At 41.1% G+C, this 224,290-nt stretch overlaps 5 protein-coding genes and 1 long non-coding RNA gene across 16 annotated transcripts; 3 read left to right on the forward strand and 3 right to left on the reverse strand.

Annotated features, from left to right (window-relative positions):
- The first annotated feature begins 5,144 nt into the window (after positions 1-5,144).
- SMPDL3B (sphingomyelin phosphodiesterase acid like 3B) lies at positions 5,145-28,693 on the forward strand. Its single transcript, XM_079131577.1, has 8 exons — positions 5,145-5,368; positions 13,928-14,141; positions 18,073-18,170; positions 22,079-22,222; positions 23,187-23,359; positions 24,436-24,616; positions 24,701-24,834; positions 27,595-28,693. Exons 1-8 carry the CDS (start codon positions 5,308-5,310, stop codon positions 27,958-27,960), a joined length of 1,371 nt encoding a protein of 456 aa, XP_078987703.1. The 5' UTR covers positions 5,145-5,307; the 3' UTR covers positions 27,961-28,693.
- Positions 28,694-28,700: 7 nt separating this feature from the next.
- XKR8 (XK related 8) lies at positions 28,701-36,073 on the forward strand. Its single transcript, XM_079131592.1, has 3 exons — positions 28,701-29,135; positions 31,666-31,862; positions 34,569-36,073. Exons 1-3 carry the CDS (start codon positions 28,843-28,845, stop codon positions 35,276-35,278), a joined length of 1,200 nt encoding a protein of 399 aa, XP_078987718.1. The 5' UTR covers positions 28,701-28,842; the 3' UTR covers positions 35,279-36,073.
- A 6,662-nt stretch (positions 36,074-42,735) lies between these two features.
- LOC306669968 (elongation factor Ts, mitochondrial) lies at positions 42,736-43,962 on the reverse strand. The gene has a single exon (XM_079154221.1). It carries the CDS (start codon positions 43,675-43,677, stop codon positions 42,850-42,852), a length of 828 nt encoding a protein of 275 aa, XP_079010347.1. The 5' UTR covers positions 43,678-43,962; the 3' UTR covers positions 42,736-42,849.
- A 3,247-nt stretch (positions 43,963-47,209) lies between these two features.
- Positions 47,210-145,370, reverse strand: EYA3 (EYA transcriptional coactivator and phosphatase 3). Its single transcript, XM_079114653.1, is given in 22 exon segments — positions 47,210-49,269; positions 49,336-50,688; positions 52,995-53,095; positions 61,274-61,395; positions 62,786-62,900; positions 65,835-65,995; positions 68,813-68,871; positions 70,981-71,070; positions 72,576-72,659; positions 78,938-79,077; positions 80,075-80,258; positions 83,016-83,101; positions 98,408-98,544; positions 101,512-101,578; positions 106,760-106,839; positions 110,723-110,763; positions 110,765-110,767; positions 117,902-118,002; positions 132,458-132,983; positions 133,072-133,201; positions 133,649-133,725; positions 145,234-145,370. Coding segments are annotated over 18 exon segments (1,707 nt in total). The 5' UTR covers positions 132,513-132,983; positions 133,072-133,201; positions 133,649-133,725; positions 145,234-145,370; the 3' UTR covers positions 47,210-49,269; positions 49,336-50,607.
- Positions 126,029-191,559, forward strand: LOC306646751. Its single transcript, XR_013759957.1, has 2 exons — positions 126,029-126,962; positions 189,661-191,559. It is a non-coding gene; the product is annotated as an uncharacterized lncRNA (long non-coding RNA).
- Positions 191,041-222,594, reverse strand: PTAFR (platelet activating factor receptor). 11 transcript variants are annotated; one of them, XM_079115053.1, is made up of 5 exons: positions 209,317-209,707; positions 208,082-208,138; positions 197,084-197,164; positions 196,513-196,587; positions 191,041-194,112 (listed from the first exon to the last, which is right to left on the reverse strand). In XM_079115053.1, exon 5 carries the CDS (start codon positions 194,064-194,066, stop codon positions 193,038-193,040), a length of 1,029 nt encoding a protein of 342 aa, XP_078971179.1. In that variant the 5' UTR covers positions 194,067-194,112; positions 196,513-196,587; positions 197,084-197,164; positions 208,082-208,138; positions 209,317-209,707; the 3' UTR covers positions 191,041-193,037. The 11 variants fall into 11 exon arrangements, with proteins under 11 accessions (XP_078971179.1, XP_078971175.1, XP_078971182.1 ...); XM_079115049.1 differs by lacking the exons at positions 197,084-197,164; positions 208,082-208,138 and adding an exon at positions 222,437-222,594 and having other exon boundaries at positions 209,317-209,580; XM_079115056.1 differs by lacking the exon at positions 208,082-208,138 and having other exon boundaries at positions 196,468-196,587; positions 209,317-209,709.
- Positions 222,595-224,290: the final 1,696 nt, after the last annotated feature.

Consider the following 224,290-nt stretch of genomic DNA (forward strand, 5'->3'; position numbering starts at 1 on the left):
TTACAATGGCAACCAAACTGGGTACCATCACAGTTATGGTTTTACATTCATCTGTATGAATCTACCTAGCCTCTTTCTCTCACTAAACTGTAAACTTCTTTGTTCGTGGTTTTTTCACCATCTCCTGGTTCAGTATCTGGCCGCTTAATAAACATTTGTTTGAAGAATGAGTAGATGGATGTATGAGGGCAAAAGAGCAACATGCCTTTGCTTTAGACTGCTTGAGCCCATGTCAGCCTTCGTAGAGTCTGTCCTGACCCCATTCCTGACCTTCTTGAACTAAGGTCTCTGTGAACTTGAACCCCATATCTACCAGAGCTGCAACCTGGTTTCCCAGAGGCTCTGAGGCCAGAAATGGACAAAGTTCATTGGCACCTGAGAGGTTCCCCCGCCCCACACACTCCTCTGAGGGTTTTGCCACCAGGGTGTGTGTTTTATGTACACTGTTGAGTTGACAGGATTGAAAGGGCTATACGAAAGTGAATGTGAAGAATGCTTGCCTCTTGTCAGTGGTATCTCGACACACATTTACCTTAGGTGATGGGAATTTTCTGGAAATTACAGTTGCCAAGAGTCAAATAAGTGCTTTGGGGTATTTGAAGAAGGGGATGCTTTGTACTTAAGAAAGCAAAGTCCAAATCATTAAGATTTCTCTATCTGTTTACTTTCCCAGCAAACCTAGCACAGGCTGGGCCAGCTGCCCACTACCATTTTGGTAACAGGCTCCCAGCAGAGGGCTAAGTGGGACAGAAACCGCCTCTGACTCCACTCTGTGCAGACTGTGTTCATCAGGGATAAGAGTATCTTTTCCTTTCCCTCCTCCCTGCCTTTCTTCTTTCCATTTTGTTTGCTTATGTTTTTATCTTTGTGGTGCTGGGGATCCAACCTGAGCCTCAGTCTAGGCAAGGGGCCTACCACTGAGAATCTTTTGCTAATTCACACAGAGGCCTAGAGGAGTGCTTTTTAAAACTTTCACAAAGATGTCTTATAGGTTAGTGGTGGTGATGCTGATGGGGCTAATGGGAATACTGACCAAAAAGCTGAGTGTTTAAAGGAAGCCCCTGCACCCAGCCAAAAGCAACTGGGATTCCAGTACCCCTCTGATGAGTTTATGAGAACCTCTTATGTCCCCTGTTCTCCCCGTCATTCCAATTTTGAGCCTCATTGCTGCCAATTCCCTGCTCAGCCCTGGAGAGGAGGTGGCAGTAGACTCCTCACCTGCCCTCCCCCACCAGTCCCATTGGTTACCTTCCAAGAGGACCTCAGGGTGCCCTAGAAGCCTTCCAGCAGTTGTGAATCAGGGCACAGATTTGCATAAAAGAAAATTCAAGCAACTTTATTTTTGTTAAATCAATAGTAATTGACCTCTGGATCCCCTGCACTCTGGACTGACTGGCAGAAAATTCAGTCTCTATGATTATTTTGATGGTTCCTTTCTGCTTGGGGTGACCCATGGCCCTGAAGAGGGACGGAGCTTTAGTTTTTAGTGGCTCATAGGCACTGCCGATATAGGCTGTGCTGTTCCTGGGGGGCCACGGTTCTGCTGCAGCTCTGTCCTGGCGGCGCTTTGTGGATTCATCGGTGTGGTGTCCATTCCTCTGCTGAACGCAAGCAGAACGAGGACAGAGGCTTTCATTACTCACCACAGTGTCTATGGGGCCTGGAGCCTAATCCACACTCAGTATTTACTATAAGGTCACACCCCCCCCCCCCTTAGGTGCCAACATGGTGCTGGCCAAGCTTCTCTTCCTGATTTTACTCCTCACAATTTCTTTCGCAGGCGTGAACTCGCACCCAATCGGTGCTTGACACCCCGCCCAGACCCCCAGCAACACGGCTCACCCAATCATCCATCGCCCTGCCCCCCAGCAACAAGGCTCTCCCAATCAACTCTCACCCCATTTCATGCCCCAACCAATCAGCCTCTTCCCAGCCCTATATAAGTGTGTGCATTTTTAAAATAAAACAGGACTTCTCCAGTGATTAGCTTTGGACTGTGGCCCCGTGCGCTTCTTTCATTTACTGAACCCAAGTAAATGTCCAAGGATCTGGATCTGCTTCTTCCTAGAGACAACCTGGACTCTTCTGTCTGCCACCCTGACTGGTTCCCCACCGCCCTACTTTCACTATCCTCTCTAAGAGATCAGAGAACAAAAGCCCGGAGCTGTCTATCTGCAAGGAGCTATGGCTTTCCACCCTGCCCTCTCCCCCTATCCCCCAAAAAGGATCTTGGCTACCTATTTGGAACAGTTTTAAAATACAGCTGTAGAACTGGGAATGTAGCTCAGTGGTAGACTGTAGCCTGCCCAGCGTATGTGAGTGTCCCGACCCGCAGGACTTCAATGGGAACCTGGAAGGGGGAGCGGGGATTGGGAGAGACAAGAGACAAGAGAAATGGAGACAAGACAAAAGCCTGATCAAGTCTCGTTTATTAGGGGAATAAACACAGTTAATATAAAGTACAAAAACCAATCAGGGGAAAGCGCGTGAAGGCAAGCCTAGTCCGCGCCCAGAACTCGAATAAGAGAGTGTAGTTGGCCAGTGGTGAAGCACCACACAATCTAGTCTGATGCACCTGGTATAGTCTGACAGTTGTGTGTGCAGGTAGAGGCACACCCCGCCAGGTGCCATCTTAGCTCAGCATGAGGCGAGGCAGGGGGCGTGACCTGCCGGCTCCGGACATGTGTGGCTCTGGGTTCAACCCCTAGCACTGGAGCAGGGGAGGTGAGAACACAAATTACCCAACTGATCATAGTCATAGATCATAGTCATAGTCTAGATAATTCCTCCCTACCAGTACTTATTAGTTTCTTAATGTAGACTCTCACCACTCTTCATGAGGATTTCTGCTATGGTTTGAATTTTTTTTTTTTTTTTTTAATTTTAGTTGTAGATGGACACAATACTTTTATTTATTTATTTTTATGTGGTGCAAAGGTCGAACCCAGCGCCTCACACATACTGGGCAAGTGCTCTACACTGAGCTGCAACTCCAGCCTGGTTTGAATGTTTGTCTGATCCAAAACTCATGTTGATCCAAGTGGCTCAGGAGGCTGAGGCAGAAGGATCGCAGGTTTGAAGTCAGCCTCAGTAACTTAGTGAGGCCCTAAGCAACCTAGAGAAACCCTGTCTTAAAATAAAAAGGGCTGAGAATGTTGCTCAGTGGTTAAGCACTCCTTGGTTCAATTCATGGTACCAAAACAAACCAAAACCAAAACCAAAAATCTCATGTTGAAATTTGGTTGCTATTGTGAAAGTTTTGAGAGGAGAAGTTAATATCCTTATTTATAAAAGAGCAAGTTTAACCTTTTGTCCCTTGGCCCTTTAGACTTCTGCCCTGTGAGGATCCCCTCAAGGATGGGTGTAGTGGATGTAGTGTTCAAAGTACCATCTTGGTGGACAGAATGGTCTCACTAGACACCAAACATGCCAGCACTTTGACCTGAGACTTCGTAGCTTCTAGGCCTGTGCACCAATAAGTTTCTGCTCTTCATAAATTATCCAGACTCAGGTGTTCTGTTATAGCAGCACAAAATGGACTAAGAATTTTTCTGCCTCAGGCTCTTTGCTGTTCTCCCCTAAAATCCATCTTCTACAGTCAGTCAATCTTTCTTAAATGCAAATTGGTTTGTGTCCTGTTCCTAATTAAGACTCGTCCATGGCTCCCATAGCTCTTAGCTCAAACAGCTGAGCATACCTGGTTCCTGCCTGCTTTCTCTTTCTCTTTCTCTTTCTCTTGCCCCAGGAGCCCAAGCCCAACAATATCCGATAGTACTCCCTGCAATGCTTCATTATCTCACTGCTTTTTTTTTTTTTTTTTTAATCTTTTTTCTTTTTCTTTTTCAGTACTGCACATACTAGGCTGGTGCTGCACTACTGAAGTACATGCCTAGCCATGGAAATTTTTTTTATGACAGAGACTCAATAAATTGCCCCAGGCCAACCTCAAACTTGTAATCCTCCTGCTCCAGTCTCTGAAGTAGCTGAGAGTACAGGCATAATCCTGTCTGGCTATATTGCTGCCTTACTAGATATAAGTATCAGAACTGGGAAAAAAAAAAAAAAAAAGGCAGAGTGCTGAAGCATCCCAGGGTGTGCTCATCTGTTTGGGCTCAGAGCTGGGGGAGACACAGAAGAGTCTCAGGATCTAGAAGTAACACAATTTGTGTTTTTGAAAAGTGGCTCCTTCTTCCTGGGTCACCCTCCTCGCTAGTTTTCCCCTTCTGCTAACTCCTGCTTGTGCATTAAGATTAAGCTGGTTGCTGGGCTGGGGTTTGGCTCAGTGGTAGAGTGCTTGCCTTGCACGGGTGAGGCACTGGGTTCAATCCTCAGCACCACTTAAAAAAATAAACAAATCAATAAAGATATTGAGTCCATCTACAACTAAATATATATATATATATTTAAATATATATATAATATGTATAATTATATATATATATATATAAAAGATTAAGCTGGTTGGGGTTGTTGGTGTAGCTCAGTAGTAGAGTGCTTGTCTAGCAAGAGTGAGGCCCTGGGTCTGATCCTCAGCGTGTGAACAACAACAAAGCAAAGGGATTAATCCTGTGTTACCTCCTCCCTGAAGACTCTCACCTTCCTCTGTCTGAGTCAGATCCCTCCGCTGGGCTTGTCATTTCACTTAACCTGCTGAGCTGTGATCCGGTGGTTTATGCGTGGCCTCTACAGGTCAGGTGCTAACCAGTCCCACCATTTCCTAACTACATGTTCCTGGCAGTGGATGGATGACAGTAAGCTTTGGTTCAATTGTGTTTGAGCATCTTCTATTAGCAGTTAAGTTCCTTTGATGGCCAAAGCCAGCCATTTCATACAGTTTTGTCAGTTCTACTGGGATGGGGTAATGTAACTCAGAAAGTAGATATTTGCATCCCAGTGACTGAGGTTAGGTGAATTTCCTGGAGATTGCAGTTGTGGGTTGGATTGAAACATCTCCAATCCTACTGCCTTATTTTAAAATTACAGAGATTATACACTCTTGCCCATAATACCTCCGTATATATCTCTAAAAGATATGGACCCTTTCTAACACGCATGACCTGGCAAGATACATTGCAAGAGTGCAAAGGCCGGCCCTTCTGCCCAGACCGGCACAGCTCCTCCGCCCAGCCCAGCTCACACCCTGCTGGGCAAAGGAGGAAAAGCAAGAGGACACTGCCGCCCTGGGTCACTTGGACACAGGTACAGGGCAGGCAGTTCGGCTCAGGCACATGGCCTGCGACACCTAGCTGGGAAGTCTGCCCGAGCAGTTCTGGAGGACCCACGGCTGCTGTGAGGGGGCTGCGGAGCATGAGGCTGCTCAGCTGGCTGATTTTCCTGGCCCCCTGGGGAGTTGCCAGGGCTGAACCAGGTAGGGCGTCAGGAATGCCTGTGATGTCTTTGTTTTGAACTTGGGTTCCAGCAGGTGCTGGAAGTTGCTCACAGGAAACAAAGTGCTGCTAAAAATAGCAAGGTAGGGAGGCGGGTGGAGAGTGGCAGAGCCAAGGAGGGTGCTATTCAAAGCCTGAAGGTTTTAAATGGGGCCAGGGATAGGACACTGACTTTGGTAATGGACCCTGTGTATAGGAACCGGTGGATTGGTAGAGTAGAAGGTGGCTGGAAAGATTCATGAACTCATTCAAAAAACCCTGGGGGAGGGCTGGGGACAGCTTAGTGATAGAGTGCTTGCCCAATGTGTGCAAGATCCTGGATTGGATTCCCAGCTCTGCCGAACAGAACAAAGCAATAAAAGCCTTGGTGGTGGGCCTGCTCTATGCCATCCATTATTCCAGGAGCCAGGATGAAGGCAGAGAGGAAGGCAAAGTCCTGGTTCTCCTGGATCAGTCCTTCACCTGGGAAGAATCAAACAGAAACCCAGATAAACAAATGCATAGTATTCCAGGAGATGATAAGCATTATGGAGAATAAGAAAATATAACAGGGAATGCAGGAAAGGGGAGCAGGTACAGAGTGATCAGAGAAGAGCTGTCTAAGTGACATTTGAGTAGATTCCTGAGACTGTGAGGGAGAGAGCCACGTGGATGTCAGGAGAACATTCCAGTAAGAGGCCAGAGGGTGCACAAGCCCCAAAGCAGATGCACAGGTGATGTGCACGAGGAGCAACAAGGAAGCCATTGTGGGTGGAGCAGAGTGGACAAAGGGATGACAGTGTGGAGCTGGGACCAGCTCATGGGTAACCTTGCAGACAATTTTAAGGACTAGGCCATTGCTCAAAGTGAAATGGAATTCATTCCAAGGTTTTAGGCATAGTATGAACTGACTTGGACTATTGTATTGAGAAGAGACTGTAAGGGGTCAGGGAGTGTAACTAACTTGTCCTGGTTCACCTGAGACTTTCCTCCTTAAAGTCCACTGCTTTGGGCACTTTCTTGGTCCTAGGCAAACTGAATGGTTGGTCTCCTGCTAAAGGAGAAGAGACAAGAGAGGGTGGAGCTGGGAGCAGGTGGTAGGAGCAGGGGTGGAGGGGAATGCTCCAATCTGGATAAGATTGGCTGTGGGATGCCTGATGGTGGCACATGCCTATAATCCCAGTGACTTGGAGGTTGAGGCAAGAGAATTGCAAGTTTGAGGCCAGCCTCAGCAATTTAGGGAGGCTCTGTCTCAAAATAAAAAATAAAAAGAGCTGGGGATGTGGCTCAGTGGTTAAGCACCCCTGGGTTAAACCCCAGTAAAAAAAAAAAAAAAAAAAAAAAGGAAGAGAGAAAGAAAAGAAAAAAAGAGGGAGAGAAGAAGGATCAAGGGTGAAGGGTGATACCAATGTTTTGGGTCTCAGCAAATGGAAGGATGTAACAGTCCCTTGTGAGGTGAGGACAACTGAGGTTCAGGACTCAGTTCTCCTTGGCTGGAGTCCAAAGGGTCAGTGTCTCCTAAGGAGCTCCTCTGGTCAGTTCACTTTCTTAGACACTACCTAAGAATAAAGGGGACTCTGCTAGTGTGGCCAGGCATCCCCAGAGGCCAGCAAGGAAGAACACCAGTGTTAGGTGCTCAGGAGTTCAGAGCAAAATGCCTGGGAAGGACTGACCTTCAGAAACTGAGACTCAAAGGTGGAAAGTACCTTTGGGAAAAGCCCTGAGAGGACTGGGTGGTTCCCTGCGAGGGCAGCCTGCTCAGGAGAAGGCTGAGAATGGCAGTCCTTCTTCTGCCCTGGAGACAGAGACCCAGACACCTCCCGGGCACTTGACACTGCAGTCCGACTTTGTGGTCTGGGAATGATAGGAAGAATCTTCCTCCCCTTCCCTCTTTCATTTTGAAATATTTTCTTAGAAGTCCAAATGCCAACGAGCACTTTCACCCCAGCCTAGGGAATCTCCTTCTCCCCCAAATGCACAAAGATGTTCATTGTGGCATTTTTTACAATAATAAAAAATTGTCAGCAAGAATGAAATAGCTGAGCCTAGCGCGGTGGCACACCCCTGTAATCCCAGCAGCTTGGGAGGCTGAGGCAGGAGGATCTCGATTCAAAGCCAGCCTCAGAAACAGGGAGGCGCTAAGCAACTCAGTGAGACCCTAACTCTAAATAAAATACAAAATAGGGCTGGGGATGTGGCTCAGTGGTCAAGTACCCCTGAGTTCAATCCTTGGTACCAAAAAAAAAAAAAAAAAAAACAGAGTAAAAAATGAAATAGCCAAATAGATCACGGTATAACCATCTGGTAGAAAGATTTCAAGACAACACAGCGAAACTAAAAATAATAAATAATATTTAGTAAGTACATATGTGCTAGTCACCATTAAAGTTTCTTCATATATTATTTTTCCATAATTCCCTCACGACAGCTTTGGGAAGTATTATCATTCCCATTTTATAGACAAGGAAACTGAACTTTAGAGAAAAAACTAGCCCAGGGTTATACATCTACTAAGTGTCTGAGTCTGGACATGAACCCAGGCTGTCCAATTACACTCTGTTTATAACATAATGCTATATAAATACAAACAAACCACTAAGGAAAATAGCAAGGTTTAACACTCAGGACTTACAATGGGGTCAGACTTGGTATTAGGCACTTGGTATATGCTGTCCTTTTGAAACTTATTTGAAAAATAAAAGAAAAAAACTTATTGATTAATTCTATTATTATTATTATTGAGTCAGGATTTCACTATATTGCCCAGGATGGCTTTGAACTCCTGGGGCTGAAGCAATCCTCCTGCTTTGGCCTCCTGAGGAGCTGGAATTCAGGTGCACACCACCCTGCCTAACTTCATTTGATTTGGATAGCCTCTGTAAAGTAGGTACTGTTATTTTTATTTTATTTTATTGTTTTCACAGTGCTGGGGATTGAACCCAGGGACTCATGCTTGTGAGGCAAGCACTCTACCAACTGAACTAATATCCCCAGCCCCAACTGTTACCCTTATAATCATTTTGCAGATAAGGAGTCCCGGGGGGACCGAGCACTTGCCTGAAATCATCCGTAGTAAGCTTTGTATCTGTGCACACATCCTTTTGGAATTTTTTTTTTTTTAAAGATGGGGGTCTTACTAAGTTGCCCAGGCTGGCCTGGAACTTGGCTATTCTCTTACCTCAGCCTCCAGAATAATTGGTATTAGAGGTGTGTGCCACCATACCTGGCTAGGATGGTAGGTTTTCTTCAAACTTGCAGGAATATACAATCTAATTTTTTTTTTTTTTTTAATGGTGGTGCAGGGGATTGAACCCAGGGCACCGTGCTTTCGAGGCAAGCACTCTACCAACTGAGCTATATCCCCAGCCCAGACACATCTAATTTTAAAACAAAAGTAATTTTAAAATAATTCCACGGCACCTGCCAGATTTTCTTTTTTTCCTTCAGATCCCATGTCTTCCTGAAGTCCAGGAGAACAGTGAGACACCCAATCAGAGAGCAGCCTTCCCTGCTTTGCATGAAGCCGAGGGGCTTCTACCTCTGCCTTCCTTGGCCAAGAGCTTGGGTAGGGGCCAACTGCTGGCTCCTTCTCCCCACCACAAACCTGACCTGTGCTTCAAATCACAGAGAAACAGAAAAGTTCTCCCAGGGCAAGTTAGCATGGTAGGAAAACAGCCTCTCAAGGCCAAGGGAGCAGGACCAGCCAGGCAAGGGCCCTGTATTTGGCGGAGCCTCTGCCTCCTTATCTAACTTGGGGAGCTGCGGTGAGGGGAGTAGTCCACGTAGATAGTGCAGGGACAACCAGTGTTGGCTTCAACAAAAGAACCCAGTGTGCCTTCTTTCACAGAGCACGAGTTACAATCCAAGTGCTTTGGGGTTATTGCTGAGCCTCAATAGCTGAGCACTGAAATAAGGATCAGGATCCTTTTGTGCTGTGGCTTATGATACAGTAACAGCCAAAAGTCACGGTATCACAGAGAGTTAGAACTGGGAGGGCCCACAGAGAACCTTGTTCAATGCTCTCCTCTCATGCAAGAGCTAGGAGGGACGGGGAGCGGGAAGGAGGAGGAGGAGGAGGAGAGAGAGAGAGAAGAGAAGCAAAGAGAAGTGAAGAGAAGAGAAAAGGAGAGAGGGGAAAGGGAGAGTGAGAGAGAAGATACTAAGGCCCAAAGGATAATTGGCCCAGGGAGTGTGCCCCAGCTAGCTTGCTCTCCATGGCCAGGTGCTCTATAGGAGATAACTCTCATCCACACGATCCACCTTTGCTGAGGGCATTCTCATTCTCATCTTCCAAATGAGGAAACTGAGGCTCAGCTAGGGAACTACCTGGCTCAGGTCACCATTGCCTATGTGGAGGAGGCAGGATTCAAAATAAGATTTCCCTGATAGCAAATTTCATGCATGCTCTTGCAAAAACAACCCACTGCCCCAAGCCAGTGGGTTGGATCCTGCTCTTGTCCTGCCTTGAATACCCATGTGATTTTGAGCCTCTCTTTTGCTGTCTGTAAAGGAGGGACAATAATGGAGGAGAGATTAAGTGTTATAGTTAAGTGAGATCATGCATGCGCATATGATAAACTGCTGTAAAAGTTTAAAGGACCACATATGCAGCGTTCCTAAAGATAGGTACAGATAGATATAGATGTAGGTAGGTATATAGACAGATACAGATATAAATATAGCTATCTCCAAGGTCACATTGACAGCTCATGGCAGAGGACAGTGCACTGTGATCATTTCTGTTCTTGAGAGGTTGAGGCAGGAGGATCACAGGTTTGAAGCCAGCCTGGGCAATTTAGCAAGACCCTCCCTCAAGATAAAAAATAAAAATACTTGAGGATGTAGCTCAGTGATAGAGTACCCTGGGTTCAATCCCCACTATTGCAAATAAAAATAAAAAAATAAAAACTCAGTATGTGAGTTTACTGTAAAAGATTCAAGCAGTACAAGTCTGTATAAAGCCTCCTCATTTTAACAAGATATCCAGGTGAGGCATCTTCAGAGTGAAGTTTGGGAAGCTCAGGTCTAAAAGGTAGTGCTAGAGTACAAAATTCCTTGTACCCTCCCAGCCTTGCTCCTGGGATGGTATGTTGGAATTTTTCTCTACAAGCTATTTCTTGTTCATTATTTTATTTGATGCTCTGGGAACAGGCCAGATGTCAACAACCTTGGGCTCAACAAAGCCAAATGGCTTGCCCAAAGTCCCTTGGGCAATACATGAAAGAGCTTGGATTAGAAACCAGATGAGCAGAACTCAGTGATAGAGCTTTGTTTAGCACACAAGGCCCGGGTTGGAACCCCAGCACCACAAAAACAAGCAAACAAAAGAACTTAAATACCAGAAAGAAACCAGTCGGCTCCCTCCTATCTGGGTGCTCCCACCCTGGGTCCTGAGGCCCAGAATTTCTCCAACACATGCTAATTAGGACTTCCTTCCTTTGGAGTAGGGCCTGAACCCTTAGCATCTGTGGACAATTCCAAAGAAATCCTTGGTTCCCATTCTCTTATGGATATGTGTATTGTGACAGCCTCCTTCTTCCCCCTGGCTCAAGTCAGCCAGCACAACCTCAGCCAAATGCAATGACATGCACCTGTAGTCCCAGCTGCTCAGGAGACTGAGGCAGAAGGATCACTTGAGCCTAGGAGTTGAAGGTCAGCCTGGGCAACATAGTGAGAACCCATCTCAAAAACAAAAAAAGGGGGGATGGGGATGGGGCTGAGTGTGAGGGCGTAGCTCCATGGAAAAGCACTTGTCTGGCAAGTGCAGGGCCCTGGGTTTGATCCCCAGCAACACACACACACACACACACACACAGGAAAAGAAAGAAGAAAAGAAGAAAATCCCCACCACACAAATAGTTGCAAGGATGCAGTGAGGCCAGGTGCCTAGCTAACGTTCTCCACATACTTCCTGTTGGAATCATCCCGCCCATGGTCTGAGTACATATTGGTACTGCTCTAGGTGCTCAGGACCCAGAAGGGAGCAAGACAGGCTCTGTGCTCTCATGAGCTGACACTGTGCCCTGGGAGAAGGGATGATGAGCAAGGCAGCCAGATAACTTCATACGTGAGAGCGCTCCAAAGAAACTAAAAGTGGGGGAGGCATAGCTAGGATTGTGTGGGGAGTGCAGCCTGGGCTGAGGTGGTCAGGGAAGACTTCTTTGAGGAGGTCACCTTTGGGTTGAGGCCTGACTGAGGAGGAACGAGCAACCACATGAGGACTGGGGAAGGCAAGGCGAGGCTGGGAAGCCAGGGAAGAGGCCCTGTGAGGAGCATGAGCCAGGACTGAGTGGACAGAGCCGGGCTTAGCAGCAGAGGAGGTCACTGAGATCCCTGCTTTCACAACGAGGTGACTGGAGCCCAAGAAGGCACTCTGCTATTCTTTCCACAGTCCTGGCTGCCTCTGAAGTCAGGCCTTGGGGGCTACGTGCACACACACATACCCAACAGTAGGGGGTGCCGTGGAGGCTGGAATAAGTTTTCGTTCTACACACTGACAACTGACATGAGTCTTTGTCATCAGACAGGAGTTTTGGGAGTGGGGAAATGTCCACTGTGGGTTGATGTCAAATGGGCCCCATTGCTCAATTTCTGTGGCTAATTGAGAAACAGGCTACTTGAAGCAGGTAGCTTCTGTCATGGTCAGGGAAGTGAGGGAGCCACGCCTCTGAGAGAAGGACCAGGACCTCTTGTTGCATCAGCCTGGCCAGCCTAACCTGAGACTTGGACGCCGGTGTGACCCACTCAGCTTACGTCCAGGGGCTTGGAAAGCTACCACCTGTGCCCACCTACTAATTAGAACGGGGCAGTTTGATGCTTTACTCTGGCTTGGGTTTTGCCCCCATAGGAATGATTTCAAATATATTAGAGATCACAGTATGTGTGAAAGGACTATCTTCCCCCCATGATAAACAACAACACAGTTTCAAAATGCAGACATACGTTGTCCACAAAAAAGCACATCTAAAATAAAACCACAGGGGGCTCCCCTGTGTGAGGCACTGGGTTCGATCCTCAGCACCACATAAAAATAAAGAAATAAAATAAAGGTATTGTGGTCCATCTACAACTAAAAAAATATATGAAATGGCAATATTTTTACTCCCTTAGCAATCACATCTCCCTGGGAGAGAATCTGAGCCATACGCACCTCCCCCACCATTGACCATAGGATCTCGGGCACGTTGGCCTCTGAGTCTTAGCTTCTCTATGTTTAAAATAGGATAATGATCAAAACCTCCCAGGGCGGTGGTGAAGATGACTGTGCAGTGCACAAGGGAGGGGTAATGACTTGCTTAATCAGTCATTTACACCTTAGTGTGAATAAGTTTCGGATCCTTTTCTGAGGCTAGGTTAGATCAGTAGAGTTGGGCAAGAGCTCAAGAGTATCCGGGAGGAAAATCAAGGAGTGAGAGTTAGGGACCTATCCTGGAGTCACACCAAATGTCCTGTGGCTTGGGTGAGGCCCTGACTGTCAAGCCCTGAAATCAATAGAAGCAGCACAGACTCAAAGGCCCAGGTTCAGCTTCCTGGGATGAGGGATGTTGACTGTGTGCTGTGAGAGACCAGGAAGTGGAGGAGGAAGGGACAGCAGTGGCGGAAAGTGAGGCTATTTCAGCCTTCGCCCTAATCTTAGCTAGAAACACAGGATTTAGGGGACAGGTCAGACCTGGTCAACCCTCCTTAAATAAGCAGTCGTTAAAGCTGCTTATGCCGGGTACACAGGAGAAACCCACTTTCTTTGGCCTGCTTCTTTGGATTCTTTTCTCCATATTTCCCCAAGAGGGTTTTGGCACTTCAGCTTCCCTTGGTTTGGAGCTGGGTGCAGTCAGCTGTCAGAGAAGGAATCACTCCCAGCTGCTTGAGTTGCCACCCTGAATCCAGGTTTACTGTGGGTTCGCCTGCACTAGAAACAGCCCACGCCGAAATCACCTTCCTCTTCTCTGATCTAGACTTAGACTGATCTTAGACTTAGATATGCTGTACATATCCCATGGGTTTTTTTTTTTTTTTTTTTTTTTTTTTTTTTTTTTTTTTTTTTTTTTTTTGCTGGTATTCATTAGTAAGATCTTCCAGTTCACTGGGGTTTAAGCCTTCTCCAGTTCAGATTTTTGTATATATTCCACTGGCAAATGACAGGATCTGGCCATAGCGATGGGCTCAGAGAGTGACCTTGCTAGCCTGGGAGTCACACAGTCCGTATGTGGCTCCAGAGCCTAAGCACTAACCTCTATTTTCTCTTGCTTTTGCTTGAAAACCAGCACCCTACTCTGAGCACCTTGAGGGTCATGTAGGCTGACCCCCCATACGGCCACTCTGGATGCTGGGGTGAGCAATAGAAAGGGTCTTGTCAAGGGGCACAGGTCAGGGAGGGAGCAAGCATGTTCTCTGCACCACTCAGTGCCATCCTGGGCAAAGCCAGGTTGTTGGGCCCTCTTTATCAAACCTGGGTACCCAGAGAAGGCCTCCATCCACCTCAGTCCAGGTTCCTCTGAACTTCTGTCCTGTTCAAGCTCAAATGTCCTGTTCAGCATTGAAGGAGGGTCTCTTTTCCCCTGCAGGAAAGTTCTGGCACATCTCTGACCTGCACCTTGACCCCAGCTACACGGTATCCGAAGACCCCCTCCAGGTGTGCCCATCAGCGGGCTCCCAGCCGGTGCCCAATGCAGGCCCCTGGGGTGACTACCTCTGTGATTCTCCTTGGGCCCTCATCAATTCCTCCATCTACGCCATGAAGGAGATAGAGCCGGAGCCAGACTTCATTCTCTGGACAGGGTAAGAATGGTCAGGACAGCAGCTCCCTTTCCTTGGGCCCCTGCCAACTGGGTCTCTTACCCACATTGGCTCCTTTAGTTCTCACATGGGTCCTGTTTCAAGACTTATGTAACTTGGCCAAGGGACCCTGGTTGATTCCAGACTGCCCTCAACCTCTGTATTCTGGCCCCAGTGGAACACAGTCTTCACTAGAGCCAGGGACATGAGGGTGGCCTGTCTGGGCACCCAAAGAACTCCCAGGTTTTAAGCTAGGGAGAGACACAAGAGCCATTCCCCTTGTGTTTTAGTGACTCTAAGCCTGAGAGATCCAAATCCAGGGAGGGAAGAGGAGACAAGAATTGAAAGTGGTCCAGCATTGGGGCCAAGTGTTTTGGTCAGCTGCATGCCACCCTGGGCTTCCCAGTGGCCCTACAGAGTACTCACAGGTCGGGGTACTGCTTGTTCTGGGGCAGCTTGAGGGGTGATTCCCCTCAGCCACAGAGACTCAATTCCTGCTCCTCCTGCAAGGATGCAGCTGCAAGACCTTCAGCTTCCCTGGGCACTTGTCTTCTCCTCACTCAAGGGTTGCTCATGCCCTCACCTGCTCCCTTGTTTGGTGGGTCAACCTGTCACATGACCTGGGGTAGACACTGGGGGTCGGGGATGACAAGCACAGATTTGCCTTCAAGGAGCTCACAGTCTTGCAGGCCATGCAGAAAAGCCCCCATTGACCATGGCATCTCAGGGAGGAGAGAGGGTCACCTGGGGCATATGGGAGCTTCACAGGACACTTGACCCATCTGGCAGGATTGGAGAGGACATCCTCCAACAAGTGGTGAACCAGAGGAGCTGGTGAGAAGGGCTGGAGGGAGCTCAGACTTGGTGTCCCTTTGCCAACTTCCATGGACACTTGTAGAAGGCAGGACGAAGCCCACAATGCCCCTAGCTCTCTCTCACTGTGACGTGGCAGTGACCAGGAATGACCCTCAGATGGACCCTGTAGTTGGCAGGGAGAAAGGAAAGGCTAGACATTCAAGAAATGTGGCAGTGCCAGGTACAGTGACTCAAGCACGCCTGTGGCTTCATCTACAGGAGAGGCCAAGGCAGGAGGTTCACAAGTTCAAGGCCAGCCTGGGCAACTTAGTGAGACCCTGTCTCAAAATAAAATATAGAAAGGGCTGGGGATGTAGCTCAGTGGTAGAGCGCCCTGAGTTCAGTCTCTAGTACCACAAGAATAAATAAATACATAAGTAAATAAGTAAGTAAATAAATAAGTAAGTAAGTAAGTAAATATTTTAAAAATGTGACGGTGGCTCAGGAGAGGCCTAGCTGCCTGGGCCCTGACTTCCTTGCCCTCAGGAATCAATCTAAATAGGAGTGAGCTTTAGTTCATGACCTTGGACACAGGGTCCCTTGAGGGGTCTTGCTAGAGGAGCTTCTGATTTTTCTGAAGAGGGGGCCTTTGGGGAAATGTATAACATTCTGAACCACTTGATTCCTCTAGAAAAGGTTTTGGGAAATTCATGATCTTTTCACAGAGGCACTTTTTTTTTTTTTCTTTTCTGGGAATCCTCTAGGACCTTGCAGAGGTAAGTGATGTGGCATGATAGAGATGACCCTTTAGAAATCCTTATTTATAAAGAAGTTTCCTTCTCTGAGAAAGTTGCAATCCCTTGCAGAATAGCCCATGGAAACTGGATTTGTTTTCTGTGAGACAAGTTAAATTCTCCAAACCAGAAAAAGAAAAAAAAAAGTGGAATTTTGATTCCATGTCTTTCCTGGCCTGTCCCCAAGGGTCTGTCAGGACTAAACAGCAACTTTTACTGTCTTAACAAGAGTATCAGAGACATGGTAGAATGTGAGCACAAGCCCTGGGGCCAGGATGACTGCATTAAAATCTTGACCCCTTCACTTTCTAATTTATCCATTTAGGTGCAATTTCTTACCTTTTTGTTCCATGTTTCTTTTTTTTTTTTTTTTTTGTGGTGCTGAGGATTGAACCCAGGGCCTCATCCTCATGCTTGCAAGACAAGCCACTCTACCAACTGAGCTATATCCCCAGCCCTGTTCTGTGTTTCTTTATCTGTCAAATGGGCCTAGCGATAGAACCTATGTTGTAGGGTTATTGTTAGTGGATACAGCTATTGTATTAGTCTGTTTTATGTCGCTGTAACAAAATACCTGAGACTTGGTACTTTATAATGAAAAAAAGTATATTTAGCTCACAGTTGTGAAGATTCAAGAGCATAATACTGGCATCTGCTCATCTCCGGTGAGGGCCTTCTGGCTGCAGTACAACACGGTGATGGCATCATGGTGGGAGCACAAAGAGGGGGTAATCACATGGCAAGGTAGGAAGCCAGAGAGACCAGAAGCCAAGCTCATCTTCTTTTTTTTTTTTTCCTGTTTGGGGAACTGAACCCAGGGCACTTATCACTGAGCTACATCCCCAGACCTTTTTATTCTGCATTTTGGGACAGGGTCTTGCTAAGTTGCTGAAGCTGGCCTCAAACTTGCAATTCTCCCTTGGTCTCCCCAGTTGATGAAATTCTAGGCATGAGCCACCAACTTGCAAGCTTGCTGTTTTTATAACAACCCACTTGGCAGGAACTAACTGGGGTCCTGTGACAACTACATTAATACTTCCTGAGGGCACACACACACCCACTAGGGCCCCCAACCTCTTAAAGGTTCTACTACCTCCCAACATTACCCCACTGGGGACCAAGCTTCCAGTGCATGAACCTCTGGGGGACACACTCAAACCATATCCAAACTAAGCACAAGCCTGGTATGGTAGAGCATTCTTATAATCCCAGTGCCTCAGAAGGCTGAGTCAGGAGGATCACAAGTTTGAGGCCAAGCTCAGCAACTTAGTGAGGCCCTGCATCAAAATAAAAACATAAGAAGGGTTGGGGATGTGGCTCAGTGGTTAAGTGCCCCTGGGGTCAATCTCCAGTACCAAAAAAAAGAGAGAGAGAGAAGAAAGGAAAGTATCCAGCACAAAATAAGCCAGCATGAGCTCTTAGTGGCAGCAGTAGCCCTAATAATTAGCATTAAGCTAATGAACTTCCCTGGGTGAGAACCTGGGCAGCCGCTGCCTCCCTCAGTCTGGTTGAGCAGAGGCCTTAGGACGTAGATTCTCTGGATGACCCCACCTGCTACTACCCTTCCAAACTCTGCCTGTCACCGTTCTCCTTCTCTCTCCCCATTTTTTAGGTGAACCCAAGAATTTAGGCCAGTTGAGTGGGGGACAAAATGGCCCTGGGCCTGCCCCAGAGAAGATCTGAACCTGGCGCTTGGAAGCCAGCTCCAGCTTCCTTAGAGCTCTTTAGGGAGAGGAACAGAATTCAGAGATGCCTCTCAACCCTGAGCTCCTGGGGCTTGTAGGTGGGACTGAAACTTCTGAGTTTTTGTCCTGAAATGATAATATAGAGATACAAACATGCTACTACAACAATGGGATTCAGCCAATGGAGGCCCTTGCCAGAACCTGCACCAGTTTGGACTGCCAGTCTCCAAAACTGTGAGCTAAATAAACCTCTTTTCTTTAGAAAGTAATAATGCTAATAACTAATATTAATGGCAACCTATCAGATGCTATTAATATATTATGTATATGTATGTGTGTGTATATATATATATATATATATGATTTTTCATCTCTATTGAAGTTCATCAATACTCTGAATTGGCACCTATTATCCCCTATTTTATAGATGAGCTAATAGAGGCTCAGAGAGGTTAAGAGCCAGGCCAGGGACCCACAGCAGGCAAATGGCAGAGCCCATGTTAGAACTCCTCTGTCTCTGCTCCAGCCTGACCATTCCCCTTCATGTGGACATCTGAGGCCCAGTTCCACAGCTTTCTTCTCATTGCAGAGTTGTCCCTTCCTCCTCTTGTGTCCCTGCCCCAGTTCCTGACCCCAAACTGGCTCCGTGGTGTTTTTCAGGGATGACACGCCTCACGTGCCCGATGAGAAGCTGGGAGAAGCAGCTGTGCTGGAAATCGTGGGGCGCCTGACCAGTCTCCTCAGGGAGGTCTTTCCAGGTAAGACCCTGCCATTGACTGGTCCCCACAGTGTCGTTTCTTGAGCCCCAGGTGGTGCCTGGCACAGGGCACAACAGCATGTGAGGCCTAAAGTAAATGCTTTTATCCTTTGACCATGATGGCTGCTGGCCAGGTCCTGTGCCAGGTGCTTTGTAGTGACCACTTCTTACCTTCTGCACAATCCTGCAAGGGACGTGGAAGGAGATGCCTGGCATTCACTCCTTCTGCTCCTTCTTGTTTGAACATTAGACTCACAATCCTTTCTCATTATGTCTACACTTAAATGATGCAGGTGTCTTGGGGAAGCGTCATGTGGGCTCACACACATGTCCTGCTGTGTCCCTGGAGTTGGCATCTGCTGTCCTCAAACCTCCAGGGTGCCAGTGCTTCTAGGAGAAGCTGATTTCTAGCCAAGGGACTGTCTCTGTGCTTTTGAGGCCTTGTGATCCTGGCAGAGCAGACAGGGATGGAGAGGGAATGAGGCAGTGGCCTTAGGGGATACAACAGGGAGAAGAGGGGCTGTGTGCCCCATCTCCGTTGCATATGTGTGTAAGCAGGCTCTGCCAAGTGCAAGGTCCTGAGGCCTGAATTGGGCCCACAGGCTGCCAGCTGGAGACTTGAGAGAGCTGCCCACTAGCTTCCAGCCCCCTCCTCCTTCAGTTCTGGTACTGCTGCTCCTTCTAAGGGTCTTAGTCATGGGTCTCCAGAACCCAGATGTGGAATAATGATAATAAGAATAAAAAACACCTGCATTAATAACTGAGGTAAGTGTCCACAATGAGAATTTCACATCTTAGCTCATTCATTGTCATGATGGTCCCAGAGAGGGAAGCTGTCACCTGCTTACCTTTACTGCTGGGGTCAAGTCCACTGGTCAAGGTCATGTGGCAAGGGTGAGGCCCCAAGTCCTCCCCTTAACATACAACAACCAGGTCAAGGAGATGCCTGATGCTTCCAGCTTATTTAACTCAACCCAGCATGCCCAACCCAGATGTGCTTGAGCTTGTTCATCCTCCAGCAGAGGTCACTACTCAGGGTCAAACCAGGAATCCCCCTCACCTGGCAATAGGTACTATGACTCCCAACACATACACAGGGAACTGTGACTGCAAGTCACTTTCTAGGGAAGGCTTCAAACTCAGATCCAACTTCGAGCCTCTTTCCTCTGCTCCACATGGAGCTTCTACGATGGAAGTGAAATAATGAATACGAAAATGTTTTACTGACTATAATTTAACACACAAATATAAATGGTAAGATTTTGTCTGTGTCACCCTGGCACATTTATTAAATGTCTTAATATCCAAGATGCCACTGACTATATGATGTGTCATTATTTTATGTTATGGCCAAGAAGACAATGCTGCCAGTTAAGAATGACACTGTGCTTTCTCATGGTCACCAGGGGAAGACACAACTCACCTTTAGAGATGTTAAAATGAGACCAAAATGGAAGAGAAAAAAAATGGGGCCTTATCTTATTGGAGAATTATAACAACACAGGCCAAGCGCCAAGCAGAACACCTCCCATTTTATAAATAAGTCAAGCAACTTGCTTGAGAGAAGTAAGGGTTCTGGGGCTGTAGCTCAGTGCTAAGGCACTTGCCTAGCATGCACCCAGCCCTGGGAGTGATCTCCAGCAGCACAAAAGAATTTTTAAAAATTAAAAAAAAGAGGAGGAAGGAACCCATCTTGAGATACTGTGTTCCACATCACATCATCTTCCAGACGTGTTCCATCTGCATTACCCACCAGTCACTGAGAACGCTGGTCCTGCAGCACACAGGGTTATAAAGTTAACAACAACAACAGAACGGGTGGCAGTTCTCACTGCCACATTCTGACTGACATTCTCATCTAGCCTCTGTTTTCTCCATGTGAAAAAAGGAGAACAATGGGGCCTGTCCCTGCCCCTGGGTTGTTATGAGGGTGAAATAAGGTAACCCATTCACTCATTTGGTCAATCAACAAATATTCATTGAGCATGTACTATGGGTGAAACACCCTTCTAGGGGCTGGGGATATGGCAGTAAACAGGATACCGGGTCATGCCTTGACGAAGCTGACCTGTCCACAGTCCAGTTGTGCCAGGGCAGTGGGGTAGGTTGCTAAAAGGCCAAACGAAGGGCCCAGAGGCCATGTACAAGACACATGGTTTGTTGGGGAAAGTTCCCAAGAGATCAGTGACCGTTCCAAGGGAGGGTCCAGTGTCCACATGCTGACAGCCTCTCCTCCCTCAGGGCCTCTGTCACCCAGTGCCTCCTCTCCCCAACGATGTTTGTCTAGTGTCAACTGACTGGCTGGATGATGCAGATCCTTCCCGTGGTGCTCTTGGTTCTGCACCTGTCCCCACGTAGAGGAGTTCTGTATGTTGGGCTGCAGAAGCAGAGACACTAGCTTCGTTCAGCACTAGCTTCCTTTGCTTGTCCTGGTGCATGTGCATGAAAGTAGCTTTCTACAGCTTTCTACGGACCACCCTAGTCCCTGGGGCGCATAAGTCCCTGGAGCTTCTGGCCCAGGCTTCCTGTCATGGTTCCCTTAACTTGGCTAGGTTCTTGGACACAGAAAGGGGCCATTCAGGGACATGATGTTTTACTGTTCCTCTTTTCTTTAGGGATGATACAGGAGCTTACATTTGCAGGGAGTCTGACACACAGCAGCAGTTAGAAAAAATTGGAGTGATTCCTTCCCTTCTAATCTGCTTCTGGGACTCTGGGGGTTTGTGCTTTTTCTTAAAATAATTCTTGCTTTTATTTTTCCTTCATTTTTTTTTTTTTTTGCAGAGTTGGGGATTGAATCCAGTGCCTTGTGCACAATAGGCAAAGGCTGTACCACTGAGCTACGCCCCCAGCCTTCCGAGGATTCTTAGTGGCTGTTGGCATGTACCTTTGAGAGGCACTTCCAGGCAGTTACAGTAAAGTTCTCAACAACCTCCTACTGAGGCAGAGCTCTGTGCGTTTCCAGATCCTGTAGGTTATACATGGCAAAGGGCTTTTCAGAGGTATTTCCCAGCCTGGAATTGGAGGCTGCTGCCTCTCATGGTTGTTCAGGATCACTCCCAGATTTGTATATGAGCAAGGCCTGTTTCTCTGAGCACAGGAGGGTTCCCCACCCCCACACTCAGGGTTTTTATTTATTATCAAATATTTGTTGTGCACCTACTATGTGTCAGACATAGAACCTAAAATAAAATAAAAGCTGTAATAATAAGGCTGTTAACAAGGAGGGAATACGTCTGCTGGGCTCCCCTATACCTCCTGTTCTTATTTATAGGCCACTTCCTCAGGGAGATGTCCCCTAACCCCCACTTCCAGCTCACTGTTATCACTCCTATATCAAGTGCCCCCCCTTTTCATTTAACAGCGCTCACACCTCTACTCAATATCTGGTAACTCACTGTGCTGTAGGTCCTCTGGGATGGGGTGTGGGAACCTGGTTCCCAGTTCTATCTTTTAACATATAGTAGGTGCTCAATAAAAAATCGTTGACTTCATGAATGAGGGAAACTCCTAAGGCCTCCCAGAGTGAATGAGGCTGCTTCCCTAAAAGTAAGACGGATCTGGAATTGACAAGAACAGGGAACACTAGGGTAGCAAGTGGCTGATGATGCTAATGAATCACTTAGACCCTGTAACTCTCCCCTTATCATCTGGGGCCTCCTTTCTGACCAGAAAATTTTCTGCTGGGAATGGGATTAGGATCAGGCAATTCATTGCTCTTCCTTCCCAGACCTGAGCAAAGTTCAGGCAGATTCTATCAAATGTGGTTTTCTACTGTTTATCTTTGTGGTTTCTTCATCCGTGTTATCACTTGTCCCCATCAGCTCTGATGGCTAGTGGTTGACTCAAAATGGCTAACTCCATCAAGTCTTTTGCATATTTTAAAAATATTTCTTCATTTCCTCCCAGACACTAAAGTCTACGCAGCTTTGGGAAATCATGACTTTCACCCTAAAAACCAGTTCCCGGCAGAGAGCAACAACATCTATGATCATGTAGCAGAATTATGGAGACCATGGCTTAGTAATGAATCCATAACTCTCTTCAAAGAAGGTATGAACGCCATTTGCTGCCACAAGGAGCACTTACTGTACGCTAGGACCTGATCTAATTTCATCTTCACAACAACTCCTTGAAATAGGTCCTGATTTTGTCCCTATTTTACAGATTAGGAGACTGAGGCCTGAAGATACCAAGTCACTTGGTTGAGGTCACGCAGCTTAGCAAAGGCAGGCTTGAGAGCAGAATCCAGGACAGACTCTAGAGTCTGTGCTCTTAACCTCACGGCATTACTAACGATCATAAGCCAAGATGTATTCAGCATTTACTGTTTGCCAGACTCTGTCTTTAGCATAGCTCTGGAATCTTTGCAGCAACCCTAGGAAAGAGCAGAGCCCTCCAGCTCAAGCTGCTATCATGGACATTGTGGGCTGGATACTTCTTTCTTATAGAGGGCCATCCTCTGTAAGAGAATTATAGGATGTTTAGCCTCAACCCTGGCTTCTATCCACTAGAGGCCACTAACACACCAGTTGTGACAACCAACAATGTCTCTGGACATTGTCAAATGTTCCCTGGGGTCAAAAATTTCCTGGTTGAGAACCACTGGTCTAGAGACCCAGCCGGCCCCAGGTGTGCCCGACCCTTCTCTTCCCTTTCCTCTGTCTCCTGCTGCTGGGACTCCCCACAGGTCAAAACCAAACAGAAGTCTGCAGCATAGACGCCCGTTGCTTTAGTCTGAACAGGTCCGCTCCTCGGACAGACAGCCGAGTGGAGGAGGGTGGACAGCAGATCTGGATGGGCAAGCACACATCACTGTTACTCCATATAATTGAGGAATTATGGCATAGACAGTGACGTAACTTCCTCAAGTTGCACAGCTAATGAGTGACAGAGCCTTTGCTCTTACTCCTCGATGCCCCCCCGCCCAGGGCAAAGGTGGGAAGGAGAGGGTGGGAGAGTGAGGTGGAGCTGGGCAGAAGCCCCCTTCAGGTTCTCCCTGGCTGTGACATCCTAGGTGCCTTCTATTCTGAGAAGTTGCCAGGTTGGAGCAGGGCAGGGCGAATCGTGGTCCTCAACACCAACCTGTACTATAGCAACAACAAGCAGACAGCCGGCCTGGCCGACCCGGGCCTGCAGTTCCAGTGGCTAGAAGACGTGCTGACCAACGCGTCCCGGGCTGGGGAGATGGTAAGGGCTCCTGCTTCTTCCTCTTTCCCCTCGGGGTTACTTCCTGAACACGCTTCCCGCTTGGCACAAACTCATCCGCCCACCCTGAGATGCTCACATCATGGAGGGGGCTGCTTCTACTCTCACGGCAGCCCTGTGGGCTAGGGTCCCGGAGCTGGTGCAGATGAAGACCCTGAGGCCCACAGGAGCAGCAATGATGCCAAGTCACACAGTAGGTGAGAGTAGGAGGTAGGACCCCAGTCTCCAGACCCCAAGTTCCAAGCTCTTTCCACTGCTGCCACACCACAGCGGCACCTGGACTGTGCACAAGATCTCAGGGGATGCCCCAGCCTTGAGCCGTGTCCATCTAATTGGCTGGGCTGGCCGCTCAAAGCCTGGCAGTGTCTCGTGTGCCTGAGTTCTGGCACTGTCCAGCATGTTCCAGGAGGGCATCTCGTCTGGTGCTTGTGGGCACTCATGATGCCAAGTTCAAGACTTTTAAAGGATGATCTCATTTCACTCTGAAAATTCCACCATTTTCCTGATGAGAAAGCTGAGACTCGGAGAGTGACACACTGCTGATGTCCAAGCAGCAGTTTGACTCCAAAGCTCATGTTCTTAATCCTGTCCCCTTTTCTATCTCCTGCAAAGGTGGCCAGGTGGCCAGGGACTATCAATCGAGCTACTCAGGGAGTGTAAGACGTGAGCAGACATGACCACATAGCATATGCTAGATAAGAACGCCCAAGCTCCCTGAGAAGACGGGTCTCGGAAGGATCCGAAAGGCTTCATGGAGGAGGCGGTCTTGGAGCAATGTTCGGAAGTAGGGGCAGGATTTATAGAACTGAAAACAAGAAGGGTCCTCCAGTTGGCAGGCAAGGCATGGACAAAGACACAGAGGTGGGAAGGCACGTGGCACACTTGTTTTGGGAGGTAGAGATAATGCCCGAACCTGCCCAGGAGAGGGAACGGGAGGAATGTCAGAGAGGAGATGCTTCTGAGCTGCCCACCTGCCTCTGGGGAGATGGGTGGTTGTAAGAGGCAGAACTGAGGATCTGGAGAGAACACCTCTGTCCCGGGGCACCCCTTCCTCACAGGTGTACATTATTGGCCATGTGCCCCCGGGCTTCTTTGAGAAGACACAGAACAAGGCCTGGTTCCGGGAGGCCTTCAACGAGCAGTACCTGAAGGTGGTCCGGAAGCACCATCGAGTCATAGCAGGGCAGTTTTTTGGGCACCACCACACCGACAGCTTCCGGATGTTCTATGATGATACAGGTACTCAGTCTGGAGGGCGGGTGCAGCATGCCCACCTCCTCCTCTCACCAACCTCTCTCAGTCCCACTTTCTCTCTCCTACAAGGTGCCCCCATAAGTGTCATGTTCCTCACACCTGGGGTCACCCCCTGGAAAACCACACTACCCGGAGTCGTCAACGGGGCCAACAATCCAGGCATCCGAGTGTTGGAGTACGACAGAGCCACCCTGAGCCTGCAGGTCAGGGGCTCTGGGACTGCTGGGGCCAGAGGAGGAGGGTGGGAGGGACTTCCCTAACTCTGAGCTAGCCAGCTTACCTGCTGCAGACCCGAGAGCTTCAGGAAGGTCGTTACTTCCACTCTTCTCCAACTCAGGTTCAGAACCCTGGAGCTGCCTGCCATTAAGGCAGGTCAATTCTTCCCCAAATCTCCCTTTGCCATAGCCTCCTTCTCTGTTTTCCTGCCTCCCACCCTGTCCTGTGATAAGCTACCCGCTACACACAAAGAAGGGATTCATCTTTCTAAAGCACCGCTTTCCTCTTGCTTCTCTCCTCAAAAACCTCCACATGAGTGGGATGCCTTGGCACCTGCCTGGCATCCAGCGACTTGGAGGGCTGAGAGAAGAGGATGGAAAATTCGAGGCCAGCCTTGGCAACTTAGTGAGGCCCTAAGCAACTTAGCAAGACCCTGTCTCAAAAATAAAAAGGGTTGGATGTAGCTCAGTGGTAAAGTACCTCTGGGTCCAAGTAATCCCAGTAAAAAAAAAAAGAAGAAAAGAAAAACAAGCAAACAAGAAACCCTCCAAATGTCACTCCAATGCCCTTGAGATAAAGTTGGATCTCCTTGGCTTGGTATTTGAGGCTTCCCACAGCCTGGCCTCAGCCCCATTGCCCACCTCTTCCCAAATACTGAGTAGGCTCCAGGCCCCAACTTGTCAAGCAAGCCCACCTCCCAAGATGTGTTGTGATTGTTGAAATGCCAGAGAAACACTAGTCCTTCATCTGTTCAGCCAAGTGTTGGACATGAAGCCTCTGCCACGTGCCCTGTTCTGGCTCAGGAGATGCATAGGAGAGCAAAACAAGCTCACTGCTCTCCTAGACCTGATGTTCTGACAGGAGAGGGACAATGAATGAATAGGTTAAAATCAAGTAGGAACAGAGAGAAGAACTAGGAAGAAAAAACAGGATGAGGAGAGGGTAGCGTTGGTTAAGGGGTTTGTGTGCTGTTAGAACAGGGAAAGCGTCACAGGCAAGGTGACATTTGGGTTCTGAGTCAATTGAGAGACTGAGCCAGGTGGGGATCTTGGGAAGGTGGAGGGAACAGTCAGTGAGAGACCCTGGCTGGGAACATGCTGGGGCATTAGGGGAAGAGCAAGGAGGCCAGAGTGGAAGGCAAAAGGGAAGAGTGGAAGGGGCAGGTCAGGTCTTGGGGGCCACAAAGAGGACTTGGAATTGGGAGGGTTTGGGACAGAGCATGAAATATTCTGACCTACAGTTTTATAGAATCACCGCGTGTGCTGTGCCAAGAACAGGTTCCCAGGGCCACGGGGAGAGGCAGAGGGGCAGTTAGGATGTGTGTGTCATAGAAACCAACTGCGAGATGATGGTGGCGTGGGCCAGGGTGGTGGCAGGGCGCTGGTGAGAAGGATCTGATCCCAGGGATATTCTAGAATAGAGTAGCTAGGATGTGCTAGTGGACTGGTGTGGGATATAGGGCATGACAGAGAAATGAAGGAGGATTCTGAGGCTTTTGGCCTGAGCATGGAAGGATGAGGTTGCTGGGTAGTGAGACAGGATGACTGCAGGAAGATGAGGTTTCAGAGAGAAGATCAGAGGGAAGATCCAGTTTGGCATCCGAGTAGAAATAGCCAGGGGGAAGCCAGGCATGGAGGCAACCACCTGTAATCCCAGCGATCTGGGAGGCTGAGGCAGGAGGATCACAGTTTGAGGCCAGATTGGGCAACTTGGTGAGACCCTGTCTCAAAAATAAAAAAAATAAAAAGGGTTGGGGAGGAACACAATGGTAGAATTGTGTTCAATTCCTCATACAAAAGAAGAAAGGAAAAAAAAAGAAAAAGAAGCCAGGAAGAGGTAAGTTGGAGAAGGGTATTTAAGGTCAGGGACAGGAAGAGATCATTTAGGTTCTTTTTTTTTTTTTTTTTTAAGATAATGTTTGCTTGCTTGTTGTATGTATGTATGTATGTATGTATGGTGCTGAGGATCAAACCCAGGGCCTCACACTTGCCAGGCAAGCACTCTACCACTGAGCCACAACCTCAACCCCTCAGATTCTTGGTTCTAGTGTAGAACAAGAAGCCTGAGGATTTTTAGAATGTGGCTTGGGGCTGAGGATGTGGCTTGGGGTAGAGCACTTCCTAGCATGGTGAGGCCCTGGGTTCCATCCCCAGCAGTGTAGCCTGGCCTCCACGTTGGCACTCAGCTGCTCCTTTTGTACATGCAAGTGATAATGTAATGTGCCCAGCGTGTCAGCACCCATCTGTACACGGCAGATCTTCATAACAATCTCCAGTGGTCATAAATGTAACCGGAAAGTGTTAGACCAATTAACCCTTCAGATACTAGACCTGAAGATGCTTCTGGGCCCTAGGGAGTCTTGCTTGTGTGTATTCTACATCCCCATCAACGACAGTTCTATAAGCTCTGTCAACTAGGTCCTCCCTCATGGAACTGAAAATACAGGCAGTGGGGCAAACAACCGGGGTCCCAATTCCACCCGTGCCACTGTACTCCCCTGCTCAAGTGAATTAACTTCTTCAGGCTTTCCGTTGCTTCATCAGTGAAATGGGGTAAAAAGCACGGTTACCTCATCAGACCCAATCAGAGGATGTCTGCCAAACATACTTGGTAGGTCCTTAAACGTGCACTAATAGCAGTTACTATTACGACTGTAAAGAATCCTATACTTTGCAAATGCAAAGTATAGGATTGGGGGTGCAAGTAAACAACTGCTCACGCTCACCTGAACCCGTACCCCTCTCCAGGACATGGTGACCTACTTCATGAACCTAAGCCAGGCCAACTTACAGGAGAGCCCACACTGGGAGCTGGAGTACCGGCTGACCGAGGCCTACGGCGTGCCAGATGCGGGCGCCGGCTCCATGCACACTGTGCTGACTGGCATCGCCACTGACCAGGGCACGTTGCAGCGTTACTACGTATACAACTCGGTCAGCTACGACTTGTCGGCCTGTGGTGAGGCTTGCCGGGCGGAGCACGTGTGTGCCATCCAACAGGTTGCCTTCGATGCCTACGCCACCTGCCTAAATGCTTTTGGCACTGCACTTACGCCCTTGCTGACGCTCCTGCTGGCGTCGTTTCTGGGCCTGCACGTGCTGTTAGCACAGTGACCTTGGTTGCCCCTTGCTGAGCTCATCTTCCTCCAGATAAATTGGAGCGGCCTCATCCACCGGAGACCTGAACTTCACCGCCATTTCCCCACATCCGAGGGGAGTAAACTAGAACGGGCCACCGGATCAGGAAATGAAGCCCCAAAGACTCCTCCAGAAGCACATTTCTTTCAAGTTTCATGTTTTATCCACGAAAGAATGCTCCTGGTTCATTTTATTCCGTACATTATTCCTCTTAGTACATAAATGTTTAAAGTGACTCACTTGCAGCTACTAAACATTCTTCCCATCTCGCACTCAAACACCTAATGAAATGAGCCACCATGAAGATGCGCCCTGTCGCTACTGTGCTGCTGATGGATCCCCCCTCGAGTCTAAACTGAGTACGCGTAGCTTGCAAAATCCCGCCTTTAGGGGTCAGAATGTGCCTTTGCTTCCTCATTTGGGTTTGCAGCAATGCAGGCGTGAAGGATCACAGCTGTAGCCTGGGCTCTAGGCTCTCGTTTTCCCGCCATTCTCTCCTTCTGGAGCCTTGAGGCTCCCGAAATGTAAAAGTAGGCAATTAGAAGCCCGCCGAGCCAGAGGCGTCGGTCTTCCAGGCTCTCGCGGCTCCACTGGGCTGGTCCGGGAAACCCCAAGGGCTGGCTACAGGACCAGATCCGGGGGCGCCGTTCGGGCTGCGGAAGGACTGGCCTGAGGGCCCGGGCACTCCACCGGCTTCGCTCCTCCCCGGACGGGGCGGGACAGGGAAGTCCCGCCCAATCGGCCCTGGCCCGGGGCCGCCCGTAGGGCTGCTCCCGCCTCCTTGCTGCGACTGCGACCCCGGGATCGAGCTTGGGTCCTAGGGGCCAAGGGAAGCGAGGGGGCGGAGGCAGGCGGGACATGCCCTGGTCGCCCCGCGCCGCTCTCCTCCGGGACCTGGTCTTGGGCGTGTTGGGCACCGCTGCCTTCCTGCTGGACCTGGGCGCGGACTTGTGGGCAGCCGGCCAGTATGCGCTCAGCGGCCGCTACCTGTGGGCCGCGCTGGTGCTGGCGCTGCTGGTCCTCGCCTCGGTGGCGCTGCAGCTCTTCAGCTGGATCTGGCTGCGCGCCGACCCCGCCGGCCTGCACGAGTCGCAGCCTCCGCGCCGCTGCCTGGCGCTGCTGCACTTCCTGCAGCTGGGCTACCTGTACAGGTGAGCGCCGCGCTCTCGGAAAGGGAAGGGAGATCGGTACTTCCTGCAGCTGGGCTACTAGGACAGGCGAGACCCCGACACCCTGAAGGGGGTGCAGGAGAGGATGGGCTCCCAGAAGAGGAACCAGACTCTGCACACCTCCTCAGCAGGTGAGCCTCCAGACCCCAGGAAGGAGAATCGGGACCGGGAGCCCCCAGAGCTCATCTAGCCCTACCCTTCAGGCGCAGGTGAAGAAACCGATGTTCAGAGAAGAGGGAAAGAGGGCTTGGCAGCCAGATTTCTCTGGGGTCCGTGACTGGCTGTGCCACCTGGGACCTTTCTGCGTTTCTCTGAGTCTCGGTTTTCTCCTCAAAGGAAAGTGTCAGTTGCGGAGAGAGGTCTGGCAGGCAGGTGAGTTGTGAGGAGTCAGTGGAAGAGAGTGGGAAGGTACCTGAGGCTGAGCTGGCGCTGTTCAGGACCAATGATCCCTTCAGCCCTGCAGGGCCATGGGCAGGTCACTGACCTTTCCAGGCCTGTTTACTCGTTGTTGCCGTGGGGATCGTAATAGTGTCCTCTTCTCTTTTGTGAGGATTAAATGAAATGACACCTGTAAATTGTCCTGGCACAGAGTAAGCATCCCACAAATGACTCAGCTAGCTTCATGAGTACCTCTGAGTTTCGGTAGCCCTGACCCCCTAGAGCATACCCATTCCTTCTCCCCCTCTCTCCCAGTTGTGTGGTGTCCCTCAACACTGGCTTCCCATCCCCAGACAGGCAGAGGTGCGCTGGGCGCCATGGTGAACTCCTATAATCCCAGTGACTCTGGAGGCTGAGGCAGAAATTTCAAAAGTTGAGGCCATCCTCAGCACCTAAGAGAGGCCTAAAGCAACTTAGTTAGACAGACAAACAAGAAAAGGACTGGGAATGTGGCTCAGGGGTAAAGTGCCTCTGATTCAATCCCCAGTACCATTAAAAAAAAAAAAAAAAAAAAAGGGAGAGATGATGCAGTTTGTCCCATCCAATGTCCCTGGAGCCAGCCAGGGCTGGGCACAGACAGGCTGGGTCTCAGAAAATATGTGCAGACTATGCTCCTTTTCAGAATTAGCAGTGCCCTGTAGGAAAGGGGAAACTGAAAACAAGGGTCGGAGCCGTGCCATGAAGTCAGGACTTCATTATGTGGTCTAGGTTAGAATGGCTGGAGGCGGAATTCGCCTTGGAGTGCAGTTTTCACGATTCTATTCAGATCTTGCCTTGACATAGCTCAGTCTCCAGAAGGAGAGAGCGGAACTTAGATGTTGCCGTTTTCCGGAGGGACTGCAGAGACGCCAGTAAAACCCAGGCGCTGGGGAGGGGCACTGTGTACAGTCTGGGAGGCCACCCGGGGCTTGCGTTCGTGAGTGCTTCGTGCATCTTGCCTTCTCCTGTTTCTGCTGAGCTTTGGCTTGAAAATGGGGTCTCTGTTCCTGCCTGACAAGGCTGAAGTGGGGGGTCCTGTTGAGGCATCGGAGGACCCAAGGCAGAAGCTCCTGTGAGGGAGAGCCTCAACAGAGTCCCGCCTGCCTGTTGCTCAGTGTGTTTCAGGTCTATACAGGCAAGTCACAGCGGTCGTCTGAAGGATGAATTTGCTCAGAGGGAGTGGGCTGTCTTCCCAGAGCCAAGGGAGATCAGTTCTGGGTGCAGAACTATTTCTCCCCTCGTGCCAGTTGCTCCCTGAGGCCTGTCTGCCCATCCTCGGGACATCTTAACTCTGTCTTGGTCTCTATCCCCACCCCACTGAGCCAGCCTCCCACCATTCCTCCCTGGGCTGTTCCAGCAGCCTTTTTTTTTTTTTGTACTAGGGTTGGAACCCAGGGCACTTTGTCATTGAGCTATATCCCCAGCCCTTTTTATTTTGAGACAGGGTCTTGCTAAGTTGCTTAGGGCCTCTCCAAGTTGTTGAGGCTGGCCTCAAACCTGGAATCCTCCTGTCTCAACCTCCCAAGTCACAAGGATTTTAGGTGCGTACCACTGTGCCTGGCTCCAGCAGCCTCTTAACTGGGATTCCTGCTCCACTGTAACCCTTCTAACCCTTCCCGCTCTCCCCAGCTATGTCTTTCTAAAGCACAGTCTGATCCCATCTTGCCCATGCTCAGAAGCTCTCCAGAGTCCCCTTTGCCCACAGGATCCAGGACATTCTTAGGCATAGTGAAATTGAGTCCTATGTCTTGGACAGTTTTACAGCATGCCTTTCAAATCCAAAAGTTTTGGGCCCAATTCTGATTCCCCCTCTATTAGCTTCTTGATACCATTTCCCCAAATGTAAAACGGGGCTTTTGTGAGGGTAAATAGGACAAGGTTTGTGATGTTCTGACCAGCAGGAGTAGAGGTTGTGTTTAATCCCAATTTACAGATGAGGTTCAGAGAAGTCAGGTAGCTTACCCAATTCCCCCTACCATGTAAGTGGACGAGCCAGGATTGGAGCCTGTCTGCATCCACCAGACGGGTAGAAGACCGAGGAATTCACAGGACACTGACCTGGCCCTGTGGGCATCTATGTGTGTGTGTTGCCTAGGTGTCTGCAGGGGCTGCGGCAGGGCCTGTCAGTGTGGCAGCAGGAGGTGCCCTCTGAGTTTGACCTGGCTTATGCCGACTTCCTGTCCTTGGACATCAGCATGCTGCGGCTCTTTGAGACCTTCCTGGAGACGACACCACAGCTCACACTGGTGTTGGCCATCATGCTGCAGAGTGGCCGGGCTGAATACTACCAGTGTGAGTGCCTGGCCAGCAGCTGGCCCCCCTTTTGTGGCTTAGCAGAATTTCCCTCCCATGTCAGCAGTATTTTCGCTTTTTTTAAATGACCGTTGAGAAAATAGGAGACCAAGCTTTAGACAGTGGATCTGGGTTCAAATCTAAAGTTAATCTTTAGCTGCATGAGTTTGAAAGAATGCACAACCTCTCCGAGTATCAATTTGTTCTGATACTCAGATGCAGTGGCCCCTGCCTGCAATCCCAGCTACTTAGGAGGCTGAGGCAGGAGGATTGCAAGTTCAAGACCAATCTTGGCAGCTTAGCAAGACCCTGTCTCAAAATGAAAAATAAAAATGGCTAGGGATATAACTCAGTGGTAAAGTGTCTCTGGGTTGATTCTGCAGTACCAAAAAAAAAAAAGAAAAAAGAAAAAAAAGTCCTACCTCATAGAGCTGATGAAAGGATTAAATGGGGTGCTACATGTAATGCTCAGTGCCTGGCATAGAATAAATCTTAATTATAATTTTTACTATTTTGATGATATTAGATAAAGCATGTATGGTGCCTGATACAAAATAAGCATCTTGATATTCAATTTATTGAGTACCTTTGTACATTCAAGTTTTTAGTGAGCATCTCTTCTGTACCCATAACTGCTGGAGACAGAGTAGTGAGTATGATTCATGGAGCCTCTGCCCTGCCAGGATGTGTGACTATAAAACAAGTAGTTACAATAAATGTGCTGAGTGACTGGAAGATGGAGAGGTGGGCTGGGCTTCATTAATCACTGGGAGAGTTTGTGCAGTAAGGAGCCTTGGGAGGGTTTCTCATAAAGGGGAAGTAACTTGCTCAAGGTCAAGGGTGGCCACGCTGGAGTCCACCTCACAGCTCATTCAGAGTCCAGGGCCTCCCCTTTGCCTTTGCCACCCCTGCAGATCTCAAAGACCCCTGCTAAAAATACCACCGCCTCCCAAGGAACCCAGTCTCCACCCTGCCATCAATTCAGTGTGACCCAGGAGAGGCTGTCTCCACTTTATATGAGAGGAAAGAGGTACAAAAAGGTGAAGTGCCAGCCTGGGCCAGTCAGCTCTCACTGGGCACATTTTTTTTTTTTCCTGTTTGAGGGTGTTAAACTATCTAGGACCAGAGCCAAGTGGAGACAGCCTATACCATATATTGGGTGGGGGAGACTGATCTTCTCAACTTTTTATTTAGCAAACATTTATTATCCCAAAGGAACAGATCTGCCTACCAGTCCTTTTTTCTTTTCTTTCTTTTTTTTTTTGGTACCAGGGATTAAACTCAGGGGCACTCAACCACTGAGCCACAGCCCCAACCCTATTTCGTATTTTATTTAGAGACAGGGTTTCACTGAGTTGCTTAGTACCTCACCATTGCTAAGGCTGGCTTTGAACTTGAGATCCTCCTGTCTCAGCCTCCGAGCCGCTGGGATTACAGGCATGTGCCACTGTGCATGGCCTGCCTGCCTTTGGCAGTTCTGGGGGTCAAACCCAGGACCTTACACCTGCTACACAAGTGCTTTACCACTGAGCTACATCTCCAGCACTTTTTATTTAATTTTGAGACAGGGTCTTGCTAAGTTGCCCAGGCTGGCCTTAAACTTTCAAGCCTCCTGTCCCAATCTCTCCAGTAGCTGGGATTATGGGTGTGAGCCCCTGTGGCCAGCCAGAAGGTTTTCTACCCTCCAGGAACTTAGAAATAAGGAAATAGATAGTTACTGTGTGATCAGACTCCAGGCAGAAGTGGGTGGGGTACAATAAGGACGTCTGACACACAGTGTGTGGGGTGGGGTTGAGATGGGTGACCCTAGTGGATATTTAGGCAGGGCTTGTAGGGTGAGGAGAGGGTCAAGGGACGTGGGGCATGTTCTTCTGGCTAACCTAATGACCTGGAAAAGCTTGTGAAGTCACAGACTGTGGCAGGCTGGAAAAACTGGCAAAACATCAGCTCTGCTCAGACCCAGGAGGTGGGTGGTTAGAGAGAGGGATGACCACAGATCTGATGGTAACAGTAGATTCCCAGTAAACATCAATTGATTGAATGAGGTGGATGGGCACCGGGGAAGAAGCATTCTAGATATTCCACTTCTTCCATCTCTGCTCAGAGGTCCTAGTGCTTCCAGTCCAGGTTGGGTAATTAGGATGTGGGATAAGACCCTCATTGCCAACTTGTTGATCTTGGGAAAGCAAGAACAGGGTGAGGCTGTGTGGAGGAGAGCAGAGGGGAATGAGAACTTCTGCCATGCAGCAGGGACATCTCTTGTAGCCTGAGGACAGCTGCAGGCAGAGGCCATGGAATATCCTGCCCCACTTTCTGACATGGAGAAATCAGCCCCTTTCTGATGGCCGATTTTCAGACCCAAGAAAAACTTAGGCTCTTCCAGGAAAGGGAGGGTTATGGGGTCCTAGAAGATGCCTTAGGGTGCAGCTGAGGCCCAAGGGTACCAAATGCTGGGTGTCTCTTTTTGAGTTTCATACCGTCTCGTCCTTGAAAGATGCCCCCAGGATAGCACCTAAAGTAAAGCCTCTGGCGAGCCCTGTGGTTGATCTGAGCCCTGGAATGATCTGGCCCTGCAGCTTCCCTGTCTGTAAGTGGGGGCATTCTAATACAGTTGCTAGGAGGGCATCCAGGGTACCTTTGTGCCAGGGGAGGGGGACGCCAGGCAGGCTGCCCACAGAACTCACCATCTCCTCTTGTTCTCTGTAGGGGTCAGCATCTGCACGTCCTTCTTGGGCATCTCGTGGGCACTGCTGGACTACCACCGGGCCTTGCGCACCTGCCTTCCCTCCAAGCCCCTCCTGAGCCTGGGCTCCTCTGTCATCTACTTCCTGTGGAACTTGCTGCTGCTGTGGCCCCGAGTCCTGGCCGTGGCCCTGTTCTCAGCCCTTTTCCCCGACTACGTGGCCCTGCACTTTCTGGGCTTGTGGCTGGTGCTGCTGCTCTGGATCTGGCTCCAGGGCACAGACTTTATGCCAGACCCTGTCTCCGAGTGGCTGTACCGAGCGACGGTGGCCACCATCTTGTATTTCTCCTGGTTCAATGTATCTGAGGGCCATACCCGCGGCCGGGCCACCATTCACCTGGCATTCCTCCTAAGTGACAGTGTTCTGCTGTCAGTCACTTGGGTGACTCATAGCACCTGGCTGCCAGGCGAGATCCCTCTGCAGATGTGGCTTCCTGTGGGAGGCGTCTGCTTACTTTTGGGTCTGGCTCTGCGCCTCATCTATTACCGCTGGCTCCACCCTAGCTGCCGCTGGGAGCCCGACCGGGTGGATGGGGCCCGAAGTCTATTTCCTTTGGCCCAGGGTCAGCTGCCTCAGAACAGGCGCATGACTCATTTGGCTCGGAACTTTTTCCCCAAGGCTAAGGATCAGGCTGCTCTGCCAAGGAAGGGAGAGGTGAATGGGGTCCTTTGAGGCAGGGTCAGACCAGCCACGGGAGAGTTCACAGTGTGATAAAAGGAGAAGGCCAAGGCCCTGGAAGGCCAAGGGTGCTAATCATTATGTACGAGACACTTTGGGAGGAAAGAAGGGGACTCCTTTTCTCCTTCTCCCCAACCAGTATAGCTGGTGTCGCCAGAGCTTCCCATTGCTGGTCTTCCAAGCACTTGGTGGAAGTGCAGGGCCAGCCTGGGTTTCCTGCTCTGCCCAGAAGCCCCCAGGACACCTGGGGGCCTGTTCTGTGGAAGTTTTCCCTGCACCACCCATTTGTTCAATTCATTCAGCACATGTTTACTGAGAGCACTTTATGTGCCGGGAACATTTTTCTAACTGTGGAACCAGCTGCTGCTCTTTAGCTTCACCCCTTCCTGCTCCAGCCAATCCTGGGTAGGAACTCAAAGGCTGGAGGCCAGGGAGGCCCAACTCTGCACGGCCCCTGCCAGCCCCTGCAGGGTCTTAGCGCAGCTGTTCCGGCCTCAGATGGGGCTGCCTTTCACTCAAGTGCCTTGTGGACCTGTGGTCTGGACCATGCACAGCCCGCGAAGTATTTTTATTTGTTAACCAGTGCACCTCCTACCTCAGAGTTGATGTGAGAGAAAGAGAATGTGTACATATGTTTTGCTGCCAGTGAGGAAACACGTGTTATTTTTGTTTAACAGTATTATTAGGTAATTATTAAAACCTCGTGAAATCCTCTAGTCTGTGTCATTAAACTAACGCCTCCTGGAAAAAAGGGATCAGGGATGTGAAATCCCTTAAAATTGGGACAGAGAAGCAGGCTGACTTGCTTTCTCTTACCATCGGCTCTGCTGCCGGGCCTGGCGGGAGCAGCTGGAAGCATCTTTAGGGTTAGGAAGTGAGTGTGAGAAGCCAGGTGCAGGAGGCTTTTTGTTGGGAACTCTTCAAGGTTAAGTGGGAAGATGGCTTTGGGAATATGGAGTTGAGCAATGGTCTCAGGAAGGTGAAACCTTTAGCTGCTCTGAGAAGTCTGGGTTGGAAAAATAAGGAACAGGAAGAGGACACTGGAGTCAGAAGAAAAATTTCATTACCACCATGATGGCATCGGGGATCGTTTAGTTCTGTTATTCATTTATTGTAGTGGAGACATAGTAAACAGGATTATTAAAACATTCAGTATTTGAGATAGTGTTAAGTGCTGAAAGAAACCAGAGCAGGGGGGAAGGTGAGAGGGAGCCTGTGTTCGTAGGTTGGGAATGGGAGTTAAAGCAGACGAGCCTGCTGCTTATAAGTGCGATCAGGAGCAGGACCTGGAGTCACTGCTGAGGAAGGAGTGTTGCAGATAGTTTCTGAGGACCACTCTCCCACTGGGTGAAGGAGTACTTGTGGTGGTGTTGGCCTGGAGCTGAGGATCACCCAGAGCTGAAGGCCTGGCGCCAGGAAGAGGATCCGGGAAGATGATACCTGTGACTTTTACTTACATACAATGCAGAAAGGATTCTGCAAATCCTCCAGTCCTCCAGATTTCTGAATTTCACAGACCAGTAAAAAGGCTAACATGAGAATGGGCATGGTGGTGCACATCTGCAATTCCAGTGACTAGGGAGACTGAGGCCAGAGAGTTCAAAGTTTGAGGCCAGCCTAGGCAAACACTAGGTCTCAAAATTAAAAATAAAGGGCTGGTCATACTATAGTGATGTGACCACATCAGTGTTCACAGCAGCTCAATTCACAATAGCTAAGCTATGGAACCAACCTAGGTGCCCTTCAACAGATGAATGGATAAAGAATATGTGGTACATGTATCCAATGGAATATTATTCAGCCATAAAGAATAAAATTATGGCATTTGCCAGTAAATGGATGGAACTGGAGACTCATGCTTAGTGAAATAAGCCAATTGCAAAAAACCAAAGGCCAAATATTCTCTCTGATATGCAGATGCTGACTCAATGGAGGGTGGGGAGGAGTGGAGGTTCACTGGATTGGATGGGGGAATGGGGGAATGGGAATAGGAAAGACTGAAGACTGAATGAGACGTAACTTTCCTATGTTCATATATGAATACCTGACCAGTGCAACTCCACATCACGAGAATGGGAAGTCATACACCATGTAGGTGTGACATATCAAAATACCTTCTACTGTCATGTATAACTAAAAGGAACAAACAAAAAATAAAGGGTGGAAATGTAGCTCAGGGGTAGAGTACTTGCTTAGAATGCACAAGGCCCTGGTTTTAGTCTCTAGCAACTTGTGTGGGCGCATGCACACACACAGGCAAAAAAAAAAAAAAAAAAAAAAAAAAGACTAACATGGTTGCCAATTTAACATCAGCAAAAAAGGGCATTAAAAACAAACCCCATCTTTTATCTTCATCATCTCATAAAGGACATAATCATTTCAAAAGGAATGGTCATTCTGTTAATTGAATACATCTAACCACACACACATAAATCACTCATTTTCTTTCAGTCATTCAAGGCTTAAGACCTAGAGAAGGCAGAGGCTTGGTCAAGGTTTAGTGCCCAACCTCACCCTAGAATAGGCTTTAGGAATTTCCACCAAAATAGTAAAATACTACTTTACTATTCTTTTCTTTCTTTCTTTAATTTATTAAAATTTTTTTTCTAATTGATTATTCATGACAGTGGAATGCATTTTCACACACTGTACACAAATGGAGCATAACTTCTCATTCCTCTGGCTGTACATGGTGCTTAGTCATACCAGTAGTGTAATCATACATGTAATAATGTCTGTCTGAAACCACCGTCCTTCCCATCCCCACTACCCTACCCCTCCCCTCATTCTCCTCTGCACGACCCAAAGTTCCTTCATTCTTCCCTATCCACCCACAACTATGGATCATCATCTGCTTATCAGAGAAAACATTTGGCCTTTGGTTTTTAGGGTTTGACTTATTTCACTTAGGTGTGATATTCTCTAGTTCCATCCATTTACCTGCAAATGCCATAATTTCATTCTTCTTTAAGACTGAGTAATATTCCATTGTGTATATGTACCACATTTTCTTTATCCATTCTTCTGTTGAAGGGCATCTATGTTGGTTCTATATTTTAGCTATAATGAATTGAGCTGCTGTAAACACTGATGTGGCTGCATCACTATAGTATGCTGATTTTAATTTTTTGGGGTATAAACTGAGGAGTGGGGTAGCTGGGTCAAATGGTGGTTCCATTCCAAGTTTTCTGAAGAATCTCCATACTGCTTTCTATAGTAGTTGCACCAATCTACAGTTCCACCAGCAGTGTATAAGTGTACCTTTTCCCCCACATCCTCGCCAACACTTATTATTGTTTGTATTCTTGATAACTGTCATTCTACCTGGAGTGAGATGAAATCTTGTAGCTTTAATTTTGCATTTCTCTAATTGCTAGAGATGATGAACATATTTTCATATGTTTGTTGATCGATTGTATTTCTTCTGTGAAGTGTCTGTTCAGTTCCTTAGCCCATTGATTGATTGGGTTATTTGTTTTTTGTGTGTGTTAAGTTTTTTAAGTTCTTTATCCTGGAGATTAGTGCTCTGTCTGAGGTGCATGTGGTAAAGATTTTCTCCCAATCTGTAGACTCCCCTTTCATATTATTGTTTCCTTTGCTGAGAAGATTTTTAGTTTGAATCTATCCCATTTATTGATTCTTAATTTTACTTCTTGCACTTTAGGAGTCTTGTTAAGGAAGTTAGGTCCTAAACTGATCTGATGAAAATATGGGCCTACTTTTTCTTTTATTAGGTGCAGGGTCTCTGTTCTAGTGCCTAAGTCTTTGATTCATTTTGAGTTGATTTTTGTTTTGTGCAGGGTGAGAGACAGAGGTTTAATTTCACTTTGTTATACATGGATTTCCAGTTTTCTCAACATCATTTGTTGAATAGTCTATCTTTTCTCCAATGTATGTTTATGGCACCTGTGTCTCATATGAGACAACTGTATTTATGTGGGTTTGTCTCTGTGTTTTCTATTTTGTACCATTGGTCTACATGTCTATTTTGGTGCCAGTACCATGCTTATTTTGATACTATAGCTCTGTAGTACAGTTTAAGGTCTAGTAGCATGATGCCTCTTGCTTCATTCTTCTTGCTAAGGATTGCCTTGGCTATTCTGGGATTCTTATTTTTCCAAATGAATTTCATGATTGCTCTTTCTAGTTGTATGAAGAATGTCATTGGGATTTTAATAGGAATTGCATTGAATCTGTATAACACTTTTGGTAGTACGGCCACTTTGACAATATTAATTCTGCCTATCCAAGAACAAGGGAGATCTTTCCATCTTCTAAGGTCTTCTTTAATTTCTTTAGAGTTCTGTAGTTTTCATTGTAGAGGTCTTTCACCTCTTTTGTTAGATTGATCCCCAAGTATTTTTTTTTTTTTGAGGCTATTGTGAATGGGGTAGTTTTCCTAATTTCTCTTGCAGTGGATTCATTGCTTATGTATAGAAATGCATTTGATTTATGGGTATTGATTTTATATCCTGCTACTTTACTGAATTCATTTATGAGTTCTACAAGTTTTCTGATGGATTTTTTTGATCTTCTAAATATAGAATCATGTCATCGGCAAATAGTGATAGTTTGAGTTCTTTTCCTATCCCTTTAATTTCTTTCATCTGTCTGATTGCTCTGGCTAGAGTTTCAAGAACAGTGTTGAATAGAAGTGGTGAAAGAGGGCATCCCCGTCTTGTTCCAATTTTTAAAGCGAATGCTTTCAATTTCTCTCCGTTTAGAATGATTTTGGCCATGGATTTAGCAAGATGGCTTTTAGAATGTTGTGGTTTGTTCCTACTATCCCTAGTTTTCTAGTGTTTTGAACATGAAGAGGTGCTGTATTTCATCAAGTGCTTTTTCTGCACCTACTGAGATAATCATATGATTCTTGTCTTTAAGTCTATTGATGTGATGAATTACATTTATTGATTTCCATATGTTGAACCAACCTTGCATTCCAGGGATAAACCCTACTTGATCGTGGTGCACTATCTTTTAAGTGTTTTTGTATGTGATTTGCTAGAATTTCATTGAGAATTTTTGCATCTGTATTCATCAGGGATATTGGTCTGAAGTTTTCTTTCCTTGATGTGTCTTTGTCCAGTTTTGGTATCAGGGTGATACTAGCCTCATAGAATGAGTTTGGAAGAGTGCCCTACTTTTCTATTTCCTGGAATAATTTGAGGAGTACTGGTGTTAATTCTTTCTTTGAAGGTGTTGTAGAACTCAGCTGAGAATCTGGTACTGGGCTTTTTTTTGGATTCATAGGCTTTTGATGGCATCTTCTATTTCACAGTTTGAAATTGGTCTGTTTAAATTGTTTATGTCCTCCTGCTTCAATTTTGGCAGATCATATGTTTCTAGAAATTTGTTGATGTCTTTGAGATTTTCTATTTTCTTTGAGTATAAATTTTCAAAATTGTTTCTCATTATCTTCTGTATTTCAGTAATGTCCATCATGATATTTCCTTTTTCAACATGAATTTTAGTAATTTGAATTTTCTCTCTTTATGTTTGTTAGTGTGGCTAAGGGTTTATCAATTTTATTTATTTTTTCAAAGAACCAACTTTTTGCTTTGTCAATTTTTTCTTTTGTTTCAATTTCACTGATTTCAGCTCTGATTTTAATTATTTCCTGTCTTCTGCTGGTTTTGGTGTTGATTTGTTCTTCTTTTTCTAGGATTTTGAGATGTAATGTTAGATCATTTTTTGTTCAATTTTTATTCTTTTAATGTATGAGCTCAATGCAATGAACTTTCCTCTTAGCACTGCCTTCTTGGTGTCCCAGAGATTTTGATATATCAAAATCAGTGTTCCCATTTACCTTTAAGTATTTTTTTATTTCCTCCCTGATTTCTTCTTTTATCCATTCATCATTCAATAGCATGCTATTTAGTCTCCAGGTGTTGGAGTAGCTTCTATTTTTTATTTTATCATTGATTTCTAGTTTCATTCCATTGTGATCTGATAGAATGCAGAGTAGTATTTTTATTTTTATTTTTTTTTGTATTTGCTAAGAGTTGCTTTGTGGCATAACATATGGTCTATTTTAGAGAAGGATCCATGTGTTGCTGAGAAGAAATTGTTTTCACTCAATGATGGATAAAATATTCTATATATGTCTGTTAACTATAAATAATTGATTGTATTATTTAATTCTATAGTTTGTTTAGTGTTTGTTTGGAAGATCTACCTAGTGGTGAGAGGTGTTAAAGTCTCCTCATATTATTGTGTTGTGGTCTATTTAATTCTTGAAATTGAGAAGGGTTTGTTTGATGTACGTAGATGCTCCATTGGTTGGGGCATATATATTTATGATTGTTATATCTTGTTGATGTATAATTCCCTTAAGCAGTGTAAAATGTCTTTCTTTGTCTCTTCTAACTTTGGTTTGAAGTCCACTTTGTCTGATATGAGAATGCTTGTTTATGCAGTCCACGTGAGTGATGTTTTTTCCCAACCTTTTACCTTTAGTCTGTGGATGTCCTTTCCAAGGAGGTGAGTCTCTTGAAGATAGCATATTGTTGGGTCTTTTTTAAAAAATCCACTCTATCAGTCTGTCTTTTGATTGATGAGTTTAGGCCATTAACATTCAATGTTATTATTGAGATGTGATTTGTTGTTCCAGGTCATTTTGGTTTATTTTTGGTTTTTAATTTGACTTAATTTCTCCTTTGATTGACCTTTCCTTTAGTGTAGTTCCTCCCTTTGCTGGTTTTCATTTTTTTTTTTTTTTTTCATATCCTCTTCATGGAATATTTTGCTGAGAATGTTCTATAGTGCAGGCTTCCTAGTTGTGAATTCTTTTGTTTATCATGGAAAGTTTTTATTTCATCTTCAAATCTGAAGCTTAATTTTGCTGGATACAAAATTCTCAGTTGAAATTCATTTTCTTTCAGAGCTTGATATATATTATTCCAGGACCTCCTGGTGTTGAGGGTCTGGGCTGAGAAATCATTAAATCCCAATTGGTTTCCCCCCTATATGTAATTTGATTTTTTTCTCTCACAACCTTTAAAATTCTATCCTTATTCTGTATATTAGTCATTCTCACTATAATGTGCCTCAGTGTGAGTCTGCTATTAATTTTGTACATTTAATTTGGGGTCCTGTAAGCCTTTTGTAGTTGATTTTCCATTTCATTCTTTAGATTTGGGACGTTTTCTGATGTCATTGAAAAGATTGTGCATTCCTTTGGTTGTGTCTCCATACCATCATTTATTCTGATAAATCTTAAATTTGGTCTTTTCATGTTATCCCATATTTCTTGGAAGTTCTGTTCATGGTTTCTTACCATCTTCTCTGTGTGGTCGACTTTATTTTGTAGAGTATATATTTTGTCTTCATTCTCTGAGGTTCTGTATTCCAAGTGGTCTAGTCTGTTAGAGATACTTTCCATTGAATTTTTTTTTTCTACACTATTATATATTTATTAACTTTACCCATGAACTATATAATTTCATTAAAAATTCAGTTGATAAACAAATTCTGGGTTTGAAGAGACTTGGGCAAATTCTTTTTATTTTGATGTCCAGAACTAAAAATAAACCTTTTTTTTCTAGGCCAAAAGTCTCTAGAACCTATTCAGCTTCTGTTGCCTCTTCAACTTCTCCACATTCAAACCGCACAAAGTCTACTACAGATACCCCATGGGGCTGCACGTACTGTCCCAATGTGATGGAGGGATCCAGCAAGTATGGCTGGGACAGCATCTTGGTCTCTGCCTCTCCCCCAGGTTCATCATCCAGGGAGCCAACAGAGAGAGGGGCCATGCCCACCACATGCTGCCCAAGGCGGCGGCCAAGGTCTTCAAGGTTTGCTTTCTGTTCAGATGTCTCACAGATGACCAAGGCCCCATACTTTCCCAGCACCAGGTTGTGGAGTGAAGGACTGTGCATTGTTCCATGGACGTAAGAACCAACGTAGAACCCAGATGGCACCTTCACCCATGCAGCTCGTTTCAGAATCATGTTTTCTCCCAGTTTCCCTATTGCTAAGGCCAAATGATCCTTGAGAGATCCTTCTCTGTCAGGCCCAGCTGGAAGTCCAGAAAGCTCAGAGGAATTCAGGAAGCCTTTACTGTATGTGGCGAGTTGATCCTTTAGGCTCTGACAATGTAACATGGTTCCCAAGGCTACTTGCTGGACCAACTGTTGAAATTTTAAATTTCTGGAAACAAAATCTGTCTCACAGTTTACCTCTACTAATACAGTAGTATTTCCTTCCTGCAGCAGCCCAATCAGGCCTTCTTTAGTCTTTCTCCCATGGAGCTTGGTAGCTTTGCTCCAGCCCTCCTTCTGGGCCTGCTTGTGAAGCCAGATCTCTGCCTGTTTGAGATCTCCGCCGCAAGTTTCCAGAGCTTTCTTGCAATTTACAAAGGAGTAGCCGGTTTTCTGCCGCAGTTTCATAAGGAGATCCTTTCTGGAGGCCGAGGAAGACAGCCAGGACCCTGCGTGAATGGTGTGCCATGGCTGGAGCGACTGAAGCAGAAGGGACCCGGCCCTGCAGCGCTGCCAAGATTCCCACGATGCCCGTCCCTGCGCCCAGTTCGATCACCTTCTTGCCTCGAAAATCCACATTTTGACTCTCGAAATAGTTGCACAAACTCAGAGCCTGTGGGGTGCACAAGTACCTGCAACCAGCATGGCAACCAGACCACGCAGAAACAACCCAAGAGAAGAGGATGGCCTGAGACTGGATTTTCTCCATTGAATTTTTAATTTGGTTTATTGTTTTCTTCATTTTGAGGATTTCTGCTTGACTCCTTTAAAAAAATTTTTTTATAGTTGTAGAGGGACAGCATGCCTTTATTTATTTTTATGTGGTGCTGAGGATCAAACCCAGTGCCTCACACATGCTAGGTAAGCGCTCTGCCAATGAGCTACAGCCCCAGTCCTCTGCTTGATTCCTTTTTATGATCTCTGCCTCTTTATTGATCTTTCACTTCCTGTATTTTCTCTCCAATACTATCCTGTATTTCGAAGATGAATCTATGTATTTTCTAAACTCCTCTGACATTCCTTCTACTGTGTTGTCTGTGGATTCTATTGCTGAAACATCTTGGTTTGTTTGAGGCACTTTGTTCCCTTGTTTTTTCATGTTGTTTGTGTGTCTTCCATCTAGTGGTATGGAGCAGAGGCAGTACAGATTCTACCCTGTAGTCTCATAGTGTCCCTGAAGGCTTCCAGTACCTCACCTTTAAGGGGGAAACCAATATTAACAGCACCCAATGCAAACAATATACCACCTTAAACCAATGGCTTCTATTAAGGCATTTACAGTTTTGTTGCAATAAACAGAAAAAGTGTTCAACTATTATCTACCATATAAATGGTAAGTTTGCTAAAAGGGTTTACCATTTCAAATGATGGACAATGAAGGAACACAATTAACGTTAAGATGTGATGTTTCCAAGGGAGAAGGAGAGAAGATAGAGGTAAAAGTTTATAGTAAGAGTGAGTGAGGTATTAATGGAGGTTAGCTGTTAGTATGGGAGGAGAAAGAGAATCCAGGGAGACAGGTAGGTGAGAGAAAAAATATTTACTGATTTTAAAAAAAGTAAAAATATAAGAACACACAACAAAACTGCAACATACTATTCAGACATCCCATTCTTCAATAAGTTGATGCATGAAAAATATTTAGATTCAGAGATGGTAGAGGTGTAAGAGAAAGGGTGGGGGAAAAAAAAGGAAAGTCTCAATGGAAAATTGAATGATTGCTTCCACTGGCTTTCAAAAGTTTTCTCAGCTTCCTTTCTCTGCCAATAGTGGGTGCTGGACTGGTTGGGTGGGTGAGCAAGATGCCCTCACACCCTCTTGAGTCTTCCCACCTGGGGTAGCTGGCCCCTTCCTTCTCTGCACACTTCAGAACTCACTGAGCTGGACAGAGCCCAGATGTTTCTCCAACCTGTGCTCTCCCTGGGGAACTGCCCTCAGTCTCTGGCTTTCCACAACTTGCCAGACCTAGACTGGCCCCGCAAACCCAGCTGCAACCTGACGAACCTAGGCTTCAGCTTCCCCAGGCCCTGTCTTGCTGCAGTCCCAAAATCTCAATGCTCTTTCAACTTGCAGAGAGACCACCAGGGACGTGCTCACACAAAGGAGCAACCCTACAAAGAGGCAGATGGTACCACTTATCACACCGAGCAGAAAGACCTCAGGTGCAACAGACCCGGAGGGACCCGATATATTTCCAGGTCCTGGCCTGTGTCCCCATACTGAGGTGGCTGTGCCCCAAGATGGTGGCGGTGGCAGCAGCAAACCTGCAGGCCTAGACTGGTGTCCCAAGATGGCTGTGATCGCGTGTAACCAAACCTGCGGGTACTGTGACAATGGACTTCCAGGCAACAACAGCAGGCAACAGGCGATTTGCTGGCTGTCTGCAGGTTAACACTACTTTACTTTTCCACCATAATTATTCTTGTCATGCAAAGATGAGGCTCAGGGAAGCAGTCATTTTTCCCAATAAAAGACCTAGTGTTTTAGGCAACTCCCCATTTCTCCACACCAAATCCAAAAAGATGTGCTTCTAATTTATTTGGGGGTAAGCTCTCATTTATACTACCTAGATGAAACTCAAATGATGGTAAAGTCAATGTATTATAACGTACTACTGTAAAAGCTATGGAACTTGGCAGTTGATTCATTTTTGTGAGTGTATACTTTTTTTTTTTTTGGTAATGCTGGACATCTAACCCAGAACCTGGTGCAGGCTAGGCAAGTAGTACCACTGAACTGCATCCCCAGCCCCATTTGTATATATTTGTAGACTTTACAGCATCAAGAATTTTAAGCAGGGTGCAGTGGCACACACCTGTAATCCCAGCAGCTCAGGAGGTTGAAGCAGAAGGGGCAGGTCGCAGACCAGCCTCTGCAACTTAGTAAGGCTCTAAGCAATCTAGTGAGACCCCGTCTCAAAATAAAGGGGCTGGGTTTGTGGCTCAGTGCTCCTGGGTTCAATCCCCAGTATCAGTGGGGAGGGAAGAGTTTTCAAAAGTTGAGAATGACATTACTTGCAAATATTTTCCTTGAAGATTTCTAACAAGAATCTTTTCAAATTTGAAGAAACTTGCTGATTTTTACCTGTCATTAAACAGCTTTCAAGAGAAATGTGTATGCTTTATTAGTTTTATTAGGGTGAGATGGAGATGTTCATTTACTCTATGGGCTTAGAAACTGATTAACACCTCTAACGTACACTTATAACTGAAAAGGAAGATAAGCAACTATCAGGTTTTCAACTCTGGTTCAAAATTGGCACTTAATAATGAATAATGAAAAGATTCAATAAATAGAATAAAATGCAGCTTCCTATTTTCTGGGCAAATTGATTTGGGGGAAAATACAATTTACAGTCTGACATGTTTGGTACTTGGAAACAGAATCTAATTCTAATTTCCTTCATTGAAAATAAAAGGGAAAAAAGTTTTGTGCCTGTTTTCTAGATCAGTGGGGTGGGGGACAGACCTGAATCTGAAGAAATGAAATGAGAAAAGTAGTTGATATGACATGAAATCAGGCCAAATCACAGGAGGTTTGATATCAGTTTGTCAGTTTTATTGCTTTTATTAAGCTCAACACAGCAAATATTGATTTCTCTCTTTAATAATTAAAGTTCAGCACATTTGACAGCAAATGAAATTTCTTATTCCAGTTCTAAACCTTAAAAAGCAATGTCATTTAGAAACATTTCAGAAATAAATGCTCCCTTGCGAATTACTTAAAAATATTTATTTTACTTTCCTTTTTCCCATGTATGCTTATTTATACCAAGTGGTTAGTTTTTTACTTTTCCTTTCTTGGTGAAATTAATGACCCAGTTATTGAAAAGGTGACACCTTTCTAATGACCTCTTCAGAATACTTATGAGGCCCTGATTAGGAGCCTGCATGGTTGGCCAACTGAGCTGATCCTATTTAGAAAAGACACAGGAGAAAACTGTATAGAAAATAAAAACTTTATTTTTTTCAAGTTTATAAGATAGTTCCCATTACATATAACATTATGGTCAAGGATTCTACAGCCACGAATGCCCGCAGTCACATAAATATATCCAATCCAATCCATGTCTTTTCAGCTAAAAGAGGCATCTGAAGTCCAGAAAGTCACATGTGGAGTAGAGGTCGTCCTTGATGGGATGGCTCCTGTCAGTGCACTACGAAGCAGCCAAGGAGCCTTGCTTACTAGGGCTGACTCAACAGAGGAAGGGACAGACAGCCCGTTTTCAGGGCTGGGATACAACTCAATTTTCCCTCTTGTGGTTAAGATGTTCTAGAATCTCAGAATTCTGGCTTCTATAGTATATACCTGGGGAGTTCTAATTTCCAGATGAAAAAGGAAACCAATTTAGCGGTAAAAAATAGAAGCTTGCTAAAGAAGGGGCCCTAACTGCTGCCTGCAGAGGAGTGAGGAGAGGTAGGCCCCACGCTCACCGCTCGCTGGCGGAGGCATGGCTCTCCCAGAAGAGGGGGCCGTGCTTGGCCCTGTGCTCCTCTGTCAGTCAGTGGCACTGACACCCATTCAAGGCAGCGAGCATCTAGAAGCTCCATGTGCTGCAGCTGGAGTCTGCTAATCAGATCCTACGTGGAGCTGTGGAGTTTGTATAAACTGCGAACAAGCTGTGGCAAGTCTCTTGGGACACTAGCTCTGTCCCCCAACTTGTGGAGCAGAAGACAGGAACACCCCCAAATCAAACAAAAGCCCAAACAGGCATCTAAAATCTGCAGCAGGCGTCCATTCTCCTGGACACCACCAGCTGCCCCAGGGGCAATGGACAGGGTGATGCTAAGGCACGGTCAGTTTTACATTCGAAAGTCAAGCCACCTCTTATCCCAGGGCACACCAACACCTCCAGAGTCACTAATAGGCAGTCCTCACCATGAGACGTCCAGACCATCTTATAGAGCCATAATGCCTGGTTGTGGGAGGACTTCTCAACCGGCTAATCTCACATGCACTCTTTCCAGTGAAGAGGGCTTCCCCTTGATCAAAGGACCCACCAGCATCCTTTGGCCTCAGCTTCCAACTGAGCTCTTGATATTACCCACTTATTTTCCTTTCCAGGCCTTTGTGCCAAGGAGGAGAAGATGGTAAGAAGGGTAGTGTTCCCTGGATGATTTCTCTTGGTGGAGACAGCTAAGAAGTTCTTGCTTTCTGTCTGCCCCCTGAATGAGGGTAGGAGCCACCAGAAAGGTATAGAGGCTGTTCTCATCTCTTGGCCAAGTTCAAGGTCCTTTTGGAAAGAGCTAAGCATGGGCAGTCAGATCAAGAGGAAAAAGGCCATTAAAAAGGGGAGTCCAAGTCATATTCTAAGAATAAAGAGCCTGCCACAGGTGGGAAAGAGGAACATTTGTGTTACCTGTATGTGTGAGAGGGTACCACTGTGCAACTTCATAAACCTTAAGCACAGCACAGCAGGTGGTCTTTGTCCAGGGCAAAAAACCAATACCTAAACTGGCAATGTGGCATGAAAGTAAAATCCACCCTAGAGTTTTCTAAGATGGGCCATCAAGCAAGACAGAGCAGTATCTGGCCAGCTGTCCTGAACACAGACCCAGAAAGGTCTGCCTCAGACTCCATCTCCCTCTTCCCACACCCACTTGGAAACAAGGCCAAGAAGTGGCCAAGTGATGAGCACCAACTTCAGCTCCTTTCCCCAAACTTCCTTCCTAAACTCTGAGGCATGAGGCACTGTCCATCAGTTCTGAAGGAATGTGTGTGCCAGCCTTGCTGTTGCTCTCTGCTCTCTGGGTGACTTGGCACTCCTTGTGCTACAATATCTCTTGAAATGGGTGCACAGCATCTCTGCGGATAAGCAGTTACAGCTGGGGTTGGTCACAGATCTCCTCCCGAGGACCAAGCTGCTTCTTTGAGGTGCTTATTCAACCACCTCTTTCAGTTCTAACAGAAGTTTCTCACATCTGAGCAGGTGCCCAGCTTGGTCCTGGAGGGATGGGGCATCCAATAAACATGGCTGGGCTAGAAGGCTGGGACTAGGGCCTGGGCCCTCACACTTCCCAGGAGGCAGGCTGAGAGATGCTCCTGCATTTGGCCCAGTCTTTGGGCCTGAAGTAAGGGAGACAGCACCCTCATTTAAATCAGGAAAGTCTTTCTGATCTCCTGGCTTCCCATTTTAGAATGGGATTTGAGAAACAGGGCATTCCATAGGAAACTGAGTTGGATTACAGCCATCTGATCTCCAGCTCCAGGCAGAGATCTGGGTACATACATGCCTGGGATATCCTGCATGTGGCTGAAGGGCTTCCTTGAAGAAGCAGTTATAAGCCTGTTCTTTGTCTTGATTTGAATTAAGTCCAATGGGCAGGGACTGGCTGGAGATGCACTGAGGTGGATGTGAAGTGCAGAGGGCAGGAAGGGGTCAGAGCCCAGCATCTGATGACTAATACAGAAGAGGCTGCAGGTTGAGCATCTGGTGGGAAAGGGTGCTTCTCTGCAGAAGGAAGAGGTGGAATCTTCCTGTCTCAAGAGCCAAGGAAGGTGAAATTCCAATAAGCCCAAGTCCCTTCCCTCCAGTTTGGAGGCTAAACCTCTTGGGATATAGCCTCTGAATTAAGTTGAAGGCTTAGAATTTACTCCTAAGGGAAGGAGATTCCAGGGTTGTGCCATATGGTTAAAAAGAAGAGGGACTGGTAAGGGGGCTGAGGCTTGCAGGATGGGAAATGCCAAAGGCCAGGCTCCACAGACAGAAAGGAACCATCCTAGAGAGCAGACCACTGGAGCAGCCGAGGAGGTGGTGCCGACACAGAGAGGTATTTTAGCTATTTCAATTACTATATTCATGAAAACATTACATGTCCCTTTCTTGCTGGAAAAAGAAAAGGATGGGGGGGAATCCTGCTTCAGAGACCAGACTCAACTATAAAAATAACGTACAGATTCCCTGGAAAGAAGTTCTACAGCTAAGAAGATCCTAAAGACTGCAAGAGATGTTCTTATAAAACTGCTGCATTTATCCTATCACAAGAGAAGCTCTCAGTCTGGTCATGGAATAAGAGTACAACTCTGCCCCAAGAATTTCCTTTTCTTTTTTTTTTTCTTTCTTTGAAACAAAACAGAAGAAATAAAAGTAACTAGCTGCAGCGAGTCCACTGTGCTCTCATCCGACTGTTTCCTCCATCTTACAAGGATGAACACGGGGCTGCAGCTCACTCGGAGCGAAAATGGTTGGTTCTGATTGTGTTCTCGCCAGCATTCCATGGAGAGAGAAAAAGAGAGGGAGAGAGAAGAGGACGGGAAGGAAGTTCCCAGTTGGTTCTGGTCTCTGGCTCCCTTCAGGAATGAAAAGGAGCCCATGAGGAAGACTCCTCATTTCAGTTCTTAGAGAAAATCAAGCTCCAAAGCTTGGTGAAGGGACACTAGGTCTCCATGGTTTGTGATCCTCCAGAAAGGCATGTTGTGCTGGAAGAGAGGGAGGACACCTGGTTAACCCAACTCCTTTTGGGAGCTCTACTTACCCATATGCCTTCCTCCACATCCCTTTCTCTCAGGTGCTTGGTAACCCACCACACAGGGCTGCCATTGGGGTGAAAAAAGTCATGTGTACAAGGACCCTGTACATCACAGGACACTTTACAAATGAGAGGAATTTTTATTAGGCTTCAGTAGTAACTGTGCTTTCATGCTCCAATTATTATATGAGGTCTTCAGGATCATATAAAATAACCCAGAAAATAAATCAGAATTAAGATAACAGTGATCAAAAATAAGATAACACTATCAAGACAATTTTCTACAAGTTTCAGAACTATAGGGCCCAAATTTTGTCCATGTCAAAGAGGTAGAATATATAGATCCAGAAAATAATAATCCCATATCATGTGGTCAGAATAAGGTCAAGATACTGTGTGCTTTTCTGGAAGTCACAAACTCAAAGGAGGGTTTAGATATACCCAAGTACTGGATATACCCATGTACCATGAAGTTGAAGGCAATTATTTTTACTGATTGTTTTATTCAAATTGGACACAGTTCTTTTGACACATAGCTGTTTTTTTCAGGTCAGTGGCTCCTGCATAATATTTAAAAGGGTATAGTACAAAGAAAAGGAAATAGATTTGTTATACTACATTCAGGAATGCCAGGCTAGGACCAGTAAGTGAAAGATAAGAGACAGGAACTTTTTCTGGGTGTGGTGGTGCACGCCTGTAATCTCAGTGGCTTGGGAGGCTGAAGCAGGAGGATCGAGAAGAGTTCAAAGCCAGACTCAGCAAAAGCGAAGCACTAAGCAACTCAATGAGACCCTGTCTCTAAATAAAATACAAAATAGGGCTGGGGATGTGGTTCGGTGGCCGAGTGCCCCTGAATCCAAACCCCTGTATCCTCCCCCACCAAAAAATAGAGAGAAACTTTTGTCCAATGGAAGGAGGAACACCCTAACAGCTTCAATGACCCCACAATGGAACAGACTTCCTGGGAATCAGTGTCTTCACCCTTGGGTATTTATGCATGCAGGGACCAGAGTTTTCTGTCAGGCTATGGTAAAGATCCTTTACAGGGTGGAGGCTGGATTGGGTGAAGCACTAAAGCATTTTCAGTGGGTATATCTAATTTTATTTTATTCTTTTTTTGTGGTGCTGTGGATGAACTTGAAGCCTTGTGCATGCTAGGCAAGCACTCTAACATTGAGCTACATCCCCAGCTCCTACATTTTATGGTAGATGATTACAGACATGAGCCTTGAGATGTCAGCTCTGCTAATGACTCATCCTTCTCCCCAGCTCTCTTCTACAGACTGAGAAGTACTGACGCTTTCACTCAGTAGTGTCTTCCCCAAAGAGGGGAACAAGAAGTACTTTAGAATGAAAGCTTTAGTGACAACATATGTGAAAAAGCAAAGGTTCCTGAATAGCTAATAATGTGTCAAGTGAAAACATAATGAAGCCGGTGGCACAAGCCTGTAATCCTAGTGACTTGAGAACTGAGGCAGGAGAATCACAAGTTCAACACCAGTCTAGATGACTTAGTGAGACCCCGTCTCAAATTAAAAAAAAAAAAAAAAAAAAAAGGGTTGAGGATGTAGCTTGGTGGTAGAGCGCCCCTGGGTTCAATCTCCTGTACTGGAAAAACCCAAAACAAAACCAAAAACTAAAGAAAAAAGAAGGATGACATGGCGCTGGGACCTGTACTGTAAAGTTTGTGAATACAAACTTTTTGGGGCTTAAAAGCAGGAAGGACTTTCTCTACAAAAGCAACTCCAAATTGATTGTACCATTTTTGTTTGTTTATTTTTTGAGATTCTGAAGTCTGGAGAAGTCAGAATGATTTGCCTTTTTGCAATCAAGTCTGAGGTGCCTTCTCAGATGAAGAGGGAAGATGGGGCCCATCTCAGGTTTAGTGATGGGATCCCTGTAACAGGTCTGGAAGCTTTTAAAATTCTTGTGTGGCAGGAAGGAGTGGGTAGAAGATCTACCAATTTAGAGGGAAAATTCCCTTTGAGGAAAAAAATGTCTTTTTCTTTAGAGAAAAGTACTAATACACAATAGATTGCTAAGGTTTTGTAGTTTTTAAAAAATATTTTTTAGTTATAGATGGACACAATATATTTATTTTGTTTATTTATTTTTATGTGGTGCTGAGGATAGAACCCAGGGCCTCACACATGCCAGGCGAGCACTCTACCACAGCCCAGCCCCAATTCTGTAGTGTTACCATTTTTCTAATTGCTCCATGCATAACTATGTTGACTATTTTTTTTAATCAGTTACCTGTTTGGCTGCAATCTCTTCATCTCGTCCATCTCCAATCACTACATATGTGACTTTCTTTCCAAATCTTGACACAATTCTCTCAAAGCAACTCTCCTTACCTGATGAGAAGAAGAAATTTCCTATTAGGATATTTTTCCCTATCTTTTTTCCAATACCAAAGGACAGAATTTGCTGCTCCATTCACCTGTCAGTGCTTAGACAGACTAAGTAGCAGTGTAGTTTGTTTGGTGGGAGTTAGGGGTAGAAGCCAACGATCTAGTAGGCCCCTCTATCCAAAGAATGTCAAACTGGCATTACAACCACCAGCACCACCACAACAGCAACTTATTTTAACCTTTACATTGAGGGTGAAGGTCCTAAGATCTTAATGTAAAGGATTTTATAAAAATGGGAAGAGATGGGTCTAGGCTGTGTGATTGCTGTGAATACCACAACTCTCTTCCTGTACATCTCCTGTACAATGGGTATCATTCCCTACTTTTCAGGTAATCATGGAACTTTGTAGGTTTGGTGACTTGCCTCAGATTACAAACAAGCTAGTAGCTAGAATTGGGATTTGAAATCCAATTCCCAGTTCTGGTTATTGTGCCATGATAAACGATATACACACACACACACACACACACACACATACACACATATATATATATATATATATCATTTTATATATATATATATATATATATTTTTTTTTTTTTTTGGGGGGGGAGAGTACTGGGATTGAACCCAGGGGTGCTTTATCCCTGAGCTATATCCCCAGTGCTCTTTTTTTTTTTTATTTAATTTTTAAAAATTTTTACAGACTGCATTTTGATTCACTGTACACAAATGGGACACAACTGTTCATTTCTATGGTTGAACACAATGTAGATCCACACCACTCCTGTAATCACAGATATACATAGGGGAATACTGTCTCTTTCTACTATCCTTCCCCACTCCCTCCTGCCCTTTTCCTCTACACCATCCAAAGTGTAATTTTGAGACACGGTTTCGCTAAGTTGCTGAGGCTGGCCTTGAACTTGTGATCCTCCTGCCTCAGGTTCCTGTGCTGCTGGGATTACATGTGTGTACTACTGCACCAAGCATGACGGATGGTTTTTTATAAGAAATAAAAGTTAAATCATAAGGCCTTGATTTCTTTAAAAATAAATGTCAGACAAAAAAGTCATTTCCTTCCAACTCTTAATTTTTCAGAAATGGTCCTGGTCATAGATCTTGTCAGAGGAGCTCCAGAGTAAAACAGAAAAGTTAAGTAACATGACAGCTACATTTGCCACATCCGGAATTTCCTCACTTACTATACTTTCTGGCTGCAACATGGGAAATAAGTGATAGAAATCTACTGCAGACAGTTCTAAGAAACAATTGGGTGTATCAAAATTCAAATTCCATCTGGAACCAACATCTAAAACATGCACACATGATAACACTGTGGGAAAGATATTTTCTGTGTATAAATGAAAGGAAATTAAATCCCTTCTTGCTCTTTCTTTATTATCTCTTGCACTTTATTTCTCTGCTTCTGCCTGCTTCAGTTAGGTAAGGTTCTAACTTTGCTTCCTTCCTCATCCTGCTCCCTTAGCCTTCTCATTCTTTGTTTTTGCCAGATTCAGAAACACTTAGCACCAGGGTTCCTGTGAAAAGATAAAGGGGCTTCCTCCTCAAGACATGTGACTGCCACCTGCTGGAAAATGATTGTAATACATAACAAAGACTGATGTAAGAATATATACCTCTGTACTCAGAAGTCCTGCTTGCTTCATCTGAGCATCTACAAGCCTACTTGGCACCTCAGAACAGATGGATGGTCTCCTGGACAAGACACTAATCCACTCTGGGTTTCAGCCTTTATAATATAAGGCTTGTTTTAGAGCACTTACGTGCTTTTAGTGCTAATATTTCATTATAGCACAGTCATGTCTTTCACTCCACAGAAACATTCAATTGTTGTTTGTCGAGTAAATGCATATTAATCTCACACATGATTCATGGAGGACTGTAGTCCATGTATTGAAACAGTAAACAATCCAACTAATAATGAATACTTATCACAGTCAATGTGTTGAACAGAACCATTATACCTTTACAAATCAGGGACTGGTCAAGTCTCCAGACCCATGATCTAATGCAATCTGTCTATAGAAAAGAACTTGAGTCCGATTTCAGATTTTCTCCTAAGAACTAGTAAAACAAACCTCATATTTAGGATTAAGGAGCCAGAGACATTTTCACTGACCTGGCATGCACTGATGAAGGATGAAATATCCTCTTGAATGTTCCCTCTAAAAGGATTATGAAACTAAGAGACTTATTAACTCCAAGTAAAGTATGTAGCTACATATGTGAATAAAACGACTCCAACAAAGTTGGTAAAATACTTGTGTTTTCATTCTCAGAACAATCCTGGGCATGAGCTTTTCTGTCCAGGAGGAAAGAGGCTAGTCAGTTTAACACAAGTCCAGCAACTGAACATACATGTTCAGTTCATGGTGAACTGTAAGACCAACCAAACCTTTGGAGAATATTAGTTCCTGGGTTTTCTCTATCAAAAACACTTTGGCATTTCCAGAATGAATCTGAGAATTCTCCATAATGTACAAGATCACAGAATGACCATTAAGAGAATCATAATTTTCTAATCATTTTGGAGATACTGAAAAAACATCTTGCTCCCATTTCACAGTTCTGTGAAGGAAAGCCTTGAACCTCCCACTGCAGTTACCATGGTAACAGATCCCACTGCAGCTCTGTAAGTTAGCTGGGGGTGAACTGAGACTAAGGAAAACCACCAAATAAGCACAGGTACTGTCATAGAGAATAAAATTGTTTCCCTTAGTCTGATGAGCCTGTGGGTGTCAGGATTCAGTGTAATAAGGACTATAGAAAATCTACCTTTCAGGCATGAGAGGTCACAATGAATGCTCTGGGTTCTTATGAAGTGCACAGTCAAGTAGCAGCAACATTGGCTATATCTGAAGGGAGCCTTCAGGTCCATTTCCCCCCTACCCAGTCCCTTATAAATAGAATATTCAACCATATGAAAAAGTATGGAGAATTAAAAAAACATAGTAGTGGGTGTAGGCAGTAACTAACTAAACTACCTACTAAAAACTCAGTTTGGTCAAATATTTTTTTTAATTTAAAAAATATTTTTTAAGTTGTAGATGGACACAATACCTTTATTTATTTATATATGATGCTGAGGATTGAACCCAGTGCCTCACACATGCAAGGCAAGGGCTCTACCACTGAGCCACGATCCCAGCCCAGCTTTGTCAAATCTTAACACTTCAACAACACCTGCAATCCAAGTGAGTTGGGAGGATGAAGCAGAAGAATCGAAAGTTTGAGGCAGTCTCATATCTTAGCGAGACCTTTAGCAACTCAGCAAGAACTTGTCTCAAAAAATACAACGGACTGGTAGTTCAGTGCCCTTGGGTTCAATCCCCAGTACCAAAACCAAAAGCCTGGCATGGTGGCGTAAGCCTGTAATTCCAATAATTTACAAGGCCAAGGCAGGAGGATTGCATGTTCCAGGTCAGCCTCAGCAACTTAGTGAGAGTTTGTTTCAAAATGGACTGGGACACAGCTAAACAGTAAAATGCTCCTGGGTTCAATCCCCAGAATCAAAAAAAAAAAACCAAAAACAAACAAACAAAAACCCACCACAACAAAAGCCCTTAACATCTCACAGTTGCTTTAGATTAGAATAAGATATTATAGATTTACTTAGAATTCACATTGCACCACTAAAATGCAAACATTTAAAAATCTTGATATAAATGTCACATACTCTACATTACCTGTCTGCAATGTGTTTTTTGTGTTCAACAATGTTTTTCACACTAATCTTGTCATACTTCACAGGTGTCATTGCAGTTATAATTTAGTTCATTCACCAAACTCTGGGGACTGAATCTAGAGCCTCACTTGTGCTAGGCAAGGGGGGGCCTATCACTGAACCATATCTCCAGCCCTAGTTCATTTACTTTTGCAAAATAGTATTTTATTGTTTAAATATTTTTATTTACCTATTTTCTGTATATGGACAGGTTCAAAATTAATTATTTTCTATTATAAATAAGACTGAATAATCCTTGCACACATCTCATTATGCATGTGAGAATTACTTAAGTCCAAGGGTCAGGAAACTTTCTGCAGAATCAGGATAAATATTTCAGACTTTGCAGGTCATATGGTCTCTGTTACAACTATTCAACTCTGCTTGCAGTGTGAAAACAGTTATATAAGTGAAATTGGGTAGTCATATGATCATGCACATCTCAAACTGTACTAGATAGTAACAAACTGTTCTCCAAAAGAGATTATATACATTTTTAATCACACCTGCAGAATAAGACTTCCATTACTTTCACAAAGCTTGTCATTTAAATTTTTGTCTGACAGATGAGAAATGTATCACATTTTAAATTACATTTCCTTAACCTGTAGCTTAACTGGTGAGGCTTAGGAATTTTTCATAAGTTTATTGACAGCTTGTTTTTCTTTTACTGCAAACTATCTGTTTTAAGGGTTTTGCCTATTTTTGTACAGGCAAAATTATTTGTCATTTATTGATTTGCAGGAGTTCCTTATGGATTTTATGTATCAAATGCCAATTAAATGTGTTACAAATATTTTCTCTCCCAGTCTGTGACTTGTCTGGTTGTCTCATTGTATAAAAAATTAAAAGCTTCATGCACTCAAAATGTTCTTCTTTTTCCCCCTTTTGTACCTCTTGACTTTTGTAAAAGATATTACAGATACTCTTCTATATTTCTTCCTGAAAAATCAAGTTTTGCTTTTCATGGTTTTTTTTTTTTTTTTTTTTTGCAGGGGGTACTGGGCACTGAACCCAGGAGCACTACTGAGCCATATCCCTAACTCTTTTTATTTTTTTATTTGACACAGGGTCTCGCTAAATTACTTCGGGTCTTGCTAAATTCCTGAGGCTGGATTTGAACTTGGGATCCTCCTGCCTTAGCCTCCTGAGTTATTGGGATTACAGGCATGAGCTACCACACCATGCTCATGTTAAATTTTTTTTTTTTTTTGGTACAGAGCATTGAACTCAGGGGCGCTCAACCACTGAGTCACGTCCCCAGCCCTATTTTGTATTTTTGAGAGACAGGGTCTCACTGAGTTGCTTAGCATGTCACCATTGCTAAGGCTGGCTTTGAGCTCCCAATCCTCCTGTTTCAGCCTCCCAAGCCACCGGGATTACAGGTGTGAGCCACCACACTCAGCTCACGCTAAATTTTAATCTACCTGGAATTGAACTGACTCATTCTCAGCCTCCATTGCTATCACCTGGTCCAAGCCAACATGATCACAGGCAGAATTATACAGTAACCTCCTAACTTGTCTCCTAGCTATTTGTCTCAAGACCCTGCACAGCAGCAAGACTAATCTGTTTAAAGTAAGAGTCCAATCATGTCACTCTTCTCAAAACCTTACAAAAGCATTTTATTCAACAAGGCCCTACAGAATCTCCCCACTCTTTCCTTCAACTTCTCCGATCTATTTCTTACTATTCTTTTCTCCCTTGCACTTCTTTTCCACTTTTCATTTCCTCTTCTTGGTTGGCTGTTCTCTAAAACATCATCTCTTTCAGGTCTCTGTTCAAAAGATATCTACCTGTTGACAGGCCTTCCCTAGTATTATTTAAAATATGGCCCTTGGCCTGGGAATGTAGGTCAGTGGTAGAGCACTGGGTTTGATCCCCAGCACCACAAAAAAATAAATGACAACTAAAACAAAATCATAACTGTGCCTTCTCTCTTAATTTTTTTTCCCCCATAGTATTCATTACTATCTGTTATGTTTTACTTACTTGTTTCCTGACTGCCTCCTCCCACTATACCAGGAATTTTCTTCCCCCGTACTCCCTCATTGTTGTATCCCCCTAGGTCTAGAACAATGCCTGGCAAGTAAAAGGTGATCATATATATATATATATATATTTTTTTTTTTTTTTTTTTTTTTTTTTTTTCAGTGCTGGAGATTGAACCCAGGGCCTGAAGCTTGCAAGGCAAGCATTCTACCAACTGAGCTATATCCCCAGCCTGTGATCGTACATTTTTGAAGGAGAGGCAGAAGAAATGTCAGTAGGATTTGATAAGATTTACTTATAGCTTTCAGATTCTGTAATATTAAAAAAATTAGATTTTTTTTTTTTTTTAAATGGAGAAAGCTGATCCACAGGAGTGTAGTAGATTAAAAAACAAATAACCACAACTCATCTTTTTTTTTTAGGAACTGGGGATTGAACCCAGGGGTGCTTAACCACTGAGCCACATCCCCCATCCTTTTATTTTATTTCGAGACAGAGTCTTGCTAAGTTGCTTAGGGTCTCACTGAGTTGCTGAGGCAGGTTTTGAACTCTCCATCCTCCTGCCTCAGTCTCCTAAACCTCTGGGATTACAGGCATGTGCCACCACCCCACCCAGCTTCACAACTCATCTTTAAACTCCTGAGCCTTTTCCTTTACTATAACAGGGAAGAAGGAACCACATACAAAGACCAAAAGGGACGGGGAAATGGGATGGTTGTCACACTACTCTTTCCACAGACCATGTGCAACACACAGTGGAGTGGGATGGTCTCCTACCCTCTCAGCTGCACAAGCTGATTTATATAAACATAGTGTCAATTCCTTCAGTAAGTACTTACTGAAAATCGAGCATTTCATACACTTAATAGTAAAGGTTAAAAATACCTTTATATATAGTATCATTTGGTTTTTATTACTTTCCTTATAAATTCTCATTTTATATGAGAAAATAGTATCTAGAAATATGACAATTTGCCTATAGTAAAAGCTAGTAAGTGGAGGAACCAGACTTGAATCCTAGTCCTTCTTTTTCACTTTCTTTTTAAAAAACTGTAGTAAAATATGTGCAACATAGTGAGAAGCCATCTCTTAAAAAAAAAGAATAACCTAAAATTTCTCCCTTGGCTTAATCCTCAGTATTACCAAAAACCAAAACACAAAAACACCATAGAATTTACTAATTTAAACTTTAACACTTTTTAAGATTGCAGCACACAAACACACAAAATTCACCACTTAGTCATTTTTTAAATGTAGTTAGTGCACATTGTTGTGCAACAGACCTCCAGAACTTTCCATCATGCAAAACTAAAATTCTATTCTACTCCCTATTTCCTTTCTCCCCCAATCCCTAATAATAACAATGCTTTACTGTTTTAAGAATTTTACTACCCTAGGTACCACATATAAATGGAGTTCATATATATGTATATATATAAATTATTTATATATATATGATTTATATATATATATATATGATTTTTTCTTCCCCTGTCGTGCTGGGGATTGAACCTAGGGCCCTGTGCATGCAAGGCAGGCACCCTATTAACTGAGCTATATCCCCAGCCCTATATTTTCTTTTTGTGACTCTTATTTTACTTAACATATAGCTTCAAGATTTATCCAAGTTGCAGCATGTGACAGGATTCCTTTTCCTTTTAGACTGAGTAATAGTTCAATTATTACAGTCACAACACATTTTGCCTTTCTATTCATCCACTGATGGAACACTGGTTTGCTTCTTCCTCTTGGCTATTATGAATAATGCTGCCATAAAAATGAGTGTGTAAATATCTCTTTGAGACCCTGCTTCTGGATATTTGGACACAACTCAAGAAGCTTAGCATCGATTCTTTTGTATATTTACCCAGAAGTGGGATGCTGCCTCACATGTTAGTCCTATTTTTAATTTTTTTTGAGGAACCATCATACTGCTTTCCACAGTAGTTGCATCATTTTACAGTCTCACCAAGAGTGCACCCCAGTTTAAATTTTTCCACATACTTTTCAAGACTTGTTATTTTATGTTTTTTGGTAACAGTCATCCTACTGGGTGTGAGGGATTTTAACCATATTTAAGTATACACTTTAGTCCTTGATTTTTAATCCAGTGCTTCTTCTATCATACTGTATACTCCCTGTGAAAAAGAGAAACTTGAAACGATGGATGGATAAAAAAAAAAATACATAATTTGTAAGCTAGAAATTATGTTCTTTTAAATATGACAAAAGAAAGAAGCATATTCACATAAGTTATTAGCTGTGAGTTCTTGAGTAAGCAATATAACTGACAAGCCTCAACTACCTCACTGAAAATGCCAGACAACTGCTGTATGGATATTATATACAAAGTGTCTCACAAAGGAGTTGGTAAATAATATACAAATAGTAGAAAGTTTTATTGTAAGGCCAGTGACGAGAAAGAGAATAGAAACCATACCAATTTTGGTAGCACTATAGATGTTTTCAATAGGAAATATTTCTCCTAGTCCATATAGGAGAACCTTGGCCAGGGCTGGAACCAGCTGGGTGGTTGTGATCAGAACATTCACACAATTCTTTCTATAAGGGAACAAGAAGGAAAAGAAAAGAAAAAAAAAAAAAAAAAAACAAAGGTGAAACTAAACCAACTGGGGAGCAATAATTCAAATGTACCAACTTTTTAGGATCTAACTATTAAAAATTAATCTCAAGGGGACTGGTATTATCATTTAGTACCAATGTTTAGTTATTACTCTTAATACATCAGGTCTTCTTTTCCTTTGATACTGGGGACTGAATTCAGGGATGCTTTAACACTGAGCTCACCCCCAGCCCTTTTAATTTTTTGAGACAGGGTTGCCTGTGTTGCTAAGGCTGCCCTTGAACTTGTAATCTTCCTACCTCAGCCTCCCAAGTAGCTGGGATTACAGGCATGCATCACTGTGCTCAGCTCAGGTCTTATTTTCTATAATCAAAGGGCAAAGATAATATATATATATATATATTTTTTTTTTTTTTTTTTTTTTTTTTTTTGGTCTCTCGGTAAACAAAGCACAGCAACTTAATTCATGACTTATTTCCCTGCTGACCATGCTGTAGCTCACTGCAACTTGTTAGCAAATACTAACTCAAATCACCAATACCATACTTTACAAAACAAATTAACAACAGAGTTCTAACTTACTGTTCTATTTAGTCTGAATATAAGTTAGCCCATAAATGAGATGATTTAAGTTCTCTTTGCTCTTCACAATAGCTACTCAGAGTCTAGAATATATTAATTCCATGAGTCCTTTACTTTCACCAGATATTGACCCCTCAGTGACTGTTTATTTGGTGGTGGATTTGGAATCACTGCTTTGAGAGAACGAACAATAGCACATTGGTATAAATATGGCTGCATTTATTTCCTAGTCTTAAGCTTCAAGTTGATATCTCCTTAATCTGCTTAATGTATCCTTTTTCTTTTGAATCTCTTTCCTTCTTGAGTGGGTCCAGGTACATTTCTTGGAACTTTCTGTATGTAGGATATTTGTGATAAGTCTCCTAATGACATTCTTTGATTCATTTCCTGGGCTGGAGATTACAGATTACTGAGTTTTAGTTTGTGAGCAAAACCAAGGGGACAGAAAAATGTTCTCTTAAAACTCTAGGGTGTGAGCCAGGGTAATAGCTCAGTAGTACAGTGCTTGCCTAGCAAAGGTGAAGCACTGGGTTTGATCCTTAACACCACATAGAAACAAATAAATAAAAAATAAAGGTTAAATTCTTAAAAAACATGACAGCAACAACAATAAAAAAACCTCTAGGGTGTGCTGTTAACATAAAAAGACCTTGTCTCTCACCTAAGTACTTCCCTGAATCATTTAAACACACCTCACCCCTATCTCAAGCCTTATTTTAGGGTTATATGGAAGGATAGAAAAGTGTCTCTCTGAGAGGATGAGACTGAAAAGAATCATTTCCATACCTGGATTGGATGAGAAGTAAGGATTTTAATGCAGTTCCTAACCAGGAATCAGTTAAAACTTCAATTTCTGCTCTTAATCTCTGTAGTGCTTCCTTTCTCTGGGGACTGAGGAGGCCTTTGGAAACAAAAGTAGACATATTTATCATTTGACATCATATACTTTCTGATACTCAAAAAGCAACTTACAAATTTAATTTAGAAATAGTGTGAAGCCCTAAATAATATATTTCTCTTCTTGGGGAAACCTTAGAGTACTGCTACTCAAAATGCCATTTTGACTTTCTTCATCAAAATGTTTTATTAGGGAGCACAATAACAAGATCAGCTGGTAGAAACAGCACAATCAGATTATGGTACAAGTTCCTTTTTTCATCACCAACTCTATAATGTGCAGATTGGAAGACCACATTTGAGTAGCATGCTTTAGAACAGGAGGATATAAAGAACCAAAGGAGAAATGAGCATTACAGCTGGAAGAGTTTTCAGCATTTCTAATCTCTAAAAAAGTAAAGTCCAATGGGTAAAGACGGCCTGCTAAGATTACATAGCAAGTTAAGAGTTTATGGTCTCAGGCAGTCTTTCCAACACCACGACTCCATGGTGATTTCAAGTCCATCTACCTCAGAACATGGCAGTCAAGACTTCAGGTTGAATAACAATTTTTCTGTACTTCACTCATTTCTGAAATAACTGCTGTTGGTAAGAAACTAAAACACTGACTAAGACTGTATAATTAAAACAAAACAGAACTCATTTGGTAGAAGCACGTCATTAGACACCTGAGTTACAATATTCAAACAGCTAGTCTGGTTCAGAATTTTCTGTAGTGAAGTTTAAAAAAAATAATAATAATCCTGTGTTCTGTTAACAATACTCCATAAAACAGAAGGCATTTTGTGAGGAGTACTAGGAGTATAATTTATTTTCAAATTGATGGTTTCATAATGCAAGCCTAGAATTAGAGGACTCTTTCATTTAACATTTTGGATAAAACAAAACAACAAAACCAGTACCATATACTTAACTAAGAATATGATATGGCACTTTTGTTAAATTATGCTGTAACAAAACACACACTTCTGTTCTCCAAAGACGGCTCAGGGAACTCTGATAGAGGACTGCAACATTTTCTTCAGGAAACTAAGTCTTGGTACTAGGACAAGGAAAAGATCATAGACTTAAGTTGCATATGAACACTAACAAAACAAAGGCTAATGCATGTAAAAGAAGAGAAGTAAAAAGACTTGAGGAGTTGCCAAAATAAAAAGCATGGCTGTGTCATGAGAACACATAATAAAAAGGGATATCTGAAAAGAGAAAATTAGATTTCTAAAATCTGGAAGCCCATAATTAGGAGGGGTGTAACAGGAATGAACCAAAATGAACTTCAAAGCTGTTTCTACTTTCACCATTCTGTAAGGCAACACAGTATAGGAAGAAGGCTCTTGACTGGAGGAATATACCTACTGTGGTTTTAATCTGGAATGTCCTCCAAAAGCTCATGTGCTAAAGGCATGGTCCTAGTGCAGTAGTGTTAGAAGTGGGGCTGTGCTGGGCGCGGAGGCACATGCCTGCGATCCCAGTGGCTTGGGAGGCTGAGGCAGGAGGATTACAAGTTCAAAGCCAGCCTCAGCAACTCAGCAAGACCCTAAGCAATTTAGTGAGACTCTGTCTCTAAATAAAATGCAAAAGAGGGTTGAGGATGTGGCTCAGTGGTTAAGCACCCCTGGGTTCAATTCTCTGTATCAAAAAAAGAAAAAAGAAAAGAAGTAGGACTTTTGGGAAGTGATTGAATCATGATGGCTCTGACCTCATTAATGGATTAATCCACTGATGTATTTATAGCTGAATGACATATTGGGAAGTGGTGGAAACTGGGAGGTGATTTCTTGTTGAAGGGAGTAGATTCTTGGGGGATGTGCCCTTGGGGGCTATATCTTGTCCCTAGTGCCTACCTCTCTGTCTCTGCTTCCTGGCCATCCTAAAGTGAGCAGCTTTACTCCTCCATGACCTTCTGCAATAATGTACTGCCACACCACAAGCCCAGAAATAATAGAACCAGTCAACCATGGATTGAAACCTCTGAAACTATGAGCCAAAATAATCTTTGCTCCTTTAAGCTGATTTTCTCAGGTGTTTTGTCATAGTGATGAAAAATTAACATAACACTCCAGTGTATGTAATTCCTGAAACATCACGCAACATTTTTATGTGTGTACTTTGGTGGGGGATGGTTCACAGGTTTAAATATTTTCCTTATAAAAGGTACCTTGCTCAAAAAGAAATGGCACAAAGTGCACTAGACCAAAAGTAGGGGATGTGGTATGGCCACTAAGTTGCTACGTGATCATAGATATGCTGTTCCCTCCCCTTACTGCCTCTACAATGAATGTTAATTTCTCATCTTCCAAATGAGGTATTTAGATTAGATTTCTAATGTCCCTTCTAATTTGAACAATTTATGATTAATCAACTTCAAAAAATAGATTTTTAGGCATAGTTACACATGACATTTAAAATATTTTTGGGTAGAAATAATTTCCAAGGTCTTTCAAATTACAACATATTAAAATTGCCAACCTGTAATCCAAGACCTAGTTTTTCATTCACTACAAACATAGTAACTATTCTACTTGACTTGTCCTGATGGTTATAGAAATTAGCCCTCCAAAATCTGGCACCCTATTAAATAATATGGACAATGGTTGTGACTCAAGAATAAAAACATGTCATCAAACAATCTACATAAATCATTGCCTTTAAAACGTCATCACAAAGAGAACAAGAGAACTTTCCAAAGTTATGACAAGAGAAATTAGAAAAGGAGAGCTTTCTTTATTATTCTACCATTTAGTCTAATGTCCATTAGAAGTATAGAGCTTCTTCCCCAAAGGATTTCAATCACATCTGTGTTTTTTTAAATACAGAGTTAACAAGCGGCTATGGAATAAATTAATAAGCAGTTGCCAGGGTTATCTAAGGAATCCTTGGAAAGGAAAGTAGGAAATCAGGAAGAAACAGAATTAGACTGATTGTATACCACACTTACCACCCACGTTGCTTTTATGCTTATCATAAATTTCTCTCACTTTTCGGTAGCGGAAAGCCAGTTTTCTCATCCAGTCCACACCTCCCTGGACACCCACAGAGGAACCATGGCTACCACTGCCTCCCGAGCCACTGAAGCCATCTGTTGAGAAACTATAGTTGCTGCAAAGAGAGGATAATGAAAATTAAAATCTATACAGCATGATGTTTTTGGTTGAGTGCTATCTGAGATTCTCTGTCTTATTCCTAATATCTGATAAATAAAGCTGTGGTTTTAAGAATCTTCTCACTAATCTTTGTATGTCAGGGTTCTATCTTTAATTAGTCTTCTGTTTCAATCCTATTACTTCTATCAATGAAAGGCCTGAGAACTGGGTATGGCGCAGTTCATTAATAGGCCCAGTGACACATTTCTGTAATCCAGTGACTCAGAAGGTTGAGGCAGGAGATCACAAGTTCAAGCCTCAGCAACTTAGTGAGACCCTGTCTCAAAACATAAAGGGCTAGGGATGTGGTTTAGTAGTAGAACACCCTGGCTGGGTTTAATTAAAGGGGAAAAAAAAAAAAAAAAAAAGCAACAGCTTAGCACACATAAGGCCCTGGGTTTAATACCCAGCACCCGACTCCCACGTCCTCTCAAATAAAAAAAAAATAAAAAAAATTTAAAAAAAAGAGAGAGAAAGGAAAAGAAAAGTACGAAAACTCAACCTCCTAGAGGTTGGCTTGAGATACAGCATCTTTTTTCATTAATATCAGAGAATACTATAGAATGAAAAAAGTAAAATACAAAATTGATGAATACAACTATATAAAAAAGACAAATGTTAAAATAATGGAAGGAAATAACCCAAAATGCTAATAACGGCAAATGGTTTCCTTCAGTGATCTATTGGCTGCTTTAAAACATGTCCACAGGTTAGGGTTGTAGCTCAGTGCTGAGTACATTTGCCTAGCATGGGTGAGGCCCTGGGTTTGATTCTTAGCACCACATAAAAATAAAGGCATTGTGTCCACCTACAACTAAAAAATTTAAATAAATAAATAAATTAATTAATTAATTAAATAAGTCCACAATTTCTTTGATACTCCTTTCTTCTAATTCTGCTCCCCTTGGGTACCGACTATAATTAGAATGCAAATAGAAGGTGGTAAAAGTGACAGTGTCAGGCTACAGAGACTAGGCTTCTTTTGCTCTTTTTTGTAGTACTTGTTCTGGAAAAAGCCTGCTGTCATGTGAGGATACTTCCCCATGAAGAACTAAAACCTCCTGTCATTGGCTATATCTGAGACTTAAAACAGGCCCTTCAGCTCCTGTCAAGCCTTTACATGATGGGAGCTCCAGCTTATACCTAGTTTCCAGAGACCCTAAGAACTACCTAGGGAAAGCTGCTTTCAAGTTCCTGACATACAGAAACTGTGAGATAATAAACAGTTAATTTTTGTTTTCTTTTGTGGTATTAGAGATTGAAACCAGGGATGCTCTATTACTGAGCTACACTTCCAGCCCCTTTTAATTTTAAGATAGGATCTTGCTAAGTTGCTGAGGCTGGCCTTGAATTTGCTATCCTTCTGCCTTGGCCTCACAAGTCACTGGGATTAAGGTGGGTACCACTGTACCTGGCCAGTTGTTTCACGCTACTAATTCTGGGGTAATTTATTATGTAGCAGATAATTAATACAGTTATATAAACTGGGAAGAACTAATATTTCATAAGTAAAGATTTTAAAATGACTGGCAGAATTCAAGATAATTTGGCTCAATCAAAAGTCAAAATAGCATTCACTATATTAAATGTGAGATTCTATATTAAAAAATTAAAGTTATCAAGACATAAAATATGTAATTATTGGTTAGCCACATGTACAAAAGGAAAAATGTGGGATTCAAAGTGGATTATAAGTTGCTTGACTAACAAACATGTTTTTTTTTTTTTAAATATATTTTTTAGTTGTTGATGGACCTTTATTTATTTATTTTTTTCATTTATTTACATGCAGTGCTGAGAATCGAACCCAGTGCCTCACACATGCTAGGCAAGCACTCATGCTAGACTGAGCCACAACCCCAGTCCCTCATTCTTTTTCTTAAAAAGACTAATAAAGTCTGGTAAGAGTGAAGCCCTCATGGCTATACAATGCATGATATGCACAAGTGGATGCTGCTCCTCAAAATCTTTCAAGCTTCTCAGCTCTATAGTAGGTCCTTACTAAGGTGATATTTCTACTTCTGCCATGTATTTGAGAAATCACAGAAGGGATACTTAATTTTAGGATAGTTCACAGGAAAGAATATCCTACCTAAGAAAAAGGAAAAAACAAATGAACATGAAAAGATGCAAGAGTTCTTTTTTCTAAGTCTTTGAATATAAAGTAGATAAATTTTTGGATAATTCTTAGCTATGATTCCTAAGCCAGAAAACAGTAACCAAGAGAGGAATAAGGAGACTGAGCATGCATTCTGCCATTGAGACTTCCCTGGTTTAGTTTTTGCTGTAATACAATGGCTAAAAATGTCTTTCTAACGGGATACTCCTGACAACACCAGGCTCCTGAAGTTAAGTTTCCCTGAAGAAACTTAAAATATTTGATGTTTATTTGCACCTAAACTACAGAGTCTGGAAGCACACTTTCTCCTGTCTCATAATCTTTGCAGAGAGTAGTATATCCTTTACTTTGCAATGCTGTTTCCTCATTCCATCACTGTTACCCACTCTTAAGGTCCTACTCAAATAAAACTCCACTGAGAAGGCCTTTCCACTCTTGGCACCAACTGTTTCTCTCACCCCATCAGAATTTCTTCTCTGTTCTCCATCACATTTTCTACTGCCATTCTCTCAAACTGTGTGTCATTGTTAACTATGCTTGTTTCTGTCTCCTCTAATAGACTGAAATTTTTTCATCTTTCTTTTCCTCTGAACCCAGACAGTATCTTGCACATAACAGGTGTACTGGTGTTCAAAACATCATTGTATTTATCACCTCAAGTCTTGGCCATTGTCATCAGAAGCCACATCTTCCACATGCACCTGGTCACACTCCTGTTAAAAGACAAAACACTATTTTAATCAGGGGGTAGGTATAGAAATGCGATCACCATCATGACATTATAAAGTGACCATGTACAATGGCGGATAATGAAATACCTTCTGGTCTCTTAGGTGTGGAGGATCACTCACACTTACCACCCCCCTTTCCTGTATAACTTCCTTTACAGCCTGATACAATCCCACAGCTTGACATCGTGACATCTTCCTTAACTACCCCATCTTTCATTTCTGCTCTTATCTCAGTGGTTCATTTCTGAAGCTCATAAGGATAAGCACAACCTCTCCTATACTATCAGGTATGCCTATGCCCTGCATTAGACTGTAAATCCTGTTAGAGCAGGCCCTTTAGGGAAGAACCCACATCTTATATACCCTTTGCATTCTTCTATTCTAGTTCAGTGACCTTATGTAGCATGTATGCAATTAATTTTGTAGATGAAACAGATGCTGGTGGAATATGGACCAAAAGTGAGAATGACTAAAACTGAAATTTACAAATTCAAATATAAGTTTAAGAAGAGGTCATCTAAACCAATCTCATATTCTAAAAGGGAAGTATAATGATCTTCTTAGGATAATACAACTGGTGAGTGGTAGAAAGAGACAAGAAAAAACCTAGGTCTTCTGCATCTAATCCAAGGTTCCTTCTACCAAGTGCATGCTACTACTGACATAAAATGCCACCCCCTGCCTAACTGTTGGTTGTACTCCTGACACCACTAGGGTACCTATGTTAGAATCCTCTGGGGAAGTTTTTTAAAAATGCATATTCTTGAGTCCATCCCAGACCTACTTGAATCAGAATTTCTGGGAGTGAAGTCTCAGAATCTCCATTTTTAAGAAGATCCCCAGGTGATTCTTATGCCCCCTAAAGTTGAGAATCACTGACCTGGGGGGGCAGGAACACATTCAGGTCAAATTCTTCACAGAACTTTCAGTCCTGAGTGAGGACTATGTCTAGAAAATCATTACAAATACAATTTGGCAATAATTATTGGTACATAGTACGTTTTCAATAAATGTTTGCTGAATTAAAAACTACGCTGTCCTAATTTATCAACACATGAAGTTGAGGAAAAATTAAAGCATTATGGAATTTAAATAAACGCACTGGAGTTTAGAGTCATATTAATTTAATTTGCTGGAGAACTGTTTGTTGAATAGAACTAGATTATATTTAAAGAGAAGTAGGATTACTCTGTGTTTGTAAAATGTTGTTTTAATTTACTATAAAATCTTCAGTATTTTTTAAAAACTAGGTAATACATAATGTACACATTTCAGAATTCAATCACACAAAGTGAAAAGTCTGGTCCTTCTTGTTTCCCAATAACCCATTCCCTGAGCCAGAACGACTATTAGTTTCTTGGGTAGGATGATAGATTAACTATGGCCCAGGATGGGAATGTAACTTTCCCAACTTGAAATTCATAATCTGGTCTTCAGACTCCAGGTCTGTGCTCCCTCTACTATACCATATTTACCTCAAAGGTACCTCCAATATCAAAGCAAAAAAAAATAACTTTACCATGAAGCTCTTAGTGTTTCCTGATTATCCTGGTACCTAACCATAAAATGATCCTGTGTATCAAGCTTAATTTACACATGGATAATAAATGTATAAAAATACAATGAGCTAGAGCAATTATTTATAGACTGGACAAATCAAGGGATTATCTTTTAGGAAGGTAAAATTGAAAAATAGACAAAATATAACTGAGAGTACAAATAATCAAGACTATTATATGTTATTTAATACTTATTAATAAACTAGAATATTGGTTTATATTTCAAGGTTTTTGACTAAAGGGTTGGCATTTCCCTTAATACTATATCTTCCAAATAAGCCAACGAAAATGAAAAATTTGAGCCAATAAAACTGAGGAAAAGAATGAAGACTGTAGATTCAACCTTGACATTATTTCTCCAAGACTATGTATGCTCATGGCTGCTAGCCTGTCCAGCCTGACTCTGTAGTACCTAGCCTCCCATCCTCACCCTGGCTAAACATGTATCTTCCAAATTCAACAGGCATAGGGTCTAAAATGATTGAAAAAAAAAAAAGCTCACTGAAGCACAGAAACAATTTGACACACTTACTTCTAAGTCATTGAAAAATAGATGTGTATCAGCCACTTCAAAAATCATTTCTTCCATTGTTAAACCTGAGCCAATCACTACTGTTGGGTCCTGAAAGACAGTAAGAGAAAAAGATACTTGACTTGGTAATCACGGTACTGGTTCTGATTTTCAAATGTTTCAAAATTATTTTGGGTCAAGGCCAAAACAAGAGTCCTTAACAGTTCTTCAAGTATTAATGATAATATTTCACTGACATTTCTAAGAATGTGGAATTGTTCAATAGAGAGGATGTGGACAATTAGAATTTCAAGACTCTACTTTGTAGAAACTAGTATTTTCATAAAAGTAAAGGCAATACCTTCTAAACAAAGAATATGTTTTAAAAAAATAACTCACTGCTTTATAGTCTAAAACTCTATACATCATTTGTTTTGGTGTTTTCCTCCACTTAAAATAATTCGCTTAATTTTATGGGAAATTCCCTGTTCCAGAAGAACTCCTAACTACTGCTAACATGAGATGCATTATTTCCCCCTGAATACCCATCACACACACAACATAACATCAGACATCTAACAATTTCAACAACCAGAAAGTAAAGGAAGGTGGAAGAGTCAAAATATTTACAGGAAAACCAAGGCAAGCAGCTTTAAGATGAACCATCAATCCTTCACTGGGAGGCTGTATTTTTAAAGCCATCTTAGTAATGTAACTTAAGAGTTCATATCAGCTGGCCAGCCTAGATAGCAAGAGCCTGTGGAAGCACTCCTAGAAGAAACTCTAGTGATAACACAAAATAATGAGAGGGGTAAGATAGCAAAGGAGGTAGATAAAATTTGTTCCCTGAATCTGAAAAATATGATTCTGGAGATAATTTGACATTAAAAAATACAGTCCCAATCTTCTCCAAACAGCTAATTATTCTGCTAAAATTGATATTTACATTGAATATTAAACAAATTTTGTTAGGTGTATTTATTTCTTAAAAAGCATGCAATCTATTTTAGAAAGATATTTTATCTATATACTTTATTTATGTCTACCATTTATTTAGCTAAATGAAATGCTCAGTTTGGGTTATCATAAGTAACTTAAGGTGCTGAGTGTGGTGATGCATGCCTATAATTCCGGCAACTTGGGAGGCTGAGGCAGAAGAATTGCAATAAGGCTAGCTTGGACAAACTAGCAAACTCCTGTCTCAAAATAAAAAATTAAAAGAACTTGAGATGTAACTCAGAGGTAGAATACCCTTGTGTTCAATTCCCAGAACCCAAAATGAAACAAAACAAAACAACCATGTAACTGAAGGTTTAATAAATCACATTTCTGGAACACAGAATCCTGAGACTCTACTCTGTTTTGAGCCTATACTCTAATCTTTATAAAATGCAACTTCAATTCAAACAACTTCAGCTTTCAGTACTAGTCCTAGGTCTAGTATCTGGCTTTACCATCAACTCTACTTGACCATGTAGCTTGCCTGGTGAAAGCCATCTGGTGAAATTTTACATGAGAAGTTAAAAGCCAACAGAGTAAGATGAGGTAGCCGAAAAAAATTTTCTGCTCATAAAGTGAGAAGAGGGATAGTTATAACAAAAGAATACTCAAATTACCTTTCCATACTTCTGGGCATAGGATCCAGTAAGAAGGGAGTGGAAGATGATGATGGTTTCATCCAAGTCCCACAGAAATACCCGCTGAAGGAAGAAAATATAAAACATGATGAGTATCTTCCAAAAACAATAGAATGAAATGAGAAATCAATAACAAGGAAAATACTACAATTCATAAATGTGGGGGAATTTAAATGACATAATCTTAAATAATGGGAAGAAATTTTAAGTGGAATTAGAAAATACCCTGAGCTGAATGAAAATACAATATTAAAACTTTTGAGATACAATGAAAGCCATACAAACAGGGATATTAAAACTGAAAGTACATACATTAAAAAGAAAGAGGGGGCAGGGGTTATGGCTCAGGGGTAGAGTGCTTGCCTAGCATGTGTGAGGCACTGTGTTTGAATCTCAGCACCATATATAAATAAGTAAAATAAAGGTCCATTTTTTTTTTAGTTAAAAAAAAATCTTAAAAAAAAAAAAGAAAAGAAAAGAAAAAGAAAGAGGGCTGGGGCTGCAGCTCAGTGGTTGAGTGTAAGCCTTGAAAACACAAGGCCCTTGGAATAAATCCCTGGCACCAAAAAGAAAAAGAATGCTCTCAAATCTAAAAACCACATTGTACATCGGGACCAGATGAAGAAGAGCAAATGAAGCCTAAAGCCAGTGGAAAGAAGTGAATAAAGCTAAAGTGGAAACAATTAAAATAGAAAAAGAATAGAGAAAAGCCAATGAAACCGAGTTGGATCTTTGAGAATATCTACAAAATTGACAACCTTTAGCTAGACTGATTAAAAAGAAAAAAAAAAAAAGAACACCAAGATTACTAAAATCAGACATGAAAGTGGAGACATGATTACTGATTTCATATTTACAGAAATAAAAAGGATTATAAGAGAATACAGTGAAAAGTTGTATACAACAAACTAGGTAACCCAAATGAAATGGTCAAATTCCCAGAAACACACGACACAAAGTACCTAAATCAAGAAGAAACAGAAAATCTGATTAAGACATAAATAGTAAGGAGATTGAATTAATAATTTAAAACATTCCAACAAAGAAAAGCCCAGGACCTGACGGTTTCATTTGTGAATTGTACCAAACATTTAAATAAGAATGGGGGTCGGGGGGGGGGGGGGGGGGGGGGGGCGGGACATAGCTCAGTGGTAGAGCGTTTGCCTAGCATGTGCAAGGCTCAGGGTTTAATTCCGCCACCACAAAAAGAAAAAAAAGAGAGAGAGAGAAAGAGAAAGATTTAACACCAATAATCTTCTCAAAACACTCCTAATTTGTGCAATGAGACCAACATTACCCTGTCAGACTACACTTGTAGGAAAACTATAGAAATTTAAAAAAGATTATCCCTCACAACAATTGATGCAAAAACTTTAACAAAATAATAGCAAACCAAATTCAGCAACATATTAAAATAACTATACACTGCGACGAAGTGGGGCTAGTTCTTGGTTCATTCAACATATAAAAATAAATATATTAATAGAAGATGAAAAAACACATGATAATCTCAATCGATGCAGAAAATGCATTGGACAAAATTCAGCATCCTTTGATAAAAAAAAAATTCAGTAAACTAGGAATAGTTTGCAATATGATAAAAGCTATATATCAAAAATCTGTAGCTAAGATCATACATGGTTGTAAAAGACTAAAAGTTTTATCCATCAGATGAGGTATATGCTAGGATGCCTTTTTGTCACTTTCATTCAACACAGTAATGGAAGTTCTATCCAGAATCCTTTGGTAAGAAAAGGAAGGGGGGAGACACCCCATTGCAAAAGATGAAATATGTTTGCAGATGACATAATCTAAATTGTAAAAAAAAAAAACCTAAGGAACACACAAAAAAATTGAAATCAGCTGTTATTTCTGTACATATGCAATAAATAATGAGAAAATGAAATTTAAAAAGCAGTAAACAGCATCAAAGAATAAAATACTCAGGAATAAATTTAACCAAGGAAGCAAAAGACTTGTACTGTATGCTGAAAAACATTAGGATATTAAGAAGACATAACCTAATACATGGCAAAGACTCATGTTCACTGTTGGAAGACTTAATACTGTTAAGATGGCAATACTACAAACCAGTCTAAAGATTCAATGTGATCACCATCAAAATCACTATAGTGTTTTTTATACACATAGAAAAACTCATCCTGAAACTCCCATGGAATTCCAAGACCCAAAATACTCAAAACACCCTTGAAAAAGAACAGAACTGAAGGATTAACATTTCCAAATTTTGACACTTACTACAAAAAGCTTCAGTAATTTAAAGAAAGATATTAAGGAAGACCTTAGAATATGGAAAGAGCTCCTGTGTTCTTGGATAGGTAGAATTAATATTATTAAAATGGCCATACTTCCAAAGGTGCTGTACAGATTTAATGCAATTCCAATTAAAATCCCAATGGCATTACTCATAGAAATAGAGAAAGCAATCATGAAATTCATCTGGAAAAACAAAAGACCCAGAATAGCCAAAGCAATCCTGGGCAGGAAGAGTGATGCAGAAGGTATCACTATACCAGACCTTAAACTATACTACAGAGCTATAGTAACAAAAATGGCATGGTGCTGGGGAGATAGCTCAGTTGGTAGAGTGCTCGCCTCGCAAGCACAAGGCCCTGGGTTCAATCCCCAGCACCACCAAAAAAAAAAAAAAAAAAAAAAAAAAAAAAAAGGCATCGTATTGGCACCAAAATAGACAGGTAGACCAATAGTACAGAATAGAAGACAGAGAGAGGTACCCACATAAGTACACTTATCTCATACTAGACAAAGGTGCCAAAAACTTACATTGGAGGAAAGATAGCCCCTTCAACAAATGGTGCTGGCAAAACTGGAAATTCATATGCAGTAAAATGAAATTAAACTCCTATATCTCAAAACTCAATTCAAAACAGATCAAAGATCTAGGAATTAGACCTGAGACCCTTCACCAAATAGAAGAAAAAGTAGGCCCAAATCATCATCATGTTGGCTTAGGACCAGATGTCCTTAACAAGACTACCAGAGTGTAAGACATAAAAGCAAGAATCAATAAATGGGATGGATTCAAACTAAAAAGCTTTTTCTCAGCAAACAATAATGTGAAAAGAGAGCCTACAGAGTGGGAGAAAATCTTTTCCACACACACTTCAGACAGAGCACTCATCTCCAAAGTTCATAAAGAACTTAAAAAACTTTACACCAAAAATACAAAGAAACCAATCAATAAATAGGCTAAGGAACTGGGCAGACACTTCACAGAAGATATACAGGTGATCAACAAATATATGAAAAAGAGCTCATAATCTCTAGTAATTAGAGAAATGCAAATTAAAACCACCCTTAAGATTTCAACTAACTCCAATTAGAATGACTATTATCAAGAACACAAGCAATAATAAGTGTTGGGGTGGATGTGGGGAAAAAGGCACACTCATATATTGCTGGTGGAGTTGCAAATTGGTGCAGCCACTCTGGAAAGCAGTATGGAGATTCCTCAGAAAACTTGGAATGGAATCACCATTTGACCCAGCTATTCCACTCCTTGGTTTATACCTAAAGGACTTAAAATCAGCATACTACAGTGATGCAGCCTCATCAATATTCATAGCTGCTCAATTCACAATAGCTAGATTGTGGAACCAACTGAGACGCCCTTCAATTGATGAATGGATAAAGAAACTGTGGTATATATACACGATGCAATATTACTCAGCCATAAATAAGAATAAAATTATGGCATTTGCTGGTAAATGGATGGAGTTAGAGAATATCATGTTAAGTGAAATAAGCCAAGTCCGAAAAACCAAAGGCCAAATGTTTCCTCTGATAAGAGGATGATGATATATAACAGGGGTTGGGGGTGGCAAGACAAGAATGGAGGAACTTTGGATGGCGTAGAGGAAAATGGGGCAGAAGTGGATAGGGGAAGGAAAGACAGTAGACTGAGACAGACAGTATTACCCTATGTATATGTATGATTACATGAATGGTATGAATCTACACTGTGCACAACCACAGAAAAGAAAAGTCGTATCCCATTTGTGTACAATGAATCAAAATGTAGTCTGTAAAAATAAAAATTAAGAAAAAATAAAAGGAAAAATATTTAAAAAAAAAAAAGAAAAGAAAAAGCTTCAGTAATCAAAACAGTGTCGTACTAGCATGTGGACTAATAAGACAGAGCTGAGGCCAGAAATAAACTCTCACAAATTAATTTTGATAAGGACCAGAAATCAAAAATTATTCAAAGGAGAAAGGAAGATTATTTATTTATTTATTTATTTATTTATTTATTTATTTATTTATTTATTTTTTGTGGTGCTGGGGATCAGACCGAGGATCTCATACACGCTAGGCAAGTACTCTACCACTGAGCTGGACCCCCAGGCCAGGAAAGTCTTTTCAACAAATGGTGCTGGGAAAACTGGACATCCAAAAGTATAAGAATTAGATCTTATGTAAAATTAACTCAAAATAAACCTAACACCTAAATTTTGAAGAAACAGATATTAAAAACTTTTGGGGCTGGGGAGATAGCTCAGTTGGTAGAGTGCTTGCCTTGCAAGCACAAGGCCCTGGGTTTGATCCCCAGCACCGCAAAAAAACAAAACAAAACAAAAAACAAAAAAAAAAACCCAAAACTTTTGTGCTTCAAAGGACATAAATCAAGAGAATAAAGACTGAGTAAAAAGTATAACTTGATGTAGAGTGTTTGCCTAGCATGCTCTGGGCCCTGGGTTTGATCCCCAGCACTGCAAATGAATAAATGAATGAATAAATCACACACACACACACACACACACATACACAGAAAGAGAGAGAAAGAGAGAGAGAGAGAGAGAGAGAGAGAGAAAGGAAGGAAGGAAGGAAGCCCAATAGAATGGGAGAAAATATTTCTGATTAATAATCTGGAATATATTACTCAACAACAAAAAAATCCATTTAGAAAATGGGCTGAGAGCCAGGAGCCATGGCTTATGCGTATACACCCAGTTACTACAGAAGCTGAGGCAGGAGAATCTATTGAGTTCAGGGAGTTTGAGACCAGCCTGGGCAACACAGCAACACTCCACCTCAGGATAGGAGAAGGGAGGGAAGGAGTTTAAAAGATTTGAAAATATATAAATGACCAATAAGCACATGGAAAGATGCTAAATATTATTGGTCATTAGGGAAATGTAAATCAAAGCCATAATGAGATATCACTTCATATCCATTAGGATGGCTACTATAAAAAAAATGGGAAATAACAAGTGTGATGAAGATGTAGACAAGCTGGAACCTTTGTGAACTGCTGGTGGGAATGAAAAACTGTAGAAAAATATAGTGGGTTCCTTAAAAAACTGAAGATGGACTATGATCATCAAAATTAACACTCCTATTAGTCTTTGTGTAACTCAAAAGAACTGAAAAGATGGACAAGAGGGACTCAAACAGGTAACTGCACACAGTATTCAAAGAAGTACTCATAATAGCTCAAAGGTGAAAAACCACAAGTGCCCTTCAACAGGTGAACGAATAAAACAAAACATGACATAACACACACCCACACATACACGTATACAAACTGCAATATTATTTGGTCATTTAAAGGAATGAAATTTTGATACATACTACAACAAAGATGAACTGTAAAAGCGTTATGCTTACTAAAATAAGTCTGACACAAAAGAATAAATATTGGGGCTGGGGAGATAGCTCAGTTGGTAAAGTGCTTGCCTCACAAGCACAAGGCCCTGAGTTCAATCCCCAGCACTGCAAAAAAAAAAAAAAAAAAAAGAATAAATATTGTATGATTCCACTTACATGAGGTATGTAGAATAAGCAAATTCAAGAAGCAGCAAATTCCAACAAGAGTGTAAGCACTCTTACAGGCACAGAATAAATCAGTGCCAATGTCATTATAAAGTTACCAGATCTGTTTGTGTGTCTCAAAGACACTCAGGTTTGAAACTCTCATTTTCCTTTTAGATTTCTAAATGGACAGCAGTATGACAACACTTGTGGCTCCCTCTGCTTTCCAAATAAAATGCACTGTTCTTTCTGTTTTCCTCTGGAATACAGAGAATTGTTTGTTCTTTCCATTAAAAAATCACCTGGCTACCTAATTCAGCAAAGCTTTTTCAATGCTTTGGTGAAAAGCATCTGAAAATGATATGGTAAGTTATAGACATGGAGAAACTTTGTTTTTCTTACTATTTTTCTAACTTAGTTGGTCAATGCAGTTTCTTTTGCATAGGAATTAAAGGACACACGACATACAACCACATCATCTCTGAGTTTCAGATATGTGTTTCAAAAATTTAAGAAGCAAGAAAAAACAAATGAGTTTCTTCTCATACTTCCAATTCACTGTCTTGGGAAGAACTGGTATCAGCTTTCCTCTTGCCCCGGTTTTTGCCAGTCATGTTTTTCCTGGACTGATCATCAGCATCTTTACTTGGTGTAGTCTGGGACAAAGGTGGGCTTCTAGAAGTGTCACCTGGAAAGGAAAAGTGGGACATATGCTGCCAGTAGTCACAGCCTATATGAACAAAGGCCAGATTCTTTGCCCTAATGAGTCATAACTCAGGGGATGGAGTTTAGAAAATTAGACTTTATGTAAAGCAATCTGGGAATGTAGATCTAGGCAGTAAGCACCTACAGTGGCTAACATAAAGAGTCACAATCATGCTTTATGTGCATACCTTCTGACTGAGTTCCTAGAAGTTATTTTTTCAGATAAATTCATACTGTGTTGCCTAGGCCAGTCTCAAATTGTCTCAGCATTGTAAGTAGCTGGAACTATAGGCATGAGCCACTGCACACGGCTCATCAAGTTATTTTTGCTGTCCCCTGCCCCTGCCCACAAAAAAAAAAAAAAAAAGAAAAGAAAAAAAAAAAGACCCTGAATCTGCTCTAGCTACTGGATCAGGGTTTGTCAATTTGGCACAATCGACATTTTGGGCTAGTTAATTTTTTTTGTTGAGGGGGATGTCTTGTATTTAACTAAGCAGTATTCCTGATCTCTACTCACTGGGTGCCAGTAGCATCCCCAACACAATGTGACAACCAAAAATGTTTCCATGTTACCCAAATGTTCCCCAGGGGACAAAATCATCTCCAGCTAAAACCACAGCTCTAGATCTATTTAATAATTTGTAATAAAATACAGAAGGCAGTAGGATATGTTAAAACATTCTATAAGGATAAAATAAATTACAAGGGGAAAAAAGCAGATGGGGGAATTTGAAGGCTAAAGTGGGTAGGGTCAGAATACAGCCTTTCCACTGTCAGTACTTTTCTGTTCTTAGTATCAGGCAGACAACAGCCACCTGTGACTCATTGTAGCCTGCTTCCAAAGTTCACTCACCTGGGAGGGGAAAGCCAAGAGCATGATGAAAGCAGCTTACACAGGAACAAAATCACCTTCACTTTCACCTGAAAACATCTGTTGGATTAAATGCCCTTAAGCCAGTTTTCTGAGCTGTGATACTTACCAGAGGAAAGTCTCTGGGCTGCTGGCGCAGGTACCATGACACTGGGTTTCTCTGTCTGGTATGTGGTAGTTGCTAATGTGGTACTCTCAGCATCACTGTTAGTCTGGCCTGTAACTCCAAAGCTGGAGCTAGGGTAGCAAGTCTGGTACTGATTCTGACCAAGAATGGTATAGGTGGGATAGTCCTGTAGGCCAAAGGGAATAAGGGAGGAAGCCAAGACTCTTAGAAAGAGCACATGTTGCTGGGTGGTGGCAACATACCTGCAATTCTGGCAATCTGGGAGGCTGAGGCAGGAGGATTTCAAATTCAAAGCCAGCCTCAGCAACTTGACCAGGCCCTGAGCAACTTAGTAAGACCCTGTCTCAAAATAAAATATAAAAAAGGGCTTGGGATATGGCTCAGTGGTTAAGTGCCTTTGGATTCAATCCCTGATACTGGGGAGGGGAGGTGGGGGGTGGGATATGTACATTAATTTCAACCCAAGGGTTGCTTCTCCCTCTTATTCATAATTATTTTCCTAAAACATTAATTTGACTTCTCATTTACCTATCTAGCAGTCTCTCCAACAAACACAATGACTTTAAAAATGCATACTCTAGAAACATGAGACCAGAAAAAAAGCTTTCAAGAGCTGTCTTTGGGATAAGGAAGGCTGAGAGGGAAGGTTCCTGTGCACACTTATACACAATGTCCTTTTTTCTGATCTAACACATCTCCCCACCAATTTTATGTACTGAATTTCTGCACAGAATTTTTAAAGGAAAATGTCTATTATTTAACAAGTTTATAAACCACTGCATTAAAGGTAGTGTTTCTAAGGACAAATGAACTTTTTTTTTTTTTTTTAGTTGTGGATAGACCTTTATTTATTTATTTATATGCAGTGCTGAGGATCGAACCCAGTGCCTCACACATACTAGGCAAATGCTCTACCACTGAGCCAGAACCCCAACGAGGACAAATGAATTTTTAAAATATATGTACCCTACACTGAAGTTTCCTATTTTAAAAACTAAAAGTCTCTTTTTAGAGTTTTCTTTAAAAATGAAGTTTCCCCAAAATATTGGGAGGAAACTTGGTCATTTAATAAGCACATATATGCCAAAACTTATCAAACTATACAATTTAAATCTGTATAGTTTGTTGATGTCCATTATATCTTAACAGAGCTGTAAAATAAAATTGAGTATGACACACCTTCAAAAAATTCCAACGACACTGACATTAGTGACAAGTAGGAAGACACTAGTTGACCAAACTAACATTTTTTTCCACCTTTCTTTCCTTTTTTTCCTCCTGTCATAGTCACTCGAATTACAGGCTTGTGCCACTGTGCCCAATTACGACTTAGATTCTTTAGGCAACAGAATATAGCTTATGTGACTCAGAAAATGGGAACTCTCAAAGTCAAACCAACAGTAAAAACAAGAAAAGATTTCAAGCAGGTGAGTAACTTCATAAGTCGTGGCAGTTGGGGAAAAATTTAATCAGACAGTGTTTTAAAGAATGGACAAGTACAGGGGAAAAACTGGAGATGAAATAAGCATTTAACCAAGGTAAATCAGGATTAATGGGGCGGGGAGACCCAAAGTAACAGAAATGATGGCAAAACATACAAAGGAAGGGAAGAATTTGAGAAATGGCTGGATTAGGGAAAGGCAGGGGGGAAAAAAATGAAAATTGACCAGTCTGATTTTAGGACTTGGTTTATTAAGGGAAAAAAAATGATGCCAATGACAAGAGGTATTAAGAAAAAGAGGTTATACTTCTGGAAGAAAAGGAGGCAGAAGAAAGGTTAGAACAAGGTTCTAGATATGCTGAACTTAAGGAAACAGCAGGACATCAAAGAAAAAGCAACCACCAATCAGCTGGAAGCCTGTAAACATCATGTGGCCCAGAATCTTCATCTTAGAGACAGTTATGAGTATGGTTAAACACTCCTGAGGATGAAATTATTAAATGCAGAAAAACTAAATAGAGATGGTTCGTGTTAGAAGACAGAATAAAAAGGAAGAGGTGTGAAAGCCTGGGGATGTAGCTCAGTGGAAGAGCACTCACCTAGCATCATGTGCAAGGCCCTGTAATCAATCCCCAACAGAGGGTGCGGGGCGGGGAGAGAAAGGAGAAGAGGCGAGGAGAGGGGAGAGAGAGAGAAGAAAGATGGAGACAGAAGACAGAGAGAGAAGAGATAGAGAGAGAGAAGGAGAGAGAGAGAGAGAGAGAGAGAGAGAGAGATCTGAAGAGGAAAGAGAGTTCCTGTGAGCATGGTGCTAGGTACAAAATTAGAAACTCAATAAATATCTGTAGACTAAAAGAAAGAATAAATGCAAAGACAATGAAACATAGAAAATGGAACCAGAAGAGTAAAGTTAATTATAGCCAGAATGTTTCACAGAGATAGTAGTGATATCACTACAGAGAAAAACAACACCAAATCAAACCAAACCAAACTAAATAAAAAACCTCTAAAACATTGAAGATGTTGCCAGTAATTTTCTAAGAAGAGTTAATGTTAATAGTGATCAAGACCAGATCACAAAGAATTCACAAAGAAATGAGTGGTTAAAAGTGGAAGTACTATTTACTCATTTCACAAATGTTTATGGAGTATCTTTGATGTGAATGCCAGGCCTTTTTATAGGCTTTGGGGAACATATAAGTGAACAAAACACAAAAATAAATCCTAGCCTTCATGGAGCTTATGTTGGGGAAGGTTAGGAGGTAAAAATACATATGATAGATAAATCAGCACCATATTCTAGACAGGCTTAGTAGAGAACAAGGGAAACTGATGGCAGTCTAAGAAGCCATCTAGGGTTCAGTTCTGAGGGCATCCAGAAAAAGGGTTCCATAACCCCTATTATTCCTGGTTGTTTCTTAGATGCGCAAACTGACAAGGGAAAGTAGAGAGGAAGAGCAAGTCAGATAAACTATACTGTACCTGGTTTGAGATGCTGGCAACTGCTGCTGCTGGGATATTGGCAATTGTGGATGAAGTGGATATCAGGCTGGCATTTGTGCTTGAAGCTACAGAATTGAGAGTGTAAGAGATATTAGTTAAAGATACTATGTAAAAGCCTAGAAGACACTGAAAAATACATTGTCTTAAGTGAACACATCACAAGGAGATAAGGAACTAAATTAGCAACAGAAACAAATGCTCATTTTGCTTGTTTGCATGTCATACCTCAATTTAGACTTGATTAGAAACAAAACACTTCAAACGTCTCTCTGTTTCAACTTGAGTCTTCAACTCTTCCTACTAAAGTCCTAGAAGGATACATATACATTTCACAGCTCATACTAAGGATACCAATGAAATCAGAACTAACCCAAATCATTCCACTTCATCTTCTCTAGAAGCTGAAAAAGGACTCACCTGCAATGTGACCTACTAACCATCAGTGGAGCTCTGGTAAATCCTACACTGTGGTATCATCATTTATTGTCACTTGCCTCAAGTTATGCCTTTCCTGATGCAAGATGATTATTCTGAGAAACAATGATGGTTCTCCAAATTCTTAAAGTGCTTGGAAATTACTTCTTGGGCTCTACTCAAATAATGGATTATTAATGAGGATCAAAAAGCATCACGATCTGGCATTTAGAGACTTTATCAATGAACATACAAAAACTCAGAATATATTAAATATATTCTAGTCAGGAAAAACGGTAAACTACTTGGACTATCTTAAGATAAGGAATTTGGATTAAGCTGTACATTTCTGAAACACAGAATCCACCAGGGATTTAGAAGCCCTCAGTGACTAGTAAATAACACAAGGACTTCTGTCAGTGTAACTGATGTGAGGTAACGGTTTTGAACTCTTTCCCCACTTATAAACACTCACACATGGTTTCTACTGTAGTCGTAAGTACCCTGAGGGTCCACCATTGGGTAGGGCTGACTATCAACTCCATTAGGGACTATCAATAAGAAAACCTCCATTAAAAACAGGACTGGAGGGTTTGGGTTGTAGCTCAGTGACACAGTACTTGCCTAGCATGTGTGAGGCACTGGGTTCAATCCTCAGCACTGCATATAAATAAATAAAGTAAAGGTCCATTGACAACTAAAACAATATTTATATATTAAAAAAAAGATTAGGATTGGAGCCAGGCGTGGTGGTATATGTCTATAATCCCAGTGGCTTGGGAGGCTGAGGGAGGACTGCAAGTTGGAAGACAGCCTCAGCAACTTAGTGAAGCCCTAAACAACTTATGGAGACCCTGTCTCAAAATAAAAAATAAAAAAGGGCTGGGGATGTGGCTCATTGGTTAAGCGCCCCTGGGTTCAATCCTTGGTACAAAATTAAAAACAAACAAACAAACCAGGACTGGAGGAAAAAATAAAGCAGAAAGCACATTGGTCAAAATCAGAGACGCTTCATCCCCTTCCCTGAGGGTACTCTACTTAGAAGATAGCCTAGAAGAGATTACAGTCGGTACCACTACTGTGCAACCCCAGCTTATAGAAGAACCTGGCACAAAGGAGTAGTTAATGTTAGTTATTCAGAATCACAAAGCTAGTAGCAGATAATCAAGATGACAACTTGGATCTTCCAATTCTTCATGCAGTGCTCTTTCCTCAATCACTGGCTGAGCTAGGGATTAAATTTCCTGTCTATCCAGGGCGACTTTCTTTTCTACAGTACTCTTATCACTTGAGTAATAAAGGACTCTTAAGAGCTTACTTTAAGATAACAACTATATGAAATAAATTTTATAACCTGTCAAATGCTATTTTCTTCCCATCAATATTCACCTTACCCCATCTTTTTCCTAAAATGAAGTATCAGAAAAAGACAGTTTTTAGAGTAGATAATTTCATAAGTAGTTTTAATCATTCTTGTGGGAAAAGATTTTTGACTAGTTTACAGATTCTATTATCAGGACATTATCCTAGGAGGTCTGCAGTAAAACAAAGTGAACACAGGTGACTTCAGGTGGGGGAGAAAATAAAGAACTTATTTCTCTCTCCCAGGAAAGTTCATTTCTAGATCAATTTTCCTTTGGCCCCGAATCTGGCATATACTTCTGTTTTTCTCATATAGATGTTTGATTCTGTTCAAACTTCTCAATAATTTACTAATGACTGAAGGTGCAAATGCAATCTAACAAAGTGGTTCTGGAAATTTAACAATCTTCAGCTGGGCATGGTGGCGCATGCCTGTAATCTCAGCAACCCAGGAGGCTGAGGCAGGAGGACTGCAAGTTCAAAGCTAGCATCAGCAATTTAGTGAGGTTGAAGCAATTCAGTGAGACGCAGTCTCTATAAATATAACAAGGGTTGGGGATGTGGGCTCAGTGGTTAAGCAACCCTGGGTTCAATCCCTGGTCAAAAAAAAAAAAAAAAAAAAAAAGGAAAAGAAAGAAAAAAGAAATTTAAAATCTTCCACTTACTAAATTGGGCTGGTGGTGAAAAAGGAGACATTACAAACAACTGGTCATGTACTCTACTTATTCTTGCTAGGAATCTCAGTAACTTGATTTACTAGTTGATAAGTATCTGAATGTTAAACAAGTACCACAGTACAAATCACAAATTTCTCCCAGCAACAATGACTTAGGGTATCTTGGTCTACTAACCTAGAAAGTTCACAGGGTTCAATAACATTTTTTCTTCAACATAACCAAATCATTTCTAACATGTCATTCATTCATTCATTCATTCATTCATTTATTCAGCAAAACAGTAAGTATATCAGGGTCAACTATATGCTACAAGATGTTCCAGTCACTAAGGAATAAAACAGTGAGCAAGACAAAGTCCCTGACCTCATGGAGTTTAAATTCTAGTGAGGGATGTTAGTCAGTAATTAAATAATACCTAAAGTCTCTGTAACTATCACCAAACCCACAGTGAACTCATCTAAAAATGCAAAACTACTGTATGTCCTATGCCATATAAAACAATGACTAAAAATCCAGAAATTAAAAAAAAATGTATTGATTATTTTGCATACATATCTATATATGTGTACCTACAGATAAAGAAAAATGTGCTGGTTTCCACAAAGACAATAGGGTTAAAAAACAAAAGCAGCAACAAAATATTTTGTTGAATAAAAAATTCAAGTGGTAGCTATTATTATACCTAAAGGCTGTTAGAATTCTAAATGCCAGTGGCATGGCCAACTGTATGTGGGTAGTCCCCACTCCTGTTCTGACAATGGGGTTGCAAAATCATACAAGGACAAAGCTTGTAAGAACCATGCCCCATGAGGTCAACCTAATATAGTCAACATAGAACTTTGATCCAAAGACATGGTTACAGACTGGTGAGCGGCATAGCAGAATTAAGTGATACAGTCCCAAGGTTGGAAAGTTAACCCAAGCGGTAATGGCACATAAAAGTTTGTATAAGATTTAGTTTTTACCCACCTGTCTAATTTTATAACATGTCACCATCTACCTTGCTCTGGCTTTCTCTGAGTTACTCAAAAATAAGACAAGGTCTCTATCATTCCAGGAACTCTGCAATATTGTTCTGTCTGGGCTGTTCTTCCCTCCAGCCTTTCTGGCATGATGGTGTTTCTCCTCAGCATGTCTTACTTCCTCAGAGGCTCTCTCTGACCTTTCTATTAAACAAGTCCTTGGGTTGGGGTTGTGGGTCAGTGGTACAGCACTTGCCTAGCACATGTGAGGTACCAGATTTGATCCTCAGCACCACATAAAAATAAATAAATAACAGTTTAAAAAAAAGTCCTTTCTTGCTTTTCCAATCATAGCAATATATTTTGTTTTTCTTTCAGAGCGCTTTTCAATCTTATTTACTTAACTGCTTGTTTTTTTTTTTTTTCCCCCCTCCCATGGCTAGTTCCACAAATGAATACCTATTATTTTATCAACTTTAGCACCTAGCAAGGCAACTGACATATGGTAGATGACATTCAATACAGTTGTAGAATGCACTAGGTGTGAGTGCCAAAACCACTATCTTCTGCTAGAGGCTGACAGTTGAGTAGGTTACTAAAATTTACTGTCAGTATGTGACCAACATGCCTGACGGAAAACTCAACCAAATCCTTTGAGGCCTAGTAGAAACAGTGCATATTTGGTTAATTCACTCATTTATCTATCAAATACTTATGGAGTGCAACTACTGTTTCATGTGGGTGAGCTGCATCAATGTACAAAACAAAGAAACCTGTCCACAAGGAACTTAGTAAATCAAAGTAATAAAAATTTCCCCATCAAGGTGTCTCATGTTTGGAGTGGAAATTTACAGCAGTAGCATGGAATGATTTATGTGATAATGGATTAAAGCTAGAAAATTCAAGAAGAACTCATGATTAATTTAACATAGACACACTATTATATATAGAAATATTTTTACATATGTGTACTTACATGGATTAGTATACATACATATATTTCTTTCTCTGTTAACTTAAAGAAACTCAAAGAAATGACACCAAACCAGGTGGAGTGGCACACTTCTATAATCCCAAATATTGGAACAAACAAACAAATGAAGATCAACAGTTTTAGGAGGAAGACCACAGTGGTCAAATGCTTTTTCCATCACATGTCATAAATCATGGGGATAATATGTACACCTGACATGTGATGGAAAAAGCATTTGACCTCTGGCCTTCCACCTCTGTGGCCTTCCACCTCTGTGGCTTCCTCCTAAAAATCTATAACCCCAATCTAATCATGAGAAAAATATCAGATGAATTCCAGTAAAGGAATATCTTAAAATATACATGACTAGTACTCTTCAAACTCTCAAGGTCATCAAAAACAAAGCAAGCCTGAGAAACTGCAAAATCTAGAGGAACCTAAATGTAATGTGGTATCCTAGATGAGATCCTGGAACAGAAGAAGGACTTCAGATAAAAATTAAGAAAATCTGAATAAACTATGTACTTAACTGGTTCTTTAATTGTAACAAATACAACATATTAATGTAAGGTGTAAATAATAGGGGAAAGTATCTGCAGGGTATGTGGGAAGATATATGAAAACTCTCAGTACTACCTGTTCAATTTTCTGTAAATCTAAAACTATACTAAAAATAAACTCTATTCATAAAAACAAAACAAAACAAAAACTCCTGGTCAAAGAAATAGACTATTGTGAATAGTTACCAACAAGAGTAGAGCACAAAGACATTTAATAAAATTAAAATTGAGTTAAAATTAATTCTGAAACATCTTAATTTTGGCACTTGACTGTTATTTAATTAGTTAAGCCACCTCAAATGAAGAAAATGACTAAAGACAGGTTCACACAGGCACCAGACACTTTAGGAAAAGACTGATACAAAAAGTCAGATCTGACCACTATCCTAGGGATTAGGAGAGAAAAGAAGTCAGATCTATTTATTCAACGATTTTTTATAAGCACACAGGAGTTGACCTTTCTCACAATGGTACAACTGAGGTATAAAGTTAAGAAAAGGTTTTGATTAGAATTAATCAAGTCAGAAGAGGAATTTGTGAGATAATTTCCCTTATTTCCCCAGGGAAGATTGGGTTGCTGTCAATGCCTGGAGACAGGATGAGTAGATATTGTCATTTTGACTACTTTAACAGAATTGAGGCAGGGATGGGAAGTGACTTGAGAGCTGATTACAAGTTGGAGGCCAGCCTCAGCAACTTAGTCAAAACCTTCGACAACTTAGAGAGATCCTGTCTCAAAATAAAAAACTAAAAGGACTAGGGATGTATCTCAGTGGCAAAGTACCCCTAAGGTTCAATCCCTCAGTACCAAAAAAATAAAAATTAAAAATTGATACACTGTATTTGTCTTTATTCTGTTGAAAGACTAAGTAGTTACTTAGTTGGAAAGCAGCAGCCTTGGATAACTACCCTTCATTATCATGTTAAAATAAAGGTAAAGGTGGGGAGAGGTGGGAAAGAGTGATAATGAGGAACCCAGGCAATTCAAATCCACCAATAATATCCATATTTCTTTTTAGCCAATAGTTTTTCTACCAACTTTTTCTTCAGAATAAATGGCAAAAATTGACCACCTGGGGCTAGGGTTGTGGCTCAGAGGTAAAGCGCTTGCCTGGCATGTGTGAGGCACTGGGTTTGATCCTCAGCACAACATAATATAAATAAATAAAGGTATTGTGTCCATTAAAAAAAAATTGACAACCTAATAGTTAATTTCTGCCTTATTTTCTACCCTGTGCCAAAGTACTAATGAATAATAAAATGGGTCAACAGGTTAACCAAAATCTGGGAGGAAAAATAAATTTAGATTATCTGTTAGTATAGGTTTTCAAATATGGGAGGGTTGATACTGATACCATGATTTCAATATTGAGTATCTAACAACTGTATTCATGATCTGGAGTCAGAATACCTAACTTATATCTTGACTTAATTATTTATTTACTCTATGACTTTGGAGAAGTTACTTAGCTTTTCTGTGCCTCAGATTCTCCATCTGCAAAATGGGGTTAACGTACCTCCTTATTATGTTGTTATAAAGATTACATGAGTAAGCTGGGTATGGTAGCACATGCAGCAATCTCAGTTACTCAGGAGGTTGAGGCAGGGGGACAGCAAGTTCCAAGGTAGCCTGGACAATCTAGTGAGATCCTGTCTCCAAAAAAAAAAAAAAAAAAGGGCCAGGTGCTAGGCATATGGCTTAATTAGAGAGTACCTGCCTAGCATGTGTGAGGCCCTGAGTTCAATCCCTAGTACTAAAAAAATTACATGCGTAACACCTATCCATTGCTTAGAACAATACTGAGAATACAATAAGCACTTACTAAATACCAGCAATTATCATTAATTGCAAAATGAAGAAAACCAGGTTAACCAATAGAAAGGAAAAATATATACTAATACATAACAAGTAAGGATAGTGGTTACTGATGTTTAAGGTTTCTTTTGTTTTTGTTTTTTGTTTTTTTTGGTGGGGTGGGGGGAGGGGTACCAGAGATTGAACCCAGGGGCACAAAAATCACTGAGCCATAACCCCAGTCTTTTTTTTTTTTTTTTAATTTTGAGACAGGGTCTCACTAAGTTGCTTAGGGTCTTGCTAAATTGTTGAAGCTGGCTTTGAACCTGCAATCCTCCTGCCTCAGCCTCCTGAGTCTCTCGGATTACAGGTATGTGCCACCATGCCCAGACTGGAAGAAATATTTTTATGATGCTTTTAAAGCAATGGGTCCTAACTTACCCCAGAAAGTAAAACTTTTTTGTTTTACAAGGAGGGAGAAAGTAAATATAGGTACCAGATTCTTCAAATTCAAGATACAAGTAAAGAAGAGTGGTGGTTCTCCATGTTGGTAGAAAGTTATTAATATAAAAGAAGGGATCCTTACTCTCACAACTAAGGTGTAGCCATCAGGAATAAACCTATTTAGGAGAGACATGGCTACTAGGTTGCCTGCAGTTAGACCTAAGAGGCCTATTAACCTAGAGAAGCATTTCATAAAAATGAAAAGGAAAGTAGGGTACTGTAGCACACACCTATAGTCTCCATTATTCAGGAGGCTGAGGAAGGAGGACTGTTTGAGCCCAAGAGTTCAAGGCCAACCGGGGCAACATAGTGAGACCCTATCTTAGGGGAGGGGAAAAAAAAAAAAAAGGAGGTAGTGATGATAGACAAAGTCATGTTCTTGAGTTTTTCCCTCTTGATTTGTCCCCAGTTTAGAAAGTAAGAAGAGAGAGGAGCCCAAGAAAGAAGAGAACATAAAGAGGAGACTTGATAAACGATAGGTGAACATAGTGACCAAATCTGCTCCCAGTAGACCAAACAGTAGATCCCATTAAACTGAAAATCAAAATAGTTTGTTAAATTTACATAATTTTTTATCACTCAAATTCATATTTTAACAGTACCTCACACAAGTTTTGGCTGTTCACCACTTATTCATCTAGTACCCATTTATAAGAAATAAAAAGTCAGGAGAAAGGCAGATGAGATGCCAGGTACATGGACACTACTTTCAGAACAGAGCAATGAATGACAAACTGCACTGGATTTGGTAGAGTAGGCAATTAATTCCATAGAGTCTTTGAGTTTTTTGTTTTCTTTCCTAATTGTGCTGATATAATTATCATCTTTTAAAAGAACAACTCAGGAAAGTAAAATTATTTGAGTTTAAGTTTAATGCTATGCGTTACATTCTGAAACAGGAATAATAATGAACTTTTTGAGTAAGGAAATACTCTCACCAAGAAGTACTGAATGGGGATAGGTGCAACAAAGCTACAGCAGAAAAGCAGCACACACCTCACATAGCATAATTGGACAATTCATACACAAGAGGTCGGCATATTCAGACTCATGGAGTCTTCTATTCACTTATAGGATAAAATGCCACTGAGAACAGACTAGAACGCAATCAGAGAGGTTTTCTGACACCAACATAAAAAAGGGAAGGCTTTAATCTACTAAGCAGCTCACATTCAAAGGCTATACTACTTACAAACCATACTCTTCAGCTCTGATTTGCCTAATACAAAAAGCATGCACATATCACTCCTTTCTACTTTAGGAGAGAGCTCCTGTATTATCCAATTATTTGGATATACAGGTAAATTTAAAATTTTAAAAAACAATAATAATAATTAAATAACACACACACAACCATGCCTATTTACCTTGAATGGGATAAGAATAATGTGCTGGGCTTGGCTGGCTTGTGGTTAACCCTGTAGTGCAGGTAAGAACACTGTGTTGACTTGGAGATGGAGTCTGAATTAAACCACTTTCAGGTTTCATACCTGGCCACAATGCACCTGAATCAGATAAATTGGACCAATTACAAACAACACACTGGGACTGAGGAGCATGGTTATGCTTTCAATTATTAGCCAGTAGGTTTAAAATCTAAATCTTAAAACAAAAATAAAATTTGCTTGTAAGAGAAAATGAAAGATTCTTCCACTTGTAATACACCACAAGCAAATACGCTTTCAAAGAATTAGGAGATGGGGTCATAGAAACAAAAAAACAAAAATCCTGCTAAAACCCCCAAGATGGTGTTTGTGAGTGTGTGTGGGGGTGTATACACATACACACATACATTCATTTCAAATGATTAGGGGCAACTGACCAGGGTTCAGAAAGAGTTACTGACATCAAACTGGAGTGTCTGTCATAAAGAGTGTCTAACGTTCATTTATCTAAATCATCAAGGTAGGAGACAATATGGACAACTTCCACATAAGTCTAAAATCTACTTACCCATTAAATAAGCACTGAATTTTTCTAAAATGTTTTAAATACTTCTGTTTCTTAAGCTGATTATTTGTAACCTTTTTTCTTCTGATTATGCAAGACATACCTGTTTGATTTTTATGAATTAAAAATATTACAGAAATATGTAACTGGAAAAAAAGTAAAATATAATTCTGTTGTTTAGCTACTGTTAATAGTTTGCAGAAGAATCACCCAGATTTCTACACATTTACTAATCTTTCTTATTTTTCATAAAAACATCATTTTATACATATCATGCATAATTTACATTTTCATAAAATATCTGAGAGACATCTCTCCATGTCATAACATATAATCTGTTATGTCATTATTCATAACTGTTCACTTTTTTTTTTTTTGTACCAGGCATTGAATCCAGGGGCACTTAACCACTGAGCCACATCCTCAGCCCTTCTTTTTTTTTTTTTTTTTTTTTATTTTGAGACAGGGTCTCACTAAGTTGCTGAGGCTGTCTTTGAACTTGCAATCCTCCTGCCTCAGTCTCCCAAGTTGCTGAAATTACAGGCATGCGCCTCTGTGCTCGGCTTACTTTTATTTTTATAATAATGCTTCTGAGTGACTATCTTCCCAAAATATATTTATTGCTTTCCTGTCTTCTTAACAGGAAGGAAACAGTGAATAGATGTTTCTCAGAATTATTATTTACAAACATCAATATTATGCTGTGATATATAAATATTAGAGTAGATGCTGTTATAATACGAAGATATTTACTTAGTCCTAAATAAAATTTGCTAATAGTTCTATGATTTTTAGGTTTTGAAATCACTCTTTTTTTCCCCGATGTGTCACTTCTTTACAATCTCCCATCTTTGTTTGGCTGCACTTCCCTTTTAATTTGTAGTAACTAGGAAACCATAAACAAAGATTTTGTACATGACAGCCTAAGGGTATCTTCTGTGAGTGAAATACTCATTAGTGCATAGATATGGTGACAATTCTGGCTACAAAAAGGCTATTTTGTTAAAAAAAATAAATAAATAAAAACAAAAACAATTGACTAGTTTTTCCACTATGTTCCGAATAGTTTATGGTAGATGGATCACTATAGCTGAAGCTGATAATTAGGCACTTTCCATGTACAAAATCAGTACTAACATCAAAAATGGCTTCATAATCAACATTAGTTCATTTCATTTACTCCTAATCTGATAAGAAATTGATATCTAACTAATAAAAGCAATAAAAATAAATAATAAGGACATCTGATTCACCAGGATGCTAAAATACCTCAGTGCAATCTGGATTTGTCAAATCTGTTGGTAAGTAAATCTAATAGTAAAGGGAAATGTGAAAATTTTAGGTTGACCTTGGAACATGGTAACTGCTTTGTCTCAAACTCTTAATGCACAAAAATGGAAAATGTCATATTCTTTTCTTATCTTTGAACTTCATGAAATAATTTATTTGAGGAGATGGAATAATAGTAACATCTCTAGCATGAATTAGAATTGCCTCTTCTGCTTATTTCATGATCATTTAACGATACCTTTTCTAGGTCACCCAGTCCTAAGGTAATTCTTGCTATGTTTGATTATCAACAATAAAAATGTTCGAAGATTTTATTTATTTATTTATAGATGGTACTGGGGATTGAACCCACAGGTGCTTTAACACTAAGCTACATCCCCAGTCCCTTCTGTTTTTTATTTTGAGACAGGGTCTCACTAAGTTGTTGAGGCTAGCCTCAAACTTGCCATCCTCCTCTGCCTAAGCCTCTTAAGTTACTGAGATTATAGGCATGTGCCACTATGCCTAGTGAAGATATTACTTTTAAAACACATATGATGTGAAATGTGAATATCAGTGCCAAAATTCTTGGTAGTTATGTATCATTTTTTTGGGAAGAGATTACAATTTAAATGTCACAACTGTCATATATATTGTAATTAATGTAGTATCTTTTTCTAAGTAGGTTGACCCTGAGGTATTAGATTTGTGAACATATTATTATACTATACTAAAGCAATATCTCATTAAACAATGTATCAGGTGAGAATGTTTTTATTATTCAGTGTATTTGTGAGTTAAATTTTATTTCTATATTCAAACTGTAAGATATTTATATGCTGGTCCCTCCTATAAGGGCACATACATTATTGGCCAGAAACACAAAGAGATATTTAATATAAAATTATTTTATGATGAGTAGATAAATAAAAGACAATACAAATACTGCCTCCAGTATCACTGTAGCCCTGTTCTTCAGGCATGTAAATATCTTCCACTAAAGGCACCTTGCCCAGAATTTCCACTTAATAGGTAGCATGACCAAATAAATGGTGTGAGTATTTAGAACTACTGCCCACAACAAGTGAGAAAACCAAACTCTGGTTTCTTGACTCTTGGTACATTGTGCCAAGCCTACAACTAGAAAGCTTTTCAAGCTCTTTCAGGCACCAAGAGCTTGCTGTTGAGGGACTACAGGGAAAGAAAGTCTGTACCTGAGTGTTAGTCTTCAGACGCCCCAGGGCGAGGTCTTATCATAAATGCTACCACTCTAATCTGATCACTCTAATCTGATAGTATATATCAGATAGTGGCTCTTTAGAAATTAGTTTGGAAATTAGTTTAGTTAGGAAATGAAGGGCACGCATACTAGAAAAAAATATATGAAAGAACATATTGCTTTGCTGATTTAATAACTCATTTGGATGACCTATCACATATACTAATAGTTTAATCTGAGCATTATTCCTGATTATACAAGAAGTAAAGGTGTACTATAGCAAGCAAATTAGGGAAATGCAGAAAGTATAAAGAAAAAAATCACAGTCTCACCTCACACACAAAAAATACAGGCAGTTCTCACTTTGCAAGGGCCTACGTTAACTGACACCTGTGCATACTGGAACCATCTTTGCTTTCCATTTCTGTGGTAACTGAGATCAAATCTGTAGTGCCCACACTATTAAAATTCACATTTTTTTTCTTCCAAATTATTCTCCATGCACATATTTGTAAAAACATTGAATAGATATTATACTGTTTTCAGTTTTACATACTTTTAAAAAATTTAATAATATTGTTCTCTCAAGATTCCAAAAAGTTTTTTTAGAATATCATTCATTTATAATGGCTACAGAGTTTTACACTGTATGGATAAACTGCAATTTGACACATACCCTTCTATTACATATGTAGGTTGCTTCCAATTTTTTTGCTATTATAAGTAAGGTTGTAATGACTATCTTAGTAAATTTTTTTATCAATAGTTAGTTCCATAGGATAAATTCCCAGCAGTGAAATTAGTGAGTGAAATGAAATGAACCATCCTTAAACACATCCCCAAGTCTTCAACTCACATTAAAATTCTTTTAAAGTAAATCATAAGAGAGGCAACTAAGAACATATTGTATATAACCCCTAGAAATAAATCAGCATCCTTTTCCTCACATAAAATTCTTCAGATCACTAGAAGTTAAGACTTGTAATCCCTTTTCCAATTCTACCATCCCACCCAACTTCTATATAGCTCAGGAAGGAAAACGATTAGCATTCCTCTTCCTTTAAAGATTGTTCTTAACAAACCTTCCTAAAATTTCTTCTAGTCTTTTCTCCTTTCTTTGAGAGGAAAAACTAATTTCAGACGTGATTCTGAGACTATCTTTTGCTACAGTTGTGAATTTGTAAGTCCCTCTGGAATTAAACAGATGTAGGTTCAATTTTAATACTGGGTGTTTACCAATCATATGACTTTGGGTTAGTGATTTAACCAAGTCTTAGTTCTCCCACCTATAAAAAGTGAAAATGCTACTACTTACCTCTTAGGACTGTTCTGAGGACTAAATGAGACAATAATATATAGTGTGAAATACTTATTCTTAGCATATTGCTTGGCATAGTAAGCACTAAAAAATAGATTATTATAATGGGATTTTTTTCAAGTCCTATTTACACCTGGAATAAAATAACAGACTAGCTAATCTGAACTCAGGCAGTACCAAAATCTTACTTTCAAAAGAAATAATGTTTTCTTAATTTTAAGTGAACAAACTGCCAAAAGGCATATGTTAAAACCTAAGAAAATGTCTTTTAATAATACAGTGACTTTCAAAAGCATTACAAACATCTCTTATATGTCTCTGGAGAAAATCTGAGAATATGCTACATCTATCATTCACATTACCTCAACCTAAATCGCTCCCCAGTAAGTGTCACACATTACTTAAAGTCAAGTTAATGATTATCTGTCTCTCTCAATTACTGAGAGATGAATTTATTTAACACAAGTCTTTCTACTTCCAAATACTAAACAAAATCAGATCAAGGGTGCCTTAATTACCAAATTTTCTTTACAACATAAATAATGTTTCCTCCAAGTTTTTAACAGAGATCTATTCACAGAATATTCTTTTTTAATAAAAGGAAAATAAATGATCACAAAAGACATCATAATACCTAGGATCTATATGCATATGGTATTATGTTAGGCATTCCATAAACTGAATTCAGAGATAATGGGAATCTTATTTCATATATAACAGCAGGAATGATCAACTGTTCAAAGTGTTATAAATGGTTTGGGCTTGCTAATAATAAATTCAAATCAAAATAGAGGGTAAAAAATCTGAAAATAATTACTTTATAATCATTAACTATTCAAAAATTAGTTTTAATATACACAAAAAGAAATAATCACCAAAATATTCTCACAGGATTCTCTTTAAATATATCACTAAGAAGCCAGGTGCAGAGGCACGCTTCTGTAAACCCAGTGAATTGGGAGGCTAAGGCAGGAGGATTGCAAGTTTGAAAACAACCTCAGGAACTTGAGGCCCTAAATAACTTAGCGAGAACCTGTTTCAAAATAAAAAATTTTTAAAAGGATTGGGGATGTGGCTCATTTGTTAAGCACCCCTGGGTTCATTCACTGGCCCAAAAAAAAAAAAAAAAAAAAATCACAAAGATAAGATGTTAGTATACTGGTCAGTAGTGAAGGGCACTGAGACATAAAAGTACAAATGGAGAAAAGAGAATTTGTTTTCTTTCTCTCATACAGTTATGAACTATTACTTATTAAAAATTATCCTCAAATTTTTATTTCTAGCATTTACTAGGAGCCAAAGATTGACAACAAGCCTAAAAGTACGAAAGCTATCATTAGCCAGGCGCAGTGTCACATGCCTGTAAACCCAGTGGCTCTGGAGGCTGAGGTGCCAAGCAACTCAGGAAGACCCTGTCTCTAAATAAAATACAAAACAGGGCTGGGGATGTGGCTCAATGGTTGAGTGCCCCTGAGTTCAATCCCTGGGTACCAAAAAAAAAAAAAAAAAGAAAGAGCAGGCAACACTAACACATCCAGAATCTATGTGGTAATTTCTTTGGAAAAATTTTCTAATTCCCAGCTTGTTTAAATAAAGTCTACAAAGATATAATTTGATTAACATATTATATATTTAAAATATTTCTCTCAATTTTCTAACACCAGTGCTAGAAAAACAAAGGGGCAATAAAGTGTATATATATATATATAAAATCGGCATAGATATTAGGTGCCCAAAGAACCTCAAATTAACTTCTGGTAAATCACTCTGATCTGCAGTTCGGGTCCAAGATACCTAAAACCAATGAAAATAATTTCCTACGTACATGAAAAGGTTATACAAAATTGGGGATTTCCCCCATTTTAAGATGATTTCTGGTTTAGCAGAACATTTGACCAGTTTGGGGCCGAGGTGGGCAGAGGCAGGAAAGAGAGAAATTGGCCAAAACCAAAAACCCAAAACCCACAAACCATAGAGTAAGTTATGAGGCAGATGTTATTTGGATATTAAGACTACCTGGTTTTAGCAGAAAACTGGCCATCTCAAAATATGCTTACCTAACTATGCTATAGATAAAGTAAGTTAAATCAATAGTAATTCCTCAAAGAGTTTTTCAAAAACTTGAAGATTTTAAGCTTCAGACTCAAAACTTTGGAAGTAGCTAAATTTTGGTGGGTTAATAAATGAGTACTGAAAAACAAAGATTTTATATTATATGCATTAAACATGTTGTATACTCAACTTCTGAGTAAGTACTCTGTAAAAGATGACACATCTTCCACCTTCCTGATTAGCCATGCTTGCTTTTGTAAGTTGCTGGAGTATAAAATCAACATTCTTAGAAACTGCTTACAATAGAATGCCTTACCAAAAGGAGGTAGTCCATATGTTTGTGTTGCCTGAGGGTAGACAGCATAGGGTTGAGACTGCTGTAGTGTCTGGTACTGAGTCTGCCCAGGGTAAGCAGTTTCCGAAACAGGAACTGACAGGATATGTGCATAAGGTCTGGAAAAATTCAAGAAAACAAAAACTTTTATGTTTGACTCATTTTAGTAATAAAAAATAGGTAAAATACCTAATAATACTAAAATCAAAGAATCAGGAATAAGGTAGCTTATCTTCCACATAAAATGGCTCTTATGGTCAGAAAGCTGAATGTTTTTTTTTTTTCTTTTTCAGGTTCTACTACATCCACCTAAGGAAAAATATTATGGAAAACTTAATACTTTCAAATATCCTTCCAAGTGCCAATTATTACCCTACAACATCCATGATGTACTACATACAAGGCCCTATGTGAGGCACAAGGATTAAAAATGTTTATGCTCTTATTTATGTCTACATACATAATAAAATCCTGAAATAACAGAAACCTGGGTAGAAAAGGACTGGCAATTGGATCTCATTCTCCACCTAGCTCCTTAGGCCAAACTAATGTTCTAAGAGGGAAAGTGGGACTTGGAAAAGAGGATGTGGCTGATTAAGGCAAGCAACCATATCAGAAAATAGAGGGTAGGGGTGAGCTCCAAAATTCTCCTATCAATCGTACAAAACAAGAGCCATGTTAACTAGTAAAATCTGGGATGTTCCAGATAGGACTTTATCTCCCCACTGATATTTAAGTAAGAACAAAATCATCACCAGTTGATGGCAACCACATCAAGAATTGTTAAGGATATGAATTCAGCAGTGAAGTCCCTGGAACTTCATACAATGGGTAGCTGACCTGATCATTTCATCCATTCTATTAATGTTTAAGTATCAGTTACTCTATCTGTCATATTATGAAGTACTTAAAATGCAAGAAAAAAATGCTATTTGTATTCTTTATGTTATATAAAAAAAGGGCAGAGAATATACACGTTTTAGCAGAGGAAAAGTTTTTTTCAACTTTGGAGGAAGAGGACAATAAGGCTACAAAGAAATGATATGTGAGCTGAGCAGACAGTGCGTACACAAATAGGAGAGAAAAGGGTATTGTTCTAAAAGAAAGTTTTCTAAGGATGTTTCTAAAAGAAAAAAAAAAAGGGGGGGGGCGTGTTCTAGAAAGCAAAAAGTCCTGGAACAGGTACAGAGGAAGGAAAGCAAGGGTTTCAGTCTCCAAGGAACAAAAATTTTATTATTAAGGGAAATATATTGAGAAGGGAAGTAATGAGCAAAAGAAAGATAAAGCAAAGCCCCTGAATGCCAGGTGAAAAGAGTTCAGATACATCTGAAACAATTGGGAGGCACTGAATTGCTCAGCAAAGAATGATAAGGTCACAGCTATTCTCTAATAAAGGTTAGTTGGCATTGCTTTTTAAAATTGAATTAGAAGGGGGTGAAGCTGCAATGGAGGTCTAGTTAAAAAAAGATCACAATGCAATGGTTTTGATACATAGTAAGGTCTGAATTAAGACAAAAGGTACAGTTTAAATGTCTTGAAGGGAGCAGGTATGCAAATACTTTATGAATGAATTGGGCATATACAACATATTTATGACTCAGTGAACTCCAAGAGACTGTATTCATAGCCAGATCTCAGCTCAGGAAACAGTTCTGGTAACAGTTGCTATTCAAGTCATATAGGAAAAATCTGAAAAATTAGTGACCTTGGATGGATTCATTTTCAGATATGAGAAAGATCATAGTATCCTTTTTCATCTGTCTGCAGAGCTCAAAACTCAAATGTGTTTTCACATTTATTATCTAATTTCTTCATAATGATCCCACAGAATAGATTTAATTATTTCACAGAAGAAAACCCATGAAAATGACCGGGCAAGGTCATTAGTGTTAATATCAGATTAGAATCGAAAAACTCATTGAGTTGACTTTTTAGTTTACTTTTTAACTAATACAAAATTCAATAGGTAAAAATGGGCACAACTAGAAAAAAAACGCCAATTTCTTTTTAAAACAGCTTCATTAGGCATCTCTTACCTATTACCAATTTCTTTATGTGTCCTACATTTGTAATGCATAAGAATATATCCTGGCTTGATAATGCATGTACAGGTCCACTCTTCATTAACGCACAATTGGTGACTTGGTATATACACTGTTCTGCACCTACCCATTTTGAGATGCCTAACCTGGTTGGTTTTAAATGCTGACCTTACCTTTGAAGGCCCTAAACCTTACCTCTTAGTTACTTCGACCCACCAAAACTGTCCAACTTTAAGCTCAATTGTACTCTGAGGACATTCCTCAAACAAGGAAATGAACACAATTTAGGCTGAGAAGTCCTAATCTGGGGTCATCTTGAGGTGTTTATCTGATATGTAGGTCAAGGTAGAGGAAAGAGAATGATCAGAGGTCAATCAGTAATATGCTTTGATCACTAACACTATTTTCCACTTTCAGTGCCTACTCATTTACAGTGAGTCCTGTGTAACAGTAATCTATTCCAGGCAACTATCTACTTTTTAAAAGGATGTTACAGCCAGGCGTGGTGGTGCATGACTGTAATCCCAGTGGCTTGGGAGGCTGAGGCAGGAGAATTGCAAGTTCGAAGTCAGCCTCAGCAACTTACTAAGGCCCTAAGCAACTCAGTGAGACCCTGTCTCTCATTAACATATAAAAAAGGGTGGGAATGTGGCTCAGTGGTTAAGTGCCTCTGGGTTCAATTCCTGGTTAAAAAAAATTACATAGCCAGGTACAGTGGTATGTGCTACTCAGGGTTCAGGCAGGAGGATCACAACTTCAAGGCCAGCCTGGGCAACTTATAGGGACCCTATCTTAAAAAGTAAAAAGGGCCAGGGATGTAGCTCAGTGGTAGAGTGCCCCTAAGCACTCAATCCCCACTACCACAAAAAAAAAAAAAAAAAAAAAAAAAAAGGATTCTACACAGATTATATTTAGAGAAAATAAAAATTGGAATAAAGACAGAAAGAGTAAGAGAAGTGAAAATAAGTTACATATCAAATTAAGTTTTGCAATGAACCTATAGAAAAGGTATACATATATTTCAGAAATAATTATTTAACTTACTTTGCAGAATACATTTGTGAGGTATAATCATTGGATGAGCGAGGGATGTAATCGGTGCATGTCATAACTGAAAAAAAGATAATATCACCAGGTAAAAAAGTTAGAACATTTCAAAAATGAAATGGAAAAATTGCACATTTCACTGCAATTTCACCGTATAGTCTTTCAAACTAAATTAACAGAATACAGTTTGGATACCAGACAGTTTGAAAGACTGTAGCAGAAAATGCCCTTTTGTATTTATAGACCTGTTTGTAATTTTCAGAGACAATAAAAGAATTGAGAATGTGGGGGGTCAGGGATATGGAAAAGAGTCAAAGGCTGGTACCAACTATCTACACCTTCACCCATCAATGATCTAAACCATAGATAAAGTAATTCCCTAAGCTCTGAGCTGTGCTCACTGGAAAACTTAAAAAACAAAATTGTTTTTTTAGCAATATAACAATATACAACATAACAATATACTTCTTCAGCTTATTCATTCTCTGGTTGCTTATTCTATCCTTAGTGAAAGATCATCAGAATGATCTGCAAATATTTTGGCAAGTACCCAATCTTTTTAGAAAACTGTTGTTACTTCTGTGTATAATCAATGGCAGAATAGATGCAAGTACAGTACTGCTTTTTCTGATGAGTAGTAAAGGCTTTGTTTACATTTGGCAAAGAAGAAACTGATGTCATGCTGTGATAAACTGTCAAGTAAAGTGACTGTACCAGGTGGTGTCCTCTTGACCCCCTTGACTTTACATGGAAATAGCTGCTGTGAAGCTGTGGTCTCATGATTACATCTGAGATAAATGTAAATATTTCATTCGAGTTTGATAGGTAGATAAATGCCATTCTTTAGGCACTATTTCAGTTCATATTGTAGACAATTAACATCACAAAATGCTTTCATCATACTCCTGAACTATTCAAGAACTTCCTTTAACATCTATAAAAACAAGTTTACTCTATTATGAACAGGGACAGAAGAGAACCAACTAACTGTGTCTAGTTAGATTCAATGAAAGAGTATCTGACCCTGGTCAAGAGCAGGCAAGAGGCCAATTCTTGCCCAAGAGTAAGGCAATCAAGGGCTGGGGCTGTAGCTCAGTGGTAGAGCACTTGTCTACTATGTGTGAAGCACTGAGTTCAAGCCTGAGCATCACATAAAAATAAATAAAATAAAGATATTACATTGATCCACAATTAAAAATATTTTAAAAAAAGAGTAAGGCAATCAATACCTGTGAGCTTATTACAGAAGATACCATCCAATGCCATTGTTTGAGGTCTTTAAAAATAATTATTGGACACCTGAAGGTCATATTCATCTATAATCATGTCAAAAATGAAGGGGAGATTTTTAATATCCATCATATATAATGAAAGGTAAGATCATTTGAATTCTTTTTTTTGCGGTGCTGGGGGTAGAACCCAGAGCCTTGTGATTGTGAGGCAGGCACTTTACCAACTGAGCCATATCCCCAGCCCAGATCATTTGAATTCTACATGATGATTCCCACTCTGATGATGGGTACTTGACAAAACTCAAACCTTTATCCTCCTCAAATTTAATTTAATTATAGAGGATATCAACAAAACATTATGGGAAACTTAGGCCAATTTTAACACTCCTAAAGAATGAACAAAGCTTGATCTTGGCAATACTTGGGAATCATGAAAGGATTATAATGAGTCAAGGCATAATCTATCATTATAAATAGAAGGATAAGGGAAGTAATATGTTGGCTTAGACTAGAATAGCAATAGTGAGGATGAGGCCAAGGCTTTGAAATACACTCTGAAGGGCACAACAACGATGTTCTGGTGGGTTTCGATGTAGGACATAAGGAAAACATGGAAATGCAGGATGGTTTCTAGGTTTTTAGTTTGAGAGTAGTGAGACAGTGATCTCTCTTCCTATGATGAACTAGTCTGGGAGATGAACAGATTTGATGGGAGCTTGAGGAATCTAAAGCTCTTTCTTAGGCATTTTAAGTATGAATTTCCTTTCAGCCTTCTAAGTAGAGATCTCAAAAAGGTAGCTGTATATTCAAATGAAATCAGGGGAGATGTCAGACTGGAAATAAATTTGAGATTCATTAATAATATGTTAGATGTTAAAAGTAATGTAATGAATGGGAGGATTCTGAAAGAGAAATGATTGCAGCTTTAGAACTAAGCCCTGAGGCCCATCAGCACAGGAAGAAAGGGCCATCAAAGGAGAAAGGTAGGAGAAAACATGGTGGGAGGCAAAACATGAGAGAGAAATTTCTACCACAATTGGCAATAAGAAAGTAACAGATGACCCTGACAGGAGCAGTGGGAACATGAAACTAAATTTGAGTAGGCTAAAGAGTGAATGAGAGATGAGGAAGTAAGGGCAACTCTTTTCAGAGGTTCTGATATGCCACAAAACAGAGAGAAAGTCTACAAATAAGATGTGGAGCCTAAGGGGGCACTTGTTGATGTGTGAAGATGGTAGATACCAGAGCATATCTCTACTCTCAGGAAGGATGAAGAAGAAAAGAATGTGATGATGCAGGAGCAATGGGAGGATAACAACAGTACTGAAGTCCTTCTGAAAAGTGAGAGGATAGACTATGACAGGAGTGAGAATACTTCTTCCCTTCCAACAAGAAGGAAGTAAGAAAATAGGGAGATCTGAAGATGTGGTGGTGGTGAGATGATAAGGGAGTTTCCTGTTCAATACTTTTACTGAAGAAGGCACACCAGTCAAGAGTAAGGAAAAGTGTGGAACTGGAGAACATTATGCTAAGCGAAATAAGCCAATCCCAAAAAACCAAAGGCCAAATGTTTTCTCTGATAAGCAGATGCTGATCCATAGTGGGGATGTGGGGGCAGGGTAGGGAAGAATGAAGGAACTTTGGGCTGTGCAGAGGGGAGTCAGGAGAGGGGTGGGATAGTGGGGATGGGAAGGACAGTAGATTGAGACAGACACTATTACCCTACATACATGTATTTACACTACTAGTGTGACTAAGCACCATGTACAGCCAGAGGAATGAGAAGTTCGCTCCATTGGGACAATGTGTCAAACTGCATTCTACTGTCACATATAACCAATTAGAACAAATTTAAAAAAATGAAAAAAAAAGAGCAAGGAAAAGTGAGTATTGGTTCTTTGAGAGGGGAAGTAGTGTAAAATATTAAAAAGCAGAATTTATCAAGGAAATGTAGGATTTCAAAGCACACTGGGTGCCCACCTGAGGTCTTGTGCTATGACTAGTATAACTAGTCACTTAGGTACATAATTCTATCCAATAATGTTATTTGTGTACATTTATGGGGAAGGTGGAGAGTTGGGTTAAATTAGGACTGGAGTATAACAAAGAGAATATAAAGGTAGGAAAAGGGTTTATTATTAAAAGTTATTGAAAGTATTTGTAAGGGAATCATTAAAATAAAGGAACAGAGAATCTTTGCTCAGTAAATAGAAAAATTAAAATGAGAGAGATGATGGGTAATGGCTAAGTCATCAATATGAATATTAAAATCAGAGCACAATAAAGGTTAGGATGGGGAAAAAAACAGAGAGGATCTAGTTTTGTTTTTTAACCAGGGACTGAACCCAGGGGTGCTTAAGCACTGAGCCACAGCCCCACTGTTTTTAATATTTTATTTAGAGACATTGTCTCACTGAGCTGCTTAGGGTCTTGCTTTGCTAAGGCTGGCTTTGAACTTGAGATCCTCCTGCCTCAGCCTACAGGGCCACTGAGATTACAGGAGTGCACCACCATGCCCGGCCAGAGGATCTAGTCTTTAAAGAATAAAATGACTGGAAGTTCTAAGGTAAAGAAATGGGAAGGAAGGTATAGATAAAGACTTCAAAGGACCAAGAGTTTTGAAGGAAAAATGCAGAGAAATTATTTGGAAGGAGCAAAAAGACTCAATTTACTTTCTGGCTCTGGTATGAGATTTTAGAGACTAGGTCTTTTTCTGGGAATCAAGACACTCAAGAAATCAGAGGAAACATTTCACTGATTAGAACAATTATATATATAGACTCACATAGTAACTTCTTGAAAATGAAGATTTCCCATCCATATTAGACCCTACTGAATAATAATCCCTGAAAGTGAGCCTAGAATTCTATATTATGAACAAGGCTTTCAGATGATTCTTACGTCTTACGCTAACAGTTTAAGAACCACTGAAATAAAATCACCTCTGAGGAAATAACATATATAACTCACAATAAAAAAAAAAAAATTTTAGGGCTGGGGAGATAGCTCAGCTGGTAGAGTGCTTGCCTTGCAAGCACAAGGCCATGAGTTCAATCCCTAGTACCACGCCAAAAAAAAAAAAAATTTTTAAAGTTATGCCTTAAAAAAAAAACAAAGTATATAAGATTAACTGTCCTAAGAAATATTTCCAAAATAAGTGCCTTTTTAAAAACTGTCTTACACAAATTTATTCTTTTTAAAGTATGTGATAAAATATGGAAGAGCATAGCTATTTAACTTTAGGAAGGACTACTCATCCTGGGGAGAAAAATTTAGCGGAGTAAGCAAGTTTGCTAGACAAAGCTATGTCTCTATAAGAAAAAAAAACAGAACACTAGCCGGGTAAAGTGGCACACGCCTGTAAGCTGAGGTAGGAGGATTGTTGAGTTCAAAGCCAGCCTCAGCAATTAAGTGAGGCCCTAAGCAACTCAGTGAGACCCTGTCTCTAAATAAAATATAAAAAAAGGGCTGGAGATGTGGCCCTGGGTTTGATAAAAAAGAAAAAACAAAACACTATATAATTTTCTTTTGTCGAATACATAAATATAACCATTCTACAGAAGAGTGAAAGTTGGTACATGGAGGGTTTATCTCATTAGGCTGGATCTTCCTCGGGGCCCAGGGGACTTTTTTTCTTGATTAAGACTGGTAGGTAGGATCACTTGGTTTTATTATAAAGGCAGAAAAATACCAAGTCCTCTAGAGGAGCCATCAGGGGTAGGCCCACAAACTTTTCTGATTTTGAGAAAGGCACTATTACCTTTAGAACATTCAACCTCAAAACAAAAATGAAATCACTGAGTGTGACTGCTTGGATAGGAAGATTCCATGTGATTTTTTTTTCTAGCTGGTATGTTAATAAAGCTTATAGGAAAACACAAGTATGCACACACAAAGACTAGGAGAACCTTCTGGATATTCTGGAACAATCCAGACAATTAGTAAAACCCAATTATACAAGAAGAGCATTACTTGGTTATAGGAATGCCACTTCCATCATGCATAGTACTTACTTTCCTCTGACATGGTAAGGTTTGAAGCAAGGCTCGATGTTTCAGGTTTCTGGTCACTGACATCCGGACTGCTTACTTGACTGGGAGAACCAAAATGAATACATTAGCTCCTGATTGATCTGTTCCATTGCTAAAAGTGATGAGATTAAACTATTTCCTCCTAGGCCATACAAGCAAGAGGCAAGGTAAATCTTCAAGATATTCTTATTTGTGGTTTATAGCAACTACATGAAAAGAGCTAGGGGCAGGGCTGGTACCCTCAGCATCCTACAGTTCTTTCTCATGACCCTAGACACCTTTGGGGGGAAAATACACATACACACATACACACACATATACATATGTATATATATGTGTGTATATATGTGTGTATATACATTTTATGCATATATACGTACACACACACACACACACACACATATTTGTTGTTAAACCTAGGACCAGGCAACTTTGTTTTTCTTTTTTGCAGTGCCTGGTTCTCACACATGCTAGGCAAGTGCTCAACCACTGAGCTACATGTTCTCAACTTTTTTTTTAACATGTAGAAAAATTAAGAGAATTCTTTTAAATACATTTTTTAAGTTGTAGATAGACACGATAACTTTATTTTACTTATTTATTTATGTGATGCCTCACATGTGCTAGGCAAGTGTTCTACCACTGAGCCACAACTCTAGCCCCAAATTAAGAGAAAATATAAAAGGTAAACCATGTGAATTGGGAGGACATGTCATTGTTAGCTACTGTAATGTTGGGGAGAGTCCACTGAAATTCTGGAATGTAAATCATTCCAACATGAGTCCCTCACAATGCTTCCCTTTTCCTCCTACTTCACATTGCACTCTCTAGTAATACCCTACTAGTATAGCATACTGATTAAGAATAAAGATTCTACAGTGAGAATCAAGTGTATTTTCCATTTTTCTAATAACCAGCTCTATGACCTTGGACAGGTCACAGAACTTCTTTGTCCTACTTTTTTGAACTGTCAATGAGGATAAAAATAGACCCTATTCATAGGGTTGTTATGAGGATAACGACTTAATATCTTAAAGTACTTAGAGCAAAGCTAGAACACAGTTAAGCACAATATAACTGGAACTATTATTATATTACTACTTCTTTCCGGCCCACATGCCCCCTTCCCATATTCATGCTTTCTAGAAAGAAACCTGCTTTGCTCTCCCATTCTTTAATGAGAGGTGAAGGACAAAGTACCATAGACTCCATATAGCTGGAAAGATAACATTGACTAATCAGAGGTTTCGGTAGTTTCTACATAAGAATATTAAAATTCTTCTGTAATTTTTTAAACTCACCTCTAATATTGAAGTATTAAAGAAGGTTTTTTTTTTCTGGTATATTTTGAATGTCCAGTTAATTTTTTCTTAGATGCATTTATTTTTAGAGCTAAATTCTTTGATGAAGTTTATTTTTATCTTTACTCAAATGCTTACCTTTTTGAAATAGCATTTAATGTACTAACCAAGATGTGACTATGAGAATTGAAGGGAAAGGGGAAGAAGTCATATGAAGTAGTTTTATCAGTGTTTCCCCAAACTGCTGAATCATTATAATTATCTGAACTGGTAAAAAAATGACTTGAGCCCCATCTCATACTTAATTAAATAGAATTCTCGGGGGAAAGGCATAAAACTGGACCAGAATTTCACATTTCTGGCTTATCTTCTATGTGTACCTGGATAAGTCTAGGGCTCACTCCATGGTTAAATACTGTTTCTAAATTGAAGACTATTTCCAGATCCTGTATCTTAGAACTGCTATCTATATAGCCTAATACACACTGAGCCAGTTCCTAAGATTCTTTGATCCTATAATCTTATGTTACAGCAAAATCCCCTATATAGTCAACTGAGAATCTATAGGTTAAAGAGAAAAATAGTGCAAAAACAGTAAATTAACTGTAAGATGAAAAAAGTTTAGAGATGGATGGTGTTGATGGTTGCACAATAGTGAATGCACTTAAACGTCACTGAATTATACACTTAAAATGGTTTAAATGGTAAATTTTATATTACGCATAATCATAATTTTAAAAAATGAAGGAACAGTAAGAGATCATTACAGAAAAAGACAACAGTGGGAAGTTCTCAAGTACAAAGAGATGTTAAACTTGGATAAAAGCAGAATTAAAGTTGGGTATGGTGGCACTTGCCTGTAATCCCAGCAACTCAGGAGCTGAGGCAGGAGGATCACAAGCTCAAGGCCAGCCTGGACAACTTAGCCAAGTGCTGTCTCAAAAAATAAATAAAAAGGGCTAGGGACATAACTCCCAGTGTCATAGAGCACCTCTGGGTTCAATCAGAAAAAACAAAAAAAGAATTAATCCCACAGGGAAAAAGCACAGAGTATCTAGAGAAGGAGGTATTGTGTTAGACAAGCGAGGTATTCTTATCTAATTGTCCCAATTTCTCTTTGAATTAGGGAGCAAAATCCACAGCTGAGTGAATGACAGCAGCGGGGAGGGAAGGGAAAAGGAAAAGAACAGAAGGGAAGGGAAGGAATTAAGATAATTTTAGAGACTGGGAAATCATACACAGCAGGAATGCTGTGTACATGCCTCAGATGTAATCATGACTGGAAACTAAGACCAGTCAGCACAGTTTTTCTCTTACAATGTTAAAGTAATTGAGAATATACGTAGAAGAGGTAAATAGTTTGGTTAAGCAAAGTTGTGAATTTGCAAGGCAAGAATGATACAGGAAAAAAGAGAAGAGAGTTAAGAATATTTGGAAGGCACTGATTACAGTAGTACATCTTATAATTTAAGTAGCACAAGGAAGAAGGTGAAGTTCTTTTTGAGGAAAGGGGTATAGTGTTTAAGAGTGAAAATGTGACAGATCATGATTGGAAGTGTGAGACATCATATGGCTAGCATGGTGGTTCTGGCGTAAGTGAGCTGGAATCCTAGTGTATGGTAAAAGAACAGGATTATTAAGATTAATGTGTTAGAAGTGATGCAGTTACTGGCTTTCATAGTTGGTGGACAAATGATAGAAGATAAGAACTGTGGAAAAATGAAAACCACAGTGTCATAGAAATCAGATCATGAGGAGCAAACAAAGTTGTTTCTATAGAGGGGGTAAAGTTATTGACTAAGGCATCTCATACCCATTTGATAAAGCCAAACTTCTTGGATTTCCCTTATTTGGCTCAAGCTTCCTCTTTTCTTTTTAAAATCTATTTATTTATTAATTTATTTTGGGGATACCGGGGATTGAACTCAGGGGCATTTGATCACTGAGTCACACCCCCAGCCCTATTTTGTATTTTATTTAGAGACAGGCTTTTACTGAGTTGCTTAGTACCTTGCTTTTGCTGAGGCTAGCTTTGAACTTGAGATCCTCCTGCCTCAGCTTCCTGAGCCACTGGGATTACAGGTGCGCACTTGGCTCATGCTTCCACTTCTGTATACTGTACATTTATCTGAAGAATATGGCATATTTTATTTTTACCATCAAGCCTCCCCTAGATAGTGCTTCGTGTGTGTGTGTGTGTGTGTGTGTGTATGACACAAGTTCAGTATGTTGAATAAATAATAAGTGCATAAGAAAAATAAAATCACCACATGTATTTTGGGAAAAAGCTATTTTGGAGGGAAAATTCTTTGCTATTTTGCTCGGGTTGGTTTTGAACTCTTGAGCTCAAGTGGTCCTACTTTAGAGAAAAATTTTAGTCTTAAACCAAATAAATTCAAAATGTAAAGGCTGCTGGTAAGAATCTTAAAGATGGCAGTCAACCTAAATGCCCATATACCAATCTACATGTGAAAAAAATTAAAGTACATCATTAAAAAGAAATTCAAGCCAGGCATGGTGACACACCTCTTGTAATCCTAGCCATTTGGGACACTAAGGCAGGAGGATCACAGGTTTGAGGCCAGTCTGGGCAACTTAAGACTCTGTCTCAAAAATAAAATTTAAGAAATTCAACTTTACATACCTTAAAGTTTGCTCTCCTGGTTCCTGCATCTTGGCTTTTTTTCACCTGCAAAAACAAATACACAAACAAATTGATGCCATGGTCTGTTTTTGAAATTATCTAGCTATTGAAATACGATTGGCCCCTGTATCCTTAGGGGGATTAGTTCCAGAACAGATACCAAAATCCAGAGATTCTTAAGTCCCTTACATAAAATGGTACAGTATTTGCATGTAACCTATGTATATTTTCTATGTACTTTAAATCATCTCCAGATTACTTATTTTACTTAATATAATATAAATACTATGTAAATCACTGTTATATTGCTTAGGGAATAATGACAAGGAAAAGTTTGTGCATGTACAACAGAGATGCAATTTTTTTCTCCAATATTTCCAATATGAAGTTGGTTGAATCTATAGATATGAATCTCAGAGATACAGAGGGGCAATTATCTATTAATTAATATATTAGAGTAACTGTTTCATTTTGTTTTGCTTAGATTTATTTATTAATCCTTAATTTTTAGAGGTGACTTCTTTTTCACACTGAGGGTTTTTTTTTTTTGCTAGGGAGAGTGATACTGGGTATTATAGTTCACTTTACCACTGAGCTACATTCACGGTCCTTTTGTTTTTTCATTTTAAGACAGAGTCTCACTAAGTTGCAAAGACTTGCCTCAAACTTGTGATCCTCCTGCCTCAGCCTCCCAAGTAGCTGGGATTACAGGTGTACAAAAATTCAAAACTTTTGTATGATAGTAAATACCATAAAACCAACTAGGCACTTTGAAGGATTCCAATATGGCATGCACACTGTGACCAAAAAAAAAAAAATCCAACTATTATAAATGTATAACATAATCTCCCTGGGAAGGGATGGGATAAAATGATTTGACCTGAGTAATGTTGGAAAACAATGTTTTGACTAGAAACTATCAAACTAAAGATAGGAAAAATTCAACTATCTAGTTTATTTACCTGTCATAATTTCATAAATAACAAAATATCAACTATTGTTACAATGTTCACAAATGAAAGATCATCTTCCTACCTGAAGATGATAGTTACACGAGGTCAAATAATTATGTACTTTCCCAATAGAGGGATAAATTTATTTTTAGTATACCCGAAGATTCTTTTTACTATCAAAGAAATGTATTAATGAGCTGATTGGTTGATTAACCAAAATAGTGTATAGTCTCCAAACAAAACAAAACAAATTTAAAAAAAGAAAATTAGAGTATTCAAGGAATCTGATTTAACATAGTTCTAATTTATTAGCGTTATAGAGTAATAAGTTTAACCAATCAACTTACCAAAAAAATCCAAAAAATCTTGAAAAAAGAATTTAAATACAGTCACGCACCACATCACAATATTTTAGTATAGGACAGATGCAGACTGAATATACAGCAATGGTCTCATAAAATTATATGGAACTGAAAAATTCTTATCACCTAATGACGTTATAGCCATTGTAATGGTGTTTGTGGATGCTGGTATAAACCAAGCCCTATGAAAGTATAACATGCCAATTATGTACAATATGCTATACTGGATAACAACAAACAACTATTTTACTAGTTTACATACTTACTCTCATGACAGCTAGTGGCCTAGCCAAACTGGTGAATACCCTGTGATAGATTTTCCAATGTTAAATATCTGTAAAAGGAATTCTGGCCATAGTCATTCTACCATTCATTCAACACAGTTCTCTCTACCAAGTCTTCCTGATAGAAACATAATGATAAACAAAATACAGCCCTTGATCTCAAAGAATTTATAGTCTAGTTGAAAAGATAGATGAGAAAATAGGTCATAAAGCAATGAGATTAAAGGTTCTGATAGATGTGTAAGGTGCTATGGAACACAGAGAAAGGGTACCAAAGTATTTTTCAGGGTAGGTGGCCAGGGACTATAGAGACATAGTAAGGTAGAAAGCTGAAAACACTTCTTGAAGGAAATATTGTCTAAGACAGTATTTTCTGACTGCATGTGGAAAATATATTCCTACTAGTTAATACGAATAGTAACATTCTGATTTTAATTATCTTGCGGACTTGAGGGAGACTGTAGATTTAGCCAGTCTTTCAGCAGGAACTTATGTTGAGAGTGGGAGGAAATATACTGATTCACATACAACAAAAAACAAGTGTAAAAAGGTAAGAGAGAACATAAAAATGCACTAAAAATTCACTATAACTGGGAGTAATAAGTCTGAGGGAAGGGATGGTAAAATTAGGTAAAATGAGGTAAACAGAAGCCTATTTGTGAAGGGCCTTATAAATCAGATTAAAGAGTTCAATGTTATTTTGAGAGTAACAAGGAGACTTCAAGTATTAGCAAGATAACATAATCTGCTTTGATTTTTAGAAAGATTATTCAGATAAAATATAAATGGAAAATGAATAGAAAGGGGACAACCCTAAATGTAAAAAAACCTGAAGAGGCTCTTAAATTAATTTAGATAAGAGGTGGCCTAAAAATAATTCCCAGAGTAGACTAAAGAAAGTAAAGCTCGCATCTGGACTGTGCTGGTCCCACTTGATTATTACAAATAATTTTTTCAGCTCTGTCTAATTTCAGGAATCAGAAAAAAAAAATGCTTAATCTAAATCCATGAAATACAAAACCATATAAGTATGTATAAATACATGTACACATATATAATGTGAAAATATTTCTATTAATATATACTTCTACTTACTGAAAATCTGATAACAAATGAAGAAATAAAATTTCATCTACTTAATCTTTTTTATCCCTTATACAAATAGGACACAAAACTGGCATCCTTTAGTCACATCATCACAAGGACAGAAAATAAAATGGATGATACCTATACCTATTTTTGAAGGAAGAGGCATTTCTAGCAAGTAATACTAAAGGCCCACACTTAGCTAATTTTTAAAAATCACTTGAGTTTAAGTAACTTTGTTATTAGAGACAACCTTGTAAAAATGCAAGAATCCTATCTATAGATGGGCGATACTCTCTTCAACTGACAATTGTGCAGTATAAAGAGTAGCACTAGGCCAAGCGCCATAGCCCAAGCCGACAGTCACAGCTCCTCAGCAGGCTGAGGCAGGAGGATCACAAGTTTGAGGCAACTTAGTGAGACCCTGTCTCAAACTTTAAAAAAAGAGTGCTGGGAATATAGCTTAGTGGTAGAGCATCCCTGGGTTTAGTCCACAGTGTTATGAAAGAGAAAAAAAATTAAAATAATAACAAAAAAACACCACTGGACCAAGTCCAAGAAGTATCTACAGACTAGGGAACGTCAGTACGGTAAAGTGCCTGCTTAGCATGTGCAAAGCCCTGGGTTCAATCCCCAGGACCACAAGAGGAAAACAAACACTTTACACAATTTATATAGTGAAAGTCCCTGAAGAAGTAATCGTATTACCCTTTGATACTTTAAAATATTATTTTTTCCACCTATCATCACACAGATACTTGATCCATTTATATTCTAAAATTTGAAGCTATCAATTAAAAGTTTCTGGTGGTTGTCCTATCATTTTCTAAGTATCCACAAAGCTCTGTTCAATAATCTGTTTTAGAATGCTGTCATTAATCAGAATTAAACTAGCACTAGTCTCTAGCTTTCAACACCTAATTCCTCCCTGCTACCACTTTGAAATAAAAAGAAAATCAAAACAAAACAGTGCAAGATTTCTTTATATTCAGTTTCAAGTCCCTTTTCAGAGATAAACACTGGTTTGGCAAATGTTTGCAAGTTTCAGGTCTATGGAATTAAAACTTCCATCATGAGCCTGGAGGATTAGACTCATTAGGCGCTTGCTTATAAATATGAGACTAAAATCGATTTTTTAAAAATTCAGGTATGTTACTCTTTACAGTTTATTCATTATTTCCCTTGACAGAGAAGACAAAAAGAAATTTGGAGTTGAGTCAGTCATTCTCTCTTCACTTCTTGTTTCACCTCTATCTTCTCCTTACTCTTCAAGCCCCAAACACAGCTTTAAAGGTTCTTTCTGATGTTCTCAAGAATGTTTCCCAAGTTCCACTTCTTTTCTATGTTTTAGTTTAGATTGCACTTTGGCTAAAATCATGTAGTACTTATTTTGTCTACAGCAAGTGTAACTAATTTCTTTTTTAAAAGGTTGAATACAAAAGGAATGCATGCTTTAAGAAAAAAATCCAAACCATACAGATGTGTACCAAATAAATAAAGATTTATTCTGCTCCATACATTGACATAATCAGGATTAAGTTTGGTATACAACCATCTAAGAATTTCTATGCATATATATGCCCTTTTAAAACTTGAATTCAAGTAGCCACAAAGGAGTTTTTTTAATGCTTCCAATGTCTCAGGAATGGTCTTGTTTTATGCCTCTTATCCTCAAACTACGTCTGGTTAGTGTACCCTTTCACTCTTCAAAAGAGTCCCAGTTTGGACAATATTATGAGCTGCTTCAGAGTAGTTAAAACAGATGAAGACTGGGAGAAAATGATTGAGTGATTTCAAAGTAAGTAGAAGCATTCCTGTTTGCAGGGAGTTGAGGATGGATAATAATGAAGAAAAAGTAAAGTTAATGTTTCATTGTGAATGATAACCTGAACAAAATTTTTAGGTAGAATATGAAAGTAGAAGAAAAACAAGAGAAGGGGATAGATAATTCAATAAGAAGGGTAAAGAACAATCAAATTAAAATAACTTCAAATAATATAGATCCAAATAATAATAATGTTCACCAGTAACATTTCTCCCTTTATATAGGTAAAAAATAAGAGTAAAATCTGGACTCTATCATCAATTTGAAATAGGGCCATCCTTTCCACTCATATTTTAGATCTCTACTACAGCTTATGAAAAGCCCTTTTTCTCCTCCAAGTGTGACATTTACTCTTCATAGTCTATTTTTAACAGTTAACAAGTGTTTTGTGTTTTCTTAGATTCTATATTTGTCTATTTGGCATCCATTAATAACAGGGTCAAACCAAAGGTCAAAGCTGTTTACTCCTCCCCTGCAATCCAGAGCCTATACCCTGAACCACTTCCCTTAACTCTCATTCACCAAGCCCCTATGTCTCCTGCCCTAAATCAAACCAGGACCAGGTATGGGACTATTAGGGACAGCCCTAGGCCTGCTAGAATTACTTAAATTAGCAAATCATACTCTGCCCTACCTTGGCTTTCTTGTGGAAACCCCAACATCTACGTCTCTGTCTTCCCTTGGATCTTTTCTGTGTCTTGACTGACATTGGTGCTTCCCCCTATGGCCCATGGGGCATGCTGTACATCTTGTTTCCAGGGAAACTATGTATAACATTGAACTTTTCTTTCAATGGCACTGACCCTTTCATGGTGTCACACACTCTTACAAATTTAGACCTGCTTACCAATCAGTAAGGAATTGATGACCAAAGGCAATAACCATTTATAGTCAGCAGCAAATTTAATTTAAAGTGCTTCAATTTCTTACCTTCCTCTGAATCAGGTTCTGCATATCATTGATACAGAAGTTGAATAAAACGACAAGGAAATGAAGCAGAGTAGAAGAGATGACTTGTCAGCAGGTCATCCTCATTCTCATTACCTTAAATAGGTAAGGAGTAACTAACAATACCTATTTCAACAGTATGTTGACACTCAAAAGTATTTTGAAAATATGAGTAATTTTTTGTCCTACTATATTAAACATTCAATGACATAGTTTTATTTGGTACATATAGTACCAAGTTATTTGTATCAATGATGTGTATCCTACATACACAGCTCAGGATGCTTTTTAATCCTGTTTCCCTGATTATTGATGTCCTACCAAGGATAAGGGATCACATTTCAAATGTTTCAAAAGGTCCTTTTATTAGTTGCTTGTGTCTTCATAGTTTCTTACTTATTTCAACCAAGAGGGCTAAAAGAATGCAGAGTAACCATCGGTATGTAATTCTCAACATAAAGAAAAATATTAAAAATGTATTAAAATATTTCATTATTTAGGTGGAAGTTGGTGTCTGCCCTTTTGTGATATAAAGAACACATCTAGAACACACACAAAATACATCCTATTATCTGTTTTCAAATCAAATTTTTTTAGGTTGAATTTTCATAAAGATAAGTAAATAAGTCAGGAGCAGCATGCACAACTGTAATCGCAGTAACAACTCAGGAGGCAGAGGCAGGAGGATCACAAGTTTTTGCAAAACCCTGTCTCAAAACTATAAGGGGTTGGGGATGTGACTCAGAGCTAGCACACCCCTGGGCTTAGTTCCCAGTGTAGTGACAAAAAAAAAAAAAAAAAAAGAAAAGAAAAAGAAAAAAGAAGAGTAAACAGATACTACTCTGTATTGTCTCTTTAAGGAGCCCACTCAGGACAGCAAATCGAATTAGTATTTACCTGACTTCAGAAAAAGAAAATGAACATAAAAGGAAAAGACTCTTTTAACATAAACTCATTTTGAAAGAATGACACCACTAGGCTGGGAGTGTACCCAGTGGAAGAGTGCTTGCTTAGCACATGTGAAGCCCCCTCTGGTTCCATCCCCAGCACCACCAAACAAAAGAAAACAAAAGGGAAAAACAAAACAAACAACAACAACCAAAAAACACACTTGCTTCCATTTTTTAATGTGAAAAGGTTAAAAAACAAAAGAAGTCATGACAAAGCAAAAAACCCATATGATTTGGAAACAAATTTTTTAAGAAAATAAGAATTCAATCTAGTTTTTAGGGTCTTACCTATTATAAAAATTACTTAATGATCAAATTATACTTTACTCACTACTACTTTTTTTTAAAAAATAAGTCAATTAGGGATGTTTAGGTAAAAATAAAATTTCCTGATGGAAACAGTGATGTCTGATTGGTAAACAGACATCCTTTTTTATTTTCTTAAAACTGTAACAGTAAGCACCGATTTTTTTTAAAGAAAAATACACAATATGTGCATTGTAATGCTAAATTTTCTAAATAATTTCTTAGCATTGTTAGTCAAATATAAGTTTAAGAATATATAATATTGTTTTCTTAGAGGGAAACTAAGAAGGAGTCTTTTTCTTATTTTCATTTTAAATTTGGAATATATAACTGATTTTAAATCCCAGGTGCTGGGGACTGAACTTGGTGCCTCATATATAATATGCAAGTACTCCACCACTGACCCACATCCCCAGTCCAGAATTAGCTTTTCTACAATTTTAAATTGTTAAAGGAAATACTTACTGGTTGCTCTGGTAAATCTTGCTCTTCTTCCATGAGGGCTAATATTTCTTTATTATACTTATGTGACTGGGTTACAAGTCTCTCTCCACAGTCTTCACAATCTGCTTTAAAAAAGAGGGGAATTCAAAGCTTTATATACTCTTAAAGTATTATCATTGAGGTCATCAGAGAATAATTTTTTAATATTTTGCTACCCCATGCTTTCTACATTAGTTCCAATCTCAAAAATCTCAAACTTGCACGTGGCTTTTCAAACTGACATGCTGCACCAAGTCAAGAGAGGTGTACACAATGACTTTTATAATACCTTGCAAAAGCCGACACGTGGAACCACTTTTGCTGGTTACTATAGTACCTAATGAATTAAACATTTTATAATGACAGCCATGTGCAGATAATAAAACAAAAAAAATTTTTTAAGGATTAGAGTTACATTTAAAATGATAGAGACTGGCCTAGCAAGTCAGTATGTTATGATAACATCTAACCTGCTTTAATGTGGAACATTTACATAACTGTTAACAAAGACACACAAAATCACCGTAAATAGGGCAAACTGGAATATCAATTAAATAAATTCACAACCAACTATCGGTCTATATGAAGTGAATTTAAAGGAAAATTTAATTCTTCTGGATATCAATAATGAAAATAAGTAAAGTGAAATCTTAAATATTTGAATTTAGGAAAAATAATCATGTAAAGCTAGGATCAAATTTAATTCTGAAATAATGAGCTTCCATTAAATATACTACCTAGTAAATTATTTAAGCAAAATCTTTATCTTTTCAGACTCTGCTCTTCCTGTCTTATTTTCAAACAAGTAAAAGAAAGAAAAATAGATTCTAAGCCCCGCAATTTAATGCCACCTTTCTATGCCCTACTGACAGGAGACAGAAATTTAAAAACTAAACATGTTATAAAAATGAAATACTCTATTTCTATTTAACTGAAATAAGAATGGCTCACCTCCCAAGCAGATGTGATTGTTTATGCTCTTAAAGTCACACCTGCTTTCATTTCTTCTACTAACCACTGTACCCACAGAAAGCTGAAGTGAATATAGAATCTTGAAGAAATAATGAAAATAGCTGGGTACGGTGACGCATGCCTGTTATCTCAGCTCCTCAGGAGGCTGAGGCAGAAGAACTGCAAGTTCGAGGCTAGCTTGGACAACGCAGCAATATCCTATCTCAAAATAAAAATTACCAAGGGCTGGGGATGTTGTTTAGTGGTAGAGTGTTCCCTGGTTCAATTCCTAGTACTGAAAAAAGAAAAAAATAATGAAAATAGACAAATTAATATGAATAGGAAAACAAAAAGCTTCACTTGTGCCAGGACCACCATTCTATTACTCTATTTTGCTGCAATACACTTCATTTTACAGTCACATTTCAGAACAGGAAAGGGAGAGAAAACACGTGTTAGGGAACAATTAGATGACACACATTACTGCCTGCCCTGGTCTAGAATGTCAAAAGAAAATAAAAGTTTAAAGGTCAGAAGTACTCAATGTACTCACGTGTAGCTCATACACACAGCCTCAAAAGCTAAGTTCTCCTACATGACGCAGATAGTGCTGTAGAATTACAGGGTGCGAAACTACAGCCCATGGGAAGATCTTCCCTGTCCTGTTTTGCTCAATTCAGAAAAGCAAAATCAATGTGACCATGAAATGGATTCACAACTATGAAAGATTCAACATTTTTGTTTTACCAGTTTATTTTTATCTTAGTTTTAAGTTGAAATGTCTTCACCGTATGAGATTATAGTATTATCCAAATGTACATTACATACATAAATAATTTCAACCCCTAAGAAAGTAAAATAGGGCCAAATCATTAGGGAAATGTAATAAAGCCTTAAACAACTCATTTGCTGAATTTTTGTGTGACCAATTCTTATCTACACAAACAGTGATAATACTCCATGTTTTCCCCAATCGAGGAACATGAAAGTAAAACCGTAATCTCTAATTTGTATATTTTTTTTACAAGGAAGATGGGGGAAGGGTTATAAAACCCATCTCTGGGTTATAAATAAGGATACTTAATACATGCCTTAATTTTGATTTTAAACACAAAAACTAATTTATTTCAAAAAGTCTGAGCAACATTAAAATACAACATGAGAATACAGGATTTTTAATTGGTGTAAAAGGATATGAATTCTAAAAAGTAAGAAACCATATCTAAATAGTGGGAAAATACAAAACTAAATATTAAAATCCTGAATTTTGTTTTTTAGAAGTAAAATAACTGATTTATAGAAAGAGAGAAATATGTTATTTTTCTTGAGTGTATAGTCTATGGTAAGTAGTAGGACAACCTTCCTTGTGGGAAACATTAGAAAGTATTCCTTTCCCCTCTCCTATTTTTTCCTTTGAAAATAAGCACCTCTTGTTGTTTCCACCTTAAAAATTACCATTATTTTCTCAACTTTTCAATTTAGTGGAATAGAAAAAGCATATTTTTTTAAGAAAATAACTTAAAAATCAGGCTTGATATCTTAAATCGGTCAGTGACTACCAATGATTTTAATTGTTTCAAGACACAAAAAAGCAACTTACATAGAAAGAATATGATTTATTGCAGAATCTCCTGGGGGTTCTACTGGCCACATATTTGGTAAGACTGCAAGCATACATTCTGGCTCAAAATGTATTATTGATGATAAATTATGTAATTCTATCACACCATGCATCTAAAGACTACTTTGCATCAATACAGTATTCCCATTTCTTCCAGTAATTTGTAATCTGAAACATAAGAACCTACCAAATACAAGAATGCAATTTTATTTCCTTGATCAATGTGGTAAAACTTTAAAATTTTATTTTGTGGTTCTAGGGATCAAACTTAGAGCCTTCCACACGCTAAAAGGCATGAACTCTATCACTGAGCTACATCCCAAGTCCTAAAACTTCTAATATTAAGATTTCACATCAATTTTTGCAAATGGCATGTGCTATACAATCAAAAGTCATATTCACTAGCAGTGAGATGAAATTGTTGTGTAATGCATACACAATGTTCCAGTACTTGATAATAAAAGTTTTAGTGTTCTCATTTCAATGTTAGTTCTAGAGTTTGTTATTTATTTTACCATTGATGAGACCTGACATTATTCTACATTCAATGAGATTTTCTTTTAAAATATCAAATACGGCAATGGCAATGACAGAAGTAGAAAGATGATTTTTAATGGAATTAAAATATATTTAAAACTTAAGTCAAACAGTTCATGAGATTACAAAACACACACTAAATTAATTTTTTAGTTTATGTACATTTAGGGCATTTGAACAGTAAAGTTTTTCTACAACTTTTTACTTTCAGTTTTTAGTAATGGTTTCTAAATACACTTGTTTTATCAACTTTTTTGGACATAGACCTTGTCATATCCGTATGCCTTCATAGATAGAATTCAGGGAAAATATAAAATTGAGAATAAAAATAGTATTTCTTAAAACTTCACATTTTCCCACCTGCAAATATTGACGATAAAAAAAAAAAAAACCAAAAAAAAAAACCAGAAACTGGTTTGATTCAAAAAAGTCACAAAAATTTATTTTGAGATGGGGTACATGTTGTTTGAAATGGGCAACATGTTGTAACCCCTGGCTGTCTGAAATTACTGGCCTCAAGAAATCCTTATGTCTCAGCTACTGGTGTAGCTGGGACTGCCAGCATAAGCCACAGCGCCTGGCCAATGTAATTTTAAAATACAGTGCAATTTCACATGTTCAAAAATAAAGGAAGATCCTTTTAAAATACGGCAGCTACAACTTGTATTTTCACTCCTTAGAAGTTAAAGGGAAATAACCCGTAATGTATAGTTTATTTCAAATTTCTAATAAGATTTCTACCTCAGAATGTCTGTTTTGTACCAGCTTCAACACATTATTTACCTAGTAATTACAAATGGCCACAAGCAAGAACTCAGAAACCTAGTTGCTTCCATGTGTTTTTATAATTCTCAGTAAGCTTAGGAAAGGCAATTGTGTGTGTGTGAGAGAGAGAAAGCACAGAATAAAGATCAAATTGTTTTCAATGAAAACAAAATATATATCAATCTTAATTACAACTGCAATAGAAGTGTCTAAATAGGGAAAAGTGTTCTAGAACAAAAACTTGCATGCAACTACTGGTGTAGAGATGTTCAGGAGATGATGAAATATCTTTGATACAGTTCTATATGGAAAGCAGGTAGCCCACAAATTTATCATTGACTAAATTGTAATTTAGAAGTTCACTTACTACCCTTCCAAAGTGGTTTTCAGAACACACCAAAGAAAATGCTACAGGTGTTTCCCTGGGAAAAATTAACAGCATCCTTCCAACAATAAAAAATTATATAGAAATAATAGTTACAAATAATGGTAGCCTGAAGAAGTATCGAAAATGTAGTGTGTCATTAGTTTAGGCTTTTATTTATATTTTAAAGTTTTGTTATTGTTGTTGTTTTTAGTTATAGGTGAACACAGTGCCTTTATTTTATTTTTTATGTGGTGCTGTGGACAGAACCCAGGGATTCATGTGGGCTAGGCGAGAGCACTACTACTGAGCCACAACCCCAGCCCCTTGTTATTTTTAAAGCAGCATCTAGGTTGCCCAGGCTTGCCTCAAAATCCTGGGCTCAAGCTATCTTCCTGCCTCAGTCTCCCAGGTAGCTAGAATTACAGGCATCCTGCCACCACCGCACCTAGTTGTTTATTAATGTGTGAGTTACTTTTGGACTTAAAAGAAATAGCTAATTAGTAAACAACTACTATGACATCCTCAAATACACTTTGTGTACTTAATGGTGGAGCATTTGCCTATCATGGGAAGCCCTGGGTTCAATCCCCAGTACAAGGGAAATCAAACAAACCTCTTCCAATGATTTTAAGATGGTTGCTTCAAATATTATTATTCAACAATTACTGATCTATTCTATGGGATGTATTAATGAATTCATAAACAAGTGTTCTGATACCCAAAGTTCCAAACCTAAAGCCAAAAGACAGCAGTTCAAAATAAATTCTAATTTATAAATTACTAGGAAGCCTTATAAGACAAAGGCAGAAAAGACATCAGGAAAATAATTTCAACACATAAGAAAATATTTCTGTAATCATTTATGGAACAGTGCTTATTACCAATGTTAGTAGGATGACACTAAGTAGGAATTTGGGTTTCATAATCTATAGAATATATACATTAGTATTCAAATAAGAACTAAACATGGGGCTGGAGTTGTGGCTCAGTGGTAGAGCACTTGCATAGCATGTGTGAGGTACTGGGTTTGATTCTCAGCACCACATATAAATAAAAGAATAAAAATGTCTATTAACATCTAAAAAAATTTTTAAAAAGAGCTAAACAAAGATTTATTACAATACTTACATTGCAAATTAAGTAAAAAATAACAATAAACATTTGGGGAGAAGAAGAGAATAAAAGAGGTAAAAAAGGAAGACCTCTCCTACTCTATACTAGTCTTTAAAACCAATTATAGGGGGAAGGATAAGAGAACTAGCATTTACTTAACATAATATACCAAGTATTTTTACCTTCACTGTTTCACCAAATTTATCTCCACAATTATGATTAAGACATAGGCGGTATGTTACAGATAGGGCATCTGTAAAAGATTTTAAAAATCTGTCCTAGAATAGCAATTATGCTCTACGTTGAAGTGAATATACATAATAAAAAGACTAGAGAACAGTGATGATGGCTGCACACTGTCAATGTACCTAATGCTACCAAACTTTATACTTAAAATGGTTAAAATACTTAATTTTATCACAATTATGCACACACAAAAAAACCTCAAATGAGACTAGAAAAGTCAAGCCCAAGATTAAATTCTAGAAAGTATTTGAAATATGAAATAAATGGAGAAACACTGATATTTAAAAAAATACTGTCATAAAAACTGAATATCAATATGGAGACAACATATCCACATCACACACTCTGATTGATTATAAATATATAAATGACTAAACATTTTAAAAATTTTGAAGAAAACAGAAAGGTATATGTATCTCATCTATGGAAATGAGATGAATTTATCAGCAGAAGAAACCATAAGCAAGAAATCAACAAATCCAATTATGTACAATAAACTCATGCAATGAAAAAACCAAGTCTAAGAGGGCATAACAATGGAGGCAATGTCTGCAATAATCACCACCAAGCTTGATATCTATAATAAAACCAAACCAAGTCAACATTTGCAGATCATCTATCAAACAATAACCACAGAAACCTGTCAAAGGATACAAAAGGTAGTTTAACTACACCTCAAAGATCCACTCAGCACTTGAGAAAAAAGAACCTTACTACCAAGTGAAGAAATACAAAGTGTAGTATTTTTATTTTTTTCAATCTTTTAAAGGCATTTTTATTGAGGTAGAATTTACATACAGCAAAATTCACTTTTTACCAGGTTGGGGTGTGATGCTAGGAATTGAACACAGGGCTTTGTGCATGCTAGGCATACACTCTACCACTGAGCCACATCCGCAGCCCCTAAAATTCACTTTTAAAGAATATACCTCAATGAAGTTTAACAGAGTAAGGTATATTTTCATCCCCCTAGCAAATTCTTTCATATTCCTTTGCAATCAGTTCCCTTCTCCAGACTTAGTTCCTAATCTGACTTTGGTTCCTGTAGATTTGCTTTGCCGTATGTCTTCTAAATGGAATCATATAGTACGTATGTGACCACTGGTGTCTGGACTCTTTCTTCTAAGCATAATACTTCTGAGATTTATTCATGTTATTAGATGGATCAAGAGCCATTCTTTTTTATTGTTGAATAATACTCCATTGTATGGATGTATCCCAGTATGTTTTTTTGTTTTGTTTTGTGGTACTGGGGATTAACCCATAGTGTGGGGGAAGGGGTGTTCCACTGAGCTACATCCCCAGTCCTTTTTATTTTTATCTTAAAACTGGGTCTCACTTCTTTGCCCAGGCTGGCCTTGAACTTAAGATGCTCCTGCCTCAGTCTTCCAAGCAGCAGGGATTACAGGCGAACACCACTGCACCAGGCCTCAACTTGTTTATTAATTTAGGAGCTAAAGAACATTGGGTTGTTTATAAAAATTGTAATATTTAAAAAATACTACTTTGTACCTATCGAACTACCAAAAATGAATTTAAACAACAAAATCTAAAGTTACTTGAGCTATAAGAAGATAAAACATAGCTATAAAAATCACATGTATCTTCAGATTGTTCCTTAGGCAAGAGTATAAAAGAGCTCATAAAATTGGTTATGGCTTAACCTAAATAATTATCTTAGATATTTTCCCAAGAATTACACACAAGGGGGAAAAAAGCTAACTGTTTTTAAAAGTAATATAGCTGGTCCCAGGGGTGCACACCTGTAGACACAGCTGCTCAGGAGGCTGAGGAGGAAGAATCACTTGAGCCCAGTTGTTTGAGGCCAGCCTAGGCAACACAGCAAGACTCTTTCTCTCAAGCAAAACAAAACAATGTAAGTTTGTTGTTCACCAAAATGAAAAATTAAAAAACAACCAACTTGTATGGAATGGTTTAATTACATTATAATTCAATTGAATATTTCATATTAAAAAACTTATTTCAATATAAGCTTATTTAAAGGTGAAAACATAAGTTTTTACATTATTTTAACAACAGCTTACATATAATTGGATAAAAATTCAAAAGTACATAAAATTGTATATTCAAATGTTTATACAGGAAAATATTTAAGTACCTGTTAAAAATGCTTCTAGAAGAGTGGTCAAGACATTAAGCTAAAATTGAACATAAATTCTGAATTATTGCCCCAACTTTTTCCTCATGAAAAAAACTCAACTCTGAGGGAAAAACAACTTAATTTCTGAGGGAAAAAAAAAAAATGATGCTCCTTTATCCTCAAAATCTTAAAAGAAACTCAACAATAACACAAGCAGGAAGATTGATACAATTTTCTTCCTCTTATTTCTTTCATAAGCAATCAAGTTACTTAAACACTGCACACAAATGCAGGGTTGCTTCATTTTATGATTCTGAGCTAAAACATTGAACTTCCAAAAGTTAAAAGAATTTGCTATTTGAAGAGAGCTCACATTTGGTTTCACCATTCTAAACAAAAGTGTTTTCTCTTGCTAACACAAGAAATTACATAAGATGCTACAAGGGACACAGTATTATAGATTGTTGGTAGTCATCATTATTTTAGGGCTGAAGAAATCAAACCCAAGGGATGAAGACACTGGCTCAGGAACCTACTAAAAAGCAGCACATTCAGTGGCAGATCCTAACTCTGAGTTCCCCTGTCTGAAGCTCTTTTCCCCTTCATACAGAATTGAGCAAATGACCCTACTCTTTGAAAATTATATTTCTAATATTATTACATTAGTTTGCTTATTCCTTTTCTTTCACCAAATCTCTATGTTATATTCTTTGATCTTCAATCTAGGGTATAACAATAAGTCTGTAAAGTTTTAAAATGTTTTAAATTTATAAACACAAAACTTTTTCACTATGTAAGTTAGCACCGCAAGGACCTCCTAAAAATCCAAAAATAAGATTCTTTTTATATTAGTTAAAATTCCCTATAGAATCTAGCAAAAATAAGTTTGATTTCTTTTTACAATATAAGTCCTTTTTTATGAATGTACAAATTTCTATTTGCTGCTAATGAATTAATTTTAACAAGATACATGAATAAATTATTTTACCATTTCTAGGCAAAAAACATGACTTCAGAAGAACAAAATCTCTCCTAACCCACTAAAACCTGTTATTGGTGAGAGTTCCCTGCTTATTAATTAATAATTAATGAGTTCTTCAAAAGTATTCTTATGACTTCTATTTATGCCTTGTAAATCTGGCAATTTACAATTCTGTTAAAACCCTTCATTTTACCTTGTCCAGGATTCCTGCAAAATCCTTATCTTAAATTTCACAATAACACAGACAGACCACTTTATTCTTCTTTGTATCTAACAGCATGCAGTAAGCATTCAAAAGGCTCTTGGTTCCTATAAATATTTACTCAGAATCAGTTCATTAAGAACAGTCAAGCGGGTATGGTGGCACATGCCTATAAGCCCAGTAACTCTGGAGACTGAAGCAGGAAGATGGTAAGTTCAAGGCCAGCCCCAGCAACTTTGTGAGACCCTGTCTCAAAATTATAAAAAAAAAAAAAAAGGAAGAAGAAGGGCTGGGGATATGGAGATATAGCTTAGTGGTAGAGAGCTTCTGGGCTCAAACCCCAGAACCAAAAACAAACAAAAGCCTTCAAAGTATTTAGAGGCACAAAAACTTCACTTTTCCCATTTTCACCAGGGATGCCTAAGTCGAAACTTTGATTCTTTACAATATTTTCTTAAAGAGTATTGATCACTTTTTAAATTTTTTTTTTCTTTTTTTTTTAGCTGTTGATAGACCTTTGTTTCATTTATTTATATGTGGTGCTAAGAAACAAAGGAACTCAGGGCAACACACATGCTAGGCAATCTCTCTACCACTAAGCTACAACCCCAGCCCCTACAGTGTTTTTTAAAACCAATTCAAGGAATATCATGTTGAAGTCTGTGTTAACTAAAAAGTTCCCTTCAAATATAACAATTAAATATTTCATATGAAATTTTAACATCACATGAATAACAAGGGATCATACAAACTACTTATTTCTGGGTTAAGAACCCTTACATTTCTCACCTTTAACTGGCTAAAGTTTTTAAACTAAACAAGAAAGAGAAGGCAGAAGAGAAGGGGGCAGGGGAGAATCGGAAAAAGAAAAAGAGGTTAACTGGGTAAGAATCTTCTTCCCCAAACACACATACACACAGCTATCACAAAACAGATTTCTGGCAAAAGTAGGGTCTACAGTCTAATGCCCAGTGGTGTGAATGGTACCTTACTTGGGAAAAGTGTGTTTGCTGATGAAATTAAATTAAGGATTTCCAGGCAAGATTATTCTGGATTATCTGGGTAGATCCTAAATGCCATTACAAGTGACCTTATAAAGGAAAAGATGTAAACATAATACACAGAGGGGAAAAGGCATGTAAAGATGAACAGACCAGAGTGATAACCACCAAGAAATGGCAAGCAGTCTCTTCCAGCTTCTCTAGAGCCTCTGGAGGGAGTGCCACCCTGCTAGCACCTCAGACTTCTGTCCTTTTAACTGTGAGAGAATTTATTTCTGTTGTTTAAAGCCTCCAAATTTGGTCCAGAGCCTGTAATCCCTGTGACTCAGGAGACTGAGGCAGGAGGATGGCAAATTCCAGACCAGTCACAGCAAATTAGCAAGACCCTATCCCAAAAAATAAAAAGGGCTGGGGCTGTAGCTCAGTAGTAGAGCACCCCTGGGTTCAATCCCCAGTATGTGGGGTTCGGAGCATGTCCAATCTTGGAAATTCGTTATAGAAGACACAGGAAATTAACACATTTAGCAAAGAAATTTGTATTTTTGGTTTGTTTTTGCTATTACCTCTTTGCTTGGGCTTGTTGGCCATCTCCTGGCCACTGAATGAAATACACAAGCTGAAAACGTAAGTGGGAAACGAAAAATATGTGAAGATAACAGAACTTGACTGTACATACAGTTAAAAAGGATCTTTCAAACATTTAGAAAAATGGGGTGAATACAAAACAATTAAAAACTTTCCAATTTGCCTCTCCAAAGAATTGTCATATAACTCCAAAGTTAGTATTCCCCTGCTTTCACTTTGGGTCAAACCCTAAATTTAAGCAGTTGAAGAAACACTGAGGTAACAGTAACACTGTTCTGGGTTCTTCATGGATCTTGAGAAGCCTTACAGATATTTCCAATGTCTTCAGAACAAATTCAAGTACCATTATTTGTAAGATGACATGAAATTGGCATACGTATCTATCTACCTGATATGTTTTGTTTGTCAATTCAATATACTGCTACATTGAATACATAACTCCTCCTTTCTGGTTGATCTTAACCACCAATCTTAGGCAAACTATGCTGCAAGACTGAAGACTATTTTTCTAACTTCAAGTTCATAATTCGTTTTGAGAGTTTTACTCTCACATTAGTCATTTTGTGTTCTCTACTGAATGATATGCTGCTCCATAAAAGCAGTTATTAGACATTTGTTAACTTTGTAACACTGCTATGCACTGTATCAAGAATATTGATAAGAGTTGGCCTGTACTCCCAGCGACTCAGAAGGTTGAAGCAAGAGGATTATAAATTCAAGGCCAACCTCAGCAATTTAGCAAGACCTTGTCTAAAATAAAAAAGGCCTGGAATGTATCTCAGTGGTAAAGTGTCCCTGAGTTCAATCTCCTATTTCCAACCCCTGCCACACACACAAATTATGTATTGATGAATATGCCTGTAATCCCAGCCACTCCAGAAGCTGAGGCAGGAAGATCACAAATTCGAGACCAGCCTGGGCAATTTAACAAGCCCTATCTCAAAATAAAATTTAAAAATGACTGGGGATGTAGCTCAGTGATAGACCTTTTGCCCAGCATATGCTAGGTAGGCCCTGGATTCAATCCTCAAGACCACAAAAATAAATAAATACATCATATGATGGCACTGAACGATCAGAATTCTTGTCATTAGAAAACCATGACTTTCTACAATAAATGACTTTTTTTTCTTGTTTCTTTCTTTCTTTGGAACTGTTTCTTTTTTATATATCTTGAATAAACCCCTAAAATTCTTTCTAAACAAAATATTCATAGAATATATCAAGCTGGAAGAAAAACACTGAAATAGAATCCATGGCATATTATACCAGGTTATAAAGACATATTCTGAAAGAAATCATAATTGTTTTTGGTCACTATGTGTCAAAAATTCATGCGAGTGTTGAGTGTACAATTTAATTGAACACTAAAATGTACATATCAAAATAATGAAAATATGAAGCATTAGCTAATTTCATCAACAAAAGTAAAGTAAACGAGAAGGGCAAAATTTAGGAATTTACTAATTTTCTTGATAAAGACTCCTAATTGAGGCAATTTTCCCAAGAGATTCTTTCTACTGTTTTCTGACTGCCTAAACGACAGATTCCAATCTCCAGGCCAGCAGTCCCAAATCCTGGAATCTCCTCAATGCAACACAAAAAGAATGATACATCAAAATAAAGTACAGCCAGGAGTGGTGGTGCATACCTATAATCCCAGCGACTGGGGAGGCTGAGACAGGAGAATGAAAGCTCAAGGCCAGTCTCAGCAATTTAGTGACACACCAAGGAAATTAGTGAGACCCCGTCTCAAAGAAAAAAGAAAAGTACGTGACATTTAAAGCATTTTGGGATAGATATAAACTCAAAAAGGATTCTTGCAAAATATAGAACCAAACTAGTATCTTATAAAATCAATTATGTTACAGCCAGAAATTAAAATTAAAATTAAATTACACTAAATGCAAGGGGGTATACTGAACTGGATGCTGGAATAGAAAAAGGGCACTATGGGAAAAGTAATGAAATCTGAATAAAGTCTGGAGTCTACTAAATAATAATGTGTCCATGTTTATTGACAACCATGCCACATTTAAGTCAGATGGTAACAAGAGGAAAACCTGATGGGGATAACCTGATGGGGAACCCTCTTTTCTAGCTCTAAGAAGAAGTAGAAGCTAAGTAGAAGTCTAATTCAAAGCCTATATACCCTTAAATTCCATTTATATGAATTCTTTTTTTAATTTTTTATTCATTTATTTTCTGTAAGGGATTGAACCCAGGGGTGCTAAACCACTGAGCCACAATCCCCAGTCCTTTTTTATGTTTTATTTAGAGACAAGGTCTCACTAAGTGCCTTGCTAATCTGCTGAGGCTAGCTTTGAACTCAAGATCCTCCTGCCTCATCCCCCAGAGTTGCTGGGATTACAGGTGTGCTATGACATCCTTTATATGACAGAAAATAGATCAGTGGTTGCCAGGTTTTAGGGATGGAGGAAGGAGTTGGCTACAAAAAGGCAAAAGAGAACTTTTGGGGGATGATATAACTACTTTGTATCTTGACTGTGGTGCCAGTTACACAATTGTAAGCATTTTAAAAACTCACACATGTACACTTAAAAGGAAGAATCTTCTGTATATAAGCTATAGCTCAAAAATTTTAATGGGTTGGATTTTTAGAAAGAAAATCACATATGAAATTGATAAAATTCTATGACTGGCCAGGCGTGGTGGCACCAGCAGCTTGGGAGGCTGAGGCAGGAGAATCATAAACCAGCCTCAGCAACTTAGCGAGGCTCTGAGCAACTTAGTGAGACCCTTTCTCAAAACAAAAAATAAAAAGGGCCGGTGCTGGGGATATGGCTCAGTGGTTAAGTGTCCCTGGGTTTAATCCCCAGTACTAAAACAAAAAATAAAAAACCCTATGAGTATAATGCAAATAAATAAAATTATAAACACAGCTGGACCAACAGTTTTTAAGTACAGAGATCTGAAATGTTGGCTGACAAAATTATAAACAGTTGGGTCAACAGTTTATTTATGAGTACAGAGATTTCAAACACTGGCTAATAAAATTGTAAACACACTTGGATCAACAGCTTATTTATGACTAAAGAGATTTAAAATATAAACTATGTTACCTGATATCATCAAAACAGAAGAGTTTTCCATTAGATGACTTAAATAAGGTCCAATTTTATACAATCTTATTATTTTAAATGTGACTACAGTGACAGAACAATTCTACCACTTTAAATCATTAGAGACCTAAACAACATATAATCATTCAGAAATAATTACACCTAAAATAGATGCTGATATTCACTTAAAAAAAGAAAAACTTAAGACTTCTAGACTTCAGAACTGTGAGAAAATAAATTTGTTATTTAAGTCACCCCGACTGTGATATTCTGTTAGGGCAAACTGGGCAAACTAATATAGTTCTCATACCATCCTTCAGTTCTTTAGATATGGTTTCCTTTAGTTAGTCTTTGCCTAGTTAAATCCAACATCTGGGCTTCCTCAGAGGTAGTGTCTATTCTACTACTTTATTTCCTGCATATGGGCCCATATTTTATTGTTTCTTTGCAAGTCTTGTAAAACTCTTTTGAAAACCAGGCATAAATAATGTAATGTGCAACTCTGGAAATCAGATTCTCTGTGATTTGCTGTTGTTACAGTTTATTGTTTATTTCTTTTAGTAATCTGTCTGAACTAATTATGAAAGTTTGGATTCTTTGTCATATGTAACCACTGAAGTCTCTGCCATTAGTTGTTAGCTAACGACTGGACAGAGATTTCCTTAGATGGCTGACACCAATATGTCTCCCAGTCTACTGATAGGCTCTACATATACGTTAGGACACGCCTTTTACACTTAGTCAAGCAGTTTCTAACTGTTTAGTCTTCACTTCCCGCTTGCACAGAACCGCAAGATCAACCACAACTGACAGCTTAGGGCCTTCTTCGACCTTTCTTAAGCATAGATACAGCCCCACACACATGCACAGTTTTCTAGATTCCCAAAAATCTATCAGTTTTACAAATTCTCTTAAGGTCATCTCATTACCCAGCTTTTCCTTTCAAGCTTTTATCAGCCCGTTGTTTGCCCAACCATTACTCACCATCACAGGCACTAGAGGTATTAAACAATTGCTTCCAATTGTTTTCAGGGAACATTTGGAGTGGGTGGGTAGGCTGTTTATACTGGGTGACCTCCAAGCCAGGTCAAATACAGATGGTCTTGTGAATGAGGTTACCAGATATGTAAAATAAGGACAATTCTTGAGGAAAGGGACTTTAAAGAAGTTCCAAACTCATTCTGTTCCTTCCAGTGGCCAGTTTTTACCAGACAATAGCTGTCAAGCAAGAGAATGACATGACTTGATTTGCATATACTGAATGCTATGTGAAGACTGTAAGGAAATATATGCCTTCCTTAGGCAGACTGTTCAATGTATCTGAAAAGCATTTCCCTGTGCTTTATCCAGGGACAAACAGATGCTCAACATGAAAGCAAGTACCAGGAAACAGATGAATTCTCTAGATACTCTTCCATTCTTCATATTTGTTTACTTGAAGTCTGAAACTTCTAATATACTTTCTGCTGTGATTTCTTCACCTAGTTTCTCCATCAATCCAATCTGTTTCCTATTTTTCAAAAAAAAAAAAATGTAAATCTCATCAGTTGAAGCCAACTTTTGTTGATTTGACACCTTTTAAAAAATAGCTCACATACCTACTTAGAATCCTTAGTACTCATAGTCCTGCAGAGGTAGACACAAACATCCAGGCGATCTATACTCAGCTGGCCTCCCTTCAAGGCTCCCTTTACAGTGATCCTAAGAGAGGCTTCCAGCTTTCACAACCTGGGCAACAGCACAAAACACATGTCTATGGCCAAAAAAACTGCAACCACCTACACTACAGAGGCCCTGATGTACTTTTGACTGATGACTTTAAGCCATCACCATGCTGGTCAGCTCCTTCCATAAATAAACAGCCCAGCCAAGTGACTGTGGTAAAGTTGGTGAATTCTTCTGGCTACTTTATTTGGGAGGCATGACTGACTAACATGTCATAGTACTGTCAGCTGTAAAGATATTTATAGTAACTTTACACTTAGCAGAATACATGGAACATACTGAGAAAGTTATATATACAGGCTGTACCAAAATTTTAGTAAGAAAGATACTTTATCAGGAATAGAACTGTTTTCATAATATTTAACATTACTTTTTAGAAATCTCCCTTTGAAGTAATAAAACTATCCTTAATAAAAATTAAAACAAAATTTTGCCAGCAGTGATGCATACCTGTAATCCCAGTTTCTTGGGAGGCTGAGGCAGGAGGATTACAAGCTCAAGGTCGGCCTCACCAACACGGGGAGACCCTGTTTCAGAATAAAAAAATAAAAAGAACTGGCGGTGTAGCTCAGTGGAAAAGTGCCCCCTGTGTTTAGGGTTACTCGCGATCTCCTTGACCAAAGAATGGTCTTCTTCTATTGGGGAAGGCTGTCCTTTGACCCAGGTGCAGCTTCGACAGGAAGGCACATGGAGCAGTAAGGGAGGAAGGGGATACCCTCCTAGCCAGCCAGATCAGCTGAATCAACCCTGGGGATGAATGGGGTGACAGATGTCACAGTCAGATTGCTCTCACATCCCAGACTCCACAGAACTTAAAAAGTTGGTATCTTTGTCCTTTAATCTGTGAAGTGAATATTTTTAACAGGATCACATTATTTTTTTTCTGTAGGTGCTGGAGACTGACTCATGGGATTATACTCCAACATAAATATCTTAGAAATGTGTTGCTTCTAGTTATACAGAAAAAATGTACCACATTTAATCTGTTTTCTAACATTATATCATTCTATATGTCTTTTATCTTACCTATATATCAATCCTACACAAATCAGAATAACATTTGAATATTTACTATATACTATACTTATGGAAAGAAGTCTTTTGAAATTATATATTTTTAGCTGTCAAAAGAACCACAAAATCTAGGTTCAGCTCTTTTACTAATGTTATACTTCTCTAAAACTTATTCCTTTGAAAAACCTGTAAAACAAAAAGCTATCACTCATAGTTTCAATGCTGTCAACTCATTATTTTACCCTTTTCACCAAAATTCATCTAAGCAAGAAGTAGATTTGGCAAACATAAGGAATTTTTAGACATAAACTCTGGAGCCAGACCACTCAGGTCCGTATTAGCTCTGCTACTAATGAATGGTATAGGATTTTTTTTCTTTTTTTTTTTTTTTTTTTTTTTGATATGTGGTTTTTGACACAATACCTTCATTTCATTTATTTTTTATGTAGTGCTGAGAATCGAACCCAGTGCCTCACATGTGCTCGGCCAGCATTCCGCTACCGAGCTACAATCCCAGCCTTGGTATAGTTATCTTGTTTTATTTTTTTTTTTTTTTTGCAGTACCGGGGATCGAACCCAGGGCCTTATGCTTGCAAGGCAAGCACTCTACCAACTGAGCTATCTCCCCAGCCCTTGGTACAGTATCTTAAGACAAGTTATTCAATTTTCCTAGGCCTCAGTTACTTCACTGATAAAATGTGAATAGCAATGTGCCTTTCTCATAACTTCTTATAATAAGTATTGCATAAGTTAATATCTGTAAAACTCTTAAAACACATAATAAGGCATAATGTGTGTTATGATTTAGATATTAGGTATCCCCCAAAAGCTCACATATGAGACAATGAAAGAAGCTTAGATGTGAAATGATTGGGTTATGAGAGTCTTAATCAGTGTAGGGATTAACTGGGTGGTAACTGTAGGCAGGTAGGGTGTGGCTGGAAGAGGTGGGTCCTTGGAGGTGTGCCTTGGGGTTTATATTTTGTCCTTGTTGAGCACAGTTGTCTCTCTGCTTCTTGGTGGTCATGTCTTGAACCACTTTACCCCTCCACACTCTTCTGCCATGATGTTCTGCCTCACCTTGGGCCCAGAGTAGTGGAGCTGACCATCTACAAACTGAAACCTCTGAAACGGAAAGTGCCAAATAATCTTTTCCTCCACTAAAATTGTTCTTGTTAGGTCTCTTGGTCACAGGTGCGGAAAAGCATAGGATAAACAGAAAAGAAACCTGGTCTGTGAAAATCAATCCACTAACTAGTTTCTCTCAGATTTTTCCAAATGGCAAAATACTAGAACTATTAAGGATAAAATCCAAATAATAAGAAATTATTTAAATTGAGAAATTAAATAAATTGGGCCTGTACCCCTGAAACCCTCTGTCACTTGACTTTGATTCCAAAATTCTACACAAGAACTTTCCAGCCAGGTCCTAAAGAAATGTTTTCAAACTCCTGGGATTATCATTAAATGTCAATCACATTACATTATTCAGCAAATACACCGAACTCATCAAAGTCACAAACACTCTCAGGAGATCCAACTGTGAGTCAACACTATTAATAGCTAACATTTATAGAATGCTTTTTTAATGGGTCAGGCACTGTTCTATAACACAATTTTAATCCTTTCAACATATCTATAAGATAGGTGCTATTTAGTATCATCACCATTTTACAGATGAGAAAACTGAGGCAGAAAGAGTAATTTGCTCAAGATTATACATATCTAGTAAGTGACCAACCTGGGATTCAAGCTCAGGTGGGATAGCTTCTTCAAAGCCTGAACACTCAATCCACAGCTGTTTTGCCTCATAATGAAACAGCACAGACAACACTAATGATTTTAAAAGTCAAATGAGCTGAAAATGTGTGATAGGCCATGCTAGAGTCACCAACAGCCAGGTAATGAGAAGATACTGAAAAGAAGTCAAGTTTTCTTTATTGGTTTTGTTCTCTCAGGTCTCCCAAGTGAGTATAAGTTAATACAAGTAAACTGCTTTAAATAGTGCCTGGCACATAGTAAGCACTCATTAAGTGTAAGAGGTAGAACTGGTAAAAATAGTAGAGTACGCCTACTGACCCTGTCTCACTCTAATGGCTGGAACAGGCTAGGAACTATTGCCATCTCTACCATCTTTGCCCCCTCTGTGATTTCAGGAAATGAACTGGGGCAACAAATAATGCAGTCCACCATCACAAGCCTCAATCATGTTACGTTCACCTGACCACAAATACACAAGCAAACTGCTTCATTCCTCAGATCTCTTTTCTTGGTTTACAAAACCTGGAATGGAGCCAGGAGAAAAGTAGAATAAAGCAGCTTTATAACCTCTTGACTAGGTGCCAAAAACAGAAACAATACTTGTGATAAGCAACTGAATGGACCTAAATATTGATTGTTGGATGAAAACTGGCAAAGGATTCTAACGACAGAAGCTTGGTATAAGACTGAGAGCATTTTCAAATTCATGATTCTAGATTACCAGTTTTTTGTGCCTAGATCTGGTAAAGAAAGGGGATGAGAATAACAGTATCAGGATAATTGTTCATAATTTTTTAGGTTAAATGCTTAACAGACAACTTAGCAAGTCCCTAAGCAACTTGGTGAGACCCTATCTCAAAGTAAAAAGATTTTTGGAAAAGTGGGGGAAGTTGTGCACCTGGGGATGTGGCTCAGTGGTTAAGTACCCCTGGGTTCAATCCCCCATACAAAAAAACAAACTTTACAGAATCTAAACCAAAGTACATTTCAGGAAAGAAAAACAAACAAACAAATAAAACAAAAACTAGCAAATCCAAACATGTCAATCCCAAAAAGACAATAATGGAAAAAAAAAAACAGTCACTAAAATTTTGAAAATGTAGGTATACTGGATTATTAAATTATCACAGCAACTTAGTGAATGAAAATGAGCAGTATGTTTTAAATGAAATAAAACAAAATACAATAGAAAATATTAGAAACTTGAGGTACACCTCAGTGGTAGAGCACTTGCCTAGCCTGGATTTGATCCCCAGTACCCCCCCAAAAAAATATGTATATACATATTATAATATACCACCAGTAGTAAAAAGAAATATGGTTTCACAAAATTTGTTTCAGTTTTAAACACTTATATGTACCTATGTGAGTATAAGCATTAACAATGTAAAATGCATCTTATAATAAGCCATGTTCAAAAAAAACTTTAAAAGTCACTTTTCCAGAAATAAACTGACCCGTCAAAAAAGAAGGAAAATATCCACTTCAAACTATATACAAAGGTTTTGGTGGTTCTATAAATTACAGTTTTATTTAAAGCAAGCCTCTGAAAGAGAACAAAAAAGGAAAATGTCTGTGTGTGAATCAAAAGTTCAAGGTTTAGTCCTAAACACCCAAAATTTCTCAAATGTAAGTTACCAACACTAAAAATATACAAACAGGAGGGCAGGGGGTGTAGCTCAGTAGTAGAGCACTTGGTCAAATACATATACACAACACAACTAAAAGGAGATAAAGCAAAGACTTTCAATTTATCTATTTAATGGCCACCAAATATGAGAGATGGCTATTTATTCTCTGCAAAGCTCTAGTTCTCACCCCCAAGAACACTTAATCTGTCGGTATTATCTCGTCACTGCTACCTAACATATAGCCAAGGAAGACCACGGAAAAGCAGATTTGAAATTTTCTGCTTTAAATTATCACAGATGTTTCCTAAATCTAACATCTTTTCATGTAAGAGAGAAAAATTCAGGAAGGTACCAACACAATGATTACTAGGGTATTTTTTATAAGACATTTATGTACTATTTTTTCATCCTTAAATGTTCTCTAAAGTCTGACATGTTCCAAGAAAAAAATTCATACACACATATTTTAGATTATGCTGTCAGCAGGGTGAGATTATCATATTTATATCATCAAACTAGTCAGAAAACATTAACATCACTGTGCTAAATTAAAGTTTCCTCTTATTTTGAAAGCAGGAGGGAAGTAACAGATGAAGCTGACCTAAATCTTCTTTAGTATGGAAACCAAAGCGGAAAGTATAATTCCACATAAGCGCTAATCACTCTAAAAGTGCTGATCACAACAAACTACCAATTTTCCTAAACTCAGTAATTGCTACATTATTAAATTTCAGATGAAAGAAAAATATTAAAAATTTAAAAGACAAGATATTGTCAAACCCTCATATAAAAGAGAATTCATTTGAACCAAAAGGTGAATGTATAAGCAAAGGTAAAGGACACCTAAATCCCAACAAGTCTCCATAGCAAAGCTTACTTTTTTCACTTTTCATAAGTACAGCCAAGGGAGAAAAAGTCAAGACAAAAGCTACTATTAAAAAAAAGTGCACTTAATTAATATGCCTGAATTAATAAGAGAAGTTAACAAATAAGAATTAAAATAAGTAGTATTTCTAATCAAGTACTACTTATTACTAGAATTATAATTTTTCTGTTAACCAGATTCCATGATTCTCAACTCTTCAAAATATTCAGAAAAATAATGTATCATTATCTGAATGCAAGACTAAGACACAAACATCTTCTTCCCCCAGATGGCAATTAAAATGTTTTCATTTGGAATAATAAAGGCACAAAAGAATAATACAATATTATTATATTTTAAATGGGCATTATTTGCATTTTTCAGTTTAATGAGGAACTGGTTTTAGAAACATTCTCTTTTCTAAAGTACAAATACAAACACTATGACACTAGGTAAATATATTACTACATATCACTATATTTAGAACATGGTAGTCATAAAAAGATGGTGTAATTAAATTTTGCACAAATTTTCAAATATGGAAATGAGACCAGAGGTAAGTCAGAAATTTCAGTTTCAGTCTTCTGTTTTGTACTCCAGAGTTATAAGAATGTTAAGATTTTACCATTCAAAGACTAGTATATATTTAATACTCTGCAAATCAAAGACAATAAAAACATAAATATATGTGTATACACACACACACACACACACACATATATACACATGAAAACTTCAAGGGGGCATTTTATTAAAAACACTGCCTTTTCCCTGCATACTGTCCCAGCAACCCAGGAAGCTGAGGCAGAAGGATCACCAGTCTCAGCAATTTAAAGCAAATTAGCAAGACCTACCTCAAAATAAAAAATAAAAAAGGCTAGGGATGTGGCTGTGTGGTTGTGAAATACCCCTGGATTCAACCCCAGAAGCCAAAAAACAAAAATAGAAGAACAATGCCTTTTCTCCAAATAACTCCAAAGTAATTTCCATAAGATAATGATACTAAGAGGGAAAGGGATTTGATCAGTTTGCTTTCTAATATATAGTTTTTGAAATCCAAGGTAGTAAAGAGTTTATACTTTGTTTTATGTCACCATTAATAAAAAGATCAGGTAAAACCCTTCTCAAAGATTCCCAACCAAAATGAATATTCTTTTTGTTTCAGAGAAATTTGATTTTCTTTAAACCTTAACCTATAAAGAAACAACTGAAGTAGTAAACCCTTGTACAAAAAAATATCAGAAAGACTAAATTCAAATTCACATCTAAATTGCTGTTATTTTGGGCAAGTTATATAACCTTTGTGTTTCAGTTTCTTCACATGTAAAATGAGGATAATAAGAATAGTACTTCATAGGTATAAGAATTAAAGCATTAATACATAGGGGCTGAGAACGTAGCTCAATGACAAAGTGCTTGCCTAGCTCTCATGGGCAATGCCAGTTGAGCCCAGTAAACCCCTCGCCCCCCCCCCCCCCCCACACACACACACACGAGTTAAAATAGGTAGACCCAAAAAAAGTTTCTTGTCAAGCACCATGGTGCATGCCTGTAATCCCAGCCACTCAGGGGGCTGAGGCAGGAGGACTGCAAGTTCAAAGCCAGCCTCAGTCCAAAAACAAAACAAAACAAAACAAAAACAGTTTCTCTTACTTTTTCACCATTATGAATTTTTACACTTCAGTTGTAAAAAAGTTCCCCAAATAAAAATTATTTAATTGCACCTATAAAGAAAGAACATGATTTTATATTAGGCTGTGATGCAGATTCACACAAGAACCTTAAAACCCACAAATGATGAGAAATCACTGCTTTCAAAGCAATAGAAAATCATAATACCTAACTTAAAAATTATATGCCATCATTTCTACTAAATTAGTAACATTTCCTTTGGTCCCCAGAACTGGGGAAAAAAAAAAAGTCACACTTTTTCAGGATTATTGTAATTCTTTTTTTTTTGGAAGGGGCCCCACTGGGGATTGAACCCAGGGGCTACTTAACCACTGAGCAACATACTCGGTTATTTTTTATTTTGAGACAGGGTCTCACTAAGTTGCTTAGGTTCTACTAAATTTCTGAGGCTGGCCTTAAATCTATGATCCTCCTGCCTCAGCCTCCTGAGTCACTGGGATTACAGGCATGTGCCACTGCGTCTGGCTAGGATTTATTTTAATTCTAATTATGTTAAGTATTATATTTTAAAAAAAACTTTTTTAGTAGTCAATGGACCTTTATTTTATTTATTTATATGTGGTGCTGAGATTCCTACCCAGTACTTCACACATGCTAGGCAAGTGCTCCAGTACCGAGCTACAGTTCCAGCACTAAGTATTATATTCTTATATTTAATTCTGAAATATACAATAAGATCAAATTCAGAATTTAAATGTAAGGGGTTGAACCTCTGTAGTCCTACCTACTCAGAAGGCTGACATGGAAGGATTATTTTTCAAGAGTTCAGGACTAGCCTGAACAACTTAGTGAGTCTGACTCAATTAAAAAAAAAAAAAGAATTCAAATATAATTGTCAGTCCTATAGAATGTCAACTAGTTCACATGAACCCAGCCTAAATATGTATATAATATGTATATGTATTATAATACAGAGTAGGTGCCCAAATTATATTTTGCTGATAAAAAATGTATTGCAAAGATACAATAGTTATTGATAAGTATTTTCTAGGGAGATAAAAAACCTAGACCTAGTTGGTACCAACATTAATAACCAAGCTAATAAGTTAAAGTGCATCCAATACTATCTGTAGTAAGATCTTTAAGATTTTTAAATGCTGACTACCTTGGGCTGATCTATTAACTCATTTAAAGTAAGTCAGTATTACTTAAACTATACATTTCCTTTTCTGATTCAGAATGCTTTTGCATAGTCAAAAGGGAAAAAGTTAAAGACAAATGAGTTCCATGTTTTATCTGTTTTTTTAATTTACCATAAATAACAGAAAATATAATTACTTCTACATTTAATAAGTAGCTATCCTAGGACTTAGTTGATGGGACTAAAAAATAATCAAGATGATGATGTGTTTCTTTATTTGCTGTTTTCTCATAATAAAACAATATCAATATCAATAGGATAGTTTGATTCATACATCCTACATAGGTGCATACACTTGTATTTTAATAAGACAGAAAGTCCACTTATTTTATTTTTCACTCTACTATAAATATAACAATTCGACCCTTTAGTATAAACCAATTAGCTGATATATGGCAAGAATAAACTGTTCCTAGCATTTTAAAATATACATTTCTATTTGAACTATTCTTCCTCCACTTAAATCATGCATGAGCTAAAATATCCTGCAGTATATGCAGTACACAAAAATCTTTCAAAAAGAGGATGAAGTCATGAAGCAGTACTTAGGCAGATGACAAAAACCACAATACAGCAAGGTACAAATGGTAAGGACATGTTGGAGGTATATTTTGTTTTTTAAATATTTAAAGCTATATCTTCCTTAAAACACATCAAAGTGTTCAAGGACAAAAATTAAAAGATGTAAGACAAAGTACAATACTAAGAAAGATGGCGGGGCTGGGGAAATAGCTCAGTTGGTAGAGTGCTTGCCTCACAAGCATAAGGCCCTGGGTTCGATCCCCAGCACCTCCAAAAAAAAAAAAAAAAATTATCAGCCCCAAATAAACAACTAATATGCAGAAATGTGTTTTAAATTGAGCTCTCAGATTTACAAACTAAGACTTTACCAAACTAAGGTAGAAATTTCTATAGAAAACTAAGAGTGAGCCCAGCATGGTAGCACACACCTATAATTCCACCTACTCCTGAGACCTAGGCCAGCCTGGAGCACCTAATTAGTGAGAAACGGTGTCAAAATAAAAAGCTGGGAATGTAGCTCAGTGGCAGAGTGCAGGGTTGAAGGTTCCAGCGACACAGGCACTAAGCTCTCTCCAGTGATTTGGGAGGGGTTGGTAGCTGGGTAAGAGGGGTAGGCTTCTTAATAAAGTCTATTCAGTGTTCTGGACTAAGACCAACAGCACCAGCAAAACCGCTTCAATGAGAACGTAGAATGCTCACTTCACTTGGAGGGTTCTATGAAGAATTCATATCATAATAGGCCAAAGTCATTTCAAAAGAAAAAAGAGAGACTCCTAAAACTTTTCAATTTCTACTTCTGCACAAAATAGTTTCTTTCTCTAGTCCCTCTTTAAAGGCAAAGTAATTTTGGCACAGATTTTAAAATCTGTTTCATATTTTTCTGATCCTAATAGCTTCGTTCTTATGACATAAACATTTGAAATGACCTACTAAATAATATATTATGTTCTCCAGCCTACAGCTTCTGATGGAACTAAAATTCACTATTCTAATGAGTATATGTACCAGATTCCTTTATTTAAAAACAAACAAAAAACCTTAGGCCTGCAGGTTAGTGCACACTTGTAATTCCAGAGACTTAGGAGACTTAGGAGAATTCGAGAATGGCATCAGCAACTTAGCAAGACCCTGTCTCAAAAATAAAATTTAAATGTCTAGGCGTGTAGCTCAGTGGTACAGGACCCCTGTGTTCAATCCCTAGTCTTGGGGTCACTGGATGTCTTGGGAAAATACATCAATTCTTTTAAGCCTTGATTTCCTTATGGATAAAATAAAGGGCTATGTTTGAACTCTATGGTTTCCTCCAACTGTAAACTCTACAGAAATCTATGTAGGTTTAAACTTGGACATGCTCAAGAAATACAGAATTCAGAAATGAGAAAGGTTAAAAGATGGTCTGGCATCAACCCAAATACAGGTCTATCTACAGAGTTGCCATGGCTTTGAAAAAAAAAAATTCACAAACCTAGAGGTAAGGAAGCAATTGGAGTTAGGCATGCTCAGCAGGGTTAGGTTTTAAAGGATGGGAAATGAGGCTGGGGTTGTGGCTCAGTGGTAGCACGCTTGCCTGGGTTCGATTCCTCAGCACCACATTAAAAAAAAATAAAATAAGGGTATTGCGTCCACCTACGACTTACAAAAAAAAAAAAAAAAAAAAGATGGGAAATGATGGCCAGGTTGAACAAAAGTCATTTCCAATGAAGGTGCTGAGGAGGAGGTACAAATAAAAATGCAAATGCCTTCCCTCAGCAGTTAAGTTTTGAAAGCCAACCAGAAGGGTCCTTCTTTGTGGCGTCTAGGACTAACATGGCCAACTTCCAAAGTCCTTTGCTAAAAATAGGCGAAGGGAAAGCCCAATTTTGGAATAAGTTAAGGTCTATTCTGCACTCTCATATTAATATATGCATAATATAATGAGGGAGAACTTGGCCAACAGAAAAGCAGATACTGTCGTTGTATTTGTTCTATTCACAGTTAAATACTAAATTTTAGACTGTGATTTATGTGATTACAGAAACTGCTCACGCACAAATGAAGACCTTTGCAATCAAATGCTACACATACATCATAAATGTAACAAAAATAAAGCTTATCCAAATCCTGTATCTCAAAATGTACCTTAGATACCAAAATTTGACAAATAGGAAACCAACGATCATAAATCCAGTTCTTTCGTGTTATAGATAATTAAACACCTCCATGAGAAATTTAAGATAGATGACGTGCCTCAAAAAAAGATGATTTCAAGACTAAGGTGCTAATGATCAAGAAAAACCAAGTTAGAACATTTTAATAAGTAAATTATTGTAAGATGTGGTTTATGAAGAAGAGGCAAACAGAAAACGTATCATTATGGTAAAGATGAAAAAAACTGTATAAGAAGCAAAGATAGGGGATACATATCAGGATACTGCATTCAATTAAAATTACTTTGAAATTATCATAGTGAGTTGGTGAGTGATGGCAATCGTTTCAGTAAAAACACACAAAAATTTTTGACAATGAGCTTATAAATTTGAGGCTAACAATCTCCCAAGAAACTCCATCCTCTGTCATAGCAACTGTCTTCTAAGTAAAGCCCATGCAGAACAGAACTGACCGTCCCAGAACATCCGCATTTTTGCCCCAGCTGTGCACATCCACTCTCCTGGGATAGCGAACACAAAACTGACAGAACTTCCTCATGACTTGTCAATTAACAAGATCACACAAGCCCAACCGCTAGCAGCACCGTGTGCCTGCCACCTGTTAGCTGCTCTTGAGAGAGCCCCAAAACCGAGCTCCAGCAAGGAACTGGGAACGCCTTTGTTGTTGTCTAGCTACGGAAGCTACCAGAGTTCAGTCTAAACCCGCGCCTGGAAGTAAAACTGCCCCTAGCTTGGGGAAGTCTTCCCAGATTGGGGCTTTGGCAAAGCCTCTTCTAGCTTAGACGAAGCACTAATGTCATTTACTAGTCCCAGGAGGGGGGAAGGGTCAAAGGTGCGGAAAGTTGGGGGACGGGGATCTAAGATCTCAGGAAAAGGTCAGTTTCGCAGTGGAGGAGGGTGAGCACGACGAGGAGGTGGGCCGTCCCGCTGGGTGAAAGAACAGTGAAATCCCAGCTCAGGGGTCGGAGAAGAAAGGTTCTAAAATGAGACCAGGAGGAAAACGGAGAGACGGGGGGTGAGGCGAAAGACGAGAAATTCGAGTTTTAAAGGGGCTGGTGAGGCTGAGGAAAGAAAGGCCAAACTGAGGTGAAAGAGGCGAGGCCAGCGTGAAGGAAAGGGCTGAGATGAGGGAAGCACTGCAGAGACAAGGGACAGGCGGAGAGACCCCCACCCACAAGGACAGAGGCAGAACTCTTGACCCGTCTTCCTGCAGGATGTACTCGACTGGCCGCGCTCAGACCCTGTCGGCAGCGGAGACTCACCCAAAGGCTGCAGAAGTCCCACAGCAAGACATGGGAACCGGTCCAGACCCACGGTAGAACCAGCAGAGTGGAGGAAACCGCGGCGTTAGCGTAACCCGGATGCGCATCCCTAGCAACCGGAAGTAAGCGACCAGGGTCACCTCGCAATCTACACCCCGTTCAGACCAGAAGCCCCTGGGCGCGTGAGTCGGGCCTCGAGGGGCGGGGAAGGGACTAGGCCCCGCCCACTCCGCGGCCTCGGCGAGCCCCGCCCCTGGTCACGCCCAGCTCAGCGCACCCGAGTAGCCAAGGTTGAGCTGGTCATTGCTGCACTGCTGAGCTACAGTAGAACAAATAGCGAGTACCACAGCACTGTTTTTCAAAGCGGTCTTTTAAAATGCGTGTAATCCCTGCCTCCCCAAAGGGAACGTGAGGAGAAATGCTGGATTTAGAAAAACTGTAGGAGTTAGAATAGGTGGGAAGTTTGGGAAGACGCTTGGAGGCTAGCCCAAAATGATTTTTTTTTAACCCCAGTTTATTCTAATATTTCTTTGAGCTCACAGTTAACCTCAGTTCATGCACAACTGTCTTCAGAAACGAATTTTTTTAATACTTCGTTAATTTTAAATTACAACCCAAATATAGACAAAGAGCAAGGTTGAATTCAGGTTTTGTGGAGACCCGAAGTTTATTCAATTTAGGAGACCCTGTTTAAGAAAAAGAATCCAAAATTACAAACACAATATTAGATATAGAAGTGAGTTTTTTATAATGAGAAAAGAAATCACAATTTAAAAAAATCACAAATTAAAAATCCAGAAAAAAGCCTGGTGTGATGCTGTGCACCTGTAATTCCAGCTACTCAGGAGGTTGAGGCAGTTTGAGGCCAAACTGGGAAACTTGGACCCTGTTTCAAAATAAAAATAATTTATGGGATGTAGCCCACTAGTACAGTATCCCCTGGGTTCAATCCCCAGTACCACCAATAAATAAATACTTAAAGATCCAGAGAAAAACCACTATTTTGTTACTGCCTTTTACATCTCTAAATACATTTTTCTACATTTTTTGACTGTATATTAATTACTCAATGCTTTTTATGACAATTTGCCAACATCATTTGGTAAGATCCTTAACTCCTCTTTCTCACACCCCACTTATAATTCACCAGCATCATCTATAGGGGCCACTTTCAAAATCTGTCCAGAATCTGTTAATTTATTATCTCTGTTGTTATAAGCCACAACTATGACTCTGAGTGTTCTCTTTATACCCCTTTCCTCCCATGATCTGGTAACAAAGTAGCAGTGGTTGGTGTTCAACCCTTGGGCTACAAAGGCCCAAGCATACAGTTTTCTAATTCCAAAGAAAGAACTTGTGTGACAGGTTGACATATTTGACTCCATGGAGATGTTATAGGCCAGGTTATATAGGCAATGACTAAACAGACTCCATTTTACCTTGGGACTCTGTTACGTAGGAAATGCTTCTCCCATGGGAACGCCCCGCCTCTGTACCTGTCAACACAGTTGCCTAGTATGATTTGTTTGGCAATACAAAATGACGGAAATGGCAATTCTTGTATAATGAAAAATTGTTCTCTTTTTGATTCCTAGTTTCCTAAACAATGTACCATGTTAACAGTGATGTCAACAGTGATTGTTTAGATGTTAGTAACCATACTTTAGTTTGTACCTAAGTAAGGTCATTTTGACCCGCTTCCCCTCTGCTAATGATTTCAGATTCCATGGTGTTAGTTTGTAATTTTGAATCATAGCAACGGACACTTATAATTGATGTGCTGATTTATGGTATAAAAACCCTGCAACCTATGGTCAGGATGTTCTCCCAATAGCCATTTTTTGGGGCATTGTGTGAAACAGTCAGCCAGCTGACTTAATAAACTCAAATTTGGATTTCTCAGTGGTGATTAGTCTGTTCTTAAGTTGCCCCATAACACTTGGAAGACTTGACAAGAGGATTTAGGCATTTTGTTACTTACACAGTCCTGGGTGGCAGGAAGGTCAGGATAAAATGCATCCATCACCACACTGTGCCTACAAGCAGGGAAAATATATGGAAGATAACTTGCATGCCAGCTGCACATGTGGGTTTTTCCAGAGGTTTTATGAGCACATGACTAGCTTCACAACCAAGGTCATCCTGCTTTGATTCCCATCTAGAGATTGGAGATAAAGAGAAGTGACCGTTTCCCTTCTCCTTGCCCTGCTCAACACATTCTTGGGAGTCCTTCTTATTTCACCTTCAGAAACAGCAAGCCATATAATACTGATCTGGGTTTACCCCAACAGGTGGGCTCCTGCTAAAACGTTAGTCAGATCATGTCCCTCTTCCAACGAATTCCTGTCTTGGAGTGAAAACCAAATGCTTACACTGACCTACAGGACCCTCAAGATTTGACAGCCCCAAGTACAACTCTAACTTCTCCCACTCTGTCATTGGTCCCCTGAAGGTACACTGACCTCTTTGCTGTTCTTCAGACCTGCAGGTAGGCTCAGGGCCTTTGTGCTTCCCGTTTCTTGTGCCTGAATTGTTCTTCCCCCCCGCCCCCCGACACCATTCACCCTGGAACACAATTATCCTCCTTGTACTTTCTACCCCAGTTTCCCACATAATTTTTCTCTAATAAATGTTGTCCCATCCAACAAGTAGCTTGTAAACTTGGTTTAATGTCCCTTCCTCCCCACAAGAATGCAAGTTCCATGAGGGCGTGGATGTTTGGCTCCTTGATTCATGAATGTATTTTAGCACCAGAACAGAACCTGGCATGTTGTAGGTGCCAATAAATGTTTGTTGAATGAAAGATTAATTACTCATTTATTTGGGGGTGAGTCGCTCATTAATTTGCTTTTGTTGTTCTGAAACCATGCAAACTTAACCACCAACTCCACCAGGGGGAGACCATGAGCAAACAATGCAACATCCCCAGAAAAGTTATTCCTGAAGCATTTAGAGTACATATTACATGATTCTAAAACAGAGGTATAAAAAAGCTCACAAATTCCTCTCCAAAGCAGAGAAGACAGTACCTCACTAGCAAAAAAACAAAACAAACAAACAAAAAACAACTTTCAATGTGTTTACAGTCCTTTGAGAATAAATTCCAGGCTCCTTACTGTGGTCCATGAGGCCCTCCTTGGCCTACCCTTCCCTTCTCTCAAATGGCAGGCCCAGCCTCCTTCCCCTCATGTGTCCTGAGCTCCAGTCATGCTGATACTTTTTTCTCTTTCTTTCACAAACCAAAATATCTTGCCTCAGGACCTACTGTTCCCCTGTCTCTCTCCCCAACCTTCCAATGCCTGGTTTCTTAGTCTGGTCTCAGTTAAATTTCACCTCTGAAGGCCTCCTGCCATCTCCTGTCAGTCTTCTTTCTAAAGTAGCTCCCTCACACCTTCTACACATATTATCATTTTTTTCATGTTCCTATTGCCACTTTCAATTCTCTGGTTTGCTTGTTTATTATCTGTCACTAAAAAGTGGGGTCTGTCTCCCTTATTCACTGCCTAAAATTCATGTTTCTACAGGAGTGCTTGGCATATGGTGGATGCTAAATAAACAGAACAAAGTAATTATTAATATTTACTGAAATTTTACTATGTGTCACTGACTTTACATTGTAAACATATAAGTGCTTGCAGTTCTTTTTTAATTTTCCCACCAAACTTGGAAGGTGTTATGATAATCATTTTACAGGTGAGAAAACTGAGGCAGGCCAAAGTTTTGTATTCCCTAAGACCATACTTGGAGTTATTCAGGTTATCACTACATAATAAACTATCTCAAAACTCAATGACTTGAAACAACAACAACTCTATTATTTCCTTTGTTTGTTTGGGTTTTGTTGTGTTTGGTTTGGTTTTGTGGTGCTGGGGATGGAACCTAGGGTTTTGCACATGCCAAGCAAGCACACTATCACCAAGTTACACTCCTGGCCCAACCACCGTCTTATGTCTCACATATTTGAAGTCAGGAATTTAATCAGGGCTCAGCTGAGTGATTCCTCCATTCCATACAATATCAAGCAGAGTCAGTCAGTAGTATTCTAGCTGGCAGCCTAGTAGGCTATCGGGAGCGTCCAGCCCAGTCTTACTCATGAGACTGGCCCTTAAAGGAAATGGCTGAAAGGCTGGGTTCAGCCAGCCCCCCTCTCCATGTAGTCTCAGAGTCTTGCCATGTGATCTCTCCATCAAGATATCTGAATGTCTAACATGACAATTGATGATGTCTCCATGGAGACAAGTTGCAGAAACTGTCATTCTTTTAAATTTGACCTGGAAACTGGCATAGCATTACTTCTATCCCAGTCTATTAGTCAAAGCAATCATAGACCTTGCCTAAACTCAAGGGAGGTAACATACATGCCACCTGTGTTGGGTGGGATGTCAAGGAATGTGTAGCCTTCTTCCATCACCACAAAATATTTTCTATGCCCCCTTTCTCTGACTCCTTTTCTCCCCAGATCTGTTAGAATAACTTAGACTTATTGCCATTTCTGTAATCTATTTGATGTTCACTAAAAGAGTTCCTGAGAAAACATTCATTGTGGTGTGTATCTCCCTGTTTATTTAGCAGCTACTTTGTAATAGCTTAAGCTCTGAAGACAGAGTAAAAAATAAAATCAGGGCTGAGATCGTGGCTCAGTGCTGGAGCACTTGCCGAGCACATATGAGGCACTGGGTTTGATCCTCAGCACCACATACAAAACTAAATAAAGTTATTATTTTACAAATCCACTTTAAAATAAATAAATAAATCAGACAAAAACCCCTGCCCTCACGGAGTTCCCGTTCTAATCAATCCATAGGCAGAAACACGGTGTTGAAGCTCAACTGAGGCTCATCATCCTTTTCCATTTTATTCCAGGGAGCTTCCTATACTGAAGAGGAAGGGCTCACATTTCTCTTTTTCAAAATGACATTTCTAGCTGAGTGTGGTGCCATGTGCGAATGTGATCCCAGCTATTTGGGAAGCTGAGGCAGGAGGATGGCTTGAGCCCAGGAGTTAGGGGCCAGCCTAGGCAACATAATAAGAACCCCATCTCAAAAAAATGTTCTCTTGGACTCAGATGCAAACTAGATATTGTCAATTAGATGCTCCTGGGTAAGATTTGCAAGGGAGTTGAGGAGGAGGCATTTTCCTCCCGGTTGGCTATTTCTGTTGGCCTTTATGATTATCAATAGAGACACTGGGGTTTTCCGTAGCATAATGTCAGTTTCTAGTCCCCTTCCATGAATTGATTTTTGTTCTGGGGTTTAAACCGGGGGCACTTAACCACTGAGCAACATCTCTAGCCCTTTATTTTTTATTTTTTATTTTGGGACAGGGTCTTGCTAAGTTACTTAGGATCTTACTAAGTTGCTTAGGGCCTCACTAAGTTGCTGAGGCTGGCCTCCTGCCTCAGCCTCCCGAGCTGCTGAGAGCATATGTTTTTCTGAATTGTTTCCAAGACAGTATGCAATAGCTCCACAGCTTTCCAGGCTTGGGCGGACATGCCGAACTCCCTGGCCATGAGAAAACCAAGAGCAGAATGCTGTTTTGTAGCAGATGTTAAGCCTTAGTAGCCATAAACTACTTAGACACTTGGGAAGCAGCATATCCCAGTGCACTAGCTGCATCAAAGTCTGCATGGCTGGGTCCCTTCCTGTTCCCTAGCAATGTTTGGCTATGAAATGGGAGTAAGAATATTTTTCTGACTTATAGTGCACTGTAAACTATACAGTACTATACACATAGAAGCTATCACTTCTATCTACATCAGTGGCTCTCAAAGTGACCTGGGGTTCCCCTAGAGTTCTCCAAGACACTCTCAGGGAGTAAGTGAAATCAAAACTTCTTTATGAATCAGGCTTGATGGTGCACACCTGTAATCCCAGCTACTCAGGAGGTTGAGGCAGGAGGATCACCAGTTCAAGGGCATCCTGAGCCATTAGAAAGACCCTGTCTCAAAATTAAAAAGGACTGGGGATGTAACTCAGTGATAGAGCACTTGCCCACCATGTGCAAAGCCCTGGGTTCAATCCCAGTACCAGAAATACAAACCTTCTTTACTGTTTTAACAATAATACTAGGGCTGGGGATATAGTTCAGTGGGTAGAGTACTTTGCTTGCAAGCACAAGGTCCTGGGTTCAATCCCCAGCACCGGATTTAAAAAAATAAAAAAGGAAAAAGAAAAAAAAATAATATTTAACCCAGGGGTTGGGGATATGGCTCAGTGGTAGGGTACTTGTCAATCACAGGTGAGGTCCTAGGTTTGATTCCCAGCACTGAAAAAGAGAAAAGGAAAAAAAAAAAAAAAACCTAATCCATTATTTGCCTTTTTCACTCATTCTTCCAAAAGCACATAAGGAGCTTTCCACACTATATGATGAAGTCCTTGAGGATGAAAGTGATGTAACTTGCGAATTTATTGTTCGTAAATACTGACATTGTGGAAAGACATAAATGTGTCCAATCTATATCAATGGCATAGCTCGCTTACAATACGTAGCCCATATTAACGAAAGGTCTTTGGGGTCCTCAGTAATTTTTAAGAGTGTTAAGAGATCCTGACACATTTGAGCGCTGCTGCCCAGGGTCACTGTGTTTGCTCGTTCTTGTGCTCTCTGCAGTGGCCCCCACTTTGACCATTTCTGGATGCCTGATTCCACACGTGATCATGCTGCTGCTGTGTCCAGCCCTCTTTTACTAGGATGCCTTTCTATTTTGATTAACACACTTGAGACAGTATCTTCTTGAACAGATGTCTGATAACAGCTGTCTTGGCACAGCCTCAGGACTCCACATAACTGTGATCTGTTCTCATCAACAATGTTAGACCGGCAGACCAGTCCCTTGCCTTATAGCTGCTGAATTATTATTTCTAGCTGGACTCATTTTGTTTCCTGGTTACTGTCCCTGCCTTCACCCTACTGAGCATTAGTCTGACCCACACTAGCCTCCTGTTCCTACTCTTGGTTTCCCTCCTGTTCAGATAACCCTTTGCTGCAGAGATCACTTGTCAGCTGCCCACAACAAAACTAAGCCATCCCACCCTTATCCCTGTCCAATTCCAGAATGTGAGCTGGGTCAAACTGAGGTCACTCAAAGGCTTCCTGCCCACCAGATAATGGATTAATATTTGCTTTTAAGTACGGTGACACCTTCCCCCAAGAATGTCATTGTCTGTGCCTTTATATTTTGTAATCATTAAATTTAAAACATAAACTGTTTGCAATGTTGTGGGTAGAACTAAGGAGACTATTAATTCTTATGTCATATGTATCTGCCCAGGTTGGGTTTTTTCCTTCCTTCTCCCTGCTTCTTCTTTTTCTATAGTAAGGATGTATAGGGATTGACCACAAGGACTCTGGAGACAGAGTGCGTGTTTGAATCCCAGCTCTCGCCCCGACAGTTGTGTCTGTTATTGTGAAAAGACACAAACATGTACAGTCTGTGAACAGGTCAAGAAATCTCTTAGATCAAATTATCTCTCTGTGCCTCAATTTTCTCCTAGGTAAAGTAGAAATTTTTTAAAGTAGCACTATCCATAGAAAGAGAGAGAGAGAGAGAGAGAGAGAGAGAGAAAGGGCCTATGAGGATTAATATATGTAAAGTGCTTAGAAATATGCCAGATAGGGCTGGGGATATAGCACAGGTGTGGAGCACTTACCTAGCATATGTAAGGTCCTGGGTTCAATCCCCAGCATCACACACACACACACACACACACACACGTGCAAATTTCCAGATACATATAATATATAAGTGATTAAAAATCAGAAAAGAATGAAAACTCCCAGGTACAGTAGTGCATGCCTGTAATCCCAGTGGCTCAGGATGGAGGTTGAGGCAGGAGGATCATGAGTTCAAAGCCAGTTTCAGCAATGGCGAGGCCCTAAGCAACTCAGTGAGACCCCGTCTCTAAATAAAATACGAAATAGGGTTGGGAATGTGGCTCAGTGGTTGAGTGCCCCTGAGTTCAATCCCCAGTATTCCTGCCCCCAACCCCGCCAAAAAAAAGAAAAGAAAGAAAGAAAACTATGAAGTTTTCATATTTGTATTATTTATTTAGTTTCCTTTTGTGGCACAGGGGATCAAACTCAGATCATGGATGCTTTACCACCTAACTACATTCTCAACCTTCTCTTAATTTTTTTTTTTTTTAATTTTGAGACAGAGTCATGCTACATTGCCCAGGCTGGCCTCAAACTTACCAAAAATGGCCTTGAACTTGTACCCAACCTCCCGAGTAACTGGGATTATAGGTGTGCACCAGGGTGTCTGGTGCTTTCATGAGTTTAGAGATATGGAAAAAGCTATAATAAATCTTAAAGTGCTGATTTTCATCAGGAAACTTGAGGTGAGACACAATTAACCTAAGTGCCTCAAAGAGTGCCAAGCACTGGTTATCTGTCTGTGTAGAAAGATTAAGAAAGAAAGGTAGTGAATTTTTACATGAGAAGTACCATAAAATTTAAGCTAAATCTACATGAGTTGTGAATCATGTCATTGCAAGAATAAACTGCCTTTTAATTGAAGAGGAAAAGAACCTTTCTATAATATTAAATTACTTTTTTAATAATTCCAGGTACATGAAACCCTGAAGCTAGTAATTTTTATTATAAGAAATTACCATTTTAAATGAATGTTTGCGACAGAAAACAGTGGTTATTCATTTAAAATGGTAACCTGCTAGGTGTGGAGGAGCATGCCTATAATCCCAGGGACTTGGGAGGCTGAGGCAGTAGGATCGAAAGTTCAAAGCCAGCTTCAGCAATTTAGCAAGACCCTGTCTCAAGATAAAAAATAAAAAGGGCTGGGGACGTAACTCAGTGGTAAAGTGTCCCTGGGTTCAACCTCCAGTGCCAAAAACAAACAATAAAAAAGTGGTAAACTGTGTTTGTTAACAGTGTTAATTTTACTCCAACTTGGTAACAAATTAACCTCTTGTGCTCTTGTGATCTTACCTTACTGATCTAAATATAATTAAATTGGCCAGTATAAAAGTCTGGGAAGATTCTCTTAAACTTGGGAATAGATCTAAATACATTCCTGCAAGTGAAAAAAAAAAAAAAAAGTGATAAGAAAATAAATACATAGTAACAAATTAAGGCTGAGCTGTAGCTTAATGGTAGGGAACAGGTTTAGCATGCATGAGGTCTTGAATTTAATCCCCAACACACACACACACACACACACACACACACAAAAGCAATGCAGCAATGCATAAAATGAAATACGTGCTACAACATGAATGAACTCTGAAAATATTATGCACAGCATAGAGAAAATTCCTAGCACGAAAAACTATTGCTTTTATGTGACAGTTGAATATTTTCCGGGCAAGAGACAAATTACAACTGTGAAATGAGTTGTGAACCATAAAACCAATAAAAAGCATTCTGATTTAGCAATTGCGAGGTGAGAGAGGAATTACGTTGACTCCCTTTCTTGAATACAGTCCCACTTTCCTCCCAAAGTAGGATATGGAAGAGAAAATAGAAAAAGATTCTCTGGCTCTGACTAGTAATCTCTCAAAAATATGGCTGCTATTTATGGAGCATCCATCCTTCCCCCGCCCTGTGTTAACCCTTCAGGTGCATCCCTTCACCGAACCTCCCAACGACACAATTATTATCTAATATTTGAATGAATATACCCTGGTTATCTTCACTTTCCAGAAAACTGGGGCTCAAGGTTGTGAAATCACTAAACTGAAGTCCCAGAAGTCATAGAGGTAGGATGTAAAAACACGTGTGACACTGCGGCAGTGGGGCAGGAGCACCAGGCAAGTGAAGAAGCCAAGGAGCTCCCAGCTCCAGTCTCGTATTAGTATCCCTGGGGTTTAAGCCCCGCCCCCCGAGGTTCCTGAACCAATCCGAGAAAGGCCAATGGATATTGACCAAGTCTGTTTGTCTCCATCCACTCTGGACCCAAGAGCTTCCACAGCCCTCCACTGCTGGCTCCCGAGGCACCTAACCTTTCCCGAAGGATTGGGTCTGGGTGAGCTCTAGCTGCCCTTGTGTCCCATCCTCCCAAGTTATGTCACCTGCAAAGTACTGCTTCTTCATGGGCATCATCCCCAGGTACTAGACTTCTCTGCCTTTCTCCTTGACTTAGGAAAGCCTAATGGTTAAATTAAGCAAGGGTCTTACGGTTGAACAGAGCTTCATTGCAGTCTCTCCTTCACCACTAACTGTAAGATTCTTCATCTTCAGGGTACTGGAAGAGGAATGGTAAATCTATAGATTTGAATGTGATTTGTCCCTCAAAGGTTCATGTGCTGAAAGCTTGGTCCACATTGAGGTCTTGGAGCCTTTAAGAGGTGGGACCTAGTGAGAGTTAATTAGGTCATGGGGCCTCCACCTTCCTGAACGGATTAATACTGGTCTTTCGGCAGAGTGGGTTAGATCTCACAGGAGTGTTAGGTCTCAAGACAGAGAGTTATAAAACAAAGCCACCCCATGTGCTTAGCCTCTTCTACACACAGCCATTTCTTTTTCTGTTCCTCTGCCTTCTGTCACAGTCAAGGGGGCCATGACAGGATGCAGGCTCCCTGCTATTTGGATCTTCCAGTCTCCAGAATCATAAGCCAGATAAACTTCTCTATTTATAAAGCACCCAGTCTCCAGTGTTTTGTTATAGCAGCAGAAAATGGACTAATACCATAGTCCTGCCTTTTTAATAGGATGGTTGTGAGGATAAAATGCACTAACCTTTAGAAAACATCTGGTAGGGTGCTGGGCACTTTGTAAGCACTGAGTAGACAAAGTGCTCATTCTTAGGATTTTCATTGTTATCTAACCATGCCATAGTCTATCCAGCTTCTCAGTCTCAATTTTCTGATTTGAGGCCTACATTTCATATCTTCTCTTTTCAGTATTTCTTCTCTCTCTCTCTCTTTATATATATATATACATATATATATGTGTGTGTGTATATATATATCTATAGATGGATATACATATATATTCAGAGACCTATCTATAGATGGAGAGATTTACATATACATATACATATATATATTCTTATACACATCTCTCTCTCTATATATATTGTGTGTATATATATATTAATATATATATATAGTATATATATATGAATCCAACCCTGGAGGACTCTCAGCTCACTGATAGGTCTTCTTCAACTATGCAGACCTCCCAGAATCAAAAATTTGACCTGACTAACTTTTCACTTATTAAATTTATTTCCAGGTGGACATTTGCTGCAATGCCCACCATTTTTTACCTAGAACTTGAATTGATGTTAGTATCCTTCAGTCCAGCAGCCCATCGCCATCTTGAAATATGGTCAACAGCATCCAAAGAGAAAGGCCCCACCTCTGAGGAAATGGCAAGGCTCTGCTTTTCCTATTGTCCCCTTGACTTTCCACCCCTTCGTCACTCCCTCCTTTCTCTGAACCTTTTTTTTTTTTTTTTTTTTTTTTTTTTTTTGTGGTGCTGGGGATTGAACCCAGGGCCTTATACTTGTGATGCAAGCACTCTACCAACTGAGCTATCTCCCCAACCCTCTCTGAACCTTAGTCATTCTGAAGTTGGGAGTGGGAAGTGGGAAGACACAGGGAAGAAGAGCTGTTCCCAGGGACATGACCCACCCCAAAGTGGCCCTGCTCAGATGCCACTTGGGCAAGAGCCAGACTTACTGATTGGAAAAACACATCTGAGAGCTGGGGACACAGGTTGGTGGCAGAGCGCTCGTCTATGCACAAGTCCTGGGTTCGATCCCCAGCACTGCAAAACAAAAGAAAACCACGTCCACCCTGGGCACCACCACCTCAGGAAGAATTCTCCAAGACTTTAAAAATTGCAGTAAAAATGACTCGTGAGGGCTGGGGTTGTGGCTCAGTGGTAGAGCCCTTGCCTAGTGTGTGTGAGGCACTGGGTTTGATCCTCAGTCTCACATAGAAATAAATAAAGATCCATTGACAACTAAAAAATATGTGTGTTTTTAAAAAGATTCACGAGTTAGAGAATAGGACTTCTGAGGAAAATTATAGAATCTTGATTGGGTTAAGGAAGTAAAGGGTAGAGGAGACAGGACTGGAGAGGGGCTACTGAGAAACCCGATTCAAAGAGGCAGAGCCAGCTCAACCTGGTGACCCACACCTGTACTCCCAGGTATTTGAGGAGCTGAGGCAGCAGAATCACTGGAGCCCAGGAGTCTGGGGCCGGCCTGGGCAACATAGTGAGACCTGGTCTAAAAATAAAAAATAAAAAATAGGCAGAACCAAAGAACACTGGTAAGTCCATACTGCAGATTGGGAGGGCAAGTGGCAGGGTATCAGAAGGGGCTTGACAAATCCATTGAAGCAGGAGCAGAAAATAGGGGACCCTTCTTAAGGAAAAGAATGAAAAATTATACACATAAAATCACTAGGGTCTTTAAAAAGGGCTTGTGAAGGTGAGGGATCCTGAAATCTAAGATCTGCTGACTTCACAATAAATTTACCTCTAACCAGGAACGTGACAAGTCACGGGGTTGGGGGCATGACTCAAAGGGATGGTACCTGCCTAGTGTTCATACGGCCCTGGTTTCCATCCCCAGCACCACACACACACACACACACACACACACACACACACACACACACACAGTATGTGCTGGTAACATGAATTTGGGAAGTAGTCTTTGTTTGTTCTATAACCCTATCTGGAAACTCCTTCTCTCTCTTCTTCCCCTAAACCATGCCTTCTTAGTCTGAAAAATGCAACAGAAGCCAGCCCTCCTCTCAGGAATCCTACCAGGTATGACCCTTTCCTACCACAGTGACGTCATGCCCCACCTCTGTGTGCACACCTGCCACACACTGTGCCTATCTGCGCCATTCCACTGTGTTAGTTATTTACTGGTGTGTGGCAAATTCTTCCAAAAACCAGAGCTGGAAGCAACACATATTCAGTAGCTCACAGTTTCTATGGCTCAGGCATCCCGGAGTGACTTTGCTGTGTCTTTTGTTAGCCTAAGGCCTGACTGGAAGAGATCTGCCTCCTAACTCACATGGTGATGGTAAAAGGATTCAGTTCCCCTTGGGTTGCTGGATTAAGGTCTCAGTTCCTCAAGCGCTGCTGGCAGAGGCCTCCCTGGGTTCCTTGCCATGTGTAGGCCTCTCCATCCGGCAAGTGTGGCAGCTGCTTCATCAGAGTGGAGCAAGTGAAAAGGAAAGAGAGAAAGTGCTAGCAAGATGGAAGAAGCCACAGTCCTTTGTTAATCTACTCACAGAAGGGACAGCCTTCTATCATTTGTGTCATATTCCAATCATTAGAAGCGACTCACTGGGTCCAGTCCATACTTGTGGGTAGGGAATCCCACAAGGGTGTGAGATACCAGGAGGCCAGGATCATGGAGATCTGAAACTGCCTACCACAACTATTTGCTCCTTCTTTTTTTTAATATTATTTTAAAAATAACTTTATTTATATGTGGTGCTGAGAATAGAGCCCAGTGCCTCACACATGCTAGGCAAGCGCTCTGCCACTGAGCCACAACCCCAGTCCCCTATAGCTTCTTCTTACATTGCCTATCGCCCTGGCTGGTTCTGCCATGTGAACTCCTTGAAGACAGAGATCACATTTTACTCAGCTCCTACTGCCGCTTAGTGCCTACCATAAGCCTCTTATGCTTGTTAAGTGTATGAATGAGAAATAAATGAATGGCTGGTAACCCAGAGATGGAACCAAAGGCAAGTGTCTCATGTTACTTAAGAGAGAATGCTATTTATTATCTTTTGATGCAACCATCTCACGATTAGAAAATTAAAGACATATTCAGAAATATAATTATAAGGACGTGTTTAGAGGTTTGGTGTCAAAGATGTTCATGACAGCATTGTTCATTATGGCAAAATGCCCCCTGAAAAACGAACACAAAAGAGCATTTACCTAGCATGTGCAAGGTCCTGGTTTTTATCCCCTGCACCACAAAAAACAAACAAAGCACAAAAACAACATGTAAATTATCAGAATGTCCATTGATAAAGGATTTATTAAATGCATTATGCTAAAACCATACAGTGGATATTCTGTAGTCTTTAAAATGAAAAATGCTGCACAATATTAAATAAAAAGGGAAGATGCTTTTGATACACATGGAAAAAATCCAGAAGGATCCAATCAATTTTGAATGGTTGCAAGGTTTAGATAAGTCAATTTTAAAGTTGCTTAAACAAACATGATTTGGGTTTTTTTCACATAAGATACGTGGAGGCAGGCAGCTTCTGACCTTAATTCTCTCTGGCTTAGTATCACCACCTAATGCTTTCCCTAATGCTTGCCTCTCCCTGGTCATAAGATGGTTGCCTCAGTTCCGGTCATCTCATCCACATTCAAAGCAGGAAGAGCAGGTATTCAGTCATGGCTGAATCTTTGCTAGGAAAGCAAAAGCTTTCTCAGAAGTTCCCTAACTCTACTGATTGACTTTTCTAACTCTATTGGTTGAGTCACATGGACACTCCCAGCTACAAAAGTGACTAGAGACACTAGAAATAGAAATATCATGATTATCTTAAAAAAAATTTTATTTAGCCAGGCGCGGTAGCACACACCTGTCATCCTGTGATGGTGACAGATCTGACTCCATGAGAATGTTGTAGGCCACACTCTAAGGGAAATGACTAAACAGACTCCATTTTGTTCTGGGACTACATGTTACGTAGGAAATAAGCTTCTCCCATGGGAACACCCCGCCTCTGTGCCCATCATCAGTTGCTTAGTGTGACATGTTTAGCAATACAAAATGACAATTCTTTTTCCTTTAATTAAAATATTTTTTATTTTTACAGACACATTGTGATTCATTGTACACAAATGGGGAACAACTTTTCATTTCTGTGGTTGTACACAATGTATATTCACACCATTCAGGTAATCATACATATATAGAGAGTAATACTGTCTGTTTCATTCTACTGTTTTTCCAGCCCCACCCTCTCCCACCCCTTTTTCCTCTACACCATCCAAAGTTCCTTCATTCTTCTCTTCCCCCTGCCACCCCCCATTGTTATACATTGTCATGTACTTATCAGAGAAAACATTCGGCCTTTTGTTTTTTGGGCTTGGCCTATTTCACTTAGCATGATATTTTCCAACTTCATCCATTTACCAGCAAATGCCATAATTTTATTCTTCTTTATGGCTGAGTAATAACATTCCCAGCAGTTTAGAGGCTGAGGCAGGAGGATTGTGAGTTCAAAGCCAGCCTCACCAAAAATGAGTCACTAAGCAACTTAGTAAGACCCTGTTTCTAAATAAAATACGAATAGGGCTGGGGATGTGGCTCAGTGGTCGAGTGCCCCTAAGTTCAATGTCACACACAAAAAATTATTATTTATGTCTGATTCTGGTCACACTAGCACCCAAACAAACTGGGAATCTATTGACGAAGATGAAAGGGAAGGGGATTTGGGTAGACAATTAGCTGTTGCTCCTTTACAGAGGCCACAGTCTCCTCAGTCCTTTTAGTCTCCCACCTAGATGGCTTTACAGAGCTAATCACCTGCCAAGCCCCTGAAGACTTGACCTTTCAACACCTGGCTCAGGGTTAGAAAGTAGGAAAGATGGTTTCTCATCTGCTATTATCCATTGTTTCCCTGTTTCTTTTAGCCAATAAAGAACAAAAACTTTCCCCAAGAAGTACTAGGATATATGACTGCCAAGTTTGAAATCACATTTCCCAGTCTCTCTTGCAGCTAGTTGGATGTGACCACATAACTAAGTCCTCATCTTCAGAAAATGAATAAAATTGATACGAACATCAGGTCTACATCTTTTCTCAAATAGAATTTGTTTGCTAGTTGCTTCCTCTTTTCATTTTTCCTACAGGATGGAGTGTGGATGTATTGATGGAAGCATTTTTCCAAAGAAACAGCAAAGTAACAAGATAAGGACCTGTCTGTATCCCTAAATAACTACCTGCAGCAGATCCACTTACCTTCACTCATCCCAAACCATTCATATGCTTAAAGAGATGCTTAAAGTAACAAGAAAACTAGAAAAACAAACAAAAAATAAAAACAAAACAAAAAAACCTGTTAGCAAAAGATTAAAAAATATGTATCCTATATTTTGGGATTTCTTTAATAAAGCAGCATATTCTGTTCCCTAACTAAGAGATACATTAAAAAAAAAAAAAAAAAACTGCACTATGCCAGTGAGCTGTAGTTAATAGTTGAAAAGGAGTTTGAGTATTTAGGTGAGTAGTAGAGAAAGGAGTCAGATAAACTGAGGAATAGCAGAGGCTTTTATAAAGGCCTGCATTATTGGAGGAGGCAGCTGAATTATTATAGGCAGGACAGTGACAGAGCTGAGTTAGAAGCTCTACTGGACTCTGCCTTGGCCCCAAATGGAGTTAATATGGTTGGCACTGAAGCAAAATACAAAGAGCAGGCAGAAACTGAACTTTGCAGCCTACGTGTAGCACAAAGTTTCAAGAAGGGTCTGTGTAGCTGTGAATTAAAGGGAAGGACCCTTGGTAAGGGTCTCTGACTCACTCACACAAAGGATTTGCTAGAAGTGTGGGGGAAGCAGACTGGTCAAGAAAAGCAGCAAGAAGCACTTGGAGAGGAGGAGAACTCCAAACTTTATTTTATGCTGGCGGGCCCAGAGGAGAACAAAAACTCCAAATTCTGAGCGCTGATCCACAGTTTCTCACAATATTTATAGGTCATTTGATGTCACCTCAGACCCAACCTCTCACTGGGGCTTTTTTTCCTCTTATAAAAAAAAAAAAAAAAAAAAAAATTCCTAATCTATGCAGCTGAAGGCCTTGTGCAGGGCCTCTAACATAAAGCTAGCTCCCAGAGCAGAGAAGAAGAAACAGGGCTGGGGCAGGGGCTTAGTGGTAGCACGCGAGAGGCCCTGGGTTTGATCCTCAACACCGCGTAAAAATAAAATAAAGGAATTGTGTCCACCTACTAGATATATATTTTTAAAAAAGAGAAGAAACAGCTCTTTTCACAAGCACCTTTTACATTTCAAGAGGGAGTAGTCAGACTCTTAGGACAGTTATTGACAATCCAAAAGGTAGGGACCCATTTTAATTAAGCTTCCTGGAGAAAGGCTGAGAGAGGGGAGTGGAACTGACCCCTTCCCCAGTCATTGGTTTCTTCCCATGTTGTTGTAATTTCATTTCACAACCAGGTCTGGTTTTGCCATCACAGAAGGATACTGGGGAAATCAAAGAATCTGAGGATGGAATCGCAGCAGCTTGGAAATCCAAGGCTGCAAGTTTGAAGGCAGCCTCAGCAATTTAGTGAGGTCCTAAGCTACTTAGCAAGACCCTGTCTCAAAATAAAAAATAAAAAGGGATCTTGGGGCTGGGGTTGTGGCTCAGTGGTAGAGCACTCGCCTAGCACGTGTGAGGCCCTGGGTTCTATCCTCAGCACCACATAAAAATAAAATAAAAGGGCATTGTATCCACCTACAACTAAAAAATATATATATAAAAAAAGATAAGCTTAAAAAAAAAAAAAAAAAAAAAGGCTGGGGATGTGGCTCAGTGGTTAAGCATCTGTGAGTTCAATCCCACCAAGATCAGGAAAGCTCTGGGAATTCCATTTGCAAAAACTTCTAGTTTCTTTAGGGCACTTTTCAGTGTGCAATAAATCACCTGGAAGTGTTGTTAAACCACAAATTGTTGAGGACTAACCCCAGAGTTTCTGATTCAGTAGATGTGGGTGGAACCTGAGGCTTTGACGTCTAACAGATTCCCAGATGCTGTTGCTGCTGGTCGGGGACCACATTAAGAGAAGCTAAGCTCCAGGGGAAACACGTGAAATGACTCAGTGCCTACGGCCTTCCATCCTTGGGTGTCTTCACTTCTGGTTCCAAAGTCTTGAGAAAATCTAGCTGACCCAGGGCTGAGTCATTCCTGTGGTTCTGTGATTGGCAGCCCAGTGAGTACCACATGGGGTGGGGTCAGGGGAAGTTCCCCCAAAGAAGGAATGTTGGACATACAAAACTAGATATCTTCAAGTGGTAGCTGGACAAGCTGAATGTACACATTTCTCCATCTGGAGCAAGATTTGTTGCAGCAGCTTCTCCTCTCAGAGCAGAAAGCTCCAGAAGAAAGTAGGGGTTCTGGGGGAGGGGTGCGCTGCTACAGATGATTTACCTCTGTTCAAACTCATTGTATTTTTCTGCCCAAGAGAGGAGATTCCTGCCCACCCTAGAGGTCTGTGGTCCATTTCTCAGCTGCTTTGGTGACTATAGAAACTCAAAGAGGCAGGAGATTGCACAAGGCCCATCTTGACTCGTTAGGCTGCCCCTGAGGACAACTGGTCGCCGTGAGTATTGTAGCTTTTCTCAACCTTGGAGACAGTGACACGAAGAGATAGTTCCTAAAAAGTCTAAACATCTTATTTTCACATCATATTTTATATGCTGTAAGAAAGGAGATACTTCCTTCTGCCCTTTTTTGGTCCTGTGGGTGGCCTCAGAATTAAACCGACATAAGAGAAGAGCCACAGAAAAATGTACAAATTTATTTAATATTTTTACATGTCTTACACAGCAGTCTTTGGAAGGTGAATGAAGACCTAAAGAAGTTGTCAGGCCCAAACGCTTTTATTTATTTCTTCACAAAGAATGAGAAATTATAGCAAAATAACCAAACAAAGGGGGTTGGACTCAGGGCAGTAAATTGTGGGACAATGACAAGAAAATATCTGCAGGAAAGTAATGGAAGATAAGGGTGATTTAAGATTTGTCTGTACAGGCCTATTCTGGTGTCAGTCTCCAGTGTCTAGCAATGACCACTCTTCTCTTCCTCAGACAGGGAAGGTACCTTTCTCTGAGAATCTTTCATGAGATGCTTTTAGGTGGAAAGGAGAAAGAGAGCTTTTCCTGAATCTGTTTCTCAAGTGCCTTTAACTCATAAAAATTAACATGCCAAAGTGACACATTCTTGGATGGCATGTCCTAAAACCCTTCACTCACAATTTTCCTTCAGAAAAATTCTGTAGGCTGGTGGCACACACCTGCGATCCCAGTGACTTGAGGGGCTGAGGTAAGAGGATCATAAATTTGAGGCCGGCCTCAGCAACTTAGTGAGACCCAGTCTCAAAATTTAAGAAAAATGAAAAAGGGCTGGATATGTGGCTTAGTGGTAAAGTGCTCTTAGGTTCAATTCTAGTAACCAGGAAAAAAAAAGAAAGAGAGAGAGAGAGAGAGAAGGGGGGGGGGGGGGAAGAAAGAAAGAAAAAGAAAAATTCTGTAGAGAAACAAAACAAAACAAACTTTGTTAACCTAAGGGAACAAACCTATAGTTATTTAAGTCTGGATTGTCATCTATCGATTTTTTTTTTAAACGGGACCACTTGAGCTTATAAACCAACATGATAGTTTAACACATCAACATGAAGTGTGTTAAAACCATCACATTAATATTTACAGAGCAATCAGTGTAATACACCATACCATTAGGATAAATGACAAAAACATGATTATCTCAAGACATATTAGCAACATTTGGAAAAATCTACCACCACCCCCTTCATCATAAAAACACTCAACAAACTAGAAAGAGAAATTTTCAGTTTCTCAAACTGGTAAAGGACATCTACCAAAACTTACCAGCTTAACATCATATTTACTGGTAAAAGACTGAATGCTTTCCCATGAGATGGGTTGTTAAGATTAATAGTTGCCATAGACAGGAAAAAGGGAAAAAGGAACTACTGGGTGATGGGTTTGGGTGTTTTGGGGGGGATGATGAAAACATGATGAAATTCGATGGTGGCGATGGTTGTACACCTTCTAAATACATATACCAAAACCCACTGAAGTGTATGTACACTTTAAAGGGTGAATTGTAACCCGGGGTGGTGGTGCACACTGTCATCCCAGCAGCTCAGGAGGCTAAGGCAGGAGGATCGCGTGTTCAAAGCCAGCCTCAGCAAAAGCGAGACACTAAGCAACTCAGTGAGACTCTGTCTCTAAATAAAACACAAAATAGGGCTGGGGATGTGGTTCAGTGGTCAAGTGTCTTTGAGTTCAATCTCCAGTACCCTCCCCTCAAAACAGAGTGCATTTTATGGCATGTGAATATATCTCCTGAGCAATTTCTGACTCCCTGGAGCTGGAAGGAAAAGAAAATCCCAGAATTCCCAGAAGCCTGCTTGGAACAGAAGAAGAACTATTTGTTATTCTATTGTCTTTTGCTTACGAAAACTGGTAGCGAAGAGTCTAAAAATGTTATTTTGTTAAGGAAAAACGACCTGTATTTTTCATGTTTCTGTCCCTTCTTTGTGATGTTAAAGAATATGTGAGATGTTAATAAATGTTGGTGAGGATGTGTGGGAAAAGGTTCACTCACACATTGCTGGTGGGACTGCAAATTGGTGCAACCACTCTGGAAAGCAGTATGGAAAGATTGGAATGGAACCACCATTTGATCCCAGTTATCCCACTACTCAGTATATACCCAAAGGACTTGAAATCAGCTTGCTAGGGGTTGGGGGTTGTAGCTCAGTGGTAGAGTGCTTACCTAGCCAGTGTGAGGCACTGGGTTTGATCCTCACCACACATTAAAAAAAAAAAAAAAAAATAGAGTCATAAAAATTTTTTTTAAAAAGATTCCACTGTGTGGATGGGCCACATTTAAAAAAATTAGCATACTACACTGATACAGCCACATCAATGTTCATAGCAGCTCAATTCATAATAACTAAGCTATGGAACCAAACTAGATGCCCTTCAACAGATGAATGGATAAAGAATGTGGTATATATACACAATGGAATATTACTCAGCCATAAAGAAGAATGAAATTATGGCATTTGCTGGCAAATGGATGGAATTGGAGACTACCATGCTAAGTGAAAAAAGCCAATCCCCAAAACCAAAGTCCCAATGTTCTCTCTGCTAACACACAATAAGGTGGGGGAGGGAATAATAGAAGTTGAGTGGATTAGACAAAAGGGAATGAAGGGAAGGGAGGGGGATGAAAATAGGAAAGACAGTAGAATGATTTGGACATAACTTTCCTATGTTCACATATGAATACACAACCAGTGTAACTCCACATCATGTACAATCAGAAGAATGGGATCCTAATTAGAACAAGTTATACTCCATGTATATGTAATATATCAAAATACACTCTACTGTCATGTATATGTAAAAAGAACAAAGAAAGAACATGTAAGATGCAATGTACTTGCTTCTTTTTTTAGAAGGGTACTTTGATGAGCCTTCTGTCGGTTGCCCTCAACCTGTGGTTTAGCCTGAAGTCTGGCTCAGAGAAGGCAATATTTTGCACTACAGAGTAAGAGAAGTTGAGAGCTGGAAACTAGAAGGGAGCTGGAGAGAGGTTGGAGAGGGTGGATGGTAGCAAGGTGATTCCCAGGGAAAGATGCAACTAGAAAGAAATTCCTTTTGGCAGGAGAAGCCCATGAGATGTTAGGACAGTGACAATTGATATAGTCAGCCCTCCAGATCCATGAGTTCTGTATCCTTAGATTCAACCAACTGCAAATGGAACATATTCAAAATGGAAAACTCAGAAAATGTTGCTCATATACTGTAGTTAGGCCTACAATATGCGCATCTGTACAGAATATACATAGATGTTTTTCTTGTCATTATTCCCTAGACAAAACAATATCATAACTATTTACATTAGCATTTACATTGCATGAGGTATTATAAATTATCAAGAGATGACTTAAAATCAGAGATTATATGCAAATACAATGCCATTTTATATAAGGGATTTCAGCATCATGGATTTTGGTGTCTACTGGGTGTCCTACTGATCTGCTGTGATATGGGGATGACTGTGTAGCTTTAAGTTGGTGTCCACACTGTCGGCATTGTCCCTTTCTCCCCCACATCTCAGTAGAACATGCTAAGTGTAGAAATCAGGAATGTGCTCGGAAGAGACCAAAAAGATCTGTGAGAAAAAATAGCACCAGGGGAGCAAATTCAACTGTGGGACGTTTCCTTGGGCTGGAGGTAGGGGTTCTGGTTGGTAACACCTCATCATCTCCCCATCCCTTGCCAAACACAGGAAGCAAGGGAAGAGGACTGGAGGGCAAGTTGAGGATGATTTTTCTACACATAATTTTTAAAACCCTGATTCAAAATTCCTCAGTCAATAAGGAAATACTATTTCTTATGACAGGAAGTCCTAAATTAGATGGGCTCCAGGGTTGGCTGATTCGGCAGCTCAGTGGTGCCATCGAGGACCCAAGTCCTTTGCCTCTTGCTGAGCTGTTATCCTCAGCCTGTTGGCTTGGCGTCAGGTCACCTCACATCCAGGAATGCTGTTCGCATATTGAAGTGAACTCCAACTGGTAAGAGTCCTTTGGTTGCAAATGTCAGAAATCTAACCTAGACCAAATTAAGGAAAATAGTCCAAAGAGACCTCAAGCATATCTGGATCCAGGAGAGTTTCAGAACTCTCTTTCCTTCCATATTTCAGGATTATTTGATTCTGTTTGGCTTCACTTGCGACAGGCAGCAAGATGGCAGCTGGCAGTGCCAAGCCTTCGTGCTGTGCATCTCACAGAGAAAGTGAGAGGGAGAGATTGATTTTGTCTTCTTTTTTTTTTTCCCCCCCCTGGTCCAAGTTTATTGTGTCTCTCTGAAGGCTTTAACTGAAGAAATGAAATGTACACTCATGGAAAAAAGTGGGCCTTTGTGATAAAATAGCCTCAGCCATTTGGCTTGCGGACTCTGACTATACTATAAAGGTCTGTGCTGAATCTGGGTACAACAGGAAAGGAGTGGAGGTAAAGCCACATCATGACGGCTGGATGCCTCTTGGGTCACAGTGTCCACTGGAATGATGCCTTCTTCAGTAGTAAGGTGGTAGGAATCACCATGAGCAAAAATCCAGTACCAGGTCTGTAGGCAGATGGACTAGCCAAAGGAAGGTGGTCAGAAGGTCCAGGTAAACACTCAGCAATCAGGAGGCACAGGACATAATTCACTTTGGATGGAGGGTTGTCAGTTTGCACTGAAGGTCTGAAGAGAAACTCGGGTCTTCTAACTCCCAGTAACAGTGCTGGTGGCAGTGCTTTGCTTAGTAGTTGCCTCTTTTCTCACAGCAAGGTCAACAGTTCCAAAATTAAAAACAAAACAAAACAAAAAAACTACCTCCAGAGTTCCTGCCACGTTCTGACAAGCTCTTCTGGGTTACAGGTCCAGTTCTTGAAAATGTAGAGTTCATGGCTGCAGCTACTAAAAGTTATCTGCTTCAATGATTGCAGGACACTGTAGCAAAACTTTTTCAACCTCCAATCCTGGACAGTTCATGTTTTGTCACAGAATTTCAAGCTTTGAGTTCCAGTTGTTATTTTTCTCCTTTCTCTGGAGGAAAACCTCTTATCACCACAGTCTTAAGATTCTTCTGAGGTACATCCAGATTGAATTATAAAAGAGCTAAAGACCAACACAGTTTTCTCCAAAAAAAGTCATTTTTTTTCTGGAAGCGAATCATTTGTCTCTGCCCTTTAGGTAAAGGGAACAGTCAACTGATTTTTTTTTTTTTTTCAGACAGTTGAATGAAACAGCATAACTGGCTAAAATCTAATCAGACAAACTACACTTAAGTGTTCATGTTCTCTTGCTTTGAGCTGTACCACTTGGTAAGCACCACTCCACAAAATTAAAATGTTTGAAATTCAACTATTCAAACATTTTTAGTGTTTGCTGGATAATGGTCTGGAATTTGATAAAAAGCAGCTGACAATTAACACAGAAACAAAAAATGGCATTTTGGCTATCTCATTATCACACTTATAAGCAAGTAGAATACATGGCAGGCCAGGAAAGTTTCAAATAGCTGATTTTTGAGTTTCAGCAGGAGTTTGAACAAAACTTCTCAGAGCACATTAGCCTTCAAATAAAGAAAAAAACCCAAAACATCTTCGGGAATTCCATGCCTGTTCCAATGAACCTGCCAGCTAAAAATCCGTGTGCACCATTAATTAGCTGGGCATGGCAGCACCATTTAAAAATAAGCCTGTTCACTACCAACCACACAAACTAGGGACACAAAATAGGAGCAAGTGACACACGGCAAAATGGTCGTGGAAAATGGTCAAAGATAGGTAGTCAGGCACCAGTATAAACAGCAGAAAACAAAGAACCGCTGGGCCAAAGATTAAATATGCTTCTTGATACTACAGAACACATCCACTCTCAATTGTAATGCCAATGGCACATTGTGTGCCATTGTACCATATGCATCAGCCATCCTTCAGGCACCCCATGGTGAAAGGAAAGGATTCAGAATAGAAGCCAGCGGGGGCTTGTTGTTACCCCAAATATCTATTATGCATAGTAACAGCTCACATATCCCAGGGGCTCAAACAGGGGCTTCAAATGGGTAGTGAAGGATCCCAAACGACATCTAGGCCTCAGTTTCCTCCCCGTGGCATAAAGGAAGTGGCACACAGGAATTGTTCTTAACTCTTCTGGGTCACAGGCCCCTTTGAAAACTTGCTAGCGGTGGATTATCATTCCTTATAATGCACGTTCCCACAAATTTTCTGCATACACTATCTGGGAGTTTTGGCGATCTCCAACTCCAATCCAAGTTTCTCAGGATCAAAATTCCACGGATGGGTAACTGTTAAGTTTTCTTACAACTGAAAAGAATTTACAATACTCATCCTTTATGTATACCAACGCTGTGTAGTTTAGAAAGCCCTTTTCAACCCCACACACAACGACAGGCAGAGGAGGAAACTGAGGCGCACACAAATTACAGAGTGACTTGCCTAAGGTCACTCGGCCAGCTGATGGCTAGGCCCGGAAGCAAACCCAGCTCCTCTACTCCGGAGCTCGTATCCCCACCCCGGAGCTGCTGCCAGAGATCCCGCATCTCACTAAGGCGGCATGAGGAGGAAAAGGCAAAGTAGAAAGCCCACCACCAACCATCCTCCAGCTCCCTCCTGCCCCCCCAGCTGGGTTCTTGCAGGCCCGGTCGGGTGGCGCCAAACTTCCAGGCCGCCCCGGCCACCCCCGCCTCCCCGGCCGCGCCAAATCCCGCCTCTGCCGCCGCCTCCCTGGGAGCGGGGCGGAGCAGTTGCCTGCCGCCACTGACACCCGGAGGACTCCTCGTCGAATCGCAAACGCATAGGCCACCGCCCGAGTTCTGCGTGCAAGGAGAAAGACGCGGCGCGAGCCTGATTTTGTCTTCTGATATCCATATAAGAAGCATCAGAAAGGGACTCTGTTTAACTCACAGGCTCCCTGGACTAATCACTGGAACCAATAATTAACAAAGCCTCGATTGGCCAGTCCTAGATCTTTTGCACACCCCTGGAACCTGGGGGTCAGGACCACTCAAACCATAAGGACTGAGCTCAATTTGGGTGAGGAGGAATGTTTTCCCATAGGTAGACAAGCCAAGCAATAAAAAATGTGGCTCCCACAGCCCAGATGGCTGTAAAATCCAAGGATAGCCGGATTCCAATGCAAACTGATGCTAAATGGGTAACTTCCAAGAAACCAGAAGGAAAGAGCGAAGGAAGTGTGGCTTTTTAGAGGGCCCACTCTGTGCTTTCCAAAGGCAACAGTGCTAGAAAGTGGCAGAACCTGGAATTAGAGCTGACTTTTGGTTCTAAAGCCTATACTGTTAGCACTGGGGTGACACTGTGTGAGTGTGTATGTGTGTGTGTGTGTGTGTGTACTGGGGACTGAATCTAGGGGCAGTTAACCACTGAGCCACATCTCCAACCCTTTTTTATTTTTATTTTAAGAAAGGGTTTTGCTGGGCTGGGGTCCGTAGCTCGGTGGTAGAGTGCTTGCCTCACATATGTGAGGCACTGGGTTCAGTCTTCAGCACCACATACAAATAAATAAATAAAGATATTGTGTCCTTCCATCTACCACTAAAATAAAATTATTTTTTTTTGCTAAGTTCCTGAGGCTGACCTCAAACTTGCTTCCTACCTCAGCTTCCCAAGCCACTGGGATTATAGGTGCTACACACCCCATTTGGGGTGACTGATTAAAGACAGAGAGGCCAAGACAGAGAGAAGCAGTACTATTGTGACAGAGAAGTGCCGCAGAGGACACTCAGACCATCCTGGAAGAACAACTCCAGGGAGCCTTTCCAGGGGATGTGATACTGTAACTGAAGCTTGAAGGGCTGTTGGAATGTGTCAAAAAGAGTGAAGGAGAGAAACAAGAAGGCGGTTGGTTGGGTAAGTAAGGAAACCAGGGTTTCAGCTTTGGAGTGTCACTGTTTCCATGGGATGGGGACTTCCTTGCCCTCCCTGGCTCTGCCTCCTCCCAGCTCTTTACCCCAGGCCCCTGCATCACTACAACCCATTCGTTTTCCGGTTGGGGGTTTTCCAGAAGCATGCTCACGGTAGAGAGACATGGCCGGGTTCTGCCAGCCTACGCTTCATGTGACCATTAGCTAAACACTTTCCCTTTTGGGAATGGAGTTGGCTTATTTATAAAATGATAATGGGTAAATCGAATGCAATAGTGGTTGCTCTGTGACTATGCTAAAATCCACTGATCTGTAGGCTTCAAATGGGTGAATTGAATGGTATGTGAATTGCATCTCAATAAAACTGTTTTTTAAAAAATCGTAGTGGTTTAAATCATGAAGGAAGTGTGACCTAAGGGCTACAGGGCTGTTGCAATCCAGGCTTTGCTGCTCTGCAGCCATGTGACTTTGGGCACAGTTCTTTCTCTCTCCAAACCTCGTGTTCTTCCTCAAAAGAGGGTAAATACAGTTCTATTTTGCAAGGTGAATTAGATGGTTAAGGGGCAGGTGCAGTCTGAGGCTGGAATGCTCGCTAACACTCTGGTTCTGTCACTGTCTCCACTTCCTCGTTTGTTAAATGGGGACGAGAGGACTACTTCATAAGGTTGTTTGGTCCCTATAAAATACAGGTATATATAAAGTCTTTACAACTATGCTTGACACATAAGTAGTAGTTAGTTTGTTACATCTATTTCATATCCTGGATCCTGTTTGGGCTCTCTGTGACAATGTGTAACTGCCTACCCAAAGCTAGTACTGAATTCCCACTTTCCAGGACTGAGTATTACCATACTTAAGCCCTATCCTCAAGGTGGTATGCAATTTGGGATGAGGGGTTCTGACAGCCCATGCTCTTCTTTTCTAAAACATGCCCTTCCCACAGAGGTGGACTCCAATGACATCCAGCCATAACTAAATGAGAAGGGGTGGATCCCTCACCCAGGTTAGGCCAGTCAATTTCTCTCTCCAAGGCATGTAGAATGAGGACATTGGGATGTGTTAGTAGGTGGTGCTGGAGCTGAGAGGTGACATATCTTTAGGTTGGGATAGTCTTTTGAGTCATATGAATACAGGTATCAAGAAGCCAGAGAAAGAATCACAAAACAGATTTATGGAGAGTAACAAGAAACCCTGTAGATTCTGAGGGAAAAGGTCAGAGCAGTTCTGTCTTGCATTCTTCTGGGTACATATTCCATTGCTATAACAAAATACTTGAGGCCGGGTACTTTATAAAGAAAAGAGGTTTAAGGATGGGAATGTAGCTTAGTACTTGCCTAGCATGTGCAAATCCCTGAGTTTGACCTCCAATACGGAAGTATTCTGATTTGCAGATGCTAACACACAATGGGGTGGGGGAATAGAAGTTCATTGGATTAGACAAAGGGGAATGAAGGGAAGGGAGGGGGATGAGAATAGGAAAGACTAGAATGAATCAGACATAACTTTCCTATGTTCTTATATGAATACACAACCAGTGAAACTCCACATCAAGTACAATCACAAGAATGGAAAGTTATAGCTCCATGTATGAACAATATGTCAAAATACATTCTACTGTCATGTAAAACTAAAAAGAACAAATAAAAATTAAAAAAACAAAAACAAAAAACTAGGGCCTCACACATACTCAGCAAGCACTCTACCACCAAGCTACATCCCCAGCCTGAGCTTACAGTTGGAGACTGAAAGTTCAGTAATGGATGGCCCCATCTGTTCAGCCTCTGGTGAAGGCTGCTCAGCTAAAGTCACATCATGGTGGGCGCACACGGGAGAGGGAGAGAGCACATGACAGAAATGGGTCATGTATACGATCATGACCCATCACTAATCACTATGACCCATGACCCATGACTAATCACTACTCAAGAACACATGTGACTGATTTGGCTAATTCTAACTCAGAGAGATTCAGGGGCAAGACCTGTTCTGTTATAAAAATTCACTTTTTCTGGAACTACCTGGACACTGGTGGTGTCCCCAGTGACTAATCACCTGTTACTAGACCTTCCCTCTTAAATGTTCCACCCACATCTCACACCACCAAACTGGGGACCAATCTTCCAGTGCATGAGCCTTTGGGGGACATGCCCTATCCAAACCACAGCAGACCCCAAAACGTTTCCATTCATTCAACAGGTTGATTGAGCGTCATCTGTCTGCCATGCACAGGATACAGAGGCAAGCAAGGACAACTTCCTGTCCTCATGAAACCTACCGTCCAGTGGGGAAAACAGGTAATAAACCAATAAATAAAAGCTAAAATGTCAGGGAATTATGTCCACTATAAATTTTTTAAAAGAGTGAGGAGATGGAGAGGGGAGTGAGTGAAAGGACAGTCATCTGAGTCTGGCCGTTCAGGGATGAGTGTTCTGGGGAGGAGATGGGAACTTGGGGATGAGAACCCCAGGACAGAAGAGCAGGGTGTAAAGGAGATTGGACATTCGCAGACCAGCAAACCACTGAAAATTTTTGTGCAGAGAAACAACACAATCTCATTGCTTTTTTTTTTAAAGACCACTCTGGTTGCTGTGTGAAGCATGGATGGTGGGGAAGGAAGGGAAGAAACAGAGAGAATGTTCCAGTAGCCCAGGTCTTCAGTGGTGGTGGCCAGGCTCAGGGTTGTAGAGGGAGAGGGAAGAGAGGGAGTCTGGATCTATTTTGACAGTTCTAGTTCCTGCTTCTGGTTCCTCAAGAGGCCTGTCTACATCTTGCCCCTGAGTTCATTTGATTTCCTCTTTTTACACTCCCTTCAAATTTCCTTCCTGCTTGGGCTGATATGTAAGAAGGATTCTGATAGTTGTCACTGAGTCATCCTGGCTAGATATGCTGGCTCTCCAGGCTGGTCTAATTCACAATCCAGGACAGGTCTCAGTTTTTAAGGTTGTTTTTTGTTTTTTTTTTGTTTTTTTGTTTTTTTTTTTTTTTGCTTGTTTTTTTGAGATAGGTAACTGGGGATTGAACTCAGGGGCACTCAACTACTGAGCCACATCCCCAGCCCTATTTTGTATTATTTTATCTAGAGACAGGGTCTCACTGAGTTGCTTAGTGCCTCACTGTTGTTGAGGCTGGCTTTGAACTTGAGATCCTCCTCCCTCAGCCTCCCGAGCTGCTGGGATCACAGTCATTCAACATTGCGCCTGGTCAAGCCTCAGTTTTATTTTTCTAGAGTTAAACAGAGTATTTTCTCTTGTGTATGATATACATAGCAATTTACAACCTCGCAAGGGAATTTTTTTATTTTTATTTTTTTTTTTTTTGCAGGGAACTTAGAAAGTAAGTAGTCAAGGAAGATTGACTTTATGATATGAGGAAAATGCTTATGATCGGTCATATGCCACCCCAGTGATGCCTGCCACACCAGATAAGAGGTGCCGACAATAGTATCGGATGCCCAAGTGTATAGGCTATTATGTGCCAGGGCTGTCCTAAGAGCTTTGCATATGTTAATGCGTATGTTAATCCATTTAAGCATCAGGTCTCACTAAGTTCCTTGGGACCTTGCTAAGTTGCTGAGGCTGACTTTGAACCTGTGATCCTCCTGCCTCAGCCTCCTGAAGCACCAGGATTACAGGCATGCACCACCATGCCAGGTTGTTGTTACATAATGTCTAATCAACATTTTATAGAAGAGGAAACTAGACACAGGGAAGTGAAATAACTCATTCCACCTTGCCCAGCCCCATAACTGAGGATTCAGCATTCAAATCAAGAGTCTGACTCCAGGGCCTATACTTTTAACCATTTTGCTATCCTGTCTCACTAAGGGTTAAGAGAATAGATAAAGGGGCAGGATGCCCTTGAAGTAAAGTCCAACAGAACTATCATATACAGCTCAGGAGCTCAAGAGAGCCACTTCAGGATGGGAAGACAAAGATTTGCAGGAACCAGAGTCCCTTCCCTTATGCAGGATTGGCCAGCAGATGAGGAATGTCTTAATCCATTTCATGTTGCTGTAACACGATACCTGAGACTGGGTACTCTAGACAGAAAAGAGGTTTCTTTGGCTTATGGTTTTGGTGGCTAGAAAACTAAAATAGCAGGGTGCTGATGTCTGGCAAAGCCCCTACTCTCCACTACATCACAATATGGCAGAGAAGTGAAGAAAGAAATAGCTGCATGCAGAAGGGACCGTGTGTGTGTGTGTGTGTGTGTGTGTGTGTGTGTGTGTGTGTGTGTGTGTGTGTGTTGGCTGAGAATTATCAAGCAAGAGTCAGGAATCCACAGTAATGTCCAGAATTCTGCCCTTCTAGTTGGTACCTTGACTTCCCCAACTATTTTCCTCCAGCTGCTCCCCCTGCTGCTGTTCTTCCTTTAAAGGACATCCTGGACACTCCTTTACCTGTAAGTCTGTGCCTCTATACTCCTAGATATATGCTCACACATGGCTTATGGTGGTGCTAATATTAGCACCACTGGGACAAAGTCAAATCTTCTAACACTATAATCCTGCCCCAGAAATAATTAACAAAAACCGAAAGTCAGAGGACTGGAAATATGGATGGCTGCCCTTCCTGACCCTGTACCTGTTAGCCAGTCACACATCACAGTCCACAGTGTCCAAAAAACAGGAAAAGCAGGAGGTAGGCCATTGCCCAGGCCACCACCTCAACCTCCTCCTCTTTAGTTACAGTAAAGCTGCAAGTCCCTGGCCCTGCCCCTAACTCGGTCTTCTGTTTTCTGTTCAGCCTTTGAATTTGTGGAGGATTTTGACTCAGACTCTGCTCTGCTTCCTCTTCCTCCTGCCCACTCAAGAGGACCACCCCATCCTAGTTCAGTGGTTGGGACCTGTGTCTTGATTAGCAATCATTTGTTTGCAAGTAAGAAAAGTCAGCTCTAGCTAGTAAAAGAGAAGACTGTATGCTGAGAACCCAGGGGTCACCCAGATCCCAAGGCAATAACTGTAGCCATATAATAGGATGTGGAAATGGGACCTTTCATGGCCTCTGTTTCTTTCTTTTTTTCCCCAGTACTGGGGATTGAACCCAGTAGCACTTTACCACTGAGCTACATCCCTGGTCCTTTTTATTCTTTATTTTGAGACAGGGTTTCCCTAAGTTGCTGAGGGTCTTGCTAATTGATGAGGTTGACCTTGAACTTACAATCCTCCTGCCTCAGCCTCTCAAGTACAGGTGTGTGCCACCGTACACTAACTCATTTAATCTTCAGAAGACCATTCAAGGTAAGATATGTGGTATTATCTCACTTGCAAATGGGGACACTGAGGTTTAGAAAGCCCATAACACTCTTTTGCTCAAGTTTCCATAACCAGAAAGCAGCTGAGCTGGAATTTAAACCTAAGAGGGGAACCTACATGTCTTCTGCTCTTTCTTCCACATTATGCTGCTTCTGTCCTACAGCAAATTTAGCATCTCCTTTCCCCAGCCTCTCTTGATCTTGGCTTAATTCCTCCTCCTGCTCCCAAGACGTGTTTTGGCAACAATGTTCTGGCAGATCTTTACAGGCTCACAAATCTGTTCCCTTAGAAGATCACCTCATCTCATTCTGCCCCCGCCTTCCGATAGAGAAACTGAGTCTTAACATCTTCAACCATTTTCTAGAGGAATTCAGGTTTCTCTGAATTGTAAAGTCATGGTACAATGCACATTTGAGAGCTCTTAGCAATCGATCGAACATCTCATCCAGTGTTTATCTCCAGTTGTTAAAGAGTCATCACTTCCACATTGCAGATCTACAAGCGTCAAAGTCAGGGGAACTGAATGAGATACATAGAAATGGATGTCTCAGAAAAGAGAAGCAGCAACAGTTGACAAGAACAACATCCTCAATTTTCAAGATATTTACAGAATGTGTGTGTGTTTTTTCTAAGTTCCCTCTTCAAAGAAACTATTCCACCCCAAGGCCAATAAACTTATGGCACACCCTAGTCATCTTTTTTTGTTAAAGGGACAAAAACGAAGTCTGTTATGAAATCCCTTAGATGCTAGTAAAAACTAAAAGTGATTATAATAGTCATGGCTGGCAACAATATAACAAAACCAGTTCTTACATAACTTGCTGTTGACAGTGCAACTGATACGACCCTGTTAAAAGACATTTGGCAGTGTATTTTAGTGGCCGTAATTTCTCTCCTGGAGTTTTATCTGAATTAAATCATATTATACAGAAAACCAAGTAATGAAAACTTAGAAATGACTTATATCAGAGGTGTATTACTTTGATACATAGGTGCTTACTTTGGGACAGGTCTCACATTATAAGCTCAGCACAGGTGACCTCATTTAGTCCTCAACATGAGGTATGTACTATTTTACCTCTCGTACACCAAATGGGAAACTGAGGCTATAGGGAATGATGTTGTTTGCCCATGGTTCAACAGAGCTGGATCTGGTTTGAACTGAGCAGCTGGGTTCTGGGATTACATGCTACGGTCCTGGGCTGCCTTTGCTCAACCTGTGATCGCCTTCAGTGACCAGCTGCTCTAGACCACTTTTCTGTTCCCAGAACCTACCCCCAGCACCATGCTTTTATTTGATCTGATAATAGTCTCATGAAAAGCTGTGAGGCAAGAGAGAAATTAAGTAGTCGAAGAATAATGAAGATACCAAATTCCTTTTCTGCTACAGTGGTGTATGGCGGAGCCATTGCTGAAGCTTCTACAATGTGCTAAGTACCCTTCCAACTCCAAGTTGGGGATCATTTGTCTCTCTGATGTGGAAACTGATACTCAGGGAGGTCAACTCAAAATCACCCAGCGAGTAAGTGGTCACAGTCTCATAGCCTAGCCCAGACTGTCTCTTTCTAGAGCCCAAGTTCCTTCTCCAGGCTGTCTCTTTGACCAAGACCCAAAGTAACCAAAGTCAACCTCGGCATGGAGAACATTGGGCTGGTGAAGGTGGGAGGACGTTTGGCTACTGGGTCTAGGAGGTACTGGCCCAGCTCCAGAGGCAAGTCCTGGATGGGAAGTCCCAGGTCAGATCCAAGGAGCAAAGAACTTGGTGTGGTCTCAACTGATTCAGCCAGGAGAGGAAGGCAATAAGCAAAGTCTACAGCTATGTTCAGGATCAGGTGAAGAAATAAATAGGTAAACTGAAGAAGAATCCCAGTGAAGGACCAAGCCAGGGCTGGAGATGTGTCTCAATGGTACAGTGTTTGCCTAGCATGGGCAAGGAGACCCTGGATTTGATCCTTGGCACCACAAGTAAAACAAAACCATGACAGAAAAAACGGGGTTGGGGAGGGGAACCAGGATGACATGGCAGGAAAGGGCTAAACGCTATGATCTGTGGGTCTCCAGGAGCACCCTCCAACCACTTTGGGACCTTTCCTTTATACCCACAACTGCTTTTCCCACAGAAGAAAAGGGGCAAGGTCTAGGACGATGACAACATCTGATTCAGCCCTGGAGAAGTGCCCTCCTATTTGTCAGCCCAGGGGCAAAGGGATTCAGGAGATACCCTGGGTCTGGAACCACCCACCCCACTTGACCACGCTTCATGCCCTTGCTGGCCCAAGGGATCCATGAGCTGACAAGAAGGGCCCCCAAGGGAGGAGCTGGAAAAGCTGAGGAAGCTGATCCAGTGTAGGAAAATGTCTTTTCGGTGGACTTCTTCTCCACCCTGGGATATTATCACAGGAAACAAGAAACTCTGTCCGTGACTCCAGGCCTCTTTCCCTGTGTCCTCTCAAGGTCATGGCACAACTTTTCCCCTTCTCATAGAGTTCCCAGAGATCCAGGAAAGGGATGCTGCTGGCAGGGGACCTCGGAGGAAAACTGGGTACAGGTCTCTGTTTTCCTACAAGGGCTGTTGTACCCCGAGTTGCTTCCCCAGCAGTAAGAAAATCTAGAGTGTATCAGAGATGAAGACTTCCTGGGGGAAGCCCCCTCAGGATCAATGACTCACTCCCTGGAATGTAGAATGAGGTGTCAAGGTGTGTATTCTAAGAAACCTGTCAGAACAGATCAGACTCACCTTTGAAAGAGGCCAAACCGAGCTGTAGGCAAGACCACCCACACCAGAAGCACCATCTCTCCGCCTTGGTTCCAGCCTGGCCAAGGTGGGTGAAGATAAAGTCTAGACAAGGCGGCATAGGAAGAACCGGGAGCCCCTGCAGTGTGCCCAAAGTCTGATACATCTCATTGAATGCTCACTACCTCCTAAGAACTCGAGATTAACTTTCACCATTTCACAAATGGAGGAAGAAATTAATTCAGATGTTCCATATTGGTATCAACAATTCACTGAAGTGAACTATTCCCCAAAAAAGTAACTTGAGGAGAGAAGGGGAATTAATTTTAAAGATCAAAGGGCATGGCTTGAACACTTTGGTAACAATAGATATTTACTTCATACTCACCATATGTAAGGTATTGTTCCACACACTTTTGTTTAATTCTTAGGGCAACCCCATGAAGTAGATAATAATATCATTTCCATTTTACAGAGAACCAGGACACAGAGAAGTTATATGACTCACCCAAGGTCACACAGCTAGGAAGTGACAAGGCCAGCATCTAAACCAAGGTAGTCTGGGTGCAGAGAAGGTGCCCTTAACCATTATACCAAGGGTTACATCTAGCTGTGTGAAAGGTAGCTAGGCCTCAGGATAACCTAGGGTGAAGGTGATTTTCTCTCCTGCTGCATATCAGTTCTCTGGTGGAAAATGGCCATTACTTACTTCTGAGTTATTCCATTCAAAATGCTCGTCAGACCGAAACTGGAATTCCAAAATTCTGGGCAAGGGACCCTAACTGACCCATTTGGGTCAGACTCCTGCCACAGGTCCAATCAGCCAGGATGGGGTGGAGGATGGGGATAGAGTCACATTGCAACAGAAGCCCCAACACAGTAAACGTGTAGAGATGTGAGAGGCAATTGCCAGAAAGAAGGGGAGATTGCACTCAAGAGCCACCACAAAAGATTTCCCCCCAGGAAACTGAGTCTCAGGAAGGCAGAACAATTTGCTCAAGATGGTCCAATAGTAGATGAGGAAGCCCAGATTCTTCCCAAGTTGTTTCCCCCAATCCTAAGTCCTTTGCTCCACAGCACCCAGCCTCCCTACAAAAAGTGAGAAAACTCTGTTAGATGAATAAGGTAAGATCATAACCCAACTTTCATTCAACCGATATCCACCAAGGACCTGTTATATAGCAGGCACTGGTCTGGTCTGGGCACTGGAATTACATGATGAACAAAACAGATAAATACCCTTTTCTCATAGAGCTGAGTTTTTACTTAATTCCTTGAGTGAGGACAGAGGTCCATCCCAGAAATAAACTTTTGCCAGGGCCCCAGATGATTGACACATGGAAGAAATGTGGATTTTTTTTTTTTTTTTTTTTTTTGCGGTGCTGGGGATTGAACCCAGGGCCTAGTGCTTGCAAGGCAAGCATTCTACCAACTGAGCTATATCCCCAGCCCTAGAAACGTGGATTTTAAAGTCTGCCACAGATAGTGGCTCCTTTTATTTGCATGAATTGTCCTCCTGTGTATTGCAAAAATGGCACCAATTCTCACCTTCCACAGCCACACCTTTGTCACAAAACTTGGCTGTGCTCCATCATTCTGATGTTGGGCTTAACTGTGTGAACTGATTTGACCAATAGGTATTAGCAAATGCCATGTGCTACAGTTTGGCTGTTACAGTTCCCCAAAAGTCTATGTATTGAAAGTTTGGTCTCCAGGGTTGTGCTTTTGGGGAGTGGTGGAAACTTTAGTAAGTGGGATCTAGTGGGAAGCCCTTGGGTCATTGGGGGAGTGCCCTTGAAGGGGCTTTTGTTACCCTGATCTCTTCTTCATTCTCTGTTTCTTGGCTCATAAGGTTAGTGATTTGCTCTATCATGTGCACCTGCCATGGTGTGCTGCCCTTTTCATGGTCCCAAAACAATAGAGCTACCTGATCTTGGGTGGGAACTTCCAGAACCATGACCCAAAATAAACTTTCTCTTTCTCCCCCAACTCCCTCTAGGGATCGAACCCGTGACTTCACACCTGCCAGGCAAGTGTTCTACCGCCAAGTCACATCCCCAGCCCAACCTTTTCTCTTTATAAGTTAATTGCCTCAGATATTTTGTTATAGTGACAGAAAGATGACTAATACACTATACAGACTTATACACAGTGTTTTAAAAACACTGTGTGATGGGTTTGCCCTCTCTTGTGCCTCTACCATACTCCTAGGATCAGACCAGATAATTCTACTGGAGAAACAGAGTTGAGATACCAGCCAAAGTCAAACCAGGTCAACCAACAGCCAGTCAACCTCTAAACATATGAGCAAGTCCAATCCAGACCAGCAGAGTTGCCTATTTGGCCATCATATGTATGAGCAATATATGTTTATTGTTCTATGCTTCCAAGCACGTGATTATTTGCTATGAACCATTATTGTGGAGATATACAACTGAAATAACAACCCCCCAACAGTATTTTAATCAAGTAACTCAAGATGACCCATTTCACTAAAGAAGTCATTTTCTTTTTCCTGCTGAACAGTACTGGCTCATGATGAAGGTTGATTCCATCAGATACCCTGTCCTGAGAATTTGAATTTTTGAGACACGGCAGCCCAGATAGGAGATCCTGTTGGATATCGCTCCTCATGGTGGTAGTGGCAGCTCTGTGTAGAACATATATGTACAACTCGATGCTAAGCCTTCCAGCTCTTCTTTGGTTCCTCTCTGCTCCACTTTCTTCTCCAGCTACTCATGAGTTCCTTGATCCCCACCTCCATACTTTCAGTAAACTCTCTTTTGCTGAAAATAGGAAGAGATGATGTCTGTTGCTTGTACTCAATTACCCTATCTACTCGTCAAGTGTCAGATCTGCTGCCTGCCTGCTGCCTGCCAGCTGCCTACCAGTTGCACACCAGCTGCACTGTCCAGAGACTCGATGGAGTCTCTTTGGCCCTGATACCAACCAAGAACCACAGGACAATAGTGTCTGAGTGTCAGCTCCCATTCCACCCAGAAAGAGGGGCAGATATCTTTTCTCATTGCTTCTAGGTAGCAAGAGTCTAGCCAGGTAGTCCGTGCTGTGTTCACAGGATGCTCCCAAATGGGGCATTTGACTCTGACTCTTGAGAGACAGTCTCAAAGACACTGAGACTGCTGGAATAGTCTCAGTAGGGATAGTGGCAGTGACAATGCTAGTGGCATTGTCCCCTCCAGCTTACTCCTGGAACACAGACTTGGTTAGCTGCCCAACCTCGTGCTTTCTGAGCCTAGTTCCTTATTTCCCTTTCAATCCTAGGGTTCATTAGTTATCCCTTCATAAGTTCAATCACAGAATCAGTTTCAGTCATGTGTTTCCCAAAATGACTGGAATATAAAGAATGGCATCCATTTGAAAGAGAAGGAAAACCATATCAGGTTGCAATTTATTTACTAGTCCAAACCTCTGCTGAACTAGATTTTCAGCTCTTTGAGGGCAGAAGCTGTATGATTTATCTCTATGTTGCCATCTCCCAGGACAGTCTAGCAGTGAGAAGGAATACTTCATGTTTTGGAAGAAAGGGCAGGAAGCAGGGAAGAAGAGAAAAGAGCAAGAGAGTGAGTGAGGAAGGAAAGAAAGAGAAAGATGTAAATGGAAGAGAAGCAAAAAAAGAACTTCCCCCCATCCCTCTGAGACCAGGCAAACCATCAATCTCTTCAGATTCATTTCCAAAAGCTTGAGGAGGCAGATGAGGTTTCTAAAGCTGCACACCCAGGAATGGCAGAGTCTCAGATCTTCTCCCATCTCAGAGGACAGCAGAGTGAAAAGATGAAAGAGCAAGTTTTGGGGTCACTTCCCCTCTGCTTGTTGTGTGAACTTGGGACAAGCCTCACTGTCTGATCTGAAAATGATCATGTGACCAAGATTTGGGGGAGTTAGTGGTGAACGGATATAGGACAAGCCCTTATTCCCCTGTAGCTTACAGATTCATAGAGGTTGTGTTGAGAAGAACAGGTATTAATCAGATAAACACAAATAGGTGGAAAATTAGATTTGTGTTAGTTCTACTTAGGTGAAATATGCAATGTTTAATGTCTGTAATGGAACCTCATGACGGTACAGGGATTTGATCTAGTCTGGGCAGTTGAACAAGGATCCATGAAATAACCATCTAGAACACAAGAGAAACGTTGGAAGTAATCTGACAGTGTATAAGCAGGCGGCACAGAATACACAATGGCTAACTGGTGAGAGAGAACAGCAAGTTTGAGGGAAAGAAAGAAGGTAGAATGTCCCAGAACATGATGAAAGGCAAGTTCGGAGACATGGGAGCTGATCTTTCAGAGCCTTAGGAAAGAGTTTTGATTTCTTTCCAAAAAGAGGAGGGAAGCCAGAGAAGCATTCCCAGTGGGTGAGTTACATGGTCAGACTGATAGCAAATTACTAATTCCTTGGGTGCCTCCCATGTAAAGGTGGGATATACATGCTAATAAGCTTGTTTTTTTTTCTCTTGTTAGTCTGCCTTTTGTTATAAGGCTCTGTCCTAGCTAAGAACTAGGAAGGATAGAGAGAAAATTCTTTTTTCTCCCCTTCAACTTCCATCTCATTGGCCAGAACTTAGTCACAGGGAATTAGCTACAAGCAAATGTCATCTTCTGGCCTGGTGCATAGCTACTCCTAAAATAGGAGTTCTTCTGTACTTTAGGAAGAGGGAGAGAATAAATGTTAGGCTATTAATCACTATAGATTATTATTCATGTTTGATGATAAATATAGTGGTTTTTGACAGATTACAAAATGACTTTCTCTCCACTACCTCCCCAGAACCTCCTAATATAATTGTGCAGTAGTGATCACTATCTGCATTTTTACAGTTGGGGAAACTGAGAGACAGGCAGATTTTACCTAAGTCAAAACAACTAGTGATGACAGAACTAGGAGATAAATTCAGACCTAAATCCAAAACCCAGTTTTTTCCCCCTTTCCCTCTTGCTTTCCTGAACTAATTTTGACTTCCGCTTTCGTTAAAGGTCATTCATGGTAAAACACTCCTAATATTAAGAGCCATTACCAGCCAAGCGCAGTGGTGCACAACCCTAATCCCAGTGGCTCAGGAGGCTGAGGCAGGAGGATCTTGAGTTCAAAGACAGCCTCAGCAAAAGCGAGACACTAAGCAACTCAGTGAGACCCGGTCTCTAAATAAAATACAAACTAGGGCTGGGAATGTCACTCAGTGATTAAGTGCCCCTGAGTTAAATCCATAGTATTGCCCTGCTCCCCCAAAAAAGAGCCATTATTAGGCCATATGATCAAGTATAAACAATGAAACAATGGACTGCAAAGACCATCAATCATCTGTTTCCTTTCTAGTCCTCCCTCTCCTCTTCCCCCACAACCCTTCCAGGCATGCCTATGCCCACAGTGTACACAATAAGTGTGTGTGAAGTTACTTCTGGGACACTGCCTCTCTGACCAACCCCCAGACAGGTGCCAACTTTGGAGATGGGGAAAGGGGATCGACAATGACCTGAAGAGAGGCAGGCTCCCCGTCATTCAAGAGCAACCAATGCCCCCATCCTGTGTCAAATTATCCCTCTTCCTCAGAGAGGGATGAGAAGGGAATTAACATTTATTGTATATACTTCCCAAATGAAAAAAAAACTGAGGCCGGGACATGAAGTGATTTGCCCAGGATCACACAGTCAGCATGTGACAGAGCTAAAATTCAAACCATAATACCCCTGATTGGTAGCATTTGCTCTTTTCTGTGGTGTAAATACTCCCAACATGGCAGATTTCAAGTCACTAATAAGACAGAGTTGGGGAGAGATACCCAGAATGGATTCTCACAAGCCTTGTCAGCATTGAAGAACAAATGTAATGCTTTAATTATTTTTAACACATCTGCCATTTGCTAGAGACTTAGGGCAAGAATCTTGTCTTTCTTTTTTTTTCACTTGTCCCTACAGTATGTGGGAGGTCATTAACTTCAGTGGAATGATAGAACACTCATGCCTTTTTCACAGGCCACCTTTCCTCAGACAGCCACATGCACCAAAAACACCTCTTGTGCATAGGATTTTATTGACTGCTCTCTCAAACACAGTGACTGACGTTGTCTACCACCTTGAACTTGAGAACTACTATGAGAAAGGCTTGTCCGGGGGACTGAATTTCTCTCTGCTCAAACTCCTCCTCTCTGTTCCATCCTCCCCTTTTTATTAAGTTTTTTTTTTTTATTATTATTATTGTGGTAACATTAAATTTATCATTTTAGCCATTTTCAAGTGCACGTTCCAGTGCACTAAGTGGGGTCACGTGGTTGTATGCCGGTCACCATGATCCATCTCCAGAGCCTTTCCATTTTACCAAACTGAAACTCTGCACCCATTAAACGCCAGCCCTCCATTCTCTCCTTTCCCCAGCCCTTGGCATCCCCCATTCTATTTTCTGCCTCTGTGAGATTGACCATTCTGTGTACCTCATAGAAGTGGGATCATATCACCTCATCTTTTCACACCTGGTTTATGTTACTTAACATAATGTCCTCAAGGTTCATTCGTGTTTGCAGCATATCAGAATTTCCTTCCCTTTTAAGGCTGAATACAACATATTCCTTTATGTGTCTGTGCCACATTTTGTTTACCCATTCATCCCTCAATGGACTTTGGATTGCTTGCACCTTTTGGCTTTGTGAATAATGTTACTATTGATGTTGCCTCAGCCTCCCAAGTGTCTGGGATTACAGGCGTGCACCATGGCATCCACCAATGTGCAAATATTGGCTCAAGTCCCTACTTTCAATTATTTCAGATAAACACCCACAAATGGAATTACTAGTTTTTTGTTTGTTTGTTTGTTTTTTGCGGTGTTGGGGATTGAACCCAGGGCCTTGTACTTCCAAGGCAACTGAGCTATCTCCCCAGCCCCCATGTTTACTTTCTTGAGGAACCACTATGCTGTTTTCCACAGCAGCAGCACCAGTTCCCACTCCCATCAGCAGTGCACAAGAGTTCCAGTTTTTCCACGTCCTCACCAGCACTTATTATTTTCTGTCTTTATCTAGTTGACATTTTGATTTGCTTTCCCACAATAATTGGTGATATCGAACATCTTTTCATGTGGCTTTTGGCCTTCATATGCCTTTTGTGGAGAAATATATATTCGAATCCTTTATCTGTTTTTAAATCAAGTTTTTTTTTGTTTGTTTGTTTGTTTTAGCAAGTTGTATGAGTTTTCCACATATTCTGGACATCAATCCCTTATCAGATAAATGATACGCAAATAATTTCTCCCATTCCATGGGTTGCCTTTTCACTCTTGATACTGTTCTCTGATGCCCTGTTCTCCCTTTCAAGAAACATTCACCCAGACATGGTGGCACACAGCTGTAATCCAGTGACTTAGGAGGCTGACGCAGAAGGATCACAAGTTTAAGGCCAGCCTCAGCAACTTTGCAAGACTGGGCATAAGGAAGTTCAGTGGTGAAGTACCCTTAGAATCAATCCCCAGCACCAAAAAAAAAAAAAAGGAACTAATTCATCTTTTCCACTTAAAGATTGCAGTCCCTTTACATGTGGCAATTTGGCTTCTTAAAACACCCTCTGAATGTATTGTAGAATGACCTGGGATGTCAAATAAGAGAAAAGCCTGACTAGCCACACTCTGTTCCTCTCTACAAAAAATACAGGGTTGCACAACATTCACTTGCAAAAGTGGGTAGGGGATGCACATACACACTCACGTCCACACATATAAAAAAAGAAACAAAAGAAAAACAAATCTTTTCCAAGCTGTTTTAAGTATTAAAACATCTGAGCCAAAACGAGTGACATTAGAAGTTATTGTATAATTGTTGGTCATTTTGCAAGTAGGGACTGAGATGTCCCATTACCTATTTTGGCATTGCTGGCCTATAAACTTTCTAAACCTTTAAAGTGTTTGAGTTTTTAATTGGGATGTATGTTCAGTAGTTTATTTTGATAAGTTATGTGAGATCTAAGTAACTTGTAATATAGGAGACTATTCTTCCTCTTAAGGATCATTTTCCAGAATATTTTTGTGAATATCTAAGTTTTTGAAACAACTAGGACATAATACAGTAAGGTTTCATTACAAAATTAAATGCCCTCTAGAGAGTATTATTGAATATGTAGTCGTTACAGAACCACACTGAGTTACGGCTGCCAGCCCTTCTCACTCCTGAGTAATTTGCCTTATATACCAACCCTTCCATTTCTGAGGTTCAAATTAGTACCCCAGAAATCCAGAATGTATTATTTGCCATGTTTTATTTTTTATTATAGATTGGTAACAGTTGAAAACTCTTAAATCTCAGATGCCAGGGGTCTACTATAGCATCAGTAAGTATTTAGCAGAAACTAACTCCATAATGAATGGAATTCAAATCCACACATGGTTTGTTCAAGCACACTTAAATGTCTTTTTTAAATATAAATACTTGGATGACGTTTTCTTTGTTTTAATATATTCATTTGCTATACCAAAAACAAAAAAAAAAGCAGGCAGGGGAATGGTATGGCCTGGGGTAAGAAGGGAGACTGTGGGGAACACACAATCTATCAGAACAGCCACAACACTGAGTAAGTTTATTCTGGTCTACGCATTGTCCTGAGCAATTCTAATTTCACAAAACCATTTTTTATGTCAACAGCATAATTATTCCCATATTACAGATAGAGAAATAGGCCCAGAGAAGTTATGTATCTTGCCCCAAATTGTAGACTAGCAAGTGGTAGAACCAGAAATGAAACCCTGGTTCTGGGCCCCAGAGGCCATTTTATCAACCACTCTAAGACACTTCACAGGCTTTGGAGTCAGAACTGTTTCAATTCCAGTTCAAATGACTTGTGAATACCTGATTACAAACTCTCAAGTAATCTGAGAGAAATTCAAACTAAAAATAGGATTTGACATCACACCTACCTGCAATTTGAAAGTTGGATAATGCCAAGTGTGGGGAGGGATGCAGGGAAATAGAAAAATTCAAGTAACTATGGAAGAGTCCCTGTGGGACTTCAGCCTGCCTGGGGAACACAAGAGACCTCAAAGTGGAAGACAGAAGTAGCAAGGTGGAGGCCTCCACTACCTGCTGTTCTGTCTTCTGCCCCCACACCCACCAGCCTGCCTCAAGGGACTAGATGAGGGTTAAATCACATGGTCAGAAGGAAGGTGAGAAGGGAAGGGACACTGCTTTCTGAGGAAGATCTAGGTTTCAATATTATTCTGCCAGCTCTTTTACCTTTACCAATCTCTGAGCTTCATTTTACCCATATGTAAAATGGGCATGAAAATAACTATTCAGTAGGGAGCTTTTGAGGTAAGTGCTCAGTGAGACAAGATATGTGAAAGTGGCAAGCAAATAACTGGTGCCCAGTTGATTGAAGAGGTCCCCTTCCTTCTGCACCAAGCACCTGGGAGGTAGCCATTGTGTCTTATTCAGTCCACTCAAGTCCTTGTTTATTTTATTCTTTAATGTCAATAAAACCACCTATCTTTCAGGAAAGGTATAAGGTTTCAGTGAGATAACAGATTTTTTTAAACGGGTTAGCTAGGCATGGTGGTGCACATCTGTAATTCCAGTGGCTCAGGAGGCTGAGGAAAGAGATCACAAGTTTGCGTCCAGATTGGACAACTTGGCAAGACCCTGTTTTATTTTATTTAGTAAAACAAAGTTAAATTTAAAAAGTGGGTGGGGGTGTAGCTCAGTGCTTATCTAGCATGTGCAAGGCCCTGGGTTTGATCCCCAGAATTGCAAAAGCAAACAAACCAGGTGTTTGTTGGATACTGGATGGATGGATGGATGGATGGACAAATGGGAGGTAGGATGGCTCACTGGAAGGATGTCAAGAGGATCATGATTTGTCCTACAGAAATACAAACTTTGTGCAAAACATAGGTGCTTTACAAGAGGCTTTTATTGTATCTCTTCATGGCCTTAGGTCTTTAGCACAGATTTAACATACATGAGTAAAAATAGGTCTAAACATGCCCAGTTCTAGTCACTGTGACCTGCACTTACCACTCTAGCATCTGTGACTCATCTTGACGAAGCCAGGTCTTGTGTGAGCCAACAGTTCACCACCCGAGATCTCGAGATCTTGGTGGTTTCCTGAGGCAATGGAGGAGATGGGGAGGGGGATGGTGTGTGGAGTGCAGAGTGAGCCCTTCCCGATGCACAGGGTGCCTTGGAAATCCTAACTGGTGATGTTTCATAGAAATAATTACAACTCAGCTTTTCCAGCACCCCTGACACCACTGCAAAAAGAAAGATGCAGGACTGGGGAGATAGCTCAGTTGGTAGAGTGCTTGCCTTGCAAGCACAGGGCTATGGGTTCAGTCCCCAGCATGGCCAAAAAAAAAAAAAAAAAAAAAAAAAAAAGATGCAGGTGAACAGCCAGCCCTGAATGCTGGGAACTTCTGTGATAACTGAGCCCCCGCCGAACCTCCCTATTCCCCTTAGCAAAATGAAGGGGTTGGACCCTCCCAGCTCCAAAATATTCCAAACCTCTGAGAATCCTCTCCATCTTCCATTAAAATATGGACTTTGGAAGAACATGTATTCAATTTCTTCCCCATTTGTCCTCACAGGATCTCTTTAAACCCATTAAAGTGCATACGTGTATATGTCAGTGTGTGCCTACGCTACACCCTGGAGAAGCCACCCTGTTTGGAGACAGGCAAGTATGAGTAACTGGATACATAGATGATTAAAATCTAGTTCCTGCACCACAAGATAGGGATGATAGACACCGAAATGGATTGACCCCAGTAATCATGATAATTAAGGCTATAAAGTTGGGTCCTCCTGGCCCTAAAATGTTGCCTGGAGGAATTTGGGGAGCCTGCCTATAGAAGGTGTTCTGGGCTAGGTCACAAAGGAAAGGTTCCTGAGGTCACAACCAGGCAAGACTACGGGGGCAGTAGTGTGGCTGTACGGGGGTGGTGAGACCTGAACTGGGGCATGGCTACAACCTACTGCTGTCATTCCTCAGGGTTCAAAGGAGATTGATTCCAGGACCCCCATAGATACCCAAATGCACAGACACGCAAGTCCCCCATATAAAATAATGTAGTTTTTGCATATAACCTATGCACATCTTCCCTCATTTTAAATCACTCTAGACCACTTATGATACTTAATACAATATAAATGGTATGTTAAATAATTATTTTACTGTATGTTTAAGTCATAATGACCAAGAAAAAAGTACATGTTCAGTTCAGATGCAATTTTGTTTCCAAATATTTTCAATCTTCAGTTGGTTAAATCTGGGGATGTGGAACCTATGGATACAGAGGGCCAACTGTATACTCCTTCACATCCCAGGGCCCTGGCTGGGCATAAGATTCTAACCTGTGTATTGGACAACATCTTGGGAGAAACAAGGGGGTAATCATAAGTTACCCTCTCATGAACATCAGTTGTTCTTTACTGAGCAATTGCTGAATGCAGATCCTGGGCATTATCCACATGGCAACAGCATTCACTGAGGTGTGCTATACAAGTCACTGGGCCATATGTAGTAACATCAGATAGAACACAGAGCAACATTTTTCTAGTTATGTTTTCATGCTTACATTGACCTTCTACTTGTAGCAGGTGGTATTAGTTTTCATTTTCAATTTTTAAAGTTTTTCCTTTACAATAAACATAAATTCTAAAAATTGACTGCAAGAAAATATTTATTAAGTAAACACCCAGGTGATAAATCAATACTGCAAACATTGCCAACACGATAGGCAAATGACTGACATTCAGGAAACACTGTGCAGTAGCATATAAACATTTACTTCATTTGGGACTTTTTGGGTTGCAAGTAACAAACCCTATTCAAATCAGATTAAGCAAGATAAGAGAAGATATCCTGACAAGGGACTCTCATAGGACCCAAAGGAAGAAGTACAGAAGAGAACCAGCAGGCCCCTGGGAGCACTGTCCCCTCTTCCCTTCAGGCTCCTATGGTTTCTCTCTGGTCTTTGCTCTGCACATCTTCTCTCAGAGAGGAGCTATTTTCTATACTACACTCACACAGTGGCCACCCCAGGCCCTGCACACACAAACACATAGACAAATTCACAGCTTCAGGGTTTGCATATCTTCCTGCAAAGCCTGAAACAGCATCCCTGAATCTAACGCCCACCTCTCATCCTTTCAGCTCCATCAGGAGAACTGAGGGGGTCAAATTCTCAGAAAAGGGGTGACTCTGGTATAAGCAGTCACCCTGATCAAGGGGTGACTGCCTCGACACTCACTGCTCACAACAACCCAATAAGGTAGGGTTTACCCCACAGGTAACAACACAAAGAGGTAGAAAATAGACTTCCTGGTTCCTTGGCAGGAAGTAGCAAAGCCAAGACTGAACCTGGGTCTGTATGATACCAAAGTTCCAGTATCCTGTGTTGGCTACCTGGTCACCTCAGCTAGGTCCAGTCCAGAGCTACCATACCAGACCTAAGTAGGTGACTGACTAAATGGGAGACATTTATCAAAACCAGCAAGCCAGTGCTTGCCTAGCAAAGCAGAAAGAAGAGTCAGTTCCAGCTTCAAGGGAACACTGACTTTAAAGAGTGAAGATTCCTCAGGAGTTCAGGGCTCTGAAATCCAGAGAAGCCTCCTTCAATCCCTTGAATCTAAGGCCACCATGTTCACACAGCAGGTACTTGTCTCAGGATAAGAGATGAATATCATTGGAATATACTTGCCAAAAATCAAAAGCAGGTATACAGAGATCCTCAAGAGAATCTGACACCTGCCATCCCTTAGGACTGTAATTGTCCCTTCCACCTCCTGGAGGCTTGGTTAGGAGGGACTTCCCAGAGAGCAAACAGGCTCCTCTCATGCAGAAGCCTCAGGCTCTTCCTATCCTAAGTGCTGTTCCAATAGAAACTTCTGGACATCAAGGTGCCCTGACCTGGACAAACCCAAATTTTGTGTGGGTGGCTGCTCCATAGAAGGTACTTAATCAGGGGCTGTTGTTGAGAGAGAAAGATGAATGAGGTAGCCATCTTTCTCCCACTCATTCAGAGCTAAGCCAGGCCTGAGGTGAGGCCTGAGCAGAGAGACATATACACCTCAGGAAACAGGCTCCCGTTCTAGTTTTTTATTGTTCATATTTTATCTTCTCTGGTTGCCATTTGAGACACGGGCTGCTGGGTTAATCAGAAGATTGCACTGAGCCACTTCCCCTGAGAAGTGTCATGAAGGCCTTGTGCCTGAGGTTGGAAAGAGGATGGCACATCCTACATCAAGCTCTGCCTCAAGAGACAGTCCCTTTCCCAAATACCCACTTTCCTCTTTAGCACTCAGGAGTCATTGCCCAAAGCTTTCGGCTGTTGCCCCAGTGGGGAGAACTGGCGGCTCTGACTCTGCCTCCAAAGTCTGTACCTGCTCCTGATACTCCTCCTAGACCCATCGGACTCAGAGGCGCAGAAGTTCATCAGCCAGTTAGCATGGTATATGCACAAAAGTGTATGAGGAGCTCATCTGGCTCTGGATTTTCCAACAGTCCTGGGCTGCTGTGATCCCTGCCTAAGTGAGGTTTCCTCCAAGCTTAATGGTCTGCCACTCCCAGGGACTAGGTGACCACAGCAGATATCCCTTCTTCCTCCAACTCAATCCAGGAAGTCTATGGAAGAGAAGATTTGACCACAACAAGCAGGGACTAATTTTTGAGGGAATTGACAGAGATCTGGTTGATTGGCACAACCACTTCAGTTCCTGTGTCAGTGGTGGCCCGGGAGCATTTCCGGCTGCTGCGCATACTGTAAAACTGTTCAGTGAGGTGTTTGCGGAACTTCTTGGTAAGGAAACAGTAGATGACAGGGTCTAAGACACAGTTGGTGCTAAGGAGGCAGAGGGTGACCTGATGTGCATCATTAATAGCCTGGTGGAAGTTGCTGTTCTGGAAGCCCAACTCAGCCAGGGTCCAAGGCAGCTGCACCACATGGTGGGGCACAAAGCAGATGATGAACACCGCCAAGACCGTGCAAACCATCCACAGTGCCCGGCGCCTGACTTCAGCATTATGCTTCTGTTGCACCGGCTGCATGAGTAGCGTTCGGATAATGATCAGGTTGCAGAAGAGGATGATGAGGAAAACCAGGAAGAAGCTGAACACTATGAAGATGTGGATGACAAGGACCGGCACGCTGCCCTTCTCATAATGCTCAAAGCAGCGGGTGATGTTGCCTGAGCTGGCCTTATCGGTCACTGTGTTGGTGGAGTCCAGGACAAGGAAGTAGGATGCAGCAGCCACAATAGCCACCCAAATGACCAGGGACAAATAAATGCCACGCTTGCGGGTGGTGGCCTGAGCAGTCTTGATGGGCCGTGTGACTGCCTGGAAACGATTATAAGTGATGACCCCAAGGAAGGCCACGGAGCAGTAGGTGTTGATGAAGAAGAAGCAGCCAGCTAGATTGCACAGGAATTTGGGTAGAATCCAGTTGCCCTGGTTGTAGTAGTAGGTAATCCACAGTGGCAGCGTGATCAGGAAGAGCAAGTCGGCCACAGTGAGGTTCACCATGAAGATCTTTATCTCATTTAGTTTCTTGGAAGGATACAAGCGGGCAAAGACCCATAGCACATAGCCATTGGTGATGACCCCCATCACAAAGATGATGCTGTATACAATTGGGAAGAGAATGTATCGAAACTCGGAATCCACATGGGAGGAGCCATTTGGTTCCATTGCTCTGGGTTGGAAGGGTCAGCTGATCATAGGGTCCTGGCTGTGCCTAAAAGACCACGCAAAGGTATTGGTTAATAAAGAACCAAGAAAAGACTATCCTGTTTCATCAGTTCCAAGACTCCCTGCCATGGTTTGAAATGATGGTGTCTACTCCAAAATTTGTGTTAAAACTTCATCCCCAATAACATATTAGGAAGTGTGGCCTTTGGGGAGTGATGAAGGTAAACCCCTCATCAATAAGATAAGTGCTCTTATGAAAGAGTTCAGAGTTGAAGGGTGCATTCTTTCTTGACCTTTCCATCTCTTCTACCATGTGAGGACACAGTGTTCAAGATGCCATCTTGGAAACAGATACCGTGCCTCAATACATAGAATCTTTTTTTTAATTTATTTTTTATTTGTTCTAATTAGTTATACATGATAGTAGAGTACATTTTGACACATCATACATAAATGGAGTATACTTCTCATTCTTTTGGTGGAACACATAGAATCTTGACCTTGAATTTCCAGCTGCCAGACCCAAGAGAAATTTCTACTCTTTACGAATTGCCCAGTCTCAAGAATTTTGTTATAGCAGACTAATAAATTTACATATTCTAATTTTGCATATTTTAAAATTCTAAAATCAATGTCATCTTCCAATTAATTGGCAGCATTTTTTCTTTCTACATAAAATATTGTGCTTACAAATCTATTTCTAGTCATAAAATACATAAAAGTTCATATCATAAAAACTTTAATTTTTCTGATAAAATGTAAATATTTTTCTATAGCTGGACTGTGAAATTAAAATTTTAAGACCTCCCAAGTATAAGGGACTACAGGCATGTATCGCCATGCTTGGCAGGGGGCACATATTATGTTGCTTCCCCCGAAGCAAAACTGCTAACTTCTACTCTCCTGGGATCTTTTTCGTTCCTCAAGGTAGTCCTGCCATGTGATCTCAAACCTCCAGGACAATAGTTCTCAAAGGTCATGCCATAAAATTAGGAATAGGGGATAGAATCCAGGAGAAAACTATTTTCACAATAATACCAAGACATTATTTTCCATTCCACTGTATTGACATTTGTACTAATGATGCAAAAGGAATGGTAAGCAAAATTGCTGGCTCCTTAGCACAAATCAAGGAAATGAGACCAAACCGTACTAGGAGTCACTGTCTTCTTCATGGCCAGGGCCTTACAGTGTAAAAACAATTGAAAAATAAATAAAAAGTCAACTTGACTTCAAAATGTCCTCCATAGCCAGGTGTGGTGCACAGCCTGCAATTCCAGCTACTTGCAACACTGAGGCAAGAGGATGTCAAATTCAAGGTCAGCCTGGACAACTTAGCAAGACCTGTCTCAAAATCAAAAGTAAAAAGGGCTGTGGGGGTGGCTCACTTGCCTAGCATTTGCAAGGCCCTGGGTTCAGTCACTAGTACCACAAAATAAATAAGTAGATTAATTGATTAATTAAATGGACCTTCATAAAGTGAGGAAAGTACTTATTTTGTTCAACTTTAGTACACATAATTAATATTTGGTATGTGAACAGGGAAATATACATGAAAGACTTCTATAGCACATGGAAACAAAATGATGGCCAGAAAACAGCACTTCTGTGATTGTTAGAGTTGTGAACCAAACTTTCTTTCTTCGTGGGTCACCTTCATTAAAATGTCTGACAAGCTTGTGGTTTTTCAGATGCGGGAATCTGGCAGACATTTTCTCATATATAAATGAAGTGAGCCCGTCACCTCAAATGATAGGATTGGTTGCCAATGATAAAATTTGAGTGTTCAAGGGACAATAGGAATTTTTTGGTATCTACCAATATGAACTTCACAGCTTTCTAATACTTAAAGAATTTTCTAGCTGAACATGAAATTCATCAGTAGGGCACATGCTTAGTATACAAAAGCCCATGGGTTCAATACCCAGCACCAAAAAAGTAAAATAAAAAGAATTTTCCAAGATTGCCAGAAATATTAACAAATGCAATTTTTATATTATATAATGATAGGTTGACATTTAGAAGACCTGCATAAATCACTGAGCCAGTATTTTCCAAATGATCAAGGCATGATGTTTTGAAATTATGCATGGGTTAAAGATTCATTAAAATGGCAAAATAAACCAATATACTGTAGTGTAAAGGGTTACAAAAAAATCATGGAAACTGGGCACAATGATGCACACCTGTAATCCCAGTGGCTCTGGAGGCTGAAACAGCAGGATTACAAATTTGAGACCAGCCTGGGCAATTTAGAGTAATCAGTCTCAAAAATAAAAAATAAAAATGGCTAGTTCAGTGGTAGAGCTCCCCTGGATTCAATCCCTACTATATAATATATATGTAACATGCATATAAATATAGTTCATGAATATGATTCACATTCTACATTGTAACTAATCTTTAAGAAATTACCATTTGTGCCAGATGCAGTAGTGACACTCACCAATAAGCCTAGTGATTTGGGAGAGTGGCAGGAAGATTACAAATTCAAGACCAGCCTCAGCAACTTAGCAAGATCCTGTTAAAAAAAAAAAAAAGTCTGGGGATATAGCTCAGTGGTAAACTGCCCCTGGATTCAATCCTTAGTAAGGGAGAAAAGAATAGAATTAAATAAATTACCATTTGTGGAACTTTGATGTAGTATCAAAGAAGTGTCACCAATTATTTGAAAAAGCCATTAAAACATCCCTCCCTTTACAAGTACGCAGTTGTATGAGGACAGATTCCTTCACATACTTCAACCCAAACAACATATCACAACAGACTGTGGAAGCAGATATGAGGATCCAGCTGTCTTCTATTAAGCCCAATACTAAAGAGGTTTGTAAAAATATAAATCAATGCTAGTCTTCTCCTTAAATTGCTAATGTTTTAGAAAATCTAGTTATTCCCCCCCCCCAAAAAAAGTTATGTTAATATGGAAGGAATTTATTAGTAGGTTTTTAAGTTTAAAAAGAAAATGTTTAGCATGTCTTAGTTTTTGTTTTTAATATGGTGAATATTGACAGATATACCTTGTCCTACTGGGTATTGAATCCAGGGTCTCGTCCATGCCAGGCCAGTGTTCTACTGCTGAACTGCATTCTCAGTATGCCCTTCATAATTTTTAAGGATAAGAAGGATTACTGAGAGAAAATCTAAATATTGCTGCTCTACACTCTCAGCTTCCCTTTCCTTTAAGCCCTCATCTGGAACTCTCATACTGTGCAGAACCCTGTACCTAGGGCAAGGAGGCACAGCTGGCCAGCCCCGAGAGGGGCGGCAGTAGGGCAGCCCACAGCTGGGCAGGGCTTTGCTTACTCTAGTTCTTTGGAAAAGACATGACCCTTTCCCCCAACCCACACAGTAAGTGCCTTCCTCTTCTTCCCTGGGTTTTCCTCCTTCTTTGGGCTCTGGCTCAATGGGGTGAGGGCAACTATCTCTGAAATATTTCCAGCAGAGGGCCTAATTCAGGATATCATGGGTCCTGCCCACTGTGCCAGGCCTGCCCAAGTCTTTCCCTCAGGGCAAGGGATGGGATAAGGCAAGTAAAACACTCACTGGGTGCAAAGCTTAAGGGGCACCAAAACTTCAGTAATCAAGAGAGAAAAAAATGTGTTTTCTGGTACTGGAGATTGAACTCTCAGTAAAGGGCTACATCCCCAGCCCTCTTTTTTTTTTTTTTTTTTTTTTTGAGACAGGGCCTCTCTAAGTTGCCCATACTGGCCTTGAATTTGCAATCCTCCTACTTCAGCCTCCTGAGTAGCTGAGATTATAGGTATAGGCCATTGTGCCCAACTGAGAAATAATACTTTAATGCAATATTCTACTTTTTAAATTTTTTTTAGTTGTAGATGAACACAATACCTTTATTTTATTTATTTTTATGTGGTGCTGAGGATCAAACTTAGTGCCTCACACGTGGTAGGTGAGAACTCTACCACAGAGCCACAACCAGTCCCTTAATTTTTAAAAATCCAAAGGAGTATTGCAGATTCTCTCTTTTTCCTCAGACTCTAATATGGCTCTGCCTGGCGCTAATTGTGATCCTGCCTTTAATGTTTGATATTTTGTTCATCCTGAATTTTTTTGCATTAATTTTTAATTTTTGTATTTTAATATCACCGTGTGCACATGGTATACACACCAATTAGCCCAATGCACCTGCCTAGCAGTGGATTCACTGCACAAGCACTCCTGGCTCCAGGATCTGAGCAGCATGCTGAGGCCTCAGAGAACTGTTCTGGGCCCTGCCCTTGCATGGCTCACAGACCATTTTGCAAAGAGACTCAGAAACAGATAAGCAGTAAGTGCTCTGATGATGGAGGTAGCAGGTGTCCTGGGCATTCAGAGAAGTTGTGCCCAGCCCAGTCTTAATGGTGAGGAGTGACCTGGGATGAGGGAAGATGGAGAGCTGGACTGATGAAGAAAGGAGAGAAGAATCCCAGGCAGAGGGGACAGTGTGTGCATAGTCCTGCACGAACAGGAGAGGATGTACCTTGTTCTGAGGAACCTTGTTCTCAGACCTTCAACTTGGTGAAAACTGAAAGTCTGAGGGAGGTAAGGAGAGAAAACGCTAAAAAAAGTAAACATTGGTCAATCAGGAAGGGTTCTGAATGTTGGCTTAAGTAGTAAGTACAGAAGTTCCTCCACCAAAAGTTGGAAATGGCATAAATGAATATTCATTTCATACATCCAACCTAGCTCAGCAACATAGCACACTCTTAGAGTCTTGGCGGTTTCCTCTTGTGATCACAGAGCTATGACTCACTGCCACTGCCCATCATAAGAGAGGATCAGGAAAAGATCAAACATACTTCAAAATCTGAAGTATGTTTTCTACTGAATAGAAATTTTGCACCATTGCAAGACTGAAAAAATCTTAAATTGAGCCAGTGTAAACTGAAAGCCATCTGTACTTTATTTTGCAGAAAATGGGGAAGCACTGAAGGATTCTGAGCATGAAAAAGACAAGGCTGGATTTAGATTTGGGGGAAATGGGTTTGACATCTCATATATAAAAAGAATAAACCCCAGGGGCTTCAGGGCTGGGGTTGTGGCTCAGTGGTAGCATGCTCACCTACCAAATGTGAGGCCCTGGGTTCCATCCTCAGCACCACATAAAAATAAAAAACAAAAATAAAGGTATTATGTCCACCTACAACTAAAAAATATATTTTAAAAAGAGCATTAAAAAAACCTAGGCACTTCAGATCAGAGGCAGGGAAACAACAAACAGACAATCCCAATTTTCTGGAAGGCCGGAGGTCTGGCTCTGGCAGAGTGGATAGATGTAAATGGACATTGTCATTTATTTGAGAAATTTGATGGACAGACATGGTGATACTGATTGAGAGAAAGGGAGTAATCAAGGACAGTAGGTTTTGGGGCCAGATGACTGGTGCTGTGGTGTCTAGCTCCATGGAGATGAAGGAATAGCATGGGGGGGAGAATGAATTCATTTGGAGATATTCATACTTGGGGTGCCTCTGAAACATCCAGGAAGGTCAGGTTTAAACTCCCAAGAGCCTAACATCTTAAAAGACTCAAGGGAGGAGACACCTATGGAGATGGCAGAAGCAGGACAGAGAGGTGGGGAGAGAACTAGATCTACCATGCTGGAGATCTAACGGAAGAAAATTTCAAGATCATGGGATCAAGTGGTCAGTGTGGAAAGCCACAGGGAGATCAATAAACAAAAAAACAAATACTGGATGTGGCAATGTGGAAATCCAACTCGTGTGATCAGAGGGAGAACAGCTTCCAAGGCTGAGGTAAGGAGCAAGTGAGGGGAGAACAAGGGGAATGTCAAATTCTCATGTACTAAGTTCAGTTGAGTCACCAAATGCTGGACCTTGTTTGGATCCTGATTCAAATAAACCAACTGAAAAAAAAATCTGTTTTTTAGACAATTGGGAAAACTAAAGAACAGACTAAGTATTAGAATTAAGATATTAGCTGGGCATTGTGGTGCATGCCTATAATTCCAGCAACTCAGAAGGCTGAGGCAGGAGGATCACAAGTTCAAGGCCAGCCTCAGCAATTTATCAAGACCCTGTCTCAAAATCAAATAATTAAAGGGGCTGAAGATGTAGTTCAGTGGTATAGTACCCCTGGGTTCAATCCCCAGAACTGCAAAAGAAAAAGAAAAAAAAAGAAAAGAAATTAGCACTAGTGCTGAGATGTGGCTAACCTAAGTGAAACCGGGGATTCAAATCCCAGCATCATCCCCAAAAAATTAATGTTAATTTTGTTAGATATAATAGTGAGGTTGTAATTATTTCTAAATCCTTACCCATTAGATACACATACTGAAATATTTAATGATGAAATTATATACAATTTGCTTTACTCCAGGAAATATGTGCCTGTATGCCAACCTCTCAAAATCGGCTTCCCACGAGCCCCACCTGGAAGAATGTGCACTCAAACCTGATTCTCATTCCAGGGCTTCACGTGGCCCCCACAGGAGGCCCAGGAGAGGCGGGTTTCTTCCTTCAATTACAGGACTAGAATCAGGGTGGGGGTCCTTGGTGGAACCCCAGCTTTCCCAAAGCCATTGCCCTTGGTGTCCACAGGACCCATCACCCCGGCCCAGCCCACTTCTGCTGCCCTCCGTCCAATCCCAGGTTCCTGGGCCCCATGTGACTCCCTCTCCCTTGGTCCTCATGCCAAATTTAGTGCCTAGTTGCACCTTGTTGATCAACAGAACCTATGAAGTCACCCAAAAATGTAACCAGCGAGTCTCCTCTGGGTTGGGGCTTACACCTGTGTGCCTTTATTCTTGCTGTTTCCTCTGCCTAGGACATCCCTCCCTCCTTCTCTTGGCCTGGCTGACTACGGAACATCCTGACATTGCTCAAACCTCAATTCCTCCAGAACATTTTTCTTCAGTCTCCTGCCTCCTACCTACCTGTCCCCACCCCCAGGCCTGGTTAAGTGCCTACCCTTTGGGTTTCCTCAGTTCATGGCTTTTTATCTCATCGAAATTGCCTGCACGTGTCCTCTCTGCCTTCTAGGAGCAGAGACCAAGTGTCCGTTCGCCTCACAGTCATTGGTATCCTGCTGGGCACAGGGCACTACTCTGGGAATACTGCAGGAGTAAAATAGATGAGGTTTCTGCTCTCTGGAGTTTATTCTCTACTTGGGGGAGTCAGTTAAAAATATTAAAAAGAACTGGGGGGCTGGGGAGATAGCTCAGTCGGTAGAGGGCTTGCCTTGTAAGCACAAGGCCCTGAGTTCAATCCCCAGCACCCCCCCCAAAAAAAGAGAAAAGAACTGGGGGTGTAGCTCAGTGGTAGAGCACTGCCTAGCATGTGGGAGGTCGTGGGTGCTATCCCTAGAACTAAAATAATAAACAAACAAACAAATAACTTTTAAAAGGTAGCAAGATAAAGAAATAATGTCAAATTGGGATGAATTCAATAAAGAAAAAAATTTTAAATGGTGACAAGGTGAAGATCGGGAAGAGGGCTGCTTTCAGAAGTACTCCACACAGAGCTACATCCCCAACCCCTTTTTAATGTTTTGGGTTTTTTTAAATATTTTTAAGGTGTTGATGGACCTTTATTTTATTTACTTTCATGTGGTGCTGAGAAGCGAACCCAGTGCCTCACACATGCTAGGCAAGTGCTCTACCACTGAGCCCCAACCCCAGCCCCCCGATCCTTTTTGAGATAGGATTTCCCTAAGTTGCCCAGGTTGGTCTCAAACTTGCAATTCTCCTGCCTCAGCCTCCTGAGTAGTTGGGTAACAGGTGTGCACCATCACACCAGGCAGAGAGCTACTTTAAATAGAATGGTCAGAAAAGGCTTCTCAGAGAAGATGACTTATAAATAAAACCAGAAACAGATTTACCATGAAGTCGGTGGACCTTAAACTTCCAGGACCCCTCCTAGGTCCTATATATAATTTTGTATTTGTAATTTGATATCTTTTCTTTATAGAGTTCCCCCAGAATTGCATAAACTTTAAAGATCTGCAAAACCTTTACTTTCCCTATGCTGAAGTTTAAAAAGTGAGAGGGAACAAGTCAGAGGGAGATCTAAAAGAAGGATATTCCAGGAGATAGGTTGTACAAAGGCCCTGTGGTGGGAATAAGTCCATCACATTCCGAGGTAAGGATGAGTTTGTCATGTTTATGGAACTGAAAGGTCAGTGTGGCCCTAAAGGAGTGAGAAATGGGAACACTGAGATGTAATCAGATGGCAACAGGCCCAGATCACTCCTTAGCCATGGTAAGGAGTTTGCATCTATATCCTGTGAGCATCTGAGAGCTTCTGGAGTGTTATTAAGCAGAGAAATAGCACAATCTGCCTGGTGTTAGCTGCTGGCAGAGAATAGAGGGAAGGAGGCAAGAGTGGAAGCAGAGAGACAGACCATTTTAAAAGTGAGAGGTTGTGCATGAACCAGAGCGTGGCATTTCCAATTCCTCTCTCCATCCCCAGCACTCAGTAAGAGCTTTGCCAGAGTAGGAGTTTGGGAAATATTTGTCAATTGAGCAAATATCCTGCAACCCACAGGGTTACCTGTGCCCCCAGAGCAGCTGCCACACAAGGCAGAGTAAGTCCTCTACCACTTATTTACCTGCATAGTAGTCCTTGGACCAGCAGCAGCATGCTAGAAATGCAGAACTCAGGCCCCACCCAGATCTGCATTTAAACAAGATCCCCAGGTGATTCATGCACACTCCAAAGTCTGAGAGATACAGTTCTCAACCCAGGGCAGCCATAGTCTCGTCTGATCTAACACCTTCCATGGCTCCCCATTGCCCAGAATAAGTCCAAGCTTCTCTCCTTCTCAACTCCCACAATTCTCTGCTGCTCATACTCTATCCTAGCCATGCTGAACTTCTTGTGGCTTCCTTAAAAAATCCTTCTCCTCTGTGCCTTGCAGATGCTGTACCCCTACTGAGAATGCCTTTTGCCAAATGCTCTACCTAGAAAAACCTTACCCTCTCTGACCTGATCTATAGTGCTTCTACCAGATGTGGTGGCACATGCCTATAATCCCAGGGACTTGGGAGACTGAGACAGGAGGATCGAAAGTTCAAAGTCAGCCTAGCCAATTTAGCAGGACCCTCAGCAACTTCGCAAGACTGTCTCAAAAATAAAAGGGCTGGGGAGTAGCTCAGGAGTAGAACATTTGCCTTGCTTGCACAGGCCCTGGGTTTGCCCTCCAGTCCTGCAAACAAACAAACAAGCCAAGAGTGCTTCCTCTGGGATGACTTCCCTGATTGCCACAGGCAAAATGAGTTGCCTTTCCCTCTGGGACATTGTTCAGCACAGTCCCTGACATGACACGTGATTTCTGTGACTATATCCTCAGGAGGATGGAAGCGTCTTGAGAGCAGGGACTGATCTTTTTCATCCCTTTACCCCCAGTGTCAGGCACTAGGGAAAGAAGGAAGGGAGGAAGGAATGAAGGAAGGAAGGGAGGGATGGAAGAAGGACTAAGCCCCCAACAACAACTATTCCAAGGATCCTGGCACAGTCACTCTGGGGGAAGCACACTGTGGGTGGGAAGGAAAGAACAAAGCCTCTGGAGGCAGAAACACCAGGGTTTGTACCTGGATCACCATTTACTTGCTGTGTGACCTCAGGCAAGTGACTTAATTTCTCTGAGCCTCCATTTCTTCAATGGCAAAATCTTCAAGATTTCTAACAATGGTTCCATATGCATGAGGCCCAGAATAGATCCCCAGTACCATAAAAATCAACCAGCCAACCTAATAATGATTCTAAAGATGAGTGCAAAGTGACTAGAATAAGACCTGGGCCCCAACTAACCAGGCCTTCCTCTCCTCATTGATCCAGCAGCTTGGAGCCAGAGGAACAGACTATGGTTAACCACTGACCCAGGAACTCTGACACACATACTGGCTCTCCCGCCAGCTCCAGACAGAGCCTCCAGTTAATGCCAACAAAGCTTTCAAAAGCTCAGAAAGAGGATGAGCATTTGGAGGGAGGAGGAGGAGGCTCGGACCACTCAATTTAACACATGGGCACAGTTCCCTGATGGACCAAAGCTGGGCGGCTGGCCCAAGCCCTGCCCTCAGCTGGGGGTGGGACAGGGAGACCATAAATATTCATGGCGACAGAAGAATTCTAATTCTGCCAATAGGATCTCCCACCTTCTGCCTGCACAGCATTCTGCACAGCAGAATGTTTCTCCACTCGAAATATTCCCAGCTCCTATGAACTATGAACCTGGGGAAGGAGCTCCCATCTGCTGATGGATGGTCAGACAGCACGGACCATCAGGCACTGGCAGAAGAAAGTATGTGTTGGTTAATTCCACAGTGCAGCCTGTGAGTCTGGAGGTTGGATTCATTGGTCAGGCCAGTCCCTAACATTTGGGGCATTTGAGGTCAAGAGTAGAAATGTCTAAATATTTATAAGCTATAAGACAGACATATCCAAATTCAACTACATTGCTTGAACCAGCAACTCCTTACCACCCGGCTGGGCTGACAGTGCATTTACCAATTGAGCTTGAACTAGAAGCTGGGGGTGGGGACACATTCAGTTTCCCTGGGCATCTGCACTTGGATTCAAGGACCCCTTGCTCTGTAGGGAGTGTGTGGTTGAAGGGGAACCCAAGTCATCCCACCTAAACTCAAGGAACTGAGTACCATTTTTACCAGTGAAATACAGACATTTCTTACTCATGATCATATTTCCTGCTCAAATTAACTTTGCAAGATAGTTTTACATTCATTTTTTCAGATAAAATGCCTATTTTTCCAGGAGAAAAAATGAGGTTAGAGAAGAAAATAGAATTATACACAGTCTCAGAGCTGGGGAGTGACAGACTGAACATCTTTTCTTTTTTTTTTTTTTTAATTTTCCTTTGGTGGTGGTACTGGCAATGGAACCCATGGCCTTGTGCATGCTAAGCAAGCACTCTACCACTGACCTATATCCACAGTCTTTTTTATTTTTTATGTTGAGATAGGGTCTCAGTAAATTGCCCAGGTTGGCCTCAAACTTGTGATCCTCCTGCCTCTGCCTCCCAAGTAACTGGGATTACAGGGGTGTGCCACCACACCTAGCGATCTTGAACTCCAAAGACCATCCTGACTCTCCTAGGCCAAGGCATGGCCCCTTCTGGAAACCAACAGCTCTTTAGGCAACTCCCTCACTTATAGGCCATCCTATGGCCCGAGAATAGAAGTTTCAGATGCTGTAAGGCCCCAGAAGAGATGCCTTTGACCTGGGGCCTTGATTTTACCTTTACAACCTGAAGTCAGAAAGGGAAAGGGATAAAAGGAAGACAGGCTCTGCTCTGTATCCATCTGACTCCTGCCTTACATCAGAGCTGGGATCAAATCCTTCTTCAAACAGTAAACTCACTCTGTGGCCCTGAGTCTCCATTTCCTCATTGGCAAAATGAAGATTTGAAAATGGATCTAGGGGCTGGGGTTGTGGCTCAGTGGTAGAGCACTCACCTCACATGCACAAGGCCCTGGGTTTGATCTACAGAATCGCTAGCACCCCCCACCTGAAGGACAAAATTAGTTTAAAAATAAAATTCCATTTATAATAGTATTAAAAATAAGCCAAGCTGGGCACTGTGGCGAATGCCTATAATCCCAGCAACTCTGGAGGTTGAGGCAGGAGAATCGTATGCTCAAAACCAGCCTCAGTCATTTAGCAGGTCCCTAAGCAACTTAACAAGACCCTGTCTTTAAGAAAAAGGGGAGGGAGCTGGACTGGGGATGTGGCTCAGTGGTTTGAGCCCCTTTGGGTTCAATCCTTAGTGGGGGGAAAAAAAAGACCAGGTCCAGTGGTGCACGCCTATAATGAGGCAGGAGGATCGCAGCAAGTTCAAGGCTAGTTAGTCTCAGCAACTCAGTCAGAAGACCCTGTCTCAAAATAAAAGATATTCAATCTCCAGTGCTGCAAAATAAAATCAAATACTCAGGAATAAGCTAAACCAAGGAGGTGAAGCCTTGTACACTGAAACCTACAAAACATTACTGAAAGAAATGAGACAACAGAGGCTATTTCCATTTCTCCTCCCTGGAGATTCCACCTTGACCCCAGGTATGCATATTACTCTGATGTGACTCAGTCTCCACTCAGCTGGTTTAGGAAATCCCCATGGAATTGGGGGACCCTGAGCCTAACCAGGTTTTGTCTTGCTCCAGATACCCAGGTGGCACCTGTCTGTGAGTCACCCTCCCTCACCTTGCTTCGTAGAAGGACCTGGGCAGGGAGAGAGAGCGAGGAGGCACCTCCGCCCCTGGGCCTCCCCAACACGGGGCACTGGCTTTTGTTATACCAGGGACCACAAGGGCTTCTTCCCAGCCTGGAAATCGGAGTCCTGCTGGTGCCCTCAGGGCCAGTCGAGGGCCTGGCCCAGGGGAGGACAGAGTACAGTCACTGGCCCTGGAGCCATACAGCTAGGGCTGCTCCCAGCTCTGTTCTTTCCTGGCTGAGGCTCAACCAACCTTCCTTTCTTCATCTGCAAAATGATGACAATAAAACCTTCCTCACAGGGTAGTTTCGACAGCCAAATGAAGCACATTGCTTAACAGCTGTGCACTCCCCTAACTACTGTTCTCAGAAACATGTGCAAACCAGCTGCACAACAAACTAGTTAGATCTCTTTTGGAAGAAGCTGGGGTGACTGGAGAGAAAGCACAGCAATCGGAATTGGGGGTTTGGGTCTCTGGTCTCAGCAGTGCCATGCACAATCTCAAGTAAGTCTCTTGCCAGCTCTGAACCTTGAGACTTCTATGTGCCCAATGGGGTGCCCTGACTACCTCGAAGCATTACTGTAAAAAGGAAGTAAGATTATTGGGGGTGGGTGATTGAGGGTTTGGTAAACAGTAAAGCACTTGGAAAATTGAAATGGACTTTTCAAACTGGAAAGGGCACTGCACACTTCTCTCATCAGCCATCTGAGCTCAACTCCAAGCTGGGGCCCTAAGGGTCCCCCTCTTGAAAACTAAGGGGGAGGGGAAGGACTGCTGAGTGGGGTCCTCCCCTGGTATTCTCGCTCTCTCTCTCTCTCTCTCTCTCTCTCTCTCTGTCACACACACACACACACACACACACACACAGTCTGGCTCCCTATTCCCCCTTGACTGAAGACACACAGGCATACCACCCTCTCAGCTGGCTTTGCTGGCTATCCTGCCTCTGTGAACTGCCAAGGCAGTACCAGTCCCACCTGCAGGCACCACTCCATGTACAATGGACATAACCAGAGCCAACTCCCTATCTGGCCCTCACAACGAGACACACGTGCACACATAAAAAGACACCAGAGGCTTCTCTTGCTCTCTTCATGCTGCTGGGGAACCCAAGAGTGGCTGGTCTGGGAGGTGACTGGGCTGGGAGCCCAACATCTGTCCTTTGGGAACTGACTCCATTCCCAACACAGACCAGGGAGTGCTCCCAGGGCGCATCAGGCGTACACCCAGGTGTGGCTCAGTTGTTGCCCTCCTGGGCCCAAGTCTCCACCCACTGGGGTACTCAGTGTGGAAAAGGGGGGCATCAAAAAAAAAAAAAAAAAAAAAAAAAAAAGAAGAGAAAGTTCTCCTCTTTAACAAAGCCTTGTTCACAGGCCTGGGGTGAGGAGAGGGAAGTCTCTGGTCCCCACGAAAGGACAAACACAGGATCCTTGCCTCTCATCACATCCCCTTTTTACCCAACACCAATCAAGTGGAAACTCAGTCCTAGAGGCACATTTTCTCATTAATGCCATGAACGAAGAATCCCTTACCCAAACCTTCACTGATCAGATGGAGTTGCCCCAAGTGACCACAGTATCAGGGTTAGATCAGGGCTTGTGGCTCCCGGTTCATTCTCTGCCAACTACAGCATACCACTTTATCAGCAGGTGTTCAACACGTGTTCTTAAGCACTTACCACATACCAAACTCTACTAAGGGCAAGGAGAAAACAAATTCCTTATCCTAAGGCATTTATAGTAAGAATTACAGTGTCCTTATTAGTAGCACATGTTGGCTCACATTTGCACATCATCATATATCATTTTACAATTAACAAAACACTTCTCACCAGCTTCTTACTTCATCCTCTCTACAAACCCACAGGATCAGTATATTAATCTGCAATCTGCAAAGAAGGAAAGTGAGGCTCTTGTATTACCCAAGGTATGACCCAGCTTGTCAGCAATCAAAACCCTGGGTGCCCACCACAGGCCCACAGCCAGTCACCTCCAGAGTCACTTCTCTCTGGCCAGGTTGTTGGTACCCAAAGAAGACATCTCTTTCTTTTGCTTTCCTGGCAGAAACCTCCCCACCACATCACAGGTTTTAAGCAGCTAGGACACAGCTGGGCATCTGTTTGGAACTGAATGAGAGCTGCCTGGTGTTTGAGAGAGAGCCTGCTCTTCCCTCATTCTTCCCTTCATTTCGGGTAAGTTCTAGTTCACTGGCCCCACATCTGGATTTTCTGCCAATGAAGGAAAGGGGTACCAGCCTGAGCTCTGTCACTAGCAACTGAAATGTGATGGCAAAATTGTTTGTGGGGCTGGTCCTTCATTCCAATAACCAGATATCTTCATCATCCCCCAAGGAAACCCAGCATTTTGTGAGTCCCTAAGTACCCAGCCCTGTACCAGACCCTTCCCCACTCCTGACAACCCTTCTAGGGTGACGGCAGTAGTCTCATTTAACAATTCAGGAAACTGCACAGAGGCGTGCATAACTTAGCCAAAAAACTCACAGCTAGGAAGGCAGATGGCATTCAGCTCCCTAAAATCTAAGTAGCCCTTTCTCATCACCATCATCACCTCCTAGTGAGGGCCCTGAGGTCACCTCAGCTCTGCCTTGGTCTTAGAGAACAAAAGAAGTACGTTGGGATCCCTGGAAAAGTTTGGTCACAAGACATTCTCTCTGAACGTGAGACCCCGGGCCTAAGAAAGATGCTGGAATAGTCCCTTAGAAACAGAACCAGTTGGGCACGGTGGTATGTGACTGTAATTGTCAACTCAGGAGGTTGAGGCAGGAGGATTGCAAGTTCAAGGCCAGTCTGGACAACTTAGTGAGACCCTACTGCAAAATCTCAAAATGAAAAATAAAAGGACTAGAGATGTAGCTCAGTAGTAAAGTGCCCCTGGTACCAAAAATAAAAATAAAAATAAAAATTCCCAGTACCAAAAAAAAAAAAAGAAAAAGAAAAACATGAAAAAACAGAACCTCCCATTTACAGCCTAGGGGCATGACCTTGGCTTCCTGAGGACATTTTTATAAGCATCCCCCTTTCCCAGCTAGGCTGGGACACCCCCTTACCTGTGGCAGGGCCAGTGGCTAAGCTGTAAGTCTTGGTGTCTCTCTGGGTCTGGACCCTAGTTCCAGCCTCTATGCTGTCATCTGGCAATTGCAGAAGTGAAGAAATAGAACATATCACTGCCAAGTCACCCCCAGGAGGAAATGCAGTGACCCTAGGGCCCTTTCAACAGATGTCACAGGAACCTCCAAGCTGAGCCACCCAGGCCCTGGAAACTGGGCAGAAGCTTCTTGAGGAGCCAGGGGCGGGGTAGGGCGCGGGCAGCTCTGCAAGACCAGGGAGGCAAGGCAAGGGAGAGAGAAAGCTGGATAAGTATGAGGGTGTGCACTCAGGAGAGACAGAAGAGTGAGGAAGAGGAGAAAAGAGAAAGGAGAAGAGACCAACAAACACAGGGAGTGAGGGGGAGGGCGGGAGGGCTGGGGAAGAGATGGAAGGAGGACGGAGGGATGTAAACGGAAGTTCATGAGAGGCAGGAGGGGATGGAGAGCAAGACCAAGGGAGTTAAAAGAGAGACAGAGGGAGTGTGTGCCTGCGCATGCGTAAGTGCTCATCAGTGTCTGTGTGTCAGGATGGGGGAGAAATTGAGACAGGGAACCAGGAAAGGGAGCGGCCACAGGGATATAGGAAGGATGGGAAGAGGGCGCTAGAAGCACTGCTATGATCAGCAGCATGATTGGGCAGGGCAGGCCTGGTGGCCAAGAAGCCCTGAGTCCAAAAGACCCATGGGGACAGTGCACAGCAGGCCTCAGGGGAGGACCCTGAGCTGGAGTTTGGCGGCAATAGAGTTCATGGAAAATAGTATGAGCCGTTGAGACGGTGACACAGTTGAACTTGTGTGTGTGTGTGTGTGTGTGTGTGTGTGTGTGTGTGTGTGAGAGAGAGAGAGAGAGAGAGGGAATTCCTGGGTACACAAATTTTCCAATCCACTTACCCATGCGTTCATTCAACCAACCAACATTTACTGAGAAGCCCTAAGCACCAGGCCTTGTGGTGGATACTGTCTAAGGAAACAAGTCCCTCAAATATCAGCTGGTCTAATACTCTCTTGAGCAGAGAGGGAAACCGAGGTCCAGAAAGGACCAGGTCCCACAGTAAGGCAGGGGCAAAACAGTCAGGAGTGTGGGGTCCTGGTTCCCCATTCGGTGTCCAGCCTCAGTTCTACCCTGGTTGTCTGGACTTGCCATTTGCTACTGTTCAGATCCCTTCTGCTGTCCCTTATCAAAGCCAAAAATGACTCCTTAGAGTTTGAAACACCTTTAACATGTGCCTCAGTCCTAAAAACCAGAGCCAAAAATCTGCTCACTCTCTCCAGCTCCATCCCCATTACACAGGCAGCACACTCAAACTCCCCCCACACACATAACCTTGCACACCCACACACACTCAGTACATACCATCATGGAGATGCCATTCACACACTCAGGTGCCCATGTCTACTCCCCCTGTCACTCACATCTGCCCAGACACACTTCCTTCCTCATGCTCATTCACCCACACTGCTGCACACACTCTCCTTAGGTCCCAAGGCACACCCTAGGCCCCCATCAGGGGGCCTCCAAACAGGCTCAATTTGGTCATCTCTCCTCATCTCTTTTGCTCAAGGCTCTAAGACACAAGATGACCTGGTCGGTTTGCTGCTTTTAACCTTCATGAAAACTATTTCCCTAGAAGACAAGGCCTCAGTTCTGCTCCCCAACTCGAATCCTCCTTCTCCAAATGTCTTCACCTCCTCAGCCTTCCTCTGGCCTCCAAGTCTGGGAGAGACCCTGTGGATCAGCCAGCCTCCATTAGCTCATCTCTAGGACTCAAGGTCCAGGACCCTTTGATTCAGCCTTTTTTCCAGTAGTCCCTTACATGTGTACACGTAACAACTGCATGTCAGTACCTTTTTTAAAATTATCAGTGATTAGGGGCTGGGGATATAGCTCAGTTGGTAGAGTGCTTGCCTTGCATGTACAAGGCCCTGGGTTCCATACCCAGCACCACTAAAAAAAAAAAATTTTTAAATAAAAAAATAAAAAAAAATTATCAGTGATTAAGGTAGGCACGTAGACATTATTATCAACATTTTACAAGTAAGGAAACTGAGGTCAGCTCTTTCTTTCCCATGCCGTAACCATTCTGTCAGCTCTAACTTTAAACTACATCCAGATTGGAATCTAATCAAGCCTTTAGATTTAACCTAAAGGGAACAGAGGAATAAATTTAAGGGCCCCATAGGAAGCAATCAGTCCAACTCAGAATGTAGGGCATCCTACGGAACAACTGATTCACTTATTCCAAGTAAGTCACATGAAAACAACAACAAAAAAAAACAGGAGGGCACTGTGCCAGATAAGGAGGGACGTAAGAGATACAAAGATCTAAGACAAACCCAGATCATCAAATCAACTGTAAAGGGACACACATACTAGTCAGGGTCCTGGACAGAGACTGCACACCCACACTGGGCAATCTGGAGACACAGGGTCTCTCTCTCCCTTTTTTTTTTTGGGGGGGGGGGGGGGGGGGCTGGGGTACCAGGGAATGAACTCAGGGGCGTCTGACCACTGAGCAACCTGCCCAGTCCTATTTTGTATTTTATTTAGAAACGGGGTCTTGGGTCTCACTGAGTTGCTTAGTGCCTCACTTTTACTGAAGCTGGCTTTGAACTCACGATCCTCCTGCCTCAGCCTCCTAAGCCACTGGGATTAAGGTCCTGCACCACTGCACCTGGTTTTCCCCCTTTTCTTTTTAGAAAAATGTGGACAGGACCAAAGACCCAAAGAAATGGTGTAGTCTTCAATAGCTGCCAAGAGTGAAAATCCTGTGTCATGCATAGCACACCTGAGGAGAGAGAGCAGCTACCAGAAACTAAAGAGGGTGGCTATCTGGGGAGGTCCACCTGACAGGAGCTGTGACCAGGGGTAGAAACCTGCAGCCGAACCTAGAGTCTTGGCAGGGAGGGAAGCAAAAAATAAATACCCACACCTCTCTCTTCTCCCTTCTTGTGATGGCTTTCTAGTGCCTCAGGTTGACTGACCCATACAGTCAGCTTCAGGGACAGTGTGAGCTGGAAAGTGGGGAGAATGGGTCTGGAGGAGAAAAGAAGTTGTCCAGGACACAGACGAATTTGAGAAAATAAGAGAAATTGAAATATGGACAGTACTTTAGATCATTCTAAAGCACTACTATTAATTTCATTAGGTGAAAATGATGGTGTGGTTATACAATAAAATCTGTGTGTGTGTGTATGTGTGTGTGTGTGTGTGTGTGTGTGTGTGTGTGTGTAAATATTTAGGGATGAAATTACTGAGATTTTTCTTTAAAAATATTTACAGCAAATTAAAAAGAGGGCTGGGAGTGTAGCTCAGTGGTAGAGCATTTATATAGCATGTTCAAGGTCCTGCATTCAATCCCCAAAGGAAAGGAGGGAAGGAGGGAGGGAGGAAAGAGAGAGAAAGTAAGGAGAAAGAAGAAAAGAAAAAGAAGGAAGAAAAAAAGAGAGCTCAGGCCCAGTGGTACACACTGATAATCCCAGATACTCAGGAGGCTAAGGCAGGAGGACAAATTCAAGGTCAGGCTTTGCAACTCAGTTGGCTATCTCAAAATAGTTTTCCCTGTTTCTAAGTAAAATTTTAAAAGGCTGGGGGGGAGTGTAACTCTGTGATAGAGTGCTCATGAGGCCCTGAGTTTGATCCCCAGTATCTTGCAAAAAAAAAAAAAAAAAAAAAGAAAAAAGAAAAGAAAAAGAGAATTATAACAAGAGGGGAGAAGAAAGGAAGGGAAGAAGAGAAGCAGAGAAGAAAAGAGAAGGTACCTGAACGTTGATAATTATAGAATTTGGGAAGTGTTACTGTAGTAGTCTGAATAATAACCTCAAAGATCTCAGGTCCTAATCCCTGAAACCTGTAAATGTTACATTTATTTATTTGTTGGTTGGTTGGTTAGTACTAGAGATTTAAGCCAGGGGTGCTTTACCACTGAGTTACATCCCCAGCCCTTTTTATTTTTTTATTTTGAGATAGGATCTCCATAATTGCTGAGGCTAACCTTGAACTTTCGATTCTTCTGTCATCAGCCTCCCAAATCACCAGGATTATAAGCATGTGCCACCCCACCAGCTAAATTAATGCTCTTGAGTGGAGGCAACTATCCTGGATTATCCAAGTAGATCTTCATACAATCACAAGTATCCACATGAAAGGAAGCCAGCCTGAGGGAGATTTGAGACGATAGAAGAAGAGAAGGTAATGTGGCCACAGAGGCAGAGTGATGTGCCCAGAACCCAGGAAATCCAGCAGCCACCAGAAGAGACAAGGAACAGACTCTGCTATAGAGTTTCAGTGGGGAAGATGGCCCTGCTGTAATGCCTTCATTTTGGCCCAGAGATTTTGGACTTCTGAATTGTCAGAGAATAAATGTTTGTGGTTGTAAGACATCAAGTCTGTGGTAACTCACTATAGCAGATACCCAAAACCAATACAGGTATATAGACCCATTTATCATTCTCTTCTCTTCATGTATATTTGAAAACTTTCTTGATAAAGTTGTCCTTGTGCATGCTCAACTCACAGCACTACCTATGAAATAGTCTTGACTAATAAATAGAAACAGAATCAGCAAGTTCAATCACCACTTCAGGGGGAAGTACAGAGAGGATCAGGTTGTAGGGACATGCCCAACAAGCTTAGATAATAGGGAACCCTACAGAATGAACAATGTGGTTTCTTCAGCAAGTAAATTCTAAGGAAGAAAAAAGGTGAAGGGAAACATTATAGATGAAATGAGAATTAAGAGACCCATAAACCAATGACTACATTTAAATGTTTCTTGGATCCTGATTCAAACAAATGGAAGAAAAAAAAAGAAATTTATGAAACAATAAGAAATGTGAACACTTTTTGGACATTCAAAAAGTGAATGAGATATGAATATTTATTATTAGGTGTGTTAATGATTTCACAGTTATGTTAAAAAGAAATTCTTATCTTTTAGAGAGACACACAAAACGTACAGATGGAATTATATATTTGGGATTTGCTTCAAAATAAGATCGGACAACTTCAATGCAATAAAGTGGGTGGATTATTGGTGAAACTGGCTGAGGATATGTGGGAATCCATTAGCCCATTAAGCGCACTCTTGTATGTGTTATCAATTTTTAGGATAAAAACCTTTTATGTTGTTTGTTTTTTAAAGCATTTCAGCACTTGTTTGGATTTTGGAGATCGGAACAGCAGTGAAGAAAAGAACTGTCCCAGTGTTATAATAATGGATAATGGGTTGTAATTTCCTCTGGTGGCATTTTAGTAGGATGTTAAGTACTATATTTCATTCAATGTCAATGGAAGTGAAAATGGTGTCCTCTGGAAAATTGATTAATGACAGGAAAGGAACTACAATAACAAAGGAGATACTGACATCAAAGATGTATGTAAAAGTTTGAATAAACTTGTTTCAATTTTTTGAAATTTGAGAGTATAAAAAAGCAATATTTAGGGGTTGGGTATTTAGTTCAGTGGCAGAATGCTTATCTAGCATACACAAGGTCCTGGATTTAGTCCTCAACCCTGGAAAAAACAAGTAATGTTTATAAAATAATAAACTACTGCCTAAAATATTGAAGTGTATGGGTAACTAAAGGAATAAATTAAATATTTTAAGTAGGCATTTGAATATATCAGTGATTCTCACAGCTAGGGCTATTTTACACTCCAGAGGACATTTGTCAATTGCCTGGAGACATTTTTGGTGGCCACAAATAGCAAACGGGTATGTGTGTATGTGTGTGTGCATGAGCTACTGGCATCTGGTGGGTAAAGGCTAGTGTTGTGGTTTGAATGAGCTGTCATCCGAAAAACTCATGTTAGAGCAACTCAGTGAGACCCTGGCTCTAAATAAAATACAAAAAAGGGCTGGGGATGTGGTTCAGTGGTTAAGCACCCCGGTTCAATCCCTAGTACCAAAACAAAAACATTCTTCTTAGGTGGGGTTGTGGTTCAGTAGAATGTAGAATGTGTGAGGTACTGGATTCAATTCTCAGCACCTCATATAAATAAATAAAATAAAAATCCATCAACAACTAAATATATATATATATATGTATATATATATATATATATATTTTTAAAGCTCATTTAGGCAATGCGGGAATGTTCAGAGTGAAGTGATTAGGTCATGAGAGTTGCAACCAAATCAATGAATTAATACTTGAATAAATTACCAAGTTGTAAACTGAGGACAGGTGAGGTGTGGCTGGGGCCCAGCCCTTGCTTGGGGGATTGTATTTTATCCCTGGCCTCTCTCTCTCTCTCTCTCTCTCTCTCTCTCTCTCTCTCTCTCTCTCTCTCTCTCTCTCTCTCCCTGTCTCCTCCCTCCCTCCCTCTCTCCCAAACCCCGACACCTGCTTCTCAGAAGAGTCGTACACTTAAAAAAAAAAAAACTATTTGGCTGAAAATGTTAATTGAGCTGGAACTGAGAAACTCTGGACCACAGCCTTTATATTCCTAAGAGTTTATATATTCAGCTGGCCTTTTTAAAAAAAGAAAAAAATCTCTCTGGGGATATTGTCATCAAGAAAATAGTGGGACTAGGGTTGTGGCTCAGTGGTAGAGCATTTGCCTAGCATGTGTGAGGCACTGGGTTTGATTCTCAGCACCACATATAAATAAATAAAATAAAGGCATTGTGTCCATCTATAATTAAAAAATATTTTTTAAAACCTTTAATAAAAAAAAAAAACAAAAAAAAACTCACGGTGGCTTCCTCTCACTTAGAAGAAAAACCTTTAAAATGCCTTCAGGACCCTGCAAGACCTGACATCATCCCTGCTTCTCAGTTCTGAACTCTGATTGTTCTGATCGCCTTATTCTTTCTTAATACACCAGGCTCACTCCTGTGTTGACATTTTGCACCTGCTGTTCTGTGCCCAGAACACTTCCAACTTCAGGCATCCTTAGTTCAGGTCTTTTCTCAAATGCCACTTTCTCAGGGAGGCCTCTCTTGACCACCCAACATTCTCTAGGCCCCTATGCCGCTTTATTTTTGTTGACAGCACTTACAAATGATCTAATATACCATTTATTTTACTTATTTGCTCACTTTCTGTCTCCTCATCTACATTATAAGCTCCTTGAGTTTGTTTATTGTTATATCCAATATCGGGAAAAATGCTGGTACATTGCAGGTGTTAAAAATTTACTGAATGAATGAGATCAGAGAAGAAAGTGACCTTTCTACGGTAACACAGCAGGTAGGTAGGAGAGTAGAATCAGAGTAGACCCAGATGCACTAAGGCCTCGTTCTGTCCTGTCCCCCTGTTATAAAGTCTTGCCTCTCAACCTGCCCTTCACCTAGAGTGATGTGGACACTTCACTTCTGTGAATAGCTTTTTACTCATCTATAAATGGAGGATAATGTGGAAGAGTAACACAGGGAAAAGAGCATAGGTTTCAGAATCAAAGAGACTCAAGTTCAAATCTTGATGGCCCCCAACTCTGTATGAACCTGGGAAAACCATTTTACCTCCTCATGCTTCAGTTTCCTAATCTGCAAAATGAGAATAATCATACCTCATTCTTTTGTGCATAATAGACCAGAAAAAAAAGTTTATGAAGATTGGAAAGAAAAAACAAATCTGTCATTTTTTTTTGGGGGGGGGGGTGCTGGGGATCAAACCCAGGGCCTTGTGCTTACAAGGCAAGCACTCTACCGACTGAGCTATCTCCCCAGCCCCCAAATCTGTCATTTTGATAGAATGATTATTTACATAGAAAAATTAGAGTAATTCCATGGGCAAATTATTAGAACCAACAAAGAATTTCAACAAGATGTCTATATATAAAACCAACAGACAAAAAGCAATCATGTTCCTATAAAGAAGCAAAGAAACAGAAAATGTCACTTAAAAAGGGAAAATTTTACATATTATTCTATTTTTTGAGGTGGGGTTCCACTCTTGCCCAGGCTAGTCTCAAACTCATAGGCTTAGCTTCCTGAGTACGGGACAATGGGTGTGAGACACCATGCCTGGGTAAAAGACATGGTGCCAATTTATAATCACAAGAAAACTATTTTGACTTTTTCTTTCTTTCTACTTTTCTTTCTTTTCCCTCTTGGTCTAGATATGCAAGATCTTTTTCTTTTTTCTTTTTCTTTGTTTTTTTAGCTGTAGATGGACATGATATCTTTATTTGATTTTTTTATGTGGTGCCGAGAATTGAACCCAGGCCTCACACATGCTAGGCAAGCACTCTACCAGTGAGCCATAACCCCCAGCCCAAAAATGTGCAAGATCTTGATGAAAGAAATTTAAGAATAATTGAAAAGTAATTTAAAAAGAATTAAATAAATATCATAAAGACACCAATTTTGGGTTTTTTTTTTTTTTAACCCAGGAGCGCTTTACTGCTTTACCACCGAGATACATCCTCAACCATTTTTTTATTTTTTATTTTGAGACAGGATCTTGCTAAATTGCCCAGGCTGATCTTGAACTTTGGTCCTCCTGCCTGGGACTCTCAAGTCGCTAGGATTACAAGCACATCCAGCAAGACACCACCAATTTTTCCCAATTTAACCTATGCATTCAATGCCAATTTAATCAAAATCCCAATACCCTTTTTCCAGGAACGGTACCAACTGGTCCTAAAATTCCAAATGAAAAAAAATCAAAGATTCAAGAATAGTAAAAAAAAAAAAAAAAATAGTCAAAAAATTTTTGAAGAACATAGATATAAGGATGTGATCAAATTTCCCCTATCACATGAGAAGTCTTATTAAAAAGTTCCCAATGGACACATTATTAAGCATTAAGACAGAGAGACATTAACAAAAAAATAAAGAGTCAAAAGGAATAGACTAGAGACCCCAGAAACAGCACATCTATGGAGGCTTGATACATGTGACAGTGGGGATGTTCTGACAGGCCCAGCCCTGCCTCTGCCCTGACAGCAGCAGCACCCAACCATCTTAAAGACCTCTTGGGAGGAGGGGGATCTGTGATACGTACAGATGTTTTGTGGGGTGTGTGTCTGTGTGTATGTGTGCATGTAGGGAAGATGTCTGTGTGACCACATGCAGCAGGTGTGTTTGCAGTGGGTCTTCCATATGGTAGCGTGTCCATATCACATGTGTAAGGATGTGTGTTTCATCCTGTGGGCTACAATATGGATCACAATGGAGGTACAGTGCCCATGGGTGATGGTTTGCATATTCTGTGTAGTGAGGAGTCATGGGTTATGGGTGTATATATCTATGGATGATGAAGTTTTGTGTGTTATGTGTGTGAGGATGTGTTTTGTGTGTTGTATGTGAAGGAAGGTTACATCTGTTGGTGTTTAGTGTCCATGAATGGTAAAAGGACCCGTACGTGTCTACGGGTGACAAAGGGAGGTTGTGTGTCCGTGGGGGGGTGGTAAAGGGAAATCAGGCAAAAACTTCCTCCAAGGACCTCTCCAAGACCTCAGCAGTCTTAAGGACTTGGGGGGCAGCTAGACAAAACAGCCAAACCTGACCCTCTCACCCAGGCCACACCCCTTACCTGAGCAACAGTAAGGACAGTGGTCTAGGAGGTGACAGAGAGGCTGAGGAGGGCTTCTGACAGCATGTTTCCTGAACATGTTCTCAGGGAGCTAAGGAAGCCAGGTGGGGATTGAGGAGGATGCAGAAGGCAGGCCCAGACCAAGTGTATGACTCACCTGATTCTACCCTCCAATCTTTGTTTGGCAGCAGCAGCAGCATAAGAATTAGGGGAGGCCCGCCTGATGACTCTACTAGGTGGGCGGGGATCTCGGGCCAGGAAGCCAGCTCCTGGGTGGGGCCCCAACCCCAGGGTCTCCAGGAATACCCATATACAACCAGGATTTGCACATCAGCTCAGTCAAGAACACTGGGCTAGACCCATCCTGTGCTGAGCCCCGCTGGAAGGGCTGGGCCTGGTCTGGCAGAGGAGAAAGGAATTGGGCTTCTTTTCTGTTGGAGAGAAAGGGCTTTGACCTAGAGAAGGTCCCCGCACTCTTCAAGAGTCCAAGTTTTAGTGGGCACAGCCCCAAATCCAATGAGCCCCAAGCCAACAGAAAAGGCTCAAAGCTGTTTTCAGAAGACACCTCTATCTGGTAGGGAGGGGAGCGGGACAGAGAGCCAGTCCTGCCCCTAGAGGATCACAGTCCAGTGGGCGTGAACACAGGCTTGCCTGCAGGTGCCCCCAACCAAGGAAGAGACAGCCCAGCCTTCAGGATTGTCTGGTCTGTTGGGAAAGGGAAAATTCTACCTTCTGAAGTCACCTCCAGCTGGGAGGGAGAAAAAGTCACCCCCTCACTCATGAGTTCAACCCATGCTCTGAGGAGTCCTTAGTCTGATCAAGACAAAGAACCATCCCTAGTTCTGGCAAAAGCCTAGGACTGAGCCCAGAGTTCCAACTTTACCTGTTCTGCCCTGAACAGTTACCTCTTATCTCTACCTCCACCACCTCCTCACCAAAATATCTGACTGGGCTTATCAGGGAGCAGAGGTGGAGACTCAGAGGAAGGGAAACTGGGCCATGGCACAGTGGACATTCTTAAATACCAAGTATAAAACTCCAATAGATCAAGATTTGACTGCCACCTCTGGTTCTCAAATTGAGCCCTACAGTGAATATCTCTGAGCTTCTGTTTCCTGGGTCTATAACAGTGATGTATACTCCCTATCTCAGACCCAGCATGATGCCTGGCACGTGACAGGAATTTAGTAAATAAAAATCACTTAATTTACCTAAGTTCCTCCCTAGCACCCCAGCCTCAGGGGCCCACTCCTTTTCCCACATTAGACTCAGCTGAAGAACTTAAGAATGAAAGATTAGGTTGGGGGTGCAGTTTAGTAGTAGAGCGCATGCTTAGGATATACAAGCCCTGGGTTCAATCCACAGCATTGGGGGGGGGGGGGGGAACAGCTTTTGAGATTCCACTTCTGGACATTCTGATCCCACATTGTCTCCAGGAAATGAAATTTTATCAAGCACCTAGAGGATTCCAAGGTCTCAGTCTCTGGGGCAAAGCAGGCTTGGTGGGACTCCAGAGAACGTCTGAGATTGGGAAAGGAGAGTTCTATCATGTGGGGGTTCTTGTTAGCTCTGCTTACCTATCTCCCACCTTGAGAATGACTGCACTACGGGTATGGGAATATTGACAATTCTGAGGGAATCCCAAGTTCTCCCAACATCCTATTTTGTGGAGAGCTGACTGACCTTGCCTGATAGTTTCAACCCTAGGTGATTTATCTGGGAGTTTGTTAAAGATTCAGCTGTACCACACCCCCACACACCACCCCCTGAATCCTGAGCCAGAATATTCAGGGGGACCGCAGAATGTCCTTTTAACAAGTGCCCTTGTGTCCTCAATCGTCAGCTCTTTCATCTAGTTCTTAGAAAGGGACACCACACTGGGGAAGTTGGGCAGCCACTGCGTACCCGGCTGTGCCAGACACCTGGTTTCCCTGATCTTCTCAGTTCTCAGGGCAACACATGTTAAGAAATGAGGAAGTTGACACTCAGAGAAGTTTCAGGACTTGCATAAGGTCTCTTAGTTCACAGTGCAGCAGGATCCAAGCTCCAGTCTGCAGTGGTTTGTGTACTCCCAGCTACTAGGAAAAAGGAGGCGAAAGGATCACTTGAGCCCAGGAATGTGAGGCCAACTGGACAGCAGAGCAAGACCCCATTTCAAAAACAAACACACACAAACAAAAATTCAGGCTGAGGATGTAGCTCAGTAGAATACATGCCTAGCATGTGTAGACCCTGGGTTTGATCCCCAGCACTGTTAAAACAAACAAAAACTCCAATCTCTCTGAGGCTTGTTCTTTTGCCAATAAATAGAACTTCATTAGTTCACAGAACAAAGTCAGAGGGGTTATTACCTTCATTTTGCCAAAGATGAGGAAGCTAAATTCCAACCAGAAGAAATGAATTTTCAGGGTCACAAAGCTAGTGATTGACAAAGCAGTACTTAAGAAAGTAATTCCAAGCCCCTCTGTGTGCTTTCCTCAATAGCCATGGAGCCCTGAGCTCCTGATTCCAATGGTGAGAAGCACTGAGAACTTCCAGTGAAGGGCCCATGAACCAGATGTGCTAGGATGGGATTAGGGAAGGCGGGAGGAAATGGAGAGAGGCAAGTCCTGTTTCTCTGAGGTTCCACCCTCTAAGCAGGCCCAGATCTACCAGCAACCTCCCACACACTTCCTTCTACCTCTGCCAGGAGGTGAGAAGGACCAGAAGGCCCACAGTCTGGTTGTGGCTGCCCTAGGAAGCAACTGAGAGGTCGAAGGCATGAGCAGAGAGGGGTCCAGGTGACTGGACCACCAAAGGCAATGACTGATGCTTTCCGTAATTACTTTATTTTACACTTTACACACAAGGAAGCTGAGGCTGAGCTGATGTCATCGCAGTGCCAAACGCAAGATTCTCACCCTACCTGATTGGCTTCTTCCACTTCACCTCTCCCAGTGGCACCTTGGCAGCAGTTGCCTGCATAGAGGGAAGTGTGGAGTAGTGACTTTGTTCCATTAGTCACAGCAAACCACAGGAAGAGGAGTGGAGTGGCCAGTCCAGCCTCGTTCTGTCTATCTGGCATTCCTCCAGGAAGTCTTTCCTGCCCTGGAACCCCCATTAACCTCTTCATGGGTGAAGGGGATGCAGGGGCTGCCACAGCCCTATGGAAGCAAATTTTGCCTAAGCTGCCTCAATTTGATGCCCAACACACACCCCTCTACCTAGCCAGGTCATTACTAAAAAGACTGCTCTGAGTGCCAGGCATGGTGGCGCATGCCTGTAATCCCAGCAACTCAGGAGAACCGCAGGTTCAAAGCCAGCCTGGGCAACTTAGTGAGACCCTGTCTGAAAACAAAATTTAAAAAACAAAGTTCTAAGGATATAGCTCAGAGGCGGAATGGTCCTGGCATCAATTCCTCGTACTGCAAAAACAAAACAAAACAAACAATAAAAACTGCTCTGAGTAGAATTGACCAGGGCTAAGACCTCTGCTGATCTTCCAGGTGGTTCTTTGGCCAAAATGTGCCAGAAAGAAAATGGGAAGACACTGGTCTTTCTGAGAAAATAGGCTATCCTCACTGGAACCTAAATCCCTTAATTCGTGTGTTCTGTCTCACCTTTCCTCACTTCTACGCTCCAGGCATGGCAAGACTTGCCTAAGGTCTCTTAGTTCACAGTGCAGCAGGATCCAAGCTGTTCTAATCCATGAATGGGCTATGCTCTGACCTCCAGGTCTTTGCACATTTGTTCCCTCTGACTGAAACATCTTCCCTCAGGTCCTTTCCATCTGTGCCAGGCACTAAGCTGTTCCCAGACATTTGTCCTTTCCTCCTTGATGACAAAACTTGACTTACTGAAAACAGTAAACTGCCCAGTTCCAAGGAAAAAGATTTAGTCTATGGCCTGCCCACATTCCTTTGCTGTTTTCTCAGCCAGACTTTCCATTACAAGTATCCATGGGACCCATTTTCTGGCCACTGGGAAAACAGCTTCCCAGATGACTTCTACTTAATAGCTATTATAAGGTGTGGAGTTGACACAACCTTCCTCCAGTTGAGAGGACAAGCCGTCCTGAGGGGTTAAAGAAACAAAGAAAGAGCGAGTTTACTTGGTGATAATAGTGAATCCATGAACAAAACCTGAAACCATGTGCCTCCGTGTCAGTGAAACATTACTGAGTCATCTGCCTCTGGGTCCCAACTTTTAAAACAGGTCACCTTTTCCAGGAAACTTTCTGTGACTGGGATCAAGAGCTCCCTCCTTGGAGTCGTGGATGCCTTGTGCCTTTCCTGAGTTTTGCACCCGTGCACTTAACCTGCATGCCCCAACTGTGAGGAAGGCAGCAGGGTCTCCACGATGTTCACCATTTTATTTCTAAGCTAGAGTATTTGTTGAAGGAATATACACACTGTAGCTGATTGCTACACGGCCTCTTGGCTGGGGGATAGATCATTAGTACAACTCTTGACTCCAATGAGGAAGGCCCTGGGTTCAATCCTCAACACCAAACAAAAAATGGGGGAAAAAGAAAAAAGAATTCAGCAGTTTTCAATAAAATCAGGAATTAGACTAAATGTAAAACAATTTGCCAGACACAGTGGTACACATCTCTAATCCCAGGAACTTGGGAGGCTGAGGCAGGCTGATGGCAAGTTTGAAGTTAGCCTCAGCAGCTTAGCAAGACTCAGTCTCGAATTTAAAATAAATTAATAAGTCTGGAGATGTAGTTCAGCGGTAAAAAGTGTCCCTGGATTCAAACCACAGTAATGCAAAAAAAAAAAAAAAAAAAAAAAAATTAAAACTCTATCTAGCATAATCTTCTGATGGCAAAGAAAGCTGGGCTCTTAAGGCCTGCTGAACTAAATAGCCATGGTTAACCTTCCTTCCTCTAAGGAAAGAAGCACCAACATGCTGGAAGGGTGTCACTGCCTGCCTAAAACCTATTAAATGCTGCTCCTGCAGACTGCATTACCTCATGATACCTATCAGCCAGGGAGGGTGACTGAACACAATCTCCCACTCCCCTAATCTGGTATTAGTCAAAGCCACACCCACCCGTTCACAAAAGGTTTGGACATGCTCAGCTGTACTTGGAAGGATGGTAAGATAATTAGCTGTCTATTTCCTCATGCAAAGAAGCAAATCACAATTGCAGTATCTGGATATTACCAGACATCATACCTTTCATAATCACTGTTTACTCATCTACAAGACACTACTAAAAGGAGAAAGTCAGGGCTCAGCAGTAAAGCACTTGCCTAGCACGTGTGAGGCACTGGGTTTGATCTTTAGCACCACATAAAACAAATAAATAAAATAAAGGTATTATGTCCATCTACAACTAAAGTATGTTTTTTTAAAAAAGGGAAGTTTTGTTTTGAGTCACCCAGCTTCTCATACTTTCATGTCATGGGTCACCTTTCTACTTTATCCCCTCCTGAGGGCTGACCTGGTCTCTCACAACAAGAACA

The sequence above is a fragment of the Sciurus vulgaris genome (assembly GCF_902686455.1).
Source record: "Sciurus vulgaris genome assembly, chromosome: 1".
Taxonomy (NCBI): Eukaryota; Metazoa; Chordata; class Mammalia; order Rodentia; family Sciuridae; genus Sciurus; species Sciurus vulgaris.

What these genes read in the sequence shown, in the direction of transcription:
- LOC306669968 (XM_079154221.1), bottom strand. Translation starts at nt 43,677, where the DNA reads ATGAAACTGCGGCAGAAAACCGGCTACTCCTTTGTAAATTGCAAGAAA.
- XKR8 (XM_079131592.1), top strand. Translation starts at nt 28,843, where the DNA reads ATGCCCTGGTCGCCCCGCGCCGCTCTCCTCCGGGACCTGGTCTTGGGC. An exon ending in CAGCTGGGCTACCTGTACAG is followed by an intron (nt 29,136 to 31,665) that starts GTGAGCGCCGCG and finishes TGTGTTGCCTAG; the next exon opens with GTGTCTGCAGGGGCTGCGGC. An exon ending in CCGGGCTGAATACTACCAGT is followed by an intron (nt 31,863 to 34,568) that starts GTGAGTGCCTGG and finishes TGTTCTCTGTAG; the next exon opens with GGGTCAGCATCTGCACGTCC.
- SMPDL3B (XM_079131577.1), top strand. Translation starts at nt 5,308, where the DNA reads ATGAGGCTGCTCAGCTGGCTGATTTTCCTGGCCCCCTGGGGAGTTGCC. An exon ending in CCTCAGGGAGGTCTTTCCAG is followed by an intron (nt 18,171 to 22,078) that starts GTAAGACCCTGC and finishes ATTTCCTCCCAG; the next exon opens with ACACTAAAGTCTACGCAGCT. An exon ending in GATGTTCTATGATGATACAG is followed by an intron (nt 24,617 to 24,700) that starts GTACTCAGTCTG and finishes CTCTCCTACAAG; the next exon opens with GTGCCCCCATAAGTGTCATG.
- PTAFR (XM_079115054.1), bottom strand. Translation starts at nt 194,066, where the DNA reads ATGGAACCAAATGGCTCCTCCCATGTGGATTCCGAGTTTCGATACATT.